Source organism: Eschscholzia californica, unplaced genomic scaffold (genome assembly GCF_041429995.1).
Source record: "Eschscholzia californica isolate CP2 unplaced genomic scaffold, dmEscCali1.0.p SCAF_5, whole genome shotgun sequence".
Taxonomy (NCBI): domain Eukaryota; kingdom Viridiplantae; phylum Streptophyta; class Magnoliopsida; order Ranunculales; family Papaveraceae; genus Eschscholzia; species Eschscholzia californica.
This window is the reverse complement of record NW_028238472.1, coordinates 47150692-47392309: the sequence shown is the minus strand read 5'-3', so window position 1 is coordinate 47392309 and position 241618 is coordinate 47150692. Positions and strand designations below refer to the sequence as shown.

Genomic DNA, 241618 nt, shown 5'->3' with positions numbered 1-241618 from the left:
CACATTGAGATAGATTGCCACATCGTTCGTGAAAAGATTAAAGACAACGTCATTGCCACACGCTTCACCAGTACAGAAAATCAGTTAGCGGATATCTTCACAAAGCCACTTGGGGCAGAACCGTTCAAGAACATTATTGGCAAGTTAGGCGTTACTTCCATTCCCGCTCTAACTTGAGGGGGAGTGTTAGAGAGTCTACTCCACTCGGCTAAACCGAGTGGATTAGTTCATTGATTAGGAAAAGGTTTCCTACTATAATTAGGAATCCTAGTCCTAGTTTAATTAGGAATGTTGTAGTAATTAGTTTTTCTATTTCTATTTTCTATTTCTAAAACTTCTTCAATGTAAACCTATATAAAGAGATCAAACCATAATGTAATAATCATGTTATTGTGAATAAACAAAGGTTTTACCTAATCTCTCTCTCACGATCAACATATCATCTTCTTCTTCTCGACTTCATCGAAGCTCTCTCACTCCATCTCTCGGTCTCACCCGAAGCTGCTACACAGTCCTCTCGGATTCAACCGAGTTTACTCTTTCTCTCGCTCTCGGTTTCACCCGAGAGCCATTATCATAGCTCTCGGGTTCAGCCGAGAGTTACTTCTCCTCCTCTCGGTTCACACCGAGAGCATCTCCTTCCCACTTCTCGGCTTCAACCGAGATATTGCTACATCACCCTCGGCTTCATCCGAGTCGATCATCAAGAGGTTAGTACCTCTTCACAGGGGGCGCCAATTGGTTTTGAGTTGGATGGCCACAAACTTAACATCCCTTCCTACACATTTCTTCATCTACCCTGGTAGCCTCATCAATCATTTTTTTCTTGCAGTAGCCATTAATCATGTGTTGTACATAACCACGTTGGGCGCATGCCCCTTATGAACCATCAAATAAAAAACTCTAACTGCCTCGGTCGTTTGGCCCTTTAAACAGTACCCATTGATTAATGAATTGTCAGTGAAAGTGTTAGGCTCCTTACCTATTTCGATCATTGCTTCTAAAAATTCATGTGCTTCTTCAGCCATTCCTTCTTTGCAAAGAGCATCAATAAGAATGTTGAAGGTTACCGCGCTTGGGGTTCGATCATGTTGTGGAAGATGCTGACTGCTTCTTTCCACAGGCTTGAAATGCATAAACTGTGAATCAAAGAATTGTAAGTTACAACACTTGGTGCAACACTTTTACCAATCATTTCGAAGAACAACTCAAGACCAACATCTAGAATGTTGTCTTTACACAAACTATCAATTATTGTGTTATAAATTACCACATCAGGTTTACAAGTTCCCTTCTTCTCCATCTTCATTAACAACTCAAGCGCCGCATTGGTGTTCCCTGGTTTGCAAAGCCCATTTATTAGTGCGGCATAAGAAATCGCATCTAGTATATCTTTTCTCTTAGATATTTCATCGAGCACTGCTACTGCTCGAGCAATTTTATCAGCTCGAGAAAGTCTCTAGATAAGTGTTCTTAAGTTTATGGTCATCCAAATCAAAATCAATTGGCAATGAGTGGAGAGGACCTAGACATTATATTCTTAGTTACTAGATACCCTTTCTCTCATGTGAGACTATTCTCACAAGTGTGCTCAAAGTCACAGTATTAGGTTCAAGAGCACATTTTAAGAAGTTTGCTAGTACTGAAAAACTAAGATTTACTCAGTTCAAGTTACAGTAAGAATTAATTAAAATGTTGTAAGTACAAATATCAGGTTGAATTTCAACTAAACTATCCATTTGTTTGTACAAATCAATAACAGTAGAATGACATTTCATCCTTGAAATTAGACCCAACAATTGATTAAAAGGATAAATAGAAGTTGAGGGTTTAATATGAAACAAATATCAAATAAAGATAAAGGGAATCATCATTTACACCCATCTCTTACATAATTCTCCAATTTCTGGGTTGTGTCAACAAAATCAGAAATATAACTTTTGGGTCTCCTAGAATTAGGGTTAACAGTTGAATTTGAGTGTACATTATGTTAGCTTTTATTTATACTTTTCAATAAATGAGCTAAAATTTCACATTTTTGGAAGGAAATTTTTTGAGGGAACTCTTATTACACATAACAAACAAAAATTAATTTTGTTTTAACAACACTTATAGCATAAAGTGTAAAACATTTTCCTTCCTCCTTTCTAAAATAGAAATGAAAACTGCAAACAAAATATTTTATCCCACATCTTTCAACGAGAGAAACTAGTTTGAGTTTATATGAACAAAATTGGGTGCAAGGGGTTTGGTGTTCCAATAGTGCTATCCAGAGGAGAGACCCATCACTTTTTAGAGGCTCCGGCTCCGTTTCCTAATCTATAATAGACAGTTTCATCCAGTTTGCTTCTTCATTTATGATAAGAGACAGTTGAAAAAAGATAAGTCTTTAATACTTTACTAAATCATTGCTCAATTATATTTCTCTATTGATTTACTGATTTTGAATTATATTTTGAATAACAAATTATGTGAAAGATGAGCAATGGAAGATAGAGAGGAAAAAACCTTGTATGAAAGCAGAAGCAGTTCTTGTTCAGAGCCACATGAGCAAGGAAGAGACGGAGAGTGAAGTGGAGAGCATGGCGGATGGTAGGGGCAAGTGGGGGGGGGGGGGGCACATGCCCCCACAACCCCTATGTCTTTTGCTCTTTGCACACATAGATGCATTGCAACAGAAAAGGGTATATCCATTGACGCACTCTTCTACATTCTTCTGTTGTCCAAGACTGAGTTGGTAGAACGCAAGAATGCGGGTTGTGCTACATCTAGTCATGTGCTCGAAACTAACATGGCACAATTTTTCTTTTGTAATCCTTAAGTTAACCTTAAATGACATACTAAGGCTTTTAAGGGCATATACTCCGCGATATGGAGGTTCCAGGTTCGATCTCATGGAAGTGTAAATCCAGAAATATTGAATTTGGGTATAAATAAAGTGGTTTTTGTGGGCTTTAGGCCATTTAATATCTTTAGGCTATTTAATTTCCTCAGACTTTGGGCCAGTAGCATTTCAGCAGTTATCCTGCTTATCTCATCGTATAGATGTATCAATGTCTTTGTAATGACCATTTTAGTCAATATTTAAAAAAAAAAAACATTTTAGGACTTTTTAATAATTTAATTAATGTGCTTTATAGTCAAACATCCTATTTTAAAACATAAATATATATCTTCATAAATTTTGCATATGTTAAACTAATAATTAAAGAGATTTATATCCCGACAACAAATAGTCTAAATTCCGACAATATCTATTTATAGTGTTAAACTGCTTCCACCGAAACTCGGTCCTAAGATTTCACGGACTTAAGAGAGATATTCTACCACTATACCAAAGGATGGTGGACGTAAAAACCCCATTTTTCCATTCAGTTTCTTGAAATTCATAACACAATTTTGTTTGAAACAAGAAAGTTTGATGACACCCACCTGAATTCTGTCTTTGATATCAATGGTATCTCCTGGTGACTTATTTAATTTTCACGTGATATATATATATATATATATATATATATTATTATGTAGGTGGGATTAATGACTGTATAAAAGTTGTAGTGAATATTCATCAGTAGTGTTGATTGGAGTACTTGGTCCAGTGATACATTTCCCTTTCAAAGTTTATCTAACTTGTTAGTTGGCTTTCTATAGTATTAATTTGGCTTAATTTTAAATTATATTTTTATTCAAACAAAAACAAGATATTTATTACGGGTCACGCTATGAGAATGGATAGGCCACACCGATCCATGACCCAACTGGCTACACACGAGGAAACTTAGACTATAGTAGGTTTTTTTTTTTTGGTGACATATATTATAGTAGTTGGGATTGCATAAATATACTTTGTGATTTTATGTGTTATTTCATGTATATCATATATAAGTGATAAGTCAAGCTTGTAACCTATATATACCCATCTATTATATAAAACAGAAGGAAAAACGATGACTGGGACAAACATCCTTTTTTAATAAAAGATATTGTCTAGAAGCCCTTATCAAAATTTAAAATATAGTCCTTCGTAGAAATAAAGTTACATTTTTAAAAAACAATAATCCTTTCCTTCTTAGAAATAAAATAACTAATATGAGAAAAAAAAGAAACACAATAAATTTTAAGGATTAAAAATAGAAATTAAAATCTCTCTCTCGCAATAAAATAATAACTAATTTAAGAGAAAAGAAACAAAAAATAATAACTAATAAAAAAAATTTCTCTCTCAATAAAATATAACAATAAATTTCGTAACATTTGATTGATACAAGTGTCCGTGCTCTAGGGCACGGGATATAGCCTAGTTTAGTTAAATAAAGAAAACCGAAGAGGTTAAATCTCGGTAGTCAATATATGGACAACTAAATTTCTTATATGGACAACAAAAGATGAGGTGGAAATATAATTAATCACTTTCAATTTGGGGACAACCAAACATGTCTCCAACTCTCTCTTTCTATCTCCATGAGTACGGTTCTTCTTTCTTTTCTGCTATCTTTCGTCTACCCATCTTTCTCTCTCTCTACTAACCCAATTAATCCCCTTTCAACAAAAAAAAACCCAATTAACACCTCTTTTTCAAACTCATGGGTAATATGGTCTTTCATGTTCTCTCTCTCTACCTCATCTCTTATCTCAAAAAGATGTTCATTATTCTTCATCCACTTTCTCTCTCTACAAAGAAGGGATGGGGATATCGGATGTTGGCCTGATACGGGAAAAGTTGAAGTTGTTAAGTTATGGTGATGCTGAGTTGAAATTTAGGGATTTTCATCACTATGATCTGCGAACTTTTTATTGATCTTGAATTCTTGAAATGAACTAAGGTTTAATATTTATTCATAAACCCTAGAAAAGGTAAAAACTACTGATTAGTAATAACCACGAAAATTTATTAGATTGAAAAATCATGTCAAATTCTTTCCTTTAAAAACATGTTCTTTTCTTCTTTGAGTTTTGAAATTTATTAAGGGGTTAGAGAAGTCTATGGGCTTGAGACAATGTGCCGGTGATGGTTGTTTAGAGAAGATGGCAGTGAAAATTAAGAAACAATGAAATTTCTTTTGTTCACTTAATAAAAGTATCCAATTATTTTTACACCCAACATGTTTGTACATCTAAAAAATTTAGTTGTCCATATATTGGCAACCTAAATCTCAAACACCTCTATCTCTCTCTATCCCTCGGCTAGTATCCCTCACTAGATCTCGGTTTCTCCATTAACCTCTCTCGGTTGAACTTAATCAACTATAAGTTGATCATTGTTATAAGGTTCTCACTTTTCACAATATTGTTGTAGGATGGTATGGACCAGTATTTTGAGCTGCTAGTGATATTGTCCGCTTTGGCACATTTAGGTTAAAAGGACTCGCTAGGGAAGAGTGTTTAATCTCTTAAGAGGAACATCACGTTCCGTCTTACCACTGATGTGTGATTGTTTTACAACACACCTCCCACGACCACATCATAGTAGAGCAAATCATGCTGATAATCTATTATAGAATGATGCGGATCAGCCTTCTGGACTGCTAGACTTACTGTCTGCTTTGGCACACTTAGGTCTCACGATTTTAAAAACACCACGTTCTGTCTTACAACCGATGTGGGATTTCTTTAGAACACACCCTCCCAAGACGACAACATAGTAGAGCTAAATCATGTTGATAAATTGTTATAGGATGATTTGGACCGACCTTCTGGACTGCTAGAGTTACTGTCTATTTTGGCACACTTAAACCTCACAATTTTAAAAGACACTACGAGCGAAGGGTGCTTAAGAGGAACACTACGTTCGGTCGATGTAAGATTACTTTAACAGGTATATTATAATCCAATATAAGTATATTATGGTTTGGCTAGGGTTAATAGCAACAAGCCAACAATCATTTCCTTTTCAACAAGTTGGCTAAAATTCATTAAAGAAAGCAACGTCAATTCCATTAATAGTTGGAACAGTATTCATAGCCAATTCCTTAGAGAAAGTTACATCGATTCCTTTAGGTTTTGAACTGTCCACGTAATAAGCTTCTTTTTTTTTTGTCTTTTTGTCTACGTAAGAGTTGGACATGATCACTACTATGCACATAATACCTAAAGATAGGTACATAATTCTAACTATGTCACTAAAGATTGTTTTTAATTTTTGTTTTGGAATGTGAACACTTCATTGTCCAAATAGTTGATAGTGTTGAGACAAATTTCAAAAATTTTAAGGTCATAAGTTCGATTTTCGGAGGAGGTGGAATCTGTAGTTATTGAATTTGAGTTATTAAAGAGGTATAAATGATAATAAGTTTGTTGAGTTTTAGGCTCTATATTGTTGCGCTTTAGGCCCTTTTAATGATTGGTTTAACTTCGGCCGTTATCGTGTTTATCACATCTTGATGACGTATCAATGTTTTGTGATGACTAACGTAGATCATAATCTATTTTTCAAAAAAAAAAAACTTATACAGTATTTAACTAGTCCCATAATTTTTGCCAAAATGCACTTAACATGAAATACTTCGCGAGAACTATTTCTGGTTACCAATCTTCATTGCTGTAAGTTGAGATTCATGTTTGAAAAATTGATCTGTTACAATAAAAATGTATGTTATTCTTTCACTCTTTGTAATGGTCTACCACTTTTAATGGTTATTTGAAAATCTTTTGTTCTACCCCCATTGTAGTTTTAACCTCGTGATATCTGGACATGACTATTTGTTAGTCTTGATAAATTGATACATTCGTAATAAAAGAAATTATCAAAAATCTTACTGTACGTTTTTCTTATAACAGTTGGTTTTCATCTTCAAAGTTTCGGGTGTGAGACACAAATACATAGATTACATTTGCGGCTATATCAAGATTATATGTCAAATGTGCCTTGGGAAGAGAAAAATAACCCGATCAACAGGAGAGCCTTTGGTCCACAGTCGATTCCAAAGTTCTTTTTTTTTTTGATGAGAATTCCAAAGTTCTTACTAAATAGTCTTTGTCACTCTTTGATCCATATTTATAACACATTTTATGAGGGGCCATTATCTTGTCAAATCCCATGGTTGTAGTCAAATCGGATGGACATCAACCTTTAGTGGACGGACATAAACCCTAGCCGCCTTTGTCTTGATAGAACCTAATAATGCAAATACGTCAGGACGATGACAAGCACTGACCTTCGCAAATGGCTGTTTATGTTCTTACACAGGACCACACCCATACGTCCCTATTACATAACCATTGCTGTAATTTTTTTAGGAAATAACCATACCAACCATCACCACTTATTATTCCTCCTCTGCTTTCACCACTACCACATTTGACAATTCATCTCCTCTCTCTGTCTCCAATAGGTGAAAATCTTCTCATTCGTCTCAAATGAAGGGGAATCTGGCATAAGAAACTTTTTCCTTCCGATAATTTGTAGAAGTGTCTTTCAGTGTGTAGTTTTTGCTCACGGGACAGATCAACTACTAAAGAATTTATCATAATAAAATGTTATATATAGTGGTAGAGAGTAAAAAAAATACTAATATGAGTACTAAGTTCTGAATTATTCTTGTTATCTCGAACTAATAATAATTTAGTAAAGTTTAAAAGTGTTAAAACTGAAAGAAAAAAGAATAAAAAAAAAACTTAATAAAAATTAAGGAATTTAATCTTTATGCCACAAAATGAATAAAATTACTTTAGTATTTTCTCTAAATTGTGCTCGGTTAAACTGACCAACCAAAGTTCAACTGAACCGAACCAAACCGGACCGAATCATCTCGGCTTGTCGAATGATTGGCTCGGCTTAGGTCGATGATTTAGTCAAACCATCACTTATTTAGTCAAACCGCCGTTAAGGCAAGCCAAACCCATTATGATTGATCGGTTTCCTAATCAAACCGAATAGTGTTCTTTGTCCGTGCAAAAAAACATATTTGTTCAATTTTGTTGGTTTTAGTCGGTTCGACTGCTTTTCACTCACCCCTAATTCAATGAGAGAGAGGGAGATAGAAACGAAATATTCTATTTTTCGGGTTGGAGGTCACCAACAGGTGGATAGACAACCATCTTGCTTACATTTTGTTTCCAACGAAAAAAAGATAGAGAGAATGTCTCTGAAATAAATGTAAAATTGAATAAAGAAGACGGTCTAGGTTGAATACATTTCAATTGAACCAAATAGTATACTTTGTTCAGACCAAAGCTTATTTGTTTTGTTTTGTTTTGTTGGTTTTAGTCAATTCGGTCGCTTTCTGCTCACCCCTAATTCCAATGAGGTTTTCAAGTTCGATAGAGAGATGAAACATTCTTTATTTTTGTCGAAGGTCACCAACAGATGACAAAAACAAGATGGTCTAGGTTGTATGGTCTGTATTATTACTTTTGAGATTGGATTCAAGAGTCATTACATCTGAATGACATTGATAAATCATCATTATAATATGCAATACATCATGAATTTAGATGAGCAATATAATTGTCATTTGAGATTGGATTTAAGAGTCATTACATTTGAATGACATTAATAAAGGATTTTTGAGTGAGAGGCCCAAAAAATGGAGGGTAAATAAGTATTACCCCCAACCTAAAACAAAAATGAGAACCCAGTCCAAATTGTCAGGACAGCTCACACTTTTCTGGTTTTTATTTTATTTATCCCTCTTTTACCCCTTTACGGGAAATTTCCGTGTTTTCTGACAATTTGACGGATGACAGCGAAGCAATTAATTCTCCGTACATGACGTAATGTCAGAGAAACATTCAGATTTTTTGAAAATTCAAAAATGGCGCCATTTTTTGACGAAATTTCAGGTAATTTTTTTGGATCCTGCCCACTATATTTCTGTTCTTTCTCTCATTATTTTTGAAAACATTCACATTTTATCTTCTTCATCTCTTTCAATCTCCAAGAACATAAATTTTCTGTTCTTTCTCTCTCTAAAAGTTTTATGTTCTTATTTTTGGATGTTCATCATTCTTATTTTGCTTCACATTTTATCTTCTTCATCTCTTTCAATATCTAAAAACATCAAAGTTTCCTGTGTTTCTTTCTCTAAAAGTTTTATGTTCTTGTTTTTCTTCTTCATCATTCTTATTTGTTTCACATTTTATCTTCTTCATCTCTAAAAGCATCAAAGTACATAACCAAATGGTCAGTGCACAGAACCATTCCCGGTACAGAAGAAAATTCCCAGTTCAAAAGTGTCCAGTATTCAACCAAATAGCCAGTACACGGAACAATTTCCGGTGCACAAGAAAATTCCCAGTACAAAAATGTCTAGTACATAGCCGAATGGCGAGTACACAGAACAATTCCCGGTAGACAAGAAAATTCTCACTACAAAAATGTCTAGTACATAACCAAATGGCCAGCACACAGAACAATTCCCGGTACACAAGAAAATTCCCAGTACAAAAATGTATAGTACATATCCAAAAAATGGCCAGTACACTAAATAATTCTCGGTACACAAGAAAATTTCCTTGTACAAATTCAAGAAAAACTACAAAAAATGAAGAAATTTGTTGAAATTGGAAAGAGATAAGAAATAAATCTGGAAAAAAGAACGAAATTTGTTGAGATTGGAGAGAGAATTTTAGAAAGATTGGAAAGATAAATATGTGTGGGAGAAAATAAAAAAGAAATAAGAAATAAATTTGAAAAAAAGAACGAAAATAGCAAGTTGGTAAATTTTGTAATGGCAATTCTGTAAATTCGTGGACAGTACAAGGTTTAATGTCAGGTGCGTCAGACTATTTTTCAAAAAATTTCGCATTTCCCGGGAATTTTTCGGTGGCAATTTTGTAAATTTATGGAAAGTACACTTTCTGATGGGAGGCGTGTCAGATTATTTCTCAGAAATTTGAGAGTTTCCCGGAAATTTTTCGATGGTCGTTTCGTAAATTTCGAGAAGGGTGTTTCGGAAATTCCACCCCCACCTCCTGACCATTGGACCTGCCCCTTATTCTTTTCCTGCAGTGGACCTGCTTCTTGTTTTGGGTCAAGGATTGGGCCTTTTGCCCAACCCCTCATTAATAAATCGTCATTATAATATGCAATACATCATGAATTTAGATAAGCACTATAACGGTCAATTAAGACATCTTGGACTCTGAAAGCCATATAAAAATCCCTAAGATCATCATAGAGAGTCTGAAAGCTCGTCTATTCTTACCTCTACTTTATTTATTGCCTAAATTATATGAGATAAATCTTTATAATAAATAACTTCCACCGAAACTTGAACACACCATCTCATGAACTTAAGGATTATCAAACCACTGCACCAGAAGGTAATAGACTTTGTAGTCTATTTTGTAAGGTGGACTTTTTAGATATACACAACTAGTCGGCCAAACTAGAATTATCTATCAATAAATAGACAATGTGAAAGGCATGAAAGATGGAGGAACCATTAATAGGTGATGAAATCTTTGAAAATAATTGTAAGTCAAGAGTTTAAGTTTCTCGTGTGGCGACTGCTTCTATGTATATCTCTATATCTATTCATTGTGCCAATTAAATATTGACCACAGTTTTGTCAGTTGCTCTTCAATTATTTTTCTCACTTATTTTTCTTCTTTGATTTCCACTTATTGTAGCAGACATATTAAGGTTATTTAACTTTTCACCAGTCACAAATGTTTGATCCGGATTAGATTATTTGACTAGGCCATGTTTATTTTATTTTAACTTATCGGCTCAAAAGCAAATATTATTGATATATAGGTGAACCAGTACGATGTTATTCGGAACTAATGACGCATTGGTGATTAATAAATAGTGGAATCCCATTAGCTTTGGATAAAAGTGACATTTTGGTGTTATATTAAATTAAAAGTAAATTAATTAGTAAAATAATAATGAAAATAAACATGTTACACAAACAAAAAACCACCTTGTTTGATTATAAAACTTTTTTTTTTATGTTGAATAATGATTGGATGATTTTAGTATGTAGGAATTACAAGATTATCAAGCTTTTTCAAGATCTTAGGAAAATAAATAACATCAAATAAAGTCCTGCTAAAAGCACACTGCTTTTTGGTTAATAGTACTTGACCAATCTCATTGAGTACCAGAGTCAATCAATTTTAACCAACCCGGTATATACGTGCCGTGAAGTAATCTGCCCTTGGACTGTCTAGTCTGAGAGAGTATGTTCTCGGTCTGGCCAGTCGGTTGGTCTTTTAGACTAAAACTCCGAGAACATGCTTAGAGCATCACCAATGGAACACTCAATCTCTAACACTTAGAGTGTCACACATGACTTTTTGGAGTATTTGTTAAAAAATCATCTACAACGGAACACTTTGCTAGACACTCTAATATGAGGTGGACACATTTATTATAGAGTGTCTAGAGAGAGAAACTCTAAAATGAGAGTGTCTGCTTAAGACTCTCTAAGTGTTACTTTTTAATTCAAACCAATAGAAAATTTTGTTTTTCAACTACTTTTTATCTATTGGATTGAAGAGGGACATGCGCATTAAAGTATAGAGACTTTAGACATCTCCATTGGAGACCAACAAAACTTAGAGTGTCTCTATATTGACATTTAAGAAAGAGAATCTCTACTGACACTTGACAACTATGACTTTTAGAGTGTTTGGTAGAGTGTCCCATTGGAGATGCTCTAAGCCTTTCGAACTGGTCAGTATGATGACATTGATTTTCTCTCGAGAGAAATTCTAATCATCCCTCTATTTGGTATCTCTTCCAACTCTCCACCTGATGTGACACCATATCACTTGAGCGTGGAGCAAATGGAGAGAAAATGGTGAGAGCATATGTTCCAGTGAGACGTCGCCGCATCAGATGAAGGGCTAGAACAGGGGACCAAATAGAGGGACAAATAAAATGTTTGCTCTCTCAGACTAGCCAGTCTAACTGGTCTCTTAGACTAGTCCAGTACTCCAGTCTGAATGCATGCTTACTCTCTCCGACTAGTGAAGTTTGAAATTTAGATCGAAGACTAAAACGACTTGAGTCAAAATTAAAAATTTGATTTTGTCTGAATGGTGATATCTTAGTTGTCTTGACTGCTAATTCAAATTAACATTTGATATACCATAAAAAACAAAACCACCTTCTAAGAAATAATTAGAGACAAAAGAATAAAAAGACAGCTAAAAATAGCAATATCCTAGTTTCATTGTTTTACTCAGCCACTGAGGTTGCCCCAACAGAGTCCTCAATATTAACTCTCTTACTTCCCCACCCTCTTCTCTGTCTCTAAACAAAAGACTACTACAACAGGAAACTAGAGAGAGAGAGAGAGAGAGAAAGTAGAGAGAGAAAGTTGTAGAAGAAGAAGAAGAAGAAGGCAATGGCAACAGCAAACTTGATAGTTTGCAAAATAATCATCTTCATATACGTAGCTATTGCTCTTTTAATTTTCTTCTTATCAACAATTAATCAACAACATCAAGTTAGTAATTTATATTCTTCTTCTTTTCCTTTAAATCAAATTTATCTTACTAAATACTTCTCTTCTTCTTCCCAATCATCTAGTAATAGTTTCAATCTTCTTCTTTCTCACCAACCCTTTGAAAAAACCTACTTTCTTTCTCCTCCATCACCATCTCCATCACCATCTCCATCTCCATCTCCGTCTCCAGCACCATCTCCTTCTGATACTTCTGCTGCTGAATCACCTTCAAATACTGATTTCTTTAATGGGTTTCACTCAAATTCCATTAATTCAACTACTCAAACCAATACTACTACTAGTACTGATAATAACTTCATTAAAGTAAGTGAAATCTACTCTGTTTTAGTTTTATAAGTTGATTAACAAAGTGGGTTTTTGATTAATTAACTTGTTGATGAAATTAAAGATGAAAAGTAGTTTGGAGAAGATTGAAGAAGGATTAGCAATTGCTAGAGAAGCTATACGTCAAGCCGTTCGATTTCGTAACGTTTCATCCGACGGTTATCATCAAGATTTCATCCCTAATGGATCTGTTTACAGAAACCCATACGCTTTTCATCAGTAAGTTCCCATCTGAAAAAAGAGATTAACTTTTCTTAATTAGTGATTTTTTAATTATGTTATGTTTAATTGATATACTACTTTATATAAAACACAGAGGTGAGGCCTCTTTTTCTCTTTTCATAAAATGCAATAGAAAATTACACTTTCTTTTCTTGTTGAGATTAATAAAATTACACTAGTATGTGACCATGGTCGACAACTAAATGTACTCTGTTTATAACTCGATCGAGTTATAAAAAAAACATTTCTAAGTTGTTTTGTACACTAATTGAATTCTTACATCAACTAATTGAGTGATACAAACTCTAATCTCCAACTTAAAAAGGAATCACTTTATTTCAATGCTTTTAAAATAGGCCTATATGTGGACCCATAAACTTGATAGCCAAGACTCCAATATATACATAAGTCAATTCAGGCAGTGTTCATTAATGAGGTGAGGGGAAGTAAGATCAAATCTTCTTTTGGAGTTAAAATAAATGGATTCATGTCAATATTAAGAAATTATGTGGGGAACTACCAAACATTATCAGAGTAGGAGGCCAACAAGCCCTAGTTTATTTAGTGCTCTTTCCATGATGTATATATATACTTTTGTTTTACAAGTTTGAGTGGTCAAATATGGTGGAATGGTTGCTAGAAGCCAACTTTATTCCTAATTGTTATCCACCACTTCAATGACAAAGTTTAGAGAGAAAGAGAAAATGAATGAGGGAGAGAAAGAGACTAGACTCAAAAATGTAGTAGTTCTTTATTGTTTGGACTTTGGTGAGTATCCTGTGATACCCTTTTCCTTTTTGTACTGCCACTTTTCTTTTTAATTGAGAATATATACCTAACAGGATGTTATTGTTAGATAGTGTAATGGTCCTATAGACTATAGTGACTTAAAACCCTAAAACCTTAAGTGATAGAATCAAAATTGTAGAAAATTGTTAAGACGTAAGATCAACAGTCGTGGATGTTGTCATCCACGTCTAAGCCCAGTGAGAATAGAATTTTGTTCCTCGCAAAGGCCCTACGAGCATGCCCAAAAAGCCAACTTAATTTTGATTTGACACATGTAACCCAGAATCTCGAAACTTCCTCAAACTAAGTGTGGTCCTATCACATTCCCAACCTTTAGAAACAAGTTGCCTTCAGCAAGTTGATCTCGAAAATAATTTACCTCTTACTATTGATAAAATTATAGTGTGTACTAAATTATGGGTGGGAATATAACAAGTCTTTTGATGATATAGGAGTCACATTGAGATGGAGAAAAGGTTTAAAGTGTGGACATACAGAGAAGGCCAAGAACCACTAGTCCATGATGGGCCTGTGAACAACATTTACTCAACAGAAGGACAGTTCATAGATGAGATGGAGAGTGGTAAAAGCCCATTTATTGCCCAACATCCAGATCAGGCCCATGTATTCTTCCTCCCATTTAGTGTTGCTAATGTTGTTCGGTTTGTCTATAAGCCACTTACTACCTTTTCAAGGGAACGTCTTCAGCGTTTCGTTGAAGACTATATATCTGTCGTCGCCAAAAAATATCCTTACTGGAATAGAAGCAGCGGAGGCGATCATTTCATGGTTTCCTGTCATGATTGGGTAATATTTCCGTTTCTTTTTTTCATTTTCTGTTGGGAGAAAAAGTTGGGCTTGGGTTGCCTTTAGAATTTCTTAGTACATTAATAGGTTTGAATTGGGTCGGATAGTCCATCCCACCCAAACTACCTTAACCCCCTTAAGAGCACCACAAAATTACTAAAGACAGCCCATGCAATGATTTTTGCAAGCTATGATGTGGTTAGATAAAGTAATTAGTGATGGGTGCTAACATCTTCTTCTTCTTGCCTATTTCAGTCACCCCAAGTCTCAAATGCAAATCCTGAACTCTTCAAGAACTTCATAAGAGTTCTCTGCAATGCCAATACTTCCGAAGGTTTTCAACTCGAACGAGATGTAACCTTACCAGAAATCAACCTTCCATTCGGTCTTCTAAGTCAACCGGTAGTCAATCTACGCCCATCAAAGCGTAATATCCTTGCTTTCTTCTCCGGCGGGGCCCACGGGAACATACGGAAAGTACTCCTAAAACATTGGAAAGGCAAAGACAATGAAATTCAAGTTTATCAATACTTACCCAAAGGCTTAAACTATGCAAATATGATGGGTCAAAGTAAGTTTTGTTTATGTGCAAGTGGATGGGAAGTTGCTAGCCCTAGAGTCGTCGAATCGATACGTGCAGGGTGCATTCCTGTTATAATATCGGATAATTATGTACTTCCATTCAGTGATGTCCTCGATTGGAGCAAGTTTTCGGTTTATATTCCCGTTAAGGATATCCCAAAAATTAAAGAGATATTGAAGTCAATACCAATGCGAAGATATTTGCAACTGCAAAATAGGTTAAGACAAGTGCAAAGACATTTTACTGTTAATCGACCCGCAAAGAGGTTTGATGTAATTCATATGGTTCTGCATTCAATATGGTTAAGGAGACTTAATATAGGACTTTTATCTTGACGTTTATTTGGTTGATAAGTGGTGCAAATTAACGTAATTCTTTTGTAAGATTTTGAACATTTTTCGTGATATAATGAGTCATTTTGCAAATAGAGTAAACATAAGTATTAGATGATGAGTAATTATTTATTTTCCTTGTGAAGAGAATTTTCATTTTTTCTCTTTTCTTTTTGTTTATATGGAGATATTCCTTCTAAAAGAAAATCAGTTTTGATAGTTACAAAATTTTCATAAATAGAGAAAAGAAAATGTTTATAAAAGTTAATACTGAGGTACCAACAAACATTTATATTTAGTTTCTTTCTCAATTTGGAGAAAGAAAAAGAGTGTCCACCACCATTAGGAGAAGTGAAGATGAACTTCGATGGATCCTTTAACCCAGAGAAAGCTTCGTGCGCAGCTTTAGCTAGAGATTCGGAGGGAAACATTTTGGGAGTTAGAACGCGACGACTCTGACTGATATCCATCGTCCACAGTGAAATGATGGGGTTCAAGGAGGGAGTCGACCTAGGGGCTGAACTAGGGTTTTCGGCTTATATAATGGAGGGAGATGCAAAAGTCGCCCTAGAATTAGTCTCCACCCTTGATCAAGATGTCCCATGGAGAATATCAACGGAGATTAGCCGATTACTTATAATGCTCCGGTCGATATCAGATTTTGCCCAAAAATTTGCAATCAAAAGGCTCATAACCTCGCGACTTCAGTTTTAGCCCCCGAATAGTTTGCTATTGCTTTAAAAGCCCTTACTCTGTTAACTTGTGGTTACAATTTAGTCATTTACTGTATTTTCCTTTTGTTGTAGGTTGGTAATATGTCTAAACTTTGTAATCTTTTGCTTTTAATGGATGTTTTTGCTCAAATATGAAAAATAAATAAAAGCTTTCTCTTAATGGATTTCACTAATATAGCTCTCTTTTTTATTAAGTTAGAATATTTTGTTATATTTTTGTTTGAAACGGGGTATGTTTTCATCAAATCTTTTCTTTAGACTTAATTCTTTTGGCCTTTTTACTATAGTTCGTTTTTGCCTTCAATTGGGTACGATAGTTCGTTTCAATCCCTCTTATTTGTCAAATTTACTGATTTTGCCTTTTTCGTACTTTTGTAATTAATTTTTTTTTTACTTTTTCTTAGTTTCTAATTTCTTTTTTCTTTCTCTTATTTCTTTCTTTCTCTCTTATTCTTCATCTCTCCTAAACTTTTCTCTTCTCTCATTCTTTAACCAACAACTAGCGACCGTTTTTTTTCTCTTCTCCACCCTCTTTGTTCTCCATTTATCTCTATCTATATTCCAACAAAAAGGATGCCAGAACCCTTGTTGATTTAGGGAATCAAGATCCAGACGAAGAACCTTAGATATAGACAAAAATTCCAACGAACGAATTATCCTCTGCCGAAATAGGGAAAGAGATAAATGGAGAAGGAAGAAGATGACGGGAAAAAATAAATGGAGGAAGAAAAAGATGGGATATGAGAAAGTGGGGATGATGAAGAGGTAAAAAAGACGAATAGAAAATATCGTTAATCATTATTTTTCAGTCGACACCTTTAACTGGCGACTAGGGTCGACCTTGAGATTTCATAGGCTCGAAACGAATATTAAGAATGTGGCCTACAAGCGTTTTACAAGAAAAATTTGTGTATATCGGAACTTTCTACATTTTCCTTGCATTTAATTTCGGTTTAAACATGAAACTTGTGTTCATAACCTGTAGTTTGAATCAAATGATCTGATTGAGTTACTCGGAAAACGGTTTGGGTTGGAGAGCGCTCTCGTCGGTCCTTAGCCGATTTCCCGATCAAGCGGTTCAACGAGGAACTTGACGAGTCAGTAGCTTGTTCACTTTCCGTTCTTTTTTAAACCGAAAAAAGTATTAGAAAGTGATTTTTTCAGAAAGTAGCTTAAAGAAACTTCAACCTTCTTTTTATGGGTGCTTATGGTGATAGTGTGCTGTGGTGGGGGTTTAGTATCGATGGTGGGTAGTGGTGGTGGAGATTTAGTATTTGTGGTGGTAGTGGAGACACAATGTTAGAGGTTTAGTAATCGTGGTGGTGGTTGAAGTCTCAACTAAAGTAATTTTCTAAAAACACCAAAGAACAATTTAATAGTGATGGTTGTAGTGTTAAAGTTTTGTAATCGTGGTGGTAGTGGAGGTACAATGGCGGAGGTTTAGAAATCGTTGTGGTGGTAGTAGAGGTACAACGTGGAGGTTCAGTAATCGTGGTGGTGGTAGAATTGTCAACTAAAGTAATTAAAAAAGTACAATTTCAGAAGAAAAAATGCTTATGTTTGAAATTAAACCTGAGTTGTTTGGACTCTACAACATGCTTACTTCCCATTGAGCTAAAGTAAACTACTTGTTGACCTTGGTAAATTTTTTATAGAGACAAAATAATTGGGCCCCTTAATTCTTTCATTTTAGGCTTCATGAGAGGTTCTTTAGCTCTAAAATCTGAAGCGAGACTTTTCTTGCGTCCACACCAGAGTCGGCTCTGCTAACGATTGATTATCAGTTGAAGATTGAGAAGATGGAGAAAAGAGTAAGAGAGATGAAAGTCAAAAGAAATAGAAAGAAAAAAAATACTGTATTAGAAAATAACACAAAAATTTACTGAATTATCAAGACAAAATTGATAAATTTGACAAAATTTGAGGCTATGATGAACTATGGCACACAAAAATTTACTGAATTACCCCAAATAAATCGTCCTTCACAAATTATATTATATGTCAAAGAAAAGTTAACTCTTTCTCTTAATCTTAAACAACTCTTTTAGTATCTCTTCAACTCTTTAGCTAAATTACTTCAAAATATTTTTTCTTCAGTCACATTATTACTGGCCCAACTAGAGGAGCATGTGATTTTCAATATCACCTCCTTACAATATCTTCACAAATTATAAGTCAAATAAAAGTTAACCCGTTCTCTTAATCTTAAACAACTCTTTTAGTATCTCTTTAACTCATTAGCTAAATTACTTCATAATATTTTTCGTCAATTATTAAGGAAACAATATAAACTTGAGTCATTTAACGAATTAAACATATTTGGCAAGGAGATCAACTACATATTTTGATGATATGAGGTAATGAATACAGGGATCCCTTCACCGGATTTTCCTCTTTTTAGTTTATGTTATCGATTAGATCTATAATAAAATCTTGGAGTGTAGGTTTTAGAGAAACCATTGAATCTAAACCCATACTACACCGTTTTTTTTCTCTCTCTCTTAACTCTACAGAAATATCATTATCATCCACAATATCGCAAATTCTCTCCTCTTCTTGGATTCTTCTTCTTCTTCTTGTTCTTCTCTCTCCAACATGGATCGCCTTACAACATTTAAATCCGCTGAAGGATATAATCCACTTTTTGGTGATTTTAAATATTTATGGAACGGAAGTATGGATAGTGTCATTGTTGCCGATTTCTACGATTAACATCTCAAGAAGATTGAAGATGAATTTACAACACAAGAGAAAAGAACGATCAAGATTTCACTTTTATTAGTATAATATTATTGATGTAATTTTATTATTGTCGACCTTTAGGGTCTTTAATCTGTGACCTTTAGGGTTTTTCATTCTCGATCTTAAGGATCTTTTTTTTCGACTTTTATGATCTTTTTTTGAGTCTGTGTCTTATCAATTCCTTTCCCTTCATGAGACACTTTACATTGTTATCACTTATGAATGGAATTATGGTTTAATAAAAAAAATACAATAAAAATATTAAAAAAATAATTGAGATATCAATATCTTCTGTCACATTATTACTAGAGGAGCCTGTGATTTTCAATATCACCTCCTCCCAGTATCTTTCCACAAGTGTGTTAAATCAAGTAAACGTCTTCCTTATTTGTGTGATCCTTTATTTCCAAATTATAGCTTCTCCTTTGTCTACTGAACGAAATTTGAGATGTGTGTTTTATTCACCCACTTTAAAATAAATAAGTGAACAAATCTAAGGTAGATTAGATACGGAGCAACTTAACAAATATAGTCCTAGTAGCACAGGAATATGGTCAAATATTCCTAAAATATGAAACTGATCTGTATATTAAGACTCTGCTTGTGCTTTTGAGCACACGTCTCTGTCTCTAAACCGTCTCCTCTCTATTACAAAGACATTCAACAAAAACCCTAGACAGAGAAAGAAAATAGTAGCAGAGGAGGAAGAAGAAGAAAGCCATGGAAATAGCAAGCTTGACTGCTTGCAAAACAGTTATTATTGTATTCATAGTTACTACAATTTCAATTTTCTTCTTATCTTCAATTACTCAAAAACACCAAGTTGGTAATTTATATTCTTCTTCTTATTTTCCTTTCAATCAAATTAATCTCAAAAGAATCTTCCCTTCTTCCCAATCTTCTCAAAAATCATATTTTCTCTCTCCATCTCCATCACCATCACCATCTCCATTACCATCTCCTTCTGTAACTACTGATTCACCTTCAAATACTGATTTCATTAATGGGTTTCACTCAATTTCTATCAATTCAACAACTGAAACCAATACTACTGGTATTAAGTTGATGAATGTGAGTGATCAAAATTTACTCTGTTAATTAGTTTTATAAGTTAATTAACAACATGGGTTTTTGATTAATTAAAGTTGTTGATGAATTTACAGGTGAAAAAAAGTAGTGATTTGGAGAGGATTGAACAAGGATTAGCAAAAGCTAGAGAAGCTATTAAAAGAGCCATCCAATTTCGTAACGTTTCTTATTGGGACGGTTACCATCAAGATTTCATCCCTAATGGACCTGTCTATAGAAACCCTTATGCTTTTCATCAGTAAGTTTTTTATATTTCTTTTAATAATTTTCACATAGGGTTTTGCTTAGCTCGTATTTATTATTTATATATATATATACTAGGTATAACTCGCGACCTGTCGACGTGGTTAATACCATTGTTTTAGACGATGAACACACAACAAGCTAGAATATGTTTACCTCGGTCGACCATGCTATGATTGGGTTTATGTGCCAGCGGGAAAATAATATTTTTGCCCTAAAAACACATGTTAAAATATAAATGATTGAAAAAAAATTAGAAACAAATAATAGGAGTCCAAATTTAACTTATTAAAAGTAGGAAACATTTAAGATTGAGACCTTTTTCTTTTTAAAAATAGAATAAAACTTAATTTATTGAAAGTGAAAATAATTTATGATTTAGATATTTTTAGGAAAACCGCCTTGAGTTGATTTTTTTGTCTATAGAAAACGAAAGTTGCGTGTATGAATTAATATATGAATTACCGACTATATTGTAATATATTTCATGAGGACGTTATATGTTTCCTCTTATTATTTTATTTTAGTTGACTAGTTTAGATAATAACATTGACATCATTTGAGTAGAAATATAACAATATTTTTGGATGATATAGGAGTCACATTGAGATGGAGAAAAGGTTCAAAATATGGTCATACAAGGAAGGGGATTTGCCACTGGTCCATGTAGGGCCAGCCAACAGCATCTACTCATCAGAAGGACAGTTCATAGATGAGATAGAGGGTGGTAAAAGCCCATTTATAGCCCAACATCCTGATCAGGCCCATGTATTCTTCCTCCCATTTAGTGTTGCTAACGTTATTCAGTACGTCTATAAGCCCGTTACTGACTACTCAAGGGATCGTCTTCATCGTTTCGTGGAAGACTATGTAACTGTCATCGCAAATAGATACCCTTACTGGAATAGAAGCAGCGGAGGCGATCATTTCATGGTTTCTTGTCATGATTGGGTAAGATTTGGGTTTTCTTTTTTTTTTTTTGCTCATTTTATCTATGACCAAATATGGCATTTGGAGTGTCTTTAGAGAAAATTTAAGAGCACCACTAGAGCTACTAAGGGCACCCCTTCAATGTCTTTAATTAGCAAGTCATGCTGAGGTTAGGTATAGTAATTCCAATGATGTCCATGAAACATCTGATCTTCTATCAAGTTAACATTTTCTTCTTCTTCTTCTTGGATATTTCAGGCACCCGACGTCTCAACCGGAAATCCTGAACTTTTCAAAAACTTCATAAGAGTTCTATGTAATGCCAACACATCTGAAGGTTTTCATCCAGAACGAGATGTAACACTACCAGAAATTAATCTTCCATTCGGTCATCTAAATCAACCCGTGGTCAACGAACGCCCCTCTAGGCGCCATAACCTCGCGTTTTTCGCTGGTGGGGCCCATGGGTACGTACGACAAGTACTCCTACAACATTGGGAAGGCAAAGATGATGAAATCCTAGTTTATCAACACTTACCTAAAGGCTTAAAATATGCAAATATGATGGGCCGAAGTAAGTTTTGCTTATGTGCAAGTGGTTATGAAGTTGCTAGCCCAAGAATAGTTGAATCGATTCGTTCAGGATGCGTTCCTGTAATAATTTCAGATTATTACGTACTCCCATTCAGTGATGTCCTCGACTGGAGTAAGTTTTCAGTTTTTATTCCGGTAAAGGATATCCCAAAAATTAAAGAAATATTAAAATCAATATCAATGCGAAAATATATGAAACTTCGAAATAGGTTAGGACAAGTTGAAAGACACTTTACTCTGAATCGGCCTGCAAAAAGGTTTGATGTAATTCATATGATTCTTCATTCAATATGGTTAAGGAGGTTGAATGTTGGACTTGTATCTTGATTATTATTTGGTCTATCATTGTTGCAAATTAATGTAATTCTTTAGTTATATTTTTGAGAACCAATTAATACAATTCATAAACATTCAATTTTTTCTATTTGATATGAATTAACTTTATTTAGCCTATTTTTGGTGTTTCACAAGATGGGTAATGTTGTAGAGGAGTAAGAGCCACTGTGGTAATACATTGTAGTTGAAGCGTTGGAGCTCTTTCTAGAAGTCTCAGGTTGCTCTATTGTAAACAGTAGTTTCGTTTGTGAGCGAGTGGTTTATTTCTAGTACCCTTTAATGGTGTTATTGGGAATACAATTAAGTTTTGGGGCGTACACAATTTGGTTGAAAAAATTAGTGGAGAGGATAAGTTTCTTTTTCATGTCTAAAATTAAAAAATTTGATTACCCTTTCTTCTTCATCTTCACTGCTACCACTCTAACTATTACCAAGGCGATATTTATTTTAAGACATTCGTATAAAGTTGACTCTGGGCCAATTTTCTTACCCACATTTTTGCATTTCTCGTATCCACATAGAAAGGCTTGTTGTCAATCTTGTAACTTAACTTAAGATAGGAGAAAAATATAGATTTCCCCTTCCCTTTGGCTAATCAAAGTAGATTTCCTCTTCCCTTTGGCTGATAAAAGAGAAGACAATTTCAAGGAATGAAAAGAAGGGCAATGTTAAAAGACGTCCCTCTAATGTGTTACTGGCACCGCCCTCAAAAATGAGGAAAGGGGCCCTAATAACACTTTTAGTTGAGATTTTTAAACTTCCCCAAAAAGGAGACCAGAACTCCAGAAGTCCTATCAATCAAATGAACCTCTTGCAGAAGAACAAATATTTTTTTTTTTTTTTTTTTTTTTTTTTTATGTTAAAAATTAGTGGAATCAAGGAGGAAAGTGGTCACAAACTATGGGCTTGAGAAGGACTGATTTGATCATAAAGTAGGGCCTACCAGAGCATGGTCTTTATCTGAAGAAGTCTGGAGAGAGTGAAGTACAAAGAAGAAAGCTATGTCTATACCAGCATACTTCATCAACTACAAAACAACACTCTTCATCTTCCCACTTCTTATATTCCTCCTTACTATTTTCTTCTTTATAAATTCTCTCACTCAACAAAACTATACCAGTAATTTATACTCTAATAATCCCTTTCCTTTACATCAATTTCATCTCAGGAATTACTTCTCTTCCTTTCACCCTTCAAATTATTACCCCAACCTTCATCATCATCAAGAACCCTTACAAGAATCACTTTCTCTCTCTAGATCTCTTTCTCCATCTCCATCTGAAATTACTATTTCTACTTACCCATCTCCTTCAAATCATGAAATCTTTTATGGGTTTCTCTCAAATTCCAGTAATTTCAGCTCTATTACTAAAATCAATGTCATCAACGACAGTGGAATTAGTGCTATTGACAGTACATTTATTAAAGTAAGTAACTTGAGATTCAACTCAAACTTTTGTTTTTTGAATTGAAACTTTGAATCAATGAATGGGTTATTGATTAATTTGTTGATTGTGAAATTAAATCCCAGGTTAAGAGTAGTTTAGGGAAGATTGAAGAAGGGTTAGCCAAAGCTAGAGAAGAAATACGGAGAGCCGTTCGATTTAATAATGTTTCATCAGACGGTCACTATCAAGATTTCATTCCTAGAGGATCCATCTACAGAAACCCTTATGCATTTCATCAGTAAGTTCAACATTTCTCAAAAGGGTGGGTCTATAGGCATTCCAGCTAGGGGTGTACACGAGCCGAGCTCTTAACGAGTTCCTCGAGCTCGGCTCGAACATTGCTCGTGCTCGACTCGAATATTAACGAGCACGAGCTTAACACGAGCCCAAAATCATGCTCGTTTATGTAAACGAGCTGAGCTTGATCATTCTTTAGTGTATCACGAGCTACTCGTGAACATCTCATTTAACATACTCTTATAATATTATAGTACATAATTACGTATTAGTATTGAAACTTGTACATGAAATATCAACCATTAAAAAATTATCGGAATATAAATAATTAATCATTATTATTGTTTGTGACAAATGATCATTGAAGTATTTTGATAATTTAGGAAGTTTCAATTTGAAGTATTTTGATAAACGAGCTTAAGACAATGCGAGCTCGAACTCGAGCTCTAGCTCGAGCTCGAGCTCTTTCAAACTTATACGAACCGAGCTTGAACAAGTGGACAATTACTCGAACGAGCTCGAGGTCGAGCTCAAGCTCGACAGTCAAATACACGAACCGAGCTTGAACATCTTACTACTCGGCTCGGCTCGACTCGAGTACACCCCCAGCTCCAGCCAAATTGCTCTTGGTCCACCCTCACTCTTAGCGGCCCCACAGACTGGGTCACTCCGAGTGCTGAGACTAGGGTAGTCCGAGTGCTCGGACTGGGCCTAATCCGTGATGGGCTTGCACAGTATGGACTCGGGCCTGTCTGAGCAGTAGTAGACTGCGGTAGTCCGAGTGCTCGGACTAGGCTTAATTTGTGTTGGACTTGAACAAAATGGACTCGGGCCAGTCCAAGCATTGACTGCCTTGTGCCTGGGGGTGGCCCAATAGCAAAACAATGGGGTGCCAATAGGGGCACAGGGAAATTGGGTCATTTGACTTGGACTAACCAGAAATAGTTGGAATGACCCTTATTTTTTTTTACCTTTCAAATGACCTAATTTTTTTTAGTCCCAATCTTGAAGCATCTTGAATCTTCTCTCCCATTTAGGGTTTCACTCTTAAATCTCTTATCCTTCAGCGAACATTTCGCGCAAATTTTTGCTCGGTTAGGGTTTGGTCAATTGGTTGAGGTAAGTTCATCTTTATTATGGGTTTAACTTATTTCATCTTCATTGTTACTTTGTTTCATATTATGTGTTGTTTTGTTTGGTTTTGTATGGGGTTTTTGATTTATTTAGTTATTGTTCATCTTCCTAGGGTTTTAGCTTGTCTCAACTTCATGATTAAATTGTTTTATGTTATGTTTTGGTTTTTGTCTTTTTTTGTATGTTAAAATCATCTAATGTGTTGTTTATTTTTCAATTTTGTTTAAGGATTTACCTTAATCTTATATAGTCCTCAATGAATTAGTCTTACGTAGCCATCAATGAAGCAATCAAACAATTTTAGTACCTATACAATGTGACCATTACTCAGACTAGGGTTTTACCTATACAAGATTTCACACATTACGTTTTTTTTTCTTACTCAGGCTAGACTACTAGCATGCGTTTGTTCATGTTTGTTAAAGTTTGTTCTTACTTCATCTTCATTATTACAGTCATTATCTTATGTATTGTTTGATTGTCAATTTACATGTTGAATTCATCTTATATCTTGTTAGTTTGTTAGTTTGTCAATCTCGGCTCGACTCCATCTTCACCATGTGTTTGTTAGTTGTCCTCAACGACTATACCATATTCATTATGTTTAAGTTGTTAATGTTCAACTCAGAAGACAACTAACACACGTCTATCAATCAACTTTTTGGTCAGTGGATTGAAAAATATTAAATCCATTGTTATGCAGTGCTAACATTTTGATATTTTTATGTGAAGAATCAAAATGATGAAAATATTGAAAGTAATTTTGTATAGGTTACAGTCTAGACTGAGTCTGAACTAGTCTGGATTGAGTCTAGACACCTAATTTGCAACTCACAAGACAATTAACACACGTCTATCACTCAATATTTTAGTCAATGGATTGAAAAATTATTCAATAAACATTACTAACATTCTGATAGTGCCATGTGAAGAATCAAAATGATGAAAATACTGAAAGTTATCTTGTATAGGTTACAGTGTAGACTTAGTCTGAACTAGTCTAAACTGAGTCGCGACACCTAATTTACAACTCACATGCCAACTTGGACACTTCCATCAATCAGATTTACTATATACTATATTATTGGTAACACCTCTAAATAACATCCATTACAATGTTTCGGATTATTACCAGTCCATCGATCTTCATATTCTACTTCTTCATCATCTTCTTCTACTTATTTGTCATTTTCAGCTAGTAGTAAGATAAAATGGGAGGATTTAACGACCGTATTTGCTTTAGTTGCTGAGATCCATGTCATAAATTGATTGAAAGCTAACAAAAAAATTTGTCTGTGATGTGGAGAAGGTCCATTCCAATGGTTAAAAGTGAATAAATATAATTAAAATCATGGCAAGTATTTTTTTTTTTCAATTGCTCGTCACGTTGAAAATATTTTAAGTTGGATGAGAGCGAGACATCAGGAACAATTGCGACTAATAAAATTAGATCAATTAACAAGGCAGTGAAGGACGGCGAAATTGATCAATTCGAGCACATGTTTGAAAATTTGGGCCAAACAGCTGAGAAAAAAGATTTAGAGACTACAACTATTGTCACAAAGATAGTTGTGTCGACGAAGAAAAATAATCTGTGTAGCCTCTTAATGCATCTCCAATCAAAGATATTAGAAAGTAATATTCCCTCCATCTCATATTAAGAGTCTCACTTTCCTTTAGAGATGTCTCATACTTAGAGTCCCACTTCCTTTTTTATTATATAAAATTTATCTACTTTTCCACAATGCCTTACCTTGAGTCAACTATAATTTGTTGAAATTTGTTTTTGCAATAAAAGCACTTTAATGTTTAGTGAGGTGGAAAAATGAGACTCTCTTGAATTTTACTTTTTTTTATAATAAATAAGGGTACAAATGGAAGAACAAAATATATGAAAAAAAGTTGGAATTCCAAAGTGGGACTCTTAATATGAGACTGAGGGAGTAGGACCTTTAATTGTTGTACTTTTTAATTATGTTGCGAACTCGTTGTATGTGTCTGGCTATTTCGAGACGTCAATTGTTGTTATTCGATGGATGTAACAAACTTGACAATAATGTATGACAAGATTGCAGGAGTCTAGACTCGGGACAACAGGAGTCTAGACTCGAAACTACAGAAGTGACATATGGAATATTGAGTAAAATTTTGATTGATGGACGTGTGTTAGTTGTCTTGTGAGTTGAAGTTAGGTGTTTAGACTCTGTATAGACTAGTTCAGACTCAGTCTAGACTGTAACCTATACAAGATTATTTTCATCAATTTGATTCTTCACATGACACTATCGGAATGTTAGTACTGCCTATTAAATATTTTTTCAGTCTATTAAGTAAAATTTGATTGATGGGTGTGTATTTAGTTGTCTTGTGAGTTGAAAATTAGGTGTCCAGATTCAGTCCAGACTACTTAGTCTAGACTGTAACCTATACAAGATTACTTTTTAATATTTTTATCATTTTGATTTTTCACATGACAATATCAGAATGTTAGTACTGCCTATTGAATATATTTTCAATCCATTGAGTAAAAATTTGATTGATGGACGTGGGTTAATTGTAAATTAACAATCAAACAATCCATTGATTAAAGGTGGCAGTCGTGTCAAAATTGACAAACTAACAATAAATAAGATGAATTCGACATGTAAATTAACAATCAAACAATACATAAGATAAATGACCCTAATAACGAAGATGAAGTAAGAACAAACTTCAACAAACATGAACAATACTTCAATTCATTGAAGACTATTAACAAACACATGGTAGTAGTCTAGGCTGAGTAAGAAAAAAAACCTAGAGTGAGTAATCTGGTATAGGTAAAACCCTAGACTAAGTAATGACCACATTGTATAGGTACTTACATTGTTTGATTGCTTCATTGATGACTAAGTAAGAATACTTTATTAAGGACTATATAAGATTAAGGTAAAACCCTAACCAAAATTGAAAAATAAACAACACGTAAGATGAATTTAACATACAAAAATAGACAAATAACTAAAATATAACATAAAACAATTTAATCATGAATTTGAAAGAAGCTAAAACTCTAGGAAGATGAACAATACCTAAATAAATCAAACACTCAATACAACACCAAACAAAACAACACATAATACAAAAATTTGGGCGAAATCAACGGTGAAGAACAAGAGATTTAATAGTGAAACTCTAGATAGGAGAGAAGATTCAAGATGCTTCAAGATCAGGACTCAATTAGATTGATTTCTACCAAAAAAATAAAAGAGGGAAAGGTGGAATGAGTTTGAGAACTGTGGGAACCCAAGTTTCGTTTTAGATAGAGAGAGAGGGGTTTTCTCTTTCTCTCTGTTAGGGGCGAAATTTGGAGTCTAGATTTTGTAGACTTCATATATATCAAAGGGTAAACTTGAGAGAAATTGATAAAAATCAGGTCATTTAAAAGGTAAACTAAAACTAGGGTCGTTCCAACAATTTCTCCTTAGTGAAAGGTCATTTGAACCAATTTCCCTATTAGAAATCTAGTTCAAGTACAAGGAGGGACCAAAAGACAACTTTTGTACTATGATTTATTTGTACCAAATTGTCTCTGAGAGATCATCAATTCAGTGGTTAGAAATAAAGTACAAAAAATCTTTTGAGGAGTTAGATGTAGGGGTGGGATGGGATTTTAAGTAAGGCCCTAAGGGTGCCTTACCCTGAAATAGTAAATATTAAATTTTCACTCATGCACACACGATGTCTATTTACATTTTTTTGTTGATAGACGATGTCTATGTACTTGAAAACTTCTAATTTATCTTCAATTTTGTAGCGAATATGACATTTTTTCTATTATGATTCCCAGGCATATCTTAACTTTTGAACTCATAAGTGAGTTAAAACATTAATAAATAAGTCATACCAGAAGAGAATGCGAAATTGTTATTGTCCATTGCCACGGTATCTGGTAGTTGTCAAAAAAAAGTACCAATCCTAATAAAATATTTTATAATACAATACAATAAGAGCTTTCCTCGAGAAACTAAGTATGTAGACAATAATTGGTCTAGTTAAGCCTTCACATAAGAATAACCAAGAGTTACAATTTCATTGTTGGTAACTAAGGCGTCTAAGAAAGACTAACCATCAAGAGTTTATTACAACAAATATAAGTGATAGTTGTGATAAGTAATCTAGGGACAAAGAATTAGTTCTAACATAGTTTAGATGGAACATAAAAAAGGTCAATCTTGAATTAGCAAGAAAAGGAAGGACCTAAAAGAAACTATACAAACAATCACGGGCAAATTTTGAAATTGCACATAGTATAACAATGAGTTACAATTTCATTATTGGTAACTCAAACATCTAAGTGAAACTAACCATTAAGAGTTTATTACAACAAAGAAAAAAGTAATAGTTGTGATACGTAATCTAGGGACAAAGAAGTAGCTCTAACATAGTTTAAATGGAACATAAAAAAGGAGGTAAAACTTGAATTAGCAAGAAAAGGAAGGACCTAATAGAAACTATTCAAACAATCACGAGCAAAATTTGAAATTGCACTCAGTATAGCAAAGAGTTACAATTTCATTATTGGTAATCATAACATCTAAGAGAAACTAACCATAAGAGTTTATTACAACAAAAATAAGTAATAGTTGTGATAAGTATTCTAGGGACAAAGAAGTAACTCTTAACATTGCTTAGATGATCAACAACTGATAGCTCAATTGGTTAGGCATGTACTCCGAAATCCTGGAGGTTCCAGGTTCAATTCCAACCAGAGGTGAAATCCATGGCTTGTTGAACTCGGGGTATTAGAAGCTATAAATAAAGTAGTTTAGTTGGATTTTAGGCATGTAATTTAGTTGGCTTTAGACCGTAGTTAAGTTGGGCTTTAGGCCCGTTGCTATAATAGTTTAAATTGGCGGTTATTGTGCTTATCACATCTTATTAATGTATTAATGCCATTGTAATGACTATCGTAGTCACTTTCCAAAAAAAAAAAACATAGCTTACCTTAGATGAAACATAGCAAAGGAGGCCAAACTTGTATTAGCAAGAAAATGAAAGATCTAAAAGAAACTATTCAAACAAGCAAGGACCAAATTTGAAATTGCACTTAGTATAAGAGTGAAAAATAAAAATCTTAAATTCCATACTGGCTTGAGCCAAGAGTGGTATCTTCATTGCTCCACCCCTGGTTGGATCTTAATGATTGCTATGAGCTCATTAAATCTGACCTTGGTAAGCAGTTGTTTGTTGTGCATCAGTACATTTAATGTATAAAAAGGGCAATAGCCCCTCACCCAAAAACCATGATTGTGCATGGGCCTTTAGTTGATAGTTGTGCACCTCCTTTAAAATTCAAGAGGCAGTTCTTGAGGTTTGCAATTTATTGGTGTAAATAAAGTACTAGTTAGTTTTGTGCCCTGTCTAGAATTGTTTCGCATGACCGGCCCATTAAAGGTTGTTCATCACTCTTATGTGTTTATTCCAGTTTTATGATGTATCAGTGCTCTATATATCAATCTGTGATCAGAACTAAAAGAAATTGTAAGCCAAACCCATCACCAAGTATTTTTCCGTGACCCTTAGGCAAAAATTCAATCAAAGACTTGTATGTTTGGGGTTGTAATGTCAAATATAGTTTGGGGTTGTAATGTCTTACCGCATTTGACCAATCCAAATTTTCAGTGGCCATTCCATTTATGACGAAACCGTATCTCTTTTTTCTTTAGTAAATCCCATGTGTTCACCTTGCTTTGTTTTTTTGGTTGTTTCCATTTTGTTAGCGACCCTATAGTATTTGCCAGTATTTACAAAATGAGAAATCGAATCTCGAATCATCTTTATATGGATCGACGAAACTATTTTCACTGATCATTATGTGAAAAGGATATCTAAATCAAACTTATCAATGTGATGTTCCATTTGCGCATCTGACTATACGAAATGCTTCTTAGATGAATTTCGGTAAGAATTTTGTGTTCGAACATATCAAAAGCAACTTATACGCCATATCAAAGGTCATGGCTGGTAATCACTATCCATAGAGCTTTGCATTTTTACTTTAATATCAGTTTGTACATAATCGAGGTTTGAATGTTACTTTTATTTTCATATATTTTTATTTTCTTATCCTTATATATTTTTATTGGAATAATCAGGAGTGTCATTGAGATGGAGAAAAGGTTCAAAGTGTGGACATATAAGGAAGGGGAGCCCCCTTTATTCCACGATGGACCTTTGAACCGAATCTACGCCTCAGAAGGACAATTCATTGACGAGATGGAGAGTGGGAAAAACCCATTTATGGCTCGAAATCCAGATGAGGCCCATGTGTACTTCCTTCCATTTAGCGTGGCAAACGTTGTTCGGTTCGTGTACAAGCCTATTACTAACAACTCAAAGGAGCGTCTTCAACGGTTCGCTGAAGACTATATAACCGTCCTGGCAAATAGGTACCCTTATTGGAACAGAAGCAATGGAGCTGATCATTTCATGGTTTCTTGTCATGATTGGGTAAAATTTCGACCTTTTTTCATGTGTTTATGGCAAATATCTAGGGAAGACTCATCACTGGAGTATAGTGTCCCACCCTAGAACATAGATCGAGTATGGAAAAACCTTACCCGCATTGGTAACGGCAGCCAGTCATTCAGTGGCTTCCTCTAGATTCCAGAAGTTAACATAGTAGCGTCTTTCCGATCAAGTCGGGATTTGGGCCTCAATGGCCATTTGTGGTTATTGATATCAAGTGGGTCCCTTCCTCCTTTACCTGCCTCAAAGTAAAAATCCTTACTGGAATAGAAGCAGCGGAGGCGATCATTTCATGGTTTCCTGTCATGATTGGGTAATATTTCCGTTTCTTTTTTTCATTTTCTGTTGGGAGAAAAAGTTTGGCCTGGGTTGCCTTTAGAATTTCTTAGTACATTAATAGGTTTGAATTGGGTCGGATAGTCCATCCCACCCAAACTACCTTAACCCCCTTAAGAGCACCACATAATTACTAAAGACAGCCCATGCAATGATTTTTGCAAGCTATGATGTGGTTAGATAAAGTAATTAATGTTGGGTGCTAACATCTTCTTCTTCTTGCCTATTTCAGTCACCCCAAGTCTCAAATGCAAATCCTGAACTCTTCAAGAACTTTATAAGAGTTCTCTGCAATGCCAATACTTCCGAAGGTTTTCAACTCGAACGAGATGTAACCTTACCAGAAATCAACCTTCCATTCGGTCTTCTAAGTCAACCGGTAGTCAATCTACGCCCATCAAAGCGTAATATCCTTGCTTTCTTCTCCGGCGGGCCCCACGGGAACATACGGAAAGTACTCCTAAAACATTGGAAAGGCAAAGACAATGAAATTCAAGTTTATCAATACTTACCCAAAGGCTTAAACTATGCAAATATGATGGGCCAAAGTAAGTTTTGTTTATGTGCAAGTGGATGGGAAGTTGCTAGCCCTAGAGTCGTCGAATCCATACGTGCAGGGTGCATTCCTGTTATAATATCGGATAATTATGTACTTCCATTCAGTGATGTCCTCGATTGGAGCAAGTTTTCGGTTTATATTCCCGTTAAGGATATCCCAAAAATTAAAGAGATATTGAAGTCAATACCGATGCGAAGATATTTGCAACTGCATAATAGGTTAAGACAAGTGCAAAGACATTTTACTCTTAATCGACCCGCAAAAAGGTTTGATGTAATTCATATGGTTCTCCATTCAATATGGTTAAGGAGACTTAATGTAGGACTTTTATCTTGACGTTTATTTGGTTGATAAGTGTAGAAAATTAAAGTAATTCTTTTGTAAGGTTTTGAACATTTTCGTGATATAATGAGTCATTTTGCAAATAGAGTAAACATAGGTATTAGATGATGAGTAATTATTTATTTTCCTTGTGAAGAGAATTTATTTTTTCTCTCTTTTCTTTTTGTTTATAAGGAGAATTGGAGATATTCCTTGTAGAAAAAAAACCAGTTTTGCAAGTTACAAAATTTTCATAAATAGAGAAACGAAAATGTTTATAAAAGTTAATACTGAGGTACCAACAAACATTTATATTTAGTTTCTTTCTCAATTTGGAGAAAGAAACAGAGTGTCCACCACCGTCAGTAGAAGTGAAGATGAGATTCGGAGGGAAACATTCTGGGAGTTAGAACACAACGACTCTGACCGATATCCGTCGTCCACAGTGAACTGATGGGGTTCAAAGAGGGAGTCGACCTAGCGGCTGAACTAGGGTTTTCGGCTTATATAATGGAGGGAGATGCAAAAGTTGCCCTAGAATTAGTCTCCCCCGTTGATGAAGATGTCCCATGGAGAATATCAACGGAGATTAACCAATTACTTATAATGCTCCCGTCGATATCAGATTTTGCAATCAAAAGGCTCATAACCTCCCGGCTTCAGTTTTAGCCCCCGAATAGTTTGCTATTGCTATAAAAGCCCTTATTCTGTTAACTTGTGGTTACAATTTAGTCGTTTACTGTATTTTTCTTTTGTTGTAGGTGGTAATATGTCTAAACTTTGTAACCTTTCGCTTTTAAGGATGTTTTTGCTCAAATATAAATAAATAAAAGCATTCTCTAAATGGATTTGACTAATATAGCTCTTTTTTTTTTTGCCTCATCAAAAAAAAATATAGCTCTTTTTTTTTTTTTGCCTCATCAAAAAAAAATATAGCTCTTTTTTTTTTTTTATTAAGTTAGAATATTTTGTTATATTTTGTTTGAAACGGGTGTGTACCCTCAAATCTTTTCTTAAGCCTTAATTCTTTTGGTCTTTTTACTATAGTTCGTTTTTGCCTCCAATTGTGTATAATAGTTCGTTTCAATTCCTATTATTTGTCAAATTTACTGATTTTTCCTTTTTCGTATTTTTGTAATTAATTTTATTTTTATTTATATTTTTACTTTTTCTTAGTTTCTAATTTCTTTTTTCTTTCTCTTATTTCTTTCCTTCTCTTTTATTCTTCATCTCTCCTAATCGTTTCTCTTCTCTCATTCTTTAACCAACAACTAGCGACAGTTTTTTTTCTCTTCTCCATTCTCTTTGTTCTCCATTTATCTATATCTATATTCTGACGAAAAGGATGCCAGAACTCTTCATTTAGGGAATCCAGACGAAGAACCCTAGATACAGACAAAATTCCATCGAACCAACTATCCTTTGTTGAAATAGAGAAAGAGATGAATGGAGAAGGAAGAAGATGACGGGAAAAAAATAAATGGAGGAAGAAAACGATAGGATATGAGAAATTGGGGATGATGAAGAGGTAAAAAAGGCGAATAGAAAATATCTTTAATCGTTATTTGTCAGCCGACACCTTTAACTGGCGACTAGGGCCGACTTTGAGATTTCAAAGGCTCTAAACGAATTTTAAGAATGTGGCCTACAGACGTTTTACAAGAAAAAATTGTTTATATCGAAACTTTCTACATTTTCCTTTCATTTAATTTCGGTTTAAACATGAAACTTGTGTTCATAACTTGTAGTTTGAATCAAATGATCTGATTGAGTTACTCGGAAAACGGTTTGGGTTGGAGAGCACTCTCGTCGATCCTTAGCCGATTTCCCGATCAAGCGGTTCAACGAGGAACTCGACGAGTCAGTAGCTTGTTCAGTTTCCTTTCTTTTCTAAACCGAAAAAATATTAGAAAGTGATTTTTTCAGAAAATAGTGTAAAGAAACTTCAACCTTCTTTTTTTTGGATGCTTATGGTGATAGTGTTGGTTGTGGTTTGCTGTGGTGGAGGTTTAGTATCGATGGTGGGTAGTGGTGGTGGAGATTTAGTATTTGTGGTGGTAGTGGAGGTACAGTGTTAGAGGTTTAGTAATCGTGGTGGTGGTTGAAGTGTCAAACTAAAGTAATTTTCGAAGAACACCAAAGAACAATTTAATAGTGATGGTTGTAGTGTTAAAGTTTTGTAATCGTGGTGGTAGTGGAGTTACAGTGGTGGAGGTCTAGAAATCCTTGTGGTGGTAGTAGAGGTACAGTGTGGAGGTTCAATAATCGTGGTGGTGGTAAAATTGTCAACTAAAGTGATTAAAAAAGTACAATTTCAGAAGAAAAAATGCTTATGTTTGAAATTAAACTTGAGTTGTTTGGACTCTACAACATGCTTACTACCAATTGAGCTAAAGTAAACTACTTGTTGACTTTGGTAATTTTTTTATAAAGACAAAATAAATTGGACCCTTTAATCCTTTCATTTTAGGCTTTATGAGAAGTCCTGTAGCTCTAAGATCTGAAGCGAGACTTTACTTGCGTCCACACCAGAGTCGGCTCTGCTGACGATTGATTATCAGTTGAAGATTGAGAAGATGGAGAAAAGAGTAAGAGAGATGAAAATCAAAAGAAATAGGAAGAAAAAAATATTAGAAAATAACACAAAAAATTTACTGAGATACAGCAAAGATAAAATTGTTAAATTTGCAAAATTTGAGGCTATGATGAACTATGGCGCACATATGGTGGGCAAATAAATTGTCCTTCACAAATTATAAGTCAAAGAAACGTTAACCCTCTCTTAATCTTAAACAATTCTTTTAGTATCTCTTTAACTCTTTAGCTAAATTACTTCAAAATAGTTTTCTAGAAATTATTAAGGAGACAATAAACTTGAGTCATTTAACAAATGAAATATATTTGGCAAGGACATCAACTACATATTTTGATGATACGAGGTAATGAATACAATAAAAAGATCAAAAAAATGATCGAAGATATCAATATCTTCGGTCACATTATTACTGGCCCAACTAGAGGAGCCTGTGATCAAAAAAATGATGAGTCAAAGTAAGTTCTGTTTATGTCCAAGCGGATATGAGGTTGCTAGTCCTAGAGTTGTGGAATCGATAAATGCAGGTTGTGTTCTTGTTATAATTTCAGATAATTACGTACTCCCTTTCAGTGATGTCCTTGATTGGAATAAGTTTTCGGTTTATATTCCAATTAAAGATATCCCAAAAATTAAAGATATATTGAAATCAATACCGACGAGAAAGTGTCTACAATTACAAAACAAGGTAAGAGAAGTTCAAATACATTTTACGGTTAATCGCCCTGCAAAAAGGTTTGATGTTATTCATATGGTTCTTCATTCAGTATGGCTAAGAAGGTTGAATATTGGATTGATATCTTGATTTTGTTACATTACTTGTAAGTTTATGTAAGAACATTTTGTTTAGATTTTGAATGTAAATATAAACCATCTTGAACATTCAATTGGGATGTTTTATTTCACCTTTTTTGATGGCTAATCAAATGAAGGAATAGGCAAGGATCTAAATTTTGCTTGTACCATAAGGAGAGGATAGTGTCCTCTGGTTATATCAAAATATAATATAGTTGTATCTTTCTCTCGTATGCCACGACCCTAGTTATATCCGTAAACATTTTCACCGTAAACGTTTTAACCATAAACCTTCCATGTTTATATCACAAAAAAAGAACTTGGTTTGTAGAGGAACATGTTTTCATTGCGAAAGCTTCCGGGCTTTATGAAATCCTATTGATGAGTTCGGCCAAGTAAGAGTCGCTCGTTAGCCATTTATGAGGTCGTCCTAATATGGAGCGAGATGCTATGTTGCCACTGCAAGGTTGTGATTTGAAACTTGCTATTTCATCTAGTATGACGTTACGAACTACATGATGAATTACTTAAGTGGAAACATACATTGGACTCATTGGGGTGGAGGACTGACCAGGTCTCAGACTTCAAACATGAGTTGAAGATCATGGTGTCTAAGATTATTATTGAGTATATGAAACATTTTTTTCAAACAGTTATTTAGAAGGTTATAAACCTAAAAGTTAGAGTTTAGAGTTAATTCCTCATTTGTTCCAAGTCCATGAGTACAAACCAAGTGATGGCATCTTAGATCGCTTATAAAAATCTCACTGTTCATTTCTCTACCGATATGTGCCTTCAAATTTTGAGACTTTTCGCTGGTTGTTTAGAAGGTGATTTGTCTAGGTTTTATTGCACAAGTCGACGCACTTGTGCGCCCCACCCTGACTCCGCTCTTGGATGCACAGTTTGTCGTCCAGATTTTTACAGAGTTTGCAAGAGGTATTTGAGAAGAGATCACAACTTATCAAAAATAAAAATTCCACATGATTTTTGATAAAGAGTCAAGACTGTAGAAGACACAAATTTATGAGAACTGTAACCAAAAACTGTTATAACGATAGCCGTTATTTTTTTATTAAATTGGCCGTTCTTTTTAAAAAAACACTTTAGAGTAACGTTTCTATTTACTTTCACAGTTTCGCCGCACCCCGTTTCTCTGTTGTTCAGTTTACTCACTCACAAAAAGGGTTTTCTTTGTGTTCTCTTCAGTCTTCTTCTCTTCCATAGCTGCGCTCTCTCTCTCTCTCAAACAAAACACTTTCTTGTTTCTCTCTCTAATTTCGTACCGATCAATGGAGTATTGATCATACTGATCATCCCTCTCTCTACTCTCTTTCTCTCTCTCTCTCTCTAACTAATTGTAGAGCAAATTAGAAGCAGAGACAATGGCAGAAAGTGTAGGGAATATTCATGTACCTTCTTCCATATCTTCTGGTGAACAAACAGTTTGGGCTGACGTCTCTTCTCTTCTTCAATCCGCTTGTCAAGGTATAAAGCTTCTTCCTTTCCTTTTCCCCCCTCTTTCAAACTTCAAATCCAATTCATTTCATCTTCTTCTTATTTGATTGATTAATAGTATTAGTCTCTTCAAATTCATCCTTTAAAATCAAACCCCATTTTCAGTTCTAATTGGGAAGAAATATATGAAAAAAAATCTAACCTTTTTTAGTGTTTGTTTAGATTAATCAAGTTGTATTATTAGCAATTCCTTAAGTTCAATTTATGGTAGTTCTGTAATAATACAAATATCATCTGATGTTATAAGGGGAAGAGTCAATGATAGACTATATTGTATACTAGTGAATTCGTTATTATTATAATTTAATTCCCTTTCCTTGTATACGAGATTGGATACGAATTTTCAGCTAGTAGTTTGGTTTGGGAGTTCCAAAATCGTATTTCGCCTTTTATAATAATAAGATCAGGACTTGTTTTGTACTTTCAACTAAATGCCTCCTCTTGATTTCTTATAAGCAAAGATTTGCGAGATGGTGAGCTCATTCATGGAGAGAATTTCAGCCTATTTGCTGCTATGTCTGCCTTGGAGGTACTGATAACTTGTTTGTATTCTTTTTTATGTTCAATTTATAGGAAAGTATTCCTTTTGTTGGTATTGTCTACTAGTAGTAAGTGCATTTTTCGTATGTAGAAATATGCAAAACTCACTATGTTGGAGATAAATATCAATGGCATTCAACTTCGGTTAAGCTTAGCTTGGTATTCAAGATATTTGTGCAAATATTTACATCCAATTTACACATTGTTGGTGTTTATTAAAGTTATATGTTGATCTCACGTGGATCAATTTCTATTTAGCCCTCATGAATTTAGCAAATAGGGTGTGGGTACTATATATTTGTAACGTTGTCTGAACCTACTTATATCCGACATAATCTATTATGTCGTGTGACTTGAAATTAGTCAATGTGATATGACTTAAATAAACAACATTATGACATAAGTGGGATGTAAGTATTTGTAAAAGCTTATGGATAAATTATCTTTTTTTTTTTTTTGGTGCTATCAAGAGAGGCGGGGACTGTGCGAAGGTTAACAAAGTGGAATGCCGCTTCTAGCTATTGTTGCTTTATTTCATTTATTCATTCAAATCCATCGTTCACACGTTTAAAAGGATAATTTAATTAAAGTTCCATAGCATTAATACTTTTATGTGCTTACAAAATGGATATTGAGAGATGAGTGCAAATTCATCTATAAGCCTATCTTTTGATGAAAGGTAAGAGAGTCGCATGAATAGTAAACTTCTTGATCCCCTTAACTTGAAGAGGGTTAAGGTTTTGAGAGGACAATGTGGACTGTTGAGGCGTACAACAAACTTAACGCTAGGAAGCATATTAATTTTGGCTGTTTGATAGGCTCCAGATTATCAAAACCAAGGCATACTACAGTGTTGTTTGATCTGTAATACATGGGGCATGTGATTGTGTGGGAGATTTTATCTCCTGCATTTCTTCCCATCGTCATGATGTATTTCTTACTTTTTCTTATTGTTTTCTCTACTAGATAATGGACCCAAAGATGGATTCAGGTATTAAAAATTGTGGATATCATTCGATCGAGGACGCCATCGAGAACGGTGCTGCCCCAATTCCCTTTAGTTTTGATAGGACTACTGATGTTCAATGCACACTTGATGTGATGGACCATCTATTAGCATGTGAGGTGAGGTACTATCCGTGATATTAATCCGGTTATTCTACTTAATATTTCAAGAGATTGCTTTTGTAACCGATTCTATCTTATATGGCAGGCAACATGGCACAGGGGTCATTCACTGGCACAAACTGTTTTTTCTTGTATCTATCTTCTGAAGCTTGAACGAACATCATCACATGCCCTATTGCATTCTTATTGCAGAGTCATTCGTGCTACCTGCAATGCTGTTATTTCGGTTGTCTCTGATGCCCGTACCCATGAGGTAAGGCTTTCCATGAACGAGTCAACTTCTTCATTGGCAATGCCACGTTCATATTTAATAGATATAGATTTAAGTTGTGTTATAAACTCTTGGATATACATAACGTTTTGTTAACTTATTTTGATTGAAATCTAAAGTCATTTTCGAAAAGTTAAAAATAATTCTGAATCATTCAATTGTCACTTTTTTGAAGCATTTCTTAGTTAATAATTGTTAGCCACTATTCGATTTTTTTGGCTTACAGAATGAATATATAGATGCATGGAAAAATGTCAAATTAATGTGGAAATATTGAAGGAAGAAATGGAAATTGTTGTACCCATCCAGTTTACATACATGTAATTTGTTACTAAATTGCTGCGATAAAAAACATATTGATTTCAGAATTTGAATTTCCTTGTTTCCCTTCTAGGAAGAGGATCTCTTTACAATGGCATATGGTCTACCTCTGAAAGGAGAGGGAGACGACAAGTGTTTATCAATGTTAAGTGCGGTTGAAGAGACCATTTCTCGCCAACTCCGTGCTTGTAAAGCCACATCATCCAAAAAGAGAGTGCCAGAAAGTAGGTATTTCAATAATTGCAACTATCAAATATCAAGTTTGGGATGATGATATGTTTTGATCAGCAAGTTCAGAGATTGTAACTACACAAACTAATTTAGATTCTATATTTGCTTAATGGAATGACTATTGGTTAAGCTATGTTGAGAATCGAAGTTTATGTGGACATACAGTTAAGCATTGTAAGTTGGATAGTGTTGTTACTTGTCTTATCTGATCATTGATCTGAATAGGCAAAAATCAGCCCCCCTTAGATTGCTACTTCTTCTCATTATTTGCTTGAAAGATTTAGCTATTTATGACTACATCATGTAATTTGTAGACCTGTTTCTTCAGTTGCTAGTCAAAGAATTTGGTTTTACCTGATAAGCCAGTATTATTATGCTTTATAATGAGTTGAAAATTGAATCAAATGTTCATTAGACAATTAGTAGCAAAACTCTGGGATTTGCTCAATATTGGACTCCATTTTGTAATGCAGATGTAGAACCCTTACAAGATAATCCGGAATCGGAAGAAGGATATTGCAAAGCTTTGATGTGCCGCATACGTTTCCGTAAGGTCTTACCCTGTGTGTACTCTTTCTTCTCCTTTTTCCTATATCTGTTGAGGAGATCAATGCTGAAATTCATTCTTAAGTTTTTTCCTTCTTTATTTGCGTTGATTGGGAATTTACTCTGGGTTCGATTTTTATGCGTTCAAGTATGTTTTAAATCTAGGTTTATGCTATGACTGACTCTTCCTTCTTCAATCTCAAGCATCCTGTCAATTTTCCTTTTGTAAATGGAATTCTAGAACTTCTTACCTAAGTCAGATACCCACGGACAGTTTGGCATGTAATACTTAAAAGGGGATATAGCTGTTCATTTCACAGTTTCTGTGGAAAAGAAAACGAAAATAACATAATTAAGAACTAGAAGTAGATGATGATCGAAAACAAGACTTGTTGCAGAAATGGACATGCTGCAGAGAGAAATCAAAGTAAGAAAAGTTAGTTTAGTCAAATAAAGATGTAACAAACAAATGTTTATAACTACATTAAAATTGGTAATGGTGGTTGCAATAACGAAAACAATGTTCTTGGAACTCTGTTGTGGTTGCTGAAATGGTGGCGTGTTATCAGTCATTGTGGCAGTAACAGTACTTAATAGTTAATACAAAGAAAGAAAATTTACGCCAGTGACATGAGCTGTTGTTGGTGTCAATTTTAGTGGTGAAGATGGTTTTTGGTACTCGTCTTTGTGGATTGAGTATGAAAAGTACTACCGACTTATAAAACTATTTTGGCAACAATAGATAACAACATGTAACTTTAGGTACATATTAACTTGATGAAGTCAAGCAATTTGTTTTTGCCGTTAGGCATTCCTTAATTTTCTATTCGTTTTTTGTGCTATGAACCGAGTAGTTCTATCTGAATTTTGTTGTCCTGGACCATATTGGTTCCAAAATAGTACAATTTAGGCATGTGCATATTATATATATATATATATATATATATATATTTTTTTTTTTTTTTTTTTTAAAAGATCATCGCTTTCTAAGCATTTGGCATGACCACATTTTCCTACACCGAAAGTATTATTTAGGCTACTGGACATTTTGTTTCACTCGTTTTGCTTTAATGTTCTTCCCATTTTGACAACCATTTCCTCTTTATCCAGCATTTTTACCATGTTCTCATGTGCATGAGGAAATCACAAGGAAGAGGAATGGAGTTGGCCAGGAAACACATAGCTGCCTGCTTATCAGAACTAGCTTGTATTCTGAAATCATCAGAATTCTTGAGTTCCACTTTTAATGGTTCTTCTGTAAACGACATTGAAGATAAAACAACGGCTTCTGGTAGACAACCTACTGGATTCGACGCTAGTTTAAACAATAGATTGTCGGCTCCTGTTCCTCCCCGTGCAATTAAAATTCTCAGCTGGAAAAAGGTTAGGATCTGAAGAAGTATATCTAATATTTATCAGTCTGAGTATACCATTTTTGTAACTTCTCCAAATCTCTGTCTACAATTCTACCAGGCTATTGAGTATTTTGAGAAGCTTCTCCATGATCTAGACATCATGTGTTCCTTCAATTTGGATCCGTTTTTAGACAATATTTTGCGATTTGTGGTGCCGTTTCAAAAACGCCAACCAGATTTGGTTGCTAGAGCTCATCTGCAGGTAAGCTCTAGTCCTTGATTGTTATCCGAATTACATATCTTCGTAGTCAAACATTATGTGTAATATTTCTAAGTACTATACTTTTCTTTTTCTTCTTGCTTTCTATTTATATTGGTATTATGGAAATGATGAGCAGCTTTTACTGGTTCAAGATGGGAAGCTTTATGGACGCGATGCTATATTTGATGTGATCTTTAGAGCTGCTAAATTACCTGAACTTGCTAAAACTCCAAATGTTCAGAAAAATGAATTTGTTGTACAACTAGGGCAGGTGAAGTACATTGTTTTGTTTTGGGTTTTTGATTATAGCATCAATTTAGAATTATCCTTCATTTGGTGTAAATTTATTTAACATTTTGGGTACACTTTTTTTGTACTTACGCTCTGAGTGATATACTAATTTGGAGTTCGTTCTTTAGAGGAGTCAGTTGAGCTTACTTTCAATTTCTCATGAAATGCAGCTCGTGATCAACTTGCTTAAAATTGTAAGTACAAATGCTGCATGGCAAAGGCGAAAACTTGGAAAAATTTTGCAAGATTGGAGTGTCACATCTGTGCAGGTATATGTGCTGTCTTCAATGTTCTAGTTGTTAAAAGTACTATTATCTTATAGTTATATTTTTTGCATTGTTTCTTATGACCTATTAAGCCTCTAAGGGGAGGCATTAGTAGGCTAGAGAGAGTCTGCTTCCAAGTGCGAGTAGAGAATGAGAATTACTTAGAGTCTTACTCAGAGTTTGACTTAAAAGCTGATGCGATATCTTCTTGAAGACTTACTCTTATCTTTTGTTGGAAATCTCAATGATCTAAAATAGAAAGTACAAATCGTACCAATGTACCATCAAATGCAGTGGCCATTCATTAAGAGTCCGCAAACTTAAATTAGCACTCCTTATAGAAAATTGCGTACGGCAAATTTGCTTATAAGCCAACCCTTGATTTTGAGTTATACTGTCTATCAGTATGTGAAACTTTAGATTGAGTTTGTAGATTCTACTCACGGTTCATCATTTTGTTACCCATTGTTCTTGTTTTTCAGCTGGATATGGCCTTCAAGAGAGAATTTGGAGAAGTACCAAACCTTTCACCAGATGAGGTATGTTTCTTTAATATCATTTTCTACTATAGTGAGTAGTGATAGAATATTAAAATTTACAGACATACAGCAAAATTGGCCTCATTTATGTTATTTAATTATGCGGACCTTACCAACCTGAGATCATAATCATCTTACCAATTAAATGTGGCCTTGAAGCATTGAAATTGAGTATGAACCAGGAGATGCTCCAAACAGGCCTGTGTTATTGGTCTTTTTTTTTAATAGTTCGAATGAATATATTGAAGAAAATTAATATACAAAGACAAAAGTGTTATTGGTCATTCAATTAATGGAATTGTGAATTCACCTGCTTATTTCTATATGGATTCGATCTAAAAGCTATCGAGCATTCAACTCACCTGATGAGATCCAAACTTTCATTTGACGGAAGGTTGTGATCATTTTACCGCACCGAGTCTCTCAGCTTCAGAGATCCTGGAGAAAATGATATTAAATCCCTAAACAAGGAATGAGATTTCCTAAATTCGACCGAAATTATTCAAAATTTTGAAATTTTCACTTACAACTATTTCCTACATAGTTTCCAGCAATATGAGAGAAATTCGACTGAAATTGTTGAAAATTTTGAAATTTCCACCGACAAGATGGAAATTTCGACCCACATTATGGAAATCTTGCAAAAAATCCGGAGAAACTAAAACTAAAAACATATCCCTTCCTTCATCTTCATTTCTCATAGATTAATATTTATGTTATATTTTTTTTTAAAAAAATCTTTTGAATGATTTATCCCCTGACTTCACTGCCTAAATTGATTTTATTTTAGTAACACCCATGATACAATTGTCTAATTGACGATACCTTCTCAAAATAACAGAGTTTGTTAACTATTAGCTATTATCAGTAAGAATATTATCTTCTGGGTGTTATTGTCAAGAAGTTGTTCAATTTACCCCCGGACGTAACTGTGTAATAGTTAATACCCCTCAAACTAATAGATTTCGTTAATCCGTTATATACATCATTTTTATGTTTCATTATGGTTTAATAATCTTATTATATACAATTGCATCGCATTTCTATCATTTCCGCAGATTTGTAAAATTTCCACACTAACCGATATTTTTTTTTTTCGGGACTGACCGGAATCTCCATCCGAACCGAAATTTTATTCCTTGGCCCTGAATACTAGCCAGTGTTAATGGATATTGGATTTTTTCTGGAAAAAAACATGTTTTGAAAATATTTTCAGATATTACTGTAGTTGTGCCATATGCTTCACTAAAACTAATTTGTTTATGCAGAATATAAACATCAAACTTTCGAAACATCTCCTTATATGGACAGAGGAACAAACATACTGGATTGCTTCTCGTTTCCTCATGCTGGGATTTGAGTTGGAACTCTATTCTCCCAGTGATTACTGCATGGTTTACTGGTATATGTATGTTATTTTCATCAAACTGTCTGAAAAGGCACAACTCAAGATTGCTGCAAGCAGTGAAAATGGTGAGTAAGATATTTCGTTGGATTTAATATTAGTCTGATAAAGCTATAGATTAGCCCCATACTTGACCTCCTACTTGACCCAGGATTCATCCTTCTATTGCTCTCACTGTGTTTGAGATCTGAAACGCTCATCACCATCGACATCAACAAAATGTCTAGCACTGAAGGTCAAATGATCCAAAAAGGTCAAATATGAGTCAAGTTGACAGTCGGTTTAGCTACACGGAATTTCAGTTTGATTTTCATGGGGATACTTTCTTGTTACCACTTAGATAGTCTTAGATATCACTGACCTTTGTTATTATGCAGTTCCGCGGAAAGCAAAGAAAAAAAGAGACCATCAGAAGGATGCTGTTAAGGAACCTCAGATTTCACCGTCACTCTTACTACTTCAATGCTATATATATCTTGTTGAAGGACTCACCATGGTGAGAGTTGTCGAGTTCCTATATAATTTCTAAGTTTTGATCATTTCAGTACGAAGATAAAGTGGTTATTTTTCCTGCCTCTGCGGTTCAGACGCTGGGTTCTCGTTATTTTGAGGACCTTCCGTCATCCTAATATACCTCATTAATCGAATGCAGATGCTTGCTGCTCTAAGGAATGAACGTAACGTCGACAAAGGACCGGGAGTGTTCAATACGGAGCAAGAGGTAAATATGCAAATCACTTCTTGTTTGTTGAAAGATATATGCAAATCACTTATCCTTCACATATATGTATATATGTGTGTGTGTGTGTGCATCAAGATGCTAACATTGGCGTTAATCCATTTTTCTCGTCAAATTTTATAATATTTTCCTTACCTTCCAGAGATTCATCCAACACTTCGACTCTTTACAAAGAGCCCGAGTTCCCGATAACATCACATATTCGATGTTCGCAGAATCTACAAGCCATGTTCATTTCTCGGTGAGTTTTCATGACATGTTTAGTATCAGAAAGTCCTATTGAACTTCCCCATAAGTTACGTTCTTTTATTGTTTCATAAAAAAATAAACCCTAAATAACCCCCACCTCTGCTTCCTTTCTCCAGACACTAGTCAAGTACAATTACTTCAGAGATGCTCAGAGGATAGCAAAAGAACTTAAGGGTAGTTACTCCGGTGACGCGGATCAACTAGCCGAGCTTAAACAGATAGAACAAGTTGCCGAGTATAATTGGGTTGCTCTAAACGTCATCTGCCAAGCAGGAGGAAGTGACCCGTCTCTTAAGGTATCATTTGAGTTCAATCATCATCCTTGCTTTGCCGTTGCTGTTGTCAAGAGATCTTAAAATTGTGTTTCTAGCATCAAATTTTGACATTAATAGATTCTTTTTAAGCATATTTGTGTTGCTTGGCATAAGAGCTGAGCTAACTTTGAAATCTTATATGCATATTTATTGTGGGTTAGGGTAAAGTTTGTCCTGTCTCATTTGTAGCTATAAATGCAACATTGGTATTTCAAATTCCTTGAGCTGTTGTTTAGACCCTAATTTTATTTTCAAAAGAATTGATCAAATCTTGTGGCAAAATGGTAATAAAGTTGGTGTTAGTCTTTTTACCTTTTATTTGGGTCTGGCTCGAGGTCTGACTTGACTCATTTCAGATTAGTTTCTCTTTTTTTCTTTTCTTAATTTTATGAAATATTGGTTGTGATTACTGGTCGATATTAATTCAACTCTTTTGTCTTACCTATGGAGAAGATCATGTTCATTAGAATATGTCATCGTTTAAGACAGTATAGACTCTAGAAGCAAATTTGTGCTTGAGAATTTGAGAAATGAACATTATCTTTTTCCATTAAAAAATGCAAGGAAGAAGTGTTTAAAAACGATGATGGTCGTTAATTTATCATCGGCGTCACTCCTTTTTTGTATTTCTTTTTTTGCCCGTGTTTCATTTTAACTAAATATAACTCGCGACATAGGAAGGGCCTTTAGAGTTGTTGTCCTTTCCTTTACAGGAGTGTCATATATACATACTGACTAGTACATCTGTATATATGACTAGGGGTTGGAATCGGGCGGGTAGTGATGTTAGCGGTTGGGTAAATTCTATCTCTCGCTATTAGAGTAGTTGGGTGACCCAAACCTGTTTAAATAGTCCGGCCAAATGGACATTTGGGGGTTCGGTATCGGGCATTAGATCCAAATCCTATCAATTTTTTTTAGCGTTAAGAAGACCAACAATTTTTCCCCGCCTCTACATATGACATGAAATGCCTACACTTTATTAATGCTCAATGTTCAGCGATACGTTAACTTTATCAGTCACCAATTGGTTTATAATGCAAACAGGAGTAACATAGAATTCTAAAAGGACGTCACAACATTCTATTGCGTGTGCGTCAAAATATAGACAACTTGATTTGTGCCCCTAAATGAAAAAGAGTTTGCATTCAGGAATCTCTTCAACTATCTTGTTTATGTTCATTTCCAAAGCTCTTTTTTCTGTCATTTAGACATTATTTAGTTTCTGGCAATATCATTTTGGCCTAAATAGCCATTAGACCAGTTCTTTTGTTCTAGTAGCCATATTTTCTTGTTTTTATGTACAAAAACATATTTTTCCTTTTCTATTGCATTTGATTGTTATTAGTGTTTGTCAAAAGAAGAAAACAACCTAAGAAAAGGGAAAATCAAATTCGAATAATATGACCGTTGAAAACTAATCAGAAGGCTTCCCTAAAATGGGCAGCAAAAAAACCATGTAGTATGGCCTACCACCCCTCTTAATTAGATTCTTAAGAGTGATTATCACTACACCAACAGCCAACAGACAACTGGAGCCAAGCTGGTATTAGAGGGCCCACTACTTACCCCTCCACGTGATCACCACTTAATAACACCTCATAAGCAAGGTTTTTTTTTTTTTTTTTTTTTTGTTGAAAGATAAGCAAGGTGATATACTTAGTATTACCTTCAACCCATTTTCTCAAAAACAACTTCAATTTTAACAAAACAACAATCACAATTTTTTCCGAAATGGACTGTGATCTATGTTAGTCATAATACATGATACTGATACATCATCAAATAGTGATGAGCACAATAACCGCTTAAATTAAATCATGAATTAAAAGAGTCTAAAATCTTACAATATTATTAAAGAACCTAAAATCTAACTACCAATAATAACTCAATTTCAATAATCATAGATTCCGCTCCACCACTTCTAAGAATAGAGTTTGAGAATTCTAAAGTTTTGAAGTTTATGTCACCACTATCAACCACTTGAATACTTGACCAACCAAATATTGAAATTAAACATAAACGTGTACTTGTACGTTTGTAAATTTTGGAATCATTTCATTTAGTTTCGTATTATAGAATTCTTAACTCAGATACTAATACAATTGATTTTTTTTTTTGTTGAAGGTAATACAATTGATTTTAGTTGAGACATGCTTTTTGATGAGAAAGTGCATACCCTCATTCTTATAAATAATTTCCCACTAATATTAGAACCGATGTAAACCTATAAAATACAAAAGGAAATATGACCGACCAAAAAAATATAGTGGATGTACTTTTTTTTTGTCCAAATTATAGTGGATGAACTTTTTTTTTGTTGAAATTATAGTGGATGTACTTAGAACACCAAAGAGGGAGGGGGAATAGACATATCATATTAATGTGAGGCCTCTACAAGCACAATTATGTCGGTGGAAGAAGGTTCCCACTTTGAAAAATAAAAAGGACTTTATTAATTAATATGATTGGTGATATTAATAATATCCGCTCACTTCCTTGGTTGCTTCTACTTTGTGTTGGATTCACATAAATGTGTTCCTCCATTTGGCATCACCCACCATTAAAATATATTTTTTTTAAGAATTACTCCAATTTATTTATCTTATTGATTTTGTACAAGAACTTGAGAAGGATTACTCATGTTATTGTTAACTCCCTAATTGATTGGGTATGAACAAAACTAATCACGTATATGAAATGAGACAATTTACAAAAATGTTGTAGTTATTTTTCGAAATAAGAAGATCGAGCAGGGAGAAAAGATAGGAAAAGTATTTACGATTTTAGGGTTTGTTGAAATGGGAGAAGTAGAGATGAGAGCGGGGAACAACATGAAAATAAAATATATTCAATACTTCAGGGGAGAGTAATTTTGGAAACTAGAAAAAACTTAACTTCACATAATTCTAAGAGTCCACCACCTTTTGGTGTAACGGCTGGACACCCCTCTTAAACCTATGAGGTCGTGGGATCGAGTCTCGGTGGAAGCAGTTGCCATCAAAATTTATCTTATGTAATTTAGGTTATAAATAGTGTAATAATTTGTCGGGCTTTAGGCCTCTTTGTTGTTGGGCTTTAGGCCTCTTTCATTATCGGTTTAAATTAGGCGGTTATCGTGCTTATTACATTTCTATGATGCATCAATGCCTTGTAACGACGAACGTAGATCGTTGTCGAATTCTCAAAAAAAAAAAATCTAAAAAGAGTTATTTCTTTTTTGGCCCCCTACTTTGTGACCAGTTTCCTTCTTGGCCCCTTATTTTACATAAATTCAAATTTAGTCCCCTATTTTCAAGTAAATGTCATAACTACCCTTCTCAATTTCAAAATAAAACTATCATAAAATATTAACAATATTTAAAAACGAAGGAGAAAATTTTCCGAGTAGTTATGGCATTTACTTGAAAATAGGTGAGGTGGAAATATCTCTTTTTGTAATATTTTATTTTGAAATTAGGAAAGGTAATTATGGCATTTACTTGAATATAAGGAGTCAAATTTGAATTTATGAAAAATAGGGAGTCAAGAAGGAAACTGGTCACAAAATAGAGGGCCAAAAAGGAAATAACTCTTCTAAAAAGATGTATAAAGATGATCACTTAATGATTTTCCTCATACTACAAACTACCAGTGGGAATCAGGTGGATCCATATTACTTACCTTTTTTTTTGAAACGTCAGGCCACTCACTCTTAGCGTTCCCACAAACTAGAACAGTCTGAGGGCACATGTCCTCACCCTAATCTGTATTAGACTCAAATAATACAGACTCAGACCAGTCGAAGACCCAAAGAGAGTGCAAGAGAGAGGTGAGTTAAGAGCAAATTATGAGCGCCTCCAACGGACACCCAAACTTTAAGGCCTAAATTGACACGCACAATTGAAAATATGTCTAGATGGCACCTACTTTTTGAATTTTCTCCCGTCCACACTAGAAAACAACACAATCGTTTACTTACTTAGTTATACGGACCGTACTAAACCGTTGGATCTGAGAAGAATTGTATTTCAGAATATATCTATTGGCTAATAATTAGGTTTTAATATAATTAAGTTAGGACGGAAAATGCAAATAGCTGTAAGAGAGAGAGGGGTTAATAAGTTGACCATGGTTAAGTTTAGTCGCCAGAAAAGAAACAAATTATTATGTCTGACGCCGACGACTCAACTAAAAATCATCAAACTCTCTCTCTCTTCTTTTTAATCGTCGTTTCAAGGACGAAGAAGGTCTTCTTCAACTTCAGCTAAAACTACGTCTCTTCTCTCTCTACTTTCTCTCTCTACTTTCTCTTTCTACTTTCTCTCTCTGATTCGAGTTAGGTTCAGGTAAGTTCTAATTTCTCCGATTTTTTTCAGTTAACTTTTTTTTTTTTAAATTATTATTTTTCAATTTTGAATTCAAATTTGTAAGAACAAGCTTAATCTTCTTTATTTTTTATTTTTTGATAAGTTTGTTGGAGTATGGAAGAAAATCTTTTAATTTATTAGCAGATTTAGATCTTCTATTATCATGAGTTGATTTAGTTAAACTAGTTTTTCTTATTCTTCTAATCATTTTTTTCATCATTTTGTTCTATTAAACTCTTGATTTTTCTGTTAGTAAATGATATTTTGATTATTTCATCAAAATTTTACTGTTTTGTGGTTGGAATTGATGAGAGTAGTTTGTATTAGAAGGTCAAATCAACAAAGTTTTTAGGTTTGAAAATTGATTGCCTGAGGTTCTAATTTAGACTTCAAATATTGTTAAGGCAGTTTAGTTTCTATGTCGGTGATGGCATGTGAAATTTGAGCCATCTATTTGTTTTGACAATATCTGGATTCTGGCGTGATAATTGATCAAATGAACTTGCTTGTTGTTGATAGAGCCTCTTTTGCACTAATTGCACCAACTGGAAACCTAATTGCACAAATTTATCTATGATATAGACTTTATGAAATGCTATTGAAAATTTAGGCTTGAGCTCATTAACTCGAATGAAGATCATTGAAATCGCATGCCATTAATTATGACATCTCAATGATATAATCTAATAAATGTTAACTTTTTGATTTGCCATAATATCTCCTAATTTTGACAATTCAGGTTATTATGAAGTTCTCTATACTGAACACGTTTTTTTGGGGTTCTTGTAGAGTTTCGTGATAAGGAGAAAGAATGTCTGGAGGAGGAGGTACACAGAAGAGCTTGAGAAAAGCTTTGGGAGCAATCAAGGACTCCACCACTGTGGGGCTAGCGAAAGTTAATAGTGATTACAAGGTGAGAACTGTTTTGATGTTCGTGTGGTGACAGTGATTGTTTCAGAATAGGTTGTTTGTTACATTAAGAGGATTGGATTTTTGTAGGAATTGGATATTGCAATTGTTAGAGCTACAAACCATGTAGAACGTCCAGCAAAGGAAAAACATATACGAGGTGATTGGACTTTTTTATATGAACGTATACATGTATATGTGTTGCTACATGTCTAAGTCGGTCTCCTTTACCTGATATCTTCACTTGTAATTATAGAAGAAATTTGGTGTGTGTTACTTTTTTGACTTAATATTGTTATTGTTCTCACTAAAATAAATAATTGAATATTTTCTTTTGATTTCTGGTGCTATGGAATTCCAGCTATCTTTGCTGCTATTTCAGCAACAAGGCCTCGTGCTGATGTTGCTTACTGCATCCATGCTCTCTCTAGACGTCTTGCAAAGACACATAACTGGGCGGTAAGTCAATCATAATGGAAATGCAGTGATTTGATTTTGGTCTAGTTCTGTTGCAAAAGCATTTTAAACACCAAGGTCTCATTCTCTTCACCATGATTGCTTACCCGTCTAACTAGTCATGGAGGAAATTTTAGGACCTTCAATCAAGAAATGCCTTTCCAAGAGGGACATTTGGTAGTCCAATTTAAATGAGGCTTCGATCTCTAAGAAGAAACAAAGTTCATTTTAGCTACATTGCGCACAATATAAACATGTCCAGTGGTTGTTTTGTCTTTTAATGTATAATAATATTGTGATATTCATCAGTCTAACTCGCTAATTCTTGATTTTTAGGTTGCATTGAAAACATTAATTGTTATACATCGTGCTTTGAGGGAAGTTGACCCCTCATTCCGTGAAGAACTCGTCAGCTACGGAAGAAGCAGGAGTCACATGCTCAACATGTCACATTTTAAGGATGATTCAAGTGCAAATGGTAATAACTGGCTTTTAAGGAAAAAACATATCTAGAAACCGCTAATAAAATTCCTGACATGATTATCTGATCTTCAGCATGGGATTATTCTGCTTGGGTCCGCACTTATGCACTGTTTTTGGAAGAGAAACTTGAAAGTTTCCGTATTTTGAGATACGATGTTGAGACAGATCCCCCGGTAAGAAATTTAGTATATTGCTCTCTGTTTGGTATCTCATTTTTGTCTTTCATATTACATTCTTTATCAACATAGTGTTTACTACCTTAACTAAATTTCTTATTTCAAAAACTCAGGCTAACTTGGTCAATGTGAGGTGCTAATGTCACACTGTTTACTTTGTTATTGATTTTTTCTTTTTTGAGAAATCGACTGCAATCTACGTTAGTCATTACAAGGCATTGATACATCATAAAGATGTGATGAGCGCGATAACCGCCTAATTTAAACCATAATGAAAGAGGCCTAAAGCCCGACAATATGAAAGAGGCCTAAAGCCCGACAATATGAAAGAGGCCTAAAGCCCGACAAATTTATTACAATATTTACCTTATATATTGCCTAAATTATATGGGATAAATCTTGATGACAAACTGCTTCCACCGAGACTCGATCCCACGACCTCATGGGCTTAAAAGGGGTATCCAACCGTTACACCAAAGGGTGGTAGACTTGTTATTGAATTATATATTGCATAGCTCACCATTATAGTGTCAGTTCAAGTCTTCCTTTTTTTCTTTGGATTTCTGTTATTTTCCCCACATGGTTGGTTGATGCAATGATAGTTCTAAACATCATTTTTAAACATGATCTTGGGTGTTGTTTGCAGAGAACAAGAGATCTGAAAACTATTGAATTGCTTGAGCAATTACCAGCTCTGCAACAGCTTCTTTTTCGTGTTCTTGGTTGCCAGGTATGCTTTTCCTTCTTCTCTTCCATTTTTTTTTTTAATTTACTTCTCATATAGCTTAGCCACCTGAATTTTGTGTCAGCTATTCCATTTTCTTGTTATTTGAATTATATTATATCTTTTTATATATGTCGCTTGGATATATTCACATCTGACTTTTTTACAGCCACAAGGAGCAGCAGTTTATAATTTTGTGATTCAATTGGCACTTTCATTGGTATGTAAAACTATTCCTTCACAAATTTTTCGTGCCAGCATGAATTGCTATTAATATCTTTACTTTTCTTGTTTGTTTTGGTCTTCATTGAGCAGGCACAATTTTTTCGTGCCAGCATGAATTGCTAATAATATCTTCATTTTTCTTGTTTATTTTGGTCTTTATTGAACAGGTTGCTAGTGAAAGCATTAAGATCTACAATGCAATCAGCAATGGTACAATCAATTTGGTTGATAAGGTATGGTAAAATTTTTGGTTGTCGGGAAACCTAGCTTCATACTTTTGAACTGTCAATGGTGGTTATAAAATTTGGACTTGTGACAGTTCTTTGAGATGCAACGAAGTGATGCTATTAAGGCGCTTGATATTTATAGGAGGGCCGGCCAACAGGTAATTATTTTTTATCTTGTTGTTACTGATCTGGATAGTTTTATGTAATAAGAGAAGGAACGTAGAAAAAGAGAATTCGTATGATCAACCCATGCCTTCTAACCCAACATTTTTCTCGATTGATTTATTAACTTCCAGGGGGAGAGACTATCAGAATTCTACGAAATTTGTAAAAGCCTTGATCTTGGGCGTGGAGAAAGGTTTATCAAGATTGAGCAGGTTTTAATGCTTTGTGTTTGATTTACATCTGTTATGGTATTCTCTGGACCGGAATCCTGGAAATAATACTCCCGAGTAATCCAGCTGTAGGTGGCAAGAGCTAAGAAGTGTTGGCAATCTGTGCCCGGTTAAACGGCTGCCTTACGCCCTTACCCATGTTAGTTACCGGCTGAGGGTACTCTAGTCTAACCATCTCAATTCTTCCACGGATTTAGGTTACGTCCTCGTGATGCTGTAACTGTGGTCTGAGTCCTGAGGCTGAGATTGTCCTAACTCCTAAGCAGAAGGGCCCTTCCTCTAATCTCCCTATACCGGAGTGACTCGTAGAAAAATAAGCAAAAAAAAGCAAAAAAGAGAAACGAAAAATAATAAGAATGAGCATTGCTGAGTAATTTTACTCGTTAAAACTGCAGCCCCCAGAATCGTTCTTAACAGCAATGGAGGATTACGTAAGAGATGCTCCAAGATCTTCAACAGTTTCCAAAGATAAGGTATTGGATTTGTTTTCTTTTACAGAGCTTAGTTATACATGAATGCCTTAAATATGTTGTGACTCACTGATTTAGTAAACGGAATAGGATTTTTAGTGTAACAAATGTTGTCCAAGTGTTTTCAGACTAGAAGCCAAAGCTTTCTGTTAGGAGCTTCAACCTTTGTCACTCTCTATATTTCTATCTATATTCTTTATTTATTTCATCAAACTAGGTTGTCAGTGAGAAAATTGCTGCTCCAAAAGAGGTATTGGCCATTGAGTATAAGAAAACACCAGAAGAGGAAGTGGAAATGGAGCATCCAGCATCACCCCCTCCAACAGAAGCGGTTAAAGTTGAAAAAGCTCCTGTTCCTGAAATGCCGGATTTGTTGGTAATTTCTCCCTTAATCAACCGAACCCTTCCTTCTCAAAAATAGATTAGTATACTGCTATTACGTGTGAAGCCTCTACTACACATTATAAATGTTGGTTTTGTGGTTATCAGGGTTTAAATGACACAGTACCTGATTCATCAGAATTGGACGAGAGAAATGCTCTGGCTCTTGCTATTGTTCCTGTTGGTGAGTTTGTTAGAATATTGTATACTACTAACCATATTTAGCTTCGAGAACAATCTGACTGAAAAATCGATGATACAGTGTAAAAGTTTAAGACTCTGGTCCTCAAGTAAAATGAGAATGATAGAAGTCAAGTTGATCTAATCTAGTTGAATTCAAGTTGATTACAGTTTGGGCATTCCGCAAAGACTGATGATAACCTATGTTTTAATATGGTTTCAGCTGATGCATCAACTGGTCCAGCTGTTCCAGATTTTACAAATGGAACTACAGGCTGGGAGTTAGCACTTGTGACAGCCCCAAGCTCAAATGAAAGTGCCGCGACCGTTAGCAAGCTGGTAACTTCCTTTTATCCTGTGTTATTGTTATATCTTACATGAACTTCGTACATTTCCTTCACTAAACTCTTTTAACCCGTTCTTAGTCGAAACCCCACAATCCTAAGAATCTTCTCGTTTTGTCTTTTCATTCTTGAACTTCTTGCTCTTCGGCTAGTTTAGCAGTTAGAGAGTGGAATCTACACATCTTTCTTACAAATTACAATATTAGCTAATGAAAATATGTTTTCTCCTTGAGAAAATATTTATTCAATATCCCTAATTCTCTTCTGTCGATATTCTTTTGGGTAAACACAGCAACCTATAATCTACGAACCTTCTCTCCCTTTTCTTTTGCTTCTTTATTGAGTATCAACTGAATCTGTAAACCCTATTTATGAGAAGTCTCTCCTTCGTCATCATCAAGAGGTCTTAAATGAAGCGACGTTATGATATTTCCTGACATTCTTGATCTCTACCACTAATCTGTCAACCTCTTTTCTCCCCCCATATATCATACTTGCACAGATAAATCTAGGGAGCTTCCAGTTTTTTGGTTTCGACGTGAAGAATTGTAATGGCTCAAACAAAATTTGGAGTTCGAATCTGAAAAAAGACGATTAATCTATAACTAATATTAAACCCAAATTTATGTTAATTAATCAACTGTCTCGATCATTTTCTCAAGTTAGACCTATTCATTTTGTTTTTCGGTGTTCATGAAAATTCAGACTAATCTTTTTTTTTATTCCAAAAAGGGCGGTGGACTAGACAAGCTGACATTGGACAGCTTATACGATGATGCAATAAGACGGACCAGCCAACCCACAAGCTACAACCCATGGGAACCCATGCCTATGTCCGGCCCAATAATGCAACCAGTAGCCCAAGACCCATTCTTTGCCTCAAACATGGTATCTGCACCGGCTAATGTACAGATGGCAGCAATGGCACAGCAACAACAAGCTTTCTTGTTCCAGCAACAACAACAGCAGATGATGATGATGGGTCAACAACAACAACAACAGTCTTTAAATCCTTTCGGCCCAACTTATGGTACTGGTCTCCACCCATATGGCTCAGGCATGCCTGTTCAAACTTACAACCCAAATGCTGGTCTTATTTGAAAAGAAAAACCCTATTAGTTGAATACAAGAAGAGGAGGGAAATTGAAGTACTGAAAATTTGTACCATATCTCATGTATTTTTATGTTTTAGTGACTGTGAAGAGTGTTGTTGATTAGGTTGAAGAGAGAGAGAGAGAGAGAGGGAGAGAGAGAGATTCATATTTCTTGTATTATTTGATCATTTGTGAACCAGATTCATATTGGTGCAGAGAAAAAGAGTTGTTTTTATTATTTGAAAACCAGATTAGAAATAACTTTTGTGATTACTGTTTACATGTATAAAAACTTAGGTTTTATCATTTATGTGTAACGTGTCCAATTTATACTAGTTAATATTAGTATAGTATGAACTAATTTTGTTTTCTTTTACTATTGAGAGGTGAATTTCTAATTACAGTATGAATATGAATCAACTTGTATTTTTACAGACTTGTACAGGAAATCTTGACATGTAAAAGCAGCTCTTTGTGAGCTTAGGAATTGCTAGTATTTACAGAGCTGCTTGGCCTATTTACAGATCAACTAAATAAAATTGGACAGGTATCAAAATTAATTGTTAGGTCGATTCAAATAGGCATTACCTCTAACCAAAATATGTTATAAAAAGGACTACCTTCACCAGCAAAGGTGCTTCCCCAAATTTTATTAGGGCCTCCCTGCACTCTATTGGCTTGGTCAATTTACTTCGACCATGCATGGTTATAGACTAACAGCGTCTCCCTCTGGGACGATGTATAAGCCTCCACCAGAGTTTATTTTCACCCAATTTACCGTCTTTTGTCTATGCCCTAGATCTTCGAAGAACTCACGTCTCCCTACACATCTCTTCACCAGAATCTCCCTCCACACACCGAGGCATGGAATCTTGGAAACGGCATGGTATTACCGAGGACGTCCACCCAACTTATTGTGTTGACGTTTTTCATTTTCAAGTAATTTAATTAATCAGATTTAACATGGTAGATGGGACTTCAATTTGATTTCTACTCTCCATTAACATTAGTTAATGAATAAGAAGTTGTCAGATTTGAAGAAAAAGATACTTTCAGTTTTTGATCTTGTTTTGCAAACCGAATTCACAAGATCAACAATTGAGTTTGTAAAATCTGTAATCTGAATTTACGTTTTGCAAATAGAGTATATAAGATCTGTAAATCGAATTTACATTCTACAAACAAAGTTTACAAGTCCTGCAAAACTGAGTTTCCAACTCTGAAAAGCAAATTTGCGTTGTGCAAACAGAGTTTGCATTTTCTGCAAATTGAACTTGTAAGATCAGTCGTTCGAGATTGCAAGATACGCAAATTAATTTGCGTTCTACAAATAGAGTTGGTTAGCGTAAAAATGGAAAAGAAAAAGTACAACATTTTTTGAATTTTTTTCTTTTGAGAAAAATATATTGAAAGTAGATCATGTTAGCACTTTCTAAATAAGTTATCGAAATGAAAATATTATGTTCAAAAGAAAATTAAACAATTAAGGACCGTAAAATGATTTAATTTTGTAGATATTTTGACCTTACTAAATTTTGTAAAATATTTGTTGCTGTTTTACCTATTTTGAGTATTATTATGACTCAAATAACTCAAACCTCCTACAACAGTTGGCTACCTCTTCTGATATGTGCCCTACAAAAAGTCTTGACGATAGTCATTTTAATATTCCCACCTCTCTCAGTGAGAATGATTATTTCTCATTTCACAGTAAGATGTTCTTCCCTCCAAAATTTTAAAGCTAAAAATTCTTTACTAACTCATATGCCAGCAGAAGATTGAAATATAAACACTATTATACTCAGAGACGCAATTGCGCATATAGAGTTTCTACGAACCTTTAACAAAGCACGGGCCTGCTACGCGGAAAAGAACTATTTGCCTAAGACTACAAACCAGCTGGTATTTGCAAACAAAACCAGCCGTCTCTCCTCGAAACAAAAAGAAACTATTTTGACATACAAGAAGGATCATTGAAGCAAGCACAAAAGGTAAGTAACTGACAAACAGGAAAGAAAAATCCTCCAATATATAACTACTCTATTCAGCCATGTAAACCCCCATCAATTCTTTCCTTTAACAACCACCTCCAACTCAGAATTTCAGAAGCTATAAAAATGGCATCTGAAACTCTCTCTCTCTCTCTCATCTTTTACTTCTTTCAAATTCTTTTCTACATTTGTTTGACCGATACCAATGACTGGTATCAGTGCATATGTCAATCTATGGTTTGAAAAAAAAAAAATCTAAATTTCATGTTGGTTGATTCTTTCTCTTTGTGAAGGAAAAAGCTAACTGAGGAGCAGAACACACTTACATTTCATTACAGAAGCTGTCTCTAGGGCCTGTTGTGGTTATTGAACCAAGGCCCAAGCCCACCATTATTTTGAATGTTGCCATGAGATCGAACACCGTTTGGGATAAGAGAAGGCCTGAGTCCACCATTATGTTGAACGTTGCCATGAGATCGAACACCATTTGGGATTAGAGAAGAGGGTAAACCAATTGCAGTCGAGCCTGACAGATACAACCCGAGTGAAGGAGAAAGATTATGATGGCCCATGAGAGGGCTTACACCAGTATTTCCTTTTTGTTGCTGGAGGGCACGAATCTGTCTAATACCATCTTCGTGTATACGCGATAGTGTTTCTAGCTCCTTCATCGAGAGTGCCTCCACACCTACACCATACAGAGGAGCGTGCCGTGACATCTCTTCTTGTAGTGAAGCTTCGAGGGTATGGATGTATTGCTGCATACAAAACAAAAGTTCTCATATTTAATATCACCGACTACATCAGCCTTGTATCAAAAGGGTTTACTCTCAGAGTCTTAGGCTTGGGTATGGTCCGTACCAGAAATGTCCGAGTGGATACGTGTGGCCACAAACTGTAGATGGAAATTTAAGCTTCCTCTCACGAGTTTACGTCAGCAGGTATGAATAGGTTCTGCGACTGCTTCAGGGTACTACATATTCAAGGTGTATACGGCTGGGCCTCGGGATATCTCCAGATGCAGCATATGTATGGACAGGTGGACTGCATCATGTGGGTTTGTATGGGTAGGGGCACTGCATATCCGAAGTATATATGTGCTCGGGTACAGCATATTTTTTTATATGGAGTCAAGAGTTATGACATCATTACATGGCATGGATACATCATGAATTGAACAAGCTCAATCACTACCATCTCAAATACATCTTGGGCCCTAAAGGCCATATAAAGCCCCTTAAGGCCATCATATGGGGCATTAGAGCTCATCTATTCCTATCTCTATTTATACTTAAGTTCAATAAGTCATGGATTTCTATTTCCATGGGAATCAAACTTGGGACCTCCAGTATGTGGTGGTGGTGGTGGTGGACTCGGTACAGCATATTCAATTTTGTACGGGCTGGGCCACGGCGTCATTAGGGAATGTGCAGGTCGGAGAACTGCATATTAGTTTATTCCCCTCGGGATTAGTGTGATGCTTAAAGATCCTATGGCGATCAATAACATAAGAACATAATAACCTGGCAAGTTTGCAACTTTGCTTCCATTCCATCAATGTATGCTTCACATCGCGTAACTTGTTCCTCCTTTTCTCGTTTTTCTCCTTCAGTTTTTCCAACTGTTTGTGTCAACCTCCGGACTTCATTCTCGAGTGACTGACGGACTTCCTCACGAGTCACAGTCTCTGTTGCATAGCGTTTTAGTTCTTCATCAAATCTTTTTTGAGCAGCTTCTGCACCTTTTAACCTTTCAGCGATAACGGTTTTCTCTTTCACTACTTTCTGCACGGCATTAAAAAAATAAATTGACTTAGTAACTAAGAACAGTATAATTATTACTTCCCTTCAGACAAACAATATTCTACACGCTATAACCATTCACAACCAGTGCTATATGTAACATATATATCCAAACCTAGCATTTATGGACCCCAAACAAACAAATTTCTGGAGTGAAAGTAAATGGTATTCAAGAATTCAATTACAGGACTTGAGGACTGAGCGCCATGAATACCCAAAGGTACCAAATTAAACAAATCCTTGAAGTGATGGTCCTTCTGTATATTCCTATAGAGAGGTGTTCACAAGTGAACATCGGTTTCTCTTCAATCTTTTCTCCGATTCCCCTAGAGATTCTTACTCGATAACTATCGGGTTAACATTCAAACATGTCCATAGTCTGCTGAACATAATGTCCTAATGATTCTCCACTGCTTTCTTCTTCCAAACTACAAGGTAACCACCATAAGGAGTCAAAGTTGACAAAATCAGAATAATGCAGGTACTCACACCAGCAGAATATACATCTATCATTGAGAAAGTTGATAGGGAGAGCATTCAATTTACAGTTATTGAATAGAAATGATGCTAATAACCAATTCAGTCTATGTAACTGATGGTTCAAATCAACGTTACCAGATACTCTCTTCCCACTAGCGTACCGCGTACCCGATTCACCGTACCCTTTTTGGGTGGATTCGCGATACAGTACTCCAAAATCAGCGTGCCGGAATTTTTAGTCTTAATGAATCCAAAGTCTTCGTAAAAAATCTATAATTTCTACTAGTTCAATAGTTAACTACAAGAATTTGATGAATTAACCAGTTAGATTTAAAATTTTATGGAGGCAAATTATCTGAAATAGGGGTATCTATTATAAATGCATCATAAAGAGTACATATTGTCTAGGAAAATAGTCAAAAACGTATTGGAACCGAAAATGGCGAACCGAAGAAGTATACCCCTAGCGTACCCGATACTCACATGGTAACGTACCGCTTACCGGTACCCGTATCACGTACCGGAGCGATCTGCGTACCAGGTAACCTTGGTTCAAATTCTGAAAGAAGGGTGCAGAGAGAAAAAACAGATATGGTTTACCTTCAACTCTTCACGTTTCCTGGACTTTAACTGTTGAAGTTGTGTCTCAGCATCATGAAGGCGATCACGCAGGACCTTTTTCTCGGAGATGAGCTTCTTAATTTCATCATCTCGTTCCGATCGAATCCATTCAAGCTGGGTCTCGGCATTTTGTATCTGTTCCGTCAGCTCCTTCTTTTCCCGAGAAAACCGATCAATTTCGGTCTTCATCTCAGACTGCCATTTTTATGCAAAATGTCAACAATATTAATAATGATCTCTACAACAATCAGCGTAGTTGCAAAGGGGTTGATTAGTTACAGGAGATGAGATATATTGACTATTCATATGTGAGATTATACCTTAACTCGGTTAGCAGTTGCTTCGGATTCAGTCAACTTCTGTGATACAGTGTCGTTTTCTCTAATCATATTTGAAAGTTCAGCTTGCCTTTCTTCACTGTTACGAATATTTTCAGCTTCACTAGCACATAACTGATGCCAAAGAGCCGCACGATCCACATTGGCAAGTTCCGCAACTTCCCTCATCATGCTCAGAACGGGCCTCATGATACCTTCTTCCTCGTGAACCAAGAAAACCAAAATATCCAAATCGAGATCTACTTCATGACAGTTATCTGTATTGCAGCAAATACGACCAACAAGTCCTTTCAACAATCTCTCACGGCAACCATCGTCTGTATAAAGTCTAAATAATACAGAATAAAGTTTCTTCACGAAGCCCTGAACTTGCGGGTCTCTAGAGAGAGACAATGTTTCTGCCAGGCCAACAACTGGAATGAAGTCATCATCTGGGACTGGCAATAACTCCATATTTTTTTCTGCTGCTGAATTTTCAATAGTAGATATGAAATTAGTACTAAATCTTAGAGAACGGCGTCTTTCCAAGACCATGGCTATTGTATAATCCAAAATAGCTCTTTCAGCAACTGCTCTCTCAAAAACATTGGCAGCCTCATCGCTGAGGCTAGGTATGGCTAAAATATCAATCAGGATATAAGTGTCAGAAAAGTGACGAAGTGAATCATCTTCTCCATGGGATCTCTCGTCATATTCACGTTGACCGAGAGAGGAGCTCCTACAGGCTGAGGAAGTTTCATTAAGCTCACAATTGGAACAAATATCTCTTAATATAAATTCCGCAACATCCATCCAAGTATTCACACTTTCGCTTAGAATATCAAGGACACAAGCTGAAACCTCAGCACCCAAAGTACTCAGCCTGGAACGAACAGCTCTGACCTATATAGCAGAAAAAAGAAATTAGAATGTGGAAAAAGAAGACTACCCAATGCTACTTCTAATATTATTTTACGAAAAACCCGACAGATTTCAGAAGCAACCACGTACTGCTTCTGGAAGCTGCTGACACTTCGATGCTGCTTTGAATACAAAACTGATGCTGGCTGCAAGTGTTTCATGGTTAAAATCCCGCAGCAACCGTAAGGAGTCAACTAAAATGCTCTCCCATACTTCATTGCTTAACTTCAATTCACTAATAGCACTCATTACCTGAGGAACAAAATCGAAAATTAAAAAACAAGATTAAATATTAGAACCAAAATCAGCATTAATGCAATTAAACAAAAAATGTTGAAGAGAATACAATGACTCAGTAAATTCAAATTACAGGTATTCGAAGTGCTGGCGCTGCATGAATCCGTTCTATGAGCAAACGAGCAGCAATTGGATGCTCTGACTGGTCAACCAATTTGGGTACCAACCAAATAAGATCAGGTTGTAGATAATGAGGCGCTTTCTCCAGTACTAGAGCAATCTTCTTTGCAGACTGAGTCTTCCGTCTCGGGTCAGGGCTACCTTGGGGAACTCCACCTTCTAGGGCTCTCAGTGTATTAATAATCAGTCCTAGGAGCTCCTCCGACTGCTCCCGCCACTTAGTCTAATGTCCAATTTGTACAAGCAGTCAATACATGAGAAAGAAGCTTACAAGAGCAACAGAAACGACTAAATACGTTAAATCTACGTAACATGGAAACTCCCCCATATATTTTTGCCATATACGACACTGTCGTTAGATACTAGGATACTCGCCATCACTTCAGTGGTGTGACATTTCGTAAGTACATGTTTTGTGTACTTGCAAAATAGTGTTAAGATCATAAAATACCACTCTGCATTTCTTTTGTATAAACATAACAATGGTTGTGTATAAAGTAAATAGGTGCACCTAAAAGTAAACACTTTAATACTTGGTAACCAAGAAAAGAAAATATGTGTATGCATGTATTCTAGTGTCGGCTTTTATCTTCTTACAGTACGACACCTCGTACCTATGTCAGATACTGATACTTTATTGATATCGGTGTTGCATAGAAGTGAACTACTGTTATCCCTTCCTCGACATGTATCAAACTAACTGTACCTTCGGAAGAGATTGAAGAAAAACATTGCCTGCGGAGAGACTGCCGGCAGTTGATTCCGGAGTTGAAATAGGTTGCCCAGGAACAGCACTTCCAGATAAGCCAACGGTTATGTCTGAGCTTTGTACAGCATATGCATATGCATTTGAATTTCCACCTATTCCGATGTTATTTCTATCACAAAGAGAAGGTAGTGCATCATCTGTTTCTCCATCATCATTGTCCGACTCCGTTGGGGTGGCTGCTCCATTGCTATCTGGAGAAGGTTTTGAGCTTGTGTCGGAGAAGTCATCACTTCTTCCTTCTGAAGGTTGACAGCATTCAACCATTATATCTAAAAGCAAATCAATGATTGCCTGCTGCAACACTTTAACCCCCATCAACATATCTATCAAACTTGGAGAAGATTCACAAGTCCTTAAACCCTCTTTTTTCCCAACTGTACTTCCAGATAGCTTTGTAGGGAGGAGTAAGCGCTTAACTTTGGCAGGGTGATCAAGATAAACACGGAGTCCAGTCAAAAAACCAGATATAGCAACAGTATCCTTTAAAAGCTTCTCCCTCATAGTTACTTGAGGCTGTGAAGGATTATCTCCATATGTTAGATGAAATCCTGCTCTGTAGAGAAGGTCTCTGAAGGCGTCTTCTTCATCTCCACTTATTCCTTCACTATCTTCAGAGTCAACAAGCTCATCAGGATCACTCGATAAAGCATCCTTATCATCCTCAGAAGCCAAAACCTGATAAAAAGGAAAACAAAGCAAAGAAGTTAGAATCACAACATACTAAAAAATAAAAAATAAAAAAGGAACGAAACGGATAAGAAGTGTGTTCAACGCATGGAGAAGTGAGTAGCCAGAAATAAAGAGCATAATCGCAAAAATAGAAACCTCAATGAAACTTAAATTGCATTTATTGAAAAAAGAATCGATAATGTTGTCTAACTTCACGGCTTTACGAACTGAAAATTGCATCTTGTAATTTTTACCTTGTCCTAAAAAAACTCTCAAGGTGTAGGAATTACGTCATCCCTGATCTGAATCTTCTTGTTTCCGAATATACCGATTAGATTTGACGAGAGAGACAGAAAAATACCAAAAGTAATCAAAAGATGTGGTCATGGGAGAATAACTTCAGTTATGTTGTATGTCGAGGGATCTAGTTACCTGGTACTCAAACATGGTTCCACAAAACCGTATTCCAATTTAGAGTAACTTTCAATAATGTTATGCTTTAAAGACTTAAATTCTTTTGTCGGGTAGGAGTATATGCCTCGTAGCAGTGACACTCCATCCAACTATTAACTGTGTCGAACGCAATACATAAATAAGCTAACAACTCTACATCATATATTATTGAAGTCCGGCTATCCTTGATTGAACTCAACCTAACATCCAAGGTTTTCAAACTCATTTGATCTCCAAATAATGTTATATTTAAGCTGAGGACATGTCTAAATCAATTTCCAATCAGATATTATATTGTATTTCCAATTAAATATTTATGTCGAGCTATATTGGATTTTTAGTGTAATTATGTGGTAACATCATATTTTAATTTAATTTATTTGACTTAAGTTGTTTTACAGCATTTCTATGTTACCTCTTCATTATAATGACATATATATATATATATATATATATATATGTGCATAGAATTGTTGATAAATGTATTATTGATATATATGGCCGAGCAGTTCCAGTTAGTCCTCGACCCCTGGATTACTCCCTTCGAGTCAACCAACTATTGTCCTATTACGAAACCAGCTTATGTTTCTATCTAGGCATGTTTTTTGGCTCTATAACTGTATAACCCCAAAAAAATCATAAACAATCCCTCAAATTGTATCTGACTAAACCGAGGTAATGTAGACAGTCCCTCATTTCTATCCCGGAGCATCTTAAGTTTCCCATTTATTGCAAAAATCCCATTATTGGCACATTCTTCATCGAACCAAAGGGATCGATCTAGCAATGATGGAATGTATATCCTCGCTACTTGCCTTTCCATTCATAAGGATGGGAAGAAAGATGAATAGTTCGATTTTCTTTAATTGACCTTTCTTTCCAAACTAAAATACATGGATCTACATATACACAAACTCTTCGGCCAACCCTGTAATTAACATGGTAGTATCCCTTGCCAGATCCACATTTACTTTGTTCAGCTAATACCCCTATCTCTCTTGTCAAAGTAAGACGTTTATTCAACATTATGATGGTATATTTATACTTCCATAACGTTAAGACCTAACATGCTAATAGGATACAGCCTTCGATAAATAACATGAGAAGAATACCTAAATGTGAAGATGATCATACAATATCCATATTAACCTAGCGGGGCTAAAACTGACAGGCCTAAAGAAAGTTCAAACTTCTCCGTCAAAGGACAAGTAAATTTTGGACGCCTGAAAGGATCGGCATGAAACTGAAAACCGTCTATGTAACTTTCACTATTTTGACACTCTTGTAGCTAAAACGGAAACCAAGTGCTAGTGGGGCTTTTAACTCAATAACTCAAGTAGAGCAACTGGTTGACTTGGGACATACAGAAGAGACAACAAAATGTTTGTCTGGGTGCGCTAAAACTTAAAAGTTAAAATACAGGAGAGAAGAAAAAAATAAGAAACAAGAAATCGAGGAGAGAAGAAAAAAATAAGAAACAATGTATGTAACTGGGATTTTATTTCCTTTTCAATGAAGGGGACATACACATTTATGCTCACCTCTAGATCAGAAAACTCAAACCAAGGGCAGCAATCCATGATCTCACAAACAAACACGATGGTGTCACGTACAAGAAAACCAGCGTCTGTCTCCAGCATATCTGATACCTTCATGAATTGGAGAACAGAATTGTTCCACGTCTTTGTGCAGATAGAGGACTCTTTCCACACAGTTTTATCGGTGTTCTTTTGGTTCACTATGCCCATCCTGTATCTGACCCAAAAGTTGTTATCTGGATCAGTCACATCTGATTGATCACTCTCTAGGTATATACATATGGTGTCAAACGACTCGTAAACACCTGCACCAAACCAGGATAATGAGGAAGTGATTTTGGTGAAACAACATCCAGTGATGAGCAAAAACTAATAAACAAGCTGTCTTTCTAGCGAAGCAACTGACAAATAAACCAACATCACCTTACCAATTCGGAGCTCACATCCACCAGCTTGGAAGAATTTGCTAAAGATTTTCCGGTTTTCCATTATTTCTTTGAAGGATAAGAAGTTCTCGACCTTCCATGTAAATGAAGCTTTTTTAATAGCTCCATCAGTTTGGTTACCTGAGCTGCTTAACTCGCTATCCTGATCAGAAAATTCTTGCATTATAGACGTCTCCTTTAAGACAAGAACCTCCGCAGAAAAGATGACTGTATCCTGAACGAGAAACCCGGAGTCCTGATCGAAAAGACTAGTGAGAGTCACAAACTCACGCCAGCCCCAGTCCTTTGCAGTTTTAGAATAACGGTTCTGTGACTCCTTCATCACGGACTTGTCCTCCATCTTCTGGTTCACGACTGACAAACGATGACTTACAAAACAACTCCAATCACTGGCAGTGTTTCGGGAATCCGTGACTTCAAGAAACACAGAAAGGTGGCATGGCGGCTGGGACTGCCCTGATGCCATGAAGTAAAAGTGCAACTTTGATTAGTTCTTCCCTTTCTTGAACAGATTTCTTTTTCTATTTCTCTTTTCTTCACGTTATAAATTAATAACATAAGTTTGTAGGAGCTTAACTATGTTTTTCCCAAAAAGATGTGGATTATTAGCTACAGTTTAGATCACATTTCTCTAAGATAAAAGACTCTAACCATACACTCATACAACATTATTCACTTGATCCAAAGAACTCTATTCATACGGTTGAGAGGCAAAGAATGAGCAAGATTTCTATCCTTTTATTATCTAACAGATGCCTGGGAATATGTATTAAGGCTCAGGTATTGTCAGGATATATTTGTGTCCTTATTTTTAGTTTTTCCCTTATCGGCTAACCTGATTGATCAAGGAGTTTCGCTGTGAAGGCAATTGTACATGTTAGTTCTTTTGGCTACATACTCATTCAATCTTTCAAAAATAATAAATGTTGGATTGAGAAACAAAGGTGTTAACACATTCCAATCTATATGTAAAAAAGTAAGCAATGTTACTAATACCTCTTGGATAGACAATAAGACGGCAGTCTCGGTTCCCAATCTGAAACCTCCTGCTCTTCACGCAAAGACCTGTAATTTTCCTCTTCTTCAAAAGATCCTTCAACCTAGTGAAATTCTCAATCCTCCATGTGAACTTCCCGAGATGTCCATCAAATTTACGTCCCCCACTTCCGCTCCTTCCTCCGAGCAATCCCACATTCTTCACGAAGTTGCTTGATTCCTTAATCACATGAAACGATGTACTAAACACTACAGTGTCGTCAACTAGAAAACCTTTATCATCCCCAATAAAATCTGACATTTTCATATAATCGTTCCATCCAAGACTAGTATTATCACCACATTTATTATCAGCAGCAAACCGTCCATAAGAATCACGATGCATATGATTAAACCCGGCTTTTTGATTCAACACTGACATTCGGAACAAACACCAGCAACTACGATCAGCAACAACGGATTTCTCTGTGTCCTTGCTCTCCAAACACATAGACAAATACTCAGTTCCATTAACAGTGCTCTGATAAACACTAATCCTTATATTACATTCTCCGGCAGGGAAAACGGGGCTCATTATCTTCTGAGTTTTAATCATTTCTTTAAACAAACTAAAGTTATTAACCTTCCAAGTGAATTTGCCACTGAGAAAATCAGATGTTGGAGTAACAACAATAGAAGATGAAGACAATGTGGATGGGGAAATAGAAGACTGTATCTCATTGTTTTCACGAGAAAACGAAACAGATTCATTTAAAATAAGAATATCAGCTGTGATTAGAACTGAATCATTACTTGATAGAAAACCTAATTTGTGATCCAAAATTGTGGGTGAAGGAGTGAAATCACACCATCCATGAGATTTCTTTTTACTAGAAAATCGGTGCCAAGAATCTCTATGTACTGATTTAGACTCGTCAAAATGATTAACAATAGAAAGCTTATAACTAGCGAAACAATCCCATTTAGAAGATGAAGAACCACGAGGATCCATGATTTGAAGGTAAATAGAGAAATAACCAGGTAAAGCTTGAGAATCACCTTTAGGATAAACAAGAAGACGGCAATCATAACCACCGACTTCAAAGTACTTGCTCCAAATTGACCTAGCTTTAACCTTGGGAAAATTATGAATCGTCCACTTACAAATAACGGAATGATCATTCCGACGTTCGATACACACTGATTCTTGTCCGCCTCCATCTCTTGATGAACCAACTTGTTCTTCGGAAGCTGAAACAGAAGATAGTGTTGATGAAGCTGCAACTGTTCTTGATGATGATGATGATGATTTATCAACCATTGATGATGAAAGTGAAGGTGAAGGTGAAGGTGAAGGTGAAGATGAAGAAACAGCTTGAGATTGATTAGATAATGAAGTGATTGAAGATGAAGATGATAAAGGTCGTTCTGATAAGGTCGGTTTCATCTTCTTCTTTGACATGATGAGTGTGATTGAGGGTTTTGTGATTGTTCGGTTTATTTTTGTTTTCAGCGTTTTTGTGTTCAATGTGTCTTCTCTCTCTCTCTCTCTCTCTCTCTCTCTCTCTCTCTCTCTCTCTCTCTATTCTCTGTTACGATATTTATAGGGTTCAAATGTCTAAAATTTTGAGAAGGACGACGGGAGTTTTGCCTCCATATATTCTCTGTTAAAATACTAAAAGTTTCATTTCTCACGTTTTATTTTATTTTATTTTATTTATTTTTTCTCTTAAACATATTATTCTTTTTATTTTTTTGAGTTAAACAAGAATTTCATTCATAAGTTGGAAATCAATCCATAACATTACATGGTTGAGATTTTTAACTCATCTGAGTACATCATGAGAGTTACATAAGTAAAGTACAACACAGAACTTCCAAACGTAAAATACCTCATAAAGGGAAAGGAGTAAGAAGACAAAAACTAAATGAAAAGACCCTAAAAGTCATAAAATGAAAAGATCATCAAGATCGCGAATAAAAAGACCTTAAAGGTCATAAAATTTTATTGTCATAAGTAGAAATTATAAACCACGTAGAGAAATGGAGATCCTGCGAGTCTGTCAAACGGAATTTTGTAAAAATAATCACGAACTTTTCTTTCTTACACTTGCAATCGTTTGGATCGTGGACTATGGATTGGTAGTTAGATGCCTAACCGTTATATTTTTTGTAGTTGTTTAAACAAGGAATCTTTGATCTTTATCAATGGACGAAACATCAGTCTTCATCAACGGATGGATCACCTTAAGAAACCACCACCTTTACCCACTTCCTCCTTCTTCAATGACAATTAAAAATGGTTAGTCAGATGATTTGTCAATTTTGGTGATTCTGATCGTCTTCCCATACCAATATTTTCGTTTGATTTCTACAGTTGTACCACTCTGCTGTACTCCAAAAACTCTACTAGGATGGTAATAGATGTTAAATTAGGGCAAGAAACGAGAACAACACACTCGTAAAAGGAAATGAATAGAGATTTCGGTGAAGGGACAACTCCTCGACGGAGGAAACGATAAACTTTACAGTTTCCTCTCTCTTAGAAAAAGGGTTATTCGGATTTCAGAGAGAAGAAGTTTGTCCAAAATAATGTTTTTTTGAAGGCCAGCGCTTTGGGGAAAGCAAAATAGTTTCTGGGGTGTGAAGACTTGGTCAAAAATTGGTCAATTTTGTTTGACAATTTTATTTAGGGGGAAAGCAAAATAGCTTCTCCACCTCAGCTCTCTCTCTCTCCACCTCACTTCTCTCTCTCTGCCACCTCACTTCTCTCTCTCTGCCACCTCATGTATTCGCCACCTCATCGTCTTCACCGGTGAAGGTCGCCGACCGGCCAATTTCAGGCCGGCGACCTTCAACCTTCAAAAAAAATGAAAATTTTTTTTTCCTTCTCCTCTCTCTCTAGATCAGATCTAGAGAAAGAGTGGAGACCTCCATTAGAGGTCCGAGCAGACCTTCAATGGGTCTGTTCGGACCTCTAATGGAGGTCTGGAACAGACCCATTGAAGGTCTGTTCGGACCTCCATTAAAGGTCCGAGCAGACCTCCATGGAGGTCCGAACAGACCCATTGAAGGTTTGCTCGGACCTTTAAGGGGGTCTCCACCCTCTCTCTAGATCAGATCTAGAGAGAGAGGAGAAGGAAAAAAAAAAAAAAAAAAAATTTTTATGGTTGAAGGTCGTCGTCCGGAAATTGGACGGCCGGCGACCTTCGCCGGTGAAGACGATGAAGTGGCGAATACATGAGGTGTAGAAGTTAGAAAATATTCCCCATAAAATATGTTTCTCCGGAAAATTTTCAAAATTTTGCATATTCCCTTTAAAATTTCACACCCCGAAAATTATTTAGCTTTCCCCAAAGCGCTAGCCTTTTTGAACCATAGTATTGTTTGTTAAACAAATTATTAGAATGAAAGAAACACATCTACAAACTAAACAAAGGAGTACATGATTTTCAACAAAAGAACAAAAAAGGAGTAAACGAACCAAAATGCAACTTGAAGAGCACACTACATTAAAAACTCATTAAAAAAAATACTATTAAAAACCATATTTGATGTTTAAATTAATTATTATATCTTTTGTAATATAATATAATTGGGATGTTTAAATTAATTATGGATGTTACTATACGAAACTCTAGTTTTAGACAACTATTGAACAAAAATAACTACATACAACTAATTAAAATAATTTCCTAAATTGCTAACCAACGCCGAAAACAAAAATCGAATGTAACCAAATTCCTCTTCCATGCTATACACAATTCTGTTTTACGCAAAAAAATTATTGAACAAAAATAACTGATTAAAACTAATTAAAATTATTGATTAAATTGCTAAAGGAACACCAAAAACAAAAAGTTAAATATAACCGAATTTTCCTCTTAAAAACTTTAGAGGTTCAATTTTTTCTTTTAAAAAAGATTAGCACAATTAATTATTCATAAATAAAACTTAATCGAATATTGAGCTAAAAAAATTAACCAATGATTAAAATAAGTTATATTTCAATCAAAACATCATATGCTGTAATTCGAGGAAAACCCAATAGACTCATTCGAATACACGAGGTTGACAATAGCGATTCCAACATATATATAATCGTGGAATTGGACATTATCTTTCAAAATTACCTTGACAAAGACATTTCCATTATCAGATATAGCAAATGCAAAAAAAATTAGTGTATTGAGCCACCTCCTCTTAACGGTGGATAACTTATGTTTAGTTCATCTAAGATTATAATATTCGAACTCCACTTTATATGTGCATTTGAATTTATTATGTGTTTATCTAACTAATTCCATTAATAAAATTAATGATTCAAAATATAATTTTTTGGCGCAAAAAATATGTAAAGAGTGTATGTTTTCTTAAGAGTAAAAGAGATATATAAGGTACCTTCGCCATAGTTGTGTCTAATCTAACGAGTTTCTTCTATGATTTTCTATAAAAAAAAATTTGTGCAATGTTAAGGCTATATAGAACAAAAAAAATTAGATTGTTTTAGAGTCAGATTAGTAATCATTTTCGAAATGAAAATCTAAAACAAATTGTGCTAGACTCAAATTAGTAATTATTTTTAAACATGAATTCTGTTTTGTTAGTTATTATTTTTCGGGTTATATTGGAGTAATGTTTTTTTAAGATTGTACAACATATTTTGGTTTTGTTTAGCAATTTAACAAAAAAAAAGCATCGTGTCTGGTAAATAGTTTTGTAGAGTTATTTTTTTTAGCAATTTATGATTCAAATAATATTTGCTAAATGAAACCAACAAAACAACTTTCAGTGTTGCTTAGCAATTAATAAAAAAGAAGTGGTTGTATCTAGTAAATAACTTTGTGGAGTAATTATGCAGCTTCGTTTAGCATTTGTCTGGATTATTATGCCTTTTTTAACTCCATGAAATTAAAGGACAAGTTTAAAAGCAATTTCTTTTTCAATACCGAAACTCTTCTTTAACCCAAAATTTCAATTTCTCCTTCCCACGGTAGTTTAGAGAGAGATGGAAGATTGTGAATTTTGGCTATTTTTTGGAGTTGAATCTTTAAGGTTTTCAGTTCATTTTTTGCTATCAAATCATCAATCTATTTTAGGTTTAGGTGTTTAATCTATTTATTTGTTATTTGAAGTTGAACTTTTAAGGTTTTTAACTAGTTTTCTTTTTTTTACAAAATTCTACAGAATTTTTTAAATTTCTATTAATAAATAATAATGGAAGCATTCTATTGTTTCAAAGCACAATTTTACTTTTTGATTTACTTATTTAGGTTATTTCTTTTTTTAATATAATATATTTGTAGTGATGAATTTTTATGTAAATATTACATTTAAATAATGAATAAAAATGTTTTGGACGGGTAAATAGTGCTTGAAGTTTGGAGTGTCCCTCCAAAAGTGGATCCTAAATTTGGAGAAGATGTTCATCTCGAGGGACGTTTTGATGGCATTTTGAAGGGCACCTTAGAGACGCTCGAATACAAAAAAATATATCTGGTCATTTTAACTAAAGATTTCCGAAAATTAGGCCTCCAACCCGATCTATTTATACTATGGTTTCCACGGTATGTATGTTCTTCAACAAAAAAAAAGGTATGTATGTCCCAACAATCATGTCTAAAACACACAAGCATAATTCCTTACATCAAACTAAGAACCAGTTCACCACAAAAGAAAATACTTGTCAAAATTTAGATTGAAAAAGAGGCAGGGTAGAGATGAAGGAAATGGATAGAAGTTTGTAATGAAGAAAGTGAGAAATAAGTTCGCTGTATCAAAAATCAAATCATGATGTCAACCGTTAGACGATGTGGAAGTCTCAGGTTCGAATCCTAGAGAAGGTGAAATCTTTGGTTATTTGAGAAGGTAGAATCTTTAGTTGTCAAAAAAAAAAAAAAAATCATGAGAGGCATAGAGAGGGAGAGATTATAACCGATTATGAGAATAATTGGTTCTGGTTCTAAACAAACCCGGTCCTACTCAATATTTTGTGGAACAAAAATAACTGGTTGTAGTTCAACAAAAAAAAATAACTGGTTGTGGGACCTATTTTATTCTCAAATTTGAAGAACAGAAACTCGTGGTAGCAAATCTCTCTCTTTCTCTACGTTCCACAATGGCTCTAAAGCTTCTTCTTCCAATTTCAACAATGGCTTCTGTTTCACCATCATCATCATCCTCAGTTGTTAGTAGCAATAGAAACAACAACAGAGAATTCTTACTAAGAAAGAGAAAACTAGAATTCAGAATTTGTGCATCTTCTTCTTCAGATGATGAAAATAAGACTAGTAGTAGTAAAGTGAAGGAAGAAAAGAAAGAACCAGATTTCAATCCATTTGGATTTGTAACTGATAATCCATCTAGTAGAAGTGCTATTCAACTTCCTGAAAGTCCTGCTGAAGATGGAAATGTCGGTCAGATGCTCTACGTAAGATCATTCACCTTTCACTTTTACAACTACATCAAGAAATTTTGGCTCTATTAATTCTCATTTTAAGGTTTTAGTGATTGATTACTTATGTAAATAGGAATTGAAATTTTCTCTTCTTGCTTATACAGTTCTGTCATGAAAATATGAATTCAAGTTTATGATTTTGGTGGTATTCTGCATGTGATTTAGTGTTTAATAAGCTTAGTTTCTCAGTTACCAGTGGAATTTAGGGGATTTATAGTGAAATTTGCAAAATCAGAGAGGTTTCCATTTCTTTTTGTCATAATTCAGAACTTAAATTCATAACAAGAAATTGGACCAAATGCTCAATTTTAAGTTTTTTAAGTTAAATATTGTTCGGTTAAAAACTCAAAAATTTGTACTTTTTCGTCAAAACCCAATATTTTTTGCACGCAGTTTCAATTCTTTTGCAAGTTGCGGCAAACCTCTTGCAAAACAAACAGTTGAAAATTATGAAAACACCAACAAAGCTGAAGAGTAGAAAAAATTGAGTGATCTTTCTCCACCAAAACAACAAAATTTAGAGGGAGATTTGACCAAATTTCCTTGTTCGCAATTCCGAACTTAATTTCTGTTATACCTAGAGTTATCTCATGTTAAACGGGTCAAACAACAATAAGCTAGAATGCTAGATATAAGTATATTTGATCCTTTTGCAACAAAAAAGAGTATATTTGATCCTTATGAGTGCATTATATTCAAGTTAGTCATGAATGTTACAAATTAAATGCTTGAATGAAGTGAACAAGTTTTAGGTCACCACTTGTACTCAATTTTGCTTTTACCCATAATGACTTGTATTAATGAATTTGAGTGGCCTCACAAATATTATTATGTTGTTATTAAAAGTTATCTAGCATTTCTCTTCTTGTGATTTTGATTGCATAATGCCAAATTATACCGTAAGCTGTGATGTTTCCGAAAACTAGAAGTTAGTTTGTCGCTGTTTTCATTAACTCAGTAAGAGACGTTTTGTAAGCATGTAGCACAACTATGCTATTTCGAAATCATGTTTATCTTTTCTCTTAACTTCGCTTTCCTTTTTCTTGAGGGTTTGATATGTACACTTGGTGGCGCGATATCATTAGCGAAGTAGGAATTTAGTATAGAGTGTAGTTAAAAGTTTTTAGTTCAGTAACGAGTATTGCTATAACTTAGGTTTTAAATCCAGAGGATAGAAGACAAAGGAAGGGAGTATGGCTCTTATGTTAGATCTGGAAAACTAAAATGGTTTGTGAGAGAAACAGGTACAAATCACTTATTTTTGTCACATTGTTTCAATGATTGTTTTATAATTTGTAGTATGATTGTGCATATACTTATGCAGGATCTTCTGAGAGCAGGCTTGGACCGCGCGGTACTGTTATTTTCCTTCATGGAGCTCCAACACAATCTTATAGCTATCGAGTTGTTATGGCTCAGGTGTTATTGGTCGTCGTCTCCTTTTATATTAATCCGTGTTTGTGTATATTTTTAACGTTATAGCCTGACTCATCTATCCTTTTACAATTGATTCAATTGATGGCTCTTTAAACTTGGTGGTTATTAGATGGCAGATGCTGGTTTCCATTGCTTTGCACCTGATTGGATAGGATTTGGTTTCAGTGATAAGCCCCAGCCAGGATATGGTTTTAATTACACAGGTTCGTGATGCTGATATTGATAACTAACTTCTTGCAATTCTTTGACGATTAGATGTTTCAGATGCATTTAAATACCTCGTCTGTTGCAGAAGAGGAGTTCCACACGGCATTCGATAAATTACTTGAAGTGCTGGAAATCGAATCTCCGTTTTCTTTAGTTGTTCAGGTTTGATCAAAAGAATTCCTTGGAAATTTCATTGGCATATATGTTACTGATGTAAACCTTGTGGTGGAAGCAAATACGATTTAATTTAGTCAAGAAACAAGTTACTTTGTTCTCACTGTAAAATTGTACTTAAAAGAAAAACAAACTCTCAACTTCACATATGTGTCTTCCCTAGCCGTTCAGATTTTATTATGTCATTTCGTAGAAAGCTTCGAGGCTTGTTTCCTATATTAATTTTCTACCAAAAATACTACTGAGCTCTGTAATAACTAAAATGTGCATTCTTTATTCTTCCTATAGGGTTTTGTTGTGGGTTCATATGGATTGACTTGGGCTCTGAAAAACTCAACTAAAGTGGCGAAGCTTGTAATTCTCAACAGCCCGTTGACAGTGGGATCACCCATTCCTGGATTGTTTCAACAACTAAGGTTCATTATATTCTATAATATTGTTGCTATATTCTTTTTAGATTCTTCTGGTATATTAGTTGTCACTTGATCAAGAATGACTTCAGTTCCTGTTAATTTAACTTTGAATTTTGTCGGATCATTCAGGAATAGTTGTTCAGAAATGAGGTAATCTTGAATGTAAATCAGTGTAGATTTTTCATCTCAAATTTATCTGAGTTTGCTAGCTGAATACTCACTTTAAAATATGCCTCTATCATGGAGCAAGTCTAATTAACCAAGCACAAAACACATATTATGTGTTTGCTTGGGAAAGGTGAGAATTGGGAAACTTGATACTCGAAGGTCAGGGTGTATACTCTGTTTGCCCTAATTCTTCTCAACACGTACAACCCAAAATAGGGGTTCATTTTAAGCGGCCTAATCTTCGAAAGCATTCCGTGTATTAACTTCTCAACAAGTAAGTTGTTGATATTAAAGACCCTGATGGTCCACTGACAAGCAGAAACCTGACATTTCCTTACATCATGAGCTGAGTAGTCATCGTCCAAAATCTATGGTCCTTCCTCCTGGACCTATCTGCATGTATATCCTTTATTTGCCTCCATTGTTTTCAGAAAGGCATCTAGTGATACTGCTGCCAGTATATATAGCATCTTCCTATATCAACTTATTAAAGCTTACTTAGCTGTTTGAAGATTAATTCTTATATTCGCCTCTTTACAGGTTTCCCCTGTTAGGAGAATTTACATGTCAGAATGCTGTTATGGCTGAGCGTTTTATTGAAGCAGGTAGCGCGTATGTATCAACCCACTATTTATCCCATTACAATATTTCAGTTATACCTCCACAGTATCCTGATCTAATCATCAATTCCAAAGTTCAATGATGTTATCCTTTAAAAGAAACTAAATAAATCATCTTTTCAATACGAATGGCATCTAAAGTAGTAAACTCGAAGTGCTCAACCAAAACAATATGTAATCAAGAAAAAACATAATTATGACGGCAGAACATATACGTTCTAGTTGAAAGAGTTAATTTATATCATTATCTCTGATCATTTCATTAGTTAACATTGTAGATTAGAAGGCTAATTGTGAAAAATATATCGTCTACTCATGTCTTACCAACAGGTGGAGGAAAAAAAATCAATTTTAAAGATAAAGTAAAATTTCATTTTGTTTCATGCAGAAGAAATCCTATGAGAGGAAGCCTTACAGTTTTTAAATTTCTTCCACAAACCTAAATGTTCCAATCTTGTTTTACTCCAAAAACATGAAATCTAGAGAAGACATTAAAATGGATATACTGAAGCTCCAAGCTGATAGCATACAGGAAAATTCCAGAGTCCTTCCTAGTTTTCAAACTTCTTGGGAGCAGATAAGCAACTGTCATATTATGCATCTCTATTTAAGGATTGTATCTTCTCTTGACAGATACGTCTTGAAGATTGAAAAGGCGGACGTGTACCGGTTACCATATTTAGCAAGCAGCGGACCAGGATTTGGTTTGTACTTTTCCTCTTTTTCTTTACTACTACGCCATTCCAATATTACTTCTAGATGAATTATAATGAAACACATAAGATTGACATATTCTCTGTTTCGTATATTCAAGGCGGGAAAAGGCTCCCATCTTTCAATGACCCAAAAGGATTTGAAGTAACGGTCATATTTGCAGAGTTGTTGTACTTATTTCCCTCCTTTTACCTTTTCGTGTTTTTGCAGCTTTGCTCGAAGCTGCAAGAAAGGCTAACTTCAAAGATGTATTAGGTCGAATAGCAACAGGATTCTCATCTCAAAGGTATAACAATTTATTAAAGTTCATTAAATTTTCTGGATTTCCTATGGTTAGTTGTAGGTGCATAGAATTTTCTGGAAGTAGTGTAATTAGGTAACGGCAAACTTTTTGGAGTTAGTAATTCTCCTTGATTCTGCCTGATTTACGCGCCATTGAGCCTAACTAGCATATTTCCATTTCCATATGGTACAAGGTGTTTCCTTGACATGGGCTTGCCTAGGGCACAGACGAGCCTAGGCGCCAACCTACCCGAAAGGCCTTGAAGATATGTAAGATAGGGTGTGATGTGAAGAGTTAAGTTGAGAAGGTCTTCCTAAGCAATATGGGACTAAGTGCCTTGCACATAAAACTTTTGATTCAAATCACATCCCCACCTAAGCTTGTGCCCCCTCAGGAGGCTCATAGTAACCTAGACCTTACCACCCTCTTTTCTTTTTCATTATAGATAATAATGTAGAAGATGAAGTACGTTCGAACTTATAAACTCATGCTTGTCTGAGATATCTGACATACATTGTGTATTACGGATATAGAGTAGCATTGTGATTTCTGTAATTCAAATTATGACAACATAGAGTTTGTACTACAGCTGGGAAAAACCAATACTAGTTGCTTGGGGAATATCGGACAAATATTTACGTCAGTCTGAAGCAGAGGAGTTTCAAAAAGGAAACCCTAGTAATATCAAACTTAAACTTATAGAAGGAGCTGGGCATATGCCACAAGAAGATTGGTAATTAACTGTTTACTTGATAACTTTTATTCCTTGTCATGTTTTAACTTATAAGTTCTGATAAATAAGTAAACATTTTGCAGGCCTGAGAAAGTTGTTGATGCTTTGAGATACTTTCTTTAGACGTGTTCACGAAAGCCCTGAGTAATATCCTCTCTCTCTCCCATATATATAAATTCGTTGTCACGACGACCCCATTTGTGTGATTATGTATGTATATAATGGTCTATCTTGGAGTGAATAACTTTTGCATTGTAAACATTTTTTTTGTTCTTTGTTTTTTGTTGTTAATGTTAGAAAGGTGGTAAAGGACAAGATAGAAGCAAATTTGGATATGAATTCCGTTCTATTTTACAATAAGATTTCAACACTAGTCTCCCCAATGACCAACTCCATCCCCATGACCAAATGATAATGAAAGATAGATAAAAGAGAATGAGAATGGGGTATGTTTTTCTAACGCTTATTCTGCGGAAACCTAGTTTTACACTCAAGAATGTAAACCGTGTAAGTTTCAATTGGGCGTCTGTTTGCCTACAGGGAGACACTTGTGGCAGAAACCTGAGACCAACGTGAAGAGATGTATCCGCCTGATATAAAAGCAATAATATCTAGATGTTTGATGTAGTTGAAGAATAAATCAACCGTCATCTAGTGGACGTATTTATATGAAAAAATTACGTACTGACATCCATATGAAAATCAAAGGAGTTAGACTGCCTGAAGCAAAACCACATGATATATTATATATCGGAGTACAGCTTGATCAAACTTTATATGGATTGAAACTTTAGTCGGTCTTGTAAAATAAGAACTTAAGAATCTGATACTCGGATCACCATTATTTTCTCCTCCCAGAAAATACTTGAGGTAACTATATTTGGTTCCTGCCAAATAACAATTGAACACAAAAATCTATTGATTCGGGAACCAAAGAAAAAAATCGAACAATGTAGGCATGTATACGCATTCATATGTCAATTACAATCCCAGCAAAACTTGAGACACCAACACAAGCAAATAATCTCTCTTTTTTTCCTTTTTTTTCTTTTTCATAAATACCAACTCAAGATATTTAGAATGGTTCAAAGCAAATGCTCACACATTAAACAATCAGATATTTATAAATAAAACACGAACAACAACCTTACTTTACTTGATGCAGGAAGGAAGTGTTACTCCATGGCAGACGAAGGCGAGAATGACGTAAATGATAACCAACAAAAGAACTATCAACGCAATCCTGCGAAAACGCGAAAGTTTACCAGTTAAGTTTTAAATTCATGTCATGTCATGAAAAATGAAAAGATAAAAAGTTATAACATCTTTAATGTCTAAATATCTGTACATGGGTCGGTAACGATCCATGGAATTTACCTTTAGAACAGAGAAATGGATTTCGATAATGAGTTTTTTTGCTGAAATGGGGTAATGCTGACGAAGAGCAAAGTAACGGAAAAATGGTCGTAGGCTTATAGCAACTAACAAAGAAGGCAAGAAAGGGCAGTTATAACGTTTCTAACTCTCTATTACTTCACTATTCCGTTTCTACAATACAAAAGTTACTTGACAACCAAAAATAGGTCATGACTGAGGACAAAGACAGTTCAGTTAACCTAGAGAAGTAGTCCGTGTGGCACGTATATAGTATCATAGTAAAGAGGCAGATCCATCAATGTCATATTTCTGTTGCCGGAAAAATAAACTCTAGCTAAAACTTTCTTTCCAACAGAAGGACAGTTCGCCATTCCCAATGGGCAATCTTGAGATCAATCACTTTATATGTTAGAACATAGAGTAACAAAATATGTAAAAGAGATAGGGTTTAAGAGAATATACGTGAGCTTGACATTTCTCCACCATAATGTGTTCTTGAAGCGACGAGCTTGCTTTCTAAAGCGAATTGTATTTCCTTGCATGGTGGCAGTTTTATCGACCAGTAGTTCTAAGCGGTCTCCCCTTTCCAGAACTTTATCGATATTTTCTATCATAACATTGCGCACCTGTCAATTCAAGCAACCAACGCATAGAAAATTTTAAATACCAACTTGAATCCCTACACAGATCGCCATATTATGCACATCTGAGATTGAACATGAAGATATTTTCAATTGATCGACATAATCAATTAGCACTTACCTGACTCATTTCACCTTTCAATCGGTTAATCCTATCTGCATTTGGGTCACTTGAATAGTAGTCCATTTGTTGGTTCAATACCCTGGAGAATTCATCATTCATCGCATATGCAAGAGCTGTGTGGACAGAACGCCCATAGGTTTTCGCAAATCTTCCATGAACTTCTTCAAGAAATGCGAAGGGGATCCTTCCTGCACAAAAATGTCCATGAGAGAATTTTAATGTCGTGCCTCCAAAATGATAATAAGAAAATAATGAGCAAAAGAAACTGCCATTCCTATGCACTTGAGTCATGAACATAAAGGTAGTTCTTGCGAAATTTATAAATTACACAGAAATGGTACACGTGAATAAGTGATGCCTCCGAAATATAAAAATATGGTAGACAGATATCTATCCTGGGGAATCGGGGAGATGAGAACCATGGATTTGTATTTCCATATTAATGTTCCATTGTTCCAAATATTGGGTTATTATCCAATAACCATCATCTCTGAAAATCACCACAAGTCTACTTAGAAATTAGTTTTGACATAGCAAAATCTCCAAGGCTATTAAGATTATCTATATCATATATGACCAAATTAACTGGGCATTCCCTCTAAAACTTCTGGTTAATAACTCGAAGACATATTTGAGTCATGCTCTGATAGCTATGGATTTTAAGTGTACAGCAGCCCTTGTGCTGCTATTAGATTCTATTTCACTAAGAACAAGTGATTCAGTTACACTCCTAATGCTCTTAACGTATATTCTCATCTTTTCTTTTCATATTCCTCCCCTACATAGAAATACCATCTTAGTTCTCAAATCCAGTTTCGGAGGACATACAGACTTTCCACAATTTCCCGCCAGCTCAAGCCACAGCACCAGCCAGGCTTTTTTGTTATATTATTTAGAATACAAACTTAGGTCAACCAGTAGTCACCTAAGTTAGAACTAACCCATGATAAAATACTTTCAGCAACCAACATCTCCACAATAGCATTACGTCTATGACAAATAAAAAAAGATGAACATGGAACAGACCAAGTAGTTGACGGAGGAAATAATGAAAGCAACAAGGAGTAACTCTGTGTCACATACACAGTAGTCACCTCAGGTAGATGCTAAATTCGTAGCCTTAATAGAAATGGAGAACAGAATTGGTTGCTAAACAACATATGTGTGGTTAGAATTTTAACTAAAGATGTGCGCTTAACAAGATTTATTCTCCACCCACAATGCAGTATTCGCCAGAAATAATGGACGAAAAATGAAGGAAAGGCGCTCAAAACAAGAGCGAGATCTCAGTTCTAAAACAAGATAACCTCTTCTGTGCAATTAATCTTTTCCACTGAAGTTTTCCAATCTACGTAAAAGGAAAAGGACAGATTTACCATTACAAACATGTATCCAATTAAAGAAAAACGTTACCCACGTAAAGCAAAACGTCTTGCTAACCTTCCAAAAAAAACTCAATATTCAAATCCAATTTCCCATAGTGAAAATAAGTACAATTCTGTTTTAATTACAAAGCACCAGTATATCCTTTCCATCCTTCCACGATTTCATGCTTGTCGAACCAACACTAGATAATAAATCAGCTCTTTCCCCAAAGTAACCATATCTTTGAGAACGACATACCACCCCATTTTGCCGCCACCATTCTAAACTCACCGAAAACAATTTTCACTCTCCAATTATTAAACAAATATTTGTATTACTAGACCTCAACGTAAATTCAATTCTTCGCCGTTTTTGTATCTAAGACCTCCCGAATCTTCACAATCACCTAAAATTTTTCAAACCAACCATAGATTTCCTTCTTTACAATTTTACCAAGGCAGGAAGAAGAAACAAACATAACATAATTTAATTTGAGGCGTAATTCTCTTTGTCTCTCTCTCTATCTCTGGCTCTCTCACATATATACACACACAAAATCCTACCTTAACCTAATCAATGATTCAAAAACCTTCTCTCTCATATACACACAAAATCCCACCTTTACCTAATCAATGATTCAAAAACCTCAAAATAAGATCACCCCTTTTGTTCTATCGAAGATTTTTTCAACCTCAAACTAAAATATCACAATTTCCTAAACACTCAGAACAAGAACAAAATCCCATCTTTACGTTTTTTTAGCAAAATTAACAACAAATAACGAAGTATAAGAATCAAAAAAAGAAAATCAGAGAGAAGAAGACTTACTTCCAGCAGTTTCATCAGCCATACAAAGAACAGTAAGTCCATCTGTCCTTTTAACATGAAAAATATATCGATCTTGAGAGTAAGAAACATGACTATCTTCATTACCAGGTATCTTCTCCAATATCTGTCTAGCAATTGCACTTGCATTCGTTGAAGTGTTGCTAAATTCAGCTAAAATAACAGATCCTCTTGCAACCAATGAATACAATATCGCCATTTTTTTCAACGCGAAACCCTAGGTTTTACAATAAACTAATCAAACACAGAAGAAATTCTTCAAGAAGATTCTTATCTGATCAAATCAGATTAAAAAAAAATCTTCTTAATTATTTGTTTCTGATTCAATTTGATTCATATCGAAGCGATCAAAAACCTAAGAGAAAATTAGGGTTTCGATCTGAAGAATTTTTTTCTTTCGATCGAAACTGCGCTAAAATTCGAGCGAAGATTAAGAGGAGAAAGAAGAAAATTAGGCGCGTTGAGGAGAAAGAGTCGAATAAATAAATCCTAAATATAGACTTCCCTCTTTTCTCTTTTTCTTTTGTAACTTCTAATATGACGTATAAAATCCCGAAAAAAGAAAATCAACCGCTGATTGTTGAGTTCGATTTCTCGTGATGGAGTTGAAAGCGATCCAACGGCTTAGCATTGTAGTATCGGAATAGAGTTGTGAGAGTCGATGTTTTTCTAGTGTTTTATTGCAAATTATTGGAGCTGAAAAACCTTTCTTGTCTACAAATGTGTGTCAATTGGGACCAGTTATGTCGGTTGTATCATGGAAGTATTATTTAGGTGGATGTTTTGGAAACCCTAAGACTTCATCCAAACACACCCTTCCACCAGGCGAAGGTCGTCTGGATCTGAAAACCTCATCCACACGAAGAAGCATGACTGAGCTTTAGTTTGTACTGGAAATGCTGATATCGTGTTCGGAGGTAAATAATTTTTCGCTTTTAATGGTTGTTTGTGATGGTCGTTAGAGTGTTATGGGATTCTGACCGATGCTTCAAAAAGATATTATATTTGCAAAAAACAAATCTTCTAGATTATAATTTGGAAATACATTTATGTTATAGGTGACAATTTATCTTCTAACAACTTGCAAGCTCTCTACCGGTAAGGAATAGAATCGGAAAATTTATAGATAACAACATTTGTTGTCCGAACTGTATAGAAATAGAAACTATTGAGCATGTGTTACTTCATTGCACTCTAGCAAAAAATATATGGTTTCACTTTAACATAATATCTTTTAATATTACATCGTTGTCTGACTGGATTCTATCGTGGTAGGACCACACTCAAGTTAGTTCCACAGCGAATGATGTACATTTTGTCACTATATTATGGCACATATGGAAACCTCGATGTGATCATCACTGTTTCCAACACACTATCAACAATACGGAATCCATCATTAACATGATCATGGCATTTCCGAAAATTAACAAAACAGGAAAAAATAGCAAAACAGACTGGAATAGAAAAATGGCTCCCTCCAGCTTATCCTTATGTGAAAATTAATGTAGATGCATCTTATACTTCCATTGACACTGACATTGATAAGTCTTATCGTACACAACGCAGAGTCGAATTTTATGGCAGCTAAAGTTACTAGAGCTAGGGCACGAACCAGTGAAGAAAGTGAGGCATTGGCAATCCTTCATAGCATTGAATGGGCAGAGGTACATCATCATAATACAATAGTTATAGAAAGTGATAACATCAATCTCATTCAGCACCTAAACAACCCAAGGCATCAAATCCAGTGGCAATCAATGGTACACATCAAAAAAATCAAAGACATCAGTAACAGGCTCGGAAGCGTGAAATTCAACCATATCAAGACACATCTAAACTCTCTAGCAGATAAGCTAGCCAAATGGGCTCGAAAGAAAGATCGATCCAAGACTTGGAAGAATGTCTCATATTTTCTAGTTAATAAATATTGTAATCGACAGTGTAAAAGTACTCTAGTTATTTAATGTTATTCACTGTTTAACAAAAAGAAAACTTGCAAGCTCTTGTTAGAGTCTGGATTCGTTCGTGTCATCATTGGGTTTGCACTTTTATCATCAACATAATACCTTTGTTATTGTTATCTAGATCTAAGCCACACCACGGCAAGATTTTGTCCGCAGTCAAGGCTCTACTACTTCCTAAATTTAAGTTTTCGTTTACATAGCTTTAGCTCGGAATTTATTAATTAAAGTTGCAAACATTAAATCATATTCCTATATAACAAAAATATAGAAATGAGATATTAGTATGGACTCAAATAGGCCATTATTAAATAACTTCATAACTTGGGAATTTTTTCTGTTATGATCCTTACACCATGTATCCTTACCCTAGGATCAGGGTAGGTCCTGAGATTTCGGTGGTCCGAAACGAGTTTCAAGAATGTGGGCTACACGCGTTTCACAAGAAAAAAAAATTGTATACCGAAACTTTCTACATTTTTCTTGCACATAATGTGAGGTTTAAAAATGAAACATGTGTTCATAACTTGTAATCTGAATCAAACGATCTGATTGAGTAACTCGGAAATCGATTTGGGTTTGGGGAGAGCCTTCGACAGTCTTTAGTCGATCTCCTGATCAAGTGGTTCAACGAGGAACTCGACGAGTCAGTAGCTTGTTCGATTTTTTTTTTAAACAAAAAAATGTTATAAAATGACTCTCTGAGAAAATAGCCAAAGAAATATCAACCTTCTTTTTCGGTGCTTTGGGTGATAGTGTTTGTTGTGATTTGATGGTGTTTGTGGTGGCAAAGGTTTAGTATTGATGGCGGTTGTGGTGGTGAAGGTTTAGTATTAATGGTGGATGTGAAAGCACAATGGTAGAGGTTTAGTAATCGTGGTACAGTGTGGAGGTTTAATAATTGTGGTGGTGATAGAAGTGTCAACTAAAATATTTTAAAAAACACAATATAATGGTGTTGGTTATGGCGTTGAAGCTTAGTAATGGTGGTGGTAGTGGAGGTACAGTGGTAGAGGAGGTTTAGTAATTGTTGTAGTGTTAGAATTTAGAAGTGTCAACTAAAATAATAATAAAATACAATTTAGAAAGAGAAAAAATATTTATGATTGAGATCAAACTTAGGTTGTTCAAACTCTCTAGCATGTTTACTACCTATCGAGCTAAAGTAACCTACTTGTTGTCTTTGGTAATTTTATTATAGAGACAAAACAAATGGATCCCCTTAGTTTTATCTTTGTGGGCTTTATGTGAGGCCCTTTGACTCTGAGGCCGAAGTGAGGTTTTGTCTGCTTGCACTCCACGGTCGGCCCTGCCTAGGATGAATAACAATTGGACGCCTCCTCGATTTTATGTCAAATACAATTTTCAATTGATCTTACATAAGTGTTTTTTATATTACAACTATTTTTATTCTGATATGTGATAATGCAGGCAAATGTATTGCAAGGCAACCCTTATCCATTGTCAAACAGATGGAGGAGATGCTATAATGATATTAAAAGTTCTATATTCTGCCATGATGATTCGAAGATGAAAGAAGGTAGTTTTGGGAAAGAATTCACTTAACGCAATGGAAAAGTTAGAGGACTAGCTTCATAGACACATTAGATCAGATTGAGAGTCATTAAACAAGCTCGCACGGTAAGAGCTTCTTTTGCTGTTCTTTTGTTCTTTTGTTTGCTAAAAATCTTACAGAGTATATAATGACTAGTTCATCAATTCTTCTTTAGAAAATATAGGAGATGATTCCGCCGCTCATTGGACTAGCAGCAACAAAATCAACTTAGGCAGATCTTTAAAATCTTCATTTGCAAACTTTTCATGTATATTTGTAAATAGGTTGGCTAATTGCAAGGGAGATATGCTAGCAGAGCAAATAGGTTATCTAAATGTTCCCAAGTTTCGCACTCTACCGAGCCTTCTTGTTGTTGAACTGGTTGTAATCTTCTTTTGAGTTAATGAAATCAGTTCACTTTAAAAAAAAAGAAAAAGCATGAAGTCTACCATCATTTGGTGTTGTAATTAGACACTCATTTCAAGAACTCGAAGGTCATAGATTCGGTTACCATTCAAAGTTAAAGTCTTTGATTTATTAAAATTGTGTTGTCAAGAGTAAAAATATGGCTAGTAGGATAGTTTGTGTTACTTTAGAGTGTATGAGTATGTATTGAGTATGTATATGATAGTTACTAATAGGGAAATGATAAAGTTACAAAAGATTTTGAACAAAAAAAGGTTCCCAGCTGTTGTGGTTTCAAACTTTGACCAAATCTAGGCCGTTGAGAGATGAAAATCACAACCGCCACATCAGCTGGGAACTTTTTTTTGTCAAAATTTTTTGTGATTCTAGCATCTCTCTTACTAATATAATTCATTCTTGTATAATTGTCTACCGTATTCATATTTTTTTTTTGTTGCAAGGGGTCTACCGTATTCATATTCTATTGTTAAAAAGACACGGGAGTGGTACGTGTCACACCTCGTAGGCACATGATACCAACCTGTTAATACCGTGGGGGTCCCCTTCGGAAAGTTGTCTATCATTTTGATTATTTTCGGGAGTTCGTTGATCTCATGCTGAAAGCAGTGGTCGCATCTAGTTTTCCATATAATCCAAAGAATGGTGGCAAAGTGTATATTCTCCGCTGTTTGACACCTGTCAGGATGAGTTTCCCAAGAAAAGATCCAATCCGTGATGGAGTTAATGTTCTCAGAGATAATGTTATAGTGGAACCAAATATTTTTCGCTATGGCACAATGTAAAAGCGCGTGTTCAATAGATTCGGTGGTATTGCAATTAGGGCAACTCGTACTGATGTTTATATACTTCCCTATTTTTTCTCTCACCGGAAGAGCCAAGTTACATATCTTCCAGATAAATAATTTGATGCGAGGGATGGCTGGAATGGACCATAAGAACTTCCAGTTTCGAGAGGTGTTGTTCTGGTTATTACTAGTTGTGCTTAAGTGCTTGTATAACGAGGATACCGTGAATTTTCCGGACTTTGATAGTTTCCATTTAAGGTGATCTTTGCCTGCAGGATTAACTGGGATTGATTTGATGAGATTTTGGGTGTCAGTATTGAAGTTTTCATTCAGGATGACCTCATCCCAATTGTTATTTGTTATCAGTTGTGAAACTTTGGTAAGATTAGAGTTATAGATATTACTCACCGTCCCATCTCGATCAGGAATCCAATTATCTTCCCATATGTTAATGTCAGTTCCTGATTGGACCTCCCATTGAGAAAGCTCTTCAATATATGAGTAGTGTTTCCTGATATTTTTCTAGATCCACGAATGATGAGGTTTCGCAGGTCCCGAGGGTTTAGAGTGGGGAAAATATTTATCTTTGAGGAGTTTGACCCATAAACCATCAGGGTTAGTTTTGAGCCTCCAGGCCAGCTTAGAAAGTAACGCCTTGTTGTCGAGTTCAGGGAGGTGGATACCCAGACCCCCCAGGTCCTTCGGCAAACAAATATGAGACCAGGCTTTGAGGCACAAACCTCTAGACTTACCCCACCAGAAGTTTCGTTGTGCGGACTTGATGCTTTTACTTATTCCTTTGGGAATTGCAAAGCACTGCATCTGATATCGGGGTACGGCTGCAGCTATGGCCGATAGGACCACCGTGCGACCTGCTTGAGAAAGAAAACAATGGTTCCATTTATTGAGCTTGTGCTGTATTTGTTCTAATAAATCTTTACCTTAGTCTTCTGTGCTCCTATGAAGAGCTGAGATCCCAGATATTTCTCTGAGGTTGACGCATATTTCACTTTCAGGGTTCGCATAATAATGCGTTTGAACTTAGGATGAGAATTTTTCGAGTAGAAGATATTGGATTTGGTATAATTTATCATTTGCCCTGAAGAATCACTGAATTCCTGTAGAATATTTTTAAGATTATGGACATTGTCTAACGTATTCCTGCCGAAAATAATACAGTCATCTGCAAAGAGAAGGTGAGAGATTTCCATATCGACATGATTAGTAGGGAAGCCTAGAAACCGGGCTTGATTAGCAGTATCCATTAATCTACGGCTGAGGTCTTCCATAGCCAGCGTAAAAAGGAAGGGCGAAAGGGGATCACCTTGCCTGATACCTCTAGAAGGAGAGAAAGGTTTACCTAGACGACCATTAATGAGAACTGCCATTGAGGAGGTAGCAATACACGCATGAATCATTTTAATCCAGTGATCCGAATAACCTAACCTTCTCATGATATCATAAAGATACTTCCATTCAATCCTATCAAACGCCTTAGACATGTCTAGCTTTAGCCCAAAATACCCCGTCGCCCCTGTCATCTTCTTGTACGAGTGAATGAGTTCCTGTCCCATAATAATATTATCTGTGATCTGTCTGCCTGGGACGTAGGCGGCTTGGAAAGGGGAGATGATGGGATTTAATGTTGTTTTGAATCTCTCAGCCAATACTTTCGTGATGATTTTGTAAGTGGTGTTTAACAGGCTAATGGGACGGAAATCTGCCGGGGTTTGGGGGGTGGTTGTTTTGGGGATAAGGCAAATGTGGGTATGATTAATCCCCGGAGGAAGACAAGCAGAAATGAAGAAATTCCTCACCAGAGCGTAGATATCCTCATTGATCGTGTCCCAATTCGATTGAAAGAAGTAAGGAGGGTAGCCGTCTGGACCTGGAGCTGCTTCTTTCTTAAGACTGTTAATGGCCCAATCTATCTCTTCTCTAGAAGGAACAGCAACCAGGCTAATGTTCTGATTAAGCGAGATGCTCGGGCTGAACAGTCTGTTTGTAGAAGGGTCCTCGTTGGGGTGATTAGTTCTGCTGTTCATACTTAATAGTCGATAACTTCTTCATTTTTTTTCCCTTTCTTTTAAAAGGTTTTCCCTTGCCATCTTTTCTCTTCTTAATCGTTGGGTAAATTTGTCGCAATGGATAGTTTGACAACGACATATAATTTCTGACGATCCTGAACAAATTTATTTCAAATATCTTTATTCTTCTTCTGTTCACCATCACCATCATTGTAATCAACCCTTTTTCTCTTCGCTCAAACTCTCTCAAAAATTATTTTTCTCCCTCTCTCTCTCTCTTCGAAGCTTTCAAGGCAAGCTTCCAAGAGAGAATATAGAGTGAGAAACAGATTGAAATAAGTGGTAGGACATGAGAAAAAAAACAAATATTTTTCTTCATTGTATGGTCTCAGACAAGGACAATTTGTTGGTGATCCTAGCGTGAAAAGAAGAAGTTGTGATGGGGCATCCAAGACTTCGTGAATAAAAAATTTCACTGGCATTAGGTTGATTTTGAGTGGTCTTTAGAGTGATTTATAAGTAGTAATCGGTTTTCTCAAATCCAAAATTTTCGAGTGATTACAGACAGGACAAAAAATCTGAGAGACGTGTGCGTTTACAGTTTTTTAGTCAATCTGAATTGACTTGTGTCAATGACTCTGGCCGAGTGCTTATAGAAATAAGTGGGGCGTCTATAGGCACCCCAAATTGAACCCGAGTCCTTTATGCCCCCTTATTTAGAAGGGAAATCCGACCAAATAAGGCTCTCTCTCACAGTAGCTTCATCACTCCCGCGCGAGGTTGATCTCCGTCTCAGGTAACCCTACTGTTTCAAGCAAAACCCTAGCAAACTTAGATTAATTGAACACAGAAATTGCAGATAGACACCAAGTAAAACCCTAGAAACTATTCTCGAAGATTATTATGGTACTTCTCTCACGAAAATCAGATTTCCAATTTCGGTGTAGTCTTGTTGATACTTCCTAAATCATTAACTTGATGCTGTATGCTTGTATTCGTAATGAACTTGCACATTCAATGTTCACTCATGAAATTATGTTTTAGGGTTCTGTTTGGGATTTTGTAGAACTATTTGACTTCAAATTATGTATAAATTTACAGTTGCTTGAGGACATCAAATTGATATTACGTGGTTTGTGTTGATTTTATACTGTTCTATGTATTGTATATATGCCCTAGAAATCCCAGAAATTCATTAGTTCCATTACGGTTCTAGATAGTGAAGAAACCCCTTCTTCATAATAGTTTAGGGTTTCTCCTGTTTATTTTTTATTAACTTACTTGATTTGTTTTTACTATCAATTTAATAGCTTGTAATGCTTTAAACTCTTATAACTTATAAGCTTGATATGTTCACCTGAACTTCGAATTTGAATTTACTGTGCATTTATTTCAGTTCCTTAAAGCATCGGGATAGAACGTTTTTATTGAGGATGAAAACTAAAAGAGATGAAGATAATGAAGAGAGTCAATCAAAGAAACAAAAGCTTGATCAGGATTCTCCTATATCTCCTATTTTAGGGATTGACAACCCTCTTCTTCCACTTGCTTCATACAACGATGATGAGGATGACGAAGAGGAAGAAAGAAGAGGTACAAATAATGGCAAACATGAGCAAGAGGAGGAAGAAGATGACTCTGAGCTTGACCAACAACTTAATCAAGGCCCTCGCAGTCGCCAGGTTCAAATTAGGAGGGATTGTCCTTACCTGGATACTGTCAATCGCCAGGTGAGTTTTCCGATTAGTGAGCTTGTTATTTATTCAATTATGGGTGTTAGAATGTCTTAATTCCTTTTACTGCTTGTTAAAATTTAAATGTAAGAAATAGTTTTTTCTTCCGCTAAAATATGCCATCTGGTCTCCTTTTCTTAGTACTGAAATGTCTGGTTCATGATTGTACCTGGACATAGATTGTGATAGAGTCGTCGCCTTTTTGGTCAAAGTAGCATTCACTTGATAAAAATAACAAACATTTAATATAAGATGCAATGATAATAATGACTATTAAATGATTTGTTTATTTATAGCTAAAGCACATTTTCTATTTTCAGGTTTTAGACTTCGATTTCGAGAAGTTCTGTTCGGTCTCTCTATCAAATTTAAATGTCTATGCCTGCCTGGTGTGTGGAAAGTATTTTCAAGGAAGGGGTCGGAAATCTCATGCGTACACTCACAGCCTTGAAGCAGGCCACCATGTCTATGTCAACCTTCAAACTGAAAAAGTTTATTGCCTTCCTGATGGATATGAGATTAATGATCCATCACTTGATGATATTCGACATGTTTTAAACCCAAGGTGAATCTCTTTAAGATTTAAAAATGGTATTTAGTTTTAGCGATTCTCATTATTTATCACTGATTCTACCTGTTTGTGTCTACAGATTTAGTAGGGAACAAGTTGCAGATCTTGATAGAAATAAGCAATGGTCAAGAGCACTTGATGGTTCCGACTATCTTCCTGGAATGGTATGTAGTTTAGTATGTTAATCTTCTATCTCTTTTACTTAAGTATCCTCTAATCTTGATTTATTTCACAGGTGGGTCTTAATAACATCAAGGAGACTGACTTTGTGAATGTCATAATTCAATCCCTGATGCGAGTTACTCCTTTGAGGAACTTTTTTCTGATTCCCGAGAATTATCAGAATTGCAAGTCTCCTCTTGTTCATCGTTTTGGTGAACTAACACGAAAGATTTGGCACGCACGGAACTTCAAAGGCCAGGTTTGTTTGCAGTACTGCCTTTGAACTTGTGTAGTTATGTCCCAAAACATGAAACTGATTTTTCATATAACTATCTGCAGGTGAGTCCTCATGAGTTTCTGCAAGCAGTTATGAAAGCTAGTAAGAAAAAATACAGAATAGGCGCACAGTCAGATCCGGTTGAGTTCATGACTTGGCTTCTTAATAAACTGCATGACGATCTTAAAAGCTCAAAGAAAAGCACAAGCATTATCTACAAGTGCTTTCAGGTATTTATCTCCATCTTATATTTTATTATTAATTGTTAGTATTCTTTTTTATATGTTATCTTTGAGTTATAGTTTACCATCATGTCTTTCTCTTTAACAGTTCGTATATGAAGTTCATTCAAAGAAGAGCAAAAGGTTTTAATGTCTAAACTGCTATCTCAACAGGGGGAGTTGGAAGTTGTGAAAGAGATTCCAAACAAGTCTTACATTGAGAAGAAGGAAAGAGGTGATGATCAGAATGATGGGGCTCTTGCAGATAATGGAGCTGAACCCTCCAATGTTATCAGAGAAACCCGTCCAGTGCCTTTCTTAATGCTCGGACTTGATTTGCCACCACCGCCTCTTTTCAAAGATGTGATGGAGAAAAATATAATACCACAGGTATGTGTAAATGATACATTAACTATGGCAATATAGTTTAGTTACATTAAGCTCTAGCTTATGTAGGATAGTGATAATGTAATAGTTTTCGATAGCGTATATGAGGTAATTTTTTTAATGGAGAGTTGTAAACTACAATCAAGGCAAAATTTTGCTGTGTTAGCAGTAAGACAGCAGCAAAACCAACTTTCTTTTTCTCTAGGAATCAAGCACATAGGATTAAAGACATTGTCTAAACTAAGATGTTTGCGTCGACCACGATCTTGATAGTATCTTTGGAATTTAACGACACTGTATCAAAACAAGTTAAAACTTACTGATGCTCCCGGGGGAATAGCTCCATGGCGTCCCGTATTAAGTAAAATACTTGCACCCAATGACCTGTTACTCTTATTTTAAGTCTATTTTCTTGTTAATCTTTTTGAAATATCTAGTGGTTTTGGAAGGCTTATTATTTACGTTCTCACTGTTCTAATTGAATTAGTTTTGGTTTGTAGGTTCAACTTTTTAATATTATGAAGAAATTTGATGGTGAGTCTGTCACCGAGGTTGTGAGGCCTTCTACAGCAAGGATGAGGTATCGTGTTACCAAGTTGCCTCAATATCTAATTCTGCACATGCGGAGGTTCACAAAGAACAACTTCTTTGTCGAGAAGAACCCAACTCTCGGTAAGAACTCATCACATGCGGAGGTTCTCTTAAGATATTTTTTTTGAATCTTATCGATATTGAGCTACACGATTGGCTATTTTATATCTCTCTTGCACTCATTCTAAAAAAGAGATCATACAAGTTTAAAGTGATCTCTTTGTTCTCTTAGAATCTGACTAGTTCAAAATGATGAGCCTAGTTGAACCCCACCATGGCGGTGGATATGTATTAAAGTTGTCAGTTAATGAAAGTGACAGGTTCTCAAAATAGGTCATAAGAAATGTTTTTAGTAAGCCATAAAACCCTAAACACGAGAGAAATGTGTACTCGTTAATGTACTGATGCTGGTATGGAGGTCCTCAATGTACCTTCAAATACTTTTTCAATTGTTATCTTTCTATCATGCTATTATTCTTATTCATACTAACTCTTTAATTAATTGTCAATCAGTTACCTTTCCGGTGAAAAACCTGGAGCTGAAGGATTATATCCCATTGCCAGCGCCCAAGGAGAATGAGAAACTGCGGTCCAAATACGATCTAGTTGCCAATATTGTTCACGATGGAAAACCTGGGGAGGGGGTTTACAGAGCATTTGTACAGCGGAAATCAGAAGAATTATGGTAAATTAAATACGCTATTAATACTTAACAAATTGTGAATTATCAAAAACTTATTTTTCGCTGATTGTCGCTCATTTAATGGTTATATATAGGTACGAAATGCAGGATCTCCACGTAGCAGAGACTCTTCCTCAGATGGTTGCTCTCTCTGAGACTTACATGCAGATTTACGAGCAGCAGCAGTAATTTCAGAAGTTCTCCAAAGTTATGGTCTTTACTTTTCATCGATCTTCTTGGTCTTAATATGTCTTGCCAAGTTGATTCTTGCCAGCCCGATATTAAAAGTACTATGCAGATGAGTTGTTTAAAGCTCTTCAGGTATGATGCTACCATTATTACCTGCTGATACTTTGATCGATAACTTTATTTTCCATTATAGTCATCTTTTTCTTATGGATGGATCATTTCGGAAGTGTTTCTCACAGTAACCCATGATCGAAATTTGTTGATGGTTGGATTTTTGTAGTAGTACAAGTTTCACTGTTGTTATTGCCACAGTTCTAGTTTATATGCAAATGGATTATACTTGGTACAAAAACTGGTTTTAGTTCATATTGCTTCTTGTTTGTTGTCCTGGTGTTCCCACATGTTTATTTGCTCCATCTTTCTCCAATCAAATTCATCATCAGTATTGGTTAATCCCGACTATCTGGTATTCTACCCGACATGCGAATCAAGATTGAAAGGAGGATTATTCATTGATCTGAAGTTTTTTGCTTATAAATAGATCAAAAACCGCAGGTTAGAATTGTTGAAGCATACAATTAGTGCTCCTTGTCATATCATATAGAAAGCATACGAACACCAAAAAATGGCATATGTTAGTTACAAGTAGACATTAGACTAACTATAGTTCCAAACCCTAATTTTTCCTAAACTTTCACTTTAGAAGTCAATCGACACATACAGACGGAGATCAGAAGAAAACACACACACACACACAAACACAATTACACACCCTCTCTATCTCTCTCATCACAAAACGCACTTTTGAAGCAGATACTGACAGTACAATTCCCAGGCTCCCACCTGACGGGTCCCTAGTAAACTTTTCGCGTAGAGGACACCTTATAACTTGGTTGTCGGTACTTCATGTACTGAGCAAGTTGAAGTTGTCTGTATTTGTCGATAACCTAAACGACTTAAGGCCATTGCATGACTTTGTACAAAGATTGAGGAAAGATATGCTTGGTATTTGATGTAAATTTACATATTCACATTCTAGTGTATGCTGTTAATTATTCATTAGCTCGCATGAATTTAGCTGAATAAGAGCCAGCGAATGTGTGGGTGTTGCTGTATCTACACAGTACTCATCTTATTTCTGTCGAATTTATGTGGGTTTAACAGAATTGGTCTATAAGTTTCCACTTACAGTGTGTTTCATTGGCATTTTCCCACCTTTCCTTTCTCTGAAAAAGAGTCGGTCTTTCATGCATTTGATATTTCAGAGAAGGAAATGTTTTTCGCATTATCTTTTTTTTCTTCCAAAGCAGGGAAACCTATGACTTATCTAGCTCCCAGAATCCCTTCTCCGAACAAAAACATGTCCATGGTGACCTTTTTCTCATTTAAACTATAATTTGCTTGTTCGCGTCATATGGGGACTTGTAACACCCGATATAGGACTTGAATATGAAAATACCCCAAGAAAGTGCCTTACAAGAAATTGAATACTCGTGTAATCTTACAAAAATACAAAAACCGATCAGAAATACTTAAGTTACGATTTAAAATGTAAAAAACGATTAATGTAGATTTAATCTTAAATTTGTGACTGACTAGAAAAATTGATCTTCGTGTTCGTGGTCTTTAGCAAACTTAATAGTCTCTTTTTATTATTTAAAGTCAAAAGTGATTGGATCCTCCCCATTTTATGTCTCTACTAATCGCAAATCAGTCATTGATCTATCTATCTCTCTCTCCCAAGATAAAAAGGCAATGAATTGTCAGCTGCCAAGCTCCTTTACCATTATGTTCGGTTAAGAAAAATACCTGCTCTCTCTCTCTTGACTAACTCATGGTGTTTCGGTCGAGTGAAGCCTAGTCCTTCAAGCAATTAAGAGAGAGAAAGAAGAGACAGAAGTTGAAGCGGTGGCCGCTAGACGAATAATTTCCCTAAATTAAAGGAGAAAATGGAGAAAGTAGAGAAGAACAATTACTCTTGAAATAACAGGGAATTAAGGGGGTAATGTTGGATCAAATTTGTTTTTGGACTAAAATGAAATAATCTCCGGAGAATGTAAAGAAAAAAATGGATTCTCTAAAAAATTTATTCCCCAGTGAATTTTTTGTAAAATTCCCAAAAACCGTGGCTAAAATAATGAGTTTATTTCAATTGGTTCCCGATTTGTGAGTCGCTTCAATTGGCCCCCAATTTCTTAATCATGGAAAATTTTGGCTGCATTTTTTTAAAATGGGCTCACCAAATCATATTGCTGTTAGTTAAACTTAGTAGTTAAATATTTGTCTTTTTTTCCCTCCCTTCGAGAAGTGTTTTGCCCCTGTCATTTTCCTCGTTCACAGGATAGTTGGCAAGCGGTAGACCGATCGTGTGCCAATGATCTTCAATTGGTTCTTTTTGCTCTTCTATATTTCTTTCCGCCACCTTCGCCACCACTATATTGCCGCCTTCCCCTCTCCATCCCAAACCTAGTCAAGAACTCTTGTCAAGATTGTGACGAGGTTCTCAATCTCCATTGAAAGGGAAGGTAAAAAATAAAACAAACGTATAACTGTTAAAGTTGTCTATCAAAAACATGGTCGTTTTGGCTATTTTGGATTTTTTTTAGTTGAATATCAATTTTGGAAATTTGAGAGTCCCTTTTTTCAAGTTCACCACTGAGAGAGGGTCAAATTTAAATTAAACCTTTAATGTTACTTTTTCAAGTCTGGACTCTAAGAATCGTTATATTTAGTGACATTGGTACATTATTGTTGTAGGATGGTGCGGACCAGCCTCCCAGGCTGCTAGTGATACTGCCCGCTTTGGCACACCTGAGCCTCACGGTTTTGAAATGCCTCACTAGGGAGGAGCACCACACTCCTGTCTCCCACCAATGTGGGATTGCTTTACAACACATCCTCCCAAGACCACATCATAGTAGAGCGAATCGTGCTGATAACGTGTTGTAGGATGGTGCAGACAAGCCTTCCGGACTGCTAGTGATACTGTCCGCTTTGGCACACCTGAGCCTCACGGTTTTGAAAGGCCTCACTAGGGAGGAACACCACACTCCTGTCTCCCACCAAGTGGGATTGCTTTACAACAATTATGAATATATTGCATAATACATCATGAATTTGGATTAACATTATAACCGTCAATTAAGACATTTTGGACCTTAAAGATCCTATAAAGACTCTTAGGGTCATGCTAAGAGGGTGAAAGCCCTTCAATTTCTAGTACTACTTCCAAGTTTCCAGTCTTGATCCTAATACCTTTGATATTTTCTTTCAAACGGGGGAGTGGGTCATTTTTGTGATGCCCTCTCCTCCCTAAGTTGTAGGGCTAACTTCTAAGTACGTGTTTTGTGGTGCTTTTTCTCTCCTCACACCCTTCCCTGATTTATTTGTTCATCCGATATAAAAGTTTAATTAAATAATGGGAGGGATTAAAATAACCATAAGGAGATCAGTTTGGATGATAAATATGGTCGTTAGACGTTAGTTGCAAACATCATCCAAAACTAACTTCGAAATGTTTCATATAGGTTTGTTAGAAGACGTTGATGTCGCCGTTCAATTTCAAAAGTGTGTTTTGCTTAACCTCAGGTCTCGATGATTTCCTTGTGGTTTAATATTAGTTCATCAATTAGTTCATGAACAAAAATGTCTTAAGGGTCATGCAGAAAACTCAAAATTCTTTTTTTTTGTTGAACGAAAACTCAAAAAACTTACTCTACAAAAAAAGCATGGAACACTGGGTTGAATGGGAGTTCTGTCGGCACCAAATAGTCTTTCCTAAATCAAATTGCCTAAGAATAATTTTCTTTACAGTATCAATATTTTCTCCGCTTCACCACTACCACACACACTCTCTTTCTATGATTTTCAATTGAGATTTTGGCTCATGTAGAGATTGTCGGACACCTCCTGTTAAATGTCAAGAGAGAAACTATCCAACGAAGATTAGTGTCTTCACATAAAAAGTCTTCGTATAAAATTCATATATTTTTGTTTTTTACTTTGTCTTTGCCATTCAATCCAACTAGTGATATCAACAATACATGGTAGCCAATTGCCATGTGCTCTGCCATTTGCACCATTTTAGATTCTTTTACAATGTTCAATTAAATTCCAAAAATATTTCCATTTTTGTGATAAAATTCCGGACCACATTCTGAGAACATCATTGATATCTGTGCTCGATTCATCCCAGCCGTACATTCTCTAAAAGAGAGAGAGAAAGAGAGATTCTTAACCTCTCGATTTCTCTTTTACTTGTACAGTACTAGATACCGTCGTACATGTAGACGACGAAACCCTAATTAAATGACGTTGTCAAGTTTCTACTGTGGTTTCAATTATTCTGTCGCAGTCTGACATTTCGTAGAAAGATGGGACCCACTCAATATTAATGTGAAGGACAGGCACACAAGGAGGGGGAGGTCCTCTATCTATATCGTCGTAATCAGCACCATCAATAAATTTTGGATTTGTTCTTATTTGGCCTCCCAAATATGACCAACTTGACAGTTTCACCCCTTGAATGTCTCAAGTTGACCTTTTGATTTTATTTTATTTACCACCTATTACATTCATAAATCTCTTGGCTTTCCATTTTTTGCGCTTTATATCTTGTTCGCTTCTTTCTTACTTATTTGTTTTTCTTATTTCTACTATCTATCAAGGACTTTTATTGATGGAGGTTCTGTGAAAGAGATTTTCCTATCTAATTTGCTCATCTGATTTTCAGTCGGTCAAACCTTGTATTGTCCGTGTCTTCAGTAGAGGAAAGAAGAAATAAAATAAGAATAAAGAAGAAGAGAAAAAACAAATAGGAAAGAAAAATGAAATACATAAGGAAGGGCTAAAATGAAAAGCCAAAGATTATAGCTTCAAAATTTATAGTCAAATAGTGAAAAAGTGGGCGCAAAAGTCTACTAACTCTCTCAACAAATAAAAAAAAGAAAGAGTCTACTAACTCATATTTTGTGAATTAGTCATATTTTAAAACCCTTGGATTATATTTCATGAACTTTGTAGGTTTATTTTTCTTTCAAAAACCCTCACTCAATTTTTTTTTTTCTTAATAGTGTATGATAAAATAACCTCTTTCAAAAGTCGCAGTTATTTCAGATACTAGCTAGATTGATATCTCTATATAATAAAACAGAAGGAAAAATGTTGACTGGGACAAACACCCTTTTTACTAAAGAATATTGTCTAGAAGCCCTTCTCAAAATTTAAAATATAGTCATTCGTAGAGATAAAGTTACCTTAAAAAATAATAACCGCATCTTTCTTAGAAATAAAATAACCAATCCAAGAAAAAAAAGAAACAAAATAAATTTCAAGATTTAAAAAAAGAAATTAAAATCTCTCTCTCTCAATAAAATAATAACTAATTTAAGGAAAAAGAAAAAAAAAATAATACAAAAAAATGAGGGTATCAAGAATATAACAATAAAATTTTTGTCACATTTGATTGATACAACTGTCTGTGGCCTAGGGCACGGGATATACCCTAATGTATATACATATACTATATTTTAGCACCCAATCCTATCATACCTTTATATTTCATTTCCCACATTTTCTATGACATGTTTAGTTACCAAAAAAAGACAGAGAGTATAGGATACAAAAAAAAAAAACACTAAAAAAAGGGAAGATATAGAATGGTGAGAGAAGACATGAGCGAAAAAGAGATACGAGGAAATCAGCTCGGCCATATATGTGAGACCAAGGAAACCCCTCCACCATATATGTGAGTGAGAAAATATGGGCTCAACTGAGTGATTCTTTGCTGTAAGTTGAAGAGCACAACGAGACGAACACAATGGCGCGTTCTGTTTCTGAATTTGGAAAGTCAGGTCGAGCCTAAATCAGCTCCGTTCCAACATAAACGTGAGTGTGAGAAAATATGGGCTCAATCTAATGCTCATGAAGCATGAAGGAACCATATTTGGGACTCACTTGGGGCCTTATGGACCCATATTCACCAAACACACTAGCTAGGTCTCATGTGTTGCTAAAAAAAAAAAAGGATTTATTACAGGGATAGGAAAATATCTGATAGAATTGGTCGGGCTTAACAGATTGCCCCTCTATAAAGTCATCAAGAGATTTGAGAGGGAATTGAAATTGATGGAAGGGATAGAGAAAGGAAGAGAGGGAAGAGACAAATCACATCAAAGAGTGGAAAAGTAAAATCACGGATTCACAAAATTCCAAGCTTATACAGCCTATACCCAATTGACTCACAAATTTACCAACCAAATTCCAAAAACCAGTACTACTCTCATCAAGTCACGGATCACTAATTCTAATATCTTCCTCCTCCTCCTCATTCCCCTCCCCTTCTCTCTCTCTTCATCAACTTGGCTCCCCCACACTTGATCACATGCTCTCCTATCACTCTCTCTATATTTCTAGCACAATTCGCTATGTTAATCTGTGATGTTTGTAATTCCTTCTTTTCTCTCTATTATCTTCATATATTATACTATTATATTAGGTATATTATACATATAACATACTAACACACAAGTATGTTTCAATTATTTTTTCCAACTCCTAGAGAGCATTTATAACTAGCCATGCATGCATGCTAATGTTCCTTGCAAGTTTAAGCCTATATAAATGGGTGTGAGAATAGTCCCACAGAAGAGAAGGGCTATCTAGCAACCAAGAATATAATGTCTAAGTCGTCTCAACTCATTGCCAATTGGTTTTGAGTTGGATGACCACAAACTTAAAAATAAGATTCTAAATTAGAATCCAAATATAATGCACTTGTGATAATATTATATTCAAGAAGAATAGAACGATTCTCTTAAGACAAGAACGGTTGAGAATAGTCCCACGTGGGAGAAATGCAACCTAACAATTAAGAATATAATATAATGTCTAGGTCGTCTCTAGTTCCTAATCTAGTTCCTTTCACCTCGTTTGTGCTCATGTACTCTTAAGTGGGTGTTCTTTCTTTTTTATTTTAAACAACAGAATAACATCAACACAATAGACAATCGTACATCATATTACGTTGATACATCATAAAGATGAAATATGCTCCAATAACAACCCAAAAAATAATGATACTCCCTAAATATAATATGTTGCTTTGGTGATTTAGTTAAACACTAGATAATATATTAATTGCTCATAGAGGTAGTAGTCATCCATGGATCAAAGTAACCACAACTTTATATTCTCTAAATTTCTTGAGCTACAATGTAACAAAACATGCAAGTGCTAATCGCTTGTTCTTCATTTTTCAAATACACAAATCACCAACCAAGAATGTGTATTGAAGCGAAAAATTCTTCGCTCATAGTTTGCTCTTTTTGGTATTAGATTTCCATGCACGAACTTGGGCAAATTATATTAGAAGATTCTTTTCCTAGAAATTTTCTTCATGTCTTGCTCGGGCAATTTCGTGAATTATTTGGTTTGAAAGACATAAGCGGTTTGTAAGATAAAAGATCCTAACTTCATTTGTGACATGGTGATTCAAGTAAAAGAACAATCATATAATCATAGTCAAACTTTGAATTGTTTGGTATTTTAGTGAAAATTAGTCAACAAATCACAAATTAAGTCAAAATCTTTTGTACACATAACCGACCCGTTACAGGAATGAAACTCTAGCCAATCTCTCTTGATTAATCAATTCATAAAGCTTATATAATTCTTGGGTTGAGAGCAAAGGGAATAATGTCATAAGTAGGGATTTCATTTTGAATTGGATTGCTTAGTATAGTATGTAGTAGATGTGAAAGGCTCCTTTGCCAAACTTTTCTAGTTCCTAAGATGTGTACATTTGCAATAGTGTGTCATCTTGTGATTCTTGACACATAATTCATATCACTATAAATTTTGCTTCCAAGTCAATTCTGCAGACATTTGCTACTAATACATATAAATAGTCTGATGGCCTTGAGTAATGTTGATATCTTGGCCATTGGGGCATGCATGCATGCATGCATTTATGGATGTTTTCCCAAGGCAAATTATCATGTAAAAACTTATATTATTACATAACCAAAAAAGAAAACTTTGACCTAGTTTACTATTATTCTTAACCATACATGTTAAAAATGAAAATCAATTATTAGAAAACAACAAAAGGAAGAAGCAAGATATTGTTTTAAATGCATGAAAGTAGCATATCTAGAGATCTCAAATTTTTAGATGGGTTCATGTCTTTGTACATTATTTGCCAACTAGCAAGAACTTGGCATCTACCTTTCTAAGTTCACATGCATGCATGATCTGTAATTAGGGTTTCACTATTACTAGTTTACTGCTACACATATAAACTCTCCTCCAACTATCTATAAAAACCCTAAAACATGTACTGACTTTCACACACTCTCTCCATCAGCAAAGTAAGTAGTGAGAGAGAGGAAGAGGACATTGGTCCTCAGCTTCAGCCATGGAGTCCATCAAAGTCTCAGCTCTCCTTCTCCTTTGCATGATTTTCATCTCTTCAGTTACTCCCATTCTTGGTTGTGGATATTGTAATGATCCTAAACACAAACCTAAAACACCCAAGAAGAAGCATCCCAAAACTCCAAGTGGCAAACCACCCGTCGTCAAGCCACCAGTTAAGCCCCCAGTTACCACCCCTCCGATTGTTAAGCCCCCAGTTACCATCCCTCCGATCGTTAAGCCCCCAGTTACCATCCCTCCGATCGTTAAGCCCCCAGTTACCATCCCTCCGATCGTTAAGCCCCCAGTTACCATCCCTCCGATCGTTAAGCCACCCATTACTCTCCCTCCAGTCCTAAACCCACCCGTTACCCTCCCTCCTATCGTTAAGCCACCTATTACCCTCCCACCGGTCCTAAACCCACCAGTTACCCTCCCACCGGTCCCGCCAGTTACCCTCCCACCGGTCCCGCCAGTCCTAAACCCACCCGTTACTCTCCCGCCCGTCCTAAACCCACCAGTTACTCTCCCACCAATGAACCCACCAAAGGGTGGAAAACCTTGCCCACCACCTTCATCAAATCCTGATACTTGCCCCATTGACACTCTCAAGCTAGGTGCTTGTGTCGATCTTCTCGGTGGGTTAGTTCATATTGGTCTAGGAGATCCTGCCGTCAATGAATGCTGCCCGGTCCTACAAGGGCTAGTTGAGGTTGAAGCTGCAGCTTGCTTGTGCACAACTCTTAAACTCAAGCTTCTCAACTTGAACATCTTTCTCCCACTTGCACTTCAACTCCTTGCTACATGTGGAAAGTCACCTCCTCCTGGATACACCTGCCCTATCTAGATATCTAAGGTATATTTTGTATAAGATTAGGTCTTCCTAACAGGTGCTCTTACTGCCCATACGATTATTTTTTCCGGCTATTAACCAATGAATCTCAGAATCAGGACAATTCCCTAAGCAGTTACATTTATAGACTAAAAAAGAAAGAAATATCAAACCCTACTTTGGTATAAATTATCAACCCTCACAGAATGTCCGACCAGTCTCCCCACTGACTATTTCTCGGCCTTGTGACATGGCCGAATGAACTTTCTCTTTCTAAATTTTGTCCGGCCACATTACCTAGCCGGGAGACCGGCCAGGCAGAAGGTCATTTTCAGACACGAAATGGTGACCTACCAAGTAAAGATTAGCCGGGTTCCTGTATATGTACATCAATCTTAAGCCGTCCCTTTTTAAAGATTCCTTGGTTTTCTGTAGTTAGTAGTAATCAACTTTACACCACACATATTTACAATGAACCACCATCATATTTTCTCTCTCCTTTTGTCCATTAAGCCTTATTCATATGCAAATCCTAATTATATTGCTTTGATTTGGTAACACTCTAAAATCTCATTGTAAGCCTTGTGAAGTAACCCTAGTTTTGGCATGTGATCATTTTCAATTCCTAGCTATAATAATTCAAACATTTTAGCTAAGGTCTTATTTAAGGCAACTTTTGGAACTTATGTATTTAATTGATTCTAATTAGATTTTATTTGTGATATGCAGGAAGATGATGGATAAGGATGAGATCTAGACATGAGAGGATGTCAAAGATCTAGCTAGAATTGTTGTGTTTCTTTCTTTATTTATTTTATCTTTCCTATTTTTATTTCAATGTAATTTTTATTGATTGGCAATAGTGATGTTTGGTTTTGTTGGACACATTTTGTTTCTTTGTGTTGTTGAATGTATGGGTTTTATTAGTAAGAAAGATGCTTTTGTTTCTCTCTAGGTTGTGTCATTCTTCTCAACTCTTGTGAGGAGTTTTTAGGTCTAAAAAGTGGAGCTATAACCATTTGGGTGAGCCAAAGGCTCAAAAGTTTTTGAGAATAATTATGACGGGGATCTCGTGCAGAACGCAAATGAGTTGCAGGCTCACGAGCCAGGTTATAATTCGTTAGAGAGAGATGGTCGAAAGAAGGAGCTAGGGTTTTGACATGATATTATTTCCTTAAATCAAATCTGGACCAGATTATAAAGTTTGGAGAGACTATTTTCCACTCCACTCATGACTGACCAGACTAAAATTTCAGAGAAAATCCCCCCGGGCATGTTGCATTAGGGTCTGTTTGGGAGTCTGTTCTCCCTACACTAAAGGGGACTTTTAAAATTTCCGATCTCAAGAATAGTCCTTACATATATCCATCTTCGTCCCTAGCAAACACAACCTACAAAAATACATGTAGAATATTTTTTTGGATACAGTTCCTGAGTTCGAGACAGGGGGAGTCATACCCCTTGGAAAATTACAAAAAGAAAAAAATTGACAAGATAGGAATGTTAAAGAGTGAGATAAAGAAAGGGGGCCAAACTGACCCGTGCAAAAAGATCTCCCTAGCAAACACAGCCTACAAAAATATATGTACAATATCTCTTCGGAAGCAATTTTCGTAAAAGAAAAGAAGAAGAGTTGACGAGATCCCTTGAGATTGTGAGTTCAAGACACGACGTTATACCTCTTTCTTAATATATGCTGACAATTACAAAAAAAAAAAAATTTGACATGATAGGAATGTTAAAGAGTGAGACAAAACAAGGGGGCCAAAGACCCCGTGCAAAAAGATCTCCCTACTTCTTCACGTGGTGGTCACAGCTTAAACAACCCACCTGACTCTGAGTAAGATGACAAGGGCTTGTTTGGAAGAACGCCCAATTACTCAAACTCTTATTTCCTTTGCTTTTCCTTTTACTCTCCTTATTAAAGGATGTTAGAGGGGGTTCCCCCTTGTGCTCCTCCAAAACCTTTCTTATGAGAAAGTAAATAGATACAAAGATAAAAAAAAGTAAAGAGATACGTAAGGAGAAAATATTGGGTGGTTTTGGGTTTCTCTCAGCTCAAAAACTAGCTCAAGAGGTAACTTTTTTCCTACACTCATGAACTCTCTCCTATCCCTTCCGCCACCAATTTGAAATTATTCCAACAGTCTCCTCCTCACACATTATCTCTTAACTTCAATAGTTATTACTGAGACTTGTTATACCTGGGCTCTGATACAGCTACTGGATGGTCTTGGGCTTCTCTCACCCCAAAAGTTACCTCAAGAGTAAGGTTTTTCCCCACACATATAAACTCATCTGTTACTCCTTCCAAAACCAATGTGGGACCAATGCGGGATTATTCCAAGAATACAACCAATGCGGGATTATTCAAACACTCTTCCCCCCACACATTGGCTCTTAACTTACATAGTTATTGGACCTAGACTTGTTATATCCGGATTCTGACAAGTATTTGGTGGTCTTTCACATCAAAAGCTAGCTCAAGACTTAAAGTTTGTCCCATGCACACGTATAAATTCACCCACGATCACTTCCACAACTAATGTGTGATTATTCCAACAAAGTGTTGAGTACCTTTATGTTTGAGTTCAATTTCTCCAATAATCCGATTGTGATGATTATTTATTATTCTAGTAAGAGTGTGTAATAAAAATGTGAGACTTATCTTCTTCCATCTTTCAACAATTATCTCCCATCCTTTGTAACCAATTCCAATTTAATTATCAAGTAATTATGAAGCTTTAGTGAGAAAATTGCACAAATTACATACAAAAAGTTCTTAAGCTTGTTGATCTGGGAGCTTGTCAATTTAGGTTCTTGTTATTTTTCTTGCTATAAATGCTTTGTCTATAGGTCTATTCAGTTAGCATGAGGAAGTTGACATGAAGTTCCAAAATACAAACTCGTTATACAGTCAGAAATCAGAATTATACCGGTTTTGGAGAAGGGAGTTATCAGGCACTTGACCATCATTTCTGCAGAACGAAGTCATGAGAAACAAGATGTATATCACCAAATCAGAGTGGCGCAGCGGAAGCGTGGTGGGCCCATAACCCACAGGTCCCAGGATCGAAACCTGGCTCTGATAGATGATACGTATTGAGCCCCTTCCGGGTTAAGGCATTTTAAAAAACAAAAGAATTTTATCCACTTGTCACAACAAAAATAAAATAGTTTGAAACATCTAATAGAAAACTTTTATGGAGAAGAATTTCTTCTAAAAATCCGGGACAATTTTTGTTGAATTGTAAAAGTTGAATATATTCAAGAAAACTTCGCATTAAGTGAGAATTTTGTGTAGTTGTTCTCTATGGCGCTTTTGGAGACAAGATGGCCATCTAATACTCCTCTTTACCCTGCTAATACCTATTTTTAATATAAACTAGGAAAGAATTGTGCACGGTTCTATCAACTATGTAGTTGTACCATATTTATATGACGGAGATATTGGAACACGACCTAGGTTTTTTTTGCTGACTACCGGAAACAAAGGAATAAACAAAAAACAAGACTCAGTACAATCATTGGAGGAAAGTAGGGTAGGTAGTCCACTCTTTGGATCTCTTCTGTCGTCGTGCCCACTCTTTGGACCTAGTTCGTACTATGCTACACAATCTTCCACTGCACAGTCAGTTCCTCTTACTCCACTTTGCAGAACATGTACCTTGGTAACGTCGATATATTCAGCATTGTATTATACTTGTACTACGTAGTTGGTATAACCTGGTCCACCCGATAAACTAGTGGATAGGAGGTTTCCCACTTGAGCGAGGGATCTCCAAAAAGGGAAGGGAAAAAGTTGGCCCCATTGAAAGGTCAAAACTCGTGGATAGGAGGTTTCTCGCTTGAGCGAGGGATCTCAAGACAGCCTAGGGAGAAAGTTGATCCCCTTTGAAAGGTCCGCTTTGCGAAATTTATACGCATCGTTTGGAGTGACCGATCCCAAGCCAATCTCCCCAGCCCTTCTGTCATGGGTATCATCGAACCATCACCTACTTCTTATCCAACCTTCCCAGGCTCTATTGGTATACAAACTTCCAAAGCCAATTCAGTCATAGCCCTGCTATTCCACCAAATCCAGGACCTGAAAAATGAAGGGAAAGAAGACCAACCAAGAGAAAGAATACTTGAAATATAATTGGACTTTGAATTTTACTTTCCAGAATGAATGAAACCTGTTCTTCAGAGAGGTTAATCACTCTCTTTCTCTCCCCTCTTTATCTTGACTAGTTTAACTACTTGAAACACACTAATTCTCAATGACAATGAACTACAACAAGTTGAATCTGAATGAAAGGCGGGTTTTCGCGCTAGACCAAATGCCCCCGCCATGCCAACAAACCCTAAACATGCAAAGAAAAAAAAACTTCTAAGACTGAAATGTATATATGTTACATATGCTGTGAAAGGAAAAAGATTCTACCTTCGCTAACCCAAGTCCAAGGTTGGGACGGGGTAACTTTGTTAAAGCCAAAAGTCACCGGAAAAATATAATGATCAAGAAGTATTGTCCACAGGTACACTGGTAGAGAGAAATCTTACACCATCGAACATTTTCAACTTCATGAGAGCATCTTGTGTCTTCCCGAGCAAGAGATCAACATAAACTGATGTTAGGACGACTTTAGGATTTTGCGGAAGTATGGATAGGGCTTCTGTTGCGAATCGGTGAGCCTGCTCCAGATCACCTTGCATTGCTGACATGGTGGAAAGGTTCACGTAAAGGCTTCCACGGGCTTCTTCTGGTTTTAAATAAAACCTATCTGGATATTCTTCGCTTGGCGGATTCTTTGTAGGGATTGAACCACCACCATTTAACTCCTCTCCTTCAGTTCTAACAATTCCCCACTTTTCTCTCTCTTCCTCGCTGTACGGTAATTCAATATTACTGTTCCCGCCCATGTAGACTGACAAATGCTCAGACGCTTCTTTTGGACGATTCAAATGGCAAAGCGCCTCAGCTGCATACACATTTGCTAAGAAGACATATATTCTAGAACATTCTGGAAGCCTCAAGAGAGACTTCGCCGCCATTAGAGCTCTCAAGGGGTCTTCAAGACACAACTCCACATATGCCAAATCAGCCAGAACAGCTTGCTTAATAATGTTGTTCTCTCTCATGCAAATATCCTTGTATGAAGCAACAGAAATCTGTAAAGTATTGTTAAGACTCACTCCTCCCTTGGTATCTTTTGCATCTCCATTAACAGTAGCTTGAGAAGATCCTAATGTGACCTTTGAGTCCACACCTGTTACGTTCTTGTGGTTCAAACTATTTAGGGATGAGTTTTCACTAGACTCATCCACTGCCAGGGCAGAAGAACCGTTTTTCAGAGACTTCAACTTAAAACCGTTTAATAGATAAAGAGCATTGTGGAGGCATTGACGAGCGAAGGACATCGAAAGACTGTTTTCACTGCCTGAAGATCCATTGGTTAGTCCTGATGATTTCAAATTTCTGTTTCTTGAGTTCCCATCTTCCACGAGTAGTTGTCTCCATTTTCCTTTACCAATAATGTGCACTTTAGTTTCAGTACTTAGATCCCCGGATGACTTCACAATCCCTTTTTCCAGAGCTGATAGACAGCATTCGGCGATTCGTAACCAAAGTACAGGCTTATCATAGAAAACCGAACTGGATTTCTGGAAACAATGAAAAGCCACTATTGGCTTTCCACAGGCCAAGTACTGGAGTCCACAGTTGTATACCATCCGAAGGGATTTATCCTGTGAGAAAGTTGAAAGCATCAGAGGTTTCTCAGATCGAAGAGATGAGCTACTCTTTAATGACTTGGAAAAAAATAGAGTTGCAGTGTGCTCTTTGTGAAGTTGATGATAAATGCATCCAAGATTGTTGTTGAGAATACTTTGCATCCATGGTTCAGTCCTATTACTTGATGTCATCAAAAGTTTTATAGCTTTCCGGTGATTACCTCGAGCATACTCTAGCTGCGACTTCAATAGTAATGCCGTAGACGAATCTTTACCACGAGCAATGTTCATGGCAAGCTTAACTTCACGTTTTGCTGCTTTAAAATTCCTAGTGAGAAGTAAAAGTCGTACTCTGTAGAGATGGAGCTTCAATTTCAAATCAACAGTAGGAGCAGGCCTGTCAGCTGATGTTCTTGATAGATCATTTGAGGTTGGAAAACCAGAAGGCCTTGCTAAGTTCTGCCCACCAATGTCAAGTTTTGAAAGAAGGGCGTCATATTCCAGTGTTTCGTCATCGGACAATGTTCTTGAGAGACGTGTTTCCAATAAATTTGAATTGCCAACAGAATCCAAGTTAGATGTCTCTAAGGCAGCAGAATTGGTTGGTGCAGGGGAGGCTTTTATTGGAGGGTTTGAAGATTGATGTTGAGTAGTATTCCCACTATCACCTTGTCCGGTATTATTACTGACACCAAGAGATTTTTCCAGATACTGAATAACATCCTGAAAGCCATAATGAGTAAATGATATGTCAACTAGGAGCCACTAAATTAGAGGACGAGAATATTTCCGAGAAAACATAATATGTTGGCTTTTGAGAAGAAGTGACAGTCAAATTTAAAATCAATGATATGTCAACTAGGAGCCATAATACGTTGGCTTTTGAGAAGAAGTGACGGTCAAATTTAAAATCAATTGCTAGCCATGGGAAAACTCAGTGATGCAAATAAATAGTCTCTTCAAAAGAAAAAAAAGGAACACATAAAACAGGTGGAATTAGAACTTACTACAGCTCTTGGTGCATCGTTGGAGGCTAAAGCAACATCTAGTAACAAAAGGCATATATGAAGAGCCGTTGTCTGTGACCAAGTCATTAAGTGAATAGTTATAAATTATAGCATTCCATGTAAAGAAATATCACTCATAATAAATATAAATATAATACCTCATCAATTGGTTCTATATTCTGATATAACGGTTCCAGAACTGACAATGCGTTTCCATATTCATGAAGATTGAAGAGAACAACTGCCTGCTCATAGCCAAATTTAGTAGTAAGCTTTTAACTTTTAACTATTTGAAAACAAAATTGAGTAGTAAGTAATCAACCTATTATTTACAAGTACAACCCCTCTAAAGTGGTCGAAACAAATTCAACATAAATAGTTAAATAACTAATTTGTGCAGAGACCAAGAGAACATACAATGTTCAACTTCGCAACCGAAGTGTCAAATTCATCTGTGTAGGCAATGCTATTGGTGGGAGAAAACTGATTTGGTGTAGTACTACTCCCTTTAGATCCTGTAGAAGCATTATTCCCGACATTGCTAGCTTCCACCTGCTCCCCAGCTGAACGAGCAAGGTCTTCACTTCTTTTCTAAATTATCAGAAGGAAACAAAAAAAAAGTGAGCAACCACATTGCAGAGCATTCATTATAAAATGTAGAGACATGTATTTCGTCATCCCCACAGCAAGCATATGAATACAACTTGTCACTTAACCGAACTTGTTTCCTCCTTTCCATATATAAGACTTTTCTAAGAACAATTCACAAGCCTAATCATGCTTTATCATCCGTTTCATCTCTGAGCTATCTTGTTGTAAATAGACTATTCATCCCCTAAGAGTCTTAGACACATAAGGTAGTAGGTGAAAATGGAGACCAACTCTCCCGCCTAGATTGTTATCCTTACCATTCCGTCATTGTTGACACAATGGCATTGCTACGGAGTTGCTCAGAACAAGAGAGTTAAAAAGATAATGAGAAGGAAAAGTTGTGCGAAGATGAGAATTGTTTCCCCAGCTCATATAATTTAGTTTCCCCAGGAAGAGCGACTGAAATCCGTGGTTCTATAGAGTTTCATGGAGGGCCTGGAGACGGAATGAGAGATTAACATAAAGCAGGGAGTTAAAAAATTTCCTGAGAACAAATTCCATCTTATATTTTAAGCTAAAAACACGCCCTAAAAGCAACTGGGGAATCAATAAGGTGGTCAAAGGACAAGCTTAACAACCCTTTCCTTCACGAACCAAATTCACCCTTGTATGATGATTAATAATTCTCTCAAGTTAATGCTGTAGGATCCTATTACTGTTATTCATAAGATGTGGTCAGCATAGCTTCTAAACTAGGCTGCACTTTAATAAAAATCAGAATCCTCGTTGGAACACCTGAAAGTTCACACACCGAATAAGGTTCGATCTCATGCAACATAATCGTGTTTGGGACTAAACATCACAATCGTCATTCTTAAAAAGTTAATATTTGTTCTATTCCATTACTCCCTTACATTTTCAAGCAAGATAACTTAATGTCTAGATAAGGAACTGAGGTTTATTGAACTTTTCTTTTTGATAATAGGTCTATTGAATTTCAAACCTATGTAGCAGTGTAGCACAAGTGATTTTAAGCATGGAGCAGGATCCATTTTGTACGTGAAACACTGCCTCCAAGCAAAAAGCTCATTTGATACTCAAAACCTAATGAATATTTTATACACATTAAAAACTCCTTACTCGTTTAGCTTATTGCTTTGAATAACTTTATGGTGTTAAATGCTTAAACAATGACAAATTTTTGAGAAATAACAAAATCAACAACTAAATATAGGCATGAAACAGTGATGAGAAACCATCAGGGAAACACTGAGACGTTTGCATCAATAAGTTCCAAAGAGCATCAAGGGGGGCCCGACTACCCTCTCAAATACTGTTTAGAAGTAACTGCTAAATTCCAGTGGGACAGCAAAAATCCTTTCAATTTAAAGGTAAGCTGATATTTTGCAGAATTGGCATCAGCACATAACACCCAGTGAAGTTCGTGGAGAAAGTAGACCAAGATTCCAGCTTCCAAGAGTGCAAAGAGGACGCCTAAATGTGGTTTCAAGGAGGATGCCTATGAAGTTTCACAGGTTTATTTTTGTCCCATGAACATATTCCTAAACTACTATAGATAAAATGATCAAACATGTACGAATAACCACTAAATCACGTGAAAGTAAAACAAAATGGACTTATATATGACCGCATCATATGTTAGAAAAATACAAACAATTCGAAATTCTTGACTTACCTTAATGTTATTGAGTAATTCAATCAGCTTCCTCGGATTAGAGCAACCATCACGGAAATACTCTGCTACAGCAATGTTATGCAAAACCTGCAATATTACAAGATATAACTAACCGTCCTCTTAAATAACTACTCAATTACTCATCTCAACAAATTAGATGCACAAGATCTTAGAACCCCAGAATCACTAAATCTTCGCATTTGAATACACTATTGCGACTCCAATTTGCATATACGAAAATTTAGTTGCCAACTAGAGGTAATCAGTAACAGATACTAAATGTACTCAGAACCACTCATAGGCATCAGTAAGAATGAAGACTTTGGTGGTTAAAGCCCTACATAGAAAGAGCTTTCGATAAAACTCTCTTAGATAACCAATTAAATCTTGCATCTCCAGTGCTTGTACCGAGTTATAATTCAATCGATGACTTAAGACTGCTCGCCAACAAGGATGATACCCTTGGCGTAAAGGGTCCAGTATGTTTATTAAGGGTCATGAATCTTCACTATATTATAAGAAATTCATACCACATTGAATTGTCACAGTTATACAGCTCCCTCCAACTAAAATTTTGCAAAAGATAAGTACCCACAAATCTTTTCAAAGTACACTTATTTACTTGGTTACTACAGCTACAATTGTTGAAAAAAAAAAGTTCAGTATCATAAAGATTAGGTTTTTCCTCTTGTAATAAATTCCCTTCAACGCAATCAGGAACCAAACCAATCAGGCCGTAATTCAAATCCCCAAAAATTTCATTTTTCTACATAAAGTTGGGATTTTTACCAGTTAACAACTAAAAAATAAACAAAACCCTAGACTTCAAAAACAAGATCCAGTTAAATAGACTAACACGAACTATTCCAAATAAATGAAGTAAGTAAAACACAAAAGGGATTACTAACTAACCTTTGGATCATTCTCTTTTTTCTGTAAAATCTGATTCAAAATCTCCAAACATTCAGTAAATTTCCCTGACTGAAAAAGTAAAGCAGCTTCCTTACCAAGTCCAGACATGAAAGAAATAAGTCCATCATCATCTCCTAAAGAAGAAGAACCATCTCTACTAGGAGATACCGACGACGACGATGAATCAACTGAATCCATTCTTAGATCGATTAACTTTAGAACAATTTCAGACGAGAGAAATGAAAGTAAAATCAATAATTTAATTTGTTCAATCAATACTCTCAAAATCAGTTCGATAAGTCCATGAAAAGAAAAAACAGTTACTAGTTCACAAACCCTAGAATTTCAAGAACATTATAAAACCCTCTTTAAAAAAGTTTATGTGCGTGATAGCGTTTAATTGAAGAGAGAGAAAGTAGAGAGAGAGAGATTTTGGAGTGAAGAGATGGACGGATACGAACTCACGGATGAGCGAGAGATAGAGAGAGAGAGAGTTGAAGATGGGAGGGGGACTACGGAAGACAGAAAGTGAGAAGAGATGTTGTTTATCAACTTTGACGTATTATTAAACGCCGTTAAATTACCTTGAGATCTGTCCGATTTTACCTTTTCTTTTTTCACGGGTTATGTTGATACACTCACTATCTATAAGGGAGAGTTTCATATTATGGTTTCTTTAGGGTAATTATGTTTTAGCTGGGGCTTGGGGGAAGAAGCCGAGAATCCGAAATCTGTCATGGACACTCGAGTCTGTTAGAGTCTGAAGGTATCTGAAACTTGAAGGAGGGTTCGGCCCAACCGATTCGACCTTCCTGGCACTCCATCCGAGCTTGATCCATTAGAGTTAGCCCGACATAACCTGCTTAATAATGTCCTATATTTAGCTTATAATACCTATGCACATTGTGTGTATGTGTATAAATAGATCAATAAATTTTTCGATGTTAAATGTACTTTGGTATTGAAAACCCGAGACCTGACTGCGTCGATACCTAATGAGCTGGAAAGGTTTGACGGGCTTGGACTGGTTTTGGGCACTGAGATTTTTAAAATAACTCGCATGATTAAGTCCGAGAACCTGAATTGACAAGGAGTTTCAAAGCCCGACCGGTCTGACCTGATGAATGATATAGCTGATGAGCACCCGCTCCAAACTTGTTACACCCCAAATTATATTTATCCAACTTTCTAATTTAGCCCCAAATTATATTTCGTTTTTCAAACTTAACTGTCAAATTTTTTCCTCTTTTTACCTCCATTTCAAGAGTCTTTGCTGCTCATTTTTTTCTTCTTTCTTATGCATCAGAAAAGTCGTCTGGAGAAATTGCACGGTATGAAAAAAAGATTAATATCACTCTTTTTCTTCGTCTCACCGCTACCACCACCTTTCTCGCTCTTGTTGTAGAGAGAGATAGATAGTTGTGGTGGTGAGAAGAAGAAAAGTGAGATAAAAATAAATAAATATATGTTAAAGGTCTACAATGGTCACTAGTCGTTTGCTGACAACTTTTTCTGAAGAATCCCCCTTTATATAAGAAAGAGATAAATGACAGTGAAGGCAAGACTTTTGATATATGGGTAAAAAAAGAGGGAAATTTGGCTGACAAAAATTTGATCATAGATTCTGAATCACAACGCTGGAAAAATATGGGTCAAATTTTCCAGTTGGTCACAAATTCGGGGCTAATTTAAATTAATACTCAAACTTTCCATGAGTAAGTTGAAAAGGGTAAATTCTTTTTGCTCAATTTACCTTTCTTTCAAAATTAATTTCTCTCGCAATCCTATCTCTCTATTTTGTGGAAGGAGTCTGCGACTATAGGTTGACGACCCTCCATTTGAAATAAAAATCTGTTTGTTTCTCTCTTCCTTCCACCGCCTCCGATTGTCCACCCTAGAAAGTTCTCCCACTTTTTTTTTTTTTTTTTTGATGAAATAGAAAGTTCTCCCACTTGAGGTGATACTCGAACACACAGACTTCCCCTTCGTCTTCTTTGCTCCTAGTTTAAAAAGGAGGATATAAGAAGAAAAGCATTTCGTGGCGACGCGATGGTGGATTGAAAAGAGAAGTGCAAAAAAGGATTTTTTTTTCATAAAGGTTGGTTGACAGGCGGTCGACCAACCATCTGTCGGTGACCCCTACTCGAATATGAGAGGGAAATCTGACATGCAACGAACTAATTTTGAAAAGAATGAAAAAAGAGAAAAAGAAAGAGCACAGGTTAAAACTGACTACCGCAAAATTAGAAAAAGATAATCATTCCGGAAGATGATCATCTTAGAAGAGTTGTGAGTTTGTCATCATTTGGGGTCACAGTGGTATCAACCCTTTAACTCTACTATCATTTTCATTTGCAAGTGTAGTTTCACAGGAGTAAACTGGAGTGAAATTGTCCAATAGCGATATTTTATATCGAATATGTAAACTTTTTGTTGACATACATATTGCCTTCTTGATGTAGTACATGTATAACATGTACTAAAATTTTATCACTTTTTTGGGGAGAGTAAATAAAACCTAGCATTCAGTAAAATTCCTTCATGCTTACAGAGACTTGAGGAGGTTCGGGTCAGATAGTTTTCACATGTAATCAATCAAAAAAGACTTTTAGATAACTCTTTTTATTTTTTTGAATTTAGATTAGACCAAATTTATCTCATTTCTAGATCAACACGAAAATACATACAACTTTCGAATCCAAATGAACTTTGAAAATAAATATTAGATAAGGAAAAAATATTAAGAAATTAACATATGAAATAAATTGAATATTTGGACCAACGTTTTCTTGGTTAAGTTGTACAATTGAAGGATCAAAATTTGAATCTCCCTGTTAAAACTTGGAGGGGTTAGTTCTTATGGAGTGATTCAGGCTTCATCTCACCGGAGAAGTAGCACCCGATCCTGCTGTTTTGATTCAAGAATATTGCTTCGCATTGGACATTAGAAGCTACACCAATGGTGGATATCTGCATCAAAACTGAAACAGGAAAAGAATTTCCAGAAATGGGTTGATCTGATTTACTTAAAAAGTAGTTGTTCGAATTCCTCCTTATCCATGACTACTTCATCACTATCATATTGATCATCTTCATCAACACACTGGTTCGGTTCAGTTTGGTTATAAACCATGACTTGTTTTTCACTTTCCTTTCGTTGGCGATTAAATCCTGTCTGCTCATAGAACAATTCCTTCTGAGCATTCCAATCTTCTGTCATCTTCTCTACTGCTTCTCCAATCAAAATCTTTTTCTCGGCTATGTGCTTTATGTTTTCGATATCTACGACTTTCTCAGCCTCTGTAATGACATAATAGTGTCACAGGAAAAGGAAGAGAGGAATTATGATCCAAAGTGGGTTTCTTGGGTTAATTTTCTCCCAAAATCTATAGATGATAAACGAAGAATGGAAAAAGGATTAATAGGAAGTACCTTTTATAGCCAGTTCTTTAGCTGCTGCATATTGTGTCGATAATTTCTTGAGTACTTTCTGATCAAGCTCCATTTCCTGAAAAAAGGGCGTGGGTATTAGCTATCAATGACAGAAATAAGGAGATCTCAACGACATAGAATGGGAAGAGTTGTTGAAGCTTCTCGAAAATGGCACAATATGCACTATATATTCACACGATCCCAATCCACCGTAACAAGATGGGATCGGGATAGGCTTGAGACTGGACACCCTTCAAACTATGTATGTATAATTATTTACATTGTAATACAAACACTCCAATATATAATATATATAAATAAATATATATATATATATATATATATATATATATATATATAATTGACTTGGGGCATTGGCATGGGATCGTCTCAGTCTACCCCGATCCGAATCTAATCCACAAGTTACTCAGGTGGATCAGGCGATCCTCAACTGCATAGCTTCAACCTCTCCCAGGTTCAGTACTAGCATTAATGTAAACACGTACACAGACGATTATATACAAGAAAGTGCCTACAATAGAGGAATCTGTGAGAAACTAGTATGTAAGAAACAACAAGTTCTAGGACCTTGTCAAACATGGCCCAGCTGTTGGACCCTTCTCCAAGACGTCAGCTTACATCAAACACGTAGGTGGCAAAATCTAGGTTCTTGCAGATAAAATCTATCATTCTACTTTCATAAATTACTATAATTATCTAATCCTCGACATATTTTTGTAGCAGTTTAAAATATATGTGAACTATCCAAAGGATATCATACAGTGGGCTGGGCATTTAGGGCCACGAAATAAGTTTTGGCCAGTATATCCAAAGGGAAATCCTTTCTTCTGGGGGTGGAATGGAATCGACTCAGTCCACCCCTGATCGTGATTTCATCCACGAGGTACTCGGGTGACTTAGCTTGTACAAACTTCATTTCACTCATTTCCACATAATAGATGAAGGGCTTACCAAGTCCATGTCAATATATCGTTCAATTGGTGTATTTGCCAATAACCTGCTAGGTCAAGATAAAAAAAAAGGTGAAGATATAAGATACCAAATCATTAATAAGAATAATAAACATATGAAAATTATTAGAGAGTGAAACATACTTTTGATATGCAACTTGAACACGAGCATTCTGAAGATTATTTATTCCAGTAACCCTCTCACTTACAGAGCCCTCTTTTATATCAACAAACCCAAACAGAAACATATTTTTGTCGAGCATTCTTGTAACCAAAGCAGGTACTATCAATATTTTCTCTTCTTTAGCTTCAACCACAAGGTGCTTAAATCTCTGCAGTTCTCCTGTGAGAAATAAAAAAGTTAGTCAATCGCAACTTAACTACATCCATATTAAGATTGATTTTTTGAACTGATCGTATAATCTCTTAATGAAGACATCACAAAGCTCTAACAGTAACCGAGTTTCTGTCCTTTAGCAAACTATCACAACAGAATATATCATCACATTTTATTGAACAATTGTTCAAGTAAGCAGGGAGTATCATACCAAGAGATAAATATATCTTAAAAGTAGGCTTAAATGGCTGAGTTTCGTAAAGACAGTAAAGACAATAGAAGCCTCCCAGTCTTTGTGATAAAGAATCTCCAGTAAGCATGTGACCTGCAAAAACCATTTTACCTTTGTGTGAGAGGATATCAAAAGATTATAGTGCAGAAGCCTGATCTCAGGCCAAACAATACACCCTTGCAAAGAATATAGTAAATGATGACCCTATTTGTTTCTTAGGTGGCCTTTATTTTTTCGATTTTAAATCTGAAATCCCACTAGAGATCTGAATTAACTCGAGCCACAATAAGTCTTCATTAAGATCCCATTGTCCAAAAGACCTGAAATGACTGTTGTCTGACTTTGTCCCAAACCGGAACAAGTTAGAGTCGGGCAATTCAAATTCAGACAAGTAAGACTCTCGTGCGTCAGATCCGGACAACAAAAACGACCACACCACCTTAGATTCAAATGAACTAATTATTGGTCTACCTCTCCAAGCTATATATCCTCCTCTAATTCTGGTCAGTGAATCAAATGAACCTTTGATGAATAAATGATTGATATCCTTAATCTGGTGGTAATATTAATGGCTAAGCTAAACATATGTTGGAGGTAGCACATTAATTTTTCGTATTTTTTTTTCTCTCAGTATATATTCAATAGCAAAAACAAGAAAACTTCGATGGCCGGTCTAGTATGGAAGCGGAGGATATCCTCATTATTCTCTTCCATTGGAGCAGGCAAATAGTTTGGGCTAGGAACTTGTCTTCTGTAGACTTCATCTCTAATTGGGTAAATGCCTTGATGTAACTTGTCTAGTTTTGCTTTCGTTTTTTTTGTGCTTGTAGTTCCCTTTTTTCGTTCATATTAATTCAAACTATTCAAAAAAAAAAGAAAAGAAAACTTCGATGGATTAAAAATGCTCTAAAATTATTAGAAAACATACCAATTGAATGGGCATAGAGTGTTTGCATGAAGAAGGCAACACTCCTTTTAGGTGTAGCCTCATATATAAAGGAGAACTTTCGGGACAACCAAATTTTCTTCATATCAGCTAAAGTTGTTGATTTACTCTGTAATATTAAGGAATTCAAAAATGAACACCATCATACATAAATAAGTTGGTAGGTAGAACAGTAAGTTGAGAATCAATTTGGGTAAGATTAGTACCTCAGAGAACTCACGTATAAGTTCATCAATGTCTAGCTTGAATGGACTGAGATCCATTACCTCAAAATTCTGCGCTTTTCTTGATTAGATCTATGTGGTTAACAGTTTGAAACTGCATCATATACAAAAGGTAGTCAATTAAGGTAATTCTTCAAACGACTCAGTCGCAATGACATTTCTGTTCAATTTGGTTAAATTAAAATCAAAGCAAAATGAAATCTTACTTCCTGATTCCCCTAAAGTTACAAAAATCATGTATCTTATTAGGTAAAAGTCTTTAAGAGGCAACTAGTATTGATTCTTGGTCAATTTTCATTGTTCAGAACCCTCTCTCTCTCTCTTTAAATTGACCCAAACAATCAAAATTCAAAATCAAGAATCCACACAATCAAAATCAATCACCAAAATAATCTAAATCAGAAGCTCAAACAATCAAAATCACTAGCCCAAACATTGGAGTAATGGCAGTGAATAAATCAAAATCAATAATCCACCCAAAAAATCAAAATCAGTAATCTAAATGCCCAAAACAATCAAAACTAAACCCCCGGGTTTTAATAAGCTGATTACTAAAACCCCCACCTTTCGTTAGATTTAACTTTGATATTTTGAATATTACTTTCTTGCCTCCATCAAGTTTCAGCAGATTAACAGTTAGTAGGAATTATAAACTAGAACAAACATGAACATGTCGCATAAAGGAAAAAACAGAAAAATTTCAGCAGATTAACTTCTAAAAACTGGTAAGGACAAAGGAAATGACGTGTGGTTAATAAAATGAAAGCTACAACTCTGGCAGATGTATAGAAAGGAGAAGTTCTCTAGTAATTTCCGTCAGCACTTGCAGAAAGTAAAGCATCATCACAAACAAATCTCTATAGACACCAATCTCAGGAGCGACGTAATTGAGTCTATGCTTAGTCCAGAGCCGTAATTAAGCTGTAAAGGGTTCACCCGGCAAGATATGCTCTTGCTGCAAATTCAAATATGGATAAAAAGCCACTGTACAATATGATGGAGGGGAGTGGCTTATCAAACATGGGTAGGTAAATGAACTAGTGAAAAAACTACATGAAGGGAAAGTGATACCAGCAAGTAGGTTAACTAAACCTACTTCAACTTTCCAGTTCCTACTACCAATTCCTTTTGGGTTCCCTTCTCTTTTCTGAAAAGAACGATTTTTTAAAGATATTAACGGAATTTTGATGTTCACAGATTTTTTTTTTTTTTTTTACTAAAGTCAATTTCCCTTCTCTTTGGTTCAATGGAGTTCTAAACACAGATAAATCAAGCAAATTTTAGACAAAACAAGCAACTTTCGTGCAACCCTAGCTTTTTCTATACAGAAATTTCTCCATTCGAAGAACCCTAGTTCGAGTTCCCTATACTTCGAATGGAGTACAAGAGAGAGAGGGAAAACGAGTGGAGAGAGAGAGTACCTGGTAGGGGTTTCACACATCACTGTTAGAGAGAGAGACAGAGAGATGCTTTCATGGAGTCTTTATCGAGCTAAGATCGATTTCCTTCTTGCTTTCTCCCTTTCGTCGACGGGTAGGGGGTTCATGGCAAATTTCTGTTCGTCGGCTCTAAGGTAAGGGAAAAGAGAATAATTAGTGATATAAACGCCCCGAGTTTCAATCGAAGGCGCCCTATTTTTCTGGTTACCAAAACTGGTTCTTTAGTAAATGGGCAATTCAGTAATTTTCCATGAACTAACGGCGGGTTTCTGTTAAATTTAACGAAAGGTGAGGGTTTTAGTAAAAAGATGCTATGCCCGGCACATCACCCGGCTGAATCACGGTCGGCTGATGTGTCGGGCATAGATTTAGAGAGAGAAACTTTTTAACTTACTCTTTCTAAATCTATGCCCGACACATCAGCCGACCTGGATTCAGCGGGGAGATGTGCCGAGCATAGCATCACGACTGTTTTAGTAATCAGTTAATTAAAACTCGGGGTTTTATTAATTCTCCCTATCTTTCTACCCAGAGTGAAAAAATGATTTTTTTTTTTTTTAGCCTCCTATTTTATGACCAGCTTCCGTTTAGATCTCATGTTTTTCGTAAATTTAGAATTAACCACCTTTTATTTAACTCCGTCTACATACCGCTAGAGTCAATATTTCTCTTCCCAAAATACCCTTGTGTGTGTCAGCGTGGATCACTCCTTTTAGAGGTTGTCAAATCAAATTCTTCTTCTTCCCTCTCTTTCACCTCTTCCTCTCTAAATTTTTTTTGCAAATCTGGGAGATTGTTGTCGTTGTGAATAACCAGCAACAAATATATTCTTCTTCTTCTTCTTTTCTCTCTGCCTAACCTCCTTCTATCTAATTTTTAATTTGTAGATCGGGGAGAGCGTTGCCACTATGAATAACCAACATAAAAAATTTGTTGTTGCCTCTTTCATTAAAAATAATGAACTAATATCAAATAGAAATAAACTTAAGATTGTGATTTGCTGCTGGAGAATACCTCTTCAATTGATTTCACATTCATTCTTAAGATCAAAAGTGCCTGCAAAATTAAATTTCCTTCACTTTTATTCTTTTTAGTTAAATCTAATTTGATTTTGTTCGACCGATAACCAGATTATCGAGTATATTCGTCCAGAATCCCCCCCGTATCGTCTTCCTCCATCGTTTTATAGTGTTTTTGTTCGACCGTTGCGGGGCGTGATTTGGTAATACACCAATTTGGCCACTATTAGTAGATAAAATGATTTCTTTCACTTCTGAATCCCAAACAATTCGATTAGGGGTTAGTACACAAAGATTTAAGATCATTTCTTCAATTTGCTGACGATGAGTTGTCGTCTCTAATGGTTGTAACGCATGGGTTGCCACCATTAATCTGGATTCATAACCCCCTAACGGACATATCCTGGATAATGTCATCTTGAATGACCGTAACGTCTCTCCAACGGATATACGGCAGGAGGTCCGTTGAAGATTTGAGGGCAGACTTCTTTATCCGGGACTGGATGTGCGTCTGTACTTAGGTCTTCTGAGGAGGCAAGGGCAGACCTCTTCTTCCAGGGTTGGAAGTGCTTACGTATTTCAGCCAGGTGAGGAGGTGAGGACGGACCTCTTCCTCCGGGACTGGAAGTGCTCCTTTACTTTGGCGTTGCTTCGGGGGGCTCCGAAGATGAATTGGTCGGGCCCATTAGCCATTAGTTCACGGGCTTCGTCACCGAGTAAGCCCATTAATCGTGAATTCCGTGGGGCACTCTTGGTGACGTATTTTGGCTCATACAATCATCGAAGCCCCCTTAGGCCGGCACCATCCTGGTGTCCCCTAAGATCTCACGGTCACGTGTGTTCTTGTCTCTTTTGTCCCAGGAATTAGTTAGTCAAGTGTTTCATCCTACTTTTATTCTAGTAATTTGTATATTTAAAGAGCATAACTCTGCAGTTGTAATTCGTCTTCCAATAAGATAAACTAAGAGTATTTCATTAGAAAATTTGTTGTCTACCTATACGTCTATAGTTAACACAAGATAGAGGGGAGCTTCAGTGTAGCTTTCTGAAAAATAAAAGGGAAGACAGCTACTCTTAGCAATTTGACAAAAGTGATCGACAAATGAGCTTCCGTGGTAGAACTCTGATGAAATATGCTTGTTTCTAGCAAGTGTATGAAGTGTAGAATGAGATGGATGACCAAATATGTTATGCCAGGTAGAAGATGACACAATGACTTGAGATATATAAGCCTCATGAGATGACGGATTCAAAAGTGATGGGATAAAGATCATGAATAAATGGATCTTCATTTAAAATCTTATAAGACGGATATCCAAAATTCTACAACCTTAATTTGTAAATTTATAACCTCAATTAGTAAATTCCATAACCCTAATTAGTAAATTTAGAGATTGAGGGACAACGTATATATACATGTATTGTTTGCTTTGTGCAATAAATGAATTACCACATAAATGTATTATACAATTTAATAATACAGATATATGTTTTCCTTCTCACTCATTTAAATCATAATCTTTTTCTAGTTTTAATAAGTAATTAAATAATTGATTCACTTGAATGACAGTGTATCAGGAATTGATTGTGAAAATTATTTCTTTAACCAAATTTAGTCATTCAAACTTATTCTCCCTTCAAGAAAAAACCTTAAATAGAATATTAGGAGATCAATGTGATTGTTTATAAGTCCTATAAATAGAGATGAACAACAAGATGCTTGAACAAACAGGAAAAAACATTACCTTCGAGTTCTTACAAAAGTGTTTTCTTCAAGTTCTTTTAAAAAGTTGGAATGGATAAATTCTCTTTCATCGATTTTTTCCTTCTTGTTCTTGTTTTATTCTCCGGTTTGTCCCTCAACCTTTACTTTACTAGCACCAATTTTTTTTACAGGATTATGTATGTATAAACTTCTTTGGCCATCTCACACAAACGCCCATAGGCATGTTGCCTTAAAATTCAAACCGCAAAAACCTCCTCATATGAGAAGATTATATGTACTGACGAGTTATACAAAAAACAATAGTTTTATCCATAAAGTTTGGGTTAGGTTTTAAATTCTTTACCCATTTTTTGTGTAGTTTCAGCAATGGTGGCGCAACAAACACAAGCATGCTTCGAAGAAGTAATCGGTATTCAAACATATGATTACGCTGAATGTGCCATAAAATGCTATAAATATGAAGAACAAGGAATTTCATATATTCAAGGCGATTACTGTATTTGTTGTACACCGCGACATCCTTGAAGATTTATATATTCTAAGCTTAAGATAAATAAATTCACGAATACTTAAGTTATCTATGTTTTAAATGTTGGTTCATTTTCATTTTTCCTTCTATTTTTTTCTTAGGGTCTTAATATTATTCTTCTTGATTATAACTAATCTAAAGTGAATTTATGCCATAATCATGTAGTCAAAGCAGATAAAAGAAAATTTGGATTACCAATGAGTCTTTTCAAACTTCGAGTTAAATTTCAAATTTGATAGGAACAAACTAAATATGGTACCAATAACCAACCGTATGATTTTCAATTATATTTGTCTTTGTGGTTACACCCTTGTTATGTCTTTTACCATTTTAAATTTCAGTTAAATCTCGTTGATGCTCGTAGTCTACATTAGACACCGATAATATACATGTTATATGTTGCACATTAAATCTTTGTAATCCATCTTGTTATCCGATCTTGATTATTTTGTAATCGTGTACATTGATGTACATTATTTAATAAACACATTACAACAAAACTTGAACAAAAACACATTATCTGTAAGAAACATTAGAGGAAAAATCAAGATCATAGTTCCAAAATTCTATGGCTCTAAACACCAAATAATATAGATATTCAGGGGCGACCCAGGCCCAAAGATTCCAAAGCGGCTGCTTTGGACCTCACTTTTAGAAGAGTCCCAAAATGCTGGTTGACTAGAGGCACCTCCAAAAATGAAAAAGAAACCAGCCAAGCGCCCAAACCTAGTTGAAACACGGCCCACGCATTTGCTACAAGGTACGGTACTTTCTTTGGAAAGGTGACAACCCATTATAGCTTGGGACCCACAAAAACAATTAAATACTACATACTCTTTTTTTTTTTTTGAAAGAAATACTACATACTCACAAGCTTTAAAACTTAAGTTTATATTTTTCCCTCTCTTTCTAAACTAATGTAAAGAATTTTTGGGCATATAGTCCAAAAAACGGGTCCTAATTGTAGATATAATCCTCACTAATTCTATAAAGGGTTTTAAAACCAAAAAAATACTATAAATGGATATCTAGTTCATTTGGTCTCATCTAGAGAGAAAACACAAATCTCTAGAATAAATATTATTTCATAATCCCTAATCTAACCTTTCCATATTTTATAACTGATTTATCTTCGAAATCTATGCATATCTTTTTCTATATTTATCTCTCATATTTCTCTCCAATCATGTTTCTATTCAAAGTAAGGATATCTTCATTATTATCTCCCATATTTCTCTCCAATCATGTTTCTATTCAAAGTAAGGATATCTTCATTATTTTCAGTAACGGAAACTCTTTATTTGATCTCTCTAAAACCGATTTAGTTGACAAACCTCCATCAAACTCAGAAAATCTTCTTCTTCTACATTATATTGTTGTCCAAATTCATAATTTATCAGGTTTAATACTTTCGAAATCTTTATAAACACCATTGTTAATATCTAATATTTCTTCTTATAACTAAAACCCTAATTATTTCGCTCTATTATAAAATGTATCAGATTTATGATACATATCTATAAGATCTGTTTACTAATTCATTTACTTTAAATGTATGATGTTTATTTTCTCTCTCTAAAATTTTCATAACTGTTTAAGATTTTTATGTTTATTCCTTATTCAATGATTCATAACTAAAACCCTAAAATTTTCATAACTGTTTAAGATCTTTATGTTTATTCCTTATTCAATGATTCCTTCAAAGTTAGTATGTTATGTTTGCATCCAGTGATAATATCATATTTCTTTAGATCTATGTTTAATCTTCTGTTGTTTCTGATATTTCGTGAGATCAGGTTATCAATCATCAATCGAATGTTTGATGTTTATTTTCTTTCTCTTTCTTAAAATTTCATTTATGTTTTTGATCTTTAGATTTGTAGTTTAAGCTTAATGATATTCTCATTTTTTTCTTCAGATCTGGTTTTCAATCCGTACGGATTTATGAAACATTTGTTCTCTCGTACGGTTACTCATAACAGAATTTACAGTACATGTACTTTATCGTAAATTACCACAATTTATAGTAAATTATGGGTAATTTATAGAACATTACCCGTGCTTTAACACCAAAACAGTACTCATTTCATTAGTAGAAATACTTCGCTTTACTATCAAATCTCGTGTACTTTGCAATAAAGTATATATAATTTACGTATATTTTCATGTTCTTACCATTATGTATATAATTTACGTATAAGTGCACATAAATTGTGTATTATAATTTACGTATAAGTGCACATAAATTGTGTATTATTTATTTGCCATTACGTGTACTTTTCACCCAAAACAGTAGCCTTGATAAGTTTACCAAACTACTCCAAAACCTTCAAATGTTGTCAAAATTTGACAAACATTATATATAATTTACGAAACTGTACATGTAATTTATAATACAATATATGATTTTTTTTTTCTTTAATGTATGTGTATTTATGTGTGTAGATTTGATATACCAGATGAAATTTCAAAGAGAATCATCAAATCAAAGTGAGTCAACGAAACTAATGGAGAGTACATGGATGGGCACCATTTTTGAACCAAAGAAGATTTTGTACTTCTTTTTTGTAACAGAATGTAAAGGATGTGTAATGTAAAAGAAATTATGTGTAATGTAAAAGAAATTATGTGTAATTTATTGAACAAGACCCACATACATTTGATAAATTATGTTGTATACTTGACAAATGATGGTTTCCTCGTCATAAATAATACATAATTTACGTATTTGTTTCATAATTTGTATTCTATGTGTATTTATGTATGAGTAAAAACGAAAACATATGTTGCTTTAATGTTCCCAGAAAAATATACTATTTTCAAAACTGAAAGTTAAGTGAGAGAAAGTGATATATATGTTTTGTATATTAACTTCCAAATCACGCTAAATTGATCCTAGAAAATATACTATTTCCAAATCTGAAAGTTAAGTGAGAGAAAATTGATTTGAATCGAAAAAAATTTACATAGTAAGAGAGAGAAAATTGATTTGGTTTCCAAATCTGTAAAGAGAGAGAAAATTGATTTGGTTACGATTTTTGTTTTGAATTGATTTGGAAATAGATTTGCTTTCCAAAACAGTTAGAAGATAGAGAAAAATCAATTTCGGATTTATACGTTAGTTGCTTTAAATCCCCTATAAATCACGCCCACATTAGAAACATTCCAAATACATCCTGGAAAATTAAAAATCCCGTGATTTTTGTAGGAGGGACATGGACGGTTGTTCTCTCATAAAGAATGAGTTATTATGTCCATAATGTAAAAGGACTAAATATCCATGTTTTGGGAAGATTGGATCATAAACTTTTTTTGAATATTATTTTGGTCTATATACCCACGGACCCTAATGTAAATTATATTACTAAAAATATTAAATATTTGTTTTTCTCTTTGTCTATATTCGCATTTTCTCTAGTTGGTTGTGCTAAAAACTTCAAATCTATTTCAACAACAAAAAACATCAAATCTAAACCATTAACAACTATCTCGCTACATTCCACAAAAGAGTATTGGTTCTTTTATTTAGCGGTCTCCTCTATTCTTTATAAGACATGAGTTTAAGTTTATTTATGTGATTTTTTTATTTCTTCAATACAATAGATATTTATAGTCATAATTTAATAGTTAGTTGGTAATTGTTATACTCGACACACTTTTATGTTACATAAGTAATTTATAGAATTGTACTACTATTCAATTGGATTATAAGTGTAAGATTTAAATTTTCTATTTTAGCTTAAATTCTCGTATAATACTTCAATTATTCAATTGAAAAGAGTGTGAAAATAAAATGTATGCATCAATTAGTACATGCTAAAAGAGAAAAAGAATTACCAAAATCTAAACATGATTCCTTAAATAATTACTTTACAATACATTAGTGTCAGGAAATTCTAAAAATGGGCCATTCTAGTTCTAGTGTAGAACTTACTAATGTAATTGAAGAATCGATTAAGGGAAATGTTGTTGAAGAAATTGTTAATGAAAATGTTGAGGATGAAAATAGAAAGTAAGGGCGTGAAAAAATTATTGTTGAAGAACATGAAAGAGAAGATATTATTGAAGAACTTATCATGTTAGTTTATCTGGTACAACAAAAAATTAATTTTTTCTATATCTAGTTTAAAAAGGGCCCCAAATTTTTTGTCCCCTTTAGGCCCCATAACTACTTGGGCCGACCCTGTAGATATTGTCGAGCTTTAGGCTCTTTGTCGTCGGGCTTTAGGCCTCTTTAATTGGTGGTTTAACTTTGGTGGTTATGGTGCTTATCACATCTTAATGATGCATAAATGCGTTGTAACGACTAACGAAGATCGTAGTCGATTTCTAAAAAAACGAAACTCTCAATAAGAATTATGAAGTCAACAAAATATTCAATAATGGGAAAAGAAAGTGAATAAATAATTCATTTCATTTCGTACTCGGGTATAGCCTGTGTCGTAGGGCACAGATCGTAGTATCAATCAAATTTAGTGAAATTGTTGGTGAAATTAAACAAAATGTCATAACTTAATTTAACCAGAAATGTAATATTCGATACAAAATATTAACATAAAGATAAACCAACAATCTTGTAACAAAATTCTTTATATTAAGAAAGAATATATAAGGGTGTGTTTGATATCTCTTATTTCCATGGAAATAAAAGGATTTTCATGGAAATAGGTATTTCCACTGTTTGGTACGGAGTGTAATTCCATGATTTTCATTCATAGGGAATCTATTTCCGCGAAATAGTCCACTTTTAATTCCTTGCTCCCTTAGGAATTAGTTTCCATAGAAAATCAAGAGTTAAAGTAAAATTATTAATATAACTGGGTACTTGAAACCTACTGTAATATTTATCTCCATATATGCTCAAAAAGACATTTTTATCCGTAAAAATTAGCAAAATAAAATTTTACTTATATATTAGGCAAATGACATTTTTGTCCTTCTTACCAAATTACATGTTTACAAGTTGTTAAAGAATTTTGGCTTTATATAGCCAAAATTACATTTTTACCCTTTTATAATATCAAATTGACATTTTACCCTTATGTTGTCCAAATGACATTTTTACCCTCATATAATACAAAATGATAGTATTTACCATTATGTGGTCTAAATGACATTCTCACCTTTATCTTATAAAAAATAGTATGTCTATACTTTTGTATTAAAAAGACAATTTTACTTTTTTCTATTAGTAAAATCTCTTTTTTAACTATACATTGTCAAATTTACATAAGGGGTAACAATATAATTTTACAACATAGGGGTAAGAATATAATTTTTATCCATACGTTGTCAAATCTCTTCAGTTACCAAAGTGACACAAAGTTAATAATTTTACAACATAGGGGTAACAATATAATTTTGACAATATAAGGGTAAAAACGTAATTTGGACAACACATAGATGAAGATGTAATTTTGACAACATAAGTGTGAAAATGTCATTTTGACTACATAAAGAGTAAATAAAAATTCTTTACTGAATATTATAATCGTAGAAGTTAGTTGTGACCCAAATAACAGAGTTTGTAACTCCACGAAATAATAAATAACTACCAAACGAAAGAACTCTTATTTCTACGAAATAAATTCCGTGGAAGACTTTCCACAAAACTCTTTTATTTCCATGAAATTATTTCTCTGATATCAAACACAACCTAAGTTAAAATTTTGATAAATCGAACGTAAATACATTAATCATTGTACATTAAGCAAATAAGAAAAATTTATACAGTTTTAGTTCTTTTACACAACTTTTTCAATATCCGAGAACAAGTGGTTTTTTACTTCGTAACACTCGTAAACTTTATCTCCAAAATATCTCGTTTGCATTTCCCGTAGAAGCAACAAATAGCATTTCAACAACCATCGAAGAAATATAGGTGTTAGAGAACTGTACAAATCAAAGTGATTAAGAAAAAAAATGGAAAGTTTTTTCTTAATCACTTCCAGATTCCACTAACATTGAATAATCAAAACAATAGCTTCTTCTTGTATCTCTCCCTGGGTGATGACCAACAAAACATAAGATATCAAAAATATAAATTGAACGGAACGAAAATTATGGTAAAACCCGTTTACTAAATATCGGGTTTCATCATAACTGTTTTTTATGCTTTTCTTTCTGCAGTTAGACTACGAAGTAACCAAAACCTTAACTGGACAATCCATTAACAAAACTCTGGAGTTCCTCAGCGATACACCTTGTCCACCAGCGCCTACGCGAATAATAATAATAACGGGATTTGTGGATGCAAAAAAAAAAAATCCTTAAGAGTTGGAATAACCTAAGAATGAAATTGAAGATTCAAAGACAAATCATTGAGAGAGTAAGTGAAGAATAACCTCAATTTAGAAATCAACATTGTATGGGCCAAAATACATCGTCAAGAGCGCCCCCAGAAATCAACGATTGATGAGCTTACACGGGCCTATGAATTAATGACAAATGGGCCCGACCCATTTAACTTCAGGATCCCCGAAGAAACGTTAAAGTACGGAGGTACATCCAGCTCTGGATAAAGATGTCCGTCCTCACTCCCTCAGCAAACCAAAATACGGAAGTACATCCAGCTCTGAATAGAAGAGGTCCGTCCTCTCCTCCTCAGCAGACCTCTCTTCGTATATCCGTTGGGGAGGCGTTACCGTCATTCAAGATGACAATATCCCCAATATATCCGTTGGATGGGAGTTAAAATATCCTCATTCATGGTAATAGCTCCGTGTGTTACCACATTAAAGGCAACAACTCACCACCAGGTGACGGTTGACCAAAACGAACAATTGACCACCAAACTCTATATAACGATCAGCTGGTAATCGACTAGATCATCCAAGGACGGATAACAACACCCGACTTCCAAATTCACTCGTAATCAACTAACCCTAATTTTTTCTCTCATATCGATCATCCAAGCCTTTGGTAGGCAACCAACGACAGCTACTACCATCATCTCTTCACTAAATCAAGGAAGACGATTGACCTTTCTCTCTCCTGACGACCACTTGATCAAGGAAGACGTGTGATCTTTCTCTCTCTATACGGCCACTGGATCAAGGAAGACGAGTGATCTTTTCTTCTTCTAACGACCACCTGTTCAAGGAAGGCGATGAAGGAGTTGAAGGAGATGTCCTTCGACCAAGGTGACAATGCGAACAATTTGTCGGATAGGACAATTGATGTGGAAGATCATCAAGTCCGATTGATTTAGGGATCGTAGAGTTGTAGCTAGAGACCAACTACGATCGTCGAATTACGAAATAATTCGCGGCTAACTTCGATCGGATCCTACAACGGGTTACACATAAGAGTGACAAATTGATCTAGGATATGACTAGTGGGAGTGAGATATAATCATGGGAGTGTCCCATAAACATATCTCATAGGCCTAAAAAGGAATTAGGCAAAGATAGTACAAAAGGGCCAAAAACAGGGTTTTTGGGCCTAGACCGGTTCGGGTACTTCTAGGACTCGGATTGGGCTGAATTTTGGAGGGTTAGTTGCTGATATAATAAACATTATATCTGCCAATTTTCGTGGTGTTTGGGCACCTCCTCCTTAGGGAATTGAGAAAATACCAATAGTTGTTATTTTCGACTATTTCCCTAAATCTTATTCTAAAGGGTGTTTTAGGAAACCTAAAAGGAGGTGGATTCTTATTAGGGTTCTATATAAACACTCTTAGGGCAGAGAATAAGGTGTGGAATTTCTCTCTAAGCTTTCTTACTCTACCACATCAAGTAGAGAAGAGAAAGTGAGCTAATTCCCATTACTATCAATCTAGTCAAAGAAGAAGGTGTTCTTCTATCCAACCACCATTGGTGTGCTAGCTATACAACAAGGTGGGAGATCAAATTGATTGCTCGTGTCCCAAGTAGAGGAGCTACACTTGAAGCTCTTGGTCTTCTTCAATCAATTCAACTAGTTCGAGGGAAAAGCGATTAAGGTAATCTACTATCTCCATTAGATTAATTACTAGTTTTGCATGTGATCCTGGGAATACTAGTGTAGACATTAGATGTCATATTTCCACTATAAACACTAGTAGAAGGGTATAAATCCCTACAGTGGCGTCAGAGCCTCTTGCCATTAACTAGTTTTTGCTAAGAATCGAACTAATTAATATGCTTAATAGTTTGAAAATTGAGTTTATAAAAGTATTTTAAAAGATGTTTTTAAAAGTATTTTAAACTCATAATTTGATGGGATTCAATAAATTTTCAAATTGAGAATCAAATTGATGATTAAAAGTGTTTTAAAAGACTCAATTTCATTGAATTTCAAACTAATCCATGCTTGATTATGTTGATAGTTATATTTAAAAAGGTTTTAAACATAAAATTTGATTAAAATTTCAAAAACCTAGATTTTGATCCAAAATTGGTTTGATTAAGAGTTGTTTTTTTTTATTTTGGAAACTTTTGAAAAACAAAGATTTGGAATTTTAGAAGTGTTCTAAAAAGAGTAGTTTTGAGTTTGGGAAACTCTCAAAACAAATTTGGAAAAATTTAAAAAGTTTCTAAAAGTTTTGAAAATTTTTAGAAGTGTTCTAAAAGGAATTTCAAAAATTTAAGAAAAGTTTTAAAATTGGAAAATAGCAACTTAAAGTTGCATAAGAAAAAAAAAAATTTTCTTTTTGGAAACTAGGGTTTTGAAAAACCCTAGTGTCCGGCCAGGAAGCTTCCTGGCCGGACCAGAAGCTCCTGGATGCGTCCTCTGGACGCGTCCAGAGCAGCTGCTGAGACGCGTCTTGAAGACGCGACCAGCAGCTGCGACAGAAGCTTCTGGACGCGTCTTGAAGACGCGTCCAGAGCAGCTACTAAGGACGCGTCTTGAAGACGCGACCAGCAGCTGCGAAGGAGCTTCCTGGACGCGTCCAGAGCACTCGACCAGACGCGTCTTGGAGACGCGTCTGGGAGGTTCTGGGTGTCTCGGACTAGTCCGAGACACCTAGTGCTGGTCCGGTCCAGTACCAGACACGTCTAGAACGCGTCTGGTACATGGACTAGCGTCCTGGCTCCGGCCAGGACGAGACCAGGCCTTGATAGGCCTCGGCCAGGACATGCCGGCCCTATGGGCCGTGCTATGTCCAGACCTTGTCCGAGCCCTTTTTGGGCTTGGGCCGGGACTTGTCTAGGACTTGTCCCGGGCTTTTTTCGAGGCTTTTCGGACCACGAAAAGGGACCATCATTCGAGTGGGAGTTTTTGTCAAAAAATTTTTCCGATTCCAACCAAATAATTCCAAAATCAATCCGGGCCATCCAAGAGCCCAAAACGGATTTCTCTTCAAATTGATTTATGAAATCATTAAGAATCGAACCAATATTTTTTCCGAAATTGACCCGGGCTTTCTCGAGCCCAAAACGGAGTTTTTCTAAAAGATGATTTTAATCATAAAACATAAAACCGGAAAGCACCATTAGTTGAATTCTTCGAATTTAGACTTAAGGTCCGCAATGTGACATGTGATGTCAACAAAAGTATCTCCCAAGATAATCATGCATATATAATTCTTAGCCTTGATATATTATATGATTGCATGTGATGTGAATGCGGGAAACTAGTATGGCTATAGATTTATTTCCTTATTCTTGTTTTAAGCACGGATGGGTGCATGCTTTGTAATTAATTTTAATTTCAAGTTTATACGATCTGCGAATCGTTAGAGTCTTGTAATTAGAGTTTAGGGTCTATGAGTCCATTGAAGAAACTCGAGGATGAAATCCAAAGGCGAGTGGGAGAAATCAATGGAGGTTCAAAGATGGCGATCCAAGACGAACCAAAAGGCGAAACAAGAAGAAAACCAATGGAGATTAGATCTTCTAGGTTAGGGGCCATACTAGGATCCATGTCTGCTTGATTTACTTTCTCGCGCGCATTTACTTACTTATTTACGCTTTATGTCGTGGATGTTAGTTAGGCTAAATAGTTCACTATAACAAACGCCAGACTAGCGTAAAAGTCCCCAAAAGTAATCTTGAGTAATCGCCTATCCAGATTAAGACACTCGTTGCGCCCTTGTTCGAGGAAGGTGGGTCGGCCTTCGCAGAGTACCTCCTCTACCTTGGGACAATGCGGGTAGGCCTATAGAAGAGGCCTACACGTCTAAATGGTTCTACTCAACGAGATCAGCAAGAGAGTCTTGGATACTCGAGGCAAAAGGATAGATTAGTCATTCATTAATGAAATCTATCAACCAAGAGTCATAAGGTATGATCAGTGAAGTAGTTCACTCACCCGGAACGACGGAGTCAAAGGGTAGGGCCTTCGTCCGCTTTACTTCGAAGAACTGGGGTCTTGGAATCACTTATTCAATCGGGGACGATTTTTATTGAATAATGTGGGAAAACTAATGTTTTTCAAAAACGATAACGAGTTTTAAAACTTTGCCATTTCTTTTATGTAGTTCAAAGATGACAAAAGATATTTTCAACTTCCGCTCACTTCTCGACAAGGAGAAGCTGAATAAGCACAACTTCCTTGACTGGGAAAGGAACCTAGGAATAGTTCTCAGGATGGAAGGAAAGCAACATGTACTAGAAACTCCAATTCCTGTATTGGATGATAATTCGACTAAAGAAGAGATAGATGAAGAAAGGAGTGTGCGGAAAAAGGCAGAGCCCGTAACTTGCTTAATGCTAGCAACCATGGAACCGACTCTGCAAGAGCAGTTCATAGACATGGATGCTTACTCCATGATGCGACAACTTCGGGAAATGTTCCAGAAACAGTCGAGATTGGAGAGGTTTGAAACCTCTAAAGCAATTATGGACATGCGCCTTGAAAAGGGAAAACCAGTTGGGCCTCATGTTCGCCAAATGATCAGGCTCATAGGCAAGCTGGCTAAACTAGGTTTCCCTTATAGCCAACAAACGGCTACCGACACTATCCTTCACTCCCTCCATAGTGGTTTTAATCAGTTTAAGATGAACTACAACATGAATGGATGGGATAAAACGTTGGAGGAACTTCATTCTATGCTTCTAACAGCCGAAAAGGACTTCGCTATAGTGGAGACTAAGAAGGACGTTCTTATGGTACAAAAGGACAAAGGGTTCAAGAAAGGTGGAAAACAGAAGAAGAAAACCGCGTCAAAAGGTAAAAGCAAACGAATTGCCAAACCTAAAGACAAAGGTCCTCCTCCTGACACCAAATGTTTCTACTGTGATGGCAAGGGCCACTGGAAAAGAAACTGCCCTAAGTTCTTGGAGGACAAAAAGAATGGAACAGTAGCTTCCAATTCAGGTATAAACAGTTAACTTATCAAATACTGTAAAATTCCCAAATTATGGTATGTAATACCTAAAATTGCCCTTTCATTGTGAATGTAAAGGCGCAGCTGGGAACTGAGTATTTGGCTAAGGAAGACAAGATCCAAGAGGGAGCAGAAGCCTCGACTGCTAAGGATGCTGAAAGGGATCGAAGTCTACTTTAGGCACTATTCTAGATTAATCGTTTTTCTAGTTTTTTAACATCATCTCTGTACTAAGTATTATGGAGAATCAATAAAGAATTTTATTTCTAAATTGAGATGTTAATAAGTGCTAAGTTTAACAAACTATACCAAAAGATTCTAAACTTGGTCAAAAACCTATAAGATAGGTTCATCCCAATCGAAAGGGATGAGGACAACAAGTCCACTATAACCAAAACATGAATCAAACTGACAAGAAAGAAAGCCTTGAGTCAAAAACAGAGATTGATCTTCAAACGTACTTCTAACCTATCCATATTTGGAGTGTCCAAAAGGATTAAGATGAAGAACACGAATCAAACTCTATCCTCCAAAATCCATTTAGTCTAGACATAGCTTCTCACAAAACTACCAAAATTCCGTCTAACAGCTAAGCTTGTAAAAGCATTACAAAACTAGCTAATATCTGACGCAATTTCTTTAAAAGAAATTTGGGCTTCTTCCATAACTAATCAAGAGAACAAAGTGTTTGTTGCTCATGATAGTATTCTTCTAATAATTAGCACACCTAGTAGTCTGGGAGAAAACACTAATTATTAAAAGAATAAGTGGGAGAAAAGTACAAGTCGATTTAATTCGATCATGAGAAAAATCATGGAGGGTCATGAAGAACAATCATGAAACTTGTACAAGTCGATTAAATTCGACCAAGAGCAACAAACTGCGACTCCTTGGAAAAGGAAAGGTTAAAGATATGATCTTATAAACCCACCGCACAAAAGCGAATGTCATTCGCCGGAGAACTCTCAAAACAAGTGAAAGTGTCTCTAAAGGAATATCTCAAAGTAGTTGAGAAAATTCTAAATTGTTGTTCAAAAGCCCTAAAAGGTCAAATCTCAAAGACACAGAAAATAAAGGTTATTTCTGAAAGAGATAAAAGACCTGCGCAGAAACGGAAACTGACTCTAGATTTTGGCTAGAAGCCAAAATCATCGTGGAATCCATATCTCGTCAAGACATGAAGCTTGATAATTTAAGTCAACAAAAGACCTAAATTGGTTTTCCAAAATAGAAAACTGAGAAGGATGGAAACATTCGTGTTTCCCGAAACGAGACAAGAAGAATAAAGATTCTTCCAATCAAGTTATGTCCACAAGCATGCTTCAGAAATCTATCGATGGATTAAAAGCACGCAAGAGTTAGAATCTTCGATTCAAAAGGCAATCAGAGAAATTTGATTCCTGGAGAATGAAGAAAATCTTGAATCACGAGTTTCAAGAAGGTAAGTGGGAGTAAACAAACCTTCCGGGTCCGTATGCAGAGTACATACAAAAGATTGAGTACGACATAAGGTGTTGTATAACAGTAACGAACTGACTCAATAAAGGACCACACACAAAAGGATAAAATGCCATTTTGGGCATCTGAAGATCTATAAGCATAGATCAAAAGGATGATAGGATTAGAGAGACTCAGTATGCTGAGATGCTTGAGATCCGAAACAGAAAATCTAAGACTCGGAAAGTCTAAAAGAATTTCGACCCAAAAACTCATGACAGAGGGCGTTGCAAAACTCGGAGTCTAAAAGACACCGATGAGCTAGCACGCATGAGAGAGACATTTATGTTCGAAAACATAAAGTCAATCATGTTGGACATGATTAGCATTTAAACATCCGAATTCGGATTGGAAAACCGAAACACTACTTAGTACATCCTAGAAGGCTAAAAGATGAAGTAGTACAAAATTGAACATGTCATCGTAGCAAACTTCCAGACATGGAAGGAAAGTAGGCTAAAAGTGTTTTAAGCCGGGAACTGTTGCAAATACTACACAAAGAATTAAAGGCCTTAACTCTAGTAAAGATTACTAGATATTATCAAGGTTGAAGATAGTAATCTTCAAATTAATTGATAATAAGCAAAGTTTAAAACCGACTACCACGGTAGTCAAACTAAACTGTCACCTTAGACATAGTATGAGATTCATACACAGTCTAAGGCATGGGGTATAATTTTAAACCTCGACAAGTAAAACTGAGTGGGTAAAAGGAGTTTTACGGAAGAGGCTCAGATTTACAACTCTCGTTATCAGAAATAATAAGAATTATTTCACCAGTCGTCTAAACTTGGTTTAGTGTTTAAACGACAGTCCATCGATAATAAAACGTTCCGAATAGGTTTGTCAGATACGTGATCTGATGAATGAAACCCTATTAAGTGAACTTGGAATAATTATTATCAAAAATCCCTGGTCCAGGTCATTGCATGGACAACAATGACTCACGAAGAATAGCACGGGAGTCGATGGGATAGTGCAGTTTCATGGGCTATATGAATAGTATATTCTATTCGACTACGTGGGTGTGTAAAAGGTTTATACACTGGATAACCCTCAAATGAGAAGTACATCACTCGTGATGAACGTCAATACTTCTCATAAAGACAATTGGAGAGATTCCTCAAAACATGAGTGCTCCACTCATCTTATGTAAGGAATGCCCGACTTTGGTTCCGTTAAACGCCGCGCCGTAAAAGGAGGTTATAAAGACGGATACTGGGAAGGACAGGATAGACATGAAGTTAAGTGGGAGCGCAAGAATGGATTGTGTCACCCTAATCACATTAGGTACAAAGTGTCTCAAGGCCACTTGATGAGTAGCAACTGAAAATGCGTGGCCGCGCTCAAACGGATTAAAGTTAATCGTTTGTCTTTTACAGTTGTACTCGGATATCAAGAAAGTCTGAATGACGTGGCGTATCAGATGGGATACTAAATTGACACGGGAATCGAGGCATTGCACTTGTTCTAAGTCCAAGTGGGAGTCTGAAGGAGTTGAAGGAGATGTCCTTCGACCAAGGTGACAATGCGAACAATTTGTCGGATAGGACAATTGATGTGGAAGATCATCAAGTCCGATTGATTTAGGGATCGTAGAGTTGTAGCTAGAGACCAACTACGATCGTCGAATTACGAAGTAATTCGCGGCTAACTTCGATCGGATCCTACAACGGGTTACACATAAGAGTGACAAATTGATCTAGGATATGACTAGTGGGAGTGAGATATAATCATGGGAGTGTCCCATAAACATATCTCATAGGCCTAAAAAGGAATTAGGCAAAGATAGTACAAAAGGGCCAAAAACAGGGTTTTTGGGCCTAGACCGGTTCGGGTACTTCTAGGACTCGGATTGGGCTGAATTTTGGAGGGTTAGTTGCTGATATAATAAACATTATATCTGCCAATTTTCGTGGTGTTTGGGCACCTCCTCCTTAGGGAATTGAGAAAATACCAATAGTTGCTATTTTCGACTATTTCCCTAAATCTTATTCTAAAGGGTGTTTTAGGAAACCTAAAAGGAGGTGGATTCTTATTAGGGTTCTATATAAACACTCTTAGGGCAGAGAATAAGGTGTGGAATTTCTCTCTAAGCTTTCTTACTCTACCACATCAAGTAGAGAAGAGAAAGTGAGCTAATTCCCATTACTATCAATCTAGTCAAAGAAGAAGGTGTTCTTCTATCCAACCACCATTGGTGTGCTAGCTATACAACAAGGTGGGAGATCAAATTGATTGCTCGTGTCCCAAGTAGAGGAGCTACACTTGAAGCTCTTGGTCTTCTTCAATCAATTCAACTAGTTCGAGGGAAAAGCGATTAAGGTAATCTACTATCTCCATTAGATTAATTACTAGTTTTGCATGTGATCCTGGGAATACTAGTGTAGACATTAGATGTCATATTTCCGCTATAAACACTAGTAGAAGGGTATAAATCCCTACAGGCGACATATCATTTCTCTCTCCACACAACTAAAGGTGCAAGCGCTTTATTTCACTCGACAACCAGAGAACTAGGCATGCATACCTCGGTTGTATCACCTTTTCTCCCAACAACCGACCCGCTCAAGCAACATATTTAACTCCATAGCTCAAACTCTGGTTTATATGTCCTATTCATTATTTGCCAAGTTCACTAACTTGATCATCGGAGCCCCCTTAGGCCGGCACCATCTCGTTGTCCCCTAAGATCTCACAGTCACGTGTGTTCTTGCCTCTTTTGTTCCAAGAATTAGTTAGTCAAGTGTTTCATCCTACTTTTATTCTAGTCATTTGTATATTTAATAGCATAACTCTGCAGTTGTAATCCATCTTCTAATAAGATAAACTAAGAGTATTTCATTAGAGAATTTGTTATCTACCTATATGTTTATAGTTAACACAAGATAGAGGGGGAGCTTCAGTGTAGCTCTCTGAAAAATAATAGGGAAGACAACTACTCTTAGCAATTTGACAAAAGTGATCGGCAAATGAGCTTTTGTGGTATGAACTCTGATGAAATATGCTTGTTTCTAACAAGAATATGAAGTGCAGAATGAGATGGATGACCAAATATGTTATGCCAGGTAGAAGATGGCACAGTGACTTGAGATTTATAAGCCTCAGGAGATGACGGATTTAAAAGTGATGGGATAAAGATCATGAATAAATGGATCTTCATTTAAAATCTTATAAGACAGATATCCAAAATTTTACAACCCTAATTTGTAAATTCTATAACCCCAATTAGTAAATTCCATAACCCTAGTTTGTAAATTTAGAGATTGAGGGACAGCGTATATATACATGTATTGTTTGCTTTGTGCAATAAATGAATTACCACATAAATGTATTATACAATTTAATAATACAGATATATGTTTTCCTTCTCACTCATGTCTAACACTAGTATCCCCAGGATCTCATGTATAAGCTAATAATTAAAACTAAGTTAACTAGTTTAGAGATTACCTTAACCGTAAGTTTTCCGTCAAACTTTTCCAATCGCTTTTGAGAAGACCAAGAGATCCAATTGTAGCTCCCTTACTTGAGACACTGAGCAATCACCTTTCCCACCTTGTTGTTAGCTAAGACATCGATGGTGGTTATATACACACCTTATTCAAGTCTTAAGAGAGCTTATATATAACCCTAAGTTAGAGTAAAACTATAATTAAGTTTCCTAAAAGACCCTCTGAATAAGATTTAGGAAATAGTAAAAATTAGCAACTAGTTGCTATTTTCACTTTTCCTCTCTGTTGGCCGACCATAGCATACCCATGTTAGGCAGATCTTGCCGGCCCCTATAGGAGCACACAACCAAGCATGGCTGGTGCTCTTTTGGGCCCAAAATCTCTCTTTTTGTGTCAGCCCATATTCTCTTCATTCGGGCTTTTGGCACTATCTTTGCCTAAACTTCTTTTCGGCATTTTGAACATATTTATGGGTCTTACCCATGGTTATATGTCGCATCCCTCTAGCCATATCTTTCGATCAAGTTGACACTCTTTGCGGTAACCCGATGTAGGATCCGCACGAAGTTAGTTGCGAATCACTTCGTGATTCGACGATTGCAGTTGGTTTCTAGCTAAACACTACGACTCTTAAATCATCCGGACTTGATGATCTTCTTCTCCAAAATTCTAGCGAACTAAGAGGTGGGAGATCAAGTTGATTACTCGGTGTCTCAAGTAGAGGAGCTACAATTGGAGCTCTTGATCTTTTTAAAGCGATTGGAAAGGTTCGAGGAAAAATTAGCGATTAAGGTAATTTCTAACTTCTTAGTTCATTATTATTTTATGCATGAGATCATGGGGATACTAGTGCATTCCGCTAACAACACTAGGAGACACCATAACCCAACAACAACGTCAGAGCCTCTTGCACGTAGTTAATTTTGGCTAAGTTTCAGACTAATCTATGCTTGTTGACCGAGACTAACGCGACGCTTCCTGGACGCTTCCTGGACGCGTCCTTGGACGCCTGAGTAGGTCTCGATCTTGGAGACCGAAATGCTAGAATCTTGGACTTGATCAGACGCGTCTGGGACAAAGATTAACGTCTTGGCCTAAGGCCATGACGCGCCTTAGCCGTGGCTGACACGGGTCAAAACATGTCGGCCTATGGTCGTGCCATGCCCGACCCATGCCAAAGGCCCATCCTAGGCTTAGACCACGAAAAGCCCATGGACCTTGTCCTCAACGGTCTTGGGTCTTGACCGAAGCTTGTCCCTAGCCATTCAGAACTAGTTTACGGGCCTTGATTCGAGTGAGAGTTTTTGCGTCTAAAATCCGATTTTACTCCCGGTTCAACCCAAAATTTTCCAAAATTCACCTGGGCCATCCGAAGACCCAACACGGAATTTCTCTTAAAATTGATTTTGGAAATCATTAATAAAACCGAAAACTTACCATTAGTCAAATTCTTAGAATATAGACTTACGGTCCATATGTGACATAAAGATGTCGACAAATGCATCTCCCGGTTTATCATTCATATATCATTGATAGTATTGAATATTATATGAACACCTGTGATGTGAATGCGGAAAATAGTATGATTGTAAAAGTTGTTTTCTTTTATTCTTGTTTTAAGCACAAGTGAGTGCACGCTGTAATAATTTTCATTTCATATTTTATACGATCTACGTATCATTCGAGCCTCGTAAATTAGAATTTAGGGTATATGAGTCCATTGAAGAAGCTCAAGGATGAGATCCTAAATCGAGTGCGAGATATCAATGGAGGTTCGAGGATGACGATCCAGGCAAACTAAGGCGAAAACAAGACGAATCCTAAGAAAATTAAATCTTTTAGGACTAGGGGTCATACTAGGATCTGTATGTGCTTGATTTACTTCCTCTCGCACATTTACTTATTTATTTACGTTTATGTTGTGGATGATTAGTTCTTAGTTCACTATAATGCATGTTGCACAAAACGTAGAAGCCCCTAAAGGAAATTTTGAGATAAATAAATACCCAGACTAAGACACCCTTTGAGCCCTCGATCAAGGAATGGTGGGTCAGCCAAAGCGGGGTGTCATCTTTTATCTTGGGACAATGCGGGTAAACCTACAACAGTGGTTTATGCGTCTAAATGGTTTCTCTCAACGAGATCAGCAAAAGAGTTTTGGATAATCGGGGCAAAAGAATGGATATAACATACAAGATGTAATCCGTCAACCGAGAGTTAAGGGTATGATCAGTGAAGTAATTCACTCACCTAAATTAGTGGGGCTAAGGGCAGGGTCAAAGTCTGCTTCACCCTATTGATCTAATTTACTTTCAAAATGATTTTTCTAATTCCCTATCCCAGGCCTCATCAATATCATCTTGATCTTCTTCATCAACACATTGGTTCGATTCAGTCTGGTTATAAACCATGACTTGTTTTTCTCTTTCCTTTCCTTGGCGATTAAATCTATGCTGCTCATAGAACAATTCCTTCTGAACATTCCAATCTTCTGTCATCTTCTCTACTGCTTCTCCAATCAAAATCTTTTTCTCAACTATCTGCTCTATGTTTTCGATGTCTACGACTTTCTCAGCCTCTGTAAATGACATAATAGTGTCACAGGAAAAGGAAGAGAGTAGTTATGATCCAAAATGGGTATCTTGGGTTAATTTTCTTTCAAAATCTATAGATGATAAACGAAGAATGGAAAAAGGATGAATAGGAAGTAGCTTTCATAGCCAGTTTTTTAGCTGCTGCATATTGTGTCGATAATTTCTTGAGTACTTTCTGGTCAAGTTCCATTCCCTGAAAAAAGGACGTTAGTATTAGCAATCAATGATAGAAATAGGGAGATCTAAACAACATAGAATGAGAAGAGTTGTTGAAGCTTCTTGAAAATGGCACAATATACACTCAATTCATACGATCCTGGTCCACCGTAACAAGATGGGCTCGGGATAGGCTTGGGATTGGGCACCCTTCAAACTACGTTTATATAATTATATACATTTTCATACAAACACTACAATAGATATATATATTTATAGATTGTATATAATTGACTTGGGGCACTAGCATGGGATCGTCTCAGTCTACCCCGATCGAATCTAATCCACGGGTTACTCAGGTGGATCGGGTGATCCCCAACTGCATAGTTTCACCCTCTCCCAGGTTCAGTACTGACATTGATGTAAACATGTACACAGACGATTATATACATGAAAGTGCCTAAAATAGAGGAATCTGTGACAAACTAGTAAGTAAGAAATAAAAAGAACTGCATAGTTTCAACCTCTCCCAGTTGTTGGTCCCTTCTCCTAGACATCGGCTTACATCAAACACGTAAGTGGCTAAATCTAGGTTCTAACCAATAAAATCTATCATTCTATCTTCATAAATTACAATAATTATCTAATCCTCGACATATTTTTATAGCAATTCAAAATATATGTGAACTATCCAAAGGATATCATACAGTGGGCATTTCGGGCCACGAAATAAGTTTTGGCTAGTATCCAGTGGGAAATCCTTTATTACAGAGGTGGACATGGAATCGACGCAGTCCACCCCTGATCGTGATTTAATCCACGAGGTACTTGGGTGACTTAGCTTGTAAGGACTTCATTTCACTCATTTCCACATAATAGATGAAAGGCTTACCAAGTCCATGTCAATATATCGTTCAATTGGTGTATTTGCCAATAACCTGCTAGGTCAACATAAAAAAAAAAAAAAAAAAGTGAAGAATAATGAACATAAGAAAACTATCAGAGAGTGAAACATACTTTTGAAGTTTTGATATGCAACTTGAACACGAGCATTCTGAAGATTATTTATTCCAGTAACCCTCTCACTTACAGAGCCCTCTTTTGTATCAACAAACCCAAATAGAAACATATTTTAGTCGAGCATTCTTGTAACCAAAGCAGGTACTACCAATATCTTCTCTTCTTTAGCTTCAACCACAAGGTGCTTAAATCTCTGCAGTTCTCCTGTGAGAAATAAAAAAGTTAGTCAATCGCGACTTAACTACATCCATATTAAGATTGATTTTTTTGAACTGATCGTATAATCTCTTAATGAAGACATCACAAAGTTCTAACAGTAACCGAGTTTCTGTCCTTTAGCAAACTATCACAACAGAATATATCATCACATTGTATTGACAATTGTTCAAGTAAGCAGAGAGTATCATACCAAGAGATAAATATATCTTAAAAGTAGGCTTAAATGGCTGAGTTTCGTAAAGACAGTAGAAGCCTCCCAGTCTTTGTGATAAAGAATCTCCAGTAAGCATATGACCTGCAAAAACCATTTTCCTTTGTGTGAGAGGATATCAAAAGATTATAGTGCAGAAGCCTGATCTCAGGCCTAACAATACACCCTTGCAAAGAATATAGTAAATGATAACCCTATTTGTTTCTTAGGTGGTCTTTATTTTTTTCGATTTAAATCTGAAATCCTATTAGAGATCTGAATTAACTCGAGCCATAATAAGTCTTCATTAAGATCCCATTGTCCGAAAGACCTGAAATTACTGTTGTCTCACTTTGTCCCATACCGGAACAAGTTAGACTCGGTCAATTCAAATTCAGACAAGTAAGACTCTAGTGCGTCAGACCCAGACAACAAAAACGACCACACCACATTAGATTCAAATAAACTAATTATTGTTCTACACTTCTACATCTCCAAGCTATATATCCTCTTCTAACTCTGGTCAGTGAATCAAATGAACCTTTGATGAATAAATGATTGATATCCTTAATCTGGTGGTAATATTAATAGCTAAGCTAAACATATGTTGGAAGTAGCACATTCATTTTTCGTATTTTATTTGCATTCTTTTATTCTCCCAGTATATATTCAATACCAAAAACAAGAAAACTTCGATGGATTAAAACTTCTTCTTCTTCTTCTTCTCTCTCTGCCTAACCTCCTTCTATCTAATTTTTTTTAGAATTATTAGACCAGGGAGAGCGTTGCCACTATGAATAACCAGCATCAGCTAATAGTTGTTGGCGCTATTAGTTCATTCTTAAGATCGTGATTTGCTGCTCGAGAACACATCATCAATTGATTTCACATTCTTTCTTAAGAGCAAAAGTGTCTCCAAAAGTAAAATTTCCCTCACTTTTATTCTTTTTAGTTCAATCTAATTTGACTTTGCTAGGAGGATTTGATTAAAACATAAAAAGATGATCTTTTTTAGGTTTTGCTTTATCATTGTTTTGCTCTCCACTGACCATTGACACTGTTCAGGAGCAAAAGCATGTGATTCACAGGGTTCAATACTTTCAAACTTATTCAGAAGGTACGTTCTTCTTTCATTTGTTACTTGGTAAAATAATGTCAATTATTTAATGCCTTTCGGGGTATTTTAACAAAATTTTGTCTTCGAAAGAAATATAAAACTTGTCAGTAGGTATGTGTTCTTTAAAACACTGCCAAGATTTGTAACAGTTAAGATTTCTTCATGTTGCAGGTCATGGTGGTTTCTGCTACAAAGCAAAATCAACTACGCCATAGTCTACGGATGCAGATTGTTAACGATGTTCGGTTGGATGGAAGAAGCAAAACAGTCAGTCAAATCTTCTTTCGAGTCTCAGCAACGTCTTTTAAATATAACGATTTCGTACTCCAAAATTACCCTTTCATTTTGCAGCCAAGTTGGATATTTTCGGAATCAAGTTAATTCATACAAGCAAATTGTTCGGTCTCTGACAAGGTTATCCAATCATTGTGGTCACAAGAGAATACCACACATATAAACTACTTACAGCCAACTCTGTTGCAGTTTTGAGAATCTAAAATTGTGTTTGTAATCGAATACCAAACCATTTGTAACTCCCAAATTCCCACAAAGTCTGGTTGAGATATTTTCCTTTTAAGCATTGACGGAGTACAATTTTCTTGATCGAGCGATAATCGAAATTTGATAAGAATTATATTGTCATTTTACAGAGATAGGCTTACTCGATATATAAACATAGAGAAGAAAAATTGTCTTACTTTTGCTCCTTAACACGACTTTCCTTGATCAAAAGTAAGATCGCAACAACAACTGGTGTCGAGATTATTACCAATGCTTCTAAGAGGTTTGGTCTTGTGATCTCCGGTAATATGATGCTCCCGTACTTTATCACAGCTGCAGCTCCAACAGACACAGCACCCAGTTTTAACAAGTAAGTCAGATCCTCCTGTTTACACACCCAAAAAGATAACAACGAGTCAGATAATGGGCGACGATTAAGCACGTTATAAGAGTACTTGTATGTATCATAAACGTTATTTGCAAATATGGAACCCCATGGAGAATGCTGGATCTGGAACCCATTTGAATAGGCTTGGTGTGGTATAGAGCAGGCCCATGCCAAGGAAACACCTTGCACTATGACGGATTAGGCTAGAGGCCCTCGGTCACTGGGTAATGCCTTAATCAAGGACAATATGTTTGGTATCGATACCAACCTATCATCTCCGAGACACAGAAAACTCCTTATTCAATTCAATTCTTTCGAGATTACAGGGATGCTCTATTAACGCTTTCATCAATTCAGCACATGCATTGTCTAATGGAGGTAATATAATACAGAGTTATATTTGAGTTAGAGCTTCAACCTTCTAGGTAGCCAAATCGAAATCCAAGAATGATAAGAGTTATGTCATAAGTTTAAACCAAAGGAAACCCTAGCTAGAACCACGAGTGCAAGTTTTCATGCATGGCCTTCGTCCATAATAAAACTTCTGTTATCAACTAGAGTAGTTATCGCTAAGTGAGGATGCTCTCTAGCACTAGCGAACCCCATAAATACAAGTAAGGGGGAAGCCTTCTAAACGGACGGGTCGAGAATACGTTAGCATCGTGGGTCACATGAATCATATTTCGATCTAATTACAAACACAAAATACAAAATTTTGTATTACAATGATGTTGAATATAAATGACTATCTAATTACTAAATTTTCCTCGTAACTAAATAAGTCTGATTTCCAACATATCTAACTAACAAAGTAACAAACTAGTGAAACTTCCATTGTAATCCTTATATTGCCCTAAAACTGAAAATTCATTAAAATCTAAAGTTCAAATTAATTAGCAAAACACAAAACTAGCAAAACTTTTATAACATCCATTCACCATCTTCCTTCATTAACAAATGCCCTAATTTTGATCATATTACTCAATTGAAACTGCACCACAAATTCCAAAATCAATTGAATTAATTCTATTCAACCCATAAATCTAAATCCCAAATTACTACCTGGGTTGCTTTCATAACCATTTTTTTCCTTAATTAAAAAGTACCCAAAACCAAGAATAAGTACCAAATTATAATTAAATTCTCTTCAATCAGAATCATAAGTTATATTGTTAAAAAAGTAATTGGGGATCTTATCTGATTAAGAAATTCTGGTTCATAAAATTAGCTTTGAGTTTGAAAAGATAAAGAACTAACCTGAGAAGAAAAGGGGTTCTTATTTTCTTCCTTGTTTTGGTCTTTTGATTTAGGGTTTGAAGCTCGAGCAAGAAGAGTCTTCTTTCGAGTAAAAGGTCTTAGCGGAACGGGGATTATTAACCTAGATACTGGATGGTGGAGAAGAGATAATGATGATGCTGACGAGAAGGAGAATCCGATCATTGGCATCTGAGTGACGGCCATTTCTAATAATAAACTGTAGTTAGTGAAAAGTTTGGGAAGCAAAGCTAAGACTGTGACTTTTTTTTTAAGTTCATTAACGGTTAGCCGTTAGCCCATGTTTGGCTATAAGATTAGGGTTATTTCTTAAATAGCCCCCAACTTTGTGACCAGCTTCCTGCCTAGCCCCCTACTTTATAACACCATTAACTAGTCATCATCTCTCTCTCCTCCATCTCATCACCTCTCTCTGCCACCTCATCATCTTCAACGACAGAGGTCGTCGCCCGGTCAATTTTCCAGCCGGCAACCTTCAAACACAAAAAAAAGACAAAAAAAATTTCTCTCTTCATCTCTCTCTCTAACACTCCGGTGATGGTTTCCTTCGTTGTTAGAGAGAGAGAGAGAGGAAGAGAGAAAAAAAATTATTATTTTTTGTGTTTGAAGATTGCCGGTCGAAAAATTGGTTGGCGACCTATGTCGTTGAAGATGATGAAGTGGCGAGAAGATGAGGTGGCAGAGAGAGGTGAAGAGATGGAGGAGAGAGACAGATGATGACTAGTTAACGTTGTTATAACGGAATTTGAATAAGGGAGTCATTTGAATATTTTTGATAAAGTAAGGGGCTACACAGGAAGTTGGTCACAAAGTTGGGGGTTATTTGAGAAATAACCCATAAGATTACCATGAATTAACATCCCCTTCCTAGTAACTAATACTAACTATTATGTAAACCACCACTTCTGAAGATCCAACCTGGAACTTCTAGGACTTTAGAGCTTATGTCAACACTATCAATCACTTGGACAATTCAGTGACGACAGTACTACTTTTTTATTTAAGCATTTGTTTGTTAAGTAGAAAAATATTTGAATGTAAAAACAAATTTTCTAATGGTCAAGTTTTTCTTGTCATATATTCATCTTTTGGCGTTTGATATAGGCCATAAGGAAGCGTTTGGTATTGGCCACAGGGGAGAAAATTTGATACATTTTAAAAACACCCGGTAATACTATTGTTGACGTTCTATCTGCACATAAAAGGTGCCCCAATTGTTAAAAGCGAGGGCGGTTGTCTCCATCCCAAAATCCACAACAATCTCACTCACTATGCAACTAGGGTTCGTGGAGCAAACCAATTTGCTTCAAACTATTCTTTTTCCTACTGCGAGATTCTTCTGTTTTTCCTCTACATTAACCATAACTTTGTCGGAATTTATCCATTTGTTTCTTATTAGCATCCTTGTCGAAAATATAATCAAGTCTCATAATCTTACTTAACGATCTTTCTTTTCGCTGATTACCAGGTACGCCTTTTCTGATCAAATCTTCTGTTTCAATTTCTCTCTCCTCCTTGACCCTCATTTGTTCCTAGCTTTGTTTATCACCTTTCCGAACATCACCGAATTGTCTTTTCTTTCTTCAAATGACACGAACCATTTTCAGTATCTCCTTCCAAACTATTAGAACTTTTCCTCACTCGTTTTAATTTCACTTCTTTATTTCTCTCATTTGACTCCTTCAAATTACTCCTCTAAAGCAACAATTTCTTTCCCTGCGAATTCATCTCAATAGATCGACAAGGAAATCTCTCTAAACTTCTTCCCTAACTTGATCCGATGACTTGGAGTAGTTTATGGTATTTCCCGCTCAAAATATTGACTTAAGAGATTATGGTTTTTCCAGAAATATTTTTTTTCTTTCGAAAATCATTTTCTTATTAACGTTTTTCTTTTCAAGAATCTTTTTTGTTCGAAAATTATTTCTTTTCGAAAAAACAATTTTTGAATTATTTTTTTTTATTAAAATGGTTCTTGAAAAAATGTTTTTACAAAAAAAATACTTTTAAAACAATTATTTTGTTGAAACAATATATTTTTTAAGAAATACTATTTTGGATTGATTTTAAGTATGAAATTTGATTAAATAATTCAAACTCCCAGCAAATTGTAGGGGATATGGTGAATTTTTTGTCAAATACAAATTTAAGACATCAGAATCTCTAGGTTTTAAGAGTCCTAGAATTTTTCAACTAGATTAAAAAATTTTGATTCCTATCAAATCTCGTTTTTAGTAAGAATCCTACTTAGAAATCATGCATCTAAGCATACCATTACTATGTTTTATCTTCTTTGTATTGTATGTTTATCGTTTTAATATAGGCCCAAAACTACTTACAGAGCTAATTTGGCTATTTAGAGTGCTAAAAAATTGGAATCTTTTCATTTTCTCTGTAAATAAGACTTTGTCGTTTACAGAGCACATAGAGACTAAAATCAAATTTTAATAAGGATCAAATTGAAAAAAATATATACTATTATAGAGTAGAAGATATTTTATCTCCTTCATTCCTAAACCCCACAACCAACACCTTCTACCATCCCAACAATCACCACCAAACTATAAACAATCTACTAGAAACACTATTAATGGAAGAAACTAACAATGAGGAAGGTACATTAATGGAGTAGCTTGGTTGTCAAGAAGCTTCATTAATGGAAGAGTTTGATATAGAAGAACTCAACTACAATTCTTTATTGGACTCGTATAACAACATTCTAAGTGAAGTATAACTTTAGACGTAAGATAAACTAATTTGTGGTGATTATTCCAAAATGAACTTAGATTGTTAGGTCAACTTTTATAATAACTTTTATGAACGACCCAAATTTTCAGTGAAATAATGCTTAGAACGATGGGCATTTTCGGTGACGTTTCTACCAAAAAAAATTCGGTGAAAACCAACAAAAACTATAATAATACGACAACAAAAAAAGAGGGATTTTGGTAGGAACCACCGAATTTAAATCGAAATTTCGGCTAGAACCAACAAAAAATATGACAACAAAATCTCATTTCTTCTTTGACAAGATTTCTTTGAAATCTACTTAAAGAGCTAAACCGAAATCTACTTCCATGAGTATATATGATTCAAGATAAATCTATAACAAGATTTCTTTGAAAACTACCTAAAAACCCTTGAAATCCTAACACATTAAGAATGTTTGGAGGGAAGAGATTAAGGGTTTTAGATGGAGGGAATGACCTATCTGTAAAATAGAGGTCTAATTCTAACTACCTAAAAAATTGTGATAAAGTCAAACTCTCTGTAAATAGCAAATAGTGTATCTACAAATAGTCAGCCCTTAGATAGCACTTACTAGCTCCGTAAATAACACCGGCCTTCATTATAATGGTTGTCTTAGTTAGAAATTCTTTATTATCTCATTGGGTTTTCATCAAAGCGTATGTCTTATCTTTTGTCTCAAGAACACGAAGTAGAAAAGTATCCTTCCAATAATACTTGGTAGAATATTTGCAAGTTGACGGTTTATACTTTATTATAGGAATACGTATCTATTGGATACTTGTATATAATGAAAAGAGTAATATTACAATCACTTTGAAATTTGGTAGCACATCAGCTTTCTGATAAAAAAAAAAAAACGATTGTCCGTGCACCATGAAGTAATATCTATATTATAAAGGGAGGGGCTAAAGGCCCACATCAAAAATGTTGTAGGCCCCTGGACTACACACGAGATCTCTCACAATTTGTGTGTAACCCGGGTCCTACAATATTTTCGACGGGAGCCTTTAGCCGCACCCTATTATAAATGTATATTATGGAGACAGTTCTGGATAGGGGACCATAAACACCTATCTTTTACACCATTATTTCTCAATTAAAAAAGAGGACATCTAATCACATGCTTCCATGTGATATTGCTGCATTCTTGTGACGAGATGCTTTCTTTCCTATCTAATAATTTGTGGCCATGATAAGTTATCTACGAAATACAATTCTAGAACCAATTAGATTCGAACTCCGGCTCTCCAGTAGGGAAAAACACACGTTCTATCGCCAAACCTAAACCTGACTACCCGTACTATGTTTGATTTGGTCATGGTAAAATATGTAATGTTTGTTATAAGTAATATTTTGGTTCTTTCCTAATAATTTTGGTTCGTAGTATATTATGGTCATGTACACTATTTTTTATGTGCTTCGTGTAAAAAGGTGGAAGGGGTATGGTAGATTTCTAGACTATTTTTTCGTGAGCCAAGATTTCTCGACCTATTTTTCTGACGGTAGGATGGGTTCATAGTCCAGCATAAGTGGGGGGGACCTTTAAGTAATCACAATTAATGGTCTAAATAGAAATATAAAGAATAGGAAATCCTACAAACTAATTACGCAGAAGAGTTTTTCTTTTTTACATGGACTCAATAGTCATTATTACATCATGACATGGTATGGATACATTATGATTACAATACATCGTGAATCGAATAAGGTCAAGGGAAATGCTAAAGTTACAAAGGATTTTGACAAAAGAAAATTTCCAGCTGATGTGGCGGTTGTGGTTTGAAACTTTGACCAAATTTTGGCCGTTGAGATATGATATCACAACCGACACATCAGCTAGGAACTTTCTTTTGTCAAAATCCTTTGTAACTCTAACACCTCCCCATCTGAAAACGATTTTGGCTCACATAAAGACCCTTAAGAGTTAAGACCACCTTATGGGGCATGACATCCCATTTAACTTTGGACCTCAAGTATCTGGAATCAGTGTCAAACCACTACAAGAAACAGTAGTGGACGAGAGATTATTGTTTTGTTTTTTGAACATTTACTACAATAGTCATTACAAATGCTACTTTATTTATACCAAAGTTCAATATTCCTGGATTTGCATTTCCATAAGATCGAATCTGAGACCTCTGTATTACGGAATAGATGCACTTACTAATTGGGTTACCAGTTTTTGTCAATTCATTGTTAATTATGTAAGTTTCTCTTTATTGGGACTATTCTCAAAAATCTTCAATTACGATTCAATATATGGACAGTTAACTTCAATTCCAAATTCTAAATTTACCCTTGTATTGATTGATTTCTTTTTCCTCTATATTTTCGCTCCCAATCTCCATTTTTATCTTTCTTTCTTACTTGAAAGATGTCATATACTATAAATTTCTTTTTCTTTCTTCATACATGTCACGTTGTGCATCTACCCCACCACCCACTCAACCATTAAAGTGGTGTTAACTAGCCTACTCTTATTTGGTGCTTCTCTCTTTTCTCTCTCTAAACCTCTCTTCTCTTTCTCTCTCTCTCTCTCTTTTATATAATCTCTCTGAAATTCTGACTGATGAGGATCTGCATGTTGAAGAAGAACAATCAAGAAGAAGGAAGAGAATTTTGAGAGTAGTCCTGTCATACTTTTCCACAGCTTTCTTGAACTTCTTTTATCAAAATCTTATTTTTCACTTGTTGATTAGAAGTTCAAGAAAGTTGTGGGAAAATATGGCCGCTACTATATTACTATATCCAATTCATTGGTTTTTTCACTTCAATTATATCTCCAGATACTCAGTATTCTACTTATGGACGGTGTAGATTCAATTTAACTTTTAGATCTGAATTTTCATGCAGCACTATCATCATCATGGTAATTAAATTCTGGGAGATGCTAGAGTGCCCAGTTTTTAGCCCATTAAATTGCCCAGCTGATGTGGAATCACTAAAAGACAAGGGTTTTTCAAAGTTTGACTACGGTGGGGACCGCTTTTATTTCTAAATAAGGAAAGTTGGGCAATTTAATGGGCAAAATTGCTGGGCACTCTATCATTTCCCTTAAATTCTTCTAGTTTTTCTTAACTTACTTTTATATTTACCTCGAGATTCACATTGTTCCGTCCATGTCAATCCCCCTTTCGACCGGAATTTGGTTCCTATGACGGCTAGGTCTGACTGCATGCACGTTTCTGATCTGTAGACAAAATGGGTCAGCAGCCTCACTATCTATGTCCAAAAAGGATACCCAAAAGATACCTCACTGATCAGAAATTGGCATGCTACATGGCCCGACAAGGTGAGGCTTACCACAGGCTGCTGAAAGTAGACGACATGGTACCATTGGATGAGTCCTTTTCTCTCTCCCACAGGGTGGTCAGATGAGAGCCGACTACGTCAGTTTTCGCCCTGTGGTGGGCTCATTTATTCAGAATCACTAAGTGTTTTGATAAGAAATTTACAACGATTCCAAAAAATCAGATTTGTGGCGGTAAAAATTCATTTTTGGGACGAAAAGTCAAATTTAAGTGACAAAAGAAAACACATCAGTCTGTATGTGTGTTAGTAACAACGGCCGAGTCTGTAATGTGTAGTGTCAGTCATAAAACGTACATTGTACGATATACTTTGTCAAAATGTTGTTTAGGTACAAATAATAATTTGTATATTTGTATATAACGAATGGCAATATGTTCCAACAAAATGTACAAATGGTAAATTATTTTATATAAATAACAATTGTATAAGACAAATGTATTTGTATGAGATCAGAAAAGTTTATTGTAAACCAAAAGTACAGAGAGGATGTTATTTTTTGGCCTCCTCTAACTTTGATTTTTGGACCTGCAACTATTTTCTTTTTCTTACTATGAACTCTCTATTAGCAACAAATCTTCGCACTTCCTAAAACAACTTTTTTTGGTATTTATTGTTGTAAGGAAGATTAATCAAAATTCTGTTGGCGGAATTTTTTTTTTTAAGCTTCAATTCCCTGTGCAAGGCAAATAACTATTTCATCAATTGGTTATGCATTTACTCTAAACCATTGGAGATCCAAGAGTTACTGACGTGTGCCTGTAAGGTATCGATAGACTAAGTTTAAATATAAAGGGGGTTTAAGTCCTATAGGATGACCTTAAGAGTTTTTACATGATTTTTAGGGCGCGCACTATCTTTCATAATGACAATAAAATAGCTCATCGAGTCATGTTTTTTCGTAATATATATTATGCACGCCATGTAATATTCTTGGAATGTCATGCAAGAAAACTCTCATGTATAAAGTTTGTTGAAAATTGCATTGTATAAATTCAGCTCAAGTTTGTCTGTAGTATTGAAAGATCTGCACATAGTTTGCTCAAGTTATTTTTCGTAAAACTCTCATATTCATTATATTTATTTGTATAAATTGATTGATATTAGGTGATTGCTACTTTTAAATGTTAGAATTATAGCAAGTGGGCTTGATTTGTCTTTGTTACATTTGTCCGGACCACATTATATACATCCATCTTGGCAGAGGTTAATTATATAAGCCCCAAAAGTGTTATTGGTGCCTCTATCCAAACAAAAAAGCATTTACAAGACTCTGAGACAATGAGCAAAAAGGGCGCAAATAATACTTGGAGGCGCCTATAAACAAATACTCCGGCCAAGCCTGTACAATATTTGCTTTTGAACACTGTCTTTCCGGTGGGGCACCGCTCTTTCGGGTAAGGCTTTAGCAGTACGCCCCTTATACAACTTCACATCTTTTCTCTCTTCCGCGAGTTGGGTTTAATTAACAAATGATTGGTCTAAGACAACTTAGAGTATCTCTAATGCATGATTCAAACTGAAAATTTTTAAATGACACTTAGAAATTTTTTAAGAAAAAAAAACTCACTCCAATGTAAAATTCAATTTGGATTTTAAGATGATGTTCATCGATGCAAAAGTCAATTTGAGTTTTAAGATGACGTAACAACAATGAATTCTAAGATGTTTTTAGAAGGAATTCAATAATTGAGATTTCTCTTGAAGATCTTAATTGTCTACTTAATATCAAAATCAAAACTACCTATCTAGAAAATGAGTCCTACCTACGTGATTTTTTAATTTTATAGAATGCAGCATTTGAGATGTCTTTTGGATTGAAGATAACAATAATGACAGCTAAAAAAGGAAACTTCAAATGAGTTGACATATAAGACATTTAGAGTTTTTCTTTTTAGTTTTGCATCAAAGATGTTCTAAGTCCATATCGTGAATGGGTTTATAGGTATTAAGTGGTGGTGCCTATATAACTTTTATTTTCTTCATCTTCTACTTCTGGGTAAAAGATTGGATTTTTCACTTTATCACTTCTCTTTCTCTATGAGGACCTCTATTAATAGAGATCTTCTAGAAAATAATTTTATTAGAAAATCGATGGACTATCGGTAAAAGAAATTGCCTAGACAAGATATGACCTATTTACAAGATGGAAAGCCTGTTGATATGGTCTTCAATTAATTAGGAATACCTTCACTGATCTGATCTACACGAGAAGGCCCCTTGTACAACTTCACATCTTTTCTCTTTTATAGGACCGTAGAAACAAAAAGAGTTTAACAAAGAGAAATATATTGATAGGAAATCCTTCTTCACCCGGTGCTATTGTTTTGCAGTATTGTGGGTAATATGGCTGGAAAGAAATGAAAGAATTTTCAGCGAGAAGTCTAGATCGGTGGAACTACTAATCATCTTTATTAAAGGTCTCACCTTCTACTGGGGTTCAAATTCAGATTGTACAAAAATTACTATGTTTTCAGATTTAGTTTTTAGTGGCAAACTTTAATCTCTCTGTAATCTTTTTTTTGTTTTCTTGTTTCTAAACGTCATAGATAACCTCTCGTCATCTTTTATCAATAAAAATTTCTTTTTCAAAAAAATAAGAGTTCGACAAAGAATTTTGAAAATCTTTATAATTGAGGTCCTTAAAGAAAGAGAAGCGATGGAGAGAGAAAGGCTTAGCCCGGAAGATAGTGGGTGGCGACATATATAATATCCTCCCTCTTCGTTTTCTCCATTTTCTCCTTTCTTTTCCCTTCAACACTAATACAATGAAGCCAGAAGCCCTCAACCCACCTTTCGTTTCTAACCAAGTCGGCAAGTCAGGACCTTTGTGAAAGTTAGTCATTCTTAAGGGGTCATTTTAGTGAGTTTGTCGTATTTTTGGAGCCAAAAATAAAATTACGCCTTACTTTAATGAAAAAATGCGTTTTCTAAAACCGATCAAGATTTCAAAATATTAGAAAAAAAAATGAAAACAAGCTAAAGAAAAGGCCAAAGGCTGGTTCGATGGGAATTAGTGGTAGGACAGAGACCAATAATTGAATAGATATCTAATCCAGTAACCAATCTTGTCATGACAAAGGACATCACTACTTGATTCAAATCATGTTAAACCCAAAAAGGATAAAGAATGTGACCATACAAAGGCCAAGTATTTCTATTTGTGTCACAAATATTCTTCCATAAATTTTAATACATTATTATTGTAGTACCAACATTTTCAAATAAAATACTCTAATTATCTAATATTTTTACTTGAGTTATTTAGTGGCATACATTATGGAATAGATTTTTTTAGCAATATTTCTCTATTGAGATTATTTGGATGATATTACCTAAATTTCTTTCGGTATCTGGGAAGATTTACATAATCTTGTTAAAGATATTCCATTCTGACCGAGTATTTTGTTTCAATATACGAAACCCAAAAAAGAAATCCTGATTCTATATTTTATATTTCAACATAGAATTATGATTTCAATAATCTCATTTTTATAGGGAGTAAAAGACCTCTTTACAAAAAATTATATCTTTTCTTATAGACATTTTTTCTTAAAAGATATAACTATGCGAACCACAGTTAAACTATAATGAGATTATTAAAAATAACTAATAGAAAAACAAATATATTATGCTTATTTATTGGTAAAAGGGTTGGAGTTGGTTGAATATATTTATAAGAAACAATTTTGTCCAACTCCAACAAGAAAATTCATGTAATTCTAGTTTGAGGTTTAGTAAAACTCAAGTAAGAAGATTGTTCATTCATTGATATTCCATGTCTCTTGTATTTTCCCTTACTGCATAAACCACTTGTCTTTGTTTTTCCTTTTGGTTTCCTTCCATTCTCCATTTCTCACCTCAAACTGGACATGTGATTTAAATTTAGTTAGAAATTTTAACTTTTGTTGAGACATAGATAGAACACTTAAAGTGAAGCAAATAATAAATACTCCACCATTACACTAAAGGGAAGCATAACCAATGGAATACTGTAAGAAAAATCAAAAAGTTTTAGTCGTCAAGTGTGATTAATTTTATCTTTCCTACTTGTCAAAATAAATACACTCTAAACTTTCTTTGACTCCAATGGAGATCTCCAAAATAAATCTACTCAATACACATGTTACTTTTGAATTTACAAAGAAAAAAGTAGTTAAAAAACAAAGTTTTCTGTCGTTAAGATTTTTAAGTGGCACTTATAGAGTCTCAAGAAGACACTCTAGTTTTAGAGTGTCTCTCTTGAGAGTCTCTATATTAAATGCCTCCAAATCATCATACAATGTCAAATAGAGTGTCCCATTGGAGAAGATTTTTTTAACAAAATCTCTAAAATTCAAAGTGGCACTCTAAGTTTGAGCATCCCATTAGAGATGCTCTTAGAGAGTCCCAAAAATGTTCTAGTCATATGTAAGAGCAGTTGTCTTTGTAATATTTTCCATTGAGATTACAGGTTATGTTTACTTATGCATGTTTTATATGTATTACCCAAGCATCCTACATAAGCACCCCAATCGAAACAAAAAAAAAATCAATTAGGGGGGCGACCAGACCCATCCACAAACGGGCCAAGCCAGCCTAGGTTATCTTCTCGTTCGAGCAGAGCTTGATTTTGAATCTGATGGACCAGTCTGGTCCAGATCGACAGGAAGCTCGGGTTGGGCCAAATCCTGCTATCTCGATCTGACCGCTTTTTCCCAAACACTTATAAGTATTCACAACGAGTTTGATTTATGCACTTACAAGTATTTATGTCTTTCGTGTTTATCACATCTTGATAATGTATCAAGTCTTGCAATGACTGTCGTAGTCCATGTCAAAAAAATTAATGTATTTTGTCCCTTTCTTTATTCGATTTATTAGACGAGTGAATGATTTCCAGAAACAAGTTTCTCTTGTGAATAATTGTACTCTTTTACGGAAAGAACTTTCCAAGCATTTTTCTTCGTATAATCAAATAAGAAATTTGGAACTTTAATGCGAAAAGTTTGACAATTTCATCACAAAGTAAAGAAGCGGAGTTGATCTCCTTTAAGAAATATTGAGGATGATGACTTTGGAGACACTGATGGTGATTCATTGGTAAAGTTAGAAAGTTTTCACTACAAAAATGGATTTTGGAAATTTCTAAGTTATTTTTTTAAATATACTAACTGACCTGGACCTGCGCCAACCCGACCCGCTCGACACTTGGCCTGGGGGGGTTTAGTGAGACCATCCCCGGCCAGACTAGATATATGGGTATGTACACACCCCGACCGAGACGTTACTTTAACACAGCTTGGTAGACTAGACCCAGACCGGCCTGTTCCTGACTTGATAAGCACAACTAGGTAATTTTTAATAGTAGCTCACTTTTGGTAACATTGTTTTTCTCTTTTGTTGGCTCCTTGGCAACCTGATCAATAATGGTTCAACTTTTATAAAAGAGAAATGTCTTCTTTTCCATCCAGGCGTCTTATAAGCATCATCCATCTTTCTCAAAGAAAATAAGCAACCTTAAATTGTTTTTACTTTCTTCATACATGAAAAAAAAAAAAGATTTACTCAAGTAGAACTACATATATACTGTTTTAGAAAATGTGTAAGCCCCTTAGGAAACAAATTCTCCATTCGTAGTGTTGCATACACGGAGGAATTAACTCAAAAGAATCCCACAAGAGAATCCGATCAAAAAAATGGTATACGTTTAACAAAAAAAATACAAATATGCAAATTCTGGGCAGAAATCTTACGTGGTTTGCCATGATTTGTGGATCAATGAATCAGAATCACCAGAAGCACAAATCATGGCAAGCCACGTAAGCTTGTTGTCCTGAGTCTGTCTGGTTTTTCTTGTTCCATAACATTTGTCTCCCTCTCTACACGGAACAATGTGGGGTTAAGCTCTAAAATGCTTTACATTATGTGATTAAAATGTAAGGTCATGTAATATCCATAGGACCTAATCTTCATGTGCAATGGTTTCTAAACAAAGTCCATGTTATTTGTGTGGTCATTGTTTAATTAGAAGTATTGGTGGTAGAAATGAATAGCTAGGGTTATCTAACTATTTCTCTCATTAATATACAAGAAAGAGAGATCTAAAGAAAGAAATTGATTAACATATTGCAACAACCATAATTGATTAACTTCTTTCAACCATGAAAAATTCCATCACAAAAATACTAGATCTGCCATTGTAAAATTAAGAACACCAAATTTCATTTAAACACAAATATATAACATCTCTCTCTCTTTCTCTTAAACCTCTGATTTGATTTTGACAAACTATGAACATGAAATTGCAGGGTCTCTCTGAATCTTGGGTAGATCAAAATATCATCTGCATTAAAAAACATAGAAATGAAGATTAATTCAAACAAAAAGTATGTGTCTCTAGGAGGGGAGACTAGGGTTCGAATCTTACTGTATCTAAAAACAAAAATAACAGTAATTAACCGATCAGATCGAAAAAATAATATCTTTGTATATCAACCCTTTACCTTTACTATCAAGAACAACATGAAGAAGAAATCCAATTTTGAAATTATTTCAGGCTCTACCTGTATTTTCCCACAGCTTTATTGAACTGCAAAATCTAAATTACACCCGTTCTCTTTCAAGGTTTTAATTTTCCATGCAGTTCAAGAAAGCTGTGGAAGAGTACAAAGAGGGACTTATATCATCTTTAGACAGCACCCATACCCACACACAAAGTATCTAACCCTAGAGAGAGAAACAAAGTCTGATGGGAGAGAAAGTAGTATGTGATGATACATAGAGAGAGAGAGAGGTTGTTACTGTGGGATAGTAGATCTCTACTCATCTTTTGAAAACCTAGAGTGAGAATCATGAAGAATTATAAAGAGAAATCTATAGATCCATATTGGATCTTTATGTAAACCCTAAAAGATGAGAGAGAGAGAGAGAGAGGGAGTGAGAGTGAGGGTTTAGAAGAGTATATATAGAAGAATTGAGAAGATTTTAAACACCAATCCCAATAAGAATATTAGGGCATTAAACTTTTACTCCACCTATGAAAAAATCTGACCCATGCAGTTTTGGACTTATTAAACTCATCCTTCAATCTCAAAAGGGTAACTAAATTTGTCCACTTTTTTAACTTTACCACCCTAATATTAATGGGTAATTATGTGTTATACCCCCAATAAGTGGTATTTGAGTTTACCCCTCTTATTTATTATTTTTGAGAATATGACTGCAAAGAAAAATGACGAGACAATGTGATTTTAATAATTGTAATACTTTACTCTAGTGTTGAGTTTAATCCTGATTCGTAAAGATTTATTCGGTAGATTATTTAATTTATGATTTTAATTTCTTTACGTTAAGTACGACCTTAGTATTTCACTAAATAAAGTAAATTAAAGGGGCAAAGTCGATTACCAATTATTCGGAGGAGGTATACTCAATAACCAATTATTGTTAAGGGGGTAAAATAAGAAAACCGAAGTTTATACTATGCTCCAAGTAGTTAACTTGTTTACCCCAGTGCCCGTCTTCTTATTGATCAACAATTTGGTGAATGGTTGCAGAGAAAGTGGGCACAACTATAATTTTGCTAGGGTTATTTTGGAGTTTCTAGAATCTTTCTCTTTATGATTTAGTTACTACCATAAAAATGAAAAATACTTAATAAGAAAAAGACAAATGAAAAAAGCGTGAAGCTCACTTTGGTCAATTACTTTTTTTTTTTTTTTTTGATGAAGATGGTCAATTACTATTATCTAACATATTAAAGAGAAATGATTTAAATCTTATTGTTTTTAGAAGAAAAAAAAAAGAAATATATGGCAACAAAACTACCATAGGTGTTAGTAAAATCTCCTTCAAATCGATGGATTTAATTTATTTAGATGGACGTCAAGTCGTCAAACACAAATCATCAATAAATAATAATCTCATTAGACGAAGAGTTATAAATTTTCAGTTCTCGTAATGTATTATTTTCTATATTCATAAATAATCATTGCATTTGTTGGTTAAGTATTTCTTTTTTTTGGAAATTGACTACGATCAACGATAGTCATTACATTTGGCATGGATACATCAAAGATGTGATAAGTTCGATAGCCGCCCATTCAAACTCTTACAAGACCGGACCTATGGCCCAACTAAACTATGACCTAAAGCCCAACGACATTATTTATACCGTAATAATCTCAATTCAAATAATCAAAGATTTCACCTTTTTTGGGGTTCGAAGCTGAGACCTCTAGAGCTTTCTGGAATTTATGTCAACACTTTGGAACCACTTGAACTACCAACTGTTGACTTTATTGGTTAAATTTTAGAAAAACAGGAATTTGACAAAAATAATAACACATAAATAGTGGTGGAATATATACTATAATATATGTATGTATGTATATTCACTTCAAAGAGTCATTCCTTAAAACAATAAGTATTTGATGGAGGAGGATGTTAAAACCACATCATTTGTCAAAGTTCTAAGTAACGCTACCAATTTCTTGGAAATAGTATTAAACCTAAATTTTGAAAATCTTGCTTCTTCTATAAAACTCACAAAATCCAATAAAAGTTATAAATTTTCTCTGCTCTTAGTCAAAGGAGGAAAATCTACTTAAAAAAATGGTAGATCATAAGTAATAATGATGGAGTAGTTGAATTCTCAAATATAAACTCAAACTCAAACGGAATACTCGAAGAAAAAAATATTATCAATCATAAATTTCACGAGCTACCTATTCTATAAATAGCAACTAAATGTATATGTGAATTTCAGTATCTCACTCTACTTGAGTGACTATGTATTTGTCTTTTTTCTCTTTCTTTTTTTGAAAGATATATTTGTCTTTCTAATTTTACTATTTTCAAAAAAGAAATTACTCGAACATTAGATATCATTGTATTGTATGAGATTATCTTACGTGAAATGAAAATCTTGAAACTAAAGAATCTAAAAAGAGGGTGTGAACAGAGGCGGAGCTAAAATTAGTTAATAGACGGGGTGAAAACTAGAAGTAATAAAGAAATAATTTCAAAAAATGGTGTGTCCAGGCTCGAACTCGTGACAACTACGGTTTGAAGCTAATATTTCACAGCTTTTACCACTCAACTAAAGATCTTCATGTGAACATAAGTACCACTTACCTTTATTATCCTAATCTCACCCGGGCTGCAGCCCGACGGAACCCACTAGAGGCTCCACCTCTGGGAGTGAAGTCCTAGTATCCAAGAAGTGCATTTGTGTTTGAATGACAAGTGGAGAAAGCCAACAACTCATAACTCAGTTGGTAATGTACATATTTCAAATTCCTCTAACTCCAAATTCGATTTTTAACGGACCAAGGTCATTGTTAATTAATCACATATTATTTAATGTACCAATGTCACTACAATAACTATTGTAGTCAATTTCCTACAAAAAAAAAAAAATAAGTTGAGAAGTAACACATAGTTTTCTAAGAAGTTTGATAGGTGTTAAAAGGCTATTGTCTTACTACTAGTAAAAATATAAGAAGTCTACAAAGGAAATTTGATGTCAATTGACATAAAAGATATTTGATATAGGAAGATGAAATATTTGTGAGCAAACAATTCTTTTCAATTCATTTAAGAATGATCCTACCAATCACCCAAAATTTAATCTAATTGTTTTTTTTTTTTAAAGTGAACTGATCATTCAACACAAAAAAGAGAAACATACACAGTTCATCAACAAGGTGGCCTCTGAGGGATCCATTCTTGAGAGCATTTTGATGTTCTTGTTTGCTTAGCAAGCATATCTGCCTTAGCATTAACTTTTCTATTTACAAATTTACATGAGAAATTACCAAAAGATGATCTTAAGGATCTAATTGTTGCTACATAAATTTAATCTAATTGTTGTTACATAACTTCTTCATAGCCTCTTTAGGGGGGGGGGGGGGGGGGGGGGAATTTTTGACAAAAATACTAAAGGCATGTTTGCCATGAGATAATAAAATCATAAATTACAACCAAAATCAATCTTTTGATATCATATTGCCGGCCAAATCAAACAATAAAGTAAGTTGGAATAACTACGAGGATGTTCTTGGTGAACATTTATTTCACTATGCCAAACACAACTTTTATATCTTTGTCAAAAATAATAAATCTAAAGGGGTAAGCTAAATTACCCAGTATTGAGGGGGACAAACTTAGTTACCAATTAGTGTTTAGGGGTAAGCCCAAAAAAACCCAAAAAAAAAAAAAAAAAGAAATTCATCATAGCCCATAAATTATGGCTTTAATTTTCTACCCAATTTTGAGGATGAAAACGAGAAACAATTATAGGAACCTTCACTTTCACTCCTTCATAAACCCTAAAAATTGAAAAGTAACAGATTGTGATTGGAAGTTCCAAAAATTTTGTGGGGAGAAGAAAAAAATGCACATGCGTGCATGTGAAGGTTTGAGTGGGGCCCACAGAGATAGTGGTGGTGGGAGAGTGTGAAGAGGTGCGTATAAATGTTTGTGCGATAGACAAAATAATATAACCCGTTTTTTACGGAGGAAGGTTTATTTGTCGGGTTCTGTTACAGATCGATTCTCCTTTCCCGTTGGACTTGCGCTCTTGTCACCAAACCCTCAAAATCTAACCCAAGGTGTACGTTAGTTATTTAGGGCTTTACGCTATACCCATTTGGTGAAGGCCCACAATTGAGCCCACTTTTAAATGGGGCCCACCTTTTCGAACGGTCAATTATCCTGTGAATAACCGTGAAGGTTTGCTACTGTTCGACGTTACCGTTTTGTCCATATTACAGTCTATGAGTAAATTTTAGAAAGGCCCAGTAATTTTTCTACTGTCTAGATTGGTCCCTCTCTGCATAGAAAATAAGAAGTAGATCCACATGTTAGAGTTGTGACACAAAGAGTTTGGAAATTACAATCTAGATTTATTTTTCGTGATATTACAAAAATGCCAATACTTTTTATTTTCTTCAGTTTTCTATTTTGGGGCACATTTTTGAATTGTATGGCACATATTTAATGTACTGTACATACACTACTTTTTATTTTATTTTATTTTCGAATGTGCTTGATACAATATTGGAATGTCTTTTTAGTTGGCTTGAAATTCAAATAGTCAGACAAAGGTCCAATCAAACACATGACATTGCCTCAAAAAAATTAAAATCGTACACATGCATGGATTTGTCACAAAAGCAAATTGCGTATTCCTGAAAGCGACAAATCTTCGTAAAAACGAAAATATATATATTGTTTTCATGAAGAAAAAATATGGTTTGTAAAAAATGACGTTAGACGAAAATAAAATTTGTTGAGAGAGAAAGCGAAAAAAAATAGATTAGACCCTGTACTTTTTTTATATCTCGAAAAACCTAAAAATTTCAAACAAACAAATTTATATCTATTGATAATTCATTGAGAAAGAAGAAACGATATCAAGTTTAACCGAAACAATGATGAGTGCTAGTTCATGATTTCGGGGAAGATGATGAAGGAAAAGATGTTGGAGATGATGAGTATAACCATGAAGCAAGTGCTTTGGAGGTATAAAGGTGGATTCTCGCTTGATAGTTTCCTATGAGAGAGAAGAAAAATAGTTTTAGTTTTGAAATGAGAGAGATGAAGAAGAAGAAATCTGTTTTGATTGAGAGAAGATGGTGAAGATTGTAAATTATTTAGAGGAAGTGGTCTACTCATTCATTCCGAGGGAAGGTAACACAATAGCAGATCAACTAGCAAAATGGGGACGCACAAATGAAGGAAACTGGATGTGGATCTCGGAACAAGCTTTTCAGGAGGCAGTTCAAACTTTTAGTTCTTTATTCTTTTCTTCTTGTATTCTCAACAAAAAAAAATGGTGAAGATATTAGATTGTAAATTATTTAGAAACTAATGGGTGTATACATGTGAGGTTTGAAGGGAGATTAAAGTAATTATAGATCCTAAAGGTGAGGTTTTGTATATAGATATTCATATTTTGGACCATATCTCAATTTTCATTTGGAATAGTTTCTTTTATTGGGTTAGAGTTAGACCAAATTTGCTATTTAGACTTAAAATTTGGATCCAAAACCCAAAGTTTTTTTTTTTGTTGAAAAACTTTGGATCCAAAACCCAAAGTTTGTTATAATAAATTTGGATCTCATAATGCATATACCAGACACAAATTTTAGTAGTTGGTGATGGTGGCTATTTACATCATGGAATTGGGTGGCTTGAGCTAGAGTCTGCAGGTTACAGTATGGGGTCTATATTTCTTTGGTATAGGTTAAATATAAATATATCTAAAAAATTTGTAATTTGTAATATAAATATGCTGGCTCAAAACTCCTTTAAACCATTAATTTATTTAAGAAATATGTGACATACCCAACATAATTGAGAGCTTGTCCATTGATCCTATTGTCCATTTTGTCTTATATCTATTTTTTTTGTTATCAATTTTGTCTTCTTTTTATATTTTTATTTAAAACTGTCAATAACTTAATTTATGTAAGTTATTTTTAATCCCAATTGCATCTGCGTGTCAGAGTTTCCTTCTAGAATACAGAGATCAAAAAGTATAATTCCAGAGACCACCCATTTTTGCTGACATGAAAAGAGGTGAAATTTGTCATTCAAACTCAATCACCAATTAGGGTAGTTAATTGGGATTACATATGCTATGGAAAATGAATGGATTAATGCTATTTGGCCCTCATTTGGGACTAATATGTCAAAATTAAGGGTTAATTCCATTTTGGCCCCCTAAAGATGACCAACTCACCAAAATGGCCCCCTAAAGATGACCAACTTCCATTTTAGCCCCCTTTTATATATTTCTGTCAATGAACTGTTAGTCAACTTTAACATCATGTTTGTTTTTCCTTTTTTGCCCTTCTATTCAAAACTCTTTCTCTTTCTGTCCTTTGCCATCTTTTTCTTGCCGGCCGTCGGTGGTCGGTGGTCGGAGGTCGATCGGTCGTCGGTGGCCGGAGATCGGCCGGTTACCGGCGACCATCATTTGATTTTATTGTTTATTTTTTTATTCTCTTTTCTCCCCTCCTCCACCACCACCGCTTCCTACGGCCGGCGAGCATCTTCTTTCCTCAATTTCTTCTTCCCTCTTTTCTCTTTCTATTTTTCTCTCTAACAACTCTTCTCTCTCTTTTCTGCAAGAAAAAAACTCTTCTCTCTCTTTAATAATTCTTCTCTGTCTCTATTGTTTTAGGAAGAAGAAAAGATGAGCTCATTTTCTCTCTCTAATAACTCTTGTCTCTATCTCTCTCGTGTAAAGGTCGTAGTTTTAGAACCTCACCTCATTACTTGATACGGATGTAAAGTACATTCACCGGTTCACCCCATTGGTTCAGTAGTCTTGTACCTTCTCTTGTTTGCACTAGTTCTTTCTCACTCTAAAGAAATATCTTTCTCTTTCTAGAAATATTTTTTTTTGCTAGCACCTACTGAAAAAATGTGCAAGTAGTGACTAATGAGGTGACATTATCTGTTCTTGTTGGTTCATACATACGAACTTACTGCTTTGTCTGTCAAATTTAACCTCATTGATGGATCTTGATTAATTACTTTCTTTTTCTAACTCTAAACTTTTTTTCATTTGATTCATAATCAGGATCAGTTGGATAACTCAGATTGAAATTAGCTTTTTTTGTTTGATTACTTTCCCTCTCTTTCTCTCTCTAGAAATACAAGAATCACATAAAAAGAACTGAAGATCAAATCTCAAAGGGAGAAAGGAGAATCGATGTTTGATTACTTTCCTTCTCTTTCGTCGTGATTCTACTAAAAAGTACCAACTATATCAGCAACGATTCATGAAATCGTCATGACCATCTAAATTTTAGGGTTATCATCATCAACGATTCACATCTTGGTGAAGATATAAGAGAAGGATTAAACATAAAAAAAAAAACTCGATGTGATACAAAAGGTAATCTCATTGTGATTTTATCATCTATGCCTCTCAACGACAAACCTCATGACCTTCAAAACAAACGAAAAAAGTAAACAAAAAACCTTATGATAATGGGACACGAGAAAGAGTTAGAGTGAGAAAAATATGGTGATGGTAGTCATCGACAACTGGTGGTGGTTATAGCGGTGGAATAGGAGGAAGGAGAAGATAATTTATTTTTTTCTGTTTATGGTCGCCGGCAAGTGGCCGGCCGACCATCCGCCGGTGAAAATTTTCCGACAAAGAAAGTGATCATAGACAAAGAGGTTACTAATTTTGAATAGAAGGGCAAAAAAGGAAAAACAAACATGATGTTAAAGTTGACTAACTGTTGACTGACGAAAATATATAAAAGGGGGCTAAAACGGAAGCTGGTCATCTTTAGGGGGCCATTTTGGCGAGTTGGTCATCTTTAGGGGGCCAAAATAGAATTAACCCCAAAATTAACCCTACATTTTTATCCGGTGATAACTTATTTTCTATCGGTTGTAATTGATTATTGGTACTTATACCCTTTTCTTTTGTTCAAGGTACTTATACCTTTACCAATATGATCACTTCACTTCTATATTCTCTTGACTATTTTAAAATGAATAAATCCTATTACCCACCTTTCTATTTTCTCAATACACCTCAACTTTTTTGGAGTTCTAATATGATTCAAAAAAGTAAAAGGAAAACAGAAACAAAAAGTTAAAGTTATGCTAATTTTAAATCCAAATTAACCCCATTATGCATATCTTTTAAAGATATTGATGTTCCAAACCTTTCATTAAAACTTTATTAAAAGTTGATAGTGCTAACCCAACCTCCTCCCATGGGGGACATATTCCATCAATCATCTCAATTTGGATCCCTCCATCTTTTTTTTTTCCTTCATGGGTTAAATCGTTCATAAATTCTATAAAACAAACAAGTAATAGTATTCAGTACCATGCACACTCCACGACGTAACCATAGCCACAGTGATCTACACCGTCGCGCCCCCAAAAACTACCCTAAGAAGTGGAGTAAACTGCCGACCTGCTGTCCAAAACAGATTGGGATTATCTTAACAATGTCCACTTACGTATCGGTTTATAACTTTGATACACTATTGAGCCAAGCCTTTGTTGTATCGTCACTCATTCCAAATGTTAGCTCAAAAAGTAAGATTCTAACTCAACATTTATAAAGTAAACACATTACAACAGCCGATTGTAGTCTAGGGGATTACCCTAACACATCACTGTAAGCACCTCACATATACAGATTGCGCAAATGTTTACCGAGCGAAGGCTTTACAAGCAAAGTTAACTGACAAAGGAAAATCAGAAATCACATGCGAAGAATATCAATTATCAAACATGTCAAAATTTCTTAGATCGTAAAACAAAAATGCAGGTTTTCTTAAACTAAAAACTCATTTACGGGTTTCAGAATTTAAATGGATGTCCATATTCTGTTTCAAAGAATCTTACACCTGGTAACTGCATATAATTGTTATATAAATTTCCTCAGAAAATCTGAGTCAATCGGTTGGTATTGAACTTTACAAGAAGGAGAAAGAAAAGAATATCTGGCGAGTGCTGAATGACTACTTAATGGTGCTCGAAGCCACTTCAGAGGAAAAAATAATGGCTTCCAGCAGAGACGTGAAAAATGAGATTTGATTTGAACTTTACCTTGGGTGGTTTCTGTGGATTAGAGATTGTCTTTCAACCATTTTGCAACTCCATTTGCAATAGACCTGCACGATTTATGACAAAAGGAGCGGTTAACGGAGTCAATTTCAAACTAAAACAATAAAAAAAATGTAGAAGAGAATATAACCCAAAAAAAAGCATTTTCTTAAATTTGCTTGTGTATATCTTGGTATAAAAAAACTAACTATTTTTTCAGAAGCTTAGCCCGAAGAGAACCGATTTTGGTATTAATTATTGAAAGGAAAAAATGACAACCTATAATCTTTTGATCATCGAAAACTTTAATTAGCAAAAAGCAAGGGTTTGAGCGTTTTGATGGCTTTTTGAGTGTTTGGCTAGTTTCACAATCGAAGACTGCAGGTGTTGATATGCATTGACGAAGATGCTCATCGACTCCAAAATAATAGTTTTATGTTGTAACTTTCTAAGTGAACAAATTCAAAACAATTAAAGTGCCACCACAAAATAGTATGCAATGTACAAGAATGAGCTAGATTCATAAAAATGTTATCAAAAGTCAGCAAAAGAAGCTTACCCAGCAAAACCTTTTAGTGATTCCCACAAGTCTGGTTCCGTTTCAGATTCCTCAGATTTCTCTGGTTCAGGGGACTCTTGGGTTTCTGTAATTTCAGCTGCGAAAGAAAAATGTCATGAAAATAGAGAATTTGTTATTACCTAAGTAACATTTAATGAGTGAATATCATTATTTCACACCTCAAGTTCATAACGTAGAGAGTCAAGTTAATAGTGGACGAGAGTGGGAAGGAGACTAATTTTGGACTTTCTTGTGCCTAAGGTTAGATGGCTTACATCCAATCAATGAGGGAGAATTCTCTCACCAATCCCTTCTAAAGTCTTCTATCAATATCATTTTCACATCGTTGCATCCTTTTATAAATCTAAATAACTTACTTGGTGGCTTAGGTTTGGGACGACTTCGTGGACGGCTGTTGCTGCTGTCATTAATCAAGGCAATTTCTTCGAGCAATTCACGCTCCCTTGTGCTGCAGGAGTAAACATTAGTATCAGATTGCTACAAACAGCTGAAGGAAACATATGCAGAATGCAAATGAAACTGCAAATGCTATCGTAACATTGCACCACAGACAACTGAAGGCTTAGGGTTTAGGGTACAGGACTGATTTGACAGACTCTCCCTCACTGCTGTCTTCTTCCTTCGCTTAGGGAAGTCATAAGAAATGGGACCAGTGGAGAGTCGTATGCAGAAGTGAAGAGAAAAATGGCAAAGAGGATGATTTTGGAAGTGAAAGATGCACCGATTGATATGCTCTTCGAGCCCGGATGCTGTTTATTGAGCTCAAAGTGGACGAGAGAAACCAGCTTGAAAGGAGCGAGCATTATAGGCTACTTCATACCCATCGGCCATCACAATGTGGGAGATACAACAGATGCAGAAAAAATTTCTTCCGAGTATACTAGTAAATAAGATAGCCAAGCCATGACCAAATTATTCATATTACATTATTTGATTAGTAAAATACGTGTATCAAGTACTTAAGATACATATTATATAAGGATGATAATTGACGGTCCAGTCCGTACACACAATCTAATAAAGTAATAGATGAAATTTCCTTTTTTCATCTCACCCTTAAAGTCTACTCACTTTGCCTCTTAACTACTGTTTATATTCAATATGACGAAAAGACTAATTAGACAAGATACAAGATACGCATTGCTTTCGAAAAAAACTGGCTTTTCCGAGAGACACCATAAAACAGAAGCAAGTAGCAGTTCGTAAAATATATAAATCTACAATACTTGACTTTTGTATTAGATTATCTTGCTCACCCTACAACAGAATCATCTTAACATCATAACTCTAAATGGAGAGGAACCGCGAAGCTAAAAGGAGGATTTGTGCTTAACGTAGTTGTTTAATTTCTTCCCAACTCATTGCTACAGTTCATAAGCATGGCCTAGATAATAATAATAAGCAATATCCAATCATAGATTTGGGAAATAGTTCCCTAATCAGTTTACATTTAAGATACAGTAAAAGCCATAAAGTTAAGTAGAAGGGCGATGAAATGGAAAGATTAAAGATAAAACTTTACCTGATACGATTTGGTATAGTGACTTTAATTGTGAACAAATGATCACCACGTATTGATGGTCTATTTAGCTTTGGAACACCTCTCTTTGCCAAGACAACGACATCACCTGGCTGAATGCCAGGGGGAATCTGTAGCTCAGCTGTCCCCTCAACAGTCTTAACCTGCCCAAATGCCAAATAATCAACAGTGAAGCAACAGTCATCGAGTATAGTTTTTGTGGCATTTATTATCATTTTAATAGTAGTATCTTGAACACGTGGATCTTCAGTTAAGAGAGGTTTGGTTGTTTCAACTTTAAAACCATGGAAAACATTACATGGGTAGGTTCTCTAAATTTTTCTATGGCAGTGGTTTGAATACACAGGTTCCACTTTGCAATTTCATGAACAATCTTGTAATCAAGGCAAGTATATCAAATACAAGTATAGGAGATTCCGGAGATTTTACAGCGTTTTCTTTTTCTGGATATCTTTCACCTCAGGACTGGACTACGAGCTCTTTGAATTAGAAATGAATCTACTGGAAAAGCTCATGCGCAGACGTTGCATGTTGTATCTCAGATCAAGGCAAATTCAACGAAAGTGTATACATCTTGACATCCATGATGCAACAACTTCTAACATAATGATTAAAACCAGAAAAAGTAGAGTTCTACCCTTACCTTCACAATTGTCCCCAAGATAGCATCTAAATAGCTAATAGAAACGATTGAACTAAGGTTTATGCCGTCTCTTTGGATCTCTGGAATGTCCATCACATCAAGGTATACATATAGATCTCCTGGAACCCCTCTGCTCAAAAGTGGAAATGAATTGCTTATTCATTATTAGTTTCTTTGAAGAAAGTGGAAATGATCCTCCATAGGAAGGCAAATGTGAACATGGAAGCAAATGCATGACTTCATGTCAAAATTACATTGCAAAGTGCCACTTCCCTACTTTAGCACACGTAACGACCTTTTTAATTTCACAGTAAAAGATAATACGTAATTGTTAGAGAAATAAAAATAAAACTCGGAACTTACCCTTTAGGTCCAGCATCACCCTCTCCGGCAACACGAAGGATACTGCCTTTACTGACTCCAGGTGGAACTTTAACTTTTATATCTTTCTTAATGCGAATACGTCCTTGACCAGAACACTTACGACAAACTTCAGAAATTACTTCACCATCTCCACCACAATTAGGACAGACTGAGACCTACATTAAAAGGAATTATGTATTGTTTGCCTGTTTGAAAAAGCTATGTTTATGCACTGAGATTATGCTTCAGTTGTAGCAGCCAATAACTTTCTCAAAGCACATTTATTGTAGTGTGAGCAAAAAACTATAGAAATTTTGTCTTGATGCTTCATAATTAGACTTTATAAGGGAACTACAGCTCGTTTTGCTTATTGCAAATAAATTATATATGATAGCTTGCAGAAAATTATAATGAAATCTCAGGTCTCGGGTACTTTCGCAATTTTCTAGTTCGTCCTCCATCTCACCAACTACACAAGCATTCATTAGACTACTAGTTCTGAATGAAGCTCACATACCTGAGAGAATATACCAAAAGGTGTTTGCTCACTTCGCATAACTTGCCCCCTGCCACCGCATGTTGAGCAAATTCTCATCTTGGAACCAACCTTTGCTCCAGTACCATTGCAAACGCCACATGTTTCCAAATGAGAGAGCTCAAATTCTTTTTCAGCCCCGAAGATAGCCTCAGAAAACTCCAAAGTCATATCATATCTGAAACACTTTGGACCCACAAGTCAACTCGTAACACTAGTAACACTATTTCAATATGACATATCCTGAACATAACAGCTGCGTGTATTGAGAGTGAGGGAGAGTAGTATACTTTTAGGCCTGGATGAGTTCAATTTGGTCTGTTTTTAACCAAATGCAGTACAAATCATTCAAGTTTTCGTAAGAACCACACCAACGATTTTTGTGGGTGATAGCATATTCTGGGTTTTTTTGAGTCATTTGTTTTCTGAGTTGGTATTTTTTATTTCAAAAAAATCATCAGCCAGTTCTCATTTAAAGTTTCTATACATCAAAATCGAAAGCATGGAAAAGAACAAGTCAAATGTTGGTCTACACTGGAAATGAAAGAATGGGATATTTCTATCAACTGTAAAAATTTCTGGATGTATATATATATACATGTTGATTGAGATTTTTTAAGAAACATGGAATATTATAAGTCTAGAAATTTAGCTGTCTACTTATAAGTTTTAAGTTTATGTTAGAATTTCTAGAAAGATAGTAATAACCATAGCAAAGATGTCCGTACGTGGACAGGACATAAATTAGTATGTGTATTTAATTTAAAAGAAAAACAGTAAATGTTAATATTTTAAATCTATACACATAGGCACAGACTTGTTTGTTTTTTCAGATGTCCCTTTTATTTTCTTTTCATTTTAAGATCTTTTTTCTATTTGGTGCTTCTGGTCCAGTTTGGTTGTTTCAAAAACATGAATCCAAAGTATCCAAACAAACCATAAATAATGGTTTTCATAGTTTTTGGGTTCTGGTTTCTCACTACGTCCCAAGAAGCAGAGTTCATGTGCAGGAGGCTAGTTCAAACATCCTATCAAAATTCAAAAGCTTGTAGCTTACCGTATATCTTCACCCTTAACAACAGTATTGCGCTGTCTGGTTCCAAATCCAGCTTGGTCCATCCCAGAGAAACCACCCATATTTGCACCAAAGAACGTTTCGAACAGGTCGAAAGGATTGGCCTGCTTACATGAAAACACCAAATTAACTTATACAGGAAATAGGAAAAATTAGTAGTAAAATTATTAAGCAAGAGAGCTTCATATTGTGATTCAACAATTTGTTCCACCCTGTAGTTGAACTCATTATAAATTACAAATTAAATGAACATACGCACAATTAATTGTACATACAGAAAAATAATGGACATCTCCTTTAGTATTTTTTACCGTGTTAGATATAGGTAACTGTATCCGAAACTCAGATACTTGTCAGATGCTAGTCACCACTTCTACAGATATAATGTGGTTTTGTACTAATGTCTTTTATTTACACACAAAAAAATCGTGTTAGCTCCATAAATTTAAGTTCATAACTCTAGGTTAATGTCATCAGTGTATGTATAATTTAACAATGAATGTTCAAAAGTTCAAATAAAAAAAATTGGATGTGAAAATAAATGAACATATAACTAAGATAAGGAAATATGTCTGACGTTGTGTCCCCATTTCGGCATTAGGTTGTAGTGGGCCAATGCACTGGTGCTGAATACCCACAACAGCGTCCATGCATTACATTATATATATGTATATATATATACATACATAACATTAAAAACTGCATCACTCTTCAACTGGATAAAAGATATTCAAGCCCTCAACCTTAATTTATGTAAAGCACATGGCTAAACAAGTAATTTAGGGATATTATGTGCAGAAGAATAATCAGTCTTCTCTATATAAAAGAATGTTATAAGAAAATAATGTTATATTGCTATCCTCAGGAAATGCATGGTAAAGGTGAATTAACTATGATACCGCATAAGCTCCACCTGGACCTCCCATACTGCTCTTCACTCCAGCCTCACCATACTGATCGTATAACGCCCTCTTTTTATCATCTGATAGCACCTGACAATGTAGTGCTTCAGAAATCAAATAAACATTATCACACTAAAAAATAGATCTGAGTGTAAGTAAAATAGTGGTTCTTTGTATACATGAGAGTTCGATTAATTAATTTAATTATAGTTAAAAAAGAAGTTGCAGGGAACACATAGTTTAGAAAAGGAAGTGAAGGACATGAGGTTCAGCCAGAAAAGGAGATAGAAACTTGCAAACAAGATTTATAGAGTCCATCCATTGAAAGGCAGACAAGTTTCAAAAGAGAAACGTTGCGAGTTTGGAGACTTACTTTCAGTTAAAAAGATGAAATTAGATACTGCAGACTATGTGTATTTGTTTTATTGAGGAACTCGAATATGATCAATGTGTCTCTGCGTGTCAAATTTGAGTTACAAGATAACTTTTATCTCTTAGTGGAGCCTATGGAGTCGGAACTGCTAGCCTAAGAAGTAAGAACTCACTGTTTCTACTAAACCCTTAAAATCACTCCCCTTACACTCAATGGCACTGGAGAAGAGTTCATATTTTCTCATTCTTCTAGAAAGACATTGGAAAAAGTGAACCAAAAAAGATAGTAATGTTACGATGTAGCATACCTCATATGCAGTACTGATCTCCTTAAATTTATCTGTTGCTCCAGGCTCCTTGTTGACATCAGGGTGATACTTTTGCATAAACACACACATCGACCCGCTAGGTCAGTATCAAGAAAAAAAAAAGTCTACAAGATCATAAAACAGTGTGAGAGTAAATTATTAAAAGGAACCAGAGATTTTTTTTTGAAAGTTAGAATGAATATATTAGAGAAAGAAAACTATATACAGGTGGGCGGGATACTTTGGACAATGTCTCACATCATCCGTGTATCCCACTGCATAACAACATCAAGATAAGATACATTCTTAAATTTTTCTATTCTCCTAATCTAAGCGAAGATTGTTCCTTTCACATCTTCGATATCAACTGAAGAGTTGAGGTTCTTTTCTTTAAAGATCTTATTGTTCCTATCTTTCCATATGCTCCATATAATTGCAGCCGGAACGAGTTGCCACACCTCCCTTCTGTGTTTATGTTTGAAAACAATAAGATCATGTAGGTTCAATAAATAACTTGAACCCTACTCAACCAAACCACAAATGTAGAACCATCATAATGTTCCAAATAACACCAGTATTATATCATATCTCAGAACCCAAAACTACAACTTCCTATAGCATCCTTCCCAGCATAACGACTAGTTACACTAGATACTATGAGCACAGTTCGGCCATCTTCAATAAGAATCAATGTTAGATCCCTAAAATAGCCTTCATTTGTCAAACTGTTCACGAAATTTCTGATAGCATGAGCTGCGCTGAGCAGAGTTTGGTAATCAATGCTTTAAATAAATGACCTTCAAGTTTCCATTACTTTTATTAAGTACTAATCGGCACATTGAAACTCAAGCTTGATTCAATTACTGACCACCAAGTTACCACAACAATAATCAACAAAGCGGAAAAGTAAACTGCTTACATATCCATAATGGGGGTGATACAACATGAACCCCCAAGTTACCACAACAATAATCAACAAAGCGGAAAAGTAAACTGCTTACATATCCATAATGGGGGTGATGCAACATGAACCCCCAAGTTCCCTAACAAGGACCCTTTCTCGACATTCCGATTATGGGAGTTTTTCTTTTATCATTATCTATCACTAATAACCATATCTAAATTTCATTCGAAAATTCCCATTTCTTACATTCAGCTTGAACAAATTATAATTGGATAAAAAGAACATTACTGGACAGATAAAATGTACTCCATCAAAAAGCAATCTTCAACTTTTATAGTGCCTTCTTCTAAATAGGAACATAAATGTCTAAATATTTGGAGCTAAACTATTGAGTTCTTCCCAAGTTACCAGGTTTTAGATGTCAAAATGCTTCAATATCCTTCACTGGATATTAGCTTCATAAAATTAGGTTAAGATTCACTATGTCTTCACAAACTTTACTATCAATCTAAAAAAAGAGATGTATGTAAATAAGAACACAAATACAATTGTAGAGAGAGAAAGAGAGAGTGTATTTGGAGCACCTGACGAGCCAATTTTCGGTAGGCAGCTTTGATATCTTTGATATTGGCAGACTTTGGAACACCAAGTGTTGAATAGTAATCAGCAGCTGCTCTAATTGAAGTGAAACCGAAGCGGCGTTTAGTAGAGAAGGAAGTAGAGGAGAAGATCGTATTCTTCTTTTCCTTCTTCTTTCTGTTCTGGTTGAGTTGTGTTGAATAGATAGCTAATAAGGGTTTCTGGTATCTACAAAGTGAATTTCTTCTGTGTGTGGATGAGATTGTTAGGTTTGAACGATGATCAGAACTGTAACCTAATGAAGATGAAGGGAATGAGATCGAAAGTGCCATTTAATTAATAAACAGTTCTTGATGATGATTGATTTCAGTTTTTATCTGTTGATAGAAGATGAAATGAGAAGAAGTGAAATGTTGTGAGGCATTTGGTTCGGTCTACTCTCTTTCTCTCTCTAGTTTCTCTATCTGGTTTTGAGCTTCAAAAAGAGATGATGATGAGAGTTGAAGAACTGGTGATTCGTAAAAGAAGATGATACTAGGGCTATAAAACGGGCCACGCTGGGTTGTATAAATGGTTAATTTCCATTTTGACCCCCCAAAGAATGAACAACTATACATAATGGTCACCTGAAGATGAACATCTTCCAATATGGACCTTGATGATGTGTGGTTTTATGTGGTATCAACCTATAAGTCAAAAGTAAATATAAAAAAGAAAAAACACAGTTGATCATCATTCGACAAGATATAATTAAGCCATTCACTAATGTTTGGTCTTCCAGAGGACTATATGACTATAGCCAACGAACATCATATATTTATATGTCTATAAAATTCAACGGTCAACTTCTAAAAATGAGGACAGTTTAGTCGGTCAACCTATTCGGTCACTCGTATCGGTCGGTCAGCGGTCGGTCCTTCGACATAAAATTTTGACCGTGACCGTCCGCCAATTCTTTCGGGCCGGTCGGACACTGACCGTTATGACCATCGGGTGCCCATGGACACTTTTTATCTCGGTCGAACGGGTCGGATAGCGGTCTTCCGGATCTTTTTCCCACCCCTAGGTATCAACCTATAAGTCAAATTTTAACTTAAATAAGTGAAGTTAGAAATTTATGAGTTAGCAAACTAAGTTTTTTGCTTTTCTACTTAAATAAGTAAAAGAAGTAACTTATTTTTTTTTGGAAAAAGAAGTAACTTATTTTAGTATTGTCAGACGACAACTTATTAATGAATTGCTTCTTCGTTTGGGTCGGACTTAGGTGAAAATGGAGTAAAACACTTAGACGCGCAAGTCAGTGTGGTATTTTTGCAAGTTAAGGAAATAATTCAAAGAGTTTTGAGCGAAGAAGATGATTGTTAATTCATTGTTAGGAAAAACTTGATATGCTTATATACAGGGCCGACATTGGGGTGCAAGTAGGCAAAGCCTTGCTTCGGACCCCAGGGCCAGAGGGCCTCACATTAAGCTTACAAATATAGAATCAAGGAGGCTCCTATCTCTATAGTAGAATGACCGAATATAACATGTAGGTTACTTTAGCTCAATTGGTTGTAACCATGTTAGATAGTTCAAACAACCAGGATTTGATCTCAAGCATAAGCATTTCTTTTTTGTGTACCTCCACTAACACCACCATCAGCACCACCATTTCTAAACTTCATCGCCTTATCCACCAACATTAAATTATTTTTTTTTAATTATTTTAGTTGACACCTCTACCAAATCAAATACTAAATTTTCAAATTGTACCTCCACTACCACCACTATTACTAAACCTCTACCACTGTACTTCCATTATCACCATCATTACTAAATTTCAACACCACAACCACCATCAATACTAAACCTCCGCTACACAACTGTCATCAAACCACAACCAACACGATCACCTTAAGCACAAAAAAAAATAAGGCTGAAATTTCTTACGGTTATTTTCTTAGAGAATCATTTTCTAATACTTTATTTTTTCTATTTGAAAAAAGGAAATTGAACAAGCTATTGACGCATCGAGTTCCTCAATGAACCACTTGATCGGGAGATCATCTAAGATCTCTCGAGGGTTCTCCCCGAACCGAAACTGATTTACGAGTAACACAATCAGATCATTCGATTCGGATTACGAGTTATGTACACAAGTTTCATTTTTAAACCTCACATTATGTGCAAAAAAAATGTAGAAAGTTTCGTTATAGAATTTTTTTTCCTTGTAAAACTCATGTAGGCCACATTCTTCAAACTCGCTTTTGGCCTCCAAAATCTCAGGACCGGCCCTGCTTATATAGGTTTGGATGACCGCAACATATCAAGGTTGAGAGATGGGTGATAAGGCATCGACCTTGATGATAGCCACGTGCGCATAAAACCTTCGATAACGGTTTTACACGATTGATGATTTTAGACTCTCGATTGTGCTTTTCGTGGGTGACTGGCCAATTTTTTTTATTTATATATGTAATAGTTGGTCAAAAGGAATTTATTGCGTCCGCAAGTTGAATGTTAGAACACTCTATATAATTTGCAAAAGTTTATACAGATGAATTTGTGTTAAAATTTAGTTTTAATTCAAACTAACTTAAAAAGAACTTTTCTTTTATCTTCAATTATTTTTGTGTTTGGGTTAATTCTATTTTGGTTTTTAGTTTGTGAGATTTCTTAAGTGTGCGACAATTCAATTTTTTTTAAAGTGTCCGACAATTCAATTTGCACAGTAAGACTACAATTTTCTTTTTTGTTCTTTTCTAAGTTCTATCCTTGTAACATCTTTGTAAATATTTTACTTTTTAATCCACCTCACATCTCATTCTATCATCCACCGCATCTGGACAATCAAGCCTTCCTCATCAAACTGAACTAGCGGTTTCTCAACAACCTCCAATCCATCTGGGTCCAAGTCTTCAAAGCTAAGTACTTCCCCAAATCTACTAAACCCCTCCCCCCTAAGGCTAATCATTCTTGACCCTAGAAAGCTATCAGTAAACAATTCAGCCAAATGGATAGATTAGTCTTCTGGGATATCAATAAAGGTACTAAGATTAGTATCTGGCATGATTTTTGGATCCCGAACCACCCCCCCTCCCATTAACAATCAACATAACTCTAACCTTGAATGGATCGCCCGGTTAATTACTAACAACAATTGGAATACTGAAATGCTTAACAATTGTTTTGATCACAATATTTGCAATGTTATCCTTAGTATTAATTTGCAGAATGAAGATACGTCTAAATGGACGTTCACGAAATTAGGTAAGTTTTCCTTAAAATCTATGTATAATTATTTGAGAAATGAGAATTATAACATTATGAATGATACAACAGACTGGTTCATATGGAGCATGAACACGATCCCAATGATAAAACTATTTCTATGAAAATGTTGTACCAACAGTCTACCAGTAAGGGACAAAATTGGCAGGTATATTGGTAACATTAACACCTGTACTAACTGTGATGCTATCGAAACAATAGACCATGTGATGCTACACTGTAACTATGCCAGAGCAATATGGTTTCATTTTCATGTCAGAAAAGAACAATTGACGATGGTCAAACAATGGATTCAGCAATGGAAACCACTGGATGAGGAAACCACGAATTTATAGGCAAAAATTTATGGTTCATATGGAAAGCGAGATGCTAGAATCAACAATACGCCCACCACACCACTTAAAGTTGAATCATTACTAACAAAGAAATGTAGGAAAGAACCAAGGAAACAACAATGGAGCCCTCCATCGACACAATTTCTTAAAATCAATGTAGACGCATCGTTCACGCAATTGGCAGAACCAGCTGGAATAGGGTTCATTATTCATGACGAAGAAGCAAGATTTATAATAGCTGTCGCAGATACCGTGAGAGGACAAAATTCAGAAGAACGTGAAAGCTTGGCCATCCACCACGGCATAGTATGGGCAAGTCAACTTCAAATCCAACATATTCAAATTGAAAGTGATAATCTAAATATCATTAATTACATCAATAACCAGAAGGAAGGTTTACATTGGCAATCCAAGCAGATCATAGATAAGTCGCTAGAACTCAAGATTCAGTTCACAGAGATCATATTCACTCATGCCCTCAAAGAAATCAACACTAAAGCAGATGCACTAGCTAAATGGGGTAGAATTAATTGTCAGAAAAGGGTGTGGAATGTCGAGCCTTCTTGTATTTCCGCTTCCAGTTAGTTTGACGTTGTTAGACTTTGTCGGATTGCTTTTAATATATATTTCTCATAAAAAAAAAAAGTAATTTGTCTCTCCCTTCAACAAAAAAAGAAAGAAAAGTAATATGTCTCTCTCATCCCCCTCACATTAAGGTTGCTTGGAGACAATTTTCATATAAAAATAATTTCCTCTTTTTTTCTCACCACCAGCTCTCTCTCTCTCTCCCTCCCTCCGTCCCTCTCCCTTTGTTCGAGCGAATGGGATAATCCCCTTTTTTGATTCCCCTCTTCGCGGGAAGTAAGAAGAGAGGGAGGGAGGGAAGGAAGGGGGGGGGGGGGGGGGAGGGAGAGAGAGAGTGAGAGGATAGGGAGCAAAAGAACAAATGGTGGTGGTGTTAAGAAGAGGAATATGAAGGTATTCTTTTTTTCTTGTGAAAGTCACTGCAAAAGGTTTCCACCGATGACCTTCCGCGGGGGACCATAATAGTGAAGAATAAGAAAAAGATAGGTGAAGTGGAATTAAATAAAATATTTACAAAAAATGATATAAAGATGAAATGAAAAAAAATGCCTATGAGCATACTTCCTCGATCGGGTTTGTAAAGAGAACCCTTCTATATTCTTGTGCACACAAATCACAACTTCATGCGCACAACTGAGGACTGAGCTCGGGAAAACAATATTATTGAGACATCACTTGATTCCATCATGAGTTATTTTTGGTCGAAGGAACCTACCATGACTTCAAAACGCCACCTTGTACTAAAAAAAACTTGCTTATATAAAAATAAGATCTTATTGTTGCAGACCTCTCGAGACCCTATTAGAGCTCGTCACATCGAAACATCACCAGATTTTGCCATGATCCTAGTATGTCCTCGTTATATTTTTATAATTTACATACTAACATAAGTATTTTTAATTCCAACAACAAAAAAAACATAAGTATTTTTATTTTGCACTACCAAAAATGGGGTGAAATCATGAAATAGAGATAAATCAGAAACCGAAGTCATGCATATATTAAATCAGGAGCATTCAGAGTTTACTAATTACGTTTTGAGTTACCGACGGAAGAGCGTGGTGTTTAAGTACGACTCATGCAATCCCGACTTTCCACCATGGGCCTCCGTCGATTAGTCGGGCTTCCCTCGAGGATGGCCTCATCTCTGTACTTCCAAGTTCCAAGAGTCTGAAGCACCTCTAAATACTTCATTAGAGGTTGCTCTGCAAAGGTTCTTTCTTTCGCAAATAAGCATTAGAGCCAGCCAGCTTTCCAGTAAGCCTCAAAAGACTCGGGCCAATTACATGCCGCCCAGGTATATAGCATAGGCGAAAGATATTGCGAAGAACTACAGCACTGACAATGCATTTCTACCTTTCTTCTTACTGTACAAGAAACTAAAGCAAAGAAGCACTAAACCAGATCTTCAACATACAAGAGAATCATATTGATTACTAGAGATGCACTAAACCAGAACTCCATTTTCTTGAACAGAACTCCAAGTCGTCATCTGTATTTTTTGCAGGAAAGAAACAAAACTCATTATCTATTCGTGGAGATTGGTCACCAGATTTGAAGCATTCTCGAGAACTACTAGGTTGAGTATCTTCAACACCTTGAATCAAGTTAGTCCGTGCAATTTCACATGGATTTGACAAAACACCCAACTGCAATGATAGATCACAAATAATCTGTGGTGAACTTTCAGATTTATTCCTCAAATCTGCTTGAGTAAGCATGGTTTTTAGTATTCTGAGGCTCGTGAGTTGGAACAAAATTCTGCAAGGAACCCTTCATGCTCGGGTCTGCACTCGACTGAGCGTTAGATGCAACAACATAAGTGTTGGAATGTGAGCTTCCAGGAGCTCGATATTCACACTGAGGTCTTATAGATTGATGAGGAACACCATAATACAAGGGATATGCCCGACCCAAATTTGACTATGTGCTGGAAATATCTGATTATCTAAGCCGCGGGGAAAATATCCTAAAGACAAAGGGACTTCTTGATTAACGATGGAATAGTGATCCAATGTTGAAGGGCTACAACATTCGGGGCCAAACTTAGTCGAATTCATATTTGTCGATCTTGGAACATTTGAGTGGTATGGCATGAAATGTGAAGAGGACGTTGGATTTGCTGAATGAAGAGGCTCTAAATGAGATGATCCTCCTTTTTGAGTTACAATCTCGTGAAATCTTGGAGGGAAATGAGATTGTTGTTGAGTTTTGGGGCTGAGATAACACCTTGGATTACTATTCCTTTGGCTTCTTCAAGATCTTCTTGCAGTGCAACCCAAAATTAGAGCAGCTGATTAAAAAAACAAGGAAATAAAAGACACAAATTGCAAGCGAAAGTATTTCCTTTTCAAAATATTTTTACTCCCACAAATGACAACAACCCATTTCTAGAATTTTATGGTATGGTCATACACTGAACTTAAAATGAAAATCATATTAAAACTCCCCCAAATGACAACAATCCAGTTCTAGAAGTTTATGTTATGATCAAAGAAAAATTATAACTAATCTTTTTAAGAAAAACAACTAATTGAGAAGTTGGGTAAAAAAAAAAAATCTGATTCCCCAAAACAAAATTCGTAGTATAAATCCAAACAAACTCAATATTTACATCTCTGTCTGCCTCTCTTTCATTGTTTCTCTCTACCGTATTTCTCTAGGATAATCTTCCACCCAAATGATGAGATACTTATCAAGTATGACGGCATAGGATAATCTTTCATTGATTACCCTTGTGCCTATGCTTCCTGCTTCAGCAGTGTGTGCAGATCTGGAGGTCTGAAACCAGCACAGGGAGAAGGGGGACCACATCATGCTCCATCTATTGGAGAAAATGCGACACCATCTGAATTTTTCACATCAATCTTTTATAGTGTCAATTTAGAGTAACACTACTACTACTCTATATTGACACTGTAAAAGATTGAGGTGGCAAATTCAGATCGATATGCCACTCAACTTCACTCTGACATTCGCTCTTTGTTGTTAGAAAACAACTAGGTGTCGCATTTTCTACAACAAATGGAGCATGAGATATGGTTCCCCTTCTCCCGATGCTGATTTCAGACCTCGAGATCTGCACACACACACTACACTACTGTGTCCCAAAGAAACATAATGCCAAAAGTAAAGATATATAGTTAAGTATATACAGAAATGGATAGACAAATTCATATAGAGAGACATCAACAGATGCATCCATAAATAGATTGAGATAGGTAACACCTCAGTAGGTTTAACTTAACTCTTCCACCGTAATCTTCACACATGTTTGGTGATTAATTAGTTCAATTCATTCATGAATCATTGATATATTGCATATTATATTTATGATGTATCAATGTCATTCAAATGTAATGAAGTCAAGAATCCATTCCCAAAAAAGAAAATCACTTCCACAAGAACGGCTGGATGGTCGTAGCTTTGGGAACAACGTTTTATATCTGGGGCATCCAAGATTTCTGTAGCCCCACCACCTCGGCTTCTCTCGTCCTACCACCACCTCCGACCACTACCATCTTTTTTCTCTCTCCCCCCTTTATTCTACCATGATCCTTGTATACTAAATAATTATTTATTTATTTTTACTTTGCACTATCGGAAATGGGGTCAAATCTTGAAAAGGAGAGGAATCAGAAACCCAAATTTGTGCATATATTAAACAGGAGAAGTGGGAGATCACTAATTACATTTCGAGTTGTCCAGGATAGAGCGGTGTTTAAGTAGGATTCACCCAATCCAAACTTTTCACCACGGGTCTCCGTTGATAAGTCAAGCTTCCCTCTGAATGGCCTCATCTCCCTTGATAAGTCTCTAAAACACCTCTAAATACTTCATTAGAAACTGCTCTGCAAAGGTTCGTTCTTTCACAAAAAACCATTAGACCCAGCCAGCTTTCCATTAGGCCCCCAAAGGATCCGGACCAATGAGATGCCACCCAGGTTTAAAGGTGAAAGATATTATGAATAACTACAGGGCTGCTAATGCAACCACCTCACAGTTTCTACCTTCCTTATTACTGTACAAGAAACTAAAGCAAAGGAGAACACTGAACCAGATCTTCAAGTTACAAGAGAATCATATTGATTATCAGAGATGCATAACAGCATAAGTACCAACGATATAGGTATATGAGCCACAAAATCAAGATACTAAAGTTCGCTAGATTTCTCAACAACATAAGTGAGGGGAAGCATTACCCGAAATTGAGTTAAAACGGAGCAAAATATACATGGAAAGTAGTTTAACTAGAAGCTCAGTTTATACCCTACAAAGCTTGAGTCCTAAAGCTCTTATAAATTGGAAGCATTTCCTCTTCAGTTTTCCATGGTACTGCAGTTTATATGAATCAAAGAAACAATGTTTTGGTGCAGTAAGATCCATAATATCGTCAACTACAATAACTTAACCGAGTAATCAGTGCTAGGAAGATAAGATTGTACACAAAACGAAATCCAAAATGATCTCTTATAAACATGATCTAAGCAGATCTTTAAGCCGACAACTACAAGCAATTCATAGTTCATAATCATTGCATTGATAGTTGCAATTGCATTGATAGTTGCAATTGCATTGATAGTTGCAATTGCAACTTATCACCGATGACAAGAAACAACAGTGACACAACAACATTGGAAAGAAGATTTATAGATGCATCTTCTTCGTGTCATCATAAGATTTCAAAGAATATGATATAAATGTTTCCTACTTATCAAGCTTCTTGAATTTACCGAAAAATAGGTCGGGACAAAACTTGGGCTGGGGAGAAGAGCGGGCTTCCCCTTCAGATATTCTAACAGGTTCTTTCCTTTTTCTACTTGGTGATTCCAAATTCAGAGCATTACCCTCGGAACTCCATTTTCTGGAACAGAACTCCAAGTCGTCATCAGTATTTTTTGCAGGAAAGAAACAAAACTCATTCTCTATTCGTGGGGGTCGGTCACCAGATTTGAAGCATTCTCGAGAACTACTTGGTCGAGTATCTTCAAAACCTCGAATCAAGTTAGTCCTTGCAATTTCACATGGATTTGACAAAACACCCAACTGCAATGATAAATCACAACTAATCTGAGGTGAATTTTCTGATTTATTCCTCAAATCTGCTTGACTAAGCATGGTTGAAGTACTCTGAGGCTCGTGACTTGGAAAGAAATTCTGCAAGGAACCTTTCATGCTCGGTTCTGCACTCCACTGAGTGTTAGGTGCAACAACAAAAGTATTGGAATGTGAGCTTCGAGGAGTTTGATATTCACACTGAGGTCTTATAGATTGATGAGGAACACCATAATACAAGGGATATACCCGACCCAAATTTGACGATGTGCTAGTTGCTGGAAATATCTGATTATCTAAGCCCCGAGGAAAATTTCCCAAAGACAAAGGGACTTCTTGATTAACGGTGGAATAGTGATCCAATGTTGAAGGCGTACAAGATTCGGGGCCAAACTTAGTCGAACTCACATTCGTCGATCTAGGAATATTTGAAGGGTATGACATGAAATGTGAAGAAGATGTTGGATTTACTGAATGGGGAGGCTCTAAATGAGATGATCCTCCTTTTTGAGTTGCAATCTCTGGAATTCTTGGAGGGAGATGAGATTGTTGTTGAGTTTTGGGGCTGAGATAACACCTTGGATTACTATTCCTTTGGCTTCTTGAAGATCTTCTTGCAGTGCAACCCAAAATTAGAGCAGCTGATTAAAAAACAAACAAATACAAGACACAAATTACACACAAAAGTATTTCCTTTTCAAAATATCTAATCTCAAATGATCAAATCATATCAAAACTTTCTAAATTCCCCCAAATGACAATAACCCATTTCTAGAATTTTATGTCATGGTCATAGAGTGAACTTAAAATGAAAATCATATTAAAACTCCCCCAAATGACAACAAATCAAAGAGTCATATCAAAACTTCCCAAATTCCCCCAAATGGCAACAACCCAATTCTAGAATTTTTTTGTTATGATCAAATAGTGAGCTTAAAATGAAGTAGAAGAAGTGGGTACCTTCAATACAAGGTTGTAGAAGCCCTTCTGTTTCAGTACCTTCTTCCTTTCTTATGATAGTATCAATGGCATCATTTGCCCTATCCCATAGTGTTTTAACATCCATGTATTCTGCCTAGAAGTGGGTATCCAACATTAAAAAATGAGACTTTGATTTTTTTGTAAAGATTAAGAATCATGGCACAGAAAAATGAAAAAACTATAAGATGGAGAAAACAAAAGATCACCTCAGAATTGGCTTTGGAGTACATAATTTCTTCAGCTTTTAAGACAACAACAGGGAGTTTCTCTTGCCATTCTTTATTTTTCTTAGTTGCAGAAGTATGACTCTCATTGACAACCCTAATAATCAAACACATTATAGAGGTGTCTCAATAGGGGGAAAGAAATGATTTTATTTTTAGAGAGTGAAAGGGTTACAAAAACATACCTGAAAATTTCTTGAATAAGAGAACCTCTCATGGGTTGATGTCTTTCACTATGCCAAGCTCTTTTAACACACTCATAAGGTCTTGGACCAGGTCTTGGCATCTTCTTCAGTAACAACAGCTCAAAATGAGATGAAGAGAGAGAGAGAAACTGAGTGTGGGTTTTTGAAATTGAAAACAAATCTCTCAATGGGGACCTGTTGTTGTTACCTCTTCTTCCTCAACCTGTCTCTCCCTCCCCCTTCAATCCTCAACTTTTAGTCTGACTGACATGAAAAAATAAAAGCAAATTAAAAAAGACTCAATTTCTGAGCAAGGGTCAAAAGGGTTTCTTCAATACTTGTTGAAAGGGGGAAGAGTTTGAGAGCTACTATTTATTAGAGAGAGAGAGAGAGAGAGAGATGGGGACAGTACGGATTTAGTGATGTGTGAGCCTGTGAGAGAAGAGGGGGGGGGGGCCCTGCCAACAGGCAACAGGCGTTAGAACTTGGATAGACCTATCACTACTAGGGTTGTGGTCCAAAATCGAATAACTCAACTCCTAACCCGTTTATTATGAAGGGTAGAGCTCTTTTTATTTTTGTTTTTTTTCCAAATGATACGTCAAGAGAGGGTCGGGACCCTATTAAATCTAGGTTATTTCCCTAATGGCCCCCTACTTTGTGATCAGCTTCCTGCCTAGCCCCATACTTTACAAGAAATGTCCATATGGCCCCCTTCCGTTATAACACCGTTACTCTCTCTCTTCCATTTCTTTTCTCTCTCCTCCAACATGTTTTCTCTCTCTGCCACCTCGTTAAAACCTGCCAACTCATCATCTTCTCCGGGAAGGTCGCTGGCCGACCAATTTCCGGTCGGCGACCTTTAAACCTAAAAAAAAAAATTTCATCTCTCCTCTCTCTCTCTAAAAAAAAAAAATAAAAATTTTTTCACCTCCCTCTCTCTCTCTAAACTCCGGCGAAGGGGGTTACCCTTCGCCGGAGGACCTTTAAGGTCTGCCCGAGCAGACCTTGATCTGCTCCGGCAGACCTTAAAGGTCCTCCGGCAAAGGGTAACCCCCTTCGCCGGAGTTGAGAGAGAGAGAGGGAGGTGAAAAAAAAAAAATTTTTTTTTTTTTTTTAGAGAGAGAGAGAGGAGAGATGAAAAAAAAAATAATTCTTTTTAGGTTTAAAGGTCGCCGGCCGGAAATTGGTCGGCCGGCGACCTTCCCGGAGAAGATGATGAGTTGGCAGGTTTTAACGAGGTGGCAGAGAGAGAAAACATGTTGGAGGAGAGAGAAAAGAAATGGAAGAGAGAGAGTAACGGTGTTATAACAGAAGGGGGCCATATGGGCATTTCTTGTAAAGTAGGGGGCTAGGCAGGAAGCTGGTCACAAAGTAGGGGGTCATTAGGGAAATAACCCTTAAATCTATTCCTGAATCTATAACTCGTGGATTTTCAGTTCTGATCAGAATCGGATATGTGACTTTTACGCTAGTCATTTTAGGATATCTTAAATAATAGATTCTTTATTCAGACTTATTTTATGTTTGAATAACTCGAGTAATCCATATATACGAGCAGAAGGACAAGTCAAATATAAAAGTAAACATTCTGAAATCAATTCAGCCCAGACCATTCAAACGAGTTAGATCTAATTGTTTATAGAAATGACCACCTTAGTTTTTTGTATGTGAGACTCTCACAAACTTGGCGCAACATATTACATTTGTTGAGCTTATCGCGCATTTTTTGTTGGTTGTTGTGACGCACGTATTTCATGGAAGAAGTAAACACATCGATATAAAGTATCATTACATTCGTGAGCTTGTGAAGGACGATGAGATTGATGTGAAGTCTTGCAAATCAGAAGAACAAATGGCTGATATTTTCACTAAGCCATTGAAAAATGAAGAAGATATTTATCTGAATTGAATTACTTGACTTGATTTGATGGAAATAAACTAAAAAGACAAGTCTATTTATAGACCCAAATTTTACCCACTAACTAAGACCACTAGTAACATGATTCCACTAACTCATCCATTAACCAACTAACTTAATCAACAAAAGAAATTAATTTTCCACTAACTTAATTTTCTAATTACTTAATTAAATAAAAACAATTTTGAGTTTAAGTAAAATTACATAAAAATAAACAAAGAGAAAAAAAAAAGGGATATATCACTACAAACTCTCTGACATCTCTTTTGCCTTTTATTTTTATTTTTATTTTGTTAAGGAACCTTTTATTTATATAGATGGACATAATGTTGTAGATGAAAATGGTTTATTTGAAGTAAATAAACATTTGAAGGTGTTAAGTTGAAGGAAGACACTGCAACTCACATCTGACAAGTCAAAACTCTCATTTCTAAGTTTAACAGTATTCAATTCTCCTACGTAGCCAGACTACGCAATATCCTTACCGATAAGCTTGCCAAATGAACTAGAAAAAATTAAAATAATAAATTTCAGAAGTACATTTCAAAATTTATTTCTAACATGTATTGTAATAACACTGTTACTTTATAGTTATATAAGCTATCTTTTAAAAAAATAAAATGGAAGCGAACTCCATACCTTTTCAACAACAAAAAATTGTCTATTAGTCGTTTCACTCAATTATTTAGAGAAACATGTAGTGATATTAGTGTGGGGTTTTGATGTCACCTACATATACACGTGGATGCATCCCCAAGATGTGATTGGATTATATCATAATTCACCACATCATACCACTGAGCACATAACAAACCTCTAACTTTTTTCATTATCTTTGAGACCCCCTAATCCTAACCATAGTTAAATGTATGGTGGGTGATAGTTGTTTGTGATGTCATTATCAGTGGTATCAAAGCAACCCCCGACCATTATCATGTGTCACTTGCACGGATGTTTAATTATTTGATTTTATTTCTTTTCATCGATTTCCTATTGGATAAGAAAGGTTGTTAGTTAGCTATTTGAGAGTCCCTAACCATTTGTTTTTTTTAACCCAAACCCCAATTTTATAGTTGAATTTTTTTTGGGTATTCATGTGGTCCTTTTACCTTTTCCTTTAACTATGTTTTAAGAAAGTACTTTTGTTACATTATAATATGTATAATTAATGATTGTGATGTCTATTCTTATTACAATGTACTTAAATACTATAAAAAAAAAAAAAAAAAAAAAAAAAAATACTATAAATAAGAAATTTGGACGAGACCCAGTTAGATAATATAAACATAAAATTTGTCGAAGATTCAATTATAAATTTTTTTAAGTTAAAAAATAAATGTTATTTTTCGTCCGTAAAATCTAAAGTTTGTACTTTTTAAGTTAAAATTTAATATTTTTTACAACTCTCGTGTAAGTTATTGTAAAACTTTTGCAAATTGTTGCAAAGTTGTTAGAAACTTCTTACAAAATATTATAAATTTTTTTTGTAAGTCGTTGCAAATCTCTTGCAGAGTTATTACAAACTTTTTATAGTTCAGAAATGTTGTAAATTTTTGTTTCTATGACCCCTTATGACAAATGGGTTATGAGATGGAAAGAATGAACTGTTGAATGGACTACACCAGTCATTTCAAAGTTAATGAAAATGAGGGCTCTCCATTGTCCTTGCTCCTAACAAAAACCAGGTGGGAAATGCTATATAGGCCCTAGTTGGGTACAAAAATTTGCAAATAAACTTGTGATTTGAGACAAACAAGCATAAACACTTATTTGTAGAACCCAAAATAATAAAGTTAAAGAAAGCAACAAAAGGGCCATGCTGTTGTTAGGAGGTGGTTTATAGATAACCAAACAAGATTAAACATAATTGAGACATAAAACATAAATTAAAGGGTAAAGTTGAGTTTGAATGCTCCGATTATTCAACCAACAAACATTTGGGCCATGTTCGAGCAAATCGTTCTTGACAACATTTATGTTAGTGTTGGTTTCCTGTTAACTTTGGTCATAAATTCATTTTCCTTACAATGTTGAAAACCAAAACATAGAAGAATGATGTTGCAGCCTAGTTGTAAAATGCTTATTCAACCATCTAGAAGTAGTGCCTACAGAATTTCTCTGGTTCTTTCTTTATGTTTTCTTATGATTTTCTTATGGATCCATTAGAAGATAGTATAGAAGATTATTTATGGCCAACGACTGGTAGTCCAGTTGGTAAGTGCATCTACTCTGCAATGCAGAGGCCCCAAGTTCGATTCCATGGAAGGGCCTGAAAATTTATCAAGTCAACTAAATAAGACTTTAAAGGCACCACTAATCAAAGTTGTCCCAACGTATGCTTCCTTGACTTGGCCAATTTATAATTTTTTTGTTGAAAGAGCCAATTTATAACTAGAATTCTTGAAGTACACCGTTGTGAGTTGTGACCACGTAGAATGACCAGAATTTTCATGCCTCAATAAGATGGAGAGGTCATCCCTCCAGTACTTGACCACTCCAGGTTGTTGACATAAGAAAAAAAAAACTTGGCCCTAACTACTAAAAAAAAACGCAAACCGTTACAAAGTGGATAGTAGTTGTGATGATCGTTGCTCCAAAAGCAAGAAGGTGAACTTTGACGACTGACATATGACACTTAGTTCCAGCGTAGTATCCTTCGTCAATCAGATTAAAATGAGCCCGTACTTTCTTTTGGAGCACGAGGCATCACATGTGGTTTGGGAACCAAGGCGGGGTGGTCTATGCGGTAGGAATGAGAAAATCTAACATGGCTCAGCAGAGCGGCTGAAGCCTAGCCCTAGACTATGGGAGCAAATACAAGATTAGTAACATGCTTGTAGAGCCTTCCCCACTAACAAAATCTTGCCCTCACTATTTGTGCAAGCTCAAACTTAAAAACGCATGGACCTATTGGGCGCGCTCACGGAGTCTTTGAGATGACGAAATTTCTTACATTAATTTTCAGAGCTCGGGCTTGGGGTACAAAAGCATTTGTAATTGTTTGGACTTGGGTTGTAAAAGTATTAATGAAATTTGTTGATGGACCAACCTCTAAATCCACAGTGCGTCCAAATACGCGCCCACTTCCCCACTTCCATCGGTTGAATTCTGAGAATAGTTTTGTTATTTTTTTTTAAATAAAAGGGGACCAAATGGAAAAGCACCAAAATAAGTAACTTGTTACCCAAAGGGGTCAAATGAGAAAATACCCAAATTAGACTGAGTAACCTTGTTACTGAAAGGGTCCAATCGAGAAAACATCCAGGCCTTCCTATCTGATACTATTATAGTCAATGGGTCAACATGTCTTTGTAAGTAACCAACTCTTGCTCACTCGTTTCCATTTGGCCCCCTTCATAAGTTGTTCACATGTCAGTGTCTGCTCCTATAAAATGTATTGTAGCCTTCTTGATCATCCCTTCCAACTCAAAGTTGTTAGAAAACACACCATAAAACCCCCTGCTCGGAACAACGGTATATATACCTACCAACATAACTCCATGTAGCAACTTGAATGCCTCACATGCAATTTCAATTAGCTTCATGTAAGTCTGATTTGGGAAAGTATTAAAATCAATTGAAACATCTAGGGTTAAAACTAGATTCAATTCAAGAAGGAACCACAATGGTTGAATGAAAAAAGGCCAAATTTCATAATGTATCGGCATCAACTGCCTTGGGAAGGAACGACTCCGAATATGCTGACGAGCTAACTGGCACACGTAACAGTAGAATTGGAATTGAAAAGATGATGGTACCCGTAGCTAGACGAGAAAAAAACGAAAAGGAGACAATTTCTGCATTTCCCTTCACGTACGGTACACGAGGGAAACTAATTATACTTTATGGAGCCATTTAGAAAATAATCTTTTATCGAAGTGTATTTCTTTGTGTAGTGGAAAGTTCATGTAATTTTCTTAAGCATATATACAACCAATGTTATTTTTTTTTTTGTTAAGATTTTTTTTTGCTTTTCTTTTTGTTCAACTACAACCGATGTAAGGCTGAGTTGTCTAGCTAAATGACATGCATAAAGGTAGAATTAGAATTGAAAATAAAAACTAGTTGGACCTAGAAAAATGAAAAAGAGATAATCTCTACCTTCTCCACACTTAGAAAAGCATGTAGTCGACACTTGTTTGCTCAAGTAGTTGAAAGTGTTGATATAAATTTCAGAAGTCTCACGTTCGACTTTCAGAAGAGGTGAAATCGTATTGTTTCTAAGTCCAATGATAAGTTCATATCAACTTTTTTTTTTTTTTTGTAACATATACAACTAATTAGTCTGGAAATTTCTTCTTTCTTTGGGATATGAAATACTCTAATGTATTACTACCAAAAATCCTAATAATCCAAAATAGGTTTAAATGGTGTTTGGTGAAGTCATGTGCATGTAACACAGGTGGACAAAGATTGTGTGTTCTTTTACCAATCTGGGAAAAACAGTGAAACTGATGAAGTCATATAATCTATCCCTCACTGACTTTCATATCTATCTCATGAACTATATCCCATCTTACCCTTAGAGAGAGAAACAATAAAAGCAAATAACAACCTTCTTCCACCTTTTCATTTCTTTTACATTTTAATTTCTCCAACTCCAAACCTCTACTTTGTCACTTTCCCTTTCTAATTCCCACCACTTTCCCTTTCTAAACCCCCACTTTCCCTTCACTTGTCCTCTCTCTCTCTCTCTCTCTCTCTCAAAATTAAAGAACAGAAGAAAGGGTTGATGATGATGATAATGATCTCACCATCACCCTTATCTCTTTGTTGTGCTCTTCTCTTATGCTTACCTCTTGCTCTTGTTTTCACCGCCACCAACACCACCACCAACTCCTCCACCACCACCTCCTCCTCCACCACTGTCACCAACAGATATAGCAAAACCCATATAAGAAATTTCATTCCTCTTAGATATGAATATAAAAACAGAGCTCATTCTCCACCACCACCACCACCACCACCACCGGAAGATGATGAATCACTCTTTCGACTCGCTTCCCGAGTTAACCCAAACCCATCACCGATTTCATCTCCCAAAAAAATCGCTTTCATGTTCCTAACAACAACTCCTCTCCCATTTTCTCCACTTTGGGAACTCTTCTTTAACCAAAATAACAAAACCCAAACTCAAAAATCAAACTATCTCTTCAATATTTACATCCATGCCGATCCAACTCACCCATATGACCCACCATTTTCAGGTGTATTCACCAACCGAGTCATCCCATCAAAACCCACTCAACGATTCACTCCATCACTCATTTCAGCTGCTCGTCGTCTTCTTTCTCATGCTCTCCTCCATGACCCATCAAACTCCATGTTTGCTCTACTTTCCCCAACTTGTATCCCTCTTCACTCTTTCAATTTCACTTATAAAACCCTAATTCAATCAAAAAAGAGTTTCATCGAGATACTCAACAATGAGCCAGGTGCTTTTGATAGATGGGTAGCTAGAGGATCCGACATTATGTTACCCGAAATCCAATTTGATCAATTTCGGGTCGGGTCACAATTCTTCATCTTGACCCGTAAACATGCTAGGTTAATTGTTAAAGATGAAATTCTCTGGTCAAAATTCAAGCTTCCCTGTGAGAAATTAGATGTTTGTTATCCAGAAGAACATTATTTTCCTACTTTGATTAATATGATTGACCGCCATGGAAGTATACCTGCAACTTTGACTCACGTTGACTGGGAAGGAAGATCCGACGGTCATCCTCGTACTTATGAAGCTTCTGAAGTGGGACCTGAATTAATTACCAAGCTTAGAAAAGATCAACCTAGATACGGTGATGATGGTAGTACTGATCAAATCAACGGTTCAGATTCGTCAATGGTTCATCGAAGAAGACATTATCATCATCATCATCCGTTTCTTTTTGCTAGGAAATTTTCTCCGGATTCATTACAACCGTTGATGAAGATTGTGAATGACGTCATCTTAAGTGATTGAAAAGGGTAAAATGGTAAAAAGTGTAAATTAATTAGACATAAATAGTAAGAAAGAGACATAAATTTGGATAGGATTTTTACACCTACTCTTTTGTCTTTATTTATACGAGTTATTATGTGATGAGTGAGTTGTGATTAAATCGGTGGTCAACTCGAACGAGTTGAGTCGTAATCAATGTGTTTTTTTTTTTTTGAGCCAAGGGAAAACATATTCCATTAATAAGTGACAAAGTCACAATGATACATGGATGATAATTTTTATTTCTCTCATCTGAAAACTTCATAAGAGTTAAATACCTTTAAATGCAAAGTGCCTCATGAAGGGAAAGAAATTGGACAAGACACAGACACAACTTAATTCTAATTTCTCATGAATTTTTACACCTACTCTTTTGTCTTTATTTAGACGAGTTATTATGTGATGAGTGAGTTGTGATTAAATCGGTGGTCAAGTCGAACGAGTTGAGTCGTAATCAATGTGTTTTTTTTTTTAGCCAAGGGAAAACATATTCCATTAATAAGTGACAAAGTCACAATGATACATGGATGATAATTTTTATTTCTCTCCTCTGAAAACTTCATGAGAGTTACATACCTTTAAATGCAAAGTGCCTCATGAAGGGAAAGAAATTGGACAAGACACAGACACAATGATCCTAAAGATCGAGAATAAAAAGACCCTAAAGGTCGACAAGAAGATCCTATAGATCGTGAAAGGAGACCCTAAAGGTCTGACAAAAAACTGGAAAAGAACTAAAAAAACTAAGTAAAAATAAAACAAGTAATTTTCTCTTCTCCTTTGGCTGCACATCCCTAACTGGATCGATCTTTCCGATCTAACTTCTATGGTATCTGACTTCACTTCGATGAGACGACATAACCAGATTCTCCCAAATCCGCTTCTTTCTCCTCTTACCCTTCCACGATACTCAAATTCACCGGATAAATCCTTAGCCTTTTATTTCTAAACCCTGATCAGAAACATACCTGAATCCAAATTTGACCGAAAAAAGTGCCGGAGACTTATAGCCGGAAAAGTTACTCCTCAAAATTCCAGTATAATCGGCTTTCACCATCTTTCCTAGTCTCATGTTGCTATAAGTAAAAGACGGCCATTTCAATTTCCTTCTAAAGCCGATTGATAAACCACTGTCTTCATTGATTTGATGGAGATAGATAGAAACTTGCTTCCTCTAAAAAAAGGAAACCCTAGATAGAGCTTTTTGTTCCTTCTTTATCTTCTGTTTAATTATCTATTTATCTCTCTGTAATTGTTGTTGGTTCCATTTCATATTGTATTAGAGCAAATTCAATGATGATAAAATGATAAAAAGACATCAAACAAACACCTATTTCACCATGAAATAGAATTATTAGAACCCCTCAATCGAAACATGGATGAAGACGATGTGATGGGATTTGACATCGGCTTCGGCGAAGAAGAAGAAGAATTGATTGAAGAAATTGAAGCAACAGGAGATGAAAAACGTTGAAACTTAAACCAGATTCAAAATGAGAGTATGATCATTGAATCTTCATCCAAGTCGTGATTAAAGAAGGAAATGGGTAAATCAACATCTTGAAGCAAACTAATCAAAGTTAAGAGTTTGATCCCGCTCAAACACCACCATAGCCAGAACGAATCAAACGATTAAGGAGAGAAAGAGAGGAAGAAAACTATAAAGGAAGCATAAAAGAGGGAGATCCGGCGAAGGAAAACCCTTCGCCAGAAAAGCTGGATCTCGAAACTCTTTCTCTCTCTAGGAAGAAAACGGTTATGCAGTGCTTTCAAACGGTTATTGGATTTTAATGTGTTAAAGTAAATACTTTTACTTTTTTCGGTGTAAAAATCTCGAAGAAATTGAGAGGACTGACTGATTGGGTTTTCGAGCAACCGTGTCAAATGGGGGCGATTCCAAAATCAGAACGACAAATTTCTGTTTTTTTTTTTTTTGTTACTCTGGTTGGTTCTTTTACGATTATATTGGGCCACTGTTTTGGGGAAAACATTAAAGTTTCCGAAGAAGACGGTGGAAAACAAAAAAAATTAAACCAAACACTCTTTTAATGTCGCCGGAAAAAGTCGCCGGCCGGATGCTGCCGGCGACTTCACCCTCTTCTGTTTCTCTCTCTCTCTTCTCTTTCTTCTCTTTCTCTCTCTCTCTTCTTTTTCTCTCTCTTTCTTCTCTCTTTCTTCTCTTTCTCTCTCTTTCTTCTCTCTTTCTTCTCTTTCTCTCTCTTTCTTCTCTCTTTCTTCTCTTTCTCTCCGGTGAAGGGGAGGAGCCCCTTGGCCGGAGCTCGTCTGGTTTGAACAACCAGACCTCTGGCGAAGGGGAGGAGAAAAAAAAAACTTTGTCGCCGGAGATGATGGAGTCGTCGGAGATGGTGGAGTCGCCGGAGAAAAGAAGAAGAAGCTGAAAAGGATTTGGTTGTTTGGGGAAAATAAAAAAATCAATTTTTTTTGTTTCCACCCAAAACTTCACACCCCGCAAACTATATAGTTTTCCCCAAAACGTTGGCCTTATATTGTGAGACTGGTTTCTTTTATTTCAGCTGCCTAAGATGGTCACAAGGGTCCTTATATAGCTTTTAGGGCTCGATGTCTCAATTCTCGGTTATAGAGTTGATTAAAGTTTATGATGTATTGCATATTATACCCATAATGTATCAATGTCATTCAAATGTAATGACACTTGGAGCCCAATCTAAAACAAATTGCTTTGGCCGAAAAACTCCTATTATCGTGCCCTCGCACGCTCTAGGTTCTTTCTTTTGGAGGCAACTATTCGAAAACTATCGAATCTCAATAAATACGATGAAGAAATTAGGAGTCATGTCGCAAATAAGAAACGGCTAAGATCTGACGCTTTACGTTCACTCCACCCAACAAGATCTGATGATTGGCGTACTTTGTTGGCGCGTACTTCGAGCAATAGAAGGTCCTCATCGTGTCCATCCAACGACCAAAAATCTCCATCTTCAAGACACTTTCGGGATCACCTTTTGATCCAACTATTTGCGTTCATTCCATGTGTTTTCTCCAGATCTAACGTGTCTGATCGTTGTCAACACTTGGTACACCTGAAACGTCACATCTTTAGTCCAAACAGTCACGAGTTGCGTCCCAACTGCTAACACAATTGCCTCTTTGCACATACTTATTCGATTCCTATAAATTGAATCCAAAACATCTCCAAAATTCATGACATGTTTTCTCCAACAACGTTAGGAGTTCTACACTTCTTGTGTGTCAAGAATTTCAACTTTATAAAGAAAGTCAGAAGTGAAGGAGATGTCATTCGGCTTGAATGAGAGGTCTTTCTGAAGGAAGTGTCCCTCGACCAAGATGATAATGCACTCAATTTGTTAGATACGACAACATTGCCTTTATCCAGAAGATCATCTAGTTATGGATCATAATGCTTAGCTAGAAGCCAACTACAATCGTCAGATCACTTCAGCTATTCGCGGCTGATCTCGGGTGTATCCTACAACGGGTTACACCAAAGAGTGGTGGTTTGATCGGAGAGAGTTTATTGGAGGGAACGTGATAAGAGGTTGGATTATATCCGATTTGATAGTTGTAAAATGTTTGGATAAGATCCGGACAAAGATAGGAAGAACCAGACCGGAAAGAAGGTCCGAATCAATAAAAATGGGTCAACCATGTCATGACCGGCCACAGGGGTGGCCCGTGACCAAAGCCACCAAAGCGGTCGCTTTGGGCCCCATATAATGAAGGGCCTCATGTTTCCTATTTCGTTTGTAACTTTCGAAAAACTAATTATACTTTAAACCAATGAAGTATAATTTTTCGTGTGGCTTAGTGGTAAAGAGTTTAGATCTTGGATAAAAGGTAAGGGTTCGATTCCTACCCTTTGCATTGTTTAAATTTTTTCTAATATCCACTGTATGGGGCTCCAATTCTTTATTTCGCTTGGGGCCTCCGATATACTTGGGCCGGCCGTGACCGGCCATAATTATGGGACGGTCGGGCCCAACCTACTACAGGGGTTGCCCTGACCGACCACATAGAAGATTCCCAGACGGTACAGAACTCCCATCTAAGAGTACCACTAAGATTAGGAATATTCGTATTATCTTTTGTGTGCCTATTATTGAATCATATTTCGACTGAGATCCTGAGTTTAGGGTCTCTATATAAGGGCCATACATACTAGAACATAAAAACACAATAAACTACGTGGCTATTCTAAAGGCACAGACCATTTTCAGCTAAGTGAGTGCCCAAGTCCCAAAGTGTTGTAATGGACACTTGGAATCCAATGTCAAACGAGGTGAAGTGGTGTTAGACATATTGACAGAGCCTAACTTCTCCTGTCAACTGGATATTCTAAAGGCACAAATCATTAACTAAAATGACCTTTCTTATGAATCTCCGAAATAGCTAATTTGCTAACCGCACTCCTTGACTAGAATGCAGTCAGGCACCCCCTTGATCTTTTCTTTCTTCAGGAACGGTTAGATCCACCCTAGCTTACCCTCCTAAATGTAATGATGGACCACAGTGCCTAGTGGTAGTGGGGAAGGCAAGTTGTTAATGACAACTACTAAGTAAAGATTAAGATAATCATGGTGGTCAAGTTGAAGAAAAAGATGATGAGATTCCGATAATTACTCAATTCTACTATCCTTCTTAACTATTAAGCACAAGTCTTTCTCTCTCATTGTCTTTGTCAATGACAACCTCTAATTAGATTACTAATTTATTAATTAATCACCGCAGGCAACTTGTTTAGGGTTGATAGTCACACACTAATTAAATTTATCTTTTTGGTAAATATTCTTAATTTATACAAATGATATCACTTTTTAGTTGTCATGAGTTTGACACTTCTTCATTATTACCTTCCTTTGTTTAAATAAACAAATATCTCATATCTCATATCTCTATCTTCATTTTATAAGCATATATTCTTTCTCAATAAAACTATTAACTTGGCGTATAAAAAATTTCAGCTATACTTTTTTTCGTCGCAAGAATTTCATCTACACTTGACATCATAACCTAAAGCGGCTAGTACTTTCACAAGATAATTTGAGTTTATGTACCGTTTTTTCATGATTTCATAAGAATTTGCCTTCTTAAATTTACTTGACCTCACTAAACCACATCGTAGATTTGAGAAGTCAAGGAAGATGGGCGGACTATGTCAACCTTCGTGTGTAGTTACCTTATCTTGACCGTCATTCACATAGATAAGTATATAGTGGTTCAAATGTCGAACGATACTAGCCTTATGTTTTATCTAAGGCGAAATACTTTTTATATCATTCTTTATAAAATTGATATGTTTAAATAAGTTATTTTATGCAAAAAAATCTCAACATTCTACATGAGAGTGAATTTCTATCTCTACTTGGCAAATTTTAGTAAACATGAAACAATTTAGTATTTCAACAAAAAAAAAATGAAACAATTTAGTAAATATGAGACAAACCCTAACTAGTACCTTTGGGTTGTTAGGTTACCAAAATTTACCTAACACAACACATTGTACTCTGGTATATTTACATTCATGGCTGCTACATGGGGTCCCCATAGCCCATTAATAGATCATTTTTGGTAATTTAAGAATCTATTATGGATTTTGATAAGACAATTACACTATTCGTAAATCACATCATGTTCCAGTAAAGATCGTATCGTCTTCTAGATAACTATATAACTATTTATTAAGAATATTTGGTTGATATTTCAAAACGGGGGACGTGTTTTAAGTCCAAAATCGCATGGTCAATGAGTCTAGAGACCAAAGATAATCTGAAATAGAAAATAAATCCACTCAAAGTAAATTACATGGCTATCCTCTCATTTTCTTTCACTACCTAACTTATCCTAAGTTAAAAAAATAACCTAAAAAAAAAAATACCATAATAATATTTAGAGATTCATTAAATGATTTCCTCAAACACACACTTTCCTTTCCGGAAAAATAGTTTCCTTTCCATTTAGCAGAAGACATTTTTTTTTTATATTTGAATTAGAATTGCCAAAAGCAAACGAAGAGAGAGAGAGAGAGAGAGAGAGAGAGAGAGAGAGAGAGAGAGAGAGAGAGAGAGAGAGAATATCGCCCCTTTCTACTAAACCGAGTGGAAAGGGTGAAATTTTCGAGTGGGAGAGAGGGAGAAACGATTGCTGCTATCGTTCATCATCTACATTAGTGAAAAGTAAGTAAATTGCATTTTGATTTTCATCATTTTGATTGTTCCTTCAAGTTTTCTTATGATTTTGAATGATTTTTTCAACTTAAAACCAATTAGGGTTCGATTTGCTAGGGTTTAGTTGTTGACTTGTTTCAAAGTGTATTGATGGAAGTTTTTTTCAAAATCATAAATTAGTTCACAGTAAAGAGTAAGTTTGTTGTTGCATGCAACAAGAAATTTCTAGGGTTACATTGTATTTGTTGTTGTTTAATTTCCTCTCATTTCCTCTAATTTTCCTATGATTTTGGGTTACAATGTGTTTGTTGTTGTATAGTTTATTTGAACAAATAACAACTAGAACTTAATCTCTTTATAAAGTTTAGTCATGCCTACATCTTCTCTAAAAAGTTTTATTTAAGGGTTATTACTACCCAAACTTGATTGACAACCCTAGAACATTATATGTTGGTATATGATTAATAGTTCCAGAATATATCCGATTGTATAAACAGTTTATTTTTTTTTCTAGCATTTTTGAAGTTTATCATACAACCCTTTAATGGTAAATACGCAAAACTATTTTCATAGAAAATCTGACTTGTTTGACTAGCATTTTTTAGTTTCTTATAGAAACACATGAATTGTGGCTACCCAAAATTGTTTGTATGTTATTTTGGTTAATACATATTTGAAATTTAACTAGTATATATGTTTTTTGTTAGTCAATTTGCAGATTCAGAAAAATGGTAAGATTAAAGCTTCAGACAGACAGGAAAGTGGATTGTCGAAATTCGGTGGCTGCAAAGGAAAATGCAACAAGATTGGCTAGTATTAGACACTGCTTGTTTATTGTTTGGATAGTAAGAAATGGACACACTACAACTCCATGATCTTTGATCATCAAACTGCAAAAAGGTGTACGGAAAATGCAACAAGATTGGCTAGCATTATTTCAGAAGCGATTGTCGAGCTTGACCTATTCAAGCCCCACCCAAAAGTAGTGGTGAAGACTCTCATAGAGCCCACTGATAAGCAACAAGGAGAAGTGTAAGTTATTCTTCAAAACAAAAAATTTCCAAAACATAATTTCATAAGAAATTTCCATGTTTTTTCTAGCATTTTTGAAGATTCTAAAAGCATAACTTGTGGGTCTAAAATCTGTTGATGGAAGACTAAGTTGTTCATTATGTTGAATTGGTTTGTTGTTTAAATTTGACAGGCCTGATTGTGGGTTGTATGTGATTTTGCACATGGAAGAACTTTTTATCGAATCGAACTATCATCATTTTCCTAACGGGATGTCAAAAGATGACTGGACAAAACAAGCGCGAAAGAAGAGGGGTGAACTAACTTGGTTGTTGCTGAATGATTCGAAGAATATATGGAGAAAAAATGTTTAAGTTAAGATTTAACTTGTATTTTGTTACGGGCTTTGTGAAAAAACGAAGCAAACATGATTATGTTTTAAGTTCGAAGAACATCTTGAGCAGTTTTGGTTATATTTTTCAATTTTCTTTAATACCACAATTATATTTTAGATTTCATTCAAAAGGTTTATAGATATATGATTAAGATGTAACTAAAACTTCTCGGACACTACTGAAACTATACAATTATAAGACGTGAAACGGCAAAGGCATGATGAACTCAAACCCTTAATGCTAAATCCAATGATAACATATATAACTGTGGAAAGAAATGTATCGTTCAAAAACATAGCAAACATTAGCAAACATATGGCTAAAACCAAACAGCTTTAATTATATTGAAAATTGCTAAATTGCTAGAAACATTAAAATAATGTTGACACAATTTCTCCCACACTACAAGCATTTTTCTAGTTTATCGATAATTTGTAAGTTAGTCTAGCCAAATCATAATACCAACTTCCACGCATATTATGGAAATATAAAAAGTAAAATGCATAAAACATATTGAAACATCCATCAAAATACATTCGAGTTTAACTACGACAATCTCTTAACTATTAAAATTTAATAAAAAGTAGCAGAATCCTTTTGTTTAAATACGATAATCTGTTAACATTGATCAAATTCTCTAAACAAATAAAAGACTTAAGTAGCATATTTCGGTTTCTAGCAGCTTAAGTAAACCTGCATAATCAAAATTTAATTTAGTTATCATATAGCTGTCGTGCATGAGGCACTATTGTGATAAGCCGGTTTTTTACACCGGCTGCAGACCCTCATTTTTTTGGGTATGTTTCCTGAGCTCTCTCTTCTTACTGTCCTTGGCCTTCCCGGTTTTCGCTTTGTTAACGGAGGTAGTGTTCTTGTTTCATCATTGTACTCCATTGGCTCGTCATAATTTGGTATTGGGTAGACATAGTATTGATAAGTGTTGACGAACGCTTGTTTGGTGAAAATTGGATCAAAAAAACTTGTTGTATCACCATCATAATTCTTGATGCACAACATGGCATGTTGACAAGGGATACCATCTCCATGGCACCCAACAGTAACCCTATACCGATCATTCTTTATAAATTTGTAACTTTTTTTCGTACTGATAGAGTAATGACCAATAGCATCTCGGAAGGCTTAAACCCCACCCTCAAACTCTTGACCGACGTGGGTAAAAATTGGACCCCATGCTTCTGGCTTAGTTATTTTATTCTTAAGGTAAGACCCATTAGTATTTGCATCACTAAAATCCATGGAGTGATTGAATAGCTGCAGAAAATAATATAAAAGCATTAAATATTCTTGCTTTTTAAACTAACTTATTCAAGTTCATTCAACAGATGCTACTAGAATGTAAAAAATGCTACTATAATCAGTAAGATGCTAGCGAAATAGTAATTGCTTATTAAACTACATTATCAAATGCATTCATCAAATGCAAGTAGAATGTAAAATATGCTAGTAGAATCAATAAGATGCTAGAAAAATAGTATTTGCTTAATAACCTACTCTAACAAATTCATTCAACAGATGCTAATAGAATGTAAAATATGCTAGTATAATCATGCTAGGAAAATAGTGTTTGATTTCTAACCTACTATAAGAAATTCATTCAACAGATGCTAATAGAATGTAAAAAATGCTATTACAAACAATAAAATGCTATAAAAATGATATTTGCTTTTTAACATACTGTAACAAATTCATTCAATAAATGCTGGTAGAATGTAAACAATGCTATTAGAATCGATAAGATTCTAACAATATGGTATTTGGTTTTGACGACATCTGTAACAAATTCATTCAACATATTGCTAGTATAATGCGAAAAATGCTATTAAAATACAGAATGTGTAGGGAAAACAAATTTACTCTATAAAACTTTTTTATTAGAAAAAGATAACTGTTAACTGTGATAGAGATTTCAACATTCAAGTGATAAAAAAAAATATTAAATTTAAGTTTTTTGTTAAAATAAATTAATTTTTTGAAGAAGATTATAGTAATACAGATTGTGTTAATAGGGATTTTTAGATTCTAAAAATTAATTTAAGTCAAACATACCTTACAAACGAAATTGTAGATGTTTAATTGGATCGAGGTAGAGATAAAAACCAAATCACAGATTCATACTTTCTTGAAGTTGAAAGAACATAAAGTTAGAGAGAGAGAAATTCGTTTTTTGGGAGAGAGCATCTCATTTTAGGTAAATATCCATTGAAATGGTAGGTTAATTTAGACAACTATAAGTTTTGGAAACAATATATTTTCTTGAATTCAAAGAACATAGAGATACAGAAAGTGAAACTCGTTTTTGGGAGAGATAAAGTAGTTTTAGGTAAATATCCATTGATTTGGAAGGTTGCTTTAGAAAAATAATTCTTTTGGAAATAAAGATTAACATTAAATGTCTACCATAATTGTATTAACTTAACCATTATAAACCTTTGGTTTACCAATGGTTAAAAAATATTTATGAAAGGGCAAAAATGAGAAAAAATTACAAGATTGATGCATGGGACCCACCAAATAGTGAATTTTTGGACTTATTTTACATTTTCGATTTATTTTGGTTTAATTTTATTTATTGATTTAGGAGTGGATATATGACTTATTACCCCCCCTATTTTTGGACCTTAAATACAAGATTGATGCATGGGACCCACTAATGTGTTGATTATTTATATCCATACGTGTAAGAATAGGTATATTTTGTACACAATACAATCCAATTGTGTGAACTTATACTAATATGTACAAGGTCATTTACATTTTATGTAATGCAATAAGATAACGATGCCATGTAAAAACGATTTTTTTGTGAATCACAAAAAATGGTATTCAAAAAAATGATTTGTTTGGTACATTTTAGATTTTGGAATTTTTTTAGACTTTTGACCTATTTTGTGTTACGGGAATGTTACAATGACAAATTCCTTGACATGATGAGTCATTTTCACTATAAGACATTGGTTTTTCAAAGTTTGACTTTGATCTAGACCGTTCTTTTACCCATGTGACTCATCGTGTCAAAAATCTTGTCAATGATTCTTTGTACACTTCACATTTCATACATGGTTTTGATGATTTTGACTCCTTTGAGTACAACATTGATTTACTCAAGTAAATAACAAAATGAAACTTACAAAAGTAAAGACAACATGAAAGGAAAAGTAGTACAAGATTGCAAAAATAAAATAAAAAGACCTTAAAGATCACGAAGGAGACCCTAAAGGTCCTGAATTATACTTAATTATATGTAATCAGGATGGGGCCATGTAGAGACGAATTACGGTTTCATCAAGAGCACCACTAAGTTTCTCAGAGACAAATTATTATACTTGATTTCAAAGATGAAGGTTGAGTGATCTCACAACTTTATCTTCTTGTTATTTTTTTTTTGGAAATTGACTACGATCAACGATTGTCATTACATTTAGCATTGATACATCAAAGATGTGATAAGCTCGATAACCGTCCCATTCAAACTCTTACAAGACCGGACCTATAGCCTAACTAAACTATGACCTAAAGTCCAACTACATTATTTATACTCTAATAATCTCAATTCAAATAACCAAAGATTCCACTTTATGGTGATTCGAACCTGGGACCTCCAAGGTTTTTTGGAGTTTATGTCAACACCTTGGAGCCACTCGAGCTACCAACTGTTGACTTATCTTCTTGGTGTTTATGTATAACTTTTCCTCCTCTATTGTTATTTTCTTCTTATCATCGAGGATAGTAGAGACTTATCGTGCTACTAAGGTACATATTTCGGACCCTACACCCATACTTCCATTTCAATGTATCTAGATCTAGACTATAGGATACTATTACGTCAAAACTTAGGGTATGCATATTTCCAAAATTAAATCATGAAACTTTTCATTCAAGATTTTTTTATGAGATAGTTAAAATATTACTTAAAACCTAATACCTTTTCACTAAAAAAAATTAATGAAGCATAAATTTTGACTTTGCATGGAATCATAATTTGCCCTAATAAATCTCATTAAAAAAAAGAACTTAAAATATTACTCCCATACAAACTTTTTTTTATTCAAAGAAGAGATTAGATTCCCCTAGGAAATTGTAAGAATCAACAAAACTTTTTTAGGGTTAAGATTGTACATCACTTATGGGTTCAACAATCTCCTTATCATCATCATCATCTTGTTCAAAGTAATCTTCACCATTGATTTGATCAAGAACAAGTACCAAAGCCATAGCAAAAGCAGCATCAAACCCAGGTTTTAAAGAGAGAGAGAAAACGTCTTTACCAAGAACTACATGAGCAGAGGCATCAACTTTTCTCTTTATCTCTCCTACAAGTTCTTTTGAATCTTGAGGTGATATATTGTAAAATTTGCAACATCTATGTGCAAATGAACCATCAATTTGGTATTCTTCAATTGGATTAAAAACTTCAACAGTCACACTTGATTTTCCAATAATTGATGATCTTCTCACACTAAAAATTGGTTTTGATCCTTCAATTTTCTCTCCTACATATCCTTCCCAACGTTGATGAAGACTTGGTCTCTGAAAAAACAAGTAAAACTCTGATTAATTCTTTGATTCAAGAAAACCCATTAATCTAAATCGGAATCAGATCTATACCCATTACTTAATTTTACAAATAACTAAAACCCATTAAATAAAATTTTGTGAATCGAGTTGCTCATGTACTGAAATCTAGAGAGAGAAAGTGTAGTTTTCTAGAGAGAGAGGGGAATTAGGTTACTGACCTTTCGTCGAACAGTTAGAAGACATTTTCCGGTAGCATCCATGAGAACGATTTCATCATTATGACGGATCTCAGGACCGTAATTATCAACTCGAAAAACAACTTCTCCTTTAGAATCATAAACAGCAAAACCATCTTCAGCGAAGAATACAGAAGTTTTTAGAACAGTAAGTTGAGTTTCTTCTTCATAAACAAAACCCTCATCTACAATAACACTTCGAGTTTGTTCCATTATAAATAAAAGCTTCAAATCTGAAGTTCAAGATTTTGATCTTTTTGTATTTTAAACCTTGAAATGATTGCTTAGGTTGAATATTTCTTGAGAGAGAAAGAGAGAGAGAAACGGAGTGAGAGTGTAAATTCTAGAGAGAGAGAGAGAGAGAGAGCAAATATCTTCTAAATTGATGCAAAACGATCTTTCATATTAATAGGCTGAGTGCTACGGGCACGGTAGCTTGACCGATGACTTGTAGAAAAAAAAAAACAATACTATAGTTTTGCCAATTGACATTATTCTATTTTCTTTCCAATAAAAAAAGACATTATTCTATTGGAGGGATGTTAGAGTGTCTCTTTTTAGAGCATCTCCAATGGCACGCTCTAAGAAACCCTCTAAAAGTCGTAGTTGTCAAGTGTCAGTGAAGATTCTCTTTCTTAGAGCATCTACAATGCAACACTCAATCTTCGAAACTCTGAATGCCATATATGATTTTTAAAGTTTTTTCTTAGAAACTCTCTTCAATGCAACATTCTATTTGAATTTCTAAGATGATGTGTCGAAGGTGGAATAGAGATATCTCAAGAAAACACTTTAGAAGTGTCCTCTTGAGATATTTTTAATCGTCCAACTCATCAATATTTCATTTTCAACCAATTGATTTTGAGTCTTCTATATTTTTTAAATAAATGATTATTTATTTACAAAAATAAGTATGCCACATAAGCAAAGAAGGTAAGTTTAGAGTTCCAGAGACACAAACAAAGTGAGAATCTCTATTTTCGTCACCTATGAGTGAGAATCTCAATTGGAACTTGATAAATAGGACGAATAGAGATTTTTTGATTTTTGCAGTCAGATGATCTTAAGTGGCAATACAAAGACACTCTAAATTATATTTTTTTGTCCAATGGAGATCTCTAAAACACTTCTACTTAATACACATGCCACTCTTAAATTCAATAGGAGAAAAGTAGTTAAAAATAATTTTTTTTATTAGTTTAAAGATTAAGAATGTGAGTGGGTCACACTTAGAAAACTCAAGAAGAAGACATTTTAATTTTAGAACGTCTCTGTTGAGACTCTCTGTAATAAATGCATCAACTTCAGAATAGAGTGTCTAAGAGCATCTCCAACGGAACACTCTAACAAACACTATAAATCCTAATTTCAAGTGTCAATAGAGATTCTCTTTCCTAAATGTCAATATAGAAACACTTTAATTTTTGTTAGTCTCCCATGGAGATCTCTAAAGTTTCTATACTTAAATACATGTCCCTCTTCAATCCAATAGACAAAAAGTAGTTGAAAAGTAAGGTTTTCTATTGGTTGGAAATTTAAAGTAACACTTAGAGAGTCTCAAGTAGACACTCTCATTTTAGAATTTCTCTCTCTAGACACTATATAGTAAATGTGTCCACCTCATATTAAAGTGTCTAAAAAAGTGTTCAATTGGATATGGTTTTTTAACAAAAACTCCAAAAAGTCATATATGGCACTCTAAGTGTTACAGATTGAGTGTCCCATTTGAGATGCTCTAACAATGTCACAGTGGAGAAATTTTTTAACAAAAAAACTACAAAGTCATATATGGCACTCTAAGTGTTAGAGTTTGAGTGTCACATATGACTTTTTGGAGTTTTTGTTAAAAAACCATCTCCAATGGAACACTTTGTTAACCACTCTAATATGAGATGGACATATTTATTATAGAGTGTCTAGAGAGAGAAACTCTAAAATGAGAGTGTCTACTTGAGACTCTCTAAGTGTTACTTTAAAATTTCAACCAATAGAAAACTTTACTTTTCAACGACTTTTTATCTTTTGGATTGAAGAGGGACATGTGTATTAAGTGTAGAGACTTTAGAGATCTCCATTGGAGACCAACAAAAATTAGAGTGTCTATATTAACATTTAGGAAAGAGAATCTCTATTGACACTTGACAATAAGAATTTATAGAGTGTTTGTTAGAGTGTCCCACTGGAGATGCTCTTATATTCAAAGAGAGTTTTTCGAAAAAAGTTTTTTTTGCTCAACTTACATTAGGGAGGTTTTCAAAAAACAAAATATAATTTGTCCAATTAGCATATAAAGAAGACTTCTAAAAAAAATATATACCATAAGTTTGCCCAATTGACATTATTCGGTGAGAAAAATGATATTTTGAAGGGAGTTTGGCTAAAAATCTGAAAATCAACATTATTACGTATTTTATGTTCTAGATCCCGAAATGTGTCATTTTCACATCCGAAACCTACTTTTCGGTCCCCTTGATTTATTGCAATAACTTTTTTTGACGGTTTTTTTTTCACATTAGAGTTGTACTTATTGCGTTGATTCCTTATTTTTCTTAATCTAAAATGCTCAAATAAATTTGTCCTTTTAGTCCCAACTTATCTCTTACTATTATTTTCTTACTTTACTATCACCCCCACCACCACCATAAATCACAAGTTTGTTATAACTCAGTTATGTGTCGGCAGTTTATATTCGTTAGTCACTAAATTTGATAAAACTAATTGAACTAAATATTTTCGCACGAATAAACCTAAGATGAGGATAGACCAATAGTAGTAGAAATGTGATGGGTAATTTGGTACCCAAGAAAATTAGGGTGATGCAACTAAGTTTTTTTTTGGTTAAGGAGTGATGCAACTAAGTTGATTTTGTGATTCTTTTGTACTATAAAGACTAGGGGATTTTTGAGGTTGTGATCATTTACATGGTTTCTTGTTTTGTCGCAAACATTTTACATGGGTTTAAAATGAAGAGAAATAACCCCACCAAGTTCAACAAAAAAAAGAAATAACCCCACCACCCCATGTTGAAGTTGTTGCAACTTTTAATTGGGAACTAAAATGTGTGTCCCATCACTTACCATTTATGTCCCGTATATTCTTTCCCTTGTGTGCACGTCAAAGAGGTTTCTAAAGGGGATATAAAAGGGATTTTCAATTTCACTCGGGTTGGTATAGAATTTGACCGACTTCATTGCCTATGGTTTAAATTTGATACATCGTACTTAGATTAAATATTTTGATAGCTTATACCTATTGATTCTACGGACAAAATTTTAAAGATTTGTTTTCAAAACAAAACAACAATTTTATGATTGTAAACGATTTTATCCAATAACGTTGTGGAAGTCATATAGTTTATTATCTTGAATTCCAAATTATAAAAGAACAGTTTAAATTAGTTAATTACTTTTGTTTAAGGTGATTTTAAGTGGTGGATTTTAAAATTCTGGGCTTTTCTCATCTTGACTTATTCCGATTTAAATTGCGTCCAATTGTTATTTTTATTTCTCTTTCAATCGGAATTCGAAGTTCATTTCTTTACTAGTTTTAGATTTTAATAATATTTCAATATTACCTTTGTGAGTCAGCCCTTACTTGCTTAGGTCTAAACTATATAGATCCGTGGACTTGCGATTATTTTATAACAAAATATGAGTTTATTGTAACTTATTATTTAGTCTACTTAAAATCCACATTAATAAACCACACCACCGACTTCACATTTTTCAAATCTTTCCTCTCTGTCTCATAATGGTTCCCACTTGATGAAAGATAGAGGGTTTGCCTGAAACCTAATCTACTCCTGGAAGCTCCCGAAAGGGTTCCACCTCCTTACGTCTCGGACTTTCATCGACTCACACCACGGATTGCCGCGGCAAAGAATAGAGAGACAAAGAGTGATTAGAAGAAAGATAGAGATAAACGAGCGGGGAGGACAAAAAGAATGGAGAAGGGAAAACGTAAGGGACATTAAAGAGGCTGGAGAGATAGGTGAGACTAAGTAGTAGTGGTAAAAAAGATGAAGATGGAAATATGGGGGTTCGTTATCGGAAAAGAAGAAAGATGTTTTGTCTCATAGAATTCGAGAATTTGCGACAGTAGTAGTGAAACCCTGTAGCATTTACCATGCTAAACAATGCACTTATTTAGAAAATGCTATATGACCCAACAAGGGTGCCCGAATATGACCCAAATTCGATGTGTATATTATACGCCACTCATTGTCCCTTGAAAATTTTTAGGGCTATTTGACAATAGGATCGACATTTTATTATTTTGCGAAGGATTCGTAAACTTAATATTGACCAAATTAAATTTTAACGCCGTTAAGTTCTAAACACCGTTAGTCTAAAATTTAACCTCTCTCTGCTTTCTCTTTTTAACAAACTATCGATTGAAGATTTTGTGTTATAACATTTTGGTATTATGAAACATGAGCAGTAAAGATATTTTAAAGACAAGGTCGGCTAGTCGATGAAATCAGAAGCTGCAACTCTTCCAGTGGTTTATTTGATTTTTGTCACCCCTTTCTGAATAAATGAATGTATCTATTTGTTTCATCATCTCAAGTTGGGTTTCTGTAATTTATATTGTTCTTAATTAGATTGGAGCAGTCGAAGTAGTACCCAAGCCCAAGGAGGCCTATTTGACAATGAGCTGATAATGATTTGTCTACTATTGATTATAAAATTTCATCAAAGAATTTTGGTAGCAACCCAACGTGATATAAACAAGGGTAGGTGGGTATATAGACCAAAATAATGTTCAAAAAAGGTTTATGATCCAATCTTCTCAAAATATAGATATTTAGTCCTTTTACATTATGAACATAAAAACCCTCACTTTCTAAACACATTACCGTCAATGTCCCACGCTCAAATTTGACGTGGAGATTTATTAGAAAAAATTGTGGAGATTTATTAGCAAAAAATATGGAGATTTATTAGAAAAAAATGGATAGAAACAAATCATAATTTCTCTCTCCTCTAAACAGATTTGGAAAGCAAATTTTCTCTTTCCTATTATCCGAATCAATCAGAAACAAAAATTCTAACCAAAACGAAACGTCATCACCACGGATATTTCCAAATCAATTTTCTCTCTCTTCTTTACAGATTTAGAAACCAAATCAATTTTCTCTTTCCTATTATCCGAATCAATCAGAAACAAAAATCCTAACCAAAACTACTGTAAAGTATGTATAATTTATTCACAAGTTTTTCTTGCATGGTTATTTTTCATCATAAAGAAGTTTGTTTCAACGTTATGGTGAGATTTTTGGTTGATTTTTATGGTTTTTTCTGTTGTGACATAGTTTCTGATGTTCAAAGCTTCGTCATAAATCAATTTTTAGAGATCTGTTTGATAAATTATGTCAATTTCTGTCTGGTATAACTTAAACTACTGTAAAGTATGTATAATTTATTCACAAGTATCCGTGTTTTACCACAGGATTCGGTAATTTTTGATAAATAACCAATGATAACAGCAAAAATTTAAAAGTTTTTAATTGATCAAACCTTGTAATTTCTGATAGTGGTCATTTATATGAAGGAATTTATATTGTATACTGATATACAATAAGTATGTTTTACAATGGGATTTAATGATGTACAACAAATTCTGATATACTAATGATAAAGTATAATTTTAAACGTTATATACCTAAACTGTAAATACGATATTATATATAATTTACAATAAATTATGCAAACTTTATGAAAAATAATGAAACATTTATCACAAATAATGAAATCATGTTTCCTTTCCATGTCTTTCAATATGAACATAGAATCGCATTTCAATGGTGACCATCCATGCACTATCCATTTGCAATCTTCAACAGGACACACAGCAGTAGCACGCTTAGAATCATTCTTTATGAATTTGAAATCATGCCCGGTGTTGATGTTATATTGCCTAAGAGCATATCGAAAAGCTTTTGCACCCCCAGGAAATAACTGTCCTAGTTCTGTAAATATCTTATCCCAACCATCTGATTTCAGTTTGATTTCCTTATCTTGATTTGATGATTCTGCCTGGAACTCCATCTATGATAACAAAGTGAGATAGATTAATTCAAATAAATTATATATACAAGTATATTATTTGCAGCAAATTATATGAACATTTCAATAAATTACATGTACTTTACAGAAAAGTACACAGGATTTACATAGGTAAATCAAAGATGTTCTAATAATGAAACGAGAACTGTTTTGATATTAAATCATACATAATGTTCCATAAATTACGTATGATTTACACAAAATAATACAATGTTAATGTTATTCGTGAAAAATTTGCAGAACCAGAACATATATCATGTTCTCAATTTGATAAACATCGCAGGGAAAAGTTTATATAATTTACGTTACATTATGGTAATTTATTCTAAAGTATATATAATGTTAATTCTGTTATGAGTAACCGTACGAAAGAATCACGTTTCATCAATCTGTACGGAAAAAAATCAGATCTGGAGAAAATTTGAATATCATACTTTGCATAAACTCCAAATCTATTGATAACTGATGTGACGATTGATTGCAAACAATAAGTAAACTCGATTTGTAAGATTTAGAAATGAAGTATTAATCTCATGAAGATCGTGATCATTAATACAACTTTAGAGAGAGAAAGACAATAATAACTTTCTTAATCTGAAACAGAGTCATCAAATAAGAAAATTGTTTACCTGATTAATAATTAAGATGATGATTTTTAATAGCTCTAATGATAATGAAACAAGTTAATGGAAGATTTTCAATCGAAACATAATCAGAAAACATAAAAATTTGATTTAAGTTTTACCTGAACTTAGAAACTCAGTTATCTGTTTTAATGGAGGATAGTTTCAGAAGATGAAGATGTAGAGAGAGAGAGAGAAAGATAGGACGAGAAGGTTTCGGTTACAAAGTTTTTTGTTTTAATGGAGAATGGTTTCAGAAGATGAAGATGTAGAGAGAGAGAAAGATAGGACGAGAAGGTTTCGGTTACAAATTTAAGGAAGATAATGATTTCTTTCTTCCTTTAGAGACGGTAATTGGGGAGAGAAACAGGGAGATAAATAAGGGAAACGAATATTGGTTGATTTGAGCTTAAATTAGATCTTATATATATGGAAGGTTAGTTTAGGTATTATAAATTATTTGGTATTCTAGGGATTTGTGTTTTCTCTCTAGATGACACCAAATGGACTAGATATCCATTTGTATCATTTTTTTGGTTTTGAAACCCTTTATAGGATTAGAGAGGACTAAAAGTCCTATTAGGGTACGTTTTTTGGATTATAAGCCCAAAAATTCTATAAAGAATATGATTTAAGAGAATCCCATTTTGGAGAAAATTCTATAAAGAAAAAGAAAGGGGTTATAGACGACTCCCTATTTGGTGGTTGAAGAAGATTACCAACAAATTTCGACATTACGGAGAAGCCCACAGTTAGGCTTTTCAGTTTATCTAATCACCGATGGTTAGCTGTTCATGTGGTGGAAGTCTAACACTTGTCCGATGCACTTAACTTAATTTCATTTAGTTGAGTTTAACTTAACCAAAACGTTCGTTACGTCAAACTTAATCGCCCTTAGGCTAGTCACTTAACTACTCAACATTGATACACGATTCCATTGTCAAATAATTAAAAATCAGATTTCTTTTACAAAATCCGGAACCTATCTGCCATCCCATCACAATATAATTCAAAATTTCGTTAGGTCTACCGCTATGCTGGAACGCTTTTGTACGCCCAGGTAGCATTAGGTTTTTTGTTGTTACGCCCTTCACGAGTTCACGTGTTGCCCTAAATTTTTCAAGTTAGAATAAAACGTCCAATCTACGTTGGAATATATCGGGAAGAATTTTCATGTGGCAGACACAGAGTACACAGTAAGCAAGCAAAGTGGGATCCACAAATTGCCTATGGAACTATTGACTTTGACCTTTTGTATTAAAACCCTAATTGTTATCTCATTTACTAGTTACAAAATAAATAGTAGTAAAATAGAAAATTGTACACATACATACAATCATATAAACCCTAGATATTTATATGACAATGATCTGTCAAATCATATGTGTACTTGATATTGACATTGTACATACTAGATATGTAGCAAGCTAGGAATTCTCATATAAAGAATTACAGTACAATATAATTCAACTAGCAGTAAGTTACAAAAACAACAAAACATTCTTGATTTTTAATGATGATTATCCTAGTATAACAGGTTAATATACATATTGCCTTGATGAATTATTTGTCGTCTAGGTTTTCGATAAATGTTCATACTTCTTTTTCTAAGGTGGGGGTATCAATGTTTTTTTTTTTTTTAATATATTTACCAACCACAAAAAACAAAAAATTCAATGGACCTTTTTTTCAGGTCGGGCATAATTTGTGAGGTTGGGCATGTGTTTTTTTTTGTTGAAATTATAAGGTTGGGTATGTGAGAAGTGAGTATAAATAAAGGGTTTTTGAGTTTATTCTCTCATCAGTAATGGGTACCTCTTTAGATTTATTATTTCTGATAAAAACATATAAGTTGTGTTTGACGTACGTGAAATAAATGTGACTACCAAAAGTTATTATTTTTCAATATGATTCCTAGTAGTTATTTCGTCTTACTTTATTATTTGATTTGGTCCGAATACGATTAGTAAAGATTGATTTCGTTTGTGTATTATTTAATTTATGATTTTATTATCGCATATCAAACACGTCCTTAGTAGTTTTGACAAAAATTCTAAATTGAAGGGATAAGCACAATTGTCAATTACAGGAGGATAAATTCAATTAATAATTAGTGTTGAGGTAGTAAACTCAAAAAACCAGTCCCTACTAACCAAATTTGTCGACTGTCTACGTCAAATTAAGTTTTGATTTTTCAAGATTACGAAAACTGAATGCATGTACTTGCATGGTAAGTAAGATGGTCAAATTTGGCGTACAAATAGACAGAGTTGATGTAAGGCTCCTTGTAAATAAAATATAAAGTAGTCTGAATTTGAATTATCTACAAAAAAAAAAAAAATTGACATATTTCAAATTTTTGTGTTTTGATATGTATATTTCAAATTATATACAAGTTAGATTAAAACCCTAGAAAAAGTCTAAAAGGGAACATACCAGCTCAGATACTTTTCAACATTGCTTTTGGAAGTTCCTCAATCCTTCTTACCATAAAAAGGAATAGGAGTTGTCCTTTCTCACATCAACTAAGATTTTCCTTTATTTTGTGATGTTGATGTTTGCCGTATATAAAAGGGCAACAACCAAAAAAATGCAAAATCTAGAAATCTACCGACAAGCTAATTTTCTCTCAGAATGTTCTTCAACTAAGAAACTAAATTCATAGGAATTGGTTTGCTCAACGTTTTGGACAAGTAAAAAAATTTCCGGAGTACTAAACTTAAAAGAGTTCAGTTGATTTTATAAATTTTTTGGATCAACGTTTTCTTCTGATACTTCACTTCATTCTCCATAGTCTCGGTGGAAATTTACATGGGAATTATGCCATAATTGACAAATTCTTCTGTCCTGCTATCAAAAAACTAAAATCTCATGTCATTATTTATGTTATTTTAGATTGATTATCAATAATATCAAAGTTAAAAAAAGTGGTTAAAAAATCCAAGAACCAAAATAATATTGTCAGCAGATTCTACAGAAAAGAGGGAAGTTTTATAGGCGCCCATAAGGGTTAAAGGCGCCTCATTCCTTCATAATTCCCCCTCAAATTTGCTTTGGCGGAGGCGCTTTTAACACTTACGGGGTCGCTTTAGAAATTTCTGGGTCTGACTAAGCTGACCTTCACCAAACACCCTATAGATCCCTTCCCTCCCACGCATCTAGTTGGGCTTAAAAAGATTTAGTGTGATCATGGGCTAGATTTGGACTTCAGCAGGAAAAGTAGGACCATTCTTGGGCTTAGGCAAGGTGAAATAGAGTAGATACGGCCCATGTAATCTGTTTCTCTTTTTTTTTTAACCTAGGAAGTTTAGAAGGTATACAGGCGCCTATCGTTTTCGTATAAGCACATCACTTCTAGGCACTCTTTGACTGTCCTTCAATTATTTCTCTAATCTTACAACACCCTAAGAACAATTTGTGTACGAAACTAACAAACGGAAACTTGAAGAATCTCATATAGGACACTCTAAAAGTCCTAATTGTCAAGTATCAGTGAAGATAGAGAGAGAAGAACGATCTGCACGAGAAAGAGGGAGAAAGGGAGAAAAGGATGAGAGAGGAATAGACACAAATATACTGACGAGAGGAGGGAAGCGCAAGTTTGGAAAGTATGAGTTAGAAATGAGGTTTCACATGTAAAAGGTGGTATAATTATTTAGATAATTTTCACACTTGAAATTTTTTTAATGCGGAAATTGATTTTTCTAACTTGATTTTCACGTGCAACAAACAGACCTGAGTGCCTTTCCACCACGCAAACCGCGTGCGCGTGGCGTGGGCGTTTAAGTCGCTTTAGTGGCACATTTTGTACTCCGAATCGTCGCTTTAGAGTATTTTTTATTTCAAATCTGAAATCTAACTGACAATAGATTAATGGGGAGCGGATCGGGAGAATCCAGCATTCAAATGATCTGAGGTGGTTAGGATCTGGGCAGACGTGACTATTGAAGATCCTGGACTAGGGGTGGGAAAAAGATCCGGAAGACCGCTATCTGACCCGTTCGACCGAGATAAAAAGTGTCCATGGACACCCGATGGTCATAACGGTCAGTGTCCGACCGGCCCGAAAGAATTGGCGGACGGTCACGGTCAAAATTCTATGTCGAAGGACCGACCGCTGACCGACCGGTACGAGTGACCGAATAGGTTGACCGACTAAACTGTCCTCATTTTTAGAAGTTGACCGTTGAATTTTATAGACATATGAATATATGATGATCGTTGGCTATAGTCATATAGTCCTCTGGAAGACCAAACATTAGTGCATGGCTTAATTATATCTTGTCAAATGATGATCCACTGTGTTTTTTCTTTTTTATATTTACTTTTGATTTCTTGGCTAAACATCTTCATTTGTAAGTAATTTTGTTTGTGGTAATAAAAATAAAGTTCTGAATTAAGTAAATTTATTGGAAAGTCCGGACCGAGACCGTCCGGTGTCCGACTGGACCGGTAAAATAAACGGTCTTGAACGGTCAATGGACAAAGAATTCTTGAGAGTGACCGTCCGAGTCCGCCCGAGTAAATAGGTGGTCACCAACAATTTATGTCCGAGTCGACCGGTTCGATGAAGTTAGAGTCCGATACCGACCGGTCCGGACCGATTCCCACCCCTGGACCTGGAGTCCATATATGAGCGCCTAGTCAGATGTAACTATGGGAAAACCAACAGTAAGTGTGCATGTGGGGTACATACACAGTAACATCTGTTCACTGCCTATATATATCAAATGAGTTCTACAAACAAGAGATATCAATATTGTAAGCATTTTAGAGCATTCATCACAAAATCATGAAAGTTCTCAGCAGTCATTTTGTCCGCCAGAACTTTGTATTACTTACTCAAAGTTTGACAGAGTTTTACAAACCAGACGTAACACCTAACTCGTAAAAGGTAACGTCGTTTTATCCTGAGAAGACTAAAATTACTCAACTCGGTGATTATTTGTTCTTCTGATATTACTATTCTTTTTCGTTATATCAACTTTTAGTTTTACAATGGAATTAAAAATCTTTATTTACAACATAATTTAAAGTCCGTGTTTAAACAAAATCTTTAGTATACCATAAAAAACAACATGACCACCACTTTGATTTTTCTCTCCTCCTTCACTCTCTCTTTCTTTCTCTATTTATTACGGCATAAGAGAAGGTTCCCATTATGGGAACAATATCTAGTTTGTAATCCTCCAAACATCTCCAAACCAGATCGGTGTTCCTTTACATAGCATATATAGAGAGAGAAAGGAAGGACGAGTGGGAAAAATAACAGTAGTGGTCGGAGAAGTCAAAAGAGGAGGAAGATCTCATTATTTAAGAAGGATGTAGACAAAGGCAATCCGTCTGATGATCCTTGTCAGCATGAAGAGGCGAAGTGGTGGTGAGAATTTGGGAGAAACAAATTATTTTTCCTCCAAGGGGGGTGCCTAGAAACGGCATATTCAATCAGGTGCCTTTATCAGCCTCAAAATTAAGAAATGGATGAATTAGTGAAAAAGTCATAATCAAAATGAGATCCTTTACAAATGAAGAAGAAGAAGAACAAGCAAAAATTGAGAATTTCACCCGGTTTAGCGCCATGACTCGACTCTCTCAGTAAGAGAAGGTTCCCATCATGGGAACAATATCTAGTTTGGAATCCTCCAAACATCTCCAAACCAGATTGGTGTTCCTTTACAGAGTATATGTAGAGAGAGGAAGGACGAGCGGGAAAAATAACAGTGGTGGTCGGAGAAGTCAAAAGAGGAGGAAGATCTAATTATTTAAAAAGGTTGTAGACAATGGTAATCCGTCTGACGATCCTCATCTATGCGAAGAGGCGAAGTGGTGGTGAGAATTTGAGAGAAAACAAATTTTTTTTTTTCTCGAAAGGGACTGCCTAAAAACGGCATATTCAGGTGCCTTTAGTGACAAAGTCATTATAAAAAATCAGATCCTTAACAAATGAACAAGAAGAAGAACAAGAACAAGCAAAATTTGAGAATCACCCGATTTAGCGCCATGACTAGACTCTCTCAGTAAGAGTCAACCAAAACAAAACCCATCTCTCTCTCTCTCTAAGCTCAATTTTTAGAGAGAGAAACAAGAACAATTCAGGGTTTCAGGAATGTCTGGCTCTGCAACACCTCGATTAGCTCATGAATCATGGGACTGTATGCTTCCTGGTCCATCAAGTCGTAACAATGGCGGATCTTCCGATTGTAGTTCAAGCGGTCTCCTCGCTTACGGTGCTGGAAGCAGTATCGCCATTGTTGAAACTCGATCCATGCAACTCGTCACCGTTCTCCCTATGCCTCCTCCTTCAACTACTCCATTAACTCTAGCTCCTTTCGTTTCTTCTGTCCGTTGGACTCCTCAACCTCTCCGTCGTGATCTACTCACTCATGAACCTTCTAATTCTCATCTTCTTCTCGCTGTTGGTGATCGTCAAGGTCGAATTGCTCTTTGGGATTTCCGTCTTCATCAAATCCTTCTCTGGTTAGATTTCGATTCTCATACTTCATCTTCATCTGATAAATCTAAATTAGGTATTCAGGATCTCTGTTGGATCCGTGCTCGACCTGATTGTTGGATACTTGCTTCAATTAATGGTCCTTCTCTTCTATCTCTTTGGAATATTTCAACTGGTAGATGTATATGGAAATACGATTCTTCGCCTGAATTTCTCTCTTGTATTCGTCGTGATCCGTTCGATTTCAGGCATTTTTGTGTTTTAGGGCTTAAAGGTTTTTTACTATCTGTGAAAGTTCTTGGTGATGGAGAAGATGATATTATGATTAAAGAACATAGAATTCCAACTCACAATAGTGATTTTACTGAATTACATAGACTTGAAAAAGAAGCAGCTCCTTCTTCTTCTTCTCCTGCATTATCTGTTTTTCCACATTATTTCGTGAGGTTTTGTTTTTCGCCTATATGGAGACACATTATATTTGTGACATTTCCTAAGGAATTTATTGTGTTTGATTTGAATTATAAAACTTCACTTTTCTCTTCTGGGTTGCCTCGTGGAAGTAGTAAGTTTATGGATATGGCACCGGATCCTGATAATGATTTGGTGTATTGTGCTCATCTTGATGGGAAGCTTAGTACCTGGAGAAAGAAACGGTGAGTTCTACTGAACCTGAATTGTTACTGTTCTTCATGTCTTCCTGTTTCATTTCAAAATCGATTTGGGTAGTTAAACTTTTTGGGTGTACCCTTGAATTATAGTTTGCAACTACATATCCGTCGTAAGAAGAAATTTACTCTCTAGTAATTTTACTACTGCAACTTGAATTCAAATCCTGGCTCCGCTCCTGCATTTACCTCTTCTTCCATATTCCGTCAGTTGTAATTATACTCCTCATCCAACACAGACCTTCATCTAGTAATTCACAGTTTCAGGCACCAAAATACCAATGCTTACCCACACCCTTGACTTACTATTACTTTAATTTATCGTCGTAGTTGTTTTTAAGCAATTATATCAGTTATTTGTGTTGTTTTTCCATTTTTTTTAGTTTGAGTTGTACATGATAATGTTCAATAAGTTGGGACATATCTTGAAAGCTACTTGAAGCATTGCATTGTGCTCGATTTATTGAAATATATTTAGCGGCTTATTATTGCAGGGAAGAGCAAGTTTATGTGATGTGTAAGGTAGACGAAATATTGCCCTCAATTGGCACATCTGTCCCTTCTCCTGCTGTTCTTTCTGTTGTAATATGCCAGTCAGAATCTACTCTCCGGAGTCTTGGGAAGCTTTCTTCTGATGTACCCCATGCCTCATTTTCTGCGGTTGATTCTGACAGTCCTTCAGTTTCCTCTAGTCAATCACTTCTTGTTTCTAACACATATTTGATCTCCATTACTGATGATGGAAAAATATGGAATTGGCATCTTGAAGTTGAAAGGAGTATAGATGTTCAAAGCTCAGACATAGTTACTGATGGCAATGGTTTGGCGATTCGTGAGAAAAATTCAAATTCGGCAGATTCTTTCAATTGTGAAACTCTGTCTGCTGCAGTTGAGGATTCAGAGTCAGCCAATAGCATTTCTGGTCGCCCTTTAAACTCAAAATTTAAGAATGAAGATTTGCTTATCAAGGTTGGTGAACTAACTTATTTTATTTCTGTTATGGTGTTCCTTTTGTAGTGGAGTAAAGAAATTGACATGAGTGTCATGACGAATTCGGAACCTAAGGATGTCTTTATTAGATAAACACTTGTTCTTTGCGTAATTGTTCTACAACCTAATATCAGGATGGTTTCTATGCAATTATAGTTGAACATGCATGGTTCTGTTTCACAGATTTGAAGGAGGTTTTACGTTCGATTTTTTTTAAAATTTCATTTAGCCTCCAGACAGTTTTCTTTGACGATGCAAGCCGTAGCACTGAGTGTTGCCTCAAGGCGCAATTTCGCTCTAGAAAATCTAAGTAGCATAGTACATACAAAAAGAAAGTCAACACTACATATGTTAAGAGTGGCTTACATTTAGCAACATAAGCAAGTCATGTAGCAAATCAATTAGTGAAAGTCATATAAATTACACTAAAAATCTAAATTGTAAAGAAAGGCAAAATTTCTTTTGTATTACAAAATGGTAAGACTTCAATGCAATAACTATATTTTTCTACAACCGGAACATTGTTCACATGTGGCGTACACCTCAACCCGCTTGAGAGCGCATGTTCTTGGCATACGGCTCACAGTATGTGTGCCTCTTTCTTGGTTGAAGAGGCGTATGTTTCAAGGCTTTGGCACGCCATTTAGTCTTGGGGTTTATGCCTCAATCGCTTTTGAAAACATTTGCTTGTGTTCAGTTAGCAATCTTAAGTCAGAACGTAAGTGTTAATATGAATCCTACTTATTTTGCGCTGTTATAGGAGATCCGGCTTTAGCTTCAACCCGCTCAAGTTACCCAACTTATTATAGATTCATGTTAATCTTTGATTAAAAATCTTAAGAAGTGGGAGTCTGGGTTCTTTATGTTTATAATTATATTTAGAAAGGCCAATTTGTGAATTTTTTTCTAATTTTTATAGTTTTGAAGAATATTTGAAGCAATAAATGTGGGTGCAAATGTGAGAAGATAGTTAGTATTCCTTTCCACCAATTCCATGAAAACTATAGCCTGGGGGCAGCAAGGAATTACATTCCACAGAAATATACATATATAGTTAGTAAACCAAACATTTCATTGCTTGAAGTTAAGGAATGCACAGTTCCACAGAAAATAAAATTTCAATCAAACAAGTGAAACTAACTTATTTCTCTAAAATTCACCCATTTCCTTGGGGAAGGTCAAAAGCATGGTATGAAGTATCAGCATCAATGCGTTTTATCTCTGGTTTTAGATCATAAGTTTTAATACTGGTGGCAATAATAAGTCTATTTATAACAATGTTATATTCCTGGTGATAACGTGCCGCTAATGATCATCATTTTACATGGCTCTCCGAATTTCTCAGTCTCTCATGGTGATGATATAATCTTCAGTGTGAAGGATTTCTTCATAGAAGTTGTCTTTTTAGAAATAAAACCATGTTTTTGGCATCCCAGACTCTTTCCTTCTAGCTTGCGGCTTCTACTTCTGATCTCATTTCCTTTTATTTCTTGCTGATGCAGATTAGCTTGGTTGGTCAGGTTCATCTTCTTTCTTCAACAATTACAGTGCTAGCAGTACCATCCCCGTCTCTAACAGCTACATTGGCACGTGAGTATTGCTTCTGTCACTCTTTTGACATTATATTGTAACACTTTGTTTTTCAGTTTCCGGTTGTCATTTACGAATGATATAAAAGCCTCATTAGTTGAAATTGAGTTTATTTTACATGCAGGTGGGGGCAACAGTCCTGCTGCAGCAGTTCCACTGGTTGCTTTAGGAACTCAAAGTGGGTCAGTTGATGTCATTGATGTCTCCGCCAATGCTGTAGCAGCAAGCTTCTCTATTCATAGTAGTTTTATTAGGGGATTAAGGTGGCTTGGAAATTCTCGTCTGGTTTCATTTTCATATGTTCAGGTATAGTTCGTTAATTCGTTTTATGGTGACTAGCCAATCACTGCTTAGTTTTTGTCAAAATTGACTTACCAAATTCAATGATGATTAGTTGTTTAGTAAACTTTATGTTCTTTTATGTTGGCGCACATGTTGATATTGTATCGGTATATGATGAATCAGGTGAATGAGAAAACTGGTGGCTACACTAATAGACTTGTTGTGACTTGTCTTAGAAGTGGTCTTAATCGACCATTTCGTGTCCTACAAAAGCCTGAACGTGCTCCAATAAGGGCTTTAAGGGCTTCTTCATCTGGAAGGTTGAGTATGAAACCAATGTCTACTTCCCTATTTGCTAAATCCTTTAACTAGTTTCTTAGAACAAAAACAAGTGGTTTTGCTACCTATATTTCCCTTTCGGAAGTTTTTTTGCCTAATGAGTAATATATCGTTTAGTTTGAAATATTCATTCTTTGTGATACTTATTACTTTTCTTTAGTTACATTGACACCACGCATACCTGCAATTTTGCCACTTTGACTTCATTAGTATCCTAGTTTCTGTAGTTTAAAACCTGAAACTTCTGAGTTTTGTCTTACCATCAAACTAGACTTCTTAGGCTTCTCAAACAATTTTTTTTTATAACCTAACAAAGGAAACACCAAAAAAAGTTGTATGCAACTCGGATATGGTTCTTGAAGTATATAGAGGGGGGTTTTCAGTAACAGACAGAATATGACAATAGGAGTTAGGACTAGTGACAACGACTTGACAACGTTAGGTAAGAAATGATAGGAAAGCTGTGAAAGTTAAATATTTTAGTGGAGCATGGTGTATAAGTTAAAAACTAAATTATTCTGAAAGAGCTGTTACATTATAAGACATTTCTTAATTGTTTCTTGGACACATATACTCAATCATGTTGTGAGTCTCTTTGTAGAAGATATAGAATTAGACGATGGCATGTTGAGCATTGGCTGTTACTTGTGTTACCAAAACAGGCAGCCATTTGTCAGTGTCCGACATTGGTATAATGTAGTAGACACAACTAAGTTCTCCCAATTTTGTTTCATTTTGCAGTGTTCCTTACTCTACTTTATATGGAAATTATGGTTCTCATTTGTTGTTTCTTTCCTGTGGGTTTATATATTATGCTTAATGTTTGGTACTTATGTTCACATAGTGGTTGCCTCTGATACATCTCAAATTTGTTTGCAGGTATCTTCTTATTTTGTTTCGTGATGCTCCGGTGGAGGTCTGGGCTATGACAAAGAATCCCATTATGGTATGTCAACTGATCCCCCTATTCTTTAGCTTAAGAAAGGTAGAAAATGAAATTTCTAATGAAGGGTCGTTAAAGAAGTTTTTTTTTTTGAATACTTCGAATTAATGATGGGGGGAAAAGAATACAACAAGGGAACAAAAAGAAAAGGAAAAAAAGGAGAAGCTGGGATGGTTATAACGCTGCATGTTGTTAATAATACCATCCCAGCTCGATACAATGTCAAGATAAGACAAATTAATAGCCCAGCCGATGTTCCTACTCCAATGGAAGAGCAGCCCAAGGATGTCTTCCACTTCGAGATTAAGAGCAGCAGAGGAGTCCTATAGATACCCTCATTTCTAGCCTTCCAAACTGACCAGCAGATAGCGAACGGAATTAGATTCCATAGGTCTCTCTTAACTTTCTTGATTGGGACTGAGTTCCATTGCTCTATGGTCTCCTTGACTGAATTTGGAAAACACCATTGGTACCCTAGGCTGCTTGTGAAGAAATTCCACAGCTTACTAGCCTCCTTACAGTGAATCAGAAGATGCACTATCGATTCCCCACTGTTGTGACATCTGGCGCACCAGTTGGTCAAAAACATCCCACGCTTTTGAAGATTATCCATAGTTGGAACCTATCTAAATATTGCACCTAAAGATTTTGTAATGTCTGGATAAGATTATATGAACTTTTAATGTCTTCATCTAGATATTGATGATTTTTTATTTCTCCCTGTAGCTTAGATCATTAGCTCTTCCATTCATTGTGTTGGAGTGGACTCTTCCAACGGCTCCAAAACCCGTTCAGAATGGGCCTTCTAAACAATCACCATTGTCCTCCACAGGGCATGCAGTGGTGGCACCTAATGTGACTCCTACTACAAATTCAGTGGATCCCAGTAAGTTTATTTTACCAAGACATTCTTCATATGAGTAGGCTTCCTTTGAGGCACTTGTTTAGAATTGGTCCATGTACAGAAGCCCTATTGGAAGTTGACTCTAGAAGTACTTCTCCTTTCAGAGGCCACAAGCTCAGAAGGATCCACAGATGACATTTCGGAGAGTTTTGCATTTGCACTAGTCAATGGTGCACTTGGGGTATTTGAGGTTCATGGCCGAAGAATTCGAGACTTCAGGTTTTATGTTTATCTTATCAATCATAATGACAAGAATTTGAGCTTTGGTACTTACATTCAGACTACATATCATCAGCATATGGAGCAATATATTTAATTTTATATTTATGTATTTATTTATTTTCGTATAAGCTTATTGTAACGTCAAGGTTGTTGTACATGAACTTTAATTGAAGGGTGAAGCGTCTATTGAAACCAAGGAATGAAATTTCGGTTTCGGTGGAAATTTCGGTCGGTCCAAAAGTGGAAACGTTTCGAAGAAATGTTTCGGTCAGTGTGGAAATGTTACAAATCTACAGAAATGATAGAAATATGATGCAATTATGTATAACAAGATTATTAAACCATAATGAAGCATAAAAATGATTTTTAACATTATCTATTAGTTAGAGGGAGTATTAACAATTACACTTCCGGGGGTAAATCCAATAATTTATTGGCTATAACACCCAAAAGATAACATTCTTATTGTTAATAGTTAACAAACAATGTTAGTTTGAGAAGGTATCGTCAATTACACAGTTATATCAGGGGTGTTACTAAGATAAAATCAATTTAGGCAGTTAATTAAAGCGTAAATCATTCAAATAGATTGAAAAATAATTAAAAACGTAATGTAAAAATCAAGAGAGATCTAAGAGAAATAAAGATGAAAAAGACGAAGGAAGGGGATATGTTTCTAGTATTAGTTTCTCCGGTCTTTTTGCTAGATTTCTACCATGTCGGTCGAAATTTCCCTCATGTCGGTGGAAATTTCGATATTTCCAACAATTTCGGTGGAAATTTCGATCATGTCGGTGGAAACTATGCAGGAAATAGTTGCAAGTGTTATTTCGTGCACCTAATCTCATTTTAGGAAACGTTTCGCGAAATTTCGGGAAGTTTCATTCCTTGATTGAAACTATACCTTTTTGTTGTTTTGTAATTCTTCTTTATTCACATGAATTACCCTCATATGGTGTAAAACTTTATAAATTCATTAATTTTGCTTTCCTTTTCAGAGCTAATAATATGATTTATGTTAATCTCATGAAAAATTGGTCCAACTCTTGTTCCCAGACCCAAATGGCCGTCTTCTTCATTTGTTCCCTCAGATGGACTAGTTACTGCAATGGCGTATCGTCTTCCCCATGTGGTATGTATCACGTGTTCTGCATGTTTCTTGTTGATTTTTGGCAATTGATATCATGTAATATGCTTGGTAATATGACAAAAATCCCGTTTCTTTCAGGTAATGGGAGACAGATCAGGAAATATACGTTGGTGGGATGTAACTACTGGGTTTTCTTCCTCCTTCAACACACACAGAGAAGGAATCAGGAGAATAAAATTCTCACCTGTTGTTGCTGGAGATCGTAGTCGTGGGCGTATAGCTGTTCTATTTTATGATAATACATTTTCCATATATGACCTTGTAAGCCCACTTTAACCTCTTTTCCTTTCACGGAACTCTTTTTCAGATCCTCTGATGTCATAGCATATGTAATTGATACACTGTTTTGATGATCAAGCCTCTGCTTGAGTTTTTAACTGGACACTTTAACCTTCTTAAGATATTTAGATGCGACATTTCTGATTCTGGCAATATTTTTGTTCCCTCTAGTAGTCTAGTGTATTCAGGAAGGAAATTATACTGTTTGTTTGAACCGCATAATGCTGTTACAGGATCACGTGGAACTTGACAGTTGTCTACTGCATACCTTATATGTGGTATTGTGCTTTGACGTGGTTTAGTAACTTGTAGAACCCCAATTCTCTCATGCTTTGCTTTTGCTTGATTTGATGTGAACCAAGGATGAAATTGGAAGAATCCATGTTATATGAATCATGAGCAGTTCCATTTTTCATATGCATCTTCTACACTCCCAAAGTTTATATCTTTCTTGAATTCCTTAGCCGTTCCATACGTATTAGGGCTTGACTTAAGGTTAAACAACGGTCACTACAAAACTCTCTTACGTTAGCCAATACCATTTCAACTGATATATAGTCACGATTCAATTGCAAAGGAATTAATAAATATTTCCTTGCGGCACAATCAAGGTTCTTTAGTGTCAACTAAAGAAAGTTCTTTTTTTTTTTTTCCTTTTTACTTGCAGGATTCACAAGATCCATTAGCCAATTCCCTATTACAGCCTCAATTTCCTGGAACCCTTGTCTTGGAACTGGATTGGTTGCCCCTGCGAACAGATAAAAATGAGCCACTTGTGTTATGCATAGCTGGTGCTGATAGTAGTCTTCGTCTAATTGAGATCAACATGTATGTCATTATTCCTTTCCCTTAAATTTTAAATTGTTTTTTTATTTATTGTTTTATATGTTTATCATTTTTATGCACATGTTAGAAACATATCAAGTATTTTAAAAGGTAAGAAGATTAGGTTATTTTTATATTATATTGTCTTATACCCAGGAGTTCATGGTTACTTTTTGGTGAACAAAAAAGACAAGATAAAGAACCTACTCACCTAGATGGCGACCTTCACATCTTTCAACACATCAAAGAGGATTAATTGAGGTGTATGAAAGAAAACTAGACTTAGGACCTTCCATTTGGCTTTTATATAACATGGATACTTCTTTGTAGTGTAGTATGATTTCCGTGTCATCAAATATGGGTACTCATTTTAAGCATGTTATGCCGTGTGCAATACTATACAGTATGACTACTCCCTTATAGCATTTTGTCGTGTCTGATTCTCGAAAACCGGACACTCATGTCGGATCTCGAAAATTGCAAGTCCCTTCAATTGTGTAATGTGAGATTTGTCTTCTGTGTTTTTTGCACGTAGTCATGATAGGATCGTAATATATTGATCTAGGTTAAACGTAACGATGCTTGATAAAAGATTCATGATCGTTACTTCTTATTGGAAATGTGGGACCTAATAACTAAGATGGAAATATATTTGTGCTGTCCTAACTCTGTTTTGGCTATTTTTCACTCACAGTATCTGATACCTCATTGAAGTGTCAGATGCCGATACCAATACAGTTGTCCATGTTACATAGGTTTGGTTTTAAGAAGTACGAGTATGCATCTAAAGTGGCAAAATTTGTATCTCGCGGTAGAGGTAGAGCACACACTTTTCTACACTCCCCATTAACTGCCACCACTTGGAATTATCCCAAAAGTTATTTGTTTTTAGGGCTACAGAGGAATCTTGAACTCTCGGGTCTCATGTGGGACAAATATGTCTTCTATTTGTCGTAAAAATATTATTAAAATTAAGAATCAGTCTACTGAAGAGGACAACTAGCAAAGAGAATATATATGACAGCAAAAGAGGTATTTAGGTCGTGATAAATGTCAGACAAATCACTAATAATTTCTTCTTTTTATGCAGTAATGAGAAAAGATCCGGTCCACTATCCTACCCTAGAGCAATTAAAGAGAGATTTCGACCGCTGCCTCTATGCTCTCCTATTTTGCTACCTACACCCCATGCTCTAGTAAACTTCTTTCCTTTTGTCTGTTTCATACATTTCATCTCGTCTTCTTAAACATTGGATTCATTCGCCCCTTGCTAAATGTTGCTTCATATGCATTGTGCCGAGAAAGTAAGGCCTTGTTTGTTCTCTACCTTTCATTGCTTCATTCTGATATAAAACACATATACTTGCACATAACATTACAAAATTGCATTGAAGTCTCTAATGCTAATTCTCAATGTCTGTTAAAGATGGTGATACAAACTTGGAGAATTGGATTACATGCATTAGAGAAATCGTGTCTAACTTGTAGGCTTTATTTAAATTTTATGTTTTATAATAAAGTAGAAAAAGACACACCACAAACACTTGGTCCCGATGAGGTCTAAGTGTCTTATAGTTTAGTTGTTCATTGTTTTGTGACCTTTTTCACCACAGGCACTGCGAATGGTCTTGCAATTAGGTGTAAAGCCATCTTGGTTTGATACAACTACGAAAGACGGGAGCCCATATGTAATTCCTGGGGCTGGTTCATCCGGCAGAGATCTTCGGAGTTACATGATTGATTCACTTCTTCCACCTGTTGGTGACTCTGTTGTGCCAGAGTTACTACTAAAAGTTTTGGAACCATATAGAAGAGAAGGTTGTTCTAACATGATTTCGACAAGCTTATTATGCTTATCTTAATTATAAAGACCTTTGAAGCCAGTTTGTCTAATATTTGAAGCATCCTGTGTTTCTGAAGGTTGCATACTTGATGATGAGAGGGCAAGACTATATGCTACTGTGGTAAATAAAGGTGCAGCAATGAGGTTTGCATTTGCTGCTGCAATCTTTGGTGAATCATCAGAAGCACTATTTTGGCTACAGTTACCTCGTGCTCTTTCCCATTTGATAAATAAATCTACTCATAAGTCTCTTCAGAAATACTCTTCAGCAGATCTTGACGATACCTCTGCACTTAGTAGGATATCTTCGAAAGGGAAATCATTATCCGGAAGGGTTAAGCGGGATAATATGGTTAGTCTCTAGCTTTGTCTTTATTTCATTTTCACTTTTAGTTTTTGAGGCACAAACTATATCAAGGATTTGTTTATACCGTACGTCTACTCTCTAATGCACAAGGACTGTGATGAATGTTCATGTAGCTCCATCGTGCCACAACACATTTATAAGAATCAACTTATTCTTTTGGCAGAGTTATGGTCGACTGAAGCTGATGGCATTTGAGCAAGAAGAATTATGGGAAAGTGCTAATGAACGTATTCCTTGGCATGAAAAATTGGAGGGAGAAGAGGCCATCCAGAATCGTGTACATGAGTAAGTCTGCTATACTAAGAGTTTCTTATTTGGTTTTTTGCTTGCACAGCTTTGTAGAAGGAACTCAATATGATGCACTAGATAAAGTACATTTTTTGCATGCACTCAATTTGTAACAGACATCCACTGACCTTAAAAAAACAGACATCAACTAGAGAAGCATATATGTGATTACACGTAGAAGTTCATAAAAAAGTGAAAACATGGAGATAATTTTTCGAAGTTATACGTTAGTCTTGCGTATTTAACAGGGATATAAGCATGTATGATTTCCAAGAAGATACAAGTTCATAATTTCGGTGATGTGCGTGCAGTCTAATTTCTGATAAGCTTCTCTTCTATTCAAACAGAAAACGTAGGGTAAAAAGAAAAAAAGTAAATGGACTAAAAAGTTAAAACTTCTGCATTTACTATGGTTCTGCCAGTTGTGATGAGTCTGATGATCATTGGATTAGAAAAGAAAGAAAATCCAGCAGCTTTGGTAGGTCGACATTGAGATTCGGTGGCAATTTTGGTAGGCATGGAAATAGAAATATTGGTAGGCATGGAAATAGAAATATTTCTGTCATTTCGACCGAAATATTTCGAAATTGATTTCCTTGACAAGGCATTGTTAAGAGAAAGTTAATTAAATTTCGGTTTTGATGAAAATTTCAGTAGGCATAGAAATGGTTTCGAAATTTAATTCCTTGTTATCTTCAGATTAAAAGTTAAAACAAATACTTTTGTGATTATCAGGCTCATTTCAGTTGGGAACTTAGAAGCTGCAGTTAGTGTATTGCTCTCTACCACTCCAGAAAGTACTTATTTCTACGCCAATGCATTGCGTGCAGTTGCGCTTTCCTCTGCTGTGTCCAAGTCTCTACATGAACTTGCTGTAAAGGTAAGCACTAGTTTTTTGAAGCTAAAAATTTCCAAATTCTTCAGATCAGTGTATACTTCTACTTGATCTTTATAACTTTGATTGTCACGGTGATCTAGGTTGTTGCAGCTAATATGGTTCAGACTGACAAGTCATTATCTGGAACACATCTTCTCTGTGCTGTTGGAAGGTACCAGGAAGCTTGTTCTCAGGTTAGGCTCTCAAGCAAAATTCATATCGACAACTTCTATACATAAGGCTGTAAAGGGGGCGGTGAGGGGGGAGTGATCCATCTACAACCTACACTATATACATACATGATACATTATATATGAAATTATTCAATAATATCAATTACGTATGACTTATTAGTCTCTCAGTGTTTGTGTGTGTGTGTGTGTGTGTGTGTGTACACATGATATACTTATTTTGAATAATGTAACAAAGGTTAGTCCTAAAGTTAAAAAGAATACTAAGTAAATTAAAAGATCTAATAACTAATAGAAAAACATATGTCAACGACCCTATACAACTAGCCATATCCGACATGTCAGTGTGAGATACCATTACCTCCAGATGTTGTGTTCTTTCAGATAATGTGTAAGGTTTGTATTATGTTATAGTAGATGGCAGCTACTTTATGTCACTCATGTTACATATCTTTGTCCTACCCATACCAGATATCTCAATTTGAGCAAGGGGTTATTTGTGATCCTTTCATGATATTGGTTGCAGTAGTGATCTATCAACTTCTTTGACGTTTATCTGTGCTGCAGCTACAAGATGCTGGATGTTGGACGGATGCAGCTACTTTAGCCGCCTCACATTTGGAGGGAACTGATTATGCAAGGTTCATATCTGCTCTCTGAATTGTATCTTTCTTTCCTAGACTGATGCAACTAGTATACCATTGACATAAGACGCCCCGTAATCATTTAACATGTTAACAAACTGGACTTCAAGACTAGGGTTCATAGAGAATTGGACTGCCCAATTGCTGTTAATGATTATTGATGACTAGTCTTTTATATACTTAAACTGGTAAGATGCTTGGTTCAAGTATAAGATCATTACTGATGGAAAAAAAATCATGTTCGAGCTCAACCTTTATGATATTCGTTGAAACTACACAGGGTATTGCTGCGATGGGCAGGGCACGTTCTTCATACAGAACACAACATCTGGAGGTAATTACCGTATTCTTGTGTCCATTTTTTTGCACCGCATTCTGGGTTACTGTTTGTTTTTTGTTGAAATTCATATCTCGGAGTTAGATTTCAGAGTGTTTTTTTGTTTTTTTGTGTTTGATTCGGGGTGATATTGTTGAAATTCTCAAGTCACTAACTATAAAAATGTACAGGGCTTTGATATTGTATGTTGCTGCTGGTGCCTTACAAGAGGCATTGGCAGCTCTTCGAGAATGGCAACAGGCAGACACAGCTGCAATGTTCTTACTTGCCTGCCATGAAATTAACGAGAAAATATCATCAAACTCTGACATTGACGAATCAACCAAGAAGCCATTGTCTGCTGGAGAAAAGCAATCATTCATCTTGCCTCGCTTGAGTCCCGACCATGAAGACGTAACTGCTGTAAGTGAATATTTTGCACAATACCAGAGAAAATTAGTACATCTCTGCATGGATTCACAACCCCTTTTCGAGTAAATGGAGAAGGTTATAATTTTTTTAACTCATGAAATACCGGCTTTGTGAAATTAATGTGTAAGAAGAGTTTTTAAGCTGTCGGTCGAATTTGAGGAATTCGGTAAACAGTAAACCTATAAATTTGTTTGTTTTATACTAGCCGACTGGGGGAGTCAGGTTCTTTTTTGCTCCTTTTGGTATAGAAATCATTTTTGTTAGGGTTTACCTTGTAAATGATATTTCCAGATCGTTCAAGTCTTGACTCTTGTTATATAAATTCTGAATGTTTTAATTAAAGTTTTGTGGTTTTAAGTGCGCTCACTGGTTCTACCTGACACACACCCACATTCCCCTTGTCTTGGTCAATTTTCACTTGACTAAATCATGGGTTATTTCCACTCGCCTCTCGACCTGCTGATTACTCCATCAGCGGACTATTACGTTATTTAGTTCTCCCATTCTCTCTAAAACCTCTTCCAACTAGAATTTAGAGAAAGAGATGGTTGCCGAATTTAGTGTCGGAGGTCAGAAAACTTTAGTTGTGGGGCATGTTTTAGTGACAATAGCCAGTAAGTAAAAAAGTCGTGTCAAAAAAATATACACACCACTTATTACCAACCCATTGGAAAATCAGGATATTTTAGTCGCACATTACTTGTATTCACAACATAAAAAATGTCAGTCTGCTGACGACGAAGAGATATAGGGAGATGCAAAGTGAGAAAGAGGGTAATTTTCGATTTATCTGCAACCTGCGGCGAAAAAGCTCTCTACAAACGGGTCTTCTTCCCCTCCGACACCCCCCCTCCCCCTCCCTCTCTCTCTCTAAATATGAAGATCCCTGATCTTAATCTCACAACTTTCCCTCCATCTCTCTCGATTTCACTTTTTTTCTCTTTTAATTAATGTCGATATCGATGACTTTCTACTCTAGTACTCTTTTCTTTTCTTTCGGACCTAATAAGAATTGGACCGGACTTTGATCAAACCAAAGATGAATACCCCATTGGATAAAACATTTGGAAGATGTGTTCCCAAGTGAGACAAGGGTTGGTTATGGTGACATAATAAGTCTGTGGTTAGTTATGTATCCATGGCTTGTTTTGAAAGCGAAGTATGAACTTACTTCATATATGGGTAGCAAAGGAGTTCACATTTGGGGATGTGGGGGCACGTGCCCTCAAATGCCCCAATGTGGATCGCCATTGCCGATTACGCCATCTCTCATAAATCTCTCCAACAACCTCATTTTTGCCTGCGAGAGTATTAACCAACCATCAGACAGACGAAGATCTGAGCAAGGCCATGAGAACTTCACTCCGTTCCAGTAATACAGGATAAAAGTATCCTATAATACAATGCAAAAGTGATACAGATTACAGCATACAGCATAAAGTTATATTGCAGAAGAAATGCGTGACAAGGTCTTAAAGGAAATGACAAAAGCGAGTTGGAAGCCCACCAAAAATTAGAGAATATCGAAATTTGCTTCTCAAAACTAATCAGAATTGAATTTAGAATCTATTTCATAATTCTTGTTCATGTTTCTAAACAACATCCAAAAATCACATGACAAATTGTAAAATACCACAACTCCAATGAGAGAACTCAGTCAAATATGAATTTGATATCCAAAAAACTAAGAATTTAAGATTACAAACAACAAAAAGAAATACAAAGTTAACTTCTCTCTCTATTTCTTTATAGATACCCACCACTCCCTTTCACAGTTTAAAGTTTCACTTTCACTAAAGAGCACAAATACGAACACGACAAAATAACAAGTATAACATAGAAGACATGAAAATGCAAAAGAGTTTTAAGCATTATCAACTAATTCATACAGATAGAGAGAGAAATATAGAGAGAGAAAGAAAATCAATAGGGAGGGTAATAGTATCCACCTTGTCCCATGCCGTTGGCGGGTGGCATTCCGTACGGCATCATTTGTTGTGCAGGATAACCACCAGGAACGTTCATCTTCGCCAAACTAGCTTGACCTTGCATTCCTTCCCTTGCATACATTTGCCATAACTGTTGTTCTTGAACTAGTAGTTGTTGTTTCTTCTCTATATCTGCCATTTGCACGTACGAAGGTGGAGGTATGACGGTAGATGCGGCAAATGGGTCTTGATTAACAGGTTGTATAGTCCCGTCGGGAGCTGGAAGAGCAAGCATTGGAGTTGTTTTGCCTGGCATCGGCAAAGCAACACTGCTTGAACTTCCTCCAGTCAATTGGGAAGTGCTCATATGTTGTCTTACTGCTCCTTGATCATACATCCCGTTCAAAAGTAATGGATCTAATCCACCTCCCAAAGCTGCCTTCTGATTCGATAAATTACTCACTGTCTCGACGAGAGTTAATTCCCAATCCGCTTTCCCGGGTTCAGCTGCTGGATTTTGCCAAGCTGAGGTTACTTCAGGTTGTCCATTTGAAGGGAATGCTTCCCATGATCCATTTCCATTAGTGGCAGCTGGTCCAGAGAACAGAGCTAGGGCTAACCTATTTGATTGATCATCGGCAGAAACAGCATCTTCACTCAAATTCAATAAATCTCCTGTTTCCTGTTTTCGAGGTTGAGGTGCAGGTTGAGGTGCAGGTTCAGGCTCTGGTGGTGGCGGAGTATAACTCTCTGGTGCAGGAAGTGCTTTTATTTCGTTCATATCGGGCAGAGGTTCCTCCTCTTGGACCACTGGTGGGGCTTCTTCAATTCTCTCGGGGCTCTTTGGTCTCTTTCCTCTTTCTCTCATAAACTCCTCTAGAGTCTCCAATAGCTTATCTGTAATCCTCTGAACTTCTGGATATTCAGACGATCTCGCCACACCCGTATCCTTACACCAACCATAGAACAACACAAGTTCATCAATCTGTTTAGCCGCACTAGCATATGCTTCAAAAGCTTTAACACAATCAGAGTACTCCATATCAAAGAATCGATCAAGTAAAACAGCCAAAACCTCACATATATCAGCATATAGCTGAAAACTCTCCTTAACGAGCTGGTACAACGCAACAAGCACCATTCTAGTGTTTTTGGCTGTACCAGTAGGACGACAAGCCAAAAACCTATCAAGAAGCTTCTGAAGCTGATTCATTTTCCCTAAAACCCTCTCTGGTTTCATATCCCTAAGTGGAGTCACTTGCCTCTTTTCCCCTCTTCCTTGAGCCTCATTCACATCCCCAAAAGACCGAGATCTCTGTGGTGGTCTCGACCCATATCCACCATAACCTGGTTCATCCCTAAATTCTCCGTAACCAGCTTCATAAGATCTAGGAGGTGGCGACTTCCATCGATCCTCTCTTCGGCCAAACCTATCTTCCTCCCCACCAGCACCACCACCACCCTGTTTCCTTTCATAAACCAAAAACTCAAGCTTTTGATCAAGATAAAGAGCATAAGTTCTTACAAATGCGGAATGATCCCACGAATTCGAATGAGCTTCATCACGAAAATCAGACATATTAAGAAGTCTAGTTCCTTTACGAGTTGCATAAAGAATTTCTTGTTGAAAAACAGGATCTCCTTCAACTAAAAGTCGATGAATAAGCATCAATGCCTTAAGTGCAACTATCCAATCTCGTGTTTTACCTAATCGTTTCGAAATTGTAGCTACACAAGCATTAACATATCCTCTTGAATAAGTAGTTAGATTCAAGATCTCTCTTATATACTTCTCATGAGCGGCATCATCATCATGACTAGTCGCTTTAACAATGGCAACTTCTAGATCTGGAGCTGTATTACTAGCTACTTTCGCAATACCTATACTTGTTTGATCTTTCACCGCTCCGATCGCCTTCCTAATCGTACTAGTCGACATTCCCACCAAAACCACAATCACCACCACCACCACTACCACCAAATATCAAACAATCTCCACAAAAACAAAGATCTAACTTTTGACTGATTCACTAACCTTCTCAAACATAAAAATTTCTTAAATCTCAGATCTATATAGACCAATTATACCTAAATAAATCAAATTTCAAAAACCTCTTCTCTATCAAATCCTCAACTAAACTTAAATATAGATATAACTAAGATTAAATTAAGCAATCAAGAACCAAATTTCAGAAAAGGAAACAAAATCAGAAACAGATTTTACCAAATCTTTCAGATGATCCAAAAATCTGATCCGATCTGATCCTAAATGGCTTCGGATCTATTGAAATGAGTTCCGATCCGTTGACTTCTGCGTCAATCACGAAGATCGATCACCTGACTGCCGCAGTATCAGACCGGAGCTCACCGGAGGAAGTTTGAAACGATAAAGATGACTGAATCAGAAAGGAGTAAGACTTATCAGAATCAAATCCAGTTAAGATCGGAAAAACGCGTTACAGCGATTTTTAGCTGGCTCTGGTTTCACTCTTCCGCCGGCATTTCGATTCTACTTTTTTTTTTTTTTAAGTTTTCTCGCTTTGTTATATGAAAATTTTTAATTGCGGATGTCACGGGATTATATACTCGATCTAAACAGAAACGTTGAAATCCGTCGTGAGTGATTTAATCTTGGCCGTTTATTTTTATTGTAAGGTCTAGATTTGGTTACCAAATTGTCGGTTGTTTGTGTTTTAGAAAGCAAAGAACTGAGTTTACTCTGACTGTACCGCTTTGGCATTGGTTATTTGTGTTAATGAGATTCTATTCCCTACTTTGCGTCCTATCTTATTACTATGGTACGAACTATATATAGGTCAACTTTTTAATTTCTTACATAAATGATGCTAGGAGAACAAAGGGAGCGTCTATAGGCGTCCTCTTATTTAGGTTTGAAGGCAGTCGGACTGGGTCTAATCTGTGTTCAACTTGAGAATAGTAAGGACCAAAGTCACACTAAGGTTCAAAAGAAGTGGCAAGAGTGAAAGTGGGTCTTAAAATAGAAGTTATGCGTTAACCTAATTGGTTCGATATGGGTGAAACAGAACTGGACCAAATTCTTCACTCCCCCAACCAAAACTGAATGTCAATGCAACGGCCAAAATAAACTCACAACTATCGTTTAGACAGTAACATATTCCAAGTTGGATTGAAATAAGGTTGATTTATATTATGCCTAGACCTTTCTAGATTATTCTTATGAGTCGAGTGAGTCACAGAATCAGTATTTATACGACAAAAAGTTCGATAGATACAAAAATCAACAAGGCTACACAACCCGCTTCTAGTGGCTCCCGCTTGAACCGCATGTGAGAGAATCAAGAATTTTTCTCTCCTCTCACATGTTCAGTCACGTGAAGAGAGAAATAAGGGTTTCTCTCACATGCGGTTCAAGTAGGATTCCCAGGAGGCGGGTTTATACTTTTAATAAAAAAAAATTACATATTTCAAATTAGACCCAAGAAGTCCAGGGTGCTTTTGTTTCTTTGTACATGATGATATTATTTGAGTCCCTTTCGAGAACCACCCCTTCTTATTTCTTGAGACAATGGCAAAAAAGAACAGCTTGCTTCGCCACCATTGCCTCCTCCCATTCGTCTACTGACCGACATTTGATGAGAGAAGAGGATCCTGCAATCCATTCTCCGGCAACATTATAAACAACCAAAAGAGTTGCAGCTTTGTTAGGAACCCCCCCTTTAAAAGAAGATACATCAAATTCTATCTTGACAAGGAGGAATAAGGCTTGAAATCTGCTGCACTCTAACAATTTCCCAGGACATGTCACTTTTTAACTTGTCCATGAGTCTTTGTGGTTTTTGTACAACTTATTCCCCACCACAAATCTCTATCAAGAGTTACTACTGTACCCTTAGAGATTCTACTAGAGAGCTCGAAATATGACATTTGAAAATTTGGGGTGGTAGCAATAACAGATTTGAGCATCTCAGTTTTCCCTCTTTGATAAATTAAGCAGCTTATTCATTGAAACATTGAACTTGGAAAATATGCAAGTATCCAAGAAGAATATACAACTTTTAATTTGATTTTAAGATGGATGTGTCCATTTGTTATTGACGTTTGTTTTACTATATCAAAATCCATCAACCTACGTACATAAATTAGTTCAGTGGTCTATATAGAGTATTAGGTAGTTAAGTTTGCCCCATTTGGGATCATGCTATCTAACTTGATAGAGGTAAAGGAAGGCACCCATGGGATCTCTCTAATTGTTGTCTTTTTTTCTTGCTGCGCCTTTGTCTAACAATCCAAAATCATGATTTTTTTAGTTCACAATATTAGCTTTTTCGGTATCCATACTTGAAAACTAAGTTTCTTGAAGAACAATTCTTATTACTTCTCAACTTAACTAACTTGTTTCAATTACAAAGACCTCTT

The 241618-nt window shown here is 35.5% G+C and overlaps 19 protein-coding genes, 2 long non-coding RNA genes and 1 other non-coding gene across 32 annotated transcripts; 12 read left to right on the top strand and 10 right to left on the bottom strand.

The window, feature by feature from the left end:
- The first annotated feature begins 12204 nt into the window (after nt 1–12204).
- On the top strand, nt 12205–15527 carry LOC147539895 (putative glycosyltransferase At5g20260). Its single transcript, XM_086641804.1, has 4 exons — nt 12205–12725; nt 12811–12965; nt 14210–14564; nt 14820–15527. The coding sequence occupies exons 1-4, from the start codon at nt 12300–12302 to the stop codon at nt 15480–15482; spliced, it is 1599 nt and encodes a 532-aa protein (XP_086497930.1). The 5' UTR covers nt 12205–12299; the 3' UTR covers nt 15483–15527.
- A 4043-nt stretch (nt 15528–19570) lies between these two features.
- LOC147539894 (putative glycosyltransferase At5g20260) lies at nt 19571–22243 on the top strand. The gene is made up of 4 exons (XM_086641803.1): nt 19571–20026; nt 20119–20282; nt 20884–21238; nt 21476–22243. Exons 1-4 carry the CDS (start codon nt 19676–19678, stop codon nt 22136–22138), a joined length of 1533 nt encoding a protein of 510 aa, XP_086497929.1. The 5' UTR covers nt 19571–19675; the 3' UTR covers nt 22139–22243.
- A 700-nt stretch (nt 22244–22943) lies between these two features.
- Nucleotides 22944–32796, top strand: LOC147539893 (putative glycosyltransferase At5g11130). Of its 4 annotated transcripts, XM_086641799.1 has the most exons (4): nt 22944–23574; nt 23679–23833; nt 31104–31458; nt 32045–32796. In XM_086641799.1, the coding sequence occupies exons 1-4, from the start codon at nt 23149–23151 to the stop codon at nt 32705–32707; spliced, it is 1599 nt and encodes a 532-aa protein (XP_086497925.1). In that variant the 5' UTR covers nt 22944–23148; the 3' UTR covers nt 32708–32796. The 4 variants fall into 4 exon arrangements, with proteins under 4 accessions (XP_086497925.1, XP_086497927.1, XP_086497928.1 ...); XM_086641801.1 differs by lacking the exons at nt 22944–23574; nt 23679–23833 and adding an exon at nt 24901–24951; XM_086641802.1 differs by lacking the exons at nt 22944–23574; nt 23679–23833 and adding an exon at nt 30797–30909.
- A 4279-nt stretch (nt 32797–37075) lies between these two features.
- On the top strand, nt 37076–46373 carry MAK10 (MAK10 homolog). The gene is made up of 16 exons (XM_086641040.1): nt 37076–37568; nt 38060–38127; nt 39105–39263; nt 39352–39519; nt 39932–40082; nt 40563–40642; nt 41746–42018; nt 42109–42252; nt 42389–42523; nt 42714–42812; nt 43292–43348; nt 44617–44821; nt 45131–45249; nt 45406–45474; nt 45635–45733; nt 45858–46373. Exons 1-16 carry the CDS (start codon nt 37466–37468, stop codon nt 46095–46097), a joined length of 2169 nt encoding a protein of 722 aa, XP_086497166.1. The 5' UTR covers nt 37076–37465; the 3' UTR covers nt 46098–46373.
- Nucleotides 46374–50131: 3758 nt separating this feature from the next.
- Nucleotides 50132–56774, top strand: LOC147539891 (putative clathrin assembly protein At5g35200). Its single transcript, XM_086640532.1, has 16 exons — nt 50132–50383; nt 51194–51317; nt 51404–51473; nt 51675–51772; nt 52106–52247; nt 52325–52425; nt 53075–53158; nt 53322–53372; nt 53545–53610; nt 53697–53762; nt 53901–53981; nt 54395–54472; nt 54687–54845; nt 54959–55034; nt 55254–55369; nt 56107–56774. Exons 2-16 carry the CDS (start codon nt 51216–51218, stop codon nt 56473–56475), a joined length of 1659 nt encoding a protein of 552 aa, XP_086496658.1. The 5' UTR covers nt 50132–50383; nt 51194–51215; the 3' UTR covers nt 56476–56774.
- Nucleotides 56775–58477: 1703 nt separating this feature from the next.
- LOC147539890 (uncharacterized) lies at nt 58478–69537 on the bottom strand. 2 transcript variants are annotated; one of them, XR_015225114.1, is made up of 10 exons: nt 67889–69537; nt 66875–67348; nt 66450–66751; nt 63724–64461; nt 62971–63240; nt 62691–62852; nt 61683–62582; nt 61342–61557; nt 59342–60243; nt 58478–59257 (listed from the first exon to the last, which is right to left on the bottom strand). XR_015225114.1 is itself a non-coding variant. In XM_086639941.1 (10 exons), exons 1-10 carry the CDS (start codon nt 69327–69329, stop codon nt 58807–58809), a joined length of 5175 nt encoding a protein of 1724 aa, XP_086496067.1. In that variant the 5' UTR covers nt 69330–69537; the 3' UTR covers nt 58478–58806. The 2 variants fall into 2 exon arrangements, 1 of the variants encoding a protein (XP_086496067.1); XM_086639941.1 differs by having other exon boundaries at nt 58478–59217; nt 59983–60243.
- A 4304-nt stretch (nt 69538–73841) lies between these two features.
- LOC147539889 (alpha/beta-Hydrolases superfamily protein) lies at nt 73842–79713 on the top strand. Of its 2 annotated transcripts, XR_015225364.1 has the most exons (12): nt 73842–74297; nt 75493–75568; nt 75649–75743; nt 75871–75964; nt 76054–76130; nt 76431–76558; nt 77264–77335; nt 77977–78047; nt 78268–78343; nt 78930–79073; nt 79157–79365; nt 79556–79713. XR_015225364.1 is itself a non-coding variant. In XM_086641036.1 (11 exons), the coding sequence occupies exons 1-11, from the start codon at nt 73986–73988 to the stop codon at nt 79194–79196; spliced, it is 1185 nt and encodes a 394-aa protein (XP_086497162.1). In that variant the 5' UTR covers nt 73842–73985; the 3' UTR covers nt 79197–79430. The 2 variants fall into 2 exon arrangements, 1 of the variants encoding a protein (XP_086497162.1); XM_086641036.1 differs by lacking the exon at nt 79556–79713 and having other exon boundaries at nt 79157–79430.
- Nucleotides 79710–84152, bottom strand: LOC147539888 (vesicle-associated membrane protein 711-like). 2 transcript variants are annotated; one of them, XM_086641037.1, is made up of 5 exons: nt 83409–84152; nt 81213–81403; nt 80913–81076; nt 80225–80316; nt 79710–79960 (listed from the first exon to the last, which is right to left on the bottom strand). In XM_086641037.1, exons 1-4 carry the CDS (start codon nt 83623–83625, stop codon nt 80226–80228), a joined length of 663 nt encoding a protein of 220 aa, XP_086497163.1. In that variant the 5' UTR covers nt 83626–84152; the 3' UTR covers nt 79710–79960; nt 80225. The 2 variants fall into 2 exon arrangements, with proteins under 2 accessions (XP_086497163.1, XP_086497164.1); XM_086641038.1 differs by having other exon boundaries at nt 80220–80316; nt 83409–83902.
- A 6159-nt stretch (nt 84153–90311) lies between these two features.
- Nucleotides 90312–95348, top strand: LOC147539887 (uncharacterized). The gene is made up of 10 exons (XM_086641219.1): nt 90312–90979; nt 91580–91913; nt 92237–92481; nt 92567–92651; nt 92723–92908; nt 92989–93156; nt 93322–93537; nt 94035–94206; nt 94639–94810; nt 94903–95348. The coding sequence occupies exons 1-10, from the start codon at nt 90888–90890 to the stop codon at nt 94994–94996; spliced, it is 1764 nt and encodes a 587-aa protein (XP_086497345.1). The 5' UTR covers nt 90312–90887; the 3' UTR covers nt 94997–95348.
- Nucleotides 95349–103343: 7995 nt separating this feature from the next.
- Nucleotides 103344–105192, top strand: LOC147539886 (Bifunctional inhibitor/lipid-transfer protein/seed storage 2S albumin superfamily protein). The gene is made up of 2 exons (XM_086641035.1): nt 103344–104264; nt 104970–105192. Exon 1 carries the CDS (start codon nt 103413–103415, stop codon nt 104253–104255), a length of 843 nt encoding a protein of 280 aa, XP_086497161.1. The 5' UTR covers nt 103344–103412; the 3' UTR covers nt 104256–104264; nt 104970–105192.
- Nucleotides 105193–107259: 2067 nt separating this feature from the next.
- On the top strand, nt 107260–107331 carry TRNAM-CAU (transfer RNA methionine (anticodon CAU)). The gene has a single exon. It is a non-coding gene; the product is annotated as a tRNA-Met (tRNA).
- A 1039-nt stretch (nt 107332–108370) lies between these two features.
- Nucleotides 108371–114907, bottom strand: LOC147539884 (uncharacterized). Of its 2 annotated transcripts, XR_015225363.1 has the most exons (7): nt 114162–114894; nt 113250–113336; nt 111380–111553; nt 111121–111207; nt 110963–111034; nt 108667–110678; nt 108371–108586 (listed from the first exon to the last, which is right to left on the bottom strand). XR_015225363.1 is itself a non-coding variant. In XM_086641034.1 (6 exons), the coding sequence occupies exons 1-6, from the start codon at nt 114357–114359 to the stop codon at nt 108741–108743; spliced, it is 2556 nt and encodes an 851-aa protein (XP_086497160.1). In that variant the 5' UTR covers nt 114360–114907; the 3' UTR covers nt 108371–108740. The 2 variants fall into 2 exon arrangements, 1 of the variants encoding a protein (XP_086497160.1); XM_086641034.1 differs by having other exon boundaries at nt 108371–110678; nt 114162–114907.
- Nucleotides 114908–116780: 1873 nt separating this feature from the next.
- On the bottom strand, nt 116781–121925 carry LOC147539883 (Small nuclear RNA activating complex (SNAPc), subunit SNAP43 protein). Of its 2 annotated transcripts, none has more exons than XM_086643790.1 (8): nt 121725–121925; nt 120286–120397; nt 120062–120188; nt 119113–119226; nt 118709–118907; nt 118566–118611; nt 117594–117669; nt 116781–117461 (listed from the first exon to the last, which is right to left on the bottom strand). In XM_086643790.1, exons 2-8 carry the CDS (start codon nt 120340–120342, stop codon nt 117184–117186), a joined length of 897 nt encoding a protein of 298 aa, XP_086499916.1. In that variant the 5' UTR covers nt 120343–120397; nt 121725–121925; the 3' UTR covers nt 116781–117183. The 2 variants fall into 2 exon arrangements, with proteins under 2 accessions (XP_086499916.1, XP_086499917.1); XM_086643791.1 differs by having other exon boundaries at nt 120300–120397; nt 121725–121867.
- A 10790-nt stretch (nt 121926–132715) lies between these two features.
- On the top strand, nt 132716–136541 carry LOC147539882 (uncharacterized). Its single transcript, XM_086644823.1, has 2 exons — nt 132716–132961; nt 135422–136541. Exon 2 carries the CDS (start codon nt 135429–135431, stop codon nt 136272–136274), a length of 846 nt encoding a protein of 281 aa, XP_086500949.1. The 5' UTR covers nt 132716–132961; nt 135422–135428; the 3' UTR covers nt 136275–136541.
- Nucleotides 136542–143365: 6824 nt separating this feature from the next.
- On the bottom strand, nt 143366–145507 carry LOC147539881 (uncharacterized). The gene is made up of 5 exons (XR_015226111.1): nt 145402–145507; nt 144990–145196; nt 144865–144910; nt 143935–144009; nt 143366–143800 (listed from the first exon to the last, which is right to left on the bottom strand). It is a non-coding gene; the product is annotated as an uncharacterized LOC147539881 (long non-coding RNA).
- Nucleotides 145508–160848: 15341 nt separating this feature from the next.
- LOC147539880 (uncharacterized) lies at nt 160849–161681 on the bottom strand. The gene is made up of 2 exons (XR_015225836.1): nt 161228–161681; nt 160849–161067 (listed from the first exon to the last, which is right to left on the bottom strand). It is a non-coding gene; the product is annotated as an uncharacterized LOC147539880 (long non-coding RNA).
- Nucleotides 161682–170044: 8363 nt separating this feature from the next.
- On the bottom strand, nt 170045–178659 carry LOC147539879 (uncharacterized). 2 transcript variants are annotated; one of them, XM_086640884.1, is made up of 11 exons: nt 178128–178659; nt 176640–176708; nt 175957–176049; nt 175040–175161; nt 173965–174160; nt 173448–173623; nt 173085–173214; nt 172424–172584; nt 171258–171349; nt 170881–170977; nt 170045–170389 (listed from the first exon to the last, which is right to left on the bottom strand). In XM_086640884.1, exons 1-11 carry the CDS (start codon nt 178452–178454, stop codon nt 170344–170346), a joined length of 1509 nt encoding a protein of 502 aa, XP_086497010.1. In that variant the 5' UTR covers nt 178455–178659; the 3' UTR covers nt 170045–170343. The 2 variants fall into 2 exon arrangements, with proteins under 2 accessions (XP_086497010.1, XP_086497009.1); XM_086640883.1 differs by having other exon boundaries at nt 170881–170980; nt 178128–178658.
- Nucleotides 178660–186768: 8109 nt separating this feature from the next.
- Nucleotides 186769–189196, bottom strand: LOC147539878 (uncharacterized). The gene is made up of 4 exons (XM_086641393.1): nt 188761–189196; nt 188558–188672; nt 188331–188445; nt 186769–188011 (listed from the first exon to the last, which is right to left on the bottom strand). Exons 1-4 carry the CDS (start codon nt 188859–188861, stop codon nt 187023–187025), a joined length of 1320 nt encoding a protein of 439 aa, XP_086497519.1. The 5' UTR covers nt 188862–189196; the 3' UTR covers nt 186769–187022.
- Nucleotides 189197–195258: 6062 nt separating this feature from the next.
- LOC147539877 (glycosyltransferase BC10-like) lies at nt 195259–196811 on the top strand. The gene has a single exon (XM_086641392.1). The coding sequence runs from the start codon at nt 195414–195416 to the stop codon at nt 196638–196640; it is 1227 nt and encodes a 408-aa protein (XP_086497518.1). The 5' UTR covers nt 195259–195413; the 3' UTR covers nt 196641–196811.
- Nucleotides 196812–208227: 11416 nt separating this feature from the next.
- On the bottom strand, nt 208228–209422 carry LOC147539876 (protein LURP-one-related 12-like). The gene is made up of 2 exons (XM_086644678.1): nt 208983–209422; nt 208228–208776 (listed from the first exon to the last, which is right to left on the bottom strand). The coding sequence occupies exons 1-2, from the start codon at nt 209211–209213 to the stop codon at nt 208354–208356; spliced, it is 654 nt and encodes a 217-aa protein (XP_086500804.1). The 5' UTR covers nt 209214–209422; the 3' UTR covers nt 208228–208353.
- Nucleotides 209423–221202: 11780 nt separating this feature from the next.
- LOC147539875 (Transducin family protein / WD-40 repeat family protein) lies at nt 221203–235649 on the top strand. 2 transcript variants are annotated; one of them, XM_086641391.1, is made up of 21 exons: nt 221203–221286; nt 221710–222798; nt 223305–223779; nt 225303–225390; nt 225515–225696; nt 225856–225992; nt 226891–226957; nt 227681–227840; nt 227963–228077; nt 229137–229212; nt 229309–229491; nt 230177–230337; nt 231425–231530; nt 231948–232152; nt 232255–232529; nt 232708–232829; nt 233568–233712; nt 233811–233903; nt 234468–234541; nt 234825–234878; nt 235052–235649. In XM_086641391.1, the coding sequence occupies exons 2-21, from the start codon at nt 221798–221800 to the stop codon at nt 235356–235358; spliced, it is 4026 nt and encodes a 1341-aa protein (XP_086497517.1). In that variant the 5' UTR covers nt 221203–221286; nt 221710–221797; the 3' UTR covers nt 235359–235649. The 2 variants fall into 2 exon arrangements, with proteins under 2 accessions (XP_086497517.1, XP_086497516.1); XM_086641390.1 differs by lacking the exon at nt 221203–221286 and having other exon boundaries at nt 221346–222798.
- A 1287-nt stretch (nt 235650–236936) lies between these two features.
- Nucleotides 236937–239935, bottom strand: LOC147539874 (ENTH/ANTH/VHS superfamily protein). The gene has a single exon (XM_086641389.1). The coding sequence runs from the start codon at nt 239157–239159 to the stop codon at nt 237216–237218; it is 1944 nt and encodes a 647-aa protein (XP_086497515.1). The 5' UTR covers nt 239160–239935; the 3' UTR covers nt 236937–237215.
- Nucleotides 239936–241618: the final 1683 nt, after the last annotated feature.

Bases quoted from the DNA above. Each gene is read 5' to 3' on its own strand.
- LOC147539895 (XM_086641804.1), top strand. From the start codon at position 12,300: ATGGCAACAGCAAACTTGATAGTTTGCAAAATAATCATCTTCATATAC. The intron at 12,966-14,209 runs GTAAGTTCCCAT...TTGATGATATAG, and splicing joins AACCCATACGCTTTTCATCA to GAGTCACATTGAGATGGAGA. The intron at 14,565-14,819 runs GTAATATTTCCG...TGCCTATTTCAG, and splicing joins TGGTTTCCTGTCATGATTGG to TCACCCCAAGTCTCAAATGC.
- LOC147539894 (XM_086641803.1), top strand. From the start codon at position 19,676: ATGGAAATAGCAAGCTTGACTGCTTGCAAAACAGTTATTATTGTATTC. The intron at 20,027-20,118 runs GTGAGTGATCAA...ATGAATTTACAG, and splicing joins CTGGTATTAAGTTGATGAAT to GTGAAAAAAAGTAGTGATTT. The intron at 20,283-20,883 runs GTAAGTTTTTTA...TGGATGATATAG, and splicing joins AACCCTTATGCTTTTCATCA to GAGTCACATTGAGATGGAGA.
- LOC147539893 (XM_086641799.1), top strand. From the start codon at position 23,149: ATGTCTATACCAGCATACTTCATCAACTACAAAACAACACTCTTCATC. The intron at 23,834-31,103 runs GTAAGTTCAACA...TGGAATAATCAG, and splicing joins AACCCTTATGCATTTCATCA to GAGTGTCATTGAGATGGAGA. The intron at 31,459-32,044 runs GTAAAATTTCGA...TGCCTATTTCAG, and splicing joins TGGTTTCTTGTCATGATTGG to TCACCCCAAGTCTCAAATGC.
- MAK10 (XM_086641040.1), top strand. From the start codon at position 37,466: ATGGCAGAAAGTGTAGGGAATATTCATGTACCTTCTTCCATATCTTCT. The intron at 42,253-42,388 runs GTAAGCTCTAGT...AATGATGAGCAG, and splicing joins TTGCTAGAGCTCATCTGCAG to CTTTTACTGGTTCAAGATGG. The intron at 45,475-45,634 runs GTAAATATGCAA...CTTACCTTCCAG, and splicing joins TGTTCAATACGGAGCAAGAG to AGATTCATCCAACACTTCGA.
- LOC147539891 (XM_086640532.1), top strand. From the start codon at position 51,216: ATGTCTGGAGGAGGAGGTACACAGAAGAGCTTGAGAAAAGCTTTGGGA. The intron at 52,426-53,074 runs GTAAGAAATTTA...TGTTGTTTGCAG, and splicing joins ATGTTGAGACAGATCCCCCG to AGAACAAGAGATCTGAAAAC. The intron at 53,611-53,696 runs GTATGGTAAAAT...GACTTGTGACAG, and splicing joins CAATCAATTTGGTTGATAAG to TTCTTTGAGATGCAACGAAG.
- LOC147539890 (XM_086639941.1), bottom strand. From the start codon at position 69,329: ATGTCAAAGAAGAAGATGAAACCGACCTTATCAGAACGACCTTTATCA. The intron at 66,752-66,874 runs GTAAGGTGATGT...GGTTTGGTGCAG, and splicing joins TGGATGTGAGCTCCGAATTG to GTGTTTACGAGTCGTTTGAC. The intron at 64,462-66,449 runs GTGAGCATAAAT...CCTTTTTATCAG, and splicing joins TTGAGTTTTCTGATCTAGAG to GTTTTGGCTTCTGAGGATGA.
- LOC147539889 (XM_086641036.1), top strand. From the start codon at position 73,986: ATGGCTCTAAAGCTTCTTCTTCCAATTTCAACAATGGCTTCTGTTTCA. The intron at 75,965-76,053 runs GTTCGTGATGCT...CGTCTGTTGCAG, and splicing joins ATATGGTTTTAATTACACAG to AAGAGGAGTTCCACACGGCA. The intron at 77,336-77,976 runs GTATGTATCAAC...TTCTCTTGACAG, and splicing joins TTTATTGAAGCAGGTAGCGC to ATACGTCTTGAAGATTGAAA.
- LOC147539888 (XM_086641037.1), bottom strand. From the start codon at position 83,625: ATGGCGATATTGTATTCATTGGTTGCAAGAGGATCTGTTATTTTAGCT. The intron at 81,077-81,212 runs GTAAGTGCTAAT...TTGAATTGACAG, and splicing joins TGAAAGGTGAAATGAGTCAG to GTGCGCAATGTTATGATAGA. The intron at 80,317-80,912 runs GTATATTCTCTT...GCGTTTTCGCAG, and splicing joins TGGAGAAATGTCAAGCTCAC to GATTGCGTTGATAGTTCTTT.
- LOC147539887 (XM_086641219.1), top strand. From the start codon at position 90,888: ATGCCCCCTTATTTAGAAGGGAAATCCGACCAAATAAGGCTCTCTCTC. The intron at 92,652-92,722 runs GTATGTAGTTTA...TTTATTTCACAG, and splicing joins CCGACTATCTTCCTGGAATG to GTGGGTCTTAATAACATCAA. The intron at 94,207-94,638 runs GTAAGAACTCAT...ATTGTCAATCAG, and splicing joins CGAGAAGAACCCAACTCTCG to TTACCTTTCCGGTGAAAAAC.
- LOC147539886 (XM_086641035.1), top strand. From the start codon at position 103,413: ATGGAGTCCATCAAAGTCTCAGCTCTCCTTCTCCTTTGCATGATTTTC.
- LOC147539884 (XM_086641034.1), bottom strand. From the start codon at position 114,359: ATGGATTCAGTTGATTCATCGTCGTCGTCGGTATCTCCTAGTAGAGAT. The intron at 111,035-111,120 runs GTATTATATTTA...ACTTGGTCACAG, and splicing joins ATATAGAACCAATTGATGAG to ACAACGGCTCTTCATATATG. The intron at 110,679-110,962 runs GTAAGTTCTAAT...TATGGCTTTCAG, and splicing joins ACGATGCACCAAGAGCTGTA to GATGTTATTCAGTATCTGGA.
- LOC147539883 (XM_086643790.1), bottom strand. From the start codon at position 120,342: ATGGATCTCAGTCCATTCAAGCTAGACATTGATGAACTTATACGTGAG. The intron at 120,189-120,285 runs GTACTAATCTTA...TTAATATTACAG, and splicing joins TTATACGTGAGTTCTCTGAG to AGTAAATCAACAACTTTAGC. The intron at 117,462-117,593 runs GTACTTCCTATT...ATGTCATTACAG, and splicing joins TAAAGAACTGGCTATAAAAG to AGGCTGAGAAAGTCGTAGAT.
- LOC147539882 (XM_086644823.1), top strand. From the start codon at position 135,429: ATGACAAAAGATATTTTCAACTTCCGCTCACTTCTCGACAAGGAGAAG.
- LOC147539879 (XM_086640883.1), bottom strand. From the start codon at position 178,454: ATGGCACTTTCGATCTCATTCCCTTCATCTTCATTAGGTTACAGTTCT. The intron at 176,709-178,127 runs GTGCTCCAAATA...TTTATGCAAAAG, and splicing joins ACCGAAAATTGGCTCGTCAG to TATCACCCTGATGTCAACAA. The intron at 170,981-171,257 runs GTAAGTTATTTA...ATTTTTCTTTCG, and splicing joins TCCCAAACCTAAGCCACCAA to CAGCTGAAATTACAGAAACC.
- LOC147539878 (XM_086641393.1), bottom strand. From the start codon at position 188,861: ATGCCAAGACCTGGTCCAAGACCTTATGAGTGTGTTAAAAGAGCTTGG. The intron at 188,446-188,557 runs GTGATCTTTTGT...ACCCACTTCTAG, and splicing joins ACTCCAAAGCCAATTCTGAG to GCAGAATACATGGATGTTAA. The intron at 188,012-188,330 runs GTACCCACTTCT...TTTTTTAATCAG, and splicing joins TCTACAACCTTGTATTGAAG to CTGCTCTAATTTTGGGTTGC.
- LOC147539877 (XM_086641392.1), top strand. From the start codon at position 195,414: ATGATGATGATAATGATCTCACCATCACCCTTATCTCTTTGTTGTGCT.
- LOC147539876 (XM_086644678.1), bottom strand. From the start codon at position 209,213: ATGGAACAAACTCGAAGTGTTATTGTAGATGAGGGTTTTGTTTATGAA. The intron at 208,777-208,982 runs GTCAGTAACCTA...TTGTTTTTTCAG, and splicing joins TTCTAACTGTTCGACGAAAG to AGACCAAGTCTTCATCAACG.
- LOC147539875 (XM_086641391.1), top strand. From the start codon at position 221,798: ATGTCTGGCTCTGCAACACCTCGATTAGCTCATGAATCATGGGACTGT. The intron at 232,830-233,567 runs GTAAGTCTGCTA...TGTGATTATCAG, and splicing joins ATCCAGAATCGTGTACATGA to GCTCATTTCAGTTGGGAACT. The intron at 234,879-235,051 runs GTAATTACCGTA...AAAAATGTACAG, and splicing joins ACAGAACACAACATCTGGAG to GGCTTTGATATTGTATGTTG.
- LOC147539874 (XM_086641389.1), bottom strand. From the start codon at position 239,159: ATGTCGACTAGTACGATTAGGAAGGCGATCGGAGCGGTGAAAGATCAA.